Raw genomic sequence first — 260778 nt, forward strand, 5'->3', positions numbered from 1 at the left:
TTTCAAATCTGGGGGGGGTGGAGAGGTTTTGTTTGTGCTCTTTTTGTTGTTCTCTCTGGAGACAAAGAGAGAGACCAAGCAGGTAACCAAGCTCCTACTGAAAGCCCTGGCTGGGATGATTTAGTTGGGGATTGGTCCTGCTTTGAGCAGGGGGTTGAACTAGATGACCTCCTGAGGTCCCTTCCAACCCTGATATTCTATGATTCTATGATACATCTAAAATTACAGTAATTGTAAGTAATAGCAAGGAAATGCATTAGATTATCTTTTGTTTTAGCTTGTGAATTTTCCCTATGCTAAGAAGGAGGTTAATTCCTGTTTATGTAACTTTGAAGTTGAGCCTAGAGGGGAATCCTCTGTGTTTTAAATCTTTTTATTACCCTGTAAAATTACCTTCCATCCTGATTTTACAGTGGTGCTTCTTTTACTTTTTTTTCCTTTATAATAAAGTTCTTCTTTTAAGAACCTGATTGATTTTTAGTGTCCTAAAAACCCAAGGGTCTGGTCTGTGCTCACTTTGTTAACCTATTGGTTAGTATATTATTCTCAAGCCTCCCCAGGAAAGGGGGTGAAGGGGCTTGGGGGGATATTTTGGGGAAATAGGGACTCCAAGTGGTCCTTTTCCTGAATCTTTGTCTAAATCACTTGGTGGTGGCAGCAATACCTTCCAAGGACAAGGAAGAATTTGTGCATTGGGGAAGTTTTTAACCTAAGCTGGTAGAAATAAGCTTAGGGGGTCTTTCATGCGGGTCCCCACATCTGTACCAAAGAGTTCAGAGTGGGGAGGGAACCCTGACAGTCCCATTCATTGTTTCATGTGCTTTTAGCAAGGCCCCTCTTATTTGCCTTCTGTAAGGGAAACAATCCCAGTCTTTTCTTCCTCTCTCATGTGTCATTCTCCTGGTCCATCTGCAAACCCCTTCTCTGCCTGCTAGATCTGCCTGCCCCTTTGTACACTGTCCCCAGTCAGAGCTATTCACCCAACCCTATATTCCCACTGAGCACTCAAACCTGTGTGAGTGAATGATCCTGGATGATATGGCCCTGGGGAGCTGGTACCGTAATCTTAATGTCTGCTTCCTAAGTCCTGCATAGTTGGGTTTTATTAAAGTTGCAGAATCATTATAAAGACAGCATCACATAGGCTGAGTCTGCCAGTCGGTGCTAAGCTAGGTGGTGGGTCTGTGACTTTGAAGCTGGAACTAAGACTCAGCAAACTCAATTCACACAGGGCAAACCAGATCACCACTAGATGGGATGGGAACAGCTGTCTCTCCCTGCTGCGCTGGGCTGGATTCCAGCTGGTGACCCAGAGGTGCAGATTCTGTAATGCATTAGCTGCATCCTGAGATATTTCGTCCCCCAGCAGGTGCTAATGGAAGTGGGGCATCAACAGATATAATTTCCCTCCTGATACAATTAGAACTTTAGCAATGGCGCCATGCTTCTCCCGCAAACACATACCATGCTGCACACTGCATCTGGGCACACGGGTCAGGGCTGGTGTTGCTGGGGCTGTGATAAAGGAGTCAGATTGTACTGTGAGGAGGTTAATATGCTGTGTGTTTCTGGACCTGTGACCATGCAGAGACTGGCTCTATCTGAGAAAACACACATCAGAATGGCTGAGTGGCTAAGGCAGTAGCTGCAATGTTCTGTTTTCCCCTGGCCTGGGTGTTTTGGTCCCTGCCATGTTCCTGTATCAGATCAGGACTGGCTACAAAGCTGCCTTATACACACTAGATGTGTTCATCATAAGATCCTTTAATGTTCTGCCAGGTCTGGCTGAGGTGTGTTTAAACAAGGTATGTTACACACAGAGCCGCCTAGTGGCTGAATAGTAAAATACAGGTTAAACACACTACTAGAAAGCAGTGACTCTGAAAAGGGTTCAGGGGTCATAATGGACAAGTAACTAAACACGAGCTCCCAGTGCGATGCCGGGGCAAAAAGGGCTAAGGTGATCCTGTATACAGAGGGGAGTTGTTTTACCTCTGTCTATGGCATTGGTGAGAACAACCTTACAATGTTGAGTGCAGTTCTCGTGTCCAAAGTTTAAAAGGGATGTTGACAAATTGAAGAAGGTGCAGAAATTGAAGAAGGTGCACAAGAATGATTCAAGGGCTGGAGAAAATGCCTTACAGTGGGACATATAAAGAGCTCAATCTGTTTAGCTTGTCAAAATGAAGATAAAGAGGAGGAGAAAACAGCAGGTCCTAGAGAGTCCTTTAGTCTAGCCGAGAAAGGCACAAAAGAACCAATGGCTAGAAGCTAAAGCTAGACAAATTCCTATTAGAAATAAAGGACACATATTTAACAGTGAGGATCATTAACCATTGGAATAAACTACCAAGGAAAGTGGTGGATCCCAGAAAGGCAGACTGGACACCTTTCTGCAAGATGCTTTAGTCAGACACAAGTTATTGTGCTCAATACCAGAGTAACTGAGTGACATTTTCTGGCCATGTGTTACACAGGGGGTCAGACTAGATGATATAATGGCCCCTTCTGGCCTTTAAATCTATGACTCTATAAAAAAGAGGAGTCCTGTAACTCAGCTTTACCTAGCTTGTAATGCCTTGCATTGGGGGATATGACACTTACACAGCTCTCATCACTTTATAACAAACATTTGTTTGTGAAACTGTAATGGAGTAACAGCTTAGCTATATTTAAGGTTGAGACTCACTGTTTGACAGAGAACTTTTTGGAGTGCCATAAAATTCACATTTGAAAATTGCTTAGCTTCTTGCCCTGGTCTACACTAGGACTTTAGGTCGAATTTAGCAGCATTAAATCGATGTAAACCTGCACCCGTCCACACGATGAAGCCCTTTATTTCGACTTAAAGGGCTCTTAAAATCGATTTCCTTACTCCACCCCTGACAAGTGGATTAGCGCTTAAATCGGCCTTGCCGGGTCGAATTTGGGGTACTGTGGACACAATTCGACGGTATTGGCCTCCGGGAGCTATCCCAGAGTGCTCCATTTTGACCGCTCTGGACAGCACTCTCAACTCAGATGCACTGGCCAGGTAGACAGGAAAAGAACCGCGAACTTTTGAATCTCATTTCCTGTTTGGCCAGCGTGGCAAGCTGCAGGTGACCATGCTGAGCTCATCAGCAGAGGTGACCATGATGGAGTCTTGAATCGCAAAAGAGCTCCAGCATGGACCGAACGGGAGGTACGGGATCTGATCGCTGTATGGGGAGAGGAATCTGTGCTATCAGAACTCCGTTCCAGTTTTCGAAATGCCAAAACCTTTGTCAAGATCTCCCAGGGCATGAAGGACAGAGGCCATAACAGGGACCCGAAGCAGTGCCGCGTGAAACTGAAGGAGCTGAGGCAAGCCTACCAGAAAACCAGAGAGGCGAACGGCCGCTCCGGGTCAGAGCCCCAAACATGCCGCTTCTATGATGAGCTGCATGCCATTTTAGGGGGTTCAGCCACCACTACCCCAGCCGTGTTGTTTGACTCCTTCAATGGAGATGGAGGCAATACGGAAGCAGGTTTTGGGGACGAAGAAGATGATGATGATGATGACGAGGTTGTAGATAGCTCACAGCAAGCAAGCGGAGAAACCGGTTTTCCCGACAGCCAGGAACTGTTTCTCACCCTGGACCTGGAGCCAGTACCCCCTGAACCCACCCAAGGCTGCCTCCTGGACCCAGCAGGCGGAGAAGGGACCTCCGGTGAGTGTACCTTTTAAAATACTATACATGGTTTAAAAGCAAGCATGTGAAAGGATTACTTTGCCCTGGCATTCGCGGCTCTCCTGGATATACTCCCAAAGCCTTTGTAAAAGGTTTCTGGGGAGGGCAGACTTATTGCGTCCTTCATGGTAGGACACTTTACCACTCCAGGCCAGTAACACGTACTCGGGAATCATTGTACAACAAAGCATTGCAGTGTATGTTTGCTGGCGTTCAAGCAACATCCGTTCGTGTGTTACCCTCAGGAGAGTGAGATATAATCCATGGTCACCTGGTTGAAATAGGGTGCTTTTCTTCAGGGGACACTCAGAGGAGCCCATTCCTGCTGGGCTGTTTGCCTGCGGCTGAACAGAAATGTTCCCCGCTGTTAGCCACAGGGAGGGGGGAGGGTTGAGGGGGTAGCCACGCGGTGGGGGGAGGCAAAATGCGACCTTGTAACGAAAGCACATGTGCTATGTATGTAATGTTAACAGCAAGGTTTACCCTGAAAGAGTGCAGCCAGTGTTTTATAAAATGTGTCTTTTTAAATACCTCTGTCCCTTTTCTTTTCTCCACCAGCTGCATGTGTTTCAATGATCACAGGATCTTCTCCTTCCCAGAGGCTAGTGAAGATTAGAAAGAAAAAAAAACGCACTCAAGATGAAATGTTCTCCGAGCTCATGCTGTCCTCCCACACTGACAGAGCACAGACGAATGCGTGGAGGCAAATAATGTCAGACTGCAGGAAAGCACAAAATGACCAGGAGGAGAGGTGGCGGGCTGAAGAGAGTAAGTGGCGGGCTGAAGAGAGGGCTGAAGCTCGAATGTGGCGACAGCGTGATGAGAGGAGGCAGGATTCAATGCTGAGGCTGCTGGAGGACCAAACCAGTATGCTCCAGTGTATGGTTGAGCTGCAGCAAAGGCAGCTGGAGCACAGACTGCCACTACAGCCCCTGGGTAACCAACCGCCCTCCTCCCCAAGTTCCATAGCCTCCACACCCAGACGCCCAAGAACGCGGTGGGGTGGCCACCAGCCAACCAGCCACTCCACCACAGAGGATTGCCCAAAAAAAAGAAGGCTGTCATTCAATAAATTTTAAAGTTGTAAACTTTTAAAGTGCTGTGTGGCATTTTCCTTCCCTCCTCCACCACCCCTCCTGGGCTACCTTGGTAGTCATCCCCCTATTTGTGTGATGAATGAATAAAGAATGCATGAATGTGAAGCAACAATGACTTTATTGCCTCTGCAAGAGGTGATCAAAGGGAGGAGGGGAGGGTGGTTAGCTTACAAGGAAGTAGAGTGAACCAAGGGGCGGGGGGTTTCATCAAGGAGAAACAAACAGAACTTTCACACCGTAGCCTGGCCAGTCATGAAACTGGTTTTCAAAGCCTCTCTGATGCGTACCGCACCCTCCTGTGCTCTTCTAACCGCCCTGGTGTCTGGCTGCGCGTAACCAGCAGCCAGGCGATTTGCCTCAACCTCCCACCCCGCCATAAACGTCTCCCCCTTACTCTCACAGATATTGTGGAGCACACAGCAAGCAGTAATAACAGTGGGAATATTGGTTTCGCTGAGGTCTAAGCGAGTCAGTAAACTGCGCCAGCGCGCCTTTAAACGTCCAAATGCACATTCTACCACCATTCTGCACTTGCTCAGCCTGTAGTTGAACAGCTCCTGACTGCTGTCCAGGCTGCCTGTGTACGGCTTCATGAGCCATGGCATTAAGGGGTAGGCTGGGTCCCCAAAGATAACTATAGGCATTTCAACATCACCAACAGTTATTTTCTGGTCTGGGAATAAAGTCCCTTCTTGAAGCTTTTGAAACAGACCAGAGTTCCTGAAGATGCGAGCGTCATGTACCTTTCCCGGCCATCCCACGTTGATGTTGGTGAAACGTCCCTTGTGATCCACCAGAGCTTGCAGCACTATTGAAAAGTACCCCTTGCGGTTTATGTACTCGCCGGCTTGGTGCTCCGGTGCCAAGATAGGGATATGGGTTCCGTCTATGGCCCCACCACAGTTAGGGAATCCCATTGCAGCAAAGCCATCCACTATGACCTGCACATTTCCCAAGGTCACTACCCTTGATATCAGCAGATCTTTGATAGCGTGGGCTACTTGCATCACAGCAGCCCCCACAGTAGATTTGCCCACTCCAAATTGATTCCCAACTGACCGGTAGCTGTCTGGCGTTGCAAGCTTCCACAGGGCTATCGCCACTCGCTTCTCAACTGTGAGGGCTGCTCTCATCTTGGTATTCATGCGCTTCAGGGCAGGGGAAAGCAAGTCACAAAGTTCCATGAAAGTGCCCTTACGCATGCGAAAGTTTCGCAGCCACTGGGAATCGTCCCAGACCTGCAACACTATGCGGTCCCACCAGTCTGTACTTGTTTCCCGAGCCCAGAATCGGCGTTCCACAGCATGAACCTGCCCCATTAGCACCATTATGCATGCATTGGCAGGGCCCATGCTTTCAGAGAAATCTGTGTCCATGTCCTGATCACTCACGTGACCGCGCTGACGTCGCCTCCTCGCCCGGTAGCGCTTTGCCAGGTTCTGGTGCTGCATATACTGCTGGATAATGCGTGTGGTGTTTAATGTGCTCCTAATTGCCAAAGTGAGCTGAGCGGACTCCATGCTTGCCTTGGTATGGCGTCCGCACAGAAAAAAGGCGCGGAATGATTGTCTGCCGTTGCTCTGACGGAGGGAGGGGCGACTGACGACACGGCTTACAGGGTTGGCTTCAGGAGGCTAAAATCCACAAAGGGGGTGGCTTTACATCAAGGAGTAGTTCAGGCAGGACTTCACGGAGGGTTCCAATAAGAAATGGTGCACCTAAGTTATTGTTCTTATTGGAACAAGAAGGTTAGCCTGGCCTCTGATTGATACATGGCTAGATCTACCTCGCAGCACCTTCTCTGTGAGTGACTGCAGTGTGACCTAGAGGAATGAGTCCCCTAGACAGGGGAGGAGGCAAATGAGTACAAAACAAATCTGGTCTATTTCTTGTTTTGATCCACTCCATCTATCTTTTACATCTTTGGCTGGCAGCAGACGGTGCAGAAGGACTGCAAGCCATCCACATCTCATGGCTGCTCGGCAGAAGATGGTACAGTACGACTGCTAGCCATCCTCATCTCTTGCCTGCCTGGCAGAAGATGGCACAGTACGATTGCTAGCCATCGTCATCTCTTGCCTGCCCGGCAGAAGATGGTACAATACGACTGCTAGCAATCCGTATTGCCTGCCTGCTCACCATTAGACGGTTCAATACGACTGACTGCAGGACTAAAGAGAATGACCTGGTCAAGTCACCAAAAATTTAGTCCCTGCGCCCATATCTGCCCAGGCGCTCCCAGCCGACGTGGCCAGGAGCACCTCGGACATGACGAGGACGGCTACCAGTCATACTGCACCGTCTGCTGCCAGAAGGCAATGGGTTGCTGCTACTGTGTAGCAATGCCGTACCGCGTCTGCCAGCACCCAGGAGACATACGGTGACGGTTACCTGAGCGGGCTCCATGCTTGCGGTGGTATGGCGTCCGCACAGGTAACTCAGGAAAAAAGGCGCGAAACGATTGTCTGCCCTTGCCTTCACAGAGGGAGGGAGGGAACGGGGGCCAGACAATATGTACCCAGAACCACCCGCGACAATGTTTTAGCCCAATCAGAGTGCTCCATTGGGCTGCTCTGGACAGCACTCTCAACTCAGATGCACGATTGTTTGCCGTTGCTCTGACGCAGGGAGGGGCGACTGAGGACACGGCTTACAGGGTTGACTTCACGGAGGGTTCCAATAAGAAATGGTGCACCTAAGTTATTGTTCTTATTGGAACAAGGAGGTTAGCCTGGCCTCTGATTGATACATGGCTAGATCTACCTCGCTGCACCTTCTCTGTGCGTGACTGCAGTGTGACCTAGAGGAATGAGTCCCCTAGACAGGGGAGAAGGCAAATGAGTACAAAACAAATCTGGTCTATTTCTTGTTTTGATCCACTCCATCTATCTTTTACATCTTTGGCTAGCAGCAGACGGTGCAGAAGGACTGCATGCCATCCACATCTCATGGCTGCTCGGCAGAAGACGGTGCAATAGGACTGCTAGCAATCCATATTGCCTGCCTGCTCACCATAAGACGGTTCAATAGGACTGACTGCCGGACTAAAGAGAATGACCTGGTCAAGTCACTAAAAATTTAGTCCCTGCGCCCATGTCTGCCCAGGCGCTCCTGATCGACCTCACACAGGCGACCAGGAGTACCTCGGACATGACGACGACGGCTACCAGTCGTATTGTACCGTCTGCTGCCACAAGGCAATGGGTTGCTGCTACTGTGTAGCAATGCCGTGCCGCGTCTGCCAGCACCCAGGAGACATACGGTGACGGTTACCTGAGCGGGCTCCATGCTTGCGGTGGTATGGCGTCCGCACAGGTAACTCAGGAAAAAAGGCGCGAAACAATTGTCTGCCCTTGCTTTCACGGAGGGAGGGAGGGAAGGGGGGGACTGACGATATGTACCCAGAACCACCCGCGACAATGTTTCAGCCCCATCAGGCATTGGGATCTCAACCCAGAATTCCAATGGGCAGCGGAGACTGCGGGAACTGTGGGATAGCTACCCACAGTGCAACGCTCCGGAAGTCGACTCTAGCCTCGGTACTGTGGAAGCACTCCGCCGAGTTAATGCACTTAATGCACTTCTGTGGGGACACACACACTCGAATATATAAAACCGATTTCTAAAAAACCGACTTCTATAAATTCGACCTTATTCCATAGTGTAGACATACCCTTAGGGGCCTGGGGTAGCGGTAAAGATCCAAATTTAAATTGGGGTCATTTGAGCACAGAGATGCTGTAATGGAATGTACCGTAACGCTTTATTTCCTGGTTCTCAGAGTTTCACTGTAGTGAACTCAGCATTCTGGAAGGGCACAAGGCATGAGTAGGAAACATTAACTTGTGTTAATGATTTTTGGGAGCATTTAATGGACTATTGGGACTTAGGAGGGTTCTTAGCGGGGGGCTGTCGGGTAGGGTTCTTCTTTTTTTGGTCTGTATTCTTACAGACATACTTGATAGCTATTTTGAAATAAATTACCAAAATAATTGAAACTGGCATGATTGTATTGTGTTATTTTGACAAATAAAATATGCAGAATTTTAAAATCTAGTGTGCAGAATTTTTAATTTTTTGGCACAGAATTGCCCCAGCAGTAAAGAATTCCTGGAAGAGCTCTCTGATTTGGGAAGTCCACAATGAGTGATTACTGATATTGGAGCTATGCTTGGCTACACAATAAGTGACGCATGTAATCAATATTACCATTGTTCCTGGAATAACATTGGGAGAAGAAGGCACTGAACAGTGAAAACCACCATGCTGAACCTATAGTTGTGACTCACTTCCTCATTCTTGGGCCTCCCCAGCAGGCCCCAAATTATTACAAGAGAATGCGGCACTGCTCTTTGCTTATGAAGGCTTTTAAGGCTTATTCGATTGGCATGAACAACGGATGGGTAGGGAAAACATTGCAGAAAAGGGCAGGTGAGTAACTAGTCATACTGTAACTAGTCACACAGCAGGGTCCCCAATGGTGTTTATCAGTGGTGTATCTTGGAGCCACAGAAAATGTGTCCATATGTCGGTATGCTCAGGTTGGCACCCCTGATCAGTGAAAACTTCATTGTTGTCAATGCTGGGTAAGCTGGCCACGTAAGGGAAGCTCTTCACTGATATTTTGCTCACAATCCTCCTTTGCAGTGAGAGAAGATGGGGAGTGATCACAAGGGCAATGAAAAGAGTTTCAAACTCAGGTTCATAAAGTCAGGCAACTACCTTTAAGTGTTTAGCTGAAAATCCTGAAAAATTCCAGCAAACTGAAAAGCTGACAAAAGTTTCATTTCGGGTTGAACTAAATGTTTTGGTTCACCCAAAATGCACCTGTTCGTTTAATTTCAAGGCACTTTTTAACATGAAAGCAAAGGAAATAAAGGGCTAAAAGAGATCCATAAAATGGCCCGAAGAGTAGCCTCCATTATAATCTTTAGGCGAGTGGTTAGAGCACTCACTTGGGAGACCCAGGTTCAATTCCCTCTTTGCTTGATATAGAATAGGTGTTTGAACTTAGGTCTCCCACATTGCAGAGACTGCCTTAGCACCTGGGCTGTTCTGGTGGGTGGTTAGCACACTCTGGCCTAGTGATGCTGTTCCAGTGTAAAGGAATAATCACTGGAGCAAGGACATGAACGTGGATCCCTTAACCATTGGCCTATATTGTGATTCTCACTTTCTTGCCCTGTGACTATTCAAGCATTTTATACAAAGCAGAACAGCTTCAACAGGAGAGACTGAAATCAACCCACCCACCCCAGAAAATCCTGTAGGCCAGGGAATTCTTCTGCTGGGGAGGGGGAGACCAGGGTTCAAGTTCTGCTTTCCTGACTCTTTAATTGTTTATACACATTAGAACAGCTTTAGGAAAGCACCACCTCAGGCTGTCCCACAGCCCAGTAACTAATGCACTCTCGTACAATATGAGGAACCCACATGTAAATCCCTACTCCACCTCAGGCAGAGGGGCGGAAATTGAACCCTGGCTTCCCACATCCCAGCTGAGTGCCCTAATCACTGGGCTACACGTTACAAGGAAGGCCTTGTCTGTGCTGGCAATTTTCTGAATGGTGCCCAAGTCCCCTTTTTTGGCCAAAAGTATTCAGCAAATTAATGTCAAATTTGTCAATATTTTTGTGTCAACTGAAACTTCATTTTTCAATGAACAAATGGTGCAAAAAATTCCACCCAGCTGTAAAGAAGAGCCTTTCCTTCTATTTCGAAGGGCTTTAGACAAAATCCTTGGATGTTTGATAATAATAATCGGGGTCAAAACAAGAGATTCCTTGTTGGTGGTCGCAAAGGGGTCTTTCCAAGATGGAACAAGCTTCTTGCACTTGTTTGTGAGTTTCCAGTGGCTGTAGGAATAGACTTTCTCTCCATCCCCACACTCCCCCGGAGGTAGCTTTCTGATCATGCTATTGGTTTTGGCTTGGGCATTTTTTTTAGTTGATTGTATGTTCTTATCTAATTAAAGGGAAATAAAACTCTTGCAGGAGACAAGAATTTACATAAGAAATGTCTAGCCCTGCGCTTAGATAAGCACAGGAGATATCTCTCTCGTACAAACATAGTGTATGTTCCTCATGCCAGTTCACTTAGTAATTATGACTAACACAATAAGCTAATATCTTTCGTTGTTTCTTTCTTTCCTTCCTCTCGTCTCCATTATTTGAATTTTGGAAACAGCCCTGATCCTGTTCCTGAGTACACAGAGATCAAGAAGAGGGTTATTAAAAGGCTCACTAATCCTCTTCCTTATCGTGACAATGACCAGCCTTCTCCCGAAGAAATTAGGGTACAACAGAGGGTAACACATGGCAGTGCAACAGTGACTTACTGTTAATAGCTGGGAATCATACATCACACATGTGATTTTCTTTTTTGTATGCATATGTCATGCTTGCCAGGATACAGGAACTCTTCTAGGGATGTGTGGGGAAGGGAATATTTGTGTCCTTCTGAACAAAGGCAAAGACAACAGAGATCTAGATCACAATCTCACTGAACGTTTACGCTGTCGATCCTTGTGTAACCCCTCTGCTAAGTGGGGTCAGCAACAACAATGGTCAGGTCCAATACCTAGGGGTTCCTCTTAACAATGCACAACAGAATTGGCGCAATTCTGGGAAAACTGAACACCACCCCTGGGTGCCTCTAAGAAGCAATACTTCCCCTCTCACAACCACTGAGTTTGCGTACAACAAAAACAAAACCAACTATTTATTAAAAGGGAGAGGAACCTAGCAATTTGGGAAAACACCACAACCACAATCCAAAAGCAAGTAACTCTAAGTAAACGCCCACCTCAGGGTTCATTGGGCAGAGGCCTTTGCCTCAGTTTCCCACCTTGTGGGGTGAGAATGTGACAAACAAACGTCCCTTTATACGCCACTCCCAACTCCCTCTGCTGCACCCCACGCACCGATGGTCAGTGTTGTCCCAGAATTCACTGCCAAGCAATGCCTCTGCTGCTGCCACTGCCCCGCTTGTCTCTGCCACTGCTCAGCCCTCCACTGCTCTCTGCCACCCTTCTCTGCCACTGCGTGCCCCTCGCTTGACGCTGTTATCTCTGCCGCTGTCTGCTGCTCACTGCCCTCTTTCCCACTGTCACCACTGCCATCTCTGCCCCTGATCAGCCCTCCACTGCTCTCTGTCACCCTTCTCTGTCGCTGATTGCTGCTCACTGCCCTCTTTCCCACCCTCACCACTGCCATCTCTGCCCCTGCTCAGCCCTGCTGCTACCGCTTGCCGCTCGCTGACACCTTGGCACTGCCCTGGTCTGAGGTTCTACCACTTAGCCCAGTTCTTAGTGATTTCAGTAGGTAGTGGGGAACCTCACTGCTACTGCAGCCTCTGCGTTGGCTTTCACTGCAGCATGGTCCCCACGCTAGATGTAAGACTACTCCCCAGACCCCCATTCCAGATAGTTCAGTCTAAAACAGAGTGCGAGGAGTCACAGAGAGATCTCACAAAACTGGGTGATTGGTCAACAAAATAGAAGATGAAATTCAATGCTGATAAGTGCAAAATAATGCACTTGGGCAAAAATAATCCCAACTACACATATACAATGATGGGGTCTAAATTAGCTGTTACCACCCAAGAGTCACCATGGAGAGTTCTCTGAAAACTTCTTCTCAATGCCCAGCAGTGGTCAAAAAGGTTAACAGTATGTTAGGAACTGTTAGGAAAGGGATAGAAAATAAAACAGAAATTATCATAATGCCTCTATAAAATCCATACTCCTATCAGACCTTGAATACAATGTCCAGTTCTGGTCACTCCATCTCAAAAAGGATATAGTGGAACTGAAAAAAGTTCAGACAAGGGCAACAAAGATGATCCAAAGTATGGAACAGCTGCCATACGAGGAAAGACTCAAAAGATTAGGGCTGTTGAGTTTAGAAAAGAGACGACTATAGGGTTGCCAACTCTCCTGATGAAACTAACAGGCTGCAGAATTACTATAAGCCAGAGGAAGTACTTTTTCACACAATGGACAATGAGCCTCTGGAACTCATTGCCACTGGATATTCTTAGGGCCAAAAGAATAACTGGGTTTAAAAAGAATTGCAGAAGTTCCTGGAAGATAGGTCCATCAGTGGCTATTAGCCAAGATGGTCAGGGATGCAAACCCCTTCTAGGGGTGACCCTAAACCTCTGACGGCCAAAAGCCAGGACTGGAAGACAGGGGTGGATCATTCCATAATTGCCCTGTTCTGATCACTCCCCCAGAAGCTCTGGTATGGGCTGCTATCAAAGAAAGGACACAGGGCTAGATGGACCATTGGTCTGACCCAGTATGACCATTCTTATGTTCTCACCGTCAGCCCTACCCACACTCTCTCCATAGCAGGCCAGGGGCTACTTCACACTCTGCTGCTGCCAGTGCTGTTGTTGGAAGCCCTTTCCCCACCGTACTCTGCACCGTGTCCCTGACCCTTAGCTGTGATGACTCCCCTCCTGTATAACAGCTACTCCTGTTGGGAGACAGTAGCCTGCTCCAGAGGCAAGCACTCCTGGGATCTATCTGACCAGGGGATCCTGGCCCTTGACCCCCTTCCAGGGGCATTCTCACTTGCAGTGCTGTGGGCTGCCACCTGCCCGGCACCCAGGTCCCAGCATCTCACAGTTCATCTCTCTCCCAGTTTTCCTGAGGCCGATTGGACAGTGCACTCTGTGGGGATGCTGCCTCCCCTCCCCACTGAACTTGCCAGCTCTTTCCATCTCCAGATCAGGTGTCCGTGCTCCATAACCCAGTCCTGTCTCTCCTATGAACTGGGACTTCCTCCTCTGTCTCACTCATCTCTCCTCTGGGGCCCAGGCCTTCCCACTGGCTGATGTCTCGTGTTCCCTGTGGCCCACTCACAGGACTGCAGGCTCCTTTCTGGTCTCTTGCCTCCCACAGTGCAAGAACTGTCTTCATTTTTGCTTCCTTCACTCTCCCCAGGAGGTCAGAGCCTCCTCCTCCTGTCCCTAGGGCATCCACTATCACAAGGGCTGCCAGTAGCACCTGGGCCCTGCGCGCTCATGGCTACACCTGGGGATCACTTTAGTGCCTGTGGACCATGGCCAGCTTGTCCTCTGAGCCTGCATTCCAGGGAGGGGACACCCTGGTAGCTGTTGGCCCCCCCTGCCCACATCCTCATGTGGCCTTGCACCCCCACTGCCATTCAGCCCCTGACTCAGCGCTGTCTCCCCACTAATTCCCGAGCCCGTGCCCCAGTCAGTGCCCCCCATTAGCCATTCTGAACCCCAGTCTGTGACACACTCAGCAGCCCCATGTGCCATGGCCAGCTTGTCCTCTGAGCCTGCATTCCAGGGAGGGGACACCCTGGTAGCTGTTGGCCTAACCTGGCCGTCCTAACCTGGCTCTGAGGGCAGGGTGCTGTGATGAACGTCTACTCCTGGGGGGAATCTGTGACACTGCGCATGCCCAGAAATTTTTTTTCCTGCAGAAAATACATTCTGCCTGAGAAGTTCTGCAGTTCCACCTTTTGCCCACCAGAAACTGCTGTGGTCCTATTATAGCCATGCTGCCGGACCACGGTGGCCTCTGGTGGGCAAAAGGCAGAACTGCAGCACTTCTCAGGCAGAATGTATTTTCTCTGGGGAAAATAAATCTGCACCAGACATGAATTCTGTACATGGGCAGCGGCACAGGATTCCTCCAGGAGCAGGAATGGGTAGTCTGCATTCTTAGCTCCCTTTTAAACTCTACCTTTGAGTTTTCTGGCTGCTGTGAACATTTCCGACCTGCTCCCTATTGTGTAGAGAGCAAAGGACACAACGCTTCCCTTCCCTTCCAGGAAATTCCTCCAGCTGGGGATGCTGTAACTCGACTTGCCAAGCATGAAGGAAAATGGCCACCTTGATCCATCAGCGCAGAGGATTATGAGCTTTGTCTAAGAACTCCCAGAATTGCAGGTGGTAGGGGCAGGGCTTCATTAAAATTATCCAGGATGCTGTGCATTCTAATGAGATTCACTTTCTTTCTCTCCTTAGGAATCCACTACCTCTCCTTACCATAAGACAGTTACATACACACTTAATAATTTCAAATGCCTTTTTTATGAATAACACTCCAAAAATAAACTGTTACATCACTGCAGTTACAATGCACCCTAACTAGACCAACATCCCTAGCTAGAGACTTGTTATTTCCCTTTAAAAGAAAGACTATAACGCAGGGCCTAGACCCAAAAATATATATAATAGCTTACAAAATAGATACAAGGATTGGGACTTTCGACTATCAGAGATCTTCTGCTTTCACATAGGCTCACCCTGGATATTATATTGACAATGGAATAAAACATTTAGATATGTAGTACAACCAGGTGTTTCAACACCCATACTATTGAGCACAAACACAGCTTCAAATCAATCAAATTTGACAATTGCAGTAGCTGTTAGGCTCGTACACTGTGTTGGGTTCAGTGATGTGTAGGCAGGTCTGAATGAGCCCTACCCCCGCAACATCTAGTGCTGAGCTGGGCGGGAAGACTTCAGGAACAGACTGCACACACCTACTCTGCATAGGTGCACACCAGAGGGAACTGCTTCGACAAAGTGATCAATTTTGGCTGGTTTTGGGTTCCAAATCACTTTATTACTGAATGCAGGGGTAGTGAAATGTTGTTATCCTTATTGTATGAGTAATGGGCTGTGGAATTGTGCTTAGCCTGCCTGAATGAGGGGGTCACCCTCAGCTACCTCACTTGCTAAGCTGGGGTAGGGAGGCCAACTGCTAGTGTAACAGAAAAAAATGGATGTAGTAGGGTCTGTCTGAAGATTTCTTCTAGACATTATTTAACTCTTCTGTTTAAAGACAAAGCTGATTGGATAGTGATCACTTTATTGTGTGAAGTGATCACTAGAATTAAAATGACTAATAACTGGCAGCTGACAGTGTGAACACACAGCAGCGTTTCCCTGTGGCGCTCTCTGAGGAGTGCTGTAACTCCTGGCACTGTACATCTGCAAGTATAGACATAGCCTTAAATTGGTTTCTAAACCAATTGAGTTAAACCTGTGTAAAATGCTGTGTGGACACTTATTTCAGTTTGAACCAGACTTATTTCAGTTCAGCCCAAGTCAATTAGGAATCAGGTTAATCTAAACCGCATTAAGCTGCTTTTAAAATGAGGCCATGTCTAGAGCACAGTAAATTGTTTGCTCAGGGGTGTGAACCCTCCCCCCCGAGTGCAGCAAGTTTGAGCATTGTAAAATGCCAGTGAAGACAGGCTCCGAGTGCTGAGAGGAGGTGGATTACAGAGAGCACTGACAGAGCTCTCTCCCAAGCACTCGCGAGCAACCACACTGTCATATCAAAGCACTGGCATGACACTGCTTTGACATTTTCAGTGTAGCCATAGCCTGAAATAGAGAAGCATCCACACGGGTGTGACGTTGCACTCCATATGCTTTATGGAAATATGCTTCTGAATGGGAATATGATGTAACTGGAATATGCTTTATGCAAAAGGTCTCTTGTATGATGTCATTAGAAAGCTTGTAATCTACTGAGTGTGTTCATCCTATTCGTTTGCATGTATTATTTCTATGTCTGGAGTTAGGGAAATAGGATATAAACTTGTATCACTGTTGTAGTCACACCAGGTGAGGGCCGTCAATGGGGAATTAGGAACTTGATGGCTTCCATTGACTAGGACAATTGGTTGTAAATGGTTTATTTACCTGCAAGTCTTCCTGTGTACCTGTGGGCCAACCCAGGAAGAATGGAGACTAGGGGTCTTACAGTGACATGTGACCATGTCACATGATACTGGAATCCATCTTAATTCTTGTACTTTTCCCTGGATAAGGGAATGATTAGGGGGCTGGGGCACATGAATTATGAGGAGAGGCTGAGGGAACTGGGGTTATTTAGTCTGCAGAAGAGAAGAGTGAGGGGGGATTTGATAGCAGCCTTCAACTACCTGAAGAGGGGTTCCAGTGAGGATGGAGCTAGGCTGTTCTCAGTGGTGGCAGTTAACAGAACAAGGAGCAATGGTCTCAAGTTGCAGAGCGGGAGGTTTAGGTTGGATATTAAGAAACATTATTTCACTAAGAGGGTGTTGAAGCACTGGAATGGGTTACCTAGGGAGGTGGTGTAATCTCCATCCTTAGAGGTTTTTAAGGCCTTCCTTGACAAAGCCTTGGCTGGGATGATTTAGTTGGTGTTGGTCCTGCTTTCAGCAGGGGATTGGACTAGATGACCTCCTGAGGTCTCTTCCAACCCTAATATTCTATGATTCTAGGGGTGGGGACAACACAGACAAAAGGTTCCCACCTTGTGCCAAAGATATTAAAGGGGGTGGAGCAGGACAAAGGGGGCTGCCAGTCATGAGAAAACCCCTGCTTATCACCTGAGATGTCTGCTGGATCTAACAAAGACTGTACCGGGGAAACGATTGGACCCAGACTAGGAAGGAGGCTGGTCTGTGATAGAAACTTATTGGAACATCTTTGAGGGTGAGCTATTTCCTGTAATCAGTTTCTTAATGTATTAGGCATAGACTTGTGTGTTTTGTTTTATTTTGCTCAGTGACTTATTTTGTTCTGTCTGTTATTACTTGGAACCACTTAAATCCTACTTTTTATACTTAATAAAATCACTTTTGTTTATTAATAAACCCAGAGTAAATGATGAATACCTGGGGGACAAACAGCTGTGCATATCTCTCTATCAGTGTTATAGAGGGCAGACAATTTATGAATTTACCCTGTATAAGCTTTATACAGAGTAAAACGGATTTATTTGGGGTTCAGGCTCCCAGAAAGGCTGAACACTGGGCACTGGGAAAGTCCCTGTTAACTGAGGAGCTGCTGGGCTGAGTGAATCTCAGTTTCTGTGAACTGCAGGGGTGCGTGGCCCAACCTCTGGGTCTGTGCTGGAGCTGAACTGGAGTGTCTGGCTCAGCAAGACAGAAGTGGAGGGGCACCTGTTCTGGCAGGAGGGTTGTTCTCAGTGGTATCCCAGCACATCGAGTGACAGTCTCGAGGGGGGTCTCTGTGACCGAACCCGTCACAACGGGTTTGCTTTGGTTTAACTAAATTGGTTTAAAAAATAATTTCAGTGAAACTGGTGCAACATTCTGACATGAACAAGGCCTGAGGCACCAGTGCACCAGTTTAGTTAAACCAGTGTAAACCTCAATGAGGACACACTTAAGTTGATCCAGAGTGGCTTATTTTGGTTTAGCTTAAGCCAGTGAGAAATCTACTTAATTTAAATCTATAGAAGCCCCTCTTAAGCCTGGGCTGCACACAGTGTTTGTCCCTAGCCCCACAGCCCATAGTGCGGCTGCATCGATACCAGTATAAAAGCCGCTCCTCCTGGTAGAGCTTATTTATCTCCACATAAGGGAACAGCTGTACTGATATAAACACCTTTGTACAGGTATAACTGCCTCTGTGCTAGTGGGTAGTTAATCAAATTGGCTTAAAAAGACACCTTTAGTTAAACAGGTGCAAATACATATGTGGCCAAGCCCCAGCACTTACAGTTCTGGTGATTAATGTATTAATTCACAGTTAATGAACTTGAGTTAAAACAAGCCCCAAAACTCTTCTGGACAAACCAAATGGTGAATCCTTTCCTGTCTCACCATCCAGGAGATTCCAGGTGCAGACTCTGCCCCACTGACTGGCTGTCACACAGGGGAAACGGTGGGTTTGTGAAGACTACACGGAGAGGCCTGGGAGCCATGCGATGGGTTGGCAAAGAGGGTGTGTGAAAGTAGAATGAATTATATTGACATTATAATTCATTAAAGAAATGCTGCTTGAAAGGTTTGTTGAAATATAGTTGTCAGGAAGAGAAACATTAAGGAGTGTGAGACAATGGGTCCTCAAACTAATTAACTTAGAGCTCCTACTGAGCTAGGAGATTGGTAAACGTTAGTATGCAAATAAGATATGTATGTATATTTGTCCGTTTCTGCTTCCTTTTGTCTCCTATGTTAAATTGGCTTTGGCTTATCTGTATAGATAAGTTAGCTTGAGCTTTTGCAGGGGACTCACATATATCTGGGTGCATTGGTAAAGTGCTTTGCTAATAAACAGAGTGGTCAGACAAATTCTGTGAGCCTTGAATCTGACTTTGACAGGTGCAAGCCCTAGGGATGCAGGACATGTATGAAATGGTGATGTGAAATGTGGTGGGTGGGAACTTCAGCTGCAGAGAGACCTGGTCTTTCCTAGAAGACAGAGCAGAGGAGTAGCAGGGGTTGGGGAACCTCAAATACCTTCCCTGACTGCAGGAAGCCCCCACTGCTGCTGGGGAGTGGGGAGACGCCGCCAGGCAGCTTCAGAGCAGTTATTTGTCTGCCCATGTCCTCTCCACTTCCCATGCAATGATCCTGCAGCTATGAATACAGTGCATGCCAGGAGTCAGCCACCTGTGTGCCTAGGGGCATAGCAATGGCAGTGACAGCCTACTTGCCCAAGAACACTGTCACATATGATAAGTACACAGAGACATGAAGACAGGAGATAGTGGTGTGGAAAGGGTTCTGAATTGAATAATGAGGTAAAAGTTTACATTTGGTGTTATTTTCTCTGGACGGTCAATTACACAATCATGGCCATGTGACAAGGGGCTGTTAGCAGCTACAAAGAGAGCCCTTTGGAAGCCAGCACCCTGGTCACTGACCACACCCAGGACACCGGGTGCAGTTAGAGGAGAAGGCACTGAGTAGTTTGGGTCTGGAAGCTGTGACGGTATCTAAATGAACTGTGACCGTAGACATCATTATTGCAACCACTGTCATATAGTTGCAACAAATCTTGTACAAAGATGGTCAAGTAAGATATCTATGAAAAGGGTGTAGTTTGCTGACTGTGATTAAACTACTTGTACGGGTGTAGCATTTATGTATTTGAAGTTATGAGTATTGGCTATGAATTTGTATTTCAATGTGTTTGATTCTAAGTAGCACCAGTGAAGCATTTGGCCAGCTCATTGAGAAGGGACTATTCAGATTAAGTGCCCCAACAAGAAACACTTAACTGACAATGGACCCTGTGAGACTCCAATCCACATCTGATGAGCCTTCCTGGGAATGTTCAAAGTACCATGTGAGCAATGGCTGCCACCTCCAAAGAACTGAATCATGCGTGGAGATGTGAACTTGCCCACGTGACTCCAAACTCCATCTTCTGCTGTGATTTTCCACAGTAAGAACAATGGGGATCTTCCACATGGTAGAGGATATAAAAAGGCCCTGGAAGCCCCTCCATTTTGTTTTCAAACCTGCTTCTGATCTCTGGAGGAACTTTGCTACAAACTGAAGCTCTAAACAAAGGACTGAAGGACGCATCCAAATCTGTGGATGTACTCCAGAAACTTGATTTGAGCCAGCAGTTTATTCCATCACTGCTATAAGCCTGAACCAGGAACTTTTCAATTGTTGTATGTATTTGATTCCTTTAACCAATTTTAACTCTCATCTATATTTCTTTCTTTTTATGAATAAACTGTTAGATTTTAGATCCTAAATGATTGGTGAAAATATGATTTTGGGATAAGATCTGATTTGTATATTGACCTGCGTTTTGTGGCGGGTCCTTTGGGATCAGGAGAACCTTTAATTGGGGAAACTGGTTTTCATAATCAGTCATCCCTATAAGGAGTGCTACTGGTGGTACAAGGGAACTGGGGTACCTGAGGGAATTGCTTGTATGACTTCTGGTTAGCCAGTGGGGTGAAACCAGAGTCCTCTCTGTTTGGCTGGTTTGATGTGCCTTAGAGGTGGAGAACCACCAGCCTGAGGCTGTGACTGCCCTATTTCTCAGCAAATTGCCCTGAATTGGTACTCTCAGTAGTGTCCCACGAGAGCACCCCTTGTTACAGAAGGGTAGAGGGGCTCACTTGCACCTGTAAGGAACCTGATGAGGTCACTAGCTCAGCGCTGAGAAGAAAGCAGCAGGATAAAAGGCTGAACCAGGGAGCAGGAAGGGGGCTCCTTGTAACTGCTGCTATGCTGTGATGCACCATAAAAGGTAATAAAGACACTTGGTGGAGGTTCCCTGGCAGACTGGAGGCTGCTTAATTCACACAGAGGTCTGCCAGCCAGGGGTTGCTAGAACTGATGCGGGAGCCCATTGATAGTTAGACATTTAAAAATGAACATTGCCTGCAATCTCTTCATGACATTTCATGCTGTAAATTGTTAGTGACAACACATTTTTATGTCTTGTCAGATAGGTTAATATACAACATGGTTTTCACTATTTGCCAACACATTTTCCCATGTAATAACACAATGAGATTTGATAAGAAGCCACAGTAATTACACATAATTCAGTGAGAAATAGGGAAAGGAACGCAGATATTTCTGAAGGAAATTTTAGGGAAAAATTTTCTATTTTTAGATTAACATTTCCCTGTGTTAAAAACTAGGAAAAACACATAGCTTCAGCAGCCCATGCCACCTAGACACCAGCAGACTGGATAAAAACACAAATGAATCCATCAAAAGATAACTTTAGGGTATTTATTTTCAAATAATCAAGGTAAGTTTAGGGCACTCTGACATGAATGGCATATTGTGAATAAATTTTCAAAACTGAATTATTACATTTAAAATGTTCATAACGCATCATGTTTAAAACAAAAAGTAGTCCTAGCAATGCCATGTGATGTGCCTCCCCTCATACTCTGCTCAGCTAGCTCTTCAAGAAATTAGGTTCAATGGCTAATTTGAAGGAATTAGGCCAATCAGTCACTATTTTTACAGAGCATCCCTGAAGGTGGTGGACAGAACCCAGAAGGACTGAGATGAATTTCCTGGAGCAACTTTATTTTCTTTGTACTCTAAACCTCACATGACAACAAAATATCACCCTGTCGACTGATTTATGGCCGAGAAGAAAGGTTTCCTAATAAAGCATCACCAAATTTCAAGTTATGTTTCATCAAGTGCCAGCGTCTTTAATACAATTAACTTAATTTATGATGATTCAATAAAGGAATACAACCCCGTCTCTGTTTCTTTACCAAACTACATTTGTTGTGTCCTTAGAACCAAGAACATGAAGAGCCCGTCAGTACATTGAAATCAACAGTGGACACTGACAATACATTGCCTGCAAATAATAGTTCTAAAGAAAGAAAAAGATATTGTAGAAGAGATTTCTATATATAGGAAGATAGCATTTGTGGTTCGGGACCGTGTTTTCTTAATTGACGTGAGAACAAGAAAGGAAGTGTCATATCTTGATTACCGATTATATGAAGCTAGAAAGTTAAAAATCGCATGAATTAATACTAACAGAAGTTCAAAGACTATTTTATAATCTTGTGTGAGTTAACTTAAATATATTGCTTAATTAATTCTATCATTTTTTCACCAATTAATTGTCAAAGGTGTAGTGCAGGGGGTGGGTGTATGTGCCCTGCCTTCCAGAGAGAACCAGTCAAGACAATAAAGAAAGGAAAAGAGAGCGAGAGCAGCTGCACATGTGCGTAGTTGTGATGTTTATGACACATGTACATTGTAACTCAGCAACCCAGTCTGACAATTTAATAATTTTTTTTGTTAAGATAAATATTTTTGATTTCTTGAAATTCCACAGCTGAAATACAAATTAAACTATTTAGAGAAGTTAAACTTCAATATAGATTTGAGGGAAGAACTGAAAAAAAATGTAACTAATTCCATTTCTAAAAATATGTTTAGATGCTTGTTTTTGAAATGCTGTTGAAATGTCAATGAAAATGTTCTTGCATTTACACCTTGTGACAATAAAAACATTTTCTAAATTAGAATAATCTTTTGTCTTTCATATTTTACATTGAGATTTCACAGGGGTAGAATATTCTGACAGGAGTGAATGATCCCTGTCCATCCCCATCTGCTACCCCTGGGACAGAGGATGGGGAAAGGTGAGGGCAGCAAAAACCACTAGCTGTCTGGCCGTATTTCTTACCAGCATCGCCCTGTGCAAGCGGTGGAGCAAACACAGGGGGAGTGGGGAAAATCTGTCTGGCTCCTTCCAGCAAGTGGGACCCATTCACCCAGCCTGGGCGGGGGTTGCCAGGTGTCCGGTTCTCGATTGGAACCTCCAGTTGAAAAGGGAAACTGGCAGCGTCCGGTCAGCACAAAAGGTCCAGTTGCCAGCAGTAACTGGCCCCACCGCTGGGAGGGGCCAGTCTGTGCCGTGGGGGTCACTGTCAGGGACCGAGATTCCCCCCGGCTGGAGCTGGGACCGGGCAGATTTTCAGGGGAGCCGCATTTGTACCCGAAACATAGTAACCAGGACTGAAATAAGGGCGGAGCGTCCCGGAGAAGGTGTCAGTGAAACTGAAGAGACGGGACCTGTCAGTCACATTGTAAAACGAGACCTCGCCCGCCTCATAGTCCAGGAAAATCCCCACCCGGCCGGGCCGGATGCTCACGGGGAGGGAGGTCGAGGGGGAGGTGAGGGCCTGGTATACCCCACCCCTCAGCCACACGACCCAGTATCCATCCTCAGGTGTGAGTGTGACCTTCCCCTTCCTGCTCACAGATTCCCTACAAACCCCCAGGTACCAGCCTGTCTTGCCTCCCACCTCCACCTCCCAGTAACGCCTCCCGCCCGTGAACCCCTCAGCGCCCAGGACACAGATATAATGATCGAATCCCTCAGACTTGTTGGGCGGATCCCAGTTTCCGTGTCTCACATGTTTCCGATCCTCAGACAGGACGAGGTTGGGATTTGCCGTGTCTGGATCCAGAGTCACGTTCACTGGGGAGAGAGTCACAGAGTCAGGGCCGGGGGCAGGGGCTGGTCACTGGGATCAAAGGGAAATTAACCTGCATTCCTGTCGCTCCCCACGGTGCCTGCCCCTTCCCTCGCACCCCCTCCCCCTGGCACCTTCCCCTTAGTTCTCCCCCCTGCCCCTCCCTCACCCTCTGCCCCCCTGACACAAGCACCCCTCACCCCCCCCCCCAGTGCCCTGGTGCCAGCCCCTCCCTTCACTCTTCCTCTGCCCCCCAGAGTCGCATCTCTACCATTGCTCCCATCTGCCTCCAAGGTGCCTGCCCTTCCCTTCTCCCCTTTGGACCCCTGGTGTAAGCCCTTTCCCTCACCCCATCTCTGCCCCACTGGTGCTCACCCCTCCCCTTATCCTCCCTCTGCCCCCCTGGTTCCCACATCTCCACACCCCTCTCTCTGCCCCCCTGTGCTCACTTGTTCTCTTGCCCCCAATCTGCCCCCTGGTGCCTGCCCCTCTCCTCTCCTTGCATCTGCCCCACTGCTCAGTCCCCACATCCCTCCTGGTGCCTGCCCCTTCCCTTGCCTCCCTCTGTCTTCCTGGCACCCACCCCTCAAGCCCTTTTCCACTTTTTTGACTGCCCCTTTCCTTTGCTCCCCTATTGCCCTCTGGGGTCTGTCCCCCTTCACGTCCCCATGTCCCTCTGGCACCCACCCTCCCCCTCCCCCCCTTTCTCCCCTTGTCACCTGCGCCTTCCCCCACCCACTTCTTTCCCCTCATACCAGCCCCTCCTTCTACCCACCCTCTGCCTTCCCAGTGCCTGACCCTCTGTTCACCCATTGTGTCCCCTGGTGCGAGCCCCTTTCCTCTCCCCTCTCTGTGCCCCAGTGCCCGCCCCTTCTTCTGCCCCCCTTTGGCCCCTCATGCCCACACCTCCCCTCATCTCCACTCCTGCACCTCACACATACTCTCTGGCCCTAATGCCTGCCCCTCCTTTTCCCCCTTAACACCCCCCCAGTGCCCACCCCTCCCATCACCCCATTCTTCCCCCTGGCATCTGCCCCTCCTCTCATCTTCCTCCACCCACTGGTGACTGCCTCTGCCCCAGCCAGCCCCTCTGCCCCCAGGCTCCTGCCTCACTCTGTGCCATAGAATCATAGAAGATTAGGGTTGGAAGAGACCTCAGGAGGTCATCTAGTCCAATCCCCTGCTGAAAGCAGGACCAACACCAACTAAATCATCCCAGCCAAGGCTTTGTCAAGGCAGGCCTTAAAAACCTCTAAGGATGGAGATTACACCACCTCCCTAGGTAACCCATTCCAGTGCTTCAACACCCTCTTAGTGATAAAATGTTTCCTAATATCCAACCTAGACCTCCCACACTGCAACTTGAGACCATTGCTCCTTGTTCTGTTAACTGCCACCACTGAGAACAGCCAAGCTCCATCCTCACTGGAACCCCTCTTCAGGTAGTTGAAGGCTCCTATCAAATCCCCCCTCACTCTTCTCTTCTGTAGACTAAATAACGCCAGTTCCCTCAGCCTCTCCCTGTAAGTCATGTACCCCAGCCCCCTAATCATTTTCGTTGCCCTCCACTGGACTCTCTCCAATTTGTCCACATCCCTTCTGTAGTGGGGGGTGGGGGACACCAAAACTGGACACAATACTCCAGATGTGGTCTCACCAGTTCTGAATAGAGGGGAATAATCATAGAATCATAGAATATCAGGGTTGGAAGGGACCTCAGGAGGTCATCTAATCCAACCCCCTGCTCAAAGCAGGACCAATCCCCAACTAAATCATCCCAGCCAGGGCTTTGTCAAGCCTGACCTTAAAAACTTCTAAGGAAGGAGATTCTACCACCTCCCTAGGTAACGCATTCCAGTGTTTCACCACCCTCCTAGTGAAAAATTTTTTCCTAATATCCAACCTAAACCTCCCCCACTGCAACTTGAGACCATTACTCTTTGTCCTGTCATCTTCTACCACTGAGAATAGTCTAGAACCATCCTCTTTGGAACCACCTCTCAGGTAGTTGAAAGCAGCTATCAAATCCCCCCTCATTCTTCTCTTCTGCAGACTAAACAATCCCAGTTCCCTCAGCCTCTCCTCGTAAGTCATGTGTTCCAGACCCCTAATCATATTTGTTGCCCTTCGCTGGACTCTCCAATTTTTCCACATCCTTCTTGTAGTGTGGGGCCCAAAACTGGACACAGTACTCCAGATGAGGCCTCACCAATGTCGAATAGAGGGGAACGATCACGTCCCTCGATCTGCTGGCAATGCCCCTACTTATGCATCCCAAAATGCATTCTTGGCAACAAGGGCACACTGTTGACTCATATCCAGCTTCTCGTCCATTGTCACCCCTAGGTCCTTTTCCGTAGAACTGCTGCCTAGCCATTCGGTCCCTAGTCTGTAGCGGTGCATTGGATTCTTCCGTCCTAAGTGCAGGACCCTGCACTTATCCTTGTTGAACCTCATCAGATTTCTTTTGGCCCAATCCTCCAATTTGTCTAGGTCCCTCTGTATCCTAACCCTACCTGCCACTGTATCTACCACTCCTCCTAGTTTAGTATCATCCGCAAATTTGCTGAGAATGCAATCCACACCATCCTCCAGATCATTTATGAAGATATTGAACAAAACCGGCCCCAGGACCGACCCTTGGGGCACTCCACTTGATACCGGCTGCCAACCAGACATGGAGCCATTGATCACTACCCGTTGAGTTCCCTCAATCTGCTGGCAATGCTCCTACTAATGTAGCCCAATATGCCGTTGGCCTTCTTGGCAACGAGGGCACACTGCTGACTCATATCCAGCTTCTCGTCCACTGTAATCCCCAGGTCCTTGTTCCTGGTGCCTGCCCATTCGCACCCCACCGCCCATGGTCCTGGCACCTGCCCCACTCCTCATCCCTTCCACCTCCTGGTGTCTGCTCCTTTTGCCTCCCCATTGCCCTTGTGCCTGCCCCTCCCTTCTTCCACTCCCCCTTCTGCTCCTATCACCTGCCCCTCCCCTTTCCTCTCCCAGCATCAGCCTGTCCACTTCCCCCCACCCCCACTGACACCTTCCCACCCCCCACCCCCGCTTCCCTTGCCCTTTCCCGGCTCATTGTCTCCTCACAGGCAGACGGGCCCTGACTCCCCTCAGAGGGAGGGTGACCAGACGTCCCTTTTTGAAAGGGACAGTCCTGTATTTAAGCCCTCCTGCCGGTGTCCCAACTTTTTCTTAAAAATAGGCAAATTGTCCCGTATTTTCTATCTTTGCCCCATCAGTTCTGACGGGTCCTGCTGCTGGCCAGATCCCTGCTCACCAGACGCCCACCCACCAGCAGTGAGGAGGAGGTGGCCAGTGGCTGACAATGGGGGTGGGTTTGCAAGGCTGGTGGTTGGGTGAAGATGCAGAACGCAGGGCCGGACTCTCCCCCTGCTGGTCCATCTGTGCAGCCCCCATTGTGTGCCAGCTCTCAGCCAACAGGGCCCTGCCCTGTCCCGTTTCCGGCCAGCGCTGGCTGCGTGCTGCAAGCTGCGGTGGCTGGTGAGTGCGGGCAGGCACCAGGTGGCAGCCGGTTACATGTTGCCCCTGCTTCCCACCCCTCGGCCCTTTACATGCTCCCCCTCTCGCTGTCCTCTCCCTGCTTTGCCCCTTCCCCCGCCCCCAGCCTCACTGCTCCTCCGTATCTGCTGCCCCCCAGTGGGGCACATCCTGCTCCCAGCACTGTGTGAAGAACCTGCCCCTGATCTGAGCACTCAGCAGCTCACCAGCGGCATCGCTAGCAGGCTCTTTCCTTCCCCCACTGCCTCTGGCTGGGCCAGCACTCTGGGAACGCCCAGGTCCCTCCGGCCCAGGGCACTGGCCAAGAGGAGCCGAGCTCTGCATGTGCCCCCCCCCCCCAGCACTGGCACAAGGAAGCCTCTCCTCAGCTAAGCTGTGGGGGTGGGGGAGGGGGTGGGGGTGATTTCCAGCCTGTTCACGCCCCAAACCTGCAGGCTCCACAGCAGCCCCCAGGGTAGGTTCCTGCCCCCAGGGAGTGCAGAGCGACTCCATCCCCTAGGCACCCTCCCCTGCTGAGCCACCTCTCTGGCCCCATTCGCTGAAGCCCTTGCAATCAAGTTCCCTGGGCCCTGGTGCACAATGCATCCTTAGGGCTTAACCCCTTCCTGCCTGCGCTGAAGTCAGAGGAGGTTGGCTGGGTTATGTCGGTGGCCATCCCCTGCCATAACCCCTCCCCTCACTGTGGTTATGGATGAATAGAGGCAAGGGCCGAGTGGTACTGTGGAGTCGCAGGCACCTGGGAGGCAGAGGCATATGAGGGAATGGGCAGACCCCAGGGAATCTCTGTTGCTTTGGAGGGGGGATTTCCTCACTTCCTGCCCCCTTCATCTGGGAGAAGGTGCATCGGGTGCCAGTCCCAATCCATACCTGCGCAGCGCGTCTGCACTAGGCGTGTGCACCGGGGCAGCTACATCGGTGCAAGGAAACCCCGGCAGACATGGCCTGAGACACTGCTGTGCCAGGGGCCGTAACCCCTCCCCTCACTGGGGTTATGGGTTAGTAATTACAGGGTCACTGGAGCAGGGCAGCTGGACTCTGGGCTCCAAGGTAGGACCCGACCCACTGGGCTGCAGAGTCATTCTCACTCCCACGCTTTGGCCGAGGGCCCATGGCAGTGTTTAGACACAGGGGGGGCGTCTTCAGCAGGAGAGATTGAGGGAGCCCCACGTCAGACACCCGGAGCCCAGCGGTTCCAGCCGTCACCTGAGGGGAGGAGACCCACATTCCAATTCCCGCCCCACATCACACAGGGGGCACCTTTTTCTGTTCATTAAAACTAGTCAGCAAACTCAACATGGATTCGGGAAGCGTTTCAATCGAACCAAAAATATAAACTATTTCTCCAAAACATTTCTCCCAGCCCCATTTAAAACCTGTCTGAGCAGCTTAGGAGTCCAAACTCCAGAGACTTGCAGTGAGTGATTGTCAACATCCCCAGAAACACACAGTTATGGGCAGGCCATGCTCAGGGCATCAGCTATGAAACACCCCAGAGCTGCTGTTAAATTTGCCCTTGGTAGAAAAATTCCCCTCCAGACCCTGATCTCACCCCCACATCAGGCTGAAAATGGAGACTTGGCTCCAGCCTGAACCCTCTGCCCAGAGAGATTTGTCCCATGGACTCTGCGAGTGGCACAGACCCTCTGCAGCTGCACCTGGATGTCTCCCAGAGCAGATAATGGTCACAGAGACCATCTCAGAGCCCCAAGTGCTCAGGTGTCTCCATCTAACGACTGCGCCAGCCACCCCCCTCGCTCTAATTAACCTGCCCTGAGTCAGACACGCAGGGAACTTTCACACCCAGACTCTGGGGACACTTTGGGTTTGTGTACACAGCCCGCGGCAGCGAGTCTCAGAGCCTGGTGGACAGACTGAGGTTTGTGGGGCTCCTGCTATGGCACTAAAAAGCCGTACAGACCTTCTGGCTCAGTCTGAATTTTGGGCTCTTAAGCCCAGGGAGCAGGGTGGGCTTCAAGCCCTAACTCCAGCCCCAGGCACAAAATCTACACAGCTGTGTTCAATGCTGTAGCACAAACCCCACAAGCTGATGTCTGTCTCCCTGGCTCTGAGACTCACCCAGGAGGGCTGACAGAGCAGCACGGCACAGACACCTTCCATGACGGTGGGACATTCACTCTCCCAAGCTGGTGTCTGGAGGGCCAGCAACAGCCATGGGTGTTCCAGCTCCCATTGCTGGAAGTGCCCAGGCACCCACAGCAATGCATTGAGGAGGGCCAGTGACTGCAAAGAGTCACCCTGACCCACCACAGACAGGGCTGGTCCAAGGCTGTACACAGACTGTGGGCAGGACTGGCACATAAGATGGGGTTGCCTCCAGGAGCAAGAATGGGGAGACTGGCCTGGTTTCCCAGAACACTCGGGGAACAGGGAAGTCCCAGGTTATTAGAGACACCCTGACATGGGGAGGTCAGGCCCAGGACCGTGGGAACCCCATTTTGGGCTGGGAAAAGTGACCCTCCCCCAGGGTTAATTTGTTTTGACTGCAGGGAAAAGGGACATGTGAAAAGATGCTGCCCTACAAGAACTTTGGATTTTGGGCAGAGGCGATGTCACTATGGGGCAGGAAGAGTTTCTAGGACTGGGTAAAATGGGCTGCTAAGAAAGCAGGCCCTGGGGTATAAGCATCAGAAGGAGAGGCCAGCCATGGGTTTCAGACCTGCTTACCAGGGATACCTTAGCCTCGCTCCCAGATTCAAAGCTTGGGAATTGGGGGCGTTTGAGCAGCTTCCCCCAGGAACCTGAAAAGACTCCTTTGGAAAATGATCCAACCAGCAGCTCTAGTGGACAGCCGGGTCTCTGGGCCAGGGGAGCTGGGGCAGAATCGAAATGTGATTCAGCATTTCTGGTGGTCCCAAGAGAGTGGTGTTACTAGAGCCTTGAGAGGGCTACTGAACAGCTCTGTAATTTGCAGGCCCAGGTGCGGGTTTTCTTACTGAAACTGGCCAAGCAACAGGAGCAAACCCAGTGACCAGAGGACAGGCAGAAGGAGCTACTCACAGAGCAGGAGAGAAGCCACCAGATTGTGGCTACAGAGAGCAAATGGGTCAATGCACTGAAAAAGGAACACGGCGTTCGGCAGAAGAAATTCTGCTGTAGCTCCCAAGAAGCCCAGCCATTGGAGATAAAACTCCAGCACCCACATGAGCCAAGGACTGGTGTGATTATTGATATTCAGGAGAAACTCATAGCTGCTGAATGTACCAAGCGCCAGGCACCACACCACAGGGAGAAAGCAACAGTTGGAATTGCCAATACCCCTGGTCAAGGAGCCCTGGCCCTAGAGAAGCAGCACCTGGAGACCGGAATAGTTCAGCCAAGGGAGGAGTAATGCAACAGGGAGATGGAGAACAACAGTCTCAAGACCCCCAAGCTGCAGGCAGCCAAGGTAGAAAATGAGCCAGGCAAGAGGAAAGTTACCCAGGAGCCAAAACGGGAAGGGCTTGAACAAGCCCTAGGCCTTGCGAAGGAGGGGCCCAGAAAGGGCTGCAGGACGTGAGTGGTGTGGCTGGGAAACTAGAGGATGGTTTGCTGGGACACAGGAGCCTTCCACGCCGGTCAGAAGGAAGAAAGTTGGAGAAGGTGAAACTGAGGGTATGTCTATAACTGAGCTGGGAGGTGAGATTCCCAGCTCATGTAAACGGACCTGCACTAACTCTGCTCAGGCTAGCACACTAAAGATAGCAGTGTAGACAGGGTAGTGTGGGCAGCTTGGACCAGCTGCCTGAGTATGCACCAAGGGGCTGGGCGGGTTTGTACTCAGGCAGGTAGCTGAAGCTGCCCCCTGTGCCATGCTGGCCACATGGCTATTTTTAGGTGCTAGCTCAGCTACGTCTACATGAGCTGGGAATCGCACCTCTTAGCTCCAGTGTAGATGTTTCCTAATAGAGGAGAAGGAGCAGCTCCTGGAATAAGTTAAAGAACTAGACAGACTAAAGCTGATGGCTCAGGAGAGGGCAGAGGTGCAGGCTGAGGGCTCTGGTGTGTGCGATAAGAGAGCCCAGCAATAAATCACCAGGAGGCTGCATTTACACAGGGGAGTGCAGTGATGCTGCGGGTGTCCTGGGAGGTTTTTAGGGGAACAAGTGGATCACGCACTGAAGGGCTGGATGTCGACAGGCACAGATACAGAGGTGCTGGCTAAAAGGGAAGCTGCACTAGTGGCCGTGTCCTCTACAGCGACCCAGCAACCCCACCCACAATGGACTGGGCAGAGCTAGGAGAAAAGGTTGCTGCAGCTGAGGGGAGCAGGGCAGAAGGCCTCGCACAGCTGAGCACCCTGCCAGCCCCAAGGCTGAGGAGGAGCTAGAGGAGATGTGCTGCTCAAGGACTGGATCTCAACCCAAACCATCTAGTGCAGAGGTGGGCAAATTATGGCCCATGGGCCACATCCGGCCCGCGGGACCGTCCTGCCTGGCCTTTGAGCTCCCGGCCGGGGAGGCTAGCCCCCCACCCCTCCCCTGCTGTCCCCCCTCCCCGCAGCCTCAGCTCACCGTGCAGTCAACACTCTGGGCGGCGGGGCTGCGAGCTCCTGCCAGGCAGCGCGGCTGCGAGAGCCGCCGGGTGCAGTGTATTCAATTGCTCCCCGTAGGAATGTGCTACTTGCGGAGTACCAGGACTGGCAGCCGTAAGTAGTACAGTGTAAGTAGCACATTCCTATGGGGAGCAATTTGCCTCCCCAAACAGCCAGGCCCCTGCCCCCTATCCTCCCCTTGCCACTTTCCGCCCTGACTTCCCCCCTCAGAACTCCCAACCCATCCAACCCCCCCTGCTCCCTGTCTGCCCCGCCCCCTATCCACACCCCTGCCCCCTGACAGGCCCCCCAGGACTCCCATGCTTATCCAACTGCCCCTGTTCCCTGTCCCCTGACTGCCCCCCGGGACCCGTTGCCTCTTATCCAACCCCCCCACTCCCTGCCACCTTACTATGCCGCTCAGAGCACCAGGACTGGCAGCCTAAGTAGTACACCGTAAGTAGCACGTTCCTACGGGGAGCAATTAAGGTGCTTTTCCAGCTGATAACATGATACACAGTCATGTGGGCGGAGGAGGATTCAAAATGATCTCCTGGAGCTCTTTTGCTGCAGGAAAAAAGATATGGCCAGTAGTAATTAATGATGCAAAGAAGGAGCTAGTCTGAATGAAAGAGACCTTGGAAGAGACTCGCTGCAGATTTAGGTGAATTCAGGGGACATCATTACTTCGTAGTTGTGGATTATTTTTCCAGGTATATAGAAATAGTGGACTTGAAAGATGTAACATACCACAGTGTTACTGAGCAACTGAAGTGCACTTTTGGTCATTTCAGGGTTCCTGAAGAACTTGTGACAGAGCACGGACCACAATTCACTGCGGCAGAATTTAATTTATCCAAATAAAATATGGTCTTCCTCATATTACTAGCAGCCCATATTACTCACAAGCGAATGGAGAAGCTGAAAGAGCTGTACAGACAGCCAAGAATATCCTAAAGATCCATTCTTTGCTCTTCTGAGTTACAGACCAACACCAATAGCAGCTCCTGGATACAGTGCAGCACAACTCCCGATGGGAAGACAGCTGAGAACTGCCCTCCCAATGTAGGGAGTAGCCAAATCAGATAAAAAGGCAAAAAGAGCTTAGGAACACTTTTACAACAGACACCACTCAGAGACCTACCAGGCCTAGAACCTGGTGACGGTGTTTGTGTCAAACTGGATGGAGAAAAAGAATGGAATACTGCAGCTGTCGTAAAGAAAAATAATTCAGCGCCCAGATTGTATGTGGTCGAGACTGACAGAGGAGAGCTCAGCAGAAACTGTCAATATCTACAGTTGGTTCCTCAGAAAGAACAATCGACAGAGCCAACTCTGCAGATGGTGGATGCAGAGCAAGAAGACGACTCAAGGATTCCAGACCGACCACAGTCAGTCATTGGAACGAACGAACACCCAGAGGACCAATCTGTTACATATTCGGGTCCTGTAATTAGAAGACCAGTGCCATTCAGAGACACCTGACAGACTGATCCATACTGTGCTCCAAATACAGTATGATAGTGTAAATACTGGCAATGGTAGGAATGTAGGATTTAAAGGGGAAGATGTAATGGAATGCTAAACTGTATTATACTGTTCAGCCACTAGGTGCTGCTGTGTGCTAAATACCCTTTTTAAACAATCCTCAGTCAGACCTGGCAGAGCCTTAACTGATCTTACACTGAACACAGCTGGTGTGTATCTGGCTCAGAGGGAAGCGCTGTGGCCAGTCCATATCTGGCACAGGAGCATGACACCAGTGGTGAAAGGTCAGTGCTATTGACTACCTCTGTGATGGCCAGAGGGCCTGACTTAGGTCTGGTCTACACTACAGAGTCAGTCTGACATAAGGCAGCTTACACTGACCTAATTAAGTCAGTGTACACACGACAGCCTTGCTCCCACTGATGTAAGTGCTGCACTACACCGACATAATAACTCCACCTGCACGAGAGGCATAGGACTAATGTCGGTGTAGTTAGGGTGATGCAGTGTTGGTGTAGACACTGCCTTATTTACCTCAGCTGTTGGCTGTTGTTAATTTCACGGCTCCACGCTGGAGCCGTGAAATTATCAAGAAAGCCCGGACCCATGGTGGGCTTCAGCTGAAGCCTGGCTGCCCTCCATCCTAACTCCCTGCTAAGGGAGGTGAGAAACCTGGGTGGCTGCCCAAGATCTCCGTGGGGCAGCTGGGCTCCTGGGAGGGAGCTGGGCACAGCTGAGAAAAGGAGGGCAGTGTGGACAACAGCCAACCCAATAATGACTGCCGTGGCTGAAAGGCGACCTAACATAGGTTGACTTAAGTTTGCAGTGTAGACATGCCCTTACAGGGGGTACAAGTTCTGAACTATGCCACGTTGCAGACTATGGAGGATTTTGCCTGTCACATGAGCTACATAGAACAGTGGAGACACAACTCCTGGTCTCCTTATACTTCAGTGACGAGAATAAAAATATGGCCAATGGCCTTGCAGATTTCCTTGTGGCAGCAGGGCAGGAAGTACCCCCCTGGGTGCAGACAATAACCAAGTGTGAGCCATGGTCAAGCCTTCCTTTGGGTACAGGTTGGCTTTGTGGGGGGAAGGGATGTCATGGGGGGGCTGGCCCTTTAAGGGGAGTCAGGGCCCAGTCTACCTATGACAGGCTCCTGTAAGGGAGAACCAGCCAACCCAGACCCACCTGGAAGTAATTAAATCTCGAGATGGCTGGTTGGCAGCCAAACAGCTAATGAGCCTGATAAAGGGTTACCAGGGTTCAGCTGAAGGGTCCTAGAGACAGGAAACTGCTGAGGAGAAAGGATCCCAGGAGAGCTCACAGAGCAAGGAGCCTGGAGGGGATGCCCCCAGAGAGAGGGGCTCCCCTGAGGGAGAAGAGCACCTGGAGGTGACAATGACAGCCCACAGCAGGACAGAGCCCTAAAGCTGAGAGCTGCAGGGAATAAAGGTACAGCCTGACCTGAACCCAGCTCTGGGGGCTCCTGATTCCATGAGGAAGACAGAACCAAGCCCAGCTCTGGGAACTGGGGGGCTGAGGGACTCCTGAGGAGAGTGAGGAGCTGGAGTGAGAGTCAGGGCTGGAGCAGAGCAAAGGAAAAGATTTTATTTTGGGGTTTATGTGGACTGAAAACAGACCTCAGCAGGGGACTTTTGTCTCAGACCTTTTGGACTGTGTGGAGTAATGTAAGGAGTGTGAAGAGGGTAAACTGAGGTGGGGTGTTTGCAGGGCCACCTTGAGCCAGCTGAGGGAGTGTGGGAGGGGGATGTGAGGCTCGGGATCCCTAAAGGCTCAGGGACATGAAATGGCCCAGACCCATTTGTGACCAGGTCCAATGGACACAGACTGGGCTGGGGGCAGTGAGGTGGGAGGGGAGCAGAGGTGGGGAGGGGAGCAGGGATGAAATGAACCAGAGCCTAGGTTGGTGTCTGGAAAGAGCACCTGGCCTTCCTGACTCTTGCCTTGCCCTGTAATTCTGTTCTGATCTTTGCCACCCAACTCCTCCTCCCCACCATCCTGGATGCCTCACACCCACTGCCATCCCCTTCACTGGCTCCACTCCTTGTCCTCCCCTCCCAGGCTCTACCCTGCTCACCCCCTGCTGCACCCCCACTACCAGCCCCACTCACCCTCATGCTCACCTTGTTCCCTTCTCCCACCAGCTCTCCCTATACCACGAACAAACTCCCTCCATGGTTAAAGTGCTGTCCTAGGAACCAACAGATCTAGGCCCAGCTTCGCCACAGGCTGCCCGTGTGACCTTGGGCAAGTCACTGAGTCTCTCTGTGGTTCAGTTCCCCAGCTGTGAAATGGGGATAATCGTCATGGGCGGTGGGTAAAATAGGCCAGACTCTGGCCCTGCCTATGTTCCGCGCTCTCCCCCAAGCCATTGCCCAAGCCGGCGGGAGCTCAGCTTTGCTGCTGGCCAGAGGCTAACAACCCAGTGCTGGGGGCGGTGCTGAGGCCAGCCAGCGACCTGGCACTGGGGGCCAGCACTGGGGGTGCTACGGTGCTGGCGCCGGCCAGTGGTTCAGGACAGTTTGGCCAGGACTCCTCTGGCTGCTGGGGCGGGTGGGGTGCATTGACAGGGGTAGTGGACATTTGGGGCTCCAGCAGATGGGAGTTGGGGAGGGGGGGCCTTGGGCAGAAGGGGCTGGGCCACATGGCTAGCTTCCCCGAAGGGGGGTTCGCATGCCACCCATTATGATAATACTTCCTTCCCCCACCCTGTGTCCATCTGGTCTATTCAGACTGGAAGCTCTTTGGGGCAGGGATGGTCTGTTATGTGTTTTACAGCTCCCAGCACCAGGGCCCTGAGCATGGCAGGAAACTCCAGGCAGTCCTGCAGTACAAATAATATCAGTGTGTTTAGGGTCAGATTGTGCCACACGGACTCACGCTGGGCAGCCCCTTGAATCCCATTGTGCCAGGGTGGCAGAATCCGGCCTTTAACTCAATAAGAAATACTGTTTGTTTTATGCTGCCCTCAGATTTCCCAGGTGCTGCAGATGTTCCTGTTGAAGCCTGCACCTGGGGCATGGAGTTGTCATGGGGGAGCTGGAGTGTGGACAGCCAAGCAAGGGACAGTCAGGGCTTGTAGTCCAGGGGAGAGGGGATACTTCTCCTCTTTCCCTTGGAAGTAACTTTAAGGGTTTGTCTACACAGGGAAAAGCCCTGAGTAGCTAGTGCAGAACAGCTAGTCAGCACTGACTGCCTATGCGGACACTGATTCCATGCTAAGAGTGCCCTTCTCTGCTTTGGGTTAATCCACAATGGAACTGAGTGCCCTCACTCCCTGCTGCAGACTGAGTGCAGAATAATGGTGTCCACATGGGGAGTTAGTGCGGAATACCTTTAAATTCACACCCTCCCTATTTATGGTGCAGAACAGCGATTCCACACTAGCCATGCTGGGCTCTTCCCCGTGAATTCCCCAAGCCGCAAGCCCTCAGTGTGGGGAGAGGAGGTTTGGATGCCTTGTTCCTCACCCCAGCAACCCTTCTAGAGACACCAGCTGCCCCTCTGCCCTCCACCCACGCTCTGCCACCGCATCCAGCAGGGTTGGATAAGCTCATCGGCTGGATGTTTCTGCCAAAAAATGGTGAGCAGTGAAATAAATAATTAACTGACTAGAGGCCATAACATAGCAACAGAGAGGAGTTAAACAATTGCCTGGGGCACCAGCTTCCCACACACAGCAGGGTGTGCGGGGGGGGGGGGGGGGGGGAGGGAGGCTGGGTATTCTCTCTCTCTCTCTCTCTCTCACTTTCACATGGACAATGACATTGCATCCGATGAAGTGAGCAGTAGCTCATGAAAGCTTATGCTCAAATAAATTGGTTAGTCTCTGAGGTGCCACAAGTACTCCTTTTCTTTTCACATGGACAATGACATTTTGCCCCACCCCTTAGTTACTGTAAGAGGACTGAGCAGCAACCGAGGGACTGCGGCAGTGTCAGCGTTAGTTACCTGCGTATCCTCGGGCTCTGGCGAGTCCTGAAATAACCAGACATGAGAATTTACACCAACGAAATGCAGACTCAGCAAGTCGCAGACTCAGCAAGTCTCACACTGTGAGAAATAAACGACATGGAGCTTACCCAGTTCTGCCAGAGGGTCCATGGGAATGAGAGGGGAGAAAAGGGAAAAAAGAACATAAATGAATCAATAGGAGAGATTCTCAGTAACAGAAGTGCCCAGTTCGAAACCCACTTTACATTGGCCTCAGGGGGAATTTTGCCTGAGTAAGGACAGCAGGACTGGGCTCCTAATCAGTAATTAGGGCTCCTCTTTTATCGCACCTGATCCCGCAAAACCTCCCCCCCAGAAGTCAATGGGGCCACACCTGTGGGGATCACTCATGTGAGTCGGGGGTTAGATAAAGGGCCCAGTTCTCTCCCTGCTCCAGTCACTGTGCGCTGGGATGGTGCAGACTGGCTGGGACCAGGCCCTGGACATCAGAGAATTCCCCTGGTGTAGGGAGAGCCCAGCTGGGGTAAAACAGTGTAACTGGCTCGTGTGCCAATTGCCCCCCTCATCCTGGTGTAGGGGGCACGTCAGGGCTGGGAATGAGGGGCTGGGGTGTGTGTGCTGGGGCAGGGCAGGGCACATCACCAATTCTCAGGGACCACAGCCAGCTGGAGTGAATCAGAACAGCCCCTGGAGCATCCTGAGAACCAGGGAGCCATAACCAGCTCCTGCCCTGCCCCCACCTCGAGCAAGTCCTGGCCCAGCAGAGAACCTGGGCCTGCAGCTCAAAGAACTCTTCCTTCGTAAGTGTCTCCATCCCCTGGGTGATGCTGGTGACCCCAAGGGGTGCTGAGCTCCTACAACTCCTGCTGGCTTCAGTGTGATCAGACCCATGTGCCTGATCCTACAGCTGCTGTGTGTGGAAACCAATAGGGCTCAGAGGGCCTGATCCTGCTCCAAGGAAACCTCTGTGTGTGGGAGTACATCCATGGAGAGTTCACAGGGTGGGCCCTATTCATGTAAAATAATTATTGTTCTCGTTACAGGGTGTCTCCGGTGACAGTAAGTGAAGTTTGTTTGTTTGTGTTTAAGACTCTATTTCCAAGGGTTAATGTGAAAAATAAAACTAGTAATATTAGGGTTTCCAGGTGTCCGGTTTTTTGGCTGGAACACCTGGTCGAAAAGGGACACTGGCGGCTCTGGTCAGCACTGCTGACCGGGCCATTAAAAGTCCAGTCGGCGGTGCAGCGGGGCTAAGGCAGGCTCCCTGCCTGCCCTGGCTCCGTGTGACTCCTGGAAGCAGCCAGCATGTCCCTGCGGCCCCTAGGCACAGGGGTGATCAGGGAAGCTCTGAGCACTGCCCCCGCCCTGAGTGGCGGCTCCACAGCTCCCATTGACCGGGAACCAGGCCAATTTGAGCTGCGGGGGAGTGCCTGACACCTGGCTGACGCTGCGCCAAGGAGCCAGACATGCTGGCTGCTTCCAGGAGCTACGCAGAGCCAGGGCAGGCAAGGAGCCCCGCTGACTGGGAGCTGCCCAAGGTAAGCACCGCCAGGTTGGAGTCCGCACCCCAAACCCTCTCCAGCACCCCAACCTAGGTCGGAACCCTCTCCTGCACCCTAACTCCCTCCCAGAGCCCACACCCTAAACCCCTGCCCCAGACTTGAGCTCCCACCAGCACCCAAACTCCCTCCTGGAGCCCACACCCCCTCTCGCACACCAAACTTCTGCTCCAGCCTTAAGCCTGCTTGCACATTTCAAACCCCTCGGCTCCAGCCCGGACCCCTCCTGCACCTCAAACCCCTCATCCCTGGCCCCACCCCAGAGCCCGCACCCCCAGCTGGAGCCTTCACCCCCTCCTGCACCCCTGCCCCAGCCCAGAGCCCCCTCCCACACCCTGAACCCCTCATTTCTGGTCCCACCCCAAAGCCTGCACCCACAGTCAGAGCCATCACCCCCTCCCGCACCCTGAACCCTTGCCCCAGCCAAGTGAAAATGAGTGAGGGTGGTGGAGAGTGAGCGACAGAGGGAGGAGAGATGGAGTGAGTGGGGGTGGGGCCTCAGAGAAGGCGCAGGGCCTAGGGGAAGAGGCGGGACAGAGGGTGGGGCAAGGGTGTATGGTATTGTGCCATTGGCAACTGTAGTTAATATTCATATTTCAATACCACAAATTTTCCATCCGTTATGTCTGGCTAATATCTGGATTTCCCATTGTCATGTACCTTACCTGTCTCAGTAACACATTAATTTTTTACACTAATATGTCTTTGCACACACAGCTCTGAGTGTTCCTTTTCCAATTTAAAGCATAATCAAAACTAGTAAAAAAACACACATACCTTTCACTGCCTCGTATTCCCCTGGAAAGTAAAAGAGACAGCGGGAGTTAACAAAACTTAATGCACAATTGTCAAGCTAAAAGCAACGTCTCCCTCACTGGTGACATGAATGTTTTGTAAAATTTGTCCATAAGACGCTAGGCAGAGCACAGCACAGGAGCTGGCCTCTTAGGGAGGCAGGGACCCAACCTGTCCTGCCCCAGCTGTTACATGTACTATGTTATACACCTCAAACACTGCACAGGTAAACCTGGACCAGAGAACAGGGCTTCCTGGCTCCACATCACTACTCTCTGTCCCTCCCATATTGATCCCGGAAACCCTCCCAACCTGCCCCTCTTCAGCCCCCGTCCTCTGCACAGACACGCACACCTTTAATTCCTGGAGACTCCAGACCAATCCTGGAGGGTTGGCAAACCTACCTTTAAGCCCCACCTAATGTCATACCTCCATATCCCATGGCCAGTCTCCTGCCCCATTCCACATTATTTGCATTCCAGTTGCATCTAGAGGTCACACTCAGGGCTGAGCCCCACTGTGCTAGGACCTGTACGCACACACTCCAGACTATAAAACACAATCCCTACTCCAAAGAGTTTATAGTCTCAGGGCCTGACCGTGCAAATATTTATGCCCCAGTCTAACTTTACTCACAAACCTCCTCCTTTTCCCCACCCACCCCTCTAACGCCTGCCCCATCACCCTCCTCCCTTTTGTCTCTGAACTCAGTGAACCCAGTCTGCAAACAATGCTTGTGTCTCCAGCTGTCCTAGATCCCTTCCAGTCTGACTTCCCACTCCACTCAGACCGCTCTCACTGGGGTCCCTAGTGATCACCCTGGCCAATTCTCAGTGCCCACAACCTTGTGGTTATTTTTGGTTCCTCCCTCTGCACACCCAAACCATTTCCAAACACTGCTGCTGCTTCTTGAGTGTTATCTCCAGTATCTGCCTGTAGCAGGGTGCTGCTGCAAAAGTACCTAATTAGCCCCTGCTCAGCCAGCTCCAATCAAGAGAAATAGATTGGGGCTGGTGTAACAGGCATGGTGCCTGGCCTGGGGATTGGCTCCACTTGTGGGCCTGACAAGCCAGCTGTTATAAGGGTTGGGAGCCAGTATGAAGTGGAGCTGCCAGGAGAACGGGCAGTCTCCTGGCTGTGAGCTGACTGCTTCGGAGGGAGGGAACTAACCCTCTACACCAACATTCCACACAAAGATGGACTACAAGCCATCAAGAACACTATCCCCGATAATGTCACGGCTAACCTGGTGGCTGAACTTTGTGACTTTGTCCTTACCCATAACTATTTTACATTTGGGGACAATGTATACCTTCAGATCAGCGGCACTGCTATGGGTACCCGCATGGCCCCACAGTATGCCAACATTTTTATGGCTGATTTAGAACAACGCTTCCTCAGCTCTCGTCCCCTAACGCCCCTACTTTACCTGCGCTATATTGATGACATCATCATCTGGACCCATGGAAAAGAAGCCCTTGAGGAATTCCACCATGATTTCAACAATTTCCATCCCACCATCAACCTCAGCCTGGTCCAGTCCACACAAGAGATCCACTTCTTGGACACTACAGTGCTAATAAACGATGGTCACATAAACACCATCCTATACCGGAAACCTACTGACCGCTATTCCTACCTACATGCCTCCAGCTTTCACCCTGACCACACCACACGATCCATCGTCTACAGCCAAGGTCTGCGATACAACCGCATTTGCTCCAACCCCTCAGACAGAGACAAACACCTACAAGATCTCTATCAAGCATTTTTACAACTACAATACCCACCTGCGGAAGTGAAGAAACAGATTGATAGAGCCAGAAGAGTTCCCAGAAGTCACCGACTCCAGGACAGGCCTAACAAAGAAAATAACAGAACGCCACTAGCCGTCACCTTCAGCCCCCAACTAAAACCCCTCCAACGCATTATTAAGGATCTACAACCTATCCTGAAGGATGACCCAACACTCTCACAAATCTTGGGAGAAAGGCCAGTCCTTGCCTACAGACAGCCCCCCAACCTGAAGCGAATACTCACCAACAACCACATACCACACAACAGAACCACTAACCCAGGAACCTATCCTTGCAACAAAGCCCGTTGCCAACTGTGCCCACATATCTATTCAGAGGACACCATCACAGGGCCTAACAACATCAGCCACACTATCAGAGGCTCGTTCACCTGCACATCCACCAATGTGATATATGCCATCATGTGCCAGCAATGCCCCTCTGCCATGTACATTGGTCAAACTGGACAGTCTCTACGTAAAAGAATAAATGGACACAAATCAGATGTTAAGAATTATAACATTCATAAACCAGTCGGAGAACACTTCAATCTCTCTGGTCACGCAATCACAGACATGAGGGTCGCTATCTTAAAGCAAAAAAACTTCAAATCCAGACTCCAGCGAGAAACTGCTGAATTGGAATTAATTTGCAAATTGGATACTATTAATTTGGGCTTGAATAGAGACTGGGAGTGGCTAAGTCATTATGCAAGGTAGCCTATCTCCCCTTGTTTTTTTCCTACAACCCCCCCCCCAAGACGTTCTGGTTAAACTTGGATTATTGCTGTGCACATTGTAAGAGGCATACAGCGGTGCATAGACAATCCAGGAAGTTTTTGGAAAGCGTAGGGGACAATTTCCTGGCGCAAGTGCTAGGGGAGCCAACTAGGGGGGGCGCTTTTCTTGACCTGCTGCTCACAAACTGGGTAGAATTAGTGGGGGAAGCAAAAGTGGATGGGAATCTGGGAGGCAGTGACCATGAGTTGGTTGAGTTCAGGATCCTGACGCAGGGAAGAAAGGTAAGCAGCAGGATACGGACCCTGGACTTCAGGAAAGCAGACTTCGACTCCCTCAGGGAACAGATGGCCAGGATCCCCTGGGGGACTAACATGAAGGGGAAGGGAGTCCAGGAGAGCTGGCTGTATTTCAAGGAATCCCTGTTGAGGTTACAGGGACAAACCATCCCGATGAGTCGAAAGAATAGTAAACATGGCAGGCGACCAGCTTGGCTTAATGGTGAAATCCTAGCGGATCTTAAACATAAAAAAGAAGCTTACAAGAAGTGGAAGGTTGGACATATGACCAGGGAAGAGTATAAAAATATTGCTCGGGCATGTAGAAAAGATATCAGGAGGGCCAAATCGCACCTGGAGCTGCAGCTAGCAAGAGATGTCAAGAGTAACAAGAAGGGTTTCTTCAGGTATGTTGGCAACAAGAAGAAAGCCAAGGAAAGTGTGGGCCCCTTACTGAATGAGGGAGGCAACCTAGTGACAGAGGATGTGGAAAAAGCTAATGTACTCAATGCTTTTTTTGCCTCTGTTTTCACTAACAAGGTCAGCTCCCAGACTGCTCCCAGACTGCTGCGCTGGGCATCACAGAATGGGGAAGAGATGGCCAGCCCTCTGTGGAGATAGAGGTGGTTAGGGACTATTTAGAAAAGCTGGACGTGCACAAGTCCATGGGGCCGGACGAGTTGCATCCGAGAGTGCTGAAGGAATTGGCGGCTGTGATTGCAGAGCCCTTGGCCATTATCTTTGAAAACTCGTGGCGAACGGGGGAAGTCCCGGATGACTGGAAAAAGGCTAATGTAGTGCCAATCTTTAAAAAAGGGAAGAAGGAGGATCCTGGGAACTACAGGCCAGTCAGCCTCACCTCAGTCCCTGGAAAAATCATGGAGCAGGTCCTCAAAGAATCAATCCTGAAGCACTTACATGAGAGGAAAGTGATCAGGAACAGTCAGCATGGATTCACCAAGGGAAGGTCATGCCTGACTAATCTAATCGCCTTTTATGATGAGATTACTGGTTCTGTGGATGAAGGGAAAGCAGTGGATGTATTGTTTCTTGACTTTAGCAAAGCTTTTGACACGGTCTCCCACAGTATTCTTGTCAGCAAGTTAAGGAAGTATGGGCTGGATGAATGCACTATAAGGTGGGTAGAAAGCTGGCTAGATTGTCGGGCTCAACGGGTAGTGATCAATGGCTCCATGTCTAGGTGGCAGCCGGTGTCAAGTGGAGTGCCCCAGGGGTCGGTCCTGGGGCTGGTTTTGTTCAATATCTTCATAAATGATCTGGAGGATGGTGTGGATTGCACTCTCAGCAAATTTGCGGATGATACTAAACTGGGAGGAGTGGTAGATACGCTGGAGGGGAGGGATAGGATACAGAAGGACCTAGACAAATTGGAGGATTGGGCCAAAAGAAATCTGATGAGGTTCAATAAGGATAAGTGCAGGGTCCTGCACTTAGGATGGAAGAATCCAATGCACCGCTACAGACTAGGGACCGAATGGCTAGGCAGCAGTTCTGCAGAAAAGGATCTAGGGGTGACAGTGGACGAGAAGCTGGATATGAGTCAACAGTGTGCCCTTGTTGCCAAGAAGGCCAATGGCATTTTGGGATGTATAAGTAGGGGCATAGCGAGCAGATCGAGGGACGTGATCGTTCCCCTCTATTCGACACTGGTGAGGCCTCATCTGGAGTACTGTGTCCAGTTTTGGGTCCCACACTACAAGAAGGATGTGGATAAATTGGAGAGAGTCCAGCGAAGGGCAACAAAAATGATTAGGGGTCTAGAGCACATGACTTATGAAGAGAGGCTGAGGGAGCTGGGACTGTTTAGTCTGCAGAAGAGAAGAATGAGGGGGGATTTGATAGCTGCTTTCAACTACCTGAAAGGGGGTTCCAAAGAGGATGGCTCTAGACTGTTCTCAATGGTAGCAGATGACAGAACGAGGAGTAATGGTCTCAAGTTGCAATGGGGGAGGTTTAGATTGGATATTAGGAAAAACCTTTTCACTAAGAGGGTGGTGAAACACTGGAATGCGTTACCTAGGGAGGTGGTAGAATCTCCTTCCTTAGAGGTTTTTAAGGTCAGGCTTGACAAAGCCCTGGCTGGGATGATTTAACTGGGAATTGGTCCTGCTTCGAGCAGGGGGTTGGACTAGATGACCTTCTGGGGTCCCTTCCAACCCTGATATTCTATGAGCTATTGCCAGCAGGAGAGTGAGTTTGTGTGTGTGGTTTTTGGAGGGGGGTGTGGGGGGGGGGGTGAGAAAACCTGGATTAGTGCTGGAAATGACCCACCTTGATTATCATGCGCATTATAAAGAGAGGTTTCAAAGAGGGATGGGCTATTACCAGCAGGAGAGTGAGTTTGTATGTGTGTGTGGGGGGGGGGGGGGGGAAGGGTGAGAAAACCTGGATTTGTGCTGGAAATGGCCCTACTTGATGATCACTTTAGATAAGCTGTTACCAGCAGGAGAGTGGGGTGGGAGGAAGTTTTGTTTCATGGTCTCTGTGTGTATATAATGTCTTCTGCAGTTTCCACGATATGCTATGCATCCGATGAAGTGAGCTGTAGCTCACGAAAGCTCATGCTCAAATAAACTGGTTAGTCTCTAAGGTGCCACAAGTACTCCTTTTCTTTTTTCTGTTTACAAATACAGACTAACACGGCTGTTACTCTGTAACCCTTGTATGTAGCTCAACATTGGTGGTGGGAGAACTGTGTGTGTGTAAATAAAGCCATGGGTGCTGCATAACAGGAAGCCTCTCTGAACTTTATTGGGGCAGTTAGCGGGCCCCAGAAAGAGGGGCGGGCAGAGGACCCTGTTACGCTGCCCTTTTCTCTCCATCTGTGCAGCACAATCTCTCTCTCGGTCCCTCATTATATCCTGCCACAACTAAAACAATAGCCTCTTCTATGGTTCCTATACGCACCTCTAACAAAGCGACAGTCCCTGGCCCAGGGAGCTCACCCTCTGCCTGGCAGACAGGGTAGAACAGGGGGATGAAATAGACAAGTGGGGTGAAGGGGTTGGGAGGGGGATATAACAATAAAAACAAACCAAAGCCCAGCTCACCAGGTGCCCAATGCCAGACGGGAGAGATTCCAGGGGCCACAGCACAGCTGGGTTTGGAGGAGGGATTAAAGCGAGGAGAAGGGGGCAGCTTTACTAATACTGAGGGGATGTTTTTCCGTGCCTGGAGTGGGAGTGGGAGAAAACACTGAGGTGTTTAAGGGAGAAGCAGACAGGCGGGTGACCCAGGCTGCGGGTGACCAGACAACCCAGTATTATCAGGATCGTCCCGATATTAGGGGCTTTGTCTTATATATGCAACTATCTCCCCACCCCTGCACACACAAAAAGTGTCCAGATTTTTGACACTTGCTACCTGGTCACCCTACCCAGTATCCAGGCTGCCAGGAGGAGAAAAAAAAAAAAAAGCCCAGTGGCAGTACGGCTCCCCTAGAACCGGCCCTGGGCGCTCACCCCTGGAACCGGCCCTGCAGGCTGCCATCGCTGGCACAGGGAAGGTGGCATCAATCACTCAGACAGGGTGGGACTAACTGCTGAGGGACCTAAAGGCAAAGACAAGGAGCTTGTGCTCCAGCAGTGCTGGAGGGGGCCTCAGTGGAACTAAGTGGAGGATGTGGTAGGAGAGACGATCCTGAGGGCTGAGCCCAGCAGCCGTGCTTTGGATGGAGCTGAAGGGACAAAGTCAAGGCCGGACAGGAGGAGATCACAGCAGTGGAGGTGTGAGATATTGGGGTGAACAAGAGCCTGGGCTGTCGGGACGGACACAAGAGGCTGTATCTGTGACATGTTATACACGCAGGAGCAGGGAGACTGGGGTGAGGTCAGGACGTGCAGGCCCAGCGAGAGGCTGAGTCAGAGACGATGCCCAGATTTCTGGCCTGAATGACTGGGCAATGGAGATGTTGTTAGGGTGGCCAACACTGTATTTCAAAAATACAGGACAGTTTTTTCTGCCCCCTCCCCCGCAACTCCCAACCCAGGCCAACATCATGGAGTGGTTCTCCCAGCCAGGGCAGGGGAAATAGCCCAGGTCCCCTCCTATAAGGAGCCACCTCGAGCAGGGCTCAGACCCCAGGCCTCCCATTCCACTCTGGGCTCCTTCCAGTCAGCTCAAGCCTCACACCCCACCTCAGAACCACAATCCCTGGCCCACAGGAGGGGCAGAGACCCTGGTACCTTGCTCTGGTGAGGCCCAGTGTGGATGGGAGGCAGGTAGGGAGGGCAGCCATAGCCCCCTGCCTATGGGAGGGCTCGCGGTGTTATCCAAGGGATGAAGAAACTAGGAAGTGAGGAGGGCTCTGAGGGGTGCAGAAGAGATTAAACACTAAGCTGTTGAACCTAAGTTTCCCTCTGGACATTGATGAGGAGATGTCAGAGAGGCTGAGATGTGGGAACAGTCTTTAGTGGAGAAGGAGTTTGAGAGACATTGGCACAGATGTGGTATATGAAGTCATGTGTGTAGATAGGAGCTACTAGAGGCAGGGTGTGGAGAGAGGAGAGCAGGGGGCCAAGCACTGGGCTTTGGGGGGTGTTCTCTGCAAGAGGGAGACAGGAAGAGACTGACCCAACAAAACAGACACCGAAGAAGTGATTAGAAAGGCAGGAGGAGAACTGGGAGAGGAGGGAGCTGTGAAAGCCAAGGATTTAATGGAGACAAGTGGTCTGGTCAATGGTGTCAGAAGAAGGAGGAGCATGAAGCTAGCACAAGGAGGATGAGGATCACACAGAAGCCATAGGATCTGGCCAGGAAGGTCATTAGAGACTTTGGCAAGAGCGGTTTCAGGGGAGTGCAGGGGACAGAAGACAGATTGGAGCGGGTCTAGGATGGAATTGGAGGAGAGGAACTCCGGACAGCGATTGTAGGAAGAGCATTCACTGAGTTTAGAGATGGAAGGCAGAAGGGGCAATAGATAGACAGGGAACTGGGGTTGGGGATGGAAAGTGTGAAGATGGGCGAGACTAAGTGTCACAGGGTGTCTGGTCTTTTAAGGGGAGTTGGGCCCAGCCCCACCCTGTGACTAATCAGCTGATGCCGAGGCCAGGGATTGGGCGACGGCTTAAAGATCTCCTGGTCCTCATAAAAGTCTGGCCAGCAAGTCCCTCAGCTAAGGAGAGCTTCGGGGAGCAGGAAGACACCTGCAGGACACCCTAGGACAGGGAAAATAGCCCTGTTTATGTCTGATTGTCAGGCAGACGGCCTTTGGGGTGCTATCCTGCAGGGAGGGGCCAGGCCGCTGCAGAAGAGCCCAGTTCAGGGGAAAGGACGTGACTGATATGCTGAACTTGTGTTAAACAGTTTTGAAGAAATAAAACCAAAGCTGGGAGGGAAGGGCCCTGAGACCCTGTGGCTGGAGAGTGTTCGTGGGGCACAGGCTGGTGGGACAGCCCCTGGCTGGCACAAAGCCATGTTGGTATGGAGAGGCGAAGGGTTGGAGTAGAGGGGGAGGTTAGTCAAAGAGAAGGGCGCATGAGGGATACGAGCGAGGGGAAGGAGATCAGGGGATGGGTGTGGGAGGAGCTGGAGGGCTTGGAGGAGGAGAGAAGAGGTGTAACTTTGGAAGGGCTGGAGGGGTGAGGTCATGTTTGATCTCGTGCATTTTCTCTGTAAAGTAACCAGTCAGATCCTGTGCAGAGGGACATGGGGCGGGGGGGAGGGGGTTGAGGAGGGAGTCATAGGTGGAAAATTGGTGGCTGGGGTCGGTTGTGGGAGTCAGTTAGGTGGGGAAGTTCATTGTAATGGAAGGAGAACTTTGGGAAGGAGACAAACCCTCCTGCCTCAGAGCCTAAGTCAACCTCTGAGTGAGGGGGGCTAGGAAGACACTTTGGCTACAGACAAGTTATTCCATCACTGGCCACTAGGGGGACTCTTGCAACATCCTCTGAACCAGCTGGTACTGGCCACTGTCCCAGACAGGATCCCAGGCTCAAGGCCCCCACTCTGATTTACGCTGACCATTCCTGGGTTCTTCAAAGTTCCTGTTTTAAGCCTCTGTTCAGCAAAGAAATTAAGCAGATACGTAAGTACTTAGCTGAATTGGGGCATTAGTGACTATACATCTAAGGTACGGTTCATTACAGATACCTAGAGAACTATCCCCATGTAAAAGCTGTTAGCTTGAAGTTCAGGGTTTTCTGAAAGTCACCTATAAACTAATTTATAGTAACAAAAACATGAAAACAAAGTTTTAACAAGGTTTCAAGCAGGAATTTGGACTGGCATCCAGATCTCTGAGGCAGGTTCGAAAACCTCAGCCTCATTGTGTGAAAGGCTGGAAATTCGTAATTCCATTCCCTGCACCAGCCTTCTCGCAGCCACTGTGAATAGAACTGTCCAGTGGGTGAGAAATACCCTGTTAGACAGGATAACCTGCTAACAAGTATAGGCTATAGATTGTGTTTCTTTTACCTGTAACTTTATGTTTCCAAATCTACATGCGCTTTTATTTGAGTCTCTGTCTCGGGCTCTATTAATTAAACTTCAGTTTGGTTTTACTGTAGACGTGTCTAAGTGCCTGGTGCCAAAGGAGTGTGTTGAACCAAGGTGAAGCCAGTAAGCGGGGGTGCATTGCTGGTGTCCAGGAGGAGACACGGGACTGGGCACGCGAGTGTAACAAAGCCGTGGTGTGAATTGCTAGCCTGCAGAGAGACACAGTGGAGCTCATGGAGCCCAGAGCACAGCACCTCATGTTGCCTGTAGCCAGTAGCTTTGGGAGAGTTTCCCTGGGTGGGCACAGACAAGGCTCCCACATTGTGAGCAGGTTGCAGCGGTTTACCCTGGAGAACTCGTGTAACCCCAAAGGCATCTCAGAGCTCCCAATACACTGAATGGGGAGAAGCAGGTGCCTTAGAATGGGATCCACAAAACCCAGCATGTTAGGAGCCATGTAAGCCAGCCAATGGGAGAGGCTGACAAGAAGGGTATGTTTTAAGCCCCACCCCTCTCCTGAATTTGGTGCCTCTCTCTGCTAGTGATCCACGGCCAGGAGCCCCTCTTCTGGAGCCAGGCAGATTAGGTACCTCCGTGTGTCTGTGAGACAGAGTAAGGCACTGGCCATGCTCCACACAAGATGGCCGAAGGGCAGAGGGGTGTTATAGAGTGATTCTGAGTTAATATTTAATTCAAGTGTAACAACTTAAACAAAAGAGACAGAGGGAGCCTCACATCAGAATGTACCATAGCCCAGTGGTTACAGCATTGTTCTGAGAGGTAGAAGATCCGTGTTCAAATGCTTTCTCCTCATCTGGCAGAGATGGTGGACTTGAACCAGAGTCTCCCACAGCCCAGGTGGGTACCCTAACCCCTGGGCTAAATGTTACAAGGGAGGCTCACTGCATCTCCATCCCCCACCTCATTCTGTGTGCTGTTGGGTGGCCTCTGAGCACATCTACTGGATCAGGCCCCGTGAGTGAGCTAGATGCTCCTCCCCTGAGTTTATGTGTCGCCAGGGGCACAAGTGGGAGTTAGGTGCCCAGAGGTCTACAGCAAGTCAGCCGTGTGATCCTTGTGCCCAGAGGCACAAACTTAGACACTGAGAGAACTTTTACACCAGAGATTTATGTCCTGGGTGAGTTAAGGCACCTACAGGGTTGGGTTTCAGCCAAGTGGGGTTTTGTGGATCACGGTGCCTAAAACTGGGATTGAGAGGCCTATGTCTGGGCTTTAGGTGACTAAGTTTCTTCATAGGTCTGGGCCATAATGCACAGTGCAATTCCCAGATAAAAACTACATTAATGTGGAGCTAAGGCTGAGAGAACATACTTGTAACTTAAGGGTAAAACACATTACAGGAGGAATGGTGTAATTTTTCCCAAACCAAGTGTTATACACCCAGGAAATACAAATTATGGTTAAATTATAAAAGAAATCTATGGTCTAGAAATGCAGCTAAGGCATCTAAACAACCTTAACTCTGCCCTGTAGTAACATCTTGAGGGCAAAATTGAAAAACATTGTGTACCTTTAAAAATCATTTTCATTTAATGTAGAACCACACACACTGCTCTGCATTGACCAGACCTGTATGGTTATTGTATGAAGTCACTGCAGGGTGGAGCTGAGGTTGTGGGTGGATCACTGAGGGTGAAATCCCTCCCCCTCCCATATTACATGGGCATGGAAGGGTCAGAACAAAGGGGGTTCCCGGGTGAGGGATCCTGTCAAACACTGGACAAGTCTCTTTGGGTTCATCTACACTGCAAAAAACCTTGTGTCAGTGGGTCTGAGCCTGGGTCAACTGACTCAGGCTTGTAGAGCTCGCACTACAGGGCTGAAAATAGCACTGTAGAAGTTTCTGCTTGGGCTGGCACCTGGGTTGTGAAACCCAGCGATGGGGGAGGGTCTCAGAGCCTGGGCTCCAGCCCCAGTGGGAACAGCTACACTGCTAGATTTAGCCCTGCAGCACAAGCCCCAGTCAGTTGACCCAGGCTCTGAGACTCACAGACACAGGTGGGTTTTTGCACTGTACACGTACCCACAGTCTCCAGCAATGAGACTGACCAAGCTGGGCTGGTGTATTCAGTGCCCTGGGCTCAAGGTGCCATTTCTGTCATTTCCATGGGGTTTATTAGGACAAATGGGCCCTTCACCCTTCAGAGCCCATCTGTGTCAGTGTGAGCAGCCCTGAGCTCCCTGCTTGGGTTTTGGCATCAAGATGGAGTTGTTCCCCATCACTCATTCAAACAGGCTGTAACTCCACCTGCTGAAATTGAGCTCAAGGTGTTAAACTGTGACTCCACTGGCAGTAAATCTGGCTTTCAATTGAGTTAAGTTGGCTCGACTGAGCTGACTTGACTGACATGACATGAAACATTCAACCCATCCCATTGGTCCCAGACACTGACCTTTCTGCCTCTTCATCTCAGATTGCAGAGTCTCTAGGGGGAGAAAAAGGCAAGAGATGAGATTTCACCGTCATGTTTATAACAGTAACCCCACAGCTAATGTAATTGGTCCAGACACTGACCTTTCTGTCTCTCCATCTCAGATCGCAGAGTCTCTAGAGGGAGAAAAGAGGGAGAGGTGAGACTTCCCCCTGTCGTGTTTATGGGGATAATGTTAATTTTGTAACTAGCCCAGACACTGACCTTTCTCTCTCTCACATTCAGACAGCAGGGTCTCTAGAGGGAGAAAAGGGCAAGAGATGATTAATCAATTCACAGATTCCAAGGCCAGAAGGGACCCTTGTGATCACCTAGTCCGACCCCTGCGTAACACAAGCCTGTCAGCTTCCCCCCAATAATTCCTAGAGAGGATATTTTTCTAAAAGATCTTGATTTACAAACTGCCAGTGCTGGAGAATCCCCCGCGACCCTTGGGAAATTGTTCCAATCGTTAATTAATAATGGCGAGATTTCACCCTGTTATGTTTATGGGGATAACTCTATTGCCAGCTAATGTGATGGGCCTAGACACTGACCTTTCTCGCTCTCCTTATCAGATCGCAGGGTCTCTAGAGGGAGAAAAGGGAGAGAGGTGAGATTTATGGTGCGGTTCCTGATATTAACGTAATTGTGCTGTAACTATGAAAGTGAGGCAGACAGACTGACAAACAGGACACACAGACAGATCTGTCTCAACATCCCTGCACTGACCATCCCTCACTTCCCTCCCCCACTGACCATCACCTCTAGGAGCTGCTCTAAGTGTCTCCCCCAGGAGTCATCCCCGCTTCCTGGGACCCGTCACACTCCTGTCTGATCTGGCTGTTGCGGGGGTGAGGAGAGAAGTTCTCTTTTTTTATCCAGTTCCCTGTCTGCTCCCCTCTGTGCCCATTCCCTGAAAAGCCCCAGTTCTCCCCAGCTCCTGACTGTGGGGATGGGGCAGGGAAGTGAGTGGTGGGAATGGGGCATTGACCTGAGCTGGTTAAGGGATAGGATCTGGCTGGCTGCATCCTAGCCTGTCCCCTGATCCTAGTGATACCTGGGAACAGCTCCCCCTAGGGCCTGGGTAGATGGGGAGTGTCCCAGCTAAGAACAGGGTGGAGATGCCTTTCTTTAGCTGGGTGCTCAGGTCAGCATGAGCCAGGGAGTGAGGTGTGGATGGGCCTCTACAGGCATCACCTCTAAAATCAGGTCTTTCCCACTGGGAGCTCGTCCCCTTGATGCATCAGCCCTGGGGTACCAACATTGCTGGAAATGGAGTTTGGGTCATGTCTACCAGTCACTGCTGAGCACAGCCTGAGTGAGACCATCTTGTGACCCAGTGTGAGGAGTGTCTCAGACCAGCCGTGCAAGTCCTGGGTGCGTTTGTGTTATTACAGCATCCTAGCCACAGCTCACCAGGGCAGCTGGTGAGATAATTCTCTGAAAGGCCCAGGGAATAAGACAGTGACAGTTCATTGTCCTGACTTTGTAGTGGTTGGAAATGAGCCCAACCTAATTCTCCCTGGACACATAGACAAATCTTACATATGCCTGAAAATGAGTGAATCCCTGTGTGATGGGGCCTATCAACCCTGCACTCAGAGGTGAAAGTAAGCTGGTACGCCCTGGTACGGCGTACCAGCAAGAGCTGGTGCTCCGTACTGGGGCAGACCGGCTTCCCCAGGCAGGACCGGCTGTAGGCACCAGCAAAACAAGCAGGTGCTTGGGGTGGCACATTTCTAGGGGTGGCATTCCGGCGCCGGCCATGCCGCCCCTAGAAATGTGCCCCTGCTGCCCCAGCTCGTCTCCGCTCTATCTCCGCCTGCTCCCCTGAGCGCGCCGCTGCTGCCGCTCCACTTCTCCCCCCTCCCTCCCAGGCTTGCCACGCGCGAAACAGCTGTTTGGCGCGGCAAGCCTGGGAGGGAGGGAGGGAGGAGAAGCTGAGCAGCGGCGCACTCGGGGCAGGCGGCAGTGGTGCAGCGGAGGCGAGCTGGGGCGGGGAGCGGTTCCTCTACCCTCCCCTCCATTACTTCCTGCACTCCCCCCCCACCCTCACTCACCTCTGCTCTGCCTGCTCCCCTGAACGCGCTGCCTCTCCCTCGCCTGAGAGGGACGGGGGGAAAGCAGAGCGGCGGTGTGTTCAGGGGAGCAGGCGGAGAGGAGGTGAGCTAGGGCGGGTGGTTGCGGGGGGGAGCCGCAGGAAGCAATTGCGGGGGGGAATGCTGCACGCCCGGGGGAGGAGGCGAGGCCGGGGATTTGGGGAAGGGGTTCGGAAGGGGCAGAGTTGGGGCAGAGCCGGGGGCGGGGAGGGCACGAAAAAAAAGCGGGGGCAGCCAAAATTTTTTTTGCTTAGGGCAGCAAAAATCCTAGAGCTGGCCCTGTCCCCAGGGGGCAATTTAAAGGGCCTGGGGCTCCCAGCAGTGGCTGGAGCCCCAGGCCCTTTAAATTGCTTCTAGAGCTCCGCTGCTGGAGCCCTGGGGTAGCGGCTGTGGGGCTCCGGTGGCTATTTAAAGGGCCCAGGGCTCCCCTGCTTCTACCGCCCCAGCCCTTTAAATAGGCTCCGGAGCCCCGCCACTGCTGCTCCGGGGGCTATTTAAAGGACCAGGGCTGTAGAAGCAAGGGAGCCGCAGGCCCTTTAAATAGCCCCTGGAGCCCCGGGCTGCTGCTGCTGCTACCCCAGTGAGGGAGGGGGGAAGGAGGAGGAGGAGAAGGAGGGGGGAGCACTTACCTTACAGGCTGGGCTGGGGCTGGCTCTGACTCCCTCAGCCCCGCCCCTTCTGGGGGCCAGAGCTGGCCCCAGCATACCGGTAAGTCACTCGACTTACTTTCACCCCTGCCTGCACTGATCCAACAAAGGTTGTACACAGCCTATGGGTGCAAGAGGCCATGCTTCCTCGCCCCTCCTGGACATGCTCCAACTGGACGCTGGATATACAAGGGAGAAGTTCAGCCCAGTCTGGGCTGACAGCAGAAGAGAGCATACGTATGCTCTGAGCTCCTGCCAGGAAGCTGCTAGAGCTGCAGACTGTGGAAGCTGAAGACGCTGAGTCCCTGGCAGGACCCCAATTGACCAGGGAGACAGAGGAAGACAGCCAGCCACTGCCAGGGGAGGAAATGCCAGAGCTGGAATCATGGGTGGGAAGCAGCCCAGGAAGAGCATTTGTTGAGGTTGGAACCTGAACCTGAAAGCAGGGCTACTGGTTTCACAGGGTCCTGGATTGGGACCCAGGGGAGTAGGGTGCACCCAGGTCCCCCTACCCCTTCCCACGCCTACCACTGGGTGCAACAGCCACCCAAGGGACACTGGGTGCTACTGCCTGAGATGGTGGCTATTGGGCACTGCTACTGGAGGCTAGAGCAACTGGGTGCTACAGCCCCGGATTGATTGACTCTGGCTGCTAGACCTCGCTGCCCTAAGGACAGGGGCAGCCATATTGACTCTGTCCATGGGGCATCACTGCCTTAAGGGCAAGGGCAACCCGATAGATTCTGGCCACAGGGCCGCTCTCCCCTGAGAGCAAGGGCATGTCCCAGATCTCCGGCTACTAGGCCTCACTACTCCAACCACAAGGAGCCACGCTCAGGGAAAGGGGACGTTTTCCCTCTTTTCCTTCCTTGACTGCCTGAAATCCCAGTAAACCATGCCACCTAACCTGGACTCAGCCCACATAATGTAGCTGTTAAAACCACAAATTAAACCAGTTCACACCTGGTGGTGACAGGGTGTGTAAGCAGAGTCTGAGAGCCTGTCTACAATGGCAAGTTACAGCGCAGTGACTTGCTGGCTCAGGGGTGTGAAAAAACACACCCCACCCCGAGCGCAGCAAGTTTGAGCACTGTAAAGCGCCAGTGAAGACAGGCTCCGAGCGCTGGGAGCTATTCCCCTTGTGGAGGTGGATGACATAGAGCACTGGGAGAGCTCTCTCTCAAGCACTCATGGGTGACCACACTGTCAGATCAAAGCACTTCCACGGCAGCGCTGCCACGGCTGCACTTTGAGGTTTTCAGGGTAGATTTAGCCTGAATGAGCTCTCCCCTGACATCTAGTGGTGAGCTGGGGAAGAGGCCATCAGGAGCTGATCTCCTTTGCATGGGCACACCCACCCTGCCTAGGTGCTCAGCATGATGGGATTGCTTGCCCCAATGATCACTTTTGGCTGGTGTGGGATCCCCAGTCTCCTTGTTATTGGGACAGGGGTAATAAATGATTGTTATCCTTGGTGTGTGAATCCAGGGCAGCAGAATTGTACTTGGCATTGTCTGATTGAGGGACTCACCCTCAACTAAATGGCACTCACTAGGCAGGGGACATGGGCTCCAAAACCTGATGAGACTGACTGGTTAGTCACTCAGCCATATATTTGATTCTCAATTAAACCCAACTTAACTATAGAAAGAAAGAGTTTTGTTATACATTCTAGAGCTTAAATTACTGATATTTAGGTCTAAGTGTTAGATTTGCTTTAGGACAGTGTCTCTGATGTGAGAGACCATCTAGTGTGCACTCATAGTGAGGTTCCCCCAGTCTAACAGCTGAAATTGTGAGAGTTGTACTAAGTGGGGAGGACCTGAAGCCATCCTGCTGGACTGGTGTATCAATTGGCTAGTAGAGTAGCTGGTAGGGAGATCATGTGATAGGGTGGCTGGGAAAGAGAAACAGAGTGCCAATTGTCTTGCAAGGTAGCTGGCAAAGAGGCACAGTGATCGGCCAGCATGGTGGCTGGTGAAGAGGAATGGCAAGCGAGTGCCTGGGCAGTGGAGCTAGTAATGTACCTGGGTGGGAAGTGAACTCTGCAGATGCATCTCTGGACTCTGGGTCTGCACTGACCCAAGGACAACAACTGTGAGTGGGGTGCAGAGAAGGGATGGGCACATTAAAGGTACATTTAGTTGCTGGACTTAAGAACCTGAGGGGAAAGAACACTGCCTAACTTACTTGGTGGTGGGTCTGTGGCTCATGGTTTATGTTTATGAACCCTGTTTGCAGTGTTTTCCCAAATTAATGCCGGGTTATTTCCCTTCTTTTATTAAAAGTTTCTTTCTACACTGAGACTTTGTGCTGGCAAGAGGAGAAGTATTGCCTCTCAAAAGCACCAAGCGGGTGGTGTGTAATTGTCCCAGGTTACTGGGTGGGGGCTCAAGCTGGTTTTGTGATGCATTGTTGAAGACCAACCCCGAGATATTGAACCCGGCCCTTGTTGCTGCCAGTTCCAACCGGCAGAAGGCTTACAGGTGACAGTTCTAAAGGTACAACACCCAGTTCCAGCTTTCACAAGTACAAAGCACAGCTGCTTTCTGCTTCTCTGAATTACCCGCTTCCGTCCTCAGTGGAAAATCATTGTAACAGACATTTCCCCTTCCCAATTCTTCAGATACTTGTAAATTCCCACACAGCACTTCAGGCGAGAAAACCCTGGCTGGGACTTTCACAGCTGCCTTTGGGGGTTGCACACTTGGTGCCCATTAATTTAAACAAAAATTGAGTATTCAGATCCCTTAGGCAGCTTTGAAAACCCCAGCATTGCTAGAAATGCCCAGATCACTGACGGCCAATTTCTGCCCCTTGTGATCAGAGGAAAACCTACAGCTGAGCACTTGTACTACAATAGAGAGTTTATTGCCCTGTCCTTGTAGCAGGATCTCAGGGCTTGTCTACACCTATAGCACTGCAGCTGCACCAGTGCAGATGTGCCGCTGGAGCGCTTAGTGGAGATGCTACCTACACTGACAGGCGAGCCTCTCCCATTGGGGTAGGTACTCCACCTCCCCGAGAGCTAGGTCAGTATCACTGAGTTGCTCACAGGTGAGGATGTAATTATAGAGACATAAGTGTGCAGTGTAGACCCAGCCTCCGGCTGAGTTAAATTACTAGTCTACACTGGCAAGTTACTGCGCTGAAACTTTCTTGCTCAGGGGTGTGAAAAATCCCCTCCTCCCCCACAAGTGCAGCAAGTTTTTCAGCACAATAACTCCCAGCACTCCCAGACAGGCTCTCAGCACTGGGAGCTACACTCCTCGTGGAGGTGGTTTTCCCTCAGTGCTGGGAGAGCTTTCTCCCAGTGCCGGCGCGTGACCACACTGTCATGTTAAAGCACTGCTTCAGCAGCACTTTAAGCTGCTAAGTGTAGACAAAGCCTTAGGACTTGTCTATACTTACATTTTATAGCGCTTTAACTTGCTGGCTCAGGGGTGTGAAAAATCACCCCCCTGAGTGCAGCAAGTTTGAGCACTTTACAGTACTAGTGTAGCTATTCCCCTCATGGAGGTGGATTACCAGGAGCGCTGGGAGAGCTGTCTCCCAGCGCTCGGCACGACCACACTCACACGTCAAAACACTGCTGCGGGAGCGCTTTGAAGTTTCTAGTGGAGACGTAGCCTCAGTGTAAATAAGGTAATCGCTAACCTCTCCATTACTTTTCCATTCGCAGCTCCCACTCACCTAGACGGGAAGGAGGGGGCACGCACAGACTGGGGGCCGGGGGGAAGGTGCAAAACTGGAACCGAAAAAAATCCCCTCTCTCCTCCTACTTTCTGTTAGTTTTTCCTTGCCAGGTTACATATGTGGGCGCTCCAAGCCCAGCTCACTGAGCCCCACATGGGTGTTTCAATGTAAACAGTGCTGATCCCTGTGGAATAGTTCAGAGTCACATTTGATTGGGATCCTTTAGTGAGCTTTGAAGGGGTGAAGCCATTTGACCCTTCTCAGTTCAAATAAGAAGTCATCATTCACCCTCCTCCCGAATCCCATTGCCTGACTCTCTTCTGAACAAGGAATCAAAACCCCTTTAATCCCTGTATCTTTACTTTTGTTTTTCATTTTTATCTCTCCCCTCACCCCAAATTCCTCCCTCTTGTTACTTCACCTTTCTCTCTGTGTTGCGTCCACAAGCAGTAACTGGCCAGGACAATGAGAACAGCCAGGAGAGCCAGGATCACCCCCAGAGCCACCATCCAGGGATTGACTCGTGGGAAAAACAGCTCTGCAAGAGAAGGTGCCATTGACTTCAGAGCAAACACGTGCAGAATGAAGACAGGACACTGCGACAGTGGTGACACTGTGACTAGTTAAAAGATTCTCACAGGGAAATACACAGGGAGATGTGGTTCCTCTGTGCTTTATTATTAAGTCAATGAAAGTCCAACCTTTAGCCTGGTTACTGAACATGGTTAATTAATGGGCGGGGGCATGTTGGAGGTAGGGAGGGGGTAGAGTGAAGCTCTGTCATGTTACACCTATCCTGCACTGGCATTCATGCAGTCCCTAGGCTGCTCCAACTGATCCCCAAGCTGCAGCCAGTGCAGACTGGCCCTCAGAATCGGAGAGTTGTGACCAGCTCCCTGACACCCGCAACTCCCCTGTGCTCAGAGGGGCTCAGCGACACCAGAGAGTCTGGCCCAAAATATGTAAATGCAGGATTTTAATACAAACAAAACTTGAGCCTGGAGAGTCAGAGTAAAAATTCCTCCAGATTCCTGTTCCCTGGGGCGATGCTGACGAGAGGGTCCTTGCTATGTGATTAGTGTGGTGTATTGAAAACTGTGTAGAAATCACAAATTGTCACTCTGAATCCTGAGGGGTTTTCTGATGCTGCTTCCAGGCTTGAGAGCTCTGCAGTCACTCTGCAAAGAACCAGCCTAGAGCAAGGGGGCTGTGTTCTGCCTCTCTGCCTCAGGGAGCAGCCTGCTTTGTCTCTCTCTGTATTTGGCTGTTGTGTGTTAGAGTTCTGGATTTTCGGGAATAAAGCAGCGTTACATGGGAACCTTCCAGGAAGAGTATTTGTTTTATTTCTGGTTTCAGAGTAGCAGCCGTGTTCGTCTGTATTCGCAAAAAAAAAAAAAAAAAAGGAGTACTTGTGGCACCTTAGAGACTAACCAATTTATTTGAGCATAAGCTTTCGTGAGCTACAGCTCACTTCATCGGATGCATAAAGTGGAAAATGCAGTGAGGATGTTTTATACACACAGACCATGAAAAAATGAGTGTTTATCACTTCAAAAGGTTTTCTCTCCCCCCCACCCCACTCTCCTGCTGGTAATAGCTTATCTAAAGTGACCACTCTCCTTACAATGTGTATGATAATCAAGGTAGGCCATTTCCAGCACAAATCCAGGGTTTAACAAGAACGTCCTCAGACGTCCTCAGACGTCCTCAGACATTCTTGTTAAACCCTGGATTTGGGCTGGAAATGGCCCACCTTGATTATCATACACATTGTAAGGAGAGTGATCACTTTAGATAAGCTATTACCAGCAGGAGAGTGGGGTGGGGGGAGAGAAAACCTTTTGAAGTGATAAACACCCATTTTTTCATGGTCTGTGTGTATAAAACATCCTCACTGCATTTTCCACTTTATGCATCCGATGAAGTGAGCTGTAGCTCACGAAAGCTTATGCTCAAATAAATTGGTTAGTCTCTAAGGTGCCACAAGTACTCCTTTTCTTTTTGTTTTATTTCTAACTCTCTGTTGGTATGCTGTGAACACAACAATCATGTGATATCGGGCATACCATAAGTTTATCAGCAGTGCAGCGCTATGAGATCTCAGATGAATAGTGATTAACATATGTAACATCGTTATTATTATCATGATGAACTACTCATTCTGTATTAACAAAGTTATTTGGTAGATAATAATACAGAAAAATATGAACCTTTTTTCTAAAAATTAAGATGCTTTTAGCTAAAAGTTTGTTTCTGCATGTTTTGGGCCTGATCCTTTATTGTTAGCACTGCCAAAACGCTCATCAGCCTGGTTATGCAGGGAGGGTAGGATCCGTCCCATTGTGTGACTGTGAAATAAAAAAAAACAATGTACATTCATGAACAAGAAATTTACAGTTCTCCTGACAGACTCTTTGAATCTCACATACACAGAGGACTGTTTTGTCTACACCCCAGTGGGGAGTAATCCTCAAAGAGAGGAGGAGGGTATAAAATAATAGACAGTGATCTTCACATTGCCTCTCCTCCCCCATCTCTGCTCACAGCAATAAGGTTGCTTGAAAGTCAGCAGAAGCATCATTGAACTGCAGGGGGGAGAGAGAAGTTGGTCCTAGCTGGAAGGCTTGCCAGTTAGTTTGGACTGCAGTAAGTTTTTGGGTGTGAGAAACCTTTTTGCTTTCAAATCTTACTTAGCTTGGTAAAGTTTAGGAATTAGTTTTTGGTTTTATTTTTTATGTCTTTTGTAACCAATTCTGACCTTTATGCCTTATCACTTATTATCACTTAAAATCTACCATTCTCTAGTTAATAAACTTATTTTATTGTTTTACCTAAACCAGTGTGTTTTGGTTGAAGTGTTTGGGAAATCTCTACTCAGGTTAACAAACACCCCAGCAGTATCATTTCCGTTGATGAAATGACTGACTATTAAAGATTGTTCAGTGGTGTGCTGGACACTACAGGATGCACATTTCTGGTGCAAGGCTGGGGAATTTGCGAGTGTCACCCTGTGTAGTTCATAAGTGGCTGGGAAAGCATTCATGTAACTTTGCTGGGAGTGACTTTACATGCTAATGGCTGTGTGTGAGCAGAGCCCAGAGACACTGCATTTCACTAGCAAAGCCGTGTAAAAGGCATCCTGGGCTGGACAGTTAAAGGGACACAGCAGTTCAACAGTCCAGACTGTACCCTAGGGGCTGTCACCAACAGGACTTTACTTCTTAGAATCCAGAACCATAACACACAAGAACCCAAACCACAGAGGGGAGGCTGCTACCTAAGGCAGTGGGCACCTTGCTTTACGTTGGCTTGTCTATAGGAACAGTTAGTACACGGCAGGCTGGGGTATAAATCCACCTCGCACTAGAGCTTGCTGCGCACTAACTGGCTGTGTGCACCCTGCTGCTGTGCATTGAAAGTCCCCTGGTGTACGTAGATCTGTTCCCATTTCAAAGCAGGGCAGATCAAAGTACACTATGGAATTGTGAGTGCATATAGCAGGGGCCACATGGACAGTTAGTGTGCGCCAGCTTTACACCCCAGCTTGCCACAAACTAACTGTTCCTGTAGACAAGCTCTGATTCTGCTTTTTTACAGAGCCCTCTGTTCTGCAAACAGCACTTGGCAAACACTCCTCTCTTAAAGTGGCAACTTGCAAGTCCAACAGAGTCCTCACTACACCACAAGAACAAAGGAGAATTCCCTCCCCCACCCCTGCTGAGAAGAATGATGATTGTTGGTGTGACGTTACACTACATATTCTTTATGAAAATACACTTATGATATAGATATGACATAACTGAGATGTACTTTATGCAAGTAAGGTATCATTTGAAAGGTTGTGATTTACTGAATGTGATTATCCTATTTGTCAGGTTTCAGAGTAGCAGCCGTGTTAGTCTGTATTCGCAAAAAGAAAAGGAGTACTTGTGGCACCTTAGAGACTAACAAATTTATTTGAGCATAAGCTTTTGTGAGCTACAGCCCACTTGTATCCATGCATCATTTTTGTATCTGAAGTTAGGAATATTGACTATGTATCTGTATTCCAACTATACTACTTTGGGTGACACCCACTGCTAACACTTCAGGTACAACAATAGAAAAGCCAGACAGGGTTGATTACCCATCAGTGAGGACAATGGCCTTCCTGCGGACACTCCATAGTGCCACTAACTCATGGATGCTGTGATACTACAGAGTCAGGTGACGTGATTACCTGATACTAACGTCCGTTTTGGACTGCTGAACTTTTCCATTGGGAGTTGGGGGAATCAAACAAAGGATTCCTGCCTTATCAAAATCCTATATAAGGTGGAGGATGGAAACAATCAAGGTCTTCAGTTCATTTCCCCTCTGCCTCCCCACCCAAAGAGACACTGAAAAACATCCGGAAACAAGAACTGCTTGACCCAGGCTGGAAAGATATCTGGCCTATGAAGGAATCTCCCTAATACTGACCTTTATCTAGGGTGAGGAATTGCTATATGTAACCAATTTCTTTAGTGAATCTAGCTTAGTTTGTGTGCTTTGTTTTATTTTCTTAGTAATCTGCTTTGTTCTGTTTGCTATTTCTTTAACCTCTTAAAATCCATCTTTTGTAGTTAGAATTATATAAACTGGATTATATTATAAACAAGAAATATGTTTACTAACCAGGGGGTGGGGAGTTGTGCATACCTTCCTCCACATTGAGGGAAGGGGCGAATTTCATATAAATTTGGGTTTGCGCTCCAAGAGAGGTGAACACCGGGGGCTGTGGCAAGTCCCTTAAACTGAGTCTTCCCAGAGCTGATCTCAGTGTCTGTATTGTTCTGCAGCAGGATGTGGCCCTGCCTGTGTGCTTGGCTGGAACAGGCTTGTGAGCCTGGTCCAGCAAAACCACATAAAGGGGGCCCACGCTGGTAGAATAGACTGACTCAGTGGCATCCCAACACATCAGGTGGCATCCCAAGGGGGTCTGACCAATCACAGCTGGGACTGAGCTATTATGAAAATGTGGCCAATGGTGTCATAGAATCATAGAATATCAGGGTTGGAAGGGACCTCAGGAGGTCATCTAGTCCAACCCCCTGCTCAAAGCAGGACCAATCCCCAACTTTTGCCCCATATCCTTAAATGGCCCCCTCAAGGATTGAACTCACAACCCTGGGTTTAGCAGACCAAAGCTCAAACCACTGAGCTATCCCTCCCCCCAGCCTGCAAGGTGCTAAACACCCTCAGCTCCTACTGGAGTCAAAGTTTATGTCTATATTGCAATTAGACACCCATGGCTCGCTTGGGCCAACTAACTCAGGTGCTCTGGGCTCAGGCTAAGGGGCTGTTTAATGGCAGTATAGATGGGCTTAGGCTGAAGCCCGAGCTCTGGGACCCTCACAGGGTCCTAGAGCCTGGACTCCAGCCCAAGCCTGAACATCTACACTGCCATTTAACAGCCCCTTAGTCCGAACCCCTTAGCCTGAACCAGCTGGCACAGGCCACCAGCAGGTGTCTAATTTCAGTGTAGACATCTCCAAAGAGAACCGAGGTTGTTCAGGACTTTCCAAGACGTGCTCTGCACCTTGAAGATCCAGGCCAATACAGGAGACACAATGATAAATACTCTCTGCTCATGTCTGCAGCATCTCGGTCTATCCATGTGCAGCACGGACGGGTACTGACCTGCTACTGAAATTGCTGACTCTCTCTTCTGGTTGAGTCGGAGGTTCATGACACAGCATGACACTTTCTGGTTGGACTCTTCTGTTATAACAATGGCAATCTCTGTTTGAAACAGGCCATTGGCCTCTGGGGTTATTTCTTTAGAGGCTGATGGTAAGAACTTCCCCTGGTGATCTCTCCACTGAGCCTCAGGCTCTGGGTACCATCTGGATGATTGACACACCACCCGGATCCCTCCATCCTGATGTCCCTCCACTGAGATGTCAGGATCAGAGCCCAAACCTACAGAAGAAATAAATGAACTTGTGATAATCCTACAGTGCCCAGTAACGAGCCAAAAGCTTTATTACACTGTTATCAAAAGCCATTTCCTGTTAAACTGATAATCAAATGTGAGTCCATGAGTGTGGCTGGTCAGTTAATCTGGTCAGATTCATATTTGATAGACAATAAAATTAATATTAATGTCAGGGCTGTTCTGTGCACAAATTTGTTCCAGTTTAGTTAAACTGGTTTAGTTAATCAAAGTGCAAATCCCTGTGTGGACACTCGTAAATCAAGAAGGAATTGACTCAAGCTAAATCAATATAAGCCATTTCCAAACTCTTTTAGGCGTGTCCACACAGAGGTTTGCACTAGTTCATCAAAACCAGTGCCCATGTATGTGTAGACAAACATTAAATTAATTCACAAATAAAAAAACCTTGTTATAGGGGAGTTTGGGTTGCTTGGCAATGCCTTGTAGCCTTCCAGAATAAAGAAGTGAACAGCAGAAAACTGATACAACCGAAAGCAAGGAAATATACTCAGCAAAACAGAAACACAAACACTCAACAAGGAAATATAGGGTTAAGGTAACACCTCTCACACCAGATCACACTTGGGGGGTTTATTATTGATGAGCTAAACTGAAATAAAATTATCTTAATTGAAACAAGAGTCTTGTACCTTCATCAAAAGTGTGAATTCAAACAGATTTCATTAATGTGGGGTCAGTGTGTGTGTGTGCAGAGAGGCCCTTAGGCTGTTTGGAAATTTCGCACAGACCAGCCTAGAAAGGCAAACAACCTATAAAGAGAGACAAAGAAGCTACGAGTGTCTGGAGCCTTCCCCATACGGGATTCTTGACCAGAAGAGCACAGGCTACGGAGTCCTCTCCCAGAAGGGGTGTGACTCACAAGGCTTTGGTCTGACAGACTCATGGGAAATGCCCAAGAGCCACAGACAAGAACTGAGGTTAAAAGGCCTGATGTGAAAATTATATGTAACCCCCCATGCTGTTCCTTTTAAACAACCCACTGATTCCAGCTAGATGGGGACTTGCAGGTAAACAAAGGAAAAAGTTTATGAGCCCTTGCAGCATGCTCAGTAGGGCATCTCCAAGGGTGGGGGCTAATTCCACTCCCAAATACAGTAAAAGCTGTTTCATCCGGCATGTTGGGGGAATGGGGGGTACCAGTGAGTGAAAAATGCTGGTTAACTGAGAGGGAGAGAGTTTGGGTGCAGGAGAGGGTATGGGGTTGGGGCACAGGCGCAGGTGTGGAGCACAGGCTCTGGGAGGGAGTTTGGGTGATGGAGGGGGTTTGGGACAGGGCGTTGGGGAGCAGAAAGGGAGGCGGGGTGCTGGATCCTGAGGCACTTACCTCAGGTGGCTCCGCGCAAGTGGCGACCTGTCCTGGCTGCTCCTAGACGGAGGCATGGCAGGTGGCTCCTCGGGCTGCCCCCACCCCTCACTGAGGGAACCACAGCCAATGGGAGCTGCGGGGGCGGCGCCTGTGGGCGGAGGTAGCATGCAGATCCTCTGGGCCACCCTTCTGCCTAGCAGCAGCTGGGACAGGTCACTGCTTGCAGGGAGCCACGCAAGGGGAGCGTCCACCAAATCTGGCACCCCACATCTCCTCCCACCCTGCAACCCCCTGCCCTGAACCCCCTACCACACCCAAACTCCCTCCCAGAGCCTGTGCCCCAGCCCTACACCCCAACCCCCAGCTCTGCACCCCCTCCCATACCCAAACTCCCTCCCAGAGCCTGCACTCCACAACCCCTCCTGTGCTCCAACCCCCCTGCTAGCCCCACGCCAAGTGGATTATAAACTGGAATTTCAATGATGATCAGAAATGCCGGTTTATAGAGTTTTCTGGTTGGTGAAGTGCCAGATAAAGCTTTTACTGTATAAAGAACAAAAGTTGCCAAAATCTTACGTTAGTTTCACCAGACCCAGAGGGAGTCAGCCATACCAGATCTCCACCCTGAGCGCTGATAGTCACAGGCCTGTTTTACTCATTGCAGCAAGAAGATAACCACAACGACAAGGATATCAGCCTATTGGAAGAACTGGGTGTTTGCTGCTTGTTCAGTTCATGGCAGTGTGATGATATTAATGCCACATCAGTAATGTATGTTTTAAATGCATAGGATTTGTGGCCTGTGAACCATTTGGTAGTGAGGAAATCTGTATGTTTGATGCTAATTTCGTTGTTGTTGTTTCCAAAGTGTTTGGATATAATGATAAGATTGTGTCTAGATTTATGAGGAGTCTCAGTTAACCCTCAGCTTGTCCTCTTATGAACCTAACGATTGTTTTAGTTTGAGCAGCTTTACTCCATTGTGGTGTCTTGCTCCAGTCTGGAAGAAATTCAGGCTACGAGCATCCATGTCTGTCCAAATGTGCATATTTAATCTCATGTGTTATTATGCCCCAGTGGAAGCTCTGCTGTCCAACCAAACCGAACCCCCTCACTGTTCCTGCAGTAAAATGGAATTATAGCGGGTGCTTGTGTAACCAAAGTTTGGTGGATTACATGTACATTACACAAGGGAATGATCTTGTGGTTATAAAGTAATATCCAGTCATGGCCATGACTTACAGCTCAGGTTACCCACAGTTGACAGTTATTGTGCTGTGGATGGCAGTGAGTGGCTGGAAGGGTTTTAAGTAGAATGTAACTTTGTCAGTGCACTAAACTTAAAATGATGAGATACACAAATTACAAGTGTATGGGAATTATTGGCTGTGATTGTCTGTCATACAGCAGCGATTAGAGGCCCCAGTCTGGGGCAAAGGTGCCAACTTTTTCCAGTGCCGGTGGGTGCTCAAGCCCGCCCCTGCCCCTGCCCCGCCCCCATTCCAACCCCTTCCCCAAAGTCCCTGCCCCAACTCCGCCCCCTCCCTGCCCCTATTGGACCCCTTCCCCAAATCCCCACCCCGGCCCCACCTCTTCCCCGAGAGTGCCACATTCCCCCTCCTCCACCCTCCCTCCCAGCGCTTGCCGCACGAAACAACTGTTTCGTGGCGCAAACGCTCGGAACTAGGGGGAGAAGCGGGACATGGCGTGCTCAGGGGAGGAGACGGAGCAGAGGTGATCTGGGGTGGGGGGCTGCTGGTGGGTGCAGAGCACCCACCAATTTTTCCCCGTGGGTGCTCCAGCCCTGGAGCACCCATAGAGTCGGTGCCTATGGTCTGGGGCCCTGGTGTGCTGGGCACTGCACACACATCACAGGAGACAGTCTGTGTCCCAAAGAGTTTACAGTCTAAACAGGCAAGATGGACCAAGGGTGAGAGAAGAAACAGAGGCACAGAGACTTGCCCAAGTCCATGCACAGCTCAGTAGCAAAGGCAGGAATAGAACCCCTGTCCCTTGACTCTCAGTCCACTGCACTATCCATCTGGCAACCCTGTCTCTCATTTAGTGCTGTTCTAGCTTATGTGCACATGCTTCATATTGTCTACCAATCGTGGGGAGATGCTACGTAATCCTGCAGTTTCCTGAGCAGGAACAAGGGACTGGTTCTTCCTTTAATGAACACAGACAGCACCTCTCAGCAGGCACAAAGAGTTGGATCAGAAGGACAATTGGAAGGAGCTGTGCACTGCTTAACTGATGAGCAGGGAGGCTAAAGTCTTCCACTACTTCCACTTAGTTACAAAGACAATTTTACAATCATGTGTGACCCCCTTGGGCAGAGGAAGTGCTGGGTGTTCCAGGAGGAGAAGAGTGGAGAAAGGGAGAACAAGAGGGCGCGTGTGTCTGTACCTCCTGACAAAAGGCCTACAGTGAGCGGGCCCTCGCCTAGTGAAGCAGCTGAGAACCTGCCTAAAGCCCAGGAGGGACAAAGTGGCTGGCTGGGGACACCCCTGGATGGGAGCCAGGAAGAGCACTGTGCCAGAGAGGAATCACCTGAGAAGGACAAACCAGAGCCAGATCCGGTTTTGCTGTCACCCAGAGCTGTATGGGGCTGTGAGTACTGGGGCTTGTGACTTTGCATTGGGATTAAGGTGGGAGGCTGTTAGCTAGCTAAGTGGGGAGGTTGTTGCTCTGTGGGGCTTTGCAGAGAGCAGCAGAAGAGGGCACTGGAGAGGTTTGCTGTGGAAAATTCATTGGTGTCAAAGACGACCAGGAGCACCCAAGACTCACTGCTGCACGGGAACTCAGCCCAGGACTCCTGAACTGTGAGTGTAGACACAGAGCCTGGTGTCTGCCCCGTGACACTGTGCTTGGCGTCTCCCATTTTTATTGTGGTACCACTAGGCCCATGGGTCCTTGGGTTGACTGTAACCTGTTTTACCAGCACGCTCATATTTTCCCCCTGTTGTTTTTCTACCTTCATCCCTTTGTAAATAAATATTTCCCTTTCCTATATTCACTGATCTATTCCGGGGTGTGTGCATTTACACTGGGGGGATCAGAAGAGGTGTCCCCGGGGGTGGAAGGGAGTTACCCCGCTGTGCTCCAGTGTGCGCCTGTTCTTGGCCAGAGCTGCTCTACAGAGCAGACTCCATCTTGGCCATGAGGGCTCTCTAGTTACATATTAATTCCCACAAAGTACTTCCCAGTGCAGAATTACAGTTTCCTAGCAGGGCCTTGTGCCTTTCCAAATACAGGGAGCGGCTAAACTTACATTCCTGAAACCCAAGAGATACAAAGTAATGGCACACAGCGCCCCAGCCATGCAACCTTAACTCTGTCTCCTGGGGCTGGCAATAGGCGTGGGGAGTGGTTCAGTGAGGGTGGTGCCATAATAAACAGGCATGAGGAAGGTGCCATTGCTGGTGTTGTATTTCTCAGATTTGGATTCCAGCATCTACCTGCCTGCACTCCCACTGCCTTCCCCGTGTCTGGAGTCGCTGTACTGACTGGGGGAGGGGTTAGTTAGAGCAGGCTGGCAAAGTGGTCACTCAGGTCACTGTGATATGACGAGAGGGATCACGTATGTGTCTCATTGCACTGCTGAGGTCTGTAGGCTGGGTCAGGAGAAGTGCAGTGGCTCTTAACCTTTCAGGAGTCTGATTTGTCTTGCATACCCCCAAAGTTTCACCTCCCTTAAAAACTACTTGCTTATAAAATCAGACATAAAAATACAAAAGTGTCACAGCCACGCTATTCCTGAAGAATTGCTGACTTCTCATTTTTACCACATAATTATAAAATAAATCAATTGGTATATAAATATTGAACTTACATTTCAGTGTATAGCGTATAGAGCAACGTAAACAAGTCAATGTCTGTATGAAATTTTAGTTCGTACTGATTTCACTGGTGCCTTTTATGTAGCCTGTTGTAAAACTAGGCAAATATCTAGATGAGTTCATGTACCCCCTGGGAGATCTCTGCGTACCCCCAGGGGTCCATGTACCCCTGGTTGAAAACCATTGCTCTAATGACCTCAAATTTAGGCCACTAACCCTACCCCAGACTCCAATGAGCCACAGAAATTTTCAAGGCAATCTGAGTATGAGTGTGAATTTTAGAGCCCTGAGGAAAAAAGCCCCTGTTAAACAGTGAACTAGAACAAACCTTAACCAGAGCAGAGCTACTGCCCCACTATAACAAGAAAAGTCAACCATCATCTCACAATGAACCCTCAGACTCCACTTATTACCCTGTTGAAGACGTCAAAGTATCAGAAGAAATTACTGACCTGCCACCTGCAGTTCCAATAAAGCTTCTTCGTAAGAGACACTGGACTCAAAATAACAACTGTACTGGCCATCATCGGAGGGTCGGATATCGCGTATTCTCAGGGAAACTCTCCCATTGGTGATGTCGTCTTTCAAGAGCTCAGTTCTCCCTCCATATTCCAGCATCTGCTCTCCGTACTGATCCCGCCCACCATAGTACAGGTGCACAACTGCGGAGTACTTGGATCGGAACCATCTCACCTCCATGTTCTCAGCGCTCATCCTGGGGGAGAGGTGGCAGGACAGGACGGCCTCCCCACCTAGGGAGGCAATGACTGGATGGTCAGGTCCAGTCACTGTGAATTGTGCTGTGAAATGTACAAAGGAAAATGGGAATTAAATCGGGAAGTGGCTGGGGGTGGCATTACCTCAGCAGTAAGACTCACAGTAAGAGAGCATCCTGGGTTAGAAGTGAACACCATGTCCCCATGCAGTGCCCTAGGCATGTCTGTGAGTTCAGAGAGTCATAGGCTTGGTGTAACTGCACCTCTGACCCCGCTGTGGTCTGCTCAAGGAATGTCTCCTTAGGTCTCAGGCCTCCAGCCGTCACCTGTCTCTGAACAGGGACCCACGGCCCTCTCACTCCACACTGGGGTTTCAGCCCCTCAATTCACTGTGGTTTTCCCAGAAGGCCTAATCAAAGACCAGCATCTGTGCTTTGCTTTCTCTCTCAGGGCTATGAACAGCGTGTGCCAGCAGCTACCAATAACCAAACAGCTCTTCCAAAGCAGAGAACGTTTAAGGAGAAAAGCCTGACAGAGAAAAGTTACCATAAATCAATCAAAGGTCTGAACACATGTTACACTTGTCCCAAAGGATTCTCATCTGGCACATGGGACTCACTGGTAGGGTTCAAAGTCTTTCAAACCTTTCTGTAAAGGTTGCCTCCTTGGTTAACAGGTCATGTCACTTTGTAGCCCAAGATCTTGGGTCTCTGGTCAGTTCAAATCCAGCTTTTAAACTTAAAATCTTTGGTCTCTTGGGCTTCTGGACCTGGTTTCAGGGCTGGCCTTAGGGAAAATGGTGCCCTGGGCAAACTTGTATTTTGGTGCCTCCCCCCATCACTCTTAGCACCCACAGTTTTCCCACTTCCCCATCACCTCCTTGCCCCACTGCCTCCCTCCAGTGCTTAATTTATATTGAAAGAGATGCTGGAGCTCAGCCCTGGCACTGGCTAGCTGGTCAGATGCCTAGCTCTGAAGACAACAGCGCCGCCAGCAGCAGCGCAGAAGTAAGGGTGGCGTAATATATGGTATAATGCTACCCTTACTGCTGCTGCTGTGACTCGTGGTGCCTGGCAGGCTTTACACTATCACACAGGGGCTGCATCTTGCCAGAGCCTGCAGCCCCTTGGGCCACTCCTGGCTCACCAAGGTGCCATTTCTGATTTTGGGGAGTGGGGGGCAGCTTTAACTGTGATTCCAGGGACTACTTAGGTACCTGAAAACTCTGGGGTTTGTTTTTTTATATAACTTAGTAATTAGCTGACAGGAGCACTGTATCTAATTCCTAGAGGTAAGCAGGGTCTGAATGAACTCTCCCCTGACAGCTAGCTGAAAGGAGGAGAGACTTGAGGAGCAAACTGTATTTACATGAACACACCTACTCTGTGTAAATATCTAGCAGACAGGAGCTGTGTATCTCCAGGTGATCAACTGTGGCTGGTGTTGGGTTACAAATCACTTGGAAACGTAAACCCACTGAACATTAAACCCCACCAAATGAGGGTAGACCCATCCCCACCCCCGTATTCACTCACTATACCCTGCATACTGAACATAGCCGTTGTGTGGATAACTTACCCCATACCTCGATGTCTGTACCCTGACCGGTTAAACTTTTCCCCCAGTCGGGGTGATTGCAGATTATTATGTGATCCTTGCTCCACCAGCTCCTAAATCGAATTTTACACCCTTTGATAATCTGTACCTTATCCCCTGACAACCAGAAACTTCTATGCTTGAACTCTATACCGTTTCTTATTTCAACATTATCTTAATAAAATTATTAAATCTGAATGCAGGGGTAGTGAATGCTGTTATCAATGTTGTTGTCTTTATTGTCTGAGTAGAAGGGAGCAGAACTGTGCTTAACTTATCCCAAATGAGGAGTCACCCTGAGCTGAAAGGACCTCGCTAAGCCAGAGGCTGGAATGCCAGACCTTCCTGTAAAAACAGAGCAGGAGTAGGGACAGGTGTTTTATCAAGGAGGTATGATGCTCCTTAAGGGCCCCATGTCTGGTTTAACTTGTTCCTCCCCACCATTCAGAGATCATGCTAAATAGGTTCCATTAGGAGCCTTTTGTTATTTAGTGTTTAAAAGAGCTGATAATCATTTCTGGGGGGACAGCATTTCTGCCCAACCTCAGAGCTGACAGTCACTAAGAGCTGGATAGAACCTCAACAGACTGACCTGCCAAGGTCACAGCAGACACAGGTGACAGAAGGTGATCAGTGAGAGGAAGGGGGGCTGGTGGGGTAACTAGCCAGAGCAAGGGCTCAGATGGTAGATCAAGCCAGGTGCCTTCTTCCCTGGGTGGGAGGTGAACCCACACAGATGCACCTCTGATCCGTGGTTCCTCACTGACCAAGGACAACCACTGTGAGTGGGGTGGGGGTGAGGGAGCTGAGAAGGGCACAGAAAAGGAACTTTTGGTTGTAGAACTCAAGAACAAGAGGTTGAAGACACTGCCCCACACACTCTGGGGTGAGTGTCCTGCTCACAGTTTTATGATTAGGAATCCTGCTTGTGGCATTTTCCCTAATTAATGTCAGCTGACTTCCCCCCTCCTTTCATTAAGTTTCTTTTCTACGCTCAGATTCTGTGCTTGTGAGTGGGGAAGTGGTGTCTTTCAGAGGCGTTAGTCTCTAAGGTGCCACAAGTACTCCTCGTTGTTTTTGCCGATTCAGACTAACATGGCTACCACTCTGAAACCAAGGGTGGTGTGTAATTTCCCCAGGTTACTGAGTGGGGGCTCGAGCCAGTTCTGGGTTGTTGAAGAGGAACCCCTAGATATTGACCCAGGCCCTGGTTGCTGCCGACTCCACCTGGCCGAAAGGTTACATATAAAAAGAAAGAAAAATATATACAAACTCCAATTAAAGCCCCTTTTTAAGTTTATATGTAAATTTAGAACAATCAGGAGATAATACAGCAAAATATCCCCAATCCCAAGCCTTGAGATATCAGTTCTGGAGCTTTAACACAGATATAAGAAACACAAGTGTGATACTTTGTACTCTATCTTTAGTAGAGATAAGTAAAAATAAATAAAATCTGCTTACTTTTGCTAACAGACACAATCTCTTTTACTGCCATTATCTACTCTATTCTAGTCAATTGTTTTTCACTTCACTAAAAAAGTATTTACTTAATTTTAAAAAAGTTTTTTTTCTCTTTTATTTCCAATGGGAATTTATTTTTCTAATAATTTTGGCATTCATGTTTACCTATCACAATCATATACATGACTCACTAACATTTGACTCCATCCTTACTATTAGTATCAGACTTGGACGCGCATTTATTTTCACATGAATTTTAAGTTATTTTACAGATATAACTAAAAATGCCATTTGAAAATAAGTGACCTTCTGCACAATGGCTAAAGTTATGTGTTTAGCTTTTGTTGTTGTTGTTAAACTGGCACTGCTAAGGTGAGTACAAGCTAAATTTATGTTTTAAAAGGATACTATTATTTGACTGTACCACTTTCAATAATGAATGGCAAAGCACAATATGGTAATAAAAGTACTAATGAGAATTACTCCAGCCAGGACAGGTTAGGCATTTTAGAACTCACTATTCGAAGATTTAAATTTAAGCATAAGAGAGAAATAAGATTATGAAATGCACAGACCAGTCAAATAATAATAATAATAATAACAGCACTGTTATCCTTAAGGAACTTTGAAAGAATAAAATGACAGGGAATATATGTGCATTGTGCATTTTGACAGGAAGTACCAAGAATTAACAACAACAACAACAGTAGTACAAGTGTGTGTTGGGGGGAGAGTTTGTGTGTGCTGAGAGAGTGTGAGAGACAGAGTGTGTGCGTATGAGAGAGAGAGACAGAGTGTATGTTGGGGGAGTGTGAGCGACAGCGCACTGTCTCTTTAAGGCTGAAGACTTGTTCAGACAGCAGCAGCGGCCAGCAGCTCCCACTTGTGACCCAGCGGCAGCAGCACAGACTCTCGTCCACCAACCCCAGCTCAGTGAGACTGGTTACAAGGTCAGGGGGGTGCGGGCGCCCTAACATCAGCCCCCCCCCCCCCCGACCCCACTCTGCACAGCAGACACGAGGCTCCCAGGAGCAGCTCGGCCAGGGGCACCTCCAACCAGGAGCAGCAGCGGCTGCAGATGGAGGCGGAGCAGCGGGGGGAGGAGAGACAGGACACCCCTGCTCCAGACGCCTTGGGTGGTCACCCAGCTCGCCCACCCCTAAGGCCAGCCCTGCCTTGTCTAACCCAGTTTATGCAACTCTCCCTAGGGCTGGTACTTCTCTGGAGCTGCTCCCTGTCCCACACGTAATTGCCCCCCAGGGTTTGTAGCTCCTGAAGGAGGTGGGGTAACCCTCCCCCATGGCGTAGATTACAATCCCCAGCCCACACAGGTACATATAACATGGATAGAGGCCATGGATAAAAGGGACACAAAAATACACAGAACATTCATAAAGTGAATTCGACAGTCCCCAAAAGTCACGTGTGGTTGCAATATCTGCCACGCAGAGTTCACGTGTGTGCTAGACACTGTCCCTATTATCTCTGAATGGGGCTCAACGTGTCTCATTGGCGCCCTGGGGATAATGGTGCTGGGGGCCTGGGTCTCTGATACACCCAGGCCTTTTCGTGCTGCTCCAACACAGGGGCCTCCTCATCTGCAGGAGGGGTGGTGTAAAGGGCGGCAAGGTGTAAAGAGATGAAAACAGATCATCACTACACAGGTGATGGCTTCAAAGGTAAAGTCAGAGGCTAGATAATGGAGGGGAGAAGGAGGCAGATAAAAAAGTGAAGGAAACAGAGAGCCGGTCACTGTGGAATTGCACAGAATGTGGGGGGTGGGGTGTCTCGGTGCAGAGACTCAGCATTCAGAGAGAGCTGGTTAAATTAGCAGGATGGAAACCACAGTAGGAGGGAACTGAAATGCCCGAGTAGCTGTGGAGGCAGCCCTGGGGATGGAGTGGATCACTATAAGGGGTTCACGGAAGGCACAGGATGAAAAAGCCAGCAAATATCCTCACATCCTCACTGTGAGATGAGGTCTAGCTCTGAGCCCCAGTCAGATGTACCTAGTGCAGCATGAATGACGTGGGTTGTTACTTCTAAACTGGAGAGTCTAGGATTCAGGACTCCTTCCTGGCTGAAGAGTCTGATTTGTGATGTACACGGTCTGGCGGTGCAGTGTCTAGGAATTGGAAGTGTCTTTTTAAATAGTTTGCGAGCCCTGTAGTGGTGCTCACCGTGTTCTGTGTTTTTGAAACTGCCAGAAATCAGCCAGAGCAGTAGGAGGGATGTAGCGTCAAGGCCTGACATGATGGTGTGTAGGTAGTAACCATGGTTACTGGGGACTCAGCTGTGCCCTGTGTTTTCTCCATGTAGCTGGTTGTTGGCAAGCTGAGCAGATGTGGTTTGTAAGAGACATCAGTGATGTGAGATGGACGCTGGTGACCAGCAATACCAACAGCAGCCTCCCAGCGAGGAGGCCGGAGCTCCTACCTGACACCAGCCTGTGAACCTGTAGAGTGAGGCAGAGAGCGATGTAGCCGGGCAGAGCAGAGCTCACTGTGGAGCTGGGGTAGAACGAGGGAACCTTCCCCGTCATCGTAGCTTGGTCTGGGGAACAAGAGAAATAACAAACCAGACGGTGAGTGAGTGGGATGCAGAGACAGTGCCACAGTTGTCTGACTTTCATAGCTCTGGTCCATGGATCAGTTACGTTTACATTAGCACACTTTCCAATATTCATAGACTAAGGTCAGAGGGGCCATTAGATCATCTAGTCTGATCTGTGCCATGGGCCAAACACTCTCACCCATTTACCCCTGTATTCAGCCCAAACTTGTGTTTGACTAAAGCATCTTCCAGGAAGTCACTTATCCTTGATCTGAAGACAGCAAGAGACGGACAATTCACTACTTCCCTGGGTAGTTTGTTCCAATGATTAATCACCCTCAGTGTTACAATTCTGTGCCTTATTTCTAATTTGAATTTGTCCAGTTTTATCTTCCAGCCATTGGTTCTTGTTATGCCTTTCTACCCTATATTAAAGAGAATCTTAGTACCCTGTATTTTCTCCATGAAGGTGTGACAGATGGGGAAGTTTACTGAAATATTTGTATGAACTATCAGTAGGACTCTCTACTGAAACCCTTGGCATCACTACTGCTTTGGGGAAAAGAATTGCTTCTCTCGCTGGGACTAGGCTGAACAGGCCAGATATCTGAGATGTAGAGCCACTCAGAGTCCCTGGGCTGGAATCAACACATAGCAATGGAAACAATGAGGAGTCCTGTGGCACCTTAAAGACTAATAAATTTATTTGTGCATAAGCTTTCGTGGGCTGGAGCCCACTTCGTCAGATGCATGAAGTGGAAACTTCAGTGGGCAGATATATATACACATGCAGAAATGGGTGTGTTACATTACTATGCGGAGGACCAGTGCTAATGAGGTCAATTCAATCAGGGCAGATGTGGTCCACTCCCAACAGTTGATGAAAAGGTGAGAACAGATTATAATCAAGGAGGCTGACAAAGGAGGTGCTGTGGTCATCATGAATAGGTTGGATTACGAATGGGATAGAATAGAATAGAATAGAATAGAATACGAATAGAATACCCCTAGAGCCCAGGGGTATTCTATCTGCTACCCAAGATCCATTAAACTGGGAATCCTGGCCATCCCATCATCTCAAGCATCGGCACCCTGACAGCAGGATTGTCTGGCTATTTGGACTCTCTCCTCAGGCCCTACGCTACCAGTACTCCTAGCTATCTTCGAGACTCCACTGACTTCCTGAGGAAACTACAATCCATTGGTGATCTTTCAGAAAACACCATCCTGGCCACTATGGATGTAGAAGCTCTCTACACCAACATTCCACACAAAGGTGGACTACAAGCCATCAGGAACAGTATCTCCAATGATGTCATGGCACACCTGGTGGCTGAGCTTTGCGACTTTGTCCTCACCCACAACCATTTCAGATTTGGGGACGATTTATACCTTCAAGTCAGCCGCACTGCGATGGGTACCCACATGGCCTCACAGTATGCCAACATTTTTATGGCTGACTTAGAACAACACTTCCTCAGCTCTTGTCCCCAAGTGCCCCTCCTCTACTTACGCTACATTGATGACATCTTCATCATCTGGACCCATGGGAAGGAGGCCCTTGAAGAATTCCACCGGGACTTAAACAATTTCCACCCCACCATCAACCTCAGCCTGGACCAGTCCACACAAGAGATCCATTTCCTGGACACTACCATGCAAACAGTCACATAAACACTACCCTATACCGGAAACCTACTGACTGCTATACTTACCTACAGGCCTCCAGTTTTCATCCAGAACACATCACACGATCCATTGTCTACAGCCAAGCCCTAAGATACAACCGCATTTGCTCCAATCCCTCAGACAGAGACAAACACCTACAGGATCTCTATCAAGCGTTCTTAAAACTACAATACCCACCAGGGGAAGTGAAGAAACAGATTGACAGAGCCAGACGGGTATCCAGAAGTCACCTACTACAGGACAGACCCAACAAGGAAAGTAACAGAGCACCACTGGCCATCACCTACAGCACCCAGCTAAAGCCTCTCCAACACATCATCAGGGATCTACAACCTATCCAGGAAGATAATCCCTCACTCTCACAGACCTTGGGTGGAAGGCCAGTCCTCGCTTACAGACAGTTAGCGTGAAACTGCATAGCTGGAATTCATATGCAAACTTGACACTATCAGACTGGGTCTGAAGAGAGACTGGGAGTGGCTAGCTCACTACAAGAAGTAGTTTTCCCTCTTTTGGTATTCTCACCTTCTCATCAACTGTTGGGAGTGGACCACATCCACCCTGATTGAATTGACCTCATTAGCTCTGGTCCTCCTCATAGTAATGTGGAATTGTGTGGATCGTGGGTTCCAGCACAATAAAAGGTCACTCCTATGGGACTGGCTGAAGGCCAGGGCACAGACCAGGCTTTGTGAATCCATGACAGAAAGTCACCTCTCAATCTTCTCTTTGCTAAACTTAACAGATTGATCTCCTTCAGTCTCCTACTGTGAAGTGTTTGCTCCAGCCCACAAATAATTTTTGTGACCCTTTTCTGCAGTGTCTTTGATAGTTTGGGGTACAATCCAGACCAGTAAGGGGTTGTGTCACTGCCCGCCCTTCCCTCCCAACTGCAACTGCTCAGAGCCGCAGAAACCTGCCCTGTCACACAGAGAGCAGTTCAGAGCTGAGCTCTTTTGGAAACATGTCCCTAGGCCTGTATGGCCCCCAGCATCTGCAAGAGGCTTCTTTGCTGTAAAGGGCAGTGGGCTTCCACATGGGGCTCACACCACGTTACACCGATGGAAGCTCTGGCTGGGTCTGGACTGTGATGTGGTGAAGTGGCTGTAACCTGCCTTAGGCCAGGATGGCTGCAGGGGCTGGCATGGCCCAACGAGCAACCACACTGGGGAGGAAGTAGGTGAGAGCAGGGCTGGCGGGTCACAGTGTGTGTCACTCACTGGGCATCTGCATTCAGTGACAGCTGCTGATAGAGCACCAGTGAGAGGTAAAGCTGCCCCTGGCCTGCCAGAAACCCCCCTAAGAGCAACAGCAGCCTCACCAGCTCTCCCGTGGGGTGAGGCCCCCCCCTCCCCAGGATTCCAAGGGCCTCCTGGGCACAGACAGGTGCAACTGACACTCGGAGGGGGAGATTTTTACAAACACAGAGGAGTTAGGGTCAACAGGGAATGGGATTATGCTCCTAAATCCCTTAGGAGGTTTAGAAAATCTCCCCCTTGCTGCACCACTTGCACCCAATCTGGCCCCAGGTGTTTCCCTTCCATCTTTCACACTCTCACTCTGGAGTGTCCCATTAGTGAGCTGAAGATGAAAACACCCGCACACTCCCAACAGCACCCCACGGGAACATTACAGCCGGCGATCGGTGCCTACCCCTGGCTGTCAGTAAATGGAGCAGAACAGCAAACAAACGCAAACCTGGCAGTGGAGAAGGGATTGAGCAGGTCTCTGAATCTGTGTGAGCATTTCTACAGCCACAGCTGCGTTCCCAGTAGGAAAGTGACAGTTTATCCCCCAAATCCCAGGAACAAGGCCTTTTGATAGCAGCAGCTCGTCTGAGTAATCAGCCTGGAACTATCCAGGGAGCAATTCAGCTGAGGTTGCAGTGAGTGACCCCCTACCTGCGGTGTCCTGTGGAGTCGTTTCTGAGCCGTTCCAGTCTCTCCGGGGGGCTCCCTGCTTTGCTACCACCCAGAGCCATTCTCCCTAGGCAGAGCTCCTGCTCCCAGTGACTGGTTCCCTTTCCCAGGCTGTGACACCCATCCTGCCAGAGGGGTCAGGGAGCCACAGGGGTTAACTCCAGCCTGTCCCTGAGCTTTTCATTCAGTTAATGCATTTTATTTGTATGGAAGCCCCGTCCTCTCTTGGCACATCCACCAGCTTCAAAAGTGAAAGAAGGATCGAGGCTGGAACATGACTGACTGGATCTGCCCCACAGGATGGTTATGGCACAAAGATCAAATTCCTCTGACACACCCACAGGGCTAGTGAGAGGGCAGCTTCGGTGCCAGCAGCCTCAGTTCTGCAGGTTGCCTGGTGACGGCCAGTTCTGCAGGCTGTTTGTCCTGTGCGCTACGAATCTCTGTAATTACTTTAGCCCTGTGTAAAGAATGGGACCAAATCCTGCTGCAGCAGCCCCTAGACTCAGTGGCCATGTTAATTCATTCCAGTTCCCTGATGTAAAATTAACCAGTGATTATTTGGGGGACAGAGATTTGCTCTATGCTCTCCAGGGGGCCAGCCAACTCACTGGGCCTCCACTCCTGCTGTTATTCAGATAGCCTGGCCCAGATTCTCTTTCCTGGGCCCTGGCTTCTCTGCTCTTCCCCTAGAAACAGGTCCCAGCAGGGCAGGGAGACAAAAAATAAGATGATGCCTGGCTGCATGCAACAAACCTCCTGAATTCTGTGGGATCTTGGAAAATGCTGAATTCCCTCACTGTGGAATGTTGTGATCATTGGGCCACACAACCACCCGAATTGTGAGCTGAGCTGTGAAAAGTGAGAGAAAGTTGATAAAATATCACAATAGCCGATAGCAATAAATGCTGATAGGAAAAGCTGCAAACAGAGCTGGGGCTACCCAGTTGGAGGTCCTAAGCAGGAATAGTGTGTGTGTGGCGGGGGGTGGCCCTTACCCAGCCCTGCGAATTCTAACTGCATTATTTCCACAAATCAGGCCCCCTGAGCTGCTCGGGGCCCTAAGCAATTGCTTAGTCTGCTTATGCCGAGTGCTGGCTCTGGTGGGAGAGAGGCCGACTGAATCAATCCCCACAGACAGACTCCTGGTTGGCTGGCCCCCTCACCCCCCTCCAAAAACCACACACACAAACTCACTCTCCTGCTGGTAATAGCCTATCCAAAGTGACCACTCTCCTTACAACCTGCATGAAAATCAAAGTGGGCCATTTCCAGCACAAATCCAGGTTTTCTCACTCCCCCACCCCCATACTCACACAAACTCACTCTCCTGCTGGTAATAGCTCATCCGAAGTGACCACTCCCCCTACAATGTGCATGATAATCAAGGTGGGCCATTTCCAGCACAAATACAGGTTTTCTCACCCCCTCCCCACACACACAAACTCACTCTCCTGCTGGCAATAGCTCATCCAAACTGACCACTCTCCCCACACTGTGCATGACAATCAAGGTGGGCCACTTCCAGCATAAATCCAAGTTTAACCAGAACGTCTGGGGAGGGGGAGGAAAAAACAAGGGGAAATAGGCTACCTTGCATAATGACTTAGCCACTCCCAGTCTCTATTTAAGCCTAAATTAATAGTATCCAATTTGCAAATGAATTCCAATTCAGCAGTTTCTCGCTGGACTCTGGATTTGAAGTTTTTTTGTTGTAAGATAGCGACCTTCATGTCTCTGATTGCGTGACCAGAGAGATTGAAGTGTTCTCCGACTGGTTTATGAATGTTATAATTCTTGACATCTGATTTGTGTCCATTTGGATAGGCTATTACCAGCAGGAGAGTGAGTTTGTGTGTGCGGTTTTTGGAGGGGGGTGAGGGGGTGAGAGAACCTGGATTTCTGCAAGAAATGGCCCACCTTGATTATCATACGCATTGTGAAGACAGTGGTCACTTTGGATGGGCTATTACCAGCAAGAGAGTGAGTTTGTTTGTGGGGGGGCGGAGGGTGAGAAAACCTGGATTTGTGCTGGAAATGGCCCAACTTGATGATCACTTTAGATAAGCTATTACCAGCAGGAGAGTGGGGTGGGAGGAGGTATTGTTTCATGGTGTCTGTGTATATAATGTCTTCTGCGATTTCCACAGTATGCATCCGATGAAGTGAGCTGTAGCTCACGAAAGCTCATGCTCAAATAAATTGGTTAGTCTCTAAGGTGCCACAAGTCCTCCTTTTCTTTTTGCGAATACAGACTAACACGGCTGTTACTCTGAAACCTGTATATTTATATCTGCCTACTGTACTTTTCACTCCATGCATCTGATGAAGTGGGTCATAACCCACGAAAGCTTATGCCCAAATAAATTTGTTAGTTTCTAAGGTGCCACAAGGACTCCTCGGGTTTTTTTTCTGATACAGACTAGCACGGCTACCCCTCTGAAACCTGTCTCCCTGTCCAGTGGTTGTTTCACCTCTCTGCTGAGACTCCAAACAGCATCTGCGTCGGTGCCGATTGTGAGGGTGGATGAGGTGATGTGGGCTCCAGTTCCCTATGAAATAGACGAAGACCCAACAGCTCACTTCACACAGGTCACCAGACATTGTCCGTGTATCATTGTCCTGTGCTATTACTAACCGACTGTACCAGTGCCCTAGTGGTGAAAGCCCGGTGTGAGCCAATGCCCAGCCACCTACCTCTCTGTAGCAGAAACCTTTTTGAAGGATCATTGTCCTTCTAGCTGCTTTGATTTCTGGGTTTGATACCTCAATATCTCCCCTGCATTTCCCCAGAATCGTTTGTACAAATTATTGCTGCGAACATTTGTATTGTACTTTTCCATAAGGTTGATTTCTTTCTTTTTTTAAACTCTTCCAAAATTAATGAAAGACTAAATATATAAATTTCAAGGTTGCAGAGTGCACAGGGATGGGTGCAGTATAGGAACCTGACTAGAGCAGGAGGGATCACACCCCTGCTGTGGTAACACCTGCCGGAGGGGTTGCGGCTGGAGAAAGTCTCCATGGGGCTCCCATACAGGAATACCCTTCACACAGCTCTGTCAGTGGGTGGGGGCTGCTCTCCCACAGACTGAGCCAGAGACTTGCCCCAAAACTGGCTGGTGCTGAGGGACCAGCAAGAAGTCAGGAGGACCTAAGCCCCACGCAGTGCCCATGGCCATTCCTTGGAAACACAGCTCCTAGGGAGCATCACTAGCAGGAAGTCCCCTGTGATCACAGCTGCCTCTGGGGAACCCCATAAAGGGGGATCCCCACCATGAATGGGAAGGTGCAGAAAATATCATACAGCCCCAGGTGATATTGCCTTTTCCAATGAATCTCCACTAGGTTGAGGGAAGGACGATGGGTGTCCCCAGCTCTGGCCCATCCATTCCTCGCACCATCTGCTGTAGGATCCATGGAGCACATTCTGCAGGGGGAAGGGGGGAGTGCCACAGAGACCTCTGAGACCATTCACATGGGAGCAGGGAACCCTGATGCAGAAGTTTCCTGTGAGAGCAGATCTGGGCAGGGGGACATGAGTCACCTCCATATTTGGTAACTTTTCTTCACACCAGTTTGTGTTGAAAGGCTCCTTGTCTCTGGAGGCAGCAATTGTTGTAACCTTCAGACTTTACAGCAATAAATAATACGGGTAGCACCATAAAACATTCCCTTATCAGGTCAACGGTTGCTTGTGATGGCCCGGGAGACATTAACTGTCTGGCTCTTGGGAAGTTTCATTCTTAAAAAGAGAAGGAAGAAAAGTTAGAAAACTTCATCTAACATTGAACAAGGTAATAATAGTGGCAGATCCTGGCTCACACAGGGGACAGGGATAAGGGTACAGAACCTCTCGTGGGGCAAGCTCTCACGCTGCCCTAATGGCCCCCTCTCCTGCTGCCACCTACCCACCCCTTGTGCCCCCTGCCAGTGTTCCACCCTTCTCTTATCTTAGCCTGTTCCCTTCTGTCCTTGGCAGATCCAGCCTCATGATCCCCCCACGTGGTCTGTCTGTTCCTGATGCTGGGAGGGGGAAGCAATACTCCTCAGCTCGATGCTTCAAACCTGTGAGCCCCCATCCCGCTCCCACTGAGTGAATGGTTAAAACCCCAACTGACATCAGCTGGGTCCCATGTGGGGCCCTCCCATGTGATTGCCAGTGGCTCAGTATCATGCATGGCAGCAGAGAGATGTCGGGGCAAAATCCAGTCACCTCAGACTGTTTGCCCCCAAACTCTCCTCCCTCTACAAGGGCAGAACCAGGCTTTTAAACCTGGTGATTAAACGGGGATGTCCACTCCACACTGTGTTTATACATGTTAGCCGCTCAGTGACATGCAGGTTACTCCCCAGTGTGGAAATACCCTGATTGCCAAGCAGGAGGACACGAGATCTTCACCCGCTGCTATTTCTCCCAGTGCCTGGTAAATAATTTACCCGACTGATCTGACCCCACCCAGTCTCCCCACCTAGTGTAAAGAAACACTGTAACTGAACTTTCTCCTGTGTCATTTGTGACCCAATTACAATCTGTATGACCCTGTTTAACAGCAGGAGAAAGGAGCAGGTGGTGAAGGAAGGAGGGCGGACAATGAGTAGAGAGGTGTAAAAGCTGAATATACTCTGTGGCTCGGGACCAGAGACGGATGCATATCTCACATTCACCAGTGAGCTAAAAGTGCACTGAGAAGATTTTTCTGCTTCTTCAGGAGAGGCAGGAATATCACAAAGCTTATGTAGGCAGTCAGGGTTATGGAAGTTTTGGAAATTCCTGCCATTGTAAATGCTACAGAACACTAAGGATTCAAAGCCCCTCCCATTTTGAACCTCCCTTTGCTTTCTAGGGCAAGCATTGGCCAAATTCTCCTGGCCTTCAGACAGTGTATTCTGGAGAACATTTAGTCCCTGAACTGTCCTTGCATACAGTGAAGGGATTCTGCAGATCGGCAATACAGACAGACTTGCACAACTGATACTAAATTCCATGTTGGCAAAGTCAAGCATATTTTGCTACCAGGAGCAGTTACTAACTTCCATGGTGTCCTGTCACAATTTGCTACACCTCCCTCCTTTCTAATTGCTCCAAGGATAGTAAATTATAACAACTGGGGGTACACCTGTCACAATTTTTTACCATTCCCATCCTCTGGTCCCATAGTAGCAAATTACGACAGGGCAGCAACAATCTGTCACAATTTGCTGTCTCTCCTCTCTGGCACCCTCTGATCCAGGGGTAGCTAATTGTGAAGGATTAGGTCAGGCAGCTCCAGGTCACATGGAGGATGGTCCTCTTGGCTCCCGACTCCTTCATTGGCCTGCCTGCCCTGTCAATCAGGTTGATCTGGAGCCTTGGCCTCTCCCCATTGGCCCTGGGGACTGCCAGTCTTAGGATCTTAATTTCTCTTCAGCCTTTCCCCTTTCTTTCAGGAGAGTGCCAAACCTCCACTAAGTTTCAGTACAGGGCCAACAACCCCTGTACATTCCCCCTTTCTGCCACATCCAGAATGTCCACACCAGCACATCCAGGTCCCACATTAACAACATTTACAAGCATTTTATATATATAAACATTTAACATATTTAACATTCTATGTCCATTCTTTATCTTATACATGATAACATTCACTAATACAATGCATAAAACCAATCATAATCATCTGTAAATTTAACGGGTGGTTCACCGTTCTTAGTTCCCTGGAACCATCTTAACACGAGTGGTTTATTACCCATATTTTCTATTCCCTATCCCCGAGTAACACTGGGTCAATTTGAGGGATCTGGCCATTTTCATCAGGGTTTGGGTTTGCTCTACTCTGTTCCCCTCGGGATTCAGTTTATGTGACTTGAACCACACTCACACTGGTATCAGTCTCCTCGGGGCATGCTGATCTGTGCCTCCTATGGTCCCTAATCGGACTAAGAGTGCAATGTTTTAGCTGGTCCCTAGGCACTACTCTCTCAGGACCTCCTCATTCAGGCCGGATGGTGTAAACTGGCAGATCGGGGTTGTTGTGAGCAAGTACAATGAGGAGATTTGACTCCCCTTGTCCTGTATTTTATTACATCCCCGGTGTCTACGGTTACGAACTAGGACACGGTCAGCAGGTCTGACGAGAGCCCCACTGGTCTTGTGATCAGAAATCCTCTTCCTACTTTGGGCTGTGTCTTGAGTTGTGCTGAGAGCAACTTCACAGGTTGTCTTCAGCCTGTCATGGTGACCTTTGACCCAAATTGGTCAGCTCATCCTTAGAAAAGATTTTTTGATGCTTCTCTAGCAACATGCTTAAGGGCTAGTCTACACTAGAAGCTCTGTGTCTAGTAAAGACACTCTATGCCGATGGGAGAGAGCTCTCATGTGGGCCTAAAGCTCCACCTCTATGAGAGGCTGTAGCTGTGTCGGTGGGAAAAACTCTCCCACCAATACAGTGCTGTCCACGCTGGTGCTTAGATCGAAGTAACTTACATTGTTCAGGGGGGTGGCTTATTCACACCCCTGAGCGACGTAAATTACACCAAAGTAAGTGGTAGTATAGACAAGCCCTAAGTAACCATCTGTGACAGAATCAACTCTTGGAGCTCTGCTTGAACTGCAACTGGCAATTTGTTCCTCATTCTCTCTTCTTGTCACCCGCAGCTCATCTTCATTCTTTTCAAAGATCATCTCCACCTGAGGAATCACTTCCTCAGGCCGGTGTACCTCAGCAACTCTAATTCGAGGATACAACCCCTCAGCCTTCGCACTTGAGTTTAGAAGACTCACTGGTATTCTTCCTTTCATGGCATTTGTCAGTACATTGGCTGGCTGAAACCCATTAGGAGGCTTGCCCAAGATGCAGGCTCTACAAGCACTTGATATCCATCCGTATTTCCTGGTACCCGGCAGCATTCATCAAGGATCTTCCCTCTCCAGGGAGGAATAGCCACCTTCTCTCTTCCAGCCACTTTCTCATTTCCAATCTGCCCAAGGGGCCCAGGGAATGGTGTCTCTCTGCTCAAGCCAGTACCCTACTCTGCACAGCATTCTTCTGAAAGTGCCTGGGACAGTTCATCCTCCTGTTTCCTTCTCCTGGCAACAGTAGCTCCTGCAGCTCACTAGTGATGTGCATCCCTAGAATCCCTGGGACTCCATCTCCCCTATGATTTCCTTCAGAGACCTTTCAGAGTAGCAGCCGTGTTAGTCTGTATTCGCAAAAAGAAAAGGAGTACTTGTGGCACCTTAGAGACTAACCAATTTATTTGAGCATAAGCTTTTGTGAACATCCGATGAAGTGAGCTGTAGCTCACGAAAGCTTATGCTCAAATAAATTGGTTAGTCTCTAAGGTGCCACAAGTACTCCTTTTCTTTTTGCGAATACAGACTAACACGGCTGTTACTCTGAAACTTATCCATTTATTTTCTTCTAGGTGCTTACAAATTGATTGATTATTTACTCCATTATCTTTCTGGGTACTAAAGTTAGCTGACTGGTCTATAATTCCCTGGGTTGTCCTTGTTCCCCTTTTTAAAGATAGATATGATGTTTGCCTTTCTCCAGTTCTCTGGGACCCCATCCATCCTCCATAAGTTCTTGAAGATAATTGTTAATTGTTCAGAGATCGATTCAGCTAGTTCCTTAAGTAATCTAAGGCTACATCTACACTTGCAGCTGTAGGGCGCCTGGAGTTAAACCTGCCCTCAGAGGCAGCAGCAGGGAAAGCGCTGCCGTCTGTTCACACTGTCAGCTCCAACCGCAGGGGCGTGGCCACATTTACGGCACTTGCGGTGGCTTTCAGAGCGGTGCATTATGGGCATCTATCCCAGAGAGCAGATCTTCCCATTCTGACGCTGAGGCAGGTGGGTCCTGCCCACCTGAGGCAGGTGGCATCCTGGGTCCTGTCCCAATGCCCCATTGTGCATCGCTTCGCATCCCAGCAGTCCATTCGCTTCCTTCTGCATTTGGCGCCATCTTTCCACATTTTTTGTACAGAGAGCTCTGTCTTGGAATGGATCCCAAACAGTTCAGGAATATGCTGATGGGTCTCGCCAGCACGTCATGAATGGCAGTCGAGTTACTCCTTAAACTACAAAGTGTCAGTGAGGAGTCCGACGAAGAGGTCGACACGCATAACACATACGACACGAGATTGCTTGTGGCATTCACGGACATGCTGATCACCATGGAATGCTGCTTTTGGGCTCAGGAAACAAGCACCGAGTGGTGGCATCACATCGTCATGCAAGTTTGGGATGACAAGCAGTGGCTGCAGAACTTTCGGATGAGGAAAGCCACTCTCATGGGACTGTGTGCTGAGCTCGCCCCCATCCTGCAGAGCAAAGACAAGAGATTGAGAGCTGCCCTGCCAGTGGAGAAGCCGTGTGGTGATCGCAATCTGGAAGCTGGCTACTCCAGATTGGTCGCTAACCAGTTCGGAGTGGGCAAGTCTACTGTTGGAGTCATGTTGATGCAAGTGTGCAGGGCCATTAATCACATCCTGCTCAGAAGATCCGTGACTCTGAGCAATATGCATGACATTGTGGATGGGTTTGCACAAATGGGCTTCCTTAATTGCGGAGGGGCGATAGATGGCACGCATATTCCAATTCTGGCACCAGACACCCAGCCTCCGAGTACATTAATCAGAAGGGGTATTTCTTGATGGTTCTCCAGGCACTTGTGGATTACCGTGGGCATTTCACGGACATTAACGCAGGCTGGTCTGGAAAGGTGCATGAGGCATTCATCTTTTGGAACACGGGCCTGTTCAGGAAGCTGCAAGCGGGGACTTTCTTCCTGGACCAGAAGATCTCCATAGGGGAAGTCTAAATGTGATCCTTGGAGACCCAGCCTACCCTTTAATGCCATGGCTCATGAAACCATACACAGGGAGCCCTCACAGCAGCAAGGAGCGATGCAACAACAGGTTGAGTTAGTGCAGAATGACTGTTGAGTGTGATTTTGACTGTTTATAGGCCTGCTGGTGATGTCTATATGGGAAGCTGGACCTGGCCAATGACAACATCCCTATGGTTATCGCCGCGTGCTGTACCCTCCATAACATTTGTGAAGGGAAGGGTGAAAGCTTCACTCCGGCGTGGACCACTGAGGTTCAGTGCCTGGTGGCTGAATTTGAACAGCTAGACACCAGGGCTATTAGAGGGGCACAGTGCGGGGCCGCAAGGATTAGGGATGCCTTGAGGCAGCAATTCGATGCTGAAAGCCAGTAATGTCTGGTGCCCTGCACGGGAGTGCAGTGGTTCCAAACCTAGTAGGCATCTGTGTTTGCTACGTATGATGCACTGACTAGCAGTACCTGTTACTTTCCTGGGCTATGCTTGCTTTTAATTAATGCAATAAAGAATGTTTCCAAAACCAAAAAAATCATTTATTGAAAAGAAACACAACTGCTGGAGAAACAAACACGGCATGACACATCTGTACTGTGTGGGAGGAGGGAAGGGCGCGGGGTGGGAAACGGAACAATCCCAGATTTGCATATGTCCCGGTATCATATTCAGCCTTCCTGTCTGTGTGGTGCACTTCAGGCTGGCTAAACTGCATGGGGATGGGGGTTGAGTGCAGTGGGTAAGGGTTGGCGTTTGAATGGATGGACGGTGAAGGTAAAGGTGACGGAGGCAGCTGATGGAGATAAGAAGCCGGATGTTGTGGAAAGTGGGTTGGTGGTGACATGGGTGCGCAAGGGAAAGAGTTTTGGGACAGGGGCTGTGGGGGAAGGGGGGGGCAGGCGCAGATCTGCTCCATGCAGTGCTACGAGTGCCTGCATTGAGTCCGCTTGGTGCTCCATGATGCTTAAGGGCCGCTTCATGGCTTGTTGCCGGCAATCCGCATTCTCCTGCCAGACCCTCCTTTCGGTCTCCCGCCACTCCTGTACTTTTTCATTTTCAGTAAGAGACTGATGCATGACTTCATGCAGAAGGTCCTTGGTTCTTCACGGCTGCTTCCTGAGACTGTGCAGCCGTTCGGCCGTTGATAACAAGGACGGCTGGGATCTCAAGGTTGCAGCCGTAAAGCCAAAATGCAACATTTTACAGAGGCAGCACTGTTAACACTGGACAGAGCAATGATTTGGCTGACCTTAAACACAAGCACAGCTCACACAATTGCACAAACTGCCTGTCCCAAGGCGAGCACACATAACCCACAAGGGCCCCGAAATGGTGAGTAACCACAGGGGCAGGGGGGACTGATTGTTCCAGGGCCGTATTGTCCCCTGGGGTCCTGTTTCTTGGGGAGAGCCAACAGCTGCAGGGGGCCCCTATACTCAACACTTTTCCCACATTTTCCGAAGGCTGGGTTCGTCCTGGAAGATATCTCGCTGCTGAGGGTGACCTGGGAAGCAAGGGAGGGTCTTCTGAAACAATGCAGCTTCCGCCCTGGCCCATATGCAGCTTGCCTGTGTGCAGCACTGGTCCCCCCACCACTCATGGCACAGTGGCATGGGTATGTTACCCTTACTAGGACAAGGAGCACGGTTGCTCTGCTAAGGAACCTGGGCAAGCGGATTGCCCAGCTTCTGTTTGAGACCTTCAATGAGATCACCGAGGCTGATTACTGCAATGTGAGAGAGCACATCAACGCCCTATTCCGCATTTAGGCATGCATGCAGCCCCAAGCCTTCTTTCTGCAACCCACCTGTCCCCAACAGCCCACACCCAACAACTCCCTTCTCAAAATAAAAGCCACTTACTGGGTGCCTCCGTTGCTGTTTGTTCTTCCCCAAGCACCATCTGCTGTGACTGGCTACCTTCGTCCGGGCTTGAAAACAGCTCCTGGCTGCATGCATCTAGGGATGCCGGGCCATCCTCTGGCTCTGGGCCCCCATCCTCCTCAGCACCCTTGCTCCCGCTTTTCTCCTCCTGGTTCGTTGCACTCTGGGCTGGCATGGCCTCTGAAGTGTCCATGGTGGTCTTCAGAGTGGAGGTGGGGTTGCCCCCAAGTATTGCATCCAGCTGTTTGTAGAACCAGCAGGTCGTGGGAGCAGCACCGGAGTGGCGGTTTGCCTCCAGCGCTTTGTGATAGGCATTCCGCAGCTCCTTCACTTTAACCCTGCACTGCAGTGTGTCCTGGTCATGGCCCTTTTCCATCATGTCTCTTGACATCTGCCCATAGGTATCGTAATTCCTATCGCTGGAGCACAGCTCGGACTGGACAGCCTCCTCTCCTCAAATGCTGATTAGGTCCGGCACCTCGCCATTGCTCCATACTGGGGATCGCCTGGCGCGTGGAGGCATGGTCACCTGGAAAGATTCGCTGAGAGCACTCCATGCCTTGCTGAGCAAACAGGAAGGGGATTTTCAAAATTCCCAGAGAATGTAAAGGGCGGGTCTGACAGTTGGTCACCTGAGGGCAGGGCAGTAGAGTTCGAACCGATGACCAGAGTGTCTAGAAGAGGCATTGTGGGACACATCCTGGAGCCGGTCAGAGCGCACTAATATACCAGGGCATCCACACTGGCACCGCGGCGCTCCAGCGGGGGCGCATCAAACATTATGCTTCTTATGGAGGTGGATTACCAGGAGCACTTCAGCTGCAGAGCCCAGGGGCTCTATGTGCCTTGCCAGTGTGGACACCTCAGGAGTTATGGCACCCGGGGCTGATTTAATGCGCTCCAACTTGTAAGTGTAGACAAGGCCTAAGGTTAATTTTGTTGGGCCCTGCCTACTTGAATACATCTAAATTATCTAAATATTCTTTAACCTGTTCTTTCCCTATTTTGACTGGCCCAGGGCTCAGACAATCTGTTGTATTCTGGTTGCACACGAAGACTCATCAATTATCCTAGGTCTGTAGCTAAGAGTCTGTGCAGAGCCCAGCCCTGCCACACCCCTCACAAGCAGGTAAGTGTGAAACTTCCTTTCCCTCACCCCCAGGAGATGGAAGCCTTGGAGGACGGTGGTTTTACATGCAATTTCTTTTTATTTTACTGATTCTCAGAAAGCAGGAGAAACTGCAGAACTGAGTGTCACCTGCCAAAGTGAGTGGGTCAGCTCCAAATCTGTCACTCACCGTGTCTTCTGGGGATGTTTCTTTAAGAGGACTTTGATCCTTGCACTTTACTCAGCATGTGGCAAGGATTCCTGTTTCGATAACTTCCCAGCTATCTTATTACTTTCATTTCTGAAGCTGGTGGGAGCCGTAGAAACGGGCAGCGATTCCATTCAGTTACAAATGCAGTAAATTAACAAAAGACACAAATGAACAGGACAGAGTCAAACTCCTTGGCTCTGTATCTCCTGTGCTGAATGGACGAAATGGCCTCAGCAAAGGGAGGTTTCACAGAAAGCAGGAACTCTCCCTAGGGGATGGCTGTGGATGCTAGAAAAACTGAGAGCTTCCCAAGGACCCTGAAGCTGCTTGGAAGTGTCCCTGCAGGACTCAGCAGGTAAGGGGGCTTCCATCCCTAGAACTACAGACTAGCTTGATATTTCCTCATCCACACACTCACTCAGATGAGCTGTCAGTGTCACAGGACCCCTCTCCCAGGTTTGTCAGGAGTAAACTGCTGCTCCCACACTTCGAGTGTAAATTTGGCTGCAGAAATGCACACACATGATGATCTGTCATGAATACAGGGGGAAAGGTAGCAACCTTTATGTATACCAGCCCATTCATTTAGCTATAAAGATCTTATTAGCTGTTCTTCTGAATTGCTTTACCTGTAAAGGGTTAACTGTTTCCCTGAAGATGCTTAGAAAAAAACCACAAACAAATGAGGAAGGAGTTGGCAGAGAGCAGAGACCCAATGAAAATCAAAGATACATTCAAATCAGGGGAAACAGTTTCCTTTTCTCAGCAGTCTTTGGTTTTGATCTGGGTCTTCTCTCTCAGAACTGAGAGGAAGCCAGCAGGTACAAAATCTCCTAAAAACATGCCTGGAATAATCCATCTAAAACAACAGAAATGTTAGTAGGGTAAAAAAGGTTTAGATAGATGCGATTAGGCTATTTGTTTGTTGGGCTTGTGTTTTCTCTGTGCTTTTATAGGATTTTTTCATCTTTTTCTTTTGGTAACCAAAGCTGAGACCAGAGAGGAATTCTCTGTGTGTGTTAAATTCTAGCACTCTGTAAAATCTATTAGCATCATGATTTTTTCAGATGTGGTTCTTTATTTTGTTCTTATAATAAAATTTACTTTTTTTAAAGAATCCTTTGATTCCAGAGTCCTTAAAATAAAGGGTTTGTCTGTGCTCACCTTGATGAGCAACTGGTTGATATTTTATTCTCAAGCCTCCCCAGGAAAGGGGGTGAAGGACTTGGGGGAATATTTTGGCGGGGTAGGGATTCCAAGTGACCCTTCCCTGAATATTTTGTGTAAAGCACTTGGTGGTGGCAGCGATACCTGTCCAAGGCAGTGGACTCTGTACCTTGGAGGAGTTTTAACCTAAGGTGTTAAAATATAAGCTTAGGGGGTCTTTCATGCCAGCCCCCACCTTTTGCACTCGAAGTGCCAGAGTGGGGAATTTTAGCCTTGGCATGATCAGTAAGTGTTTGGTTTTGGTAACATCACAGTGTGCTTAGTCCATTCCAGTCACACAATGAGGCAGAATCTCTGCCCCACAGAGCTTCTAGCCTGAAGATTGAGAGAAGGTTTTTCCCTTTGCTGGTTCATTGTGCTTTAGCAGAGCCTGGGGCCCTGCAGTAGGGCTCATTTGCTCTTGCTGTTTTGCTGCCTGATGTGAGCTGTAGTTAGTGAATCGCTTCCTTAAGTGATGTTATTGGCTATGTGTGGCTCCCCTTCCTTACCACTGGATGGTTTCATTAGAGGACTTAGGTGCCTGTCACTTTAGGTACCTACAAAAAAATCCCAGAATCAGGACACATTGGGATTCACAAAACCCTGCTCAACTGCGGCCAAACCCTGCAGTGCCTACAATCACTTGGTGCCTAAATTTTTTCAGTAACAGTTTACAGGTGCTTATTTTTCCGCCTCTGAGCATTTTTCCTACTCCGATCCTCCCAAATGCTCAAGGGCTCACTCCCTACCCCAACCAAGGGATAAAGACACCCCAAGGTTGCAGCCAAGTCATCCGACATATGGAGGAAGGTGGTTTCACCCTGGAAGATGAGTGGGAGTGGGTAGTGGCAGGTTCACATCTTGGTTTCAACCCTCAAGGCATTGGGGTGGCAGGAGGCCCATGAAAACTCCCCATGTGCACCCTGCTAGTGTCTTCCAAAAGATAAGGCCCAAGGGAGGATATGAAACTGCTCTGAATTGTATTGTGAAAACGATATGTTTGAGTAATGAAAGTCTGTGCTGTAAGGATCTTGAAATTGCCTGGTAGAAAAGCTACCAAGAGGATGGGAAATTGCTTTTGGCATCTATGGCAAACATCTGTGGTTTTACCTGAACTTGGAAGGCATCTGAGTCCCAAGGTAGCAGGAGATTTGAACATTCCCAGGTCACTGATTGAAGAGATCTCACTCAGTTTGATGTCAAAGGGGAAAGAGATGTGACAAAGTGGGAATTATCTGTAATATTTTCATGAACTATCTGTATGATTCTGTATCTATCACTTTGGCAGCGCTGTCCATTGAGGGAAAGAATTGATTTTCACCCTGGGACATGGGAGATGAAGGTAGGTATCTCAAACCTAGAGCTGCTTGGACTTTCTGGGCTGGAATCAACACACTGGAATGGTCAACCCTACAGAGACAATGGAAACCACAATGACTAAATATTAACACCGCGCTGCAGGGGCAGCTGAACATGGGAGCATAACATGGCTGTTTCTGGAGAACAAAAAGGAGAGGTGTCAGAGTTAGGTTAGGAAAAGCAGGGTATGCAGACACAGAGCACTGCTGGAATGGGGAGACAAAAAAGACAGGGCAGGCGAAGATGGGCCTGGTGACAGCCTACCTCTCTCATTCTAACCCAAAGACTTTCAGATTCTGCATACCTGGTGACCAATAAATGGTTCTCTTGTTTTGCAAAGGCTGCCTGTGCCACTATAAATACTTACTGAGACCTCTGAGCTCTGAAGGGGCCCAGTACAAAAGTCCTATAGGAGTCTGGATGGGCTGGATTCACTATAGGGAGCCATGTAGAGAGACAGGGATCGTCCAGTCTTGGAGCCTTGGAGGCCATGGGACTGCCCCAGTAGAACTGTGTTGGTCCTTGGGGCCTGGCACGCTGAAGGGGTCACTGCCAGGAGACTGGTTACAGGCTGGGTATAGACCAGACCCTGTGAATCTGTGGATCCTTGGCAATGCTGCCAGGTGTGTGAGAGAGCTTTTGCCCAGCATTTTGTTTTTAATATCCATGTCACTGCACTGAGATAACAGAACAAGGCAGCAACAGCTGAAGAGGGAGAATTCTTGGGCCAGATTCGGTCAAATTGGTGCATGGAGTGGTTACAAGTAATGAGGCATAAAAGTCAGAATTGGTTACAAGAAAATAAAAGTAAAATGCAACTAATGCATAATTTAACAAGCTAAGTGAAGTCAAAGCAAAGGTCTCTCTCACCACGTATTCCAGCAGTCTTACTGGCTGAATTCCTTTCAGTCAGAATCCCTCCAGTCCAGTGCTGCTTCCTTTGCTTTTCAGGTGTTGTTGATGCTGTGGGTAAAGAGGAAGGGAGAGAGAGAAAAAAATTGTATAGAACGGGAGAGCAAACTCCCCAAGTTCTCTCCATTTGATTTTGTTGATACCTGACTGAGGCATTGGCTTGCCTTTTGTTATTGGAGAACCATTTTGTGACCTCTCTCCAGATTTGGAATATGTCTTAGTAACATCATACAGTAGAATCTTATAACTTTACTTACAACGTTGCTATGCATATTTTACCAGGACAATAATAATCATCAAATTATGAGTTTTCAAATGATACCTCATGAGCATACTTAGTACAAGATTTATCATAGTCCTATGAAAGGGGTGAACATAGGGGTGCCTGTTACAGGCACCATTGGTGGAGTGAACTGGAAAGACTGCCTGGGTCACTGTGGGACGGACAGAGACATTGGAGGACTGTACCCCAGAAGGGGCAAAAGTGACCTAGCTGAAGAGCTAATCCCCAGGGTTACCAGAAGGAGGTGCCAAACAAGGGGGTGAGTGGAGCACCCCATGACAGAGTGCTTAAAGAAAGATTCTGGGGAAGAAAAATTGGCCACTGGCCTGAGCTTCACCATCATACCTGCCACCCCCAGCATCTCCTAGGATCCCAGACCTTTCTCATCTCAATCCTGAGAGATGTCCTGACCAGACCAGGCCAGAGAGAGGGACTCTGATGGGATCACCACCTCCACTGGCTCCAGCTGAATCCCAAACACCACCTGGGATGTGAGATTCTGAGTGTGTCTCTCTCCCTCCGGCTGCCCCCATGTGTTCTTTTCCTTCCCTACTGTCACGGAGTGTGGGGGAGTCCGGGGCCTGCACCCCGCTTCCTGGGATTCACCGTGACTCTCAGCCAGCCAGTAAAACGGAAGGTTTATTGGACAATAGGAACACGGTCTAAAACAGAGCTTGTGGGTACAACCAGGACCCCTCAGTCAAGTCCTTCTGGGGGGCAGGGAGCTTAGACCCCAGCACTGGGGTTCCCTGCGTTCCTCCACCTAGCACCAAACTGAAACCAAACCCCCACAGCAGGCTCCCTTCTGCTGCCTTTGTCCACATTCCTGGGCAGAGGTGTCACCTCCCCCTCCCCCTCCTGGCTCAGGTTACAGGCTCTCAGGTCTCCCATCCCCAGTGAAACTCCCCTGCCACATTCCCAGATCAACACTCCCCCCTCCCTGCTGCATCACATCTACCTCATGTTTAATTTCTTATTTCTCTCCTTTTTCCTTCTGTCTAACAAGAGTCTGACTTAGCCGGCCAAGACTGCATATTTTGCAACACTGCGGTGTGCCAGTTAAAGCAATGCCCTAAACAGCCTGCTGCTGGGAAAAAGTTGCCAGATCTCAGCGCCCAGGTCCCACCATGTGTTTCTGGGCTTGTGTTTCTCCAGCAGTGAAATTGCAAGTGAGGGTCAGTGCCAGAGACAGAAGCTGCATTTTCTCTCTTTGCTGGTCTCGTCTCTCCCCTTTTGTGTGTGTTTGTCTTGTTTTGTCTTCTTAGCAAATGTGACTGGACTTTATCAACAACAGTAACAACAGATTTCAGAGTAACAGCCGTGTTAGTCTGTATTCGTAAAAAGAAAAAAGAAAAGAAGTACTTGTGGCACCTTAGAGACTAACCAGTTTATTTGAGCATGAGCTTTCGTGAGCTATAGCTCACTTCATCGGATGCATAGCATATCGTGGAAACTGCAGAAGACATTATATACACACAGAGACCATGAAACAAAACTTCCTCCCACCCCACTCTCCTGCTGGTAACAGCTTATCTAAAGTGATCATCAAGGAGGGCCATTTCCAGCACAAATCCAGGTTTTCTCACCCTTCCCCCCCCCCCCCAGACACACATACAAACTCACTCTCCTGCTGGTAATAGCCCATCCCTCTTTGAAACCTCTCTTTATAATGCGCATGATAATCAAGGTGGGTCATTTCCAGCACTAATCCAGGTTTTCTCACCACCACCCCCCCCCACACACACACCCCCCTCCAAAAACCACACACACAAACTCACTCTCCTGCTGGCAATAGCTCATCTTACAATGTGCACAGCAATAATCCAAGTTTAACCAGAACGTCTTGGGGGGGGGTTGTAGGAAAAAAACAAGGGGAGATAGGCTACCTTGCATAATGACTTAGCCACTCCCAGTCTCTATTCAAGCCCAAATTAATAGTATCCAATTTGCAAATGAATTCCAATTCAGCAGTTTCTCGCTGGAGTCTGGATTTGAAGTTTTTTTGCTTTAAGATAGCGACCCTCATGTCTGTGATTGCGTGACCAGAGAGATTGAAGTGTTCTCCGACTGGTTTATGAATGTTATAATTCTTAACATCTGATTTGTGTCCATTTATTCTTTTACGTAGAGACTGTCCAGTTTGACCAATGTACATGGCAGAGGGGCATTGCTGGCACATGATGGCATATATCACATTGGTGGATGTGCAGGTGAACGAGCCTCTGATAGTGTGGCTGATGTTGTTAGGCCCTGTGATGGTGTCCTCTGAATAGATATGTGGGCACAGTTGGCAACGGGCTTTGTTGCAAGGATAGGTTCCTGGGTTAGTGGTTCTGTTGTGTGGTATGTGGTTGTTGGTGAGTATTCGCTTCAGGTTGGGGGGCTGTCTGTAGGCAAGGACTGGCCTTTCTCCCAAGATTTGTGAGAGTGTTGGGTCATCCTTCAGGATAGGTTGTAGATCCTTAATAATGCGTTGGAGGGGTTTTAGTTGGGGGCTGAAGGTGACGGCTAGTGGCGTTCTGTTATTTTCTTTGTTAGGCCTGTCCTGGAGTCGGTGACTTCTGGGAACTCTTCTGGCTCTATCAATCTGTTTCTTCACTTCCGCAGGTGGGTATTGTAGTTGTAAGAATGCTTGATAGAGATCTTGTAGGTGTTTGTCTCTGTCTGAGGGGTTGGAGCAAATGCGGTTGTATCGCAGAGCTTGGCTGTAGACGATGGATCGTGTGGTGTGGTCAGGGTGAAAGCTGGAGGCATGTAGGTAGGAATAGCGGTCAGTAGGTTTCCGGTATAGGGTGGTGTTGATGTGACCATCGTTTATTAGCACTGTAGTGTCCAGGAAGTGGATCTCTTGTGTGGACTGGACCAGGCTAAGGTTGATGGTGGGATGGAAATTGTTGAAATCATGGTGGAATTCCTCAAGGGCTTCTTTTCCATGGGTCCAGATGATGAAGATGTCATCAATATAGCGCAAGTAAAGTAGGGGCGTTAGGGGACGAGAGCTGAGGAAGCGTTGCTCTAAATCAGCCATAAAAATGTTGGCATACTGTGGGGCCATGCGGGTACCCATAGCAGTGCCGCTGATCTGAAGGTATACATTGTCCCCAAATGTAAAATAGTTATGGGTAAGGACAAAGTCACAAAGTTCAGCCACCAGGTTTGCCGTGACATTATCGGGGATAGTGTTCTTGATGGCTTGTAGTCCACCTTTGTGTGTAATGTTGGTGTAGAGGGCTTCTACATCCATAGTGGCCAGGATGGTGTTATCAGGAAGATCACCAATGGATTGTAGTTTCCTCAGGAAGTCAGTGGTGTCTCGAAGGTAGCTGGGAGTGCTGGTAGCGTAGGGCCTGAGGAGTGAGTCTACATAGCCGGACAATCCTGCTGTCAGGGTGCCAATGCCTGAGATGATGGGGCGCCCAGGATTTCCAGGTTTATGGATCTTGGGTAGTAGATAGAATATCCCAGGTCGGGGTTCCAGGGGTGTGTCTGTGCGGATTTGATCTTGTGCTTTTTCAGGAAGTTTCTTGAGCAAATGCTGTAGATGCTTTTGGTAACTCTCAGTGGGATCAGAGGGTAATGGCTTGTAGAAAGTGGTGTTGGAGAGCTGCCGAGCAGCCTCTTGTTCATATTCCGACCTATTCATGATGACGACAGCACCTCCTTTGTCAGCCTTTTTGATTATGATGTCAGAGTTGTTTCTGAGGCTGTGGATGGCATTGTGTTCTGCACGGCTGAGGTTATGGGGCAAGTGATGCTGCTTTTCCACAATTTCAGCCCATGTACGTCGGCGGAAGCACTCAATGTAGAAGTCCAGTCTGCTGTTTCGACCTTCAGGAGGAGTCCACCTAGAATCCTTCTTTTTGTAATGTTGGTAGGCAGGCCTCTGTGGATCATTTTGTTGTTCAGAGGTATTTTGGAAATATTCCTTGAGTCGGAGACGTCGAAAATAGGATTCTAGGTCACCACAGAACTGTATCATGTTCGAGGGGGTGGAGGGGCAGAAGGAGAGACCCCGAGATAGGACAGCTGCTTCTGCTGGGCTGAGAGTATAGTTGGATAGGTTAACAATATTGCTGGGTGGGTTGAGGGAACCATTGCTGTGGCCCCTTGTAGCCTGTAGTAGTTTAGAAAGTTTAGTGTCCTTTTTCTTTTGTAGAGAAGCAAAGTGTGCGTTGTAAATGGCTTGTCTAGTTTTAGTAAAATCCAGCCACGAGGAAGTTTGTGTGGAAGGTTGGTTTTTTATGAGAGTATCCAGTTTTGAGAGCTCATTCTTAATCTTTCCCTGTTTGCTGTAGAGGATGTTGATCAGGTGGTTCCGCAGTTTCTTTGAGAGCGTGTGGCACAAGCTGTCAGCACAGTCTGTGTGGTATGTAGATTGTAATGGATTTTTTACCTTCAGTCCTTTTGGTACGATGTCCATCTGTTTGCATTTGGAAAGGAAGATGATGTCTGTCTGTATCTGTACAAGTTTTTTCATGCAGTTGATAGATTTCCACTCCATGCGGCTAAATGCAGTGCCTTGCATAATGACAGGTTTCAGAGTAACAGCCGTGTTAGTCTGTATTCGTAAAAAGAAAAAAGAAAAAAGAAAAAAGAAAACAGAGTCAGCCCATGTCAGTAACGTCTTCTCTTTTCCTCACAAAGCAGTTATTCACATGTATGCCGTGTAGTTGTAGCTGTGTCTGTCCCAAGAGATTAGAAACAGGTGGGGAGAGGTAACATCTTTTATTGGATCAACTTCTGTTGGCGAGAGAGACAAGCTTGTGAGACACACGGAGCTGTTCTTCAGGTCACCATCTTTATTCCCATAATGTATTACCATCTAAGAGACTGTCAGATAAGAGGCTTTTTCCTTTTAAAAACTCTCTCCAGCTGAAGGGAAAGGAAACAAGGGATGTTGTTAAATGAAAGTCTAATTTAATATTTTATATTTCATATGCTTTAATTGTTTTTCCTTCTTTTTCAATATCCTTAATAAAAGATTGAAAACATTTGTTATGGTGCATTTGCCATGGTGCTAAGCAGGCTGAGGTCTCTGTATACCAAATCCAAGCCCATTTTAACTGTTTAATGTTGAACAGTGACTGGGGCATGTTAACACCTTTGACTCTTTGGGCCCCTATGGGTACGTCCACACAGCAATAAAAGACTCGCAGCAGTAAGTCTCAGAGTCTGGGTCAACTGGAAGTGTAGACATACCCTATATTACAGCCAAATTTATACAACACTCTTATTCCAGAAGACAATTGCATTGTTCCTGTTTACCCAATGCACTGCCGAAGTGGGCTAACACACAAACAAGGCATTCTTCCTCCGAAATTAGAGTGTCCACATATGGATTTATTCTGGAATAATCATTAACCTTAGCACAGGTGCAGCTCCAGGGAGCAAGCGCTAGTGCAGACGGGCTGCCAGCTACTGCTGGCATTTTAATCCCAATGGTGTTTGACCCTGCTTAAAGCTAGTGCAAACTAGAGCTATGGGGAGAACCCTTCCCAATGCCATGCATTGCACACCAGGGTGGGCTAATCCTTCTGCCAGTCACTGCATGTCTGATTTTGTTTGTTTCTTCTGTTCCCAGACCCAGCTACGATGACGGGGAAGGTTCCCTCGTTCTCCCCCAGCTCCACAGTGAGCTCCGCTCTGCCCGGCTACGTCGCCCTCTGCCTCACTCTACAGGTTCACAGGCTGGCATCAGGTAGGAGCTCCGGCTTCCTCGCTGGGTTTGCTGCCTGTTCTCACACAGAGCTCTACTGGCCTGCAGCTCCTCACACATACAGAGAGAAGTGACCATGTCACCCCTTCCAGGGTCACCCCCAATGGACACCCCCGCGGCTCAGGGCACACCCAGAATATCCCTCCTCCTAATGCTGTCCGGTGGACTCCTGCCAGCCAAACCCCTGGCTGAAAACTCCCATTGACTTCAGTGGGGCCTGGATTTCTCCCCTGGATTTGGTGTCTCCACTTCCCTTATGGTCCTTGATTTAATCTAGCACCAGCCTCCTCTCTGCCCCTTCCTGCTAGTGTGAGAGTGTCGTCATCCGTCCCCCCCGTCCCCCGCCCCCGCTCCTCCTGCCACCTGGCACATTCACTGACAAAAACCTTCATTAACGCAGAGCCACAGTTACCAGGGGTATCACCTGCCCTTCCAGAGCATCAAGTTCAGTAAAACTCAAACTGCTGAAAACCAGGACATACGGAGTTAAAGTGCATGCCAACGCAACCTTAACTCTGCCACACCCCCTCCCTCCCTCCTCCCCAGAGCTCGCACTAGCCACTGGGAATTACGTGCATGCATCCAGCTGCATTCACTGTGCTAGGTGTAGCTGGACTGAATGGTGGAGACATTAGCTGGAGCAGCGTGGTGGAGCTATGACTGTGCTGTGAGGAGATCTGGGTCTTAGCCCCCATACTCGTGTGATGAAGGGAGAGAGATGCAGGTGTACCTTGAGGGATCCAGTATCCCCCATTTCAGCACTGAGCTGAGTAGTTGTGTCAGTAACAGGGCTCAGGGGTCTGTTTGCTCTGGGATTGTCTGTGTGTTCAGTGATAGATAAGCGAACATATAGTGCCAGATGGATTCCTGGGAGTGGGGGTGAAGGGGCTGTTAAAGGGGGTGACGGGTTTATAAAATGTGACAAGTGCGGGGCTGTTCCTTGGCAGTAGCTCAGTGTAGAACAGGGTCGGTAGCTCCTGTTCAGAGCAGCTCCCCTAAAAACAAGTTTTCCCTTATCAAGGAGAAGGCATTTGACTCTGTGCTACAGTCAGGGACGTCCCTAGGGGGATGCGGGGCCCGGGCCAACCCCTCCTGCCCCCGTCCCCATTCCTCCCCTTCCCCCAAACCCCTACACCCCCACGGAGTGACGCTGGGAGCCGGCAAGGCAGTGCAGAGCTGAGCAGGGCTGGTCACGCTGCCACCAGCCCCCGTGTGCCATGAAACATGGGGCCCCCCAAAGTGTGGGGCCTGGGGTAACCGCCCTGAACCATTCAGTGGACAGGATGGCTCTGGCTACAGTTGTCATGTGCCCTGATCCCTGAATGATGTGCCTTATCTGCGCAGGCAGAGTGTGGGTCTGTGTGCGGTGGGTGTATTGGATCAGCTCTCAGAGAGGGCAGAGTTATGGTCTCTTTGGCCTGTACCTTAACTTTGCATTTGCTGGTGTTCAGAGCCCTGAGTTTTGCTGAACTGTTTTTTGGAAGGACCTGAGATACCTCTGGGAACCTTAACTCTGTATTAGCAACGATTTTTGTCAGTGTCTTTCCGAGTTTCTTGAACAGAAAGAGGACTCCTTGTACAGTAACTCCTCACTTAACGTTGTAGTTATGTTCCTGAAAAATGGGATTTTAAGCGAAACGATGTTAAGTGAATCCAATTTCCCCATAAGAATTAATGTAAATAGGGCGGGGTTAGGTTCCAGGGAATTTTTTTTTTGCCAGACAAAAGGCATTATATACATTTTAAACAATTTTAAACAAGCAATTTAATACAGGTACAAGTTTTAAACAATTTTAAACAAGCAATTTAATACAGGTATAAGTTTTAAACAATTTTAAAGAAACGATTTAATACTACAATCATCATTGCTGAGTATGAAGCTTGGTTGAGGTGGTGGAGTCAGAGAGTGGAAGAGGGTGGATTGTCCCCCTGCTCCTCTTGCTGTTCTTGCAAGCACAGGCACCGACTTTGCCTGGGGCGGAGGGGCTGAACACTCGGCCCGCCCACTCCACCCCTTCCCCCAACCCCCCCCAACCCACCTCTTCTCCCTGCCCCCCACCTCCTCCCCCTTTACTCCACACGCCACGTTCTCGCTCCTCCCCCCTCCCTCCCTTGCCTCCTGCCCACGGCAATCATCTGGTTTGCGGCATTCAGGAGGCAGGGGGGAGAGGGGAGAGGGGAGGAGTGAGGACATGGCACGCAGGCTCCCCGTCCCTCCCCTGCCTCCTGAACACTGCAAACCAGCTAATTGCCACGGGCAGGAGGCAGGGGAGGAAGGGGGGAGGCTGCACGCCATATCCTCACTCCTCCCTCCTGCCTCCTGAATGCCACAAACCAGCTGCTTGCCGTGGGCAGGAGGCGGGGGGAGCAGGGGGAAGGCGCTGATCCGCGGGGTCCGCCAGTGGGCAGGAGGTGCTGGGAGGGGGAATAGGGGGGCTGCCAGCCGTGGACAAAGCAGATGGCCAAATGATGTAGTAGTGAAGCATTGCACAACTTTAAATGAGCAGGTTCTGTAATGGAGCAGGGAAGTAAGATCGAAACAACGTTAAGCAAGAGGACATTAAGTGGGGAGTTACTGTAGTAGACATTAATGGTCATTTAGGCAGTTGTAGTTCTCACTTAGGTTTGCAATCAATACATGACTGTGATAATAACACAGAGCCCTAACTTTTATATAGTGCTTTTCATCAGTAGAGCTCAAGGAACTTTATTCATTATCCCCATTTTACAGATGGGGAAACTGAGGCACAGAGCAGTGAAGAGACTTGCCCAAGGTCATCCAGAAGGCCACTGGCAGAGCCAGGAATAGTCCCAGTCCAGTTGTCTCTCCACTAGGCCACACGGTTCCTATGTCATTCCTCAGCACGCCTCCCCCGCCTGTACATTTTGTTACAGTGCAATGGGGGTGATGGTTGTGTTTTGAAGGGTTTACAGTGTGTAGTTGCTAACAAGGCTGGTGCGAGAAATCGGAGACACAGTCCATGTCCCAGCATCTCGACAGTTCCCTGGTGCTTACAGTGACTGTAAGTGTGAGAGAAAACTGCTGAGTCTGACTCCTTCTCCACCCCCTGCCCCACCATCCCTCACAACGTGTAGCCCCCCTTCCCCCTCCAACATTCCAGCTCTCCCTCCCCTTCCCTCACCACGAAGCCATTAGTTAGCTCTGTCGAAGCCTTTAATATGTAAGATGTTGCTCCTTGATGTCTCCAGATGGGGTAGACATACCTGCACTAGCTCTGATCAAGCTGTCGTGCTATAAATGGCAGAGTAGACACAGTGGCACGAGCAGCCTCCCTGAATATGAACCTAGGGTCCTGGGCAGGATCATACCTGGGGAGCTAGCTCATCCCCCCGCTCACACCACCACAGCTACACTTTCTCACGCTAGCTCAATCAAAGCTAGTGGGTGCATGTCTCCCAATGCTGGAAATTACACCTCCAGCTGTAGATATCCTCATCCAGTGTTACCAGCTCGCAGAATTTTATCACAGGTCTCATGACATTTGATGTGTTTCGTAAAGCCACAGCTCCTGGAGGCCTGTGATTAGGTGAGAATCTCAACTTTCGTTTTGTTATAAAGTAAGTTTCTGTCCCTTGTGGTTACAGATAAATGCTTGGAAATGTGACCCAAGGCAACTTTAAAGGTTCAGAAATCAGAAGGTGAAGAACAACCCCAATTTTATGATTTTAAAAAAAATCTCTTTACTTTTAAGCCAATCTCATGATTTGGGTGGGGGGCCTGACTTGGCAATACGCATCCTGCCGCACTCACATTCCTGTGTGTCTTGGTTCCTCTCCACTTTAATTTTCTTTTCCCCCGACTCATTTCACAGCACAGTTCACAGTGACTGGACCTGACCATCCAGTCACTGCCTCCCTAGGTGGGGAGGCCGTTCTGTCCTGCCACCTCTCCCCCCGGATGAGCGCTGAGAACATGGAGGTGGGATGGTTGCGATCCCAGGACTCTGAAGTCGTGCACCTGTACCGTGATGGGCAGGATCAGTATGGAGAGCAGATGCTGGAATATAGAGGAAGAACTGAGCTCTTGAGAGATGACATCACCAATGGGAGAGTTTTCCTGAGAATACGCGATGTCCAACCCTCCGACAATGGGCAGTACAAGTGTTTTTTTCAGTCCAGTGTCTTTTATAAAGATGCTTTATTGGAACTACAGGTGGCAGGTCAGTAACTTGTTCTGATACTTTGACGTCTTCAAAAGGGTAATAAGTGGAGTCAGAGGGTTCATTGTGAGATGACACCTGATTTGTCTCATAGTGGGGCAGCAGCTCTGCTCTGGTTAAGGTTGATTCTAGTTCACTGTTTAACAGCTGTTTTGTCTAAGGGCTCTAAAATCCACAGGCATACTCAGATTGTTTTGAAAATTGCTGCGACACATTGGAGTCTGGGACAGGACTAGTGGGCTAAATTTGAGGTCATTAGAGCAAGGAATTAATGAGATACACAAACACGCCTAACAAGTCAGGTGATATGGGCATGTTGTGGTTATTACAACTTTTTTGTGCACACCTGGGGCCAGACAATGGCTGATCCTCCCCATGCTGATGTCACCAGCTGGGAATGATCTCGGCTTGTGTCTGGTGCCCACAGGGTAACAGTGGTTGATACACAGAGTCCTGTAGCCCAGTGCCTGGTATAAGAATGGGACAATTGAGGAATTCCCCCGCCCCCCAGGACAAGTGAAGGCAGAAGGCCTGACACCTGAAGGTGCTGCCAGAGAGACCAGCAAGGGCAGATGTGTAGCTAATTCTGTAACCAGGACATGAGATTTAGGTCAGATGCAGCGAACACCAGACTGCTGACAGTCCCCATGGCAAGAAGACACCTCTGTGCACTTCTACTGGCACAGCCTACAGACCTCAGCAGTGAAATGAGACATATGTAATGATCCCTCAAGGTACATGCACCTTTCCTCACATCGCAGTGACAGCTCTGCCAGCCAGCTCGAATTAATCCCTCCCCCAGTCACTGCAGCGACTCCGAACACAGTCTCTGTCATGCCTGCGTATTATGGAACCACCCTCACTGAACTGTTCCCAGCGCTTTTTGACAGCCCCAGGAGGCAGAGTTCAGGTGGCAGGGCTGGGGTGGTGTGTGCCATTGCTTTGTATCTCTTGTGTTTCAGGAGTTTAAATTTAGCTGCTTTTTGCATTTTGGAAATGCACAAAGCCCTGCTGGGAAGCTTTACTTCTGCATTAGCAAGTAGTTTGTGGGCATTAATATGTAACTATAGACCCCTCGTGGTCGAGATGGAGTCTGCTCTGCAGAGCGGCTCCAGCCAAGAATAGGGGTGAACTGGAGGGCAGCAGGGTAACTCCTTCCACCCCAGGGAACAGGGGTAACTGAGACTCCTCATAAATCTAGACACAATCTTATCATGACATCCATACACCAAATACTTTACAAACAGCACCAACAAAATTAGCATCAAACATTCAGATTTCTTCAGTACCAAATGGTTCACAGGCCACACACCCTATGCAATTAAAACACACTGCTGATTTGGCATTAATGCCACCACATTGCTCTGAGTTGAACCAGCAGCAAGCACCCAGTTCATCCAGAAAGCTGGTATCCATCTCTTTGTGATTATCTTCTCGATGCAATCGGTAAAAGCAGGCCTGTGAGCATCAGCACTCAGGGCAGAGATCTTCACCTCCCCTCTGGGTCTAACTGAAGACTTTGGTACTTTTTTTCTTTATATTGGGAGTGGAATTGTCTCCACTCTTGGAGATGCCCTACTAAGCATACTGCAAGAGTTCATTAACTTTTTCCTTTGTTCACCTGTGTTACCCGCACACTCTAGCACACCCCACCCTTATCCAATTCCTAGGGCTCAGGGGGTACTCTTCTGTGGATTTGCAGGGCCTTTTACCAATAAAAGAACCTTACACAGTAATATCCTTATCCTCTATTTATTAACAATTACCAAGCAAAATACACACACTAGCATACAATGCTATGCTCACCAATCCTGATCAGGCTGGCGGACTTTCCCTGTTGGCCAAGCAAGGTCAGTCTCATCTGGATTCTGGTTGCTGCCCATCACAGTCATGCAGAAGATTTATACCAGCTCTGATCTTAGGCTGTGTCTTACAGGTGAATTCTTCTTCTTTCAGGTCTTTTCTTCTTATTCTTCTTCTGGTCCTTCTGCTGGTTTCCTTGGACCCCAGGTTACATAGTGAAGCTTGAGTCCTGCTTAGCTTACCCAATCATTTTACTAAAATATTACAAAATATTCTTTGATCAATCCTAACATATTGTGAAACAATTCTTTAACCAATCATACCCCACCACCTTAGTTGACTTAAATCTTGCAAAATTAGTTATGTAATAGACAGAAACAATCAAAGAACCAGACAGAAACCATACAGATAAACAATAGAGAAGTAGGGACAATAAAAGCAAAACAATAAAGAAGTAAAGGTTTCACAGCCACAGCTGTTGATAAGTGATTCCTTTCCAGACAGAATGGCATCAGGCAAAGTTTTCCTTAAACATTTTAAGAGATTCCTGGTTTATCTGATGATGGTGGGCACTATTAGGAGAGGATCACCTCCTTAACAGCCCGATATTACATTGTTTTAATGTAATTTAGAAGGAATGTGAGGATGGGACTTTCTACTTCTTGGCTCATGGCTGCTGCTCTCCTAATGTGGCTGCAGAAAAAAGTCCCCAGACCTTACACTTGCTAACCCCTGACTAGCTGGAATCAGTGAACTGTTTAAAAGGAACAGACACTGAAGCACGGGGGATGGGATGGGGGGTTACATATAATTTTCATCTTAGGCCTTTAACCTGAGTTTTTGTCTGTGGCTCTTGAGCATTTCCCATGAGTCTGTCGGACCAAAGCCTTGTGAGTCGCACCCCTGCTGGGAGGGGACTCCGTAGCCTGTGCTCTTTGGTCAAGAATCCCACGGGAAGGCTCCAGACACCAGTCCCTTCTCTGTCTCTCTTGGGAGGTTGTTTCCCTCTCTAGGCTGGTCTGTGTGAAATTTCCAAACTCCCTGAGGGCCTCTCTGCATACACACTGACACTGCAATAGTGAAATCAGTTTGAATTCACACCTGGTTAAGGTACAGGACTCTTGCTTCAGATTAAGATAATTTTATTTCAGTTTAGCTTGTCAGTACTAAAAAAAAACACCAAGTGTGATCTGGTATGGGAGGCGTGACCTTAACCCGTCATTTCCTTCTATCTAGTGTTTTTGTTTCTGTTTTGCTGAGTGTATTTCCTGGCTTTCAGAGGTACCAGTTTTCTGCTACCCACTTCTGCATTCTGGAAGGGTACAAGGCCCTGCCAACACAACCCAAACTCCCTTATTACAAGGTTTTTTAGTAACAGCCGTGTTAGTCTGTATTCGCAAAAAGAAAAGGAGTACTTGTGGCACCTTAGAGACTAACCAATTTATTTGAGCATGAGCTTTCGTGAGCTACAGCTCACTTCATCGGATGCATACTGTGGAAATTGCAGAATATCATTATTATATATACAGACACCATGAAACAATACCTCCTCCCACCCCACTCTCCTGCTGGTAATAGCTTATCTAAAGTGATCATCAAGATGGGCCATTTCCAGCACAAATCCAGGTTTTCTCACTCTCCGCCCCCCCACAGACAAACTCACTCTCTTTTACCAGCAAGAGAGTGAGTTTGGCTGTGGGGGGGCGGAGAGTGAGAAAACCTGGATTTGTGCTGGAAATGGCCCATCTTGATGATCACTTTAGATAAGCTATTACCAGCAGGAGAGTGGGGTGGGAGGAGGTATTGTTTCATGGTGTCTGTATATATAATAATGATATTCTGCAATTTCCACAGTATGCATCCGATGAAGTGAGCTGTAGCTCACGAAAGCTCATGCTCAAATAAATTGGTTAGTCTCTAAGGTGCCACAAGTACTCCTTTTCTTTTTACAAGGTTTTTTATTTGTGACTTAATTTAAGGCTTGTCTACACATACATGTGCACCGCTTTCAATGAACTAGTGCAAACCTCTGTGTGGACACTTAAATGGGTTTGGAAATGGCTTATATTGCTTTAGCTTGAATCAATTCCTTCTTGATTTAAGAGTGTCCACACAGGGATTTGCCCTGGATTAACTAAACCAGTTTAAGTAAACTGGAGCAAGTTTGGGCACAGAAAAGTCCTGACATTAACATTTATTTTACTGTATATCAAATAAGAATCTGACCAGATTAACTGAACCAACTGCACTTATGAACTCTCATTCGATTATTAGTTTAATAAGAAATGGCTTTTGATGACAGTGTAATAAAACTTTTGGCTCGTTACTGGGCCCTGTCGGATTATCACAAGTTCATTTATTTCTTCTGTAGGTTTGGGCTCTGATCCTGTCATCTCTGTGGAGGGACATCAGGACGGAGGGATCCGGGTGGTGTGCCGATCATCCGGATGGAACTCACAGCCTGAGGGTCAGTGGAGAAATCTCCAGGGGAAGATCTTACCATCGGCCTCTGAAGACATATCCCCAGAGGCCGATGGCCTGTTTCAAACAGAGATTGCCATTGTTCTAACAGAAGAGTCCAACCAGAAAGTGTCCTGCTGTGTCAGGAACCTTCAACTCGACCAGGAGAGAGAGACAGCGATTTCCGTAGCAGGTCAGTGCCCGTCCGTGCCGCACATGAATAGAAAGAAACGCTGCAGACATGAGCGGAGAGTATTTATCATTGTGTCTCCTATGTATTGGCCTGAACCTTCAAGGTGCTGAGCACGTCTTGGAAAGTCCTGAGCAACCTCAGTTCTCTTGGATATGTTTACACTGCAGTTAGACACCTGCTGGTGGCCCATGCCAGTTGGCTCAGGCTAAGGGGCTTGGGCTAAGGGACTGTTAAATTGCAGTGTAGACGTTCAGGCTTGGGCTGGAGACCAAGCTCTAGGACCTTCTAAGGTGGGGGAGTCCCAGAGCTCAGGCTTCAGCCTGAGCCCGAACACCTACACTACAGATAAACAGCCCCTTAGCCCGAGCCCAGTGAGCCTGAATCAATTAGCATGGGCCAGCTGCAGATGTCTAATTGCAGTGTAGACGTACTCTTCAACTCCAGTAGGAGCTGAGGATGTTTAGCACCTTACAGGCTGGGACACCATTGGCCAGATTTTCATAATAGCTCAGCACCCAGCTATCATCCTTCTTCTCAGTAGGGGTGGGGGAGGGAATTCCCCTTTGTTCTTGTGCTGTAGTGAGGACTGTGTTAGAATTGCAAGCTGTCACTTAAAGAGGGGGGTGGGTTTCCGGGTCCTGTTTGCAGGCTAGAGGGCTCTGTAGCAAAGCGTGTGAGCAGAATCAGGGCTTGCTACAGGAACAGTTAGTTCGTGGCAAGCTGGGGTGTAAATCTGTCTCACACTAGCCTGCCGTACACTAACTGTTCGTGTGGACCCTGCTACATGCACTAGTGATTCCATAGTGCGCTTTGATCTGCCCCACTTTGAAACGGAAACGGATCAAAGTGCACCAGGGAACTTTTAGTGCAGTGCAGCCAGGTGCACACAGCCAGTCAGGGCACAGCAGACTAGTGCAAGGTGGATTTACACCCCAGCCTGCCGCACACTAGCTGTGCCTATAGACGAGCCACCATAAAGCAAGGTGGGGTGAGTTGTGCCCACTACCTTAGGGAGCAGCCCCCCTGCTCTGTTTTGAGGTTCTTGTGTCTTAAGGTTCTGGATTCTAAGACATAAAGTTGTGTTACGCTGCAACCTTCCAGCAGGAGCATTTATGTTTGTATCTAACGTCTATGTGTGCTGTGACCATCACAGTTCTCAGTTGGAGTGGGGGAGGGAATTCTCCTCTGTTCTCAGTGAGAGCTGCTGAGTATTTATGAAAATCTGGCTAATGAAGTCATTTTTCCTGAACAGCACAAGAGAGCCCTGGATATGGTCTGAGCATCGCTACTTAGAATACATCTGAAAATACCAGCAATAAAAGTTGAGGCCCAAAATAGGCAGAAACAAAATCTTACCTGAGAGCATCTTAATTCTTAGGAAAAAAGGTTGTGATTTTATGTACTATTATCTACCAGATAACTTGGTTACTATCGAATTAATATTTCATCACTATAATAGTAAGAATGTTGTATTTGTAAAGCACTATTCATCTGAGGTCTCATAGTGCTGCACTGCTGGTTAGTTTATGATATGCCCAGTATTACCTGATTGCTGTGTTCACAGCACACACACGACGAGTTACAAACAAAACATAAATAATATTCCCGAAAGGCTGCAATGTAACACTGCTTTATTTCTAGGAATCCAGAACTCTAACATGCCACAGCCAAATACAGAGAGAGACAAAGCAGGCTGCTCCCTAAGGCAGAGAGGCAGAACCAAACCTACCCTGCTCTAGGCTGGCTCTTTGCAGACTGACTGCAGAAGACCCAGATGCACCCTCCCAAAAGAGCCCTTTAGCCTGCAGGCAGGGCCAGGAATCCCCTCAGGATTTCAAGTGTCAGCTTGTAATTTCTACAGTTTTCAATACACCGCACTAATCACTTAGCAAGAACCATCTAGTCAGCCATTGCTCCGAGGCCCAGGGAGGAGGACACTGGAGGAATTTTTACTCTGAATCTATAGGCTCAAGTTTTGTTTTTATTAAAATCCTGCATTAACATATTTTGGTCCAGACACTCCCATGTAGCTGAGCCCCTGGGAGGACAGGAGAGTTGGGGGTGTCAGGAAGCTGGTCACAACTTTCTGATTCTGAGGGCCAGTCTGCACTGGCTGCGGCCTTGGGATCACTTAGAGCAACCTAGGGAATGCCTGAACTTACGCTAGTGGGGGATAGGTGTAGCATAATAGAGCTGCACCCTACCCCCTCCCTATCCCCAACACACCCCCTCCCATTAATTAACCATGATCAGTAACCAGCTTGGGCTTCCATTGGCTTAATAATAAAGCACAGAGGAGCCACATCTCCCTGTGTATTTCCCTGTGAGTCTTTTAACTAGTCACAGTGTCACCACTGTCGCAGTGTCCTGCCTTCATTCTGCGCGTGTTTGCTCCCTAGTCAATGGCACCTTCTCTTGCAGAGCTGTTTTTCCCGAGGGTCAATCCCTGGACGGTGGCTCTGGGAGTGATCCTGGCTCTCCTGGCTGTTCTCATGGCCCTGGCCAGTTACTGCTTCTGGAGGCAACACAGAGAGAAAGGTGATATAATGAGAGGGGTGGGGGGAACTTGGTGAGAGACAGACAGATATTTAAAACCAAACCAAAAGTAAAGAGACAGGGATTAAGGGGCTTTGATTCAGTGTCCGGAGAAGTTTCAGGCAGTGGGAACCGGGCTGAGGGTGAAGAAGGAGCTGAAGAAATTATTTTCATGTTTGAACCAAGACATGTCAAGTGGTTTCAGCCCTTCAGGTCTCACTCCAGGATCCCGAGTGATTGTGACTCTGAACTGTTCCCTGGGGTTCCGCACGGCTCTGTTTGAAACATCATGGGGGCTCAGTGAGCTGGGCTTGGAGCCCCAACATATGGAACTTGGCTGCTGGCAAGAAAAACAGAAAGCGAAGTAGAAGAGAGGGGTTTGTTAGGGCTCAATTCTGCCCCCCAGTCTGTGCTTGTGAGTAGGAGCTGTGGATGGGCAAAGCAGTGGCTGTGCAAATGGAAAGGTTAGCACTTATCTACACTCAGATTTGCTCTGCCTGAGATCCAAATATTTTATTAAAACTAATGTTTGAAATCAAATTCACATTACACAGGTTTAAAGAAAAGGCACTGTACATCTGGGGTCAAGCTTGGGTTATGAAAAATTAAAAGTCTTGGTTACAAAGCTGACGAGATACGTAGGGGTACATAACAAGCATTGTCCCAGACTAAGGTGTGTAAGCTTTTAAGTGGTAGAGAATAAGTGTTCTTGGGTACGCCACCCATAGAGTGTATAGAGTCAGAGTCAGTAGCGGTAAAGTGGATTGGTACATGGGTGGAGTTTGTCCCTCTGTCCGTCAGTGTCTGGCGGGTCTTCTAGAGACGGATACAGTCTGTCAGGGAAGGAAATGGGTTATTTCCCTGACTGTGTCCCTTGTCGGCGGTCTCGTTCACGTGTCCTGGTATTGTTGGTGTCCTGTGATGTGTTCAGTGTATATGTCCCTGGACCATCTGATGGCGTCGGACACCATGAGCTGCCTCATTAGCCGGGCATAGCGCCAACCGACTCCGCACGCTCTCAGCACCAGCTCATTGTTGGGATCCCACACGCCCAGGGCTCTGACGATCAGGGCGTGGATCTGGACCTCTTAGCCCTGGGCTCTCAGAGTGTCAGCCAGCAGGGTACACAGGGTAATTAACTCTCTCTTGCAGTATAAGTGCTCAGCTGTAGTTTTTTCTCTAGTCGCAAAGGGCAGAACTGTCCTTCAGTGATCTACATACTTATAGAGATGCTGGAATTTTCACAGCTGCCTAAGGGGTCTGAATGCCCAATTTTTGTTTAAATTAATGGATACTGAGTGTGCAAACCCCCAAGGCAGCTGTGAAAATCCCACCCAGAGGGTTTTCTCACCTGAAGCGCTGTGAAAATTATGTAAAAATGTACCAGTGTTGGAAGAATTGGGAAGGGGACATGTCTGTTCCAATGATTTCCCAGTGGGGACAGAAGAAGGTAATGGAGAGAAGCAGAGAGGAGCTGTGCTTTGTAGTTGTGAAAGCTGGAACTGGATGCTGCACCTTTAAAACTGTCACCTTCACACTCTGACAGCACCAGGTGTGAACTGGTTTAGTTAGTGGTTTTAATTAACAGATACATTATGTGGGTTGATAAGTTTCAGAGGGGTAGCCCTGTTAGTCTGTTTCAGCAAAAACAACAAAGAGTCTTGTGGCACCTTAAAGACTAACAAATTTATTAGAGCTGAAGCCCACGAAACTTTATGCTCTAATAAATTTGTTAGTCTTTAAGTTGCCACAAGACTCTTTGTTGTTTTTATGTGGGTTGAGTACACGTTTAGGTGACAGGGAAACACTCATTTTGAGTTGTATGTAGAAGTCAGGTATATGCCCAGAGAGAGAGAGAGAGAGATAGAGAACTCTGTTGGGCTCATTTTGAAGCATTAAACAATCAGAACAATGAACTGTCACTGTCTTGTTTCCTGGCCTTTCAGAGAATTCGCCGCACCAGCTTCACTAGTGAGCTGTGGCTAGGATGCTGTAGTAACACAAACACACTCAGGACTTGCACGGCTGGTCTGAGACGCTGCTCACACTGGGCACAAGTCTCGCTCAGGCTGCGCTCAGCAGTGACTGGCAGACATGACGCTACCTCCATGTCCTGCAGTGTTGGTACCCCAGGGCTGACGCACCAAGGGGACGAGCTCCCAGTGGGAAAGACCTGATCTTAGACTCAATGCCTGTAGGGGCCCATCCACACACCCTTCCCTGGCTTCTGCTGACCAGATAAAGAAAGGTCTCTCCACCCTGTTCATAGCTGGGACACTCCCCATCTACCAGGCCCTAGGGGGAGTTATTCCCATGTATCACTAGGACCAGGGGACAGGCACCTGCCACAGGGTCAGGAGTTGGCCTAGAATGGAGCCAATCAGACCCCGTCCCTTTCCCAGCCCAGGTCAGTGCCCCATTCCCATCGCTCACTTCCATCCTCCATCCCCACAGTCAAGAGCTGGGGCAGGGGGAGGGAGGGTTGGAGAGCTGGGGCTGTTCAGGGGATGGGCCAGAAGGGAGCAGGCAAGGAACTGGACAAAAAAAGAGACCTTCTCCCTCCCACCATCCCCCTCAACAGCCAGATTAGACAGGAGTGTGACAGGGCCCAGGCAGCAGGGATGCTGGCTGCAGGGATGTTGAGACAGATCTGTCTGTGTGTCCTGTTTGTCAGTCTGTCCGCCTTGCTTTCATAGTTACAGCACAATTATGTTAATAGCAGGAACTGCGCCTTAAACATGATGGTGAAATCTCACCTCTCGCCCTTTTCTCCCTCTAGAGACGCTGCGATCGGATAAGGAGAGTGAGAAAGGTCAGTGTCTGGGCCCATCACATTAGCTGGCAGTAGAGTTATCCCCATAAACACAACAGGGTGAAATCTTGCCAGCCATTATTAATTTATTAATTAATCATTGAAACAATTTACTGAGGGTCATGGGCGGCGGGTGGAGCCCCCCTTTGGGGAAGCTAGTCCCAGCTCCGCCTCTTCCACCTGTGCCCCCTCAGCCGGAGCCCTGAGACTCCCCATGCCTGGAGGAGCCCCAAGCGCCCCCTTCCTCAGCTGGAGGAGCCCCAGGCCAGCTGAAACCCCGAGCCCTTCCCCCACACACCTGCCTGGAGCTGCCCTGGGTCAGCTGCAGCTGTGCTGTGCCTCCCCTCTCCAGACCCCAAGCTGCCTGGGGAAAAACATCTCTCAGGTCTGGAAGATGCTTTTGCTATGCCCCATGCAGGTTCCGGGGCGGCTGAGGAGGCGGTATGTGCCACTCAGCTTCCTGGGTCCATCAGTAATCTCCAGTCCAGGGAAATTACCGATGAACCCAGGAAGCTGAATAGCACATACCGCCTCCTCAGCCACCCTGAACCTGCATGGGGCATAATAAATCAAAAACTTCCCCCCAAAACGCCACAAATGGGGGTCCAGTGGCCGCAGGAGTGCCAGGGGAGGCTGAGCCTCTCCTAGTCTATTATACCCACCGCCCATGCCAAGGGTCATGGTGGATTCTCCAGCACTGGCAGTTTTTAATCCAGATTGGATGTTTTTCTAAACCATCTGCTGTAGGAATTATTGTGGGGAAACCCACGGGCTTGTGTTATGCAGGGGTCAGACTAGGTGATCACAATGGTCCCTTCTGGCCTGGGAATCTGTGAATTGATGAATCACCTCTCATCCTGTTCTCTCTCCAGAGACCCTGCTGTCTGAATGGGAGGGAGAGAAAGGTCAGTGTCTGTTACAATATTAACTCTATCCCCATAAATACGACAAGGGGGAAGTCTCACCTCTCCCTCTTTTCTCCCTCTAGAGACTCTGCGATCTGAGATGGAAAGGCAGAAAGGTCAGTGTTTGGACCAGTTACGTTAGCTGTGGGGTTACTGTTATAAACACGACAGGGGGAATCTCATGTCTCTCCCTTTTCTTCTCCCTCTAGAGGCTCTGCAATCTGAGATGGAGAGACAGAAAGGTCAGTGTCTGGGATCAATGGGATCCGATGGGTTGAAGATTTCATGTCATGTCAGTCGAGTTAGCTCAGCCGAGCCAACTTAACTCAGTTGAAAGTCCCATTTAATGCCAGTGGAGTCACAGTTTAGCACCTTGAGCTCAGCCTGTTTGAATGAGTGATGGGGAACATCTCCATATCGGCACCAGAGTCCAAGCAGTGAGCTCAGGGGCTGCTCCCACTGACACAAAGGGGCTCTGAAGGGGAAGGGATCATTTGATCTAATAAACCCCATGGGAATTACAGAAATGGCACCTTGAGCCCAGGGCCCTGAATACACTACCCCAGCTTAGTCAGTCTCATTGCTGGAGACTGTGGGTACGTGTACAGTGCAAAAAACCACCCATGCCCACAAGTCTCAGAGTCTGGGTCAGCTGCCTGGAGCTCGTGCTGCAGGGCTAAATCTAGCAGTGTAGCCATTCCTGCTCTGAGACATCCCCCTTCCCTCCTCACTGGGTGTCAGAGCCCAGGTTCCAGCCTGAGTGGGAACGTCTGTACTGCGTGAGCCTCACAAGCAGGGTGTGTGTGTGTGTGTGTGTGTGTGCGTGTGTGTGTGTAGACAAACCCATAGAGACTTATCCAGTATTTAACAGGATCCCTCACCTGGGAATCTCCTGTGTTCTGGCCCTTCCATGCCCATGTAATGTGGGAGGGGGCAGGATTTCACCCTCAGTGACCATGCACACCCACAACCTCAGCTCCAGCCTGCAGTGACTCCACACAATAATCGTACAAGTCTGGTCAATGCAGACCAGTGTGTTTGGGGGTCTATATTAAATGAAACTGATTTTTAAAGGCATGCTAGGGTTTGGTTTTTTTTTTAACTTTTCCCCTCATAAAGTTACTACAGGGCAGAGTTAAGGTTGCTTAGGTGCCTTAGCTGCATTTCTACACCATGGCATGTTTGGATTTCTTTTAAATTTAACCTTAGTTCTGTATTTTCTGAGTTTATAAAACTTGGTTTGGGGATAATTACGAGATCCCTGTAATGTGCTTTACCCTTAAATTACAAGTACGTCCTCTCCACCTCAACCCCACACTAATCATAGAATCATAGGACTGGAAGTGACCTCTAGAGGTCAGCTAGGCCAGTCTCCTGCACTCATGGCGGGACTAAGTATTATCTACACCATCTCTGGTGGGTGTTCATCTAACCTGCTCTCATGATGGAGATTCCACAACCTCCCTCACCTTTTATCTCAGAATCACATTATGGCCCCGATCTACAAAGAGCCTTAGGTACCTAAACTCCAGACTCAATCCCCGTTTTAGACACCATGATCCAGAACCCCACACTTGGCTGACACCTACCCCTGTAGGCACCAACATTCACTCAGGACATAAATCTCTGTGTAAGTTCTCACACTGTCTAAGCTTCCGCCTCTGGACACAAAGAGTGCACTGCTGCCTCACTCTAGAATTTTGGGCACCTATCTCCCACCTGTGCCCCGGCGACACATAAACTGGGGGGAGAAGGTTCTAGCTCACCCATGGGGCCTGATCCAGTAGACATGCACAGAGGCCACCCAGAACTGAGGTGAGAGACGGGGAGGAGAAGAACCTTCCCCATGGGCAGTGCGTGAACCACCCCTCTGCTCCCTGCCCCTCTTCCCGAGCCCCTGTCCAAGCTCCCCATCGAGGCCGCTGGCCCCCACAGTGCCTCCTGCCCCTGTGCCTAGCAGCCGCTGCCAGAGGGGTCTGCCAGTCAATTTTGGGAGCTGCCCCAGGAAAGCTGACCCCCTGACTCCCTGCACCCCAACCCCCTGCCCCAGCCCAGAGCCAGCACCCTGCACCCAAACTCCCTCCCAGAGTCCCCACCCTGTACCCCTCCCACACCCAAACTCCCTCCAAGAGCCTGCACCCTGCACCCACTCCTGCACCCCAACCCCTGCCGCAGCCCAGAGTCCACACCCTGCACTCCCTCCCGCACCCAAACTCCCTCCCAGAGCCTGCAACCCATACCTTCTCCCAGACACCAACCCCCTGCCCCTGCCTGGTGAGAGTGAGTGAGGGTGGGGGACAGCGAGTGACAGAGGGATGGGGGATGGAGTGAGCAGGGGGCAGGGCCTCAGAGAAGGGGCTGGGCAGGGGGCATGGAAAACGGTCTTTGGGTTTGCGCCATTAGACAATTCGTAACGCTACCAGAGGGGCATGTGGAAGCCCTGGCCATGCTGGAAGAGCGTGCCCAACAGTGCAGCCGGCAGCACTGCCCAAATGTCAGGCGGACCGTGTCTGCATGGGTGCAGCTTGTGTGTGCGTGGGGGCCCAATGACTGTTCTGCCCTGGGGCCCGAAATTGCTGTCGGCAGGCCTGACCACTCCTATCTCCATTAAATCCTCGTCTTTCACAGCTCCCCCCTCTCCCAGTTCTCCTCCTGCCTCGCTAATCGCTCTCGGTGTCTGTTCTGTTGGGTCGGTCTCTTCCTGTCTCCCTCTTTCACAGCACGTCCCCCAAAGCCCAGTGCTTGTCCCTAGTGGTTCTTATGGACACTCACGGCATCAGATACCACCTCTATGCCAATGACTCTCAAACTCTTGCTCTGCTAAAGACTGTTCTCGGGCCTCCCATCCCACATCTCAGCCTGTCTGACAGCTCCTCCTCGTCGATGGCCAGAGGGCAACTTAAGCTCAAAGCTCTTCCGGCCCCCTCACAGCCCACCCCACTTCCTAGTTTCTTCATCTCTTTGGATAACGTCACGAGCCCTCCCCGAGGCAGGGGGCTGTGACAGCTCTCCCTCCCTCCCTGCCTCCCATCCCGCACACTGGGCTGCCCCGAGCTAGGTACCAGGATCTCTGCCCCTTCTGTGGGCCAGGGATTGTGGTCCTGAGGTGGGATGTGAGGCCTGAGCTGGCTGCAGGGAGCCCAGAGCAGAGTGGGGCGCCTGGGGTTTGAGCCCTACCCGAGGTGTCTCCTTATGGGAGGGGCCAGGGGGTATTTCCCCTGCCCTGGCTGGGAGAACCGCTTCATGATGTAGGCCCAGGTCAGGGGTTGAGGTTCGGGTTGGGGGGAGGGAGAAAAAACTGTCCTATATTTTTGAAATACAGTGTTGGCCACCCCAACAACATCTCCATCAGCCCCGTCAATCTAGACATTGTCTCTGACTCAGCCTCTCTCTAGGCTCCCATGTCCTAACCTCACCCCAGTCTCCCTGCTCCTGCGTGTATAACACGTCACAGATACAGCCTCTTGTGTCTGTCCCAACAGCCCAGGCTCTCGTTCACCCCATCATCTCACACCTCCACTGCTGTGATCTCCTCCTGTCCAGCCTTGATGCCAGCCACTTTGTCCCCTCAGCTCCATCCAAACCATGGCTGCTTGGCTCAGCCCTCATGCTCGTCTCTCCTGCCACATCCTCCACTTAGTTCCACTGAGGCCCCCTCCAGCACCGCTCCAGCACAAGCTCCTTGTCTTCGACTTTAGTCCCCTCAACTCAACATTTAGTCCCACCCTGTCTGAGCGATTGATGCTGCCTTCCCTCTGCCAGCGATGGCCGGTTCCAGGGGTGGGCGCGCAGGGCCGGTTCCAGGGGTGGGCCAGCAGGGCCATCATCCTCGGCACCACTTCCAGGGGGAGCTGTACTGCTGCTGGGCTTTCTATTTTTTTTTCTCCGGGCAGCGTAGGTAGGGTGACCAGATAGTGTGAAAAATCTGGACACTTTTTTTTGTGCAGGGGTGGGGGAATAGTTGCATTTATAAGACAAAGCCCGTAATATTGGGATGTCTGATCACCTGCAGCCTGGGTCACCCGCCTGTCTACTTCTCCCTAAAACACCTCCGTGTTTTCTCCCCCTCCCACTCCATGCAAGGAAAAACATCCCCTCAGTATTAGTAAAGCTGCCCCCTTCTCCTCGCTTTAATCCCTCCTCCAAATCCAGCTGTGCTATGGCCCCTGGAATCTCTCCCGTCTGGCATTGGGCACCTGCTGGCTGGGCATGTGGTGGGCCAGGCCCTGAGTGTGTGTGTGCAGGACCTAGCACCGTGGGGCCTGGCACTCCGTGCTCAGAGAAGCCCGGCCCTGAGTGTGTGTGTGTGTTCAGAACCTAGCACAGTGGGGCCCGCCCATGAATGTGTGCACAGCACCTAGCCCTGAGTGTGTGTGTACAGGTCCTAGCACCATGGGACCTGGCACTGTGTATCATACAGGATGTAGCCCAGTGGGTCCCAGCCCTGAGTGTGTGCGTACAGGACCTACCACAGTGGGGCCTGGCTCTGAGTGTGTGTGTACAGGATCTAGTGCTGAGTGTGGGTGTACAGGACCTAGCTCAGTGGGGCCCAGTTCAGAGTGTGACCTCTAGATGCAACTGGAATGCGAATAACACTGTGCAGTGGGGCAGGAGACTGGTCTTGGGATATGGAGATATGGCCTGGGATGGGGCTTAAAAGTGTGTGTGTCTGTGCAGAGGATGGGGGATGAAGAGAGGAAGGTGGGTGGGGGGTTGCAGGGAACAATGTGGCACGGCAAGAGACGAGTAATGACGTGGACCAAGGAAGCTCTGCTCTCTGGGCCAGGTTTACCTTCCAGTATTTGAGGTTTAGAACGTAGTAGATATAACAGATGGGGCAGGACAGCTTAAATCCATTCGCCCATAAGAAGCCGGCTCCTGGGCTGTGCTCTGCTTAGTGTCTTATGGACAAATCTTTCAAAACACTCGCATCACCAGTGAGGGAGACGTCGCTTTTAGCTTGACTGTTGCCCATTAAGTTTTGAGACTCAACATTAACTCCCGCTGTCTTTGACTTTCCAGCGGAATACGAGGCAGCGAAAGGTAAGGGCATTTGTACTAGTTTTGATTATGCTTTAAATTGGAAAAGGAACACTCAGAGCTGTGTGTGCAAAGACGTGTTAGTGTAAAACATTAATGTGTTACTGAGACAGGTAACGTACACGACAAGGGGAAATCCAGATATAACCCAGACATAATAGATGGGAAATTGTTGGTATTGAAATATGAATATTAACAGTTTTATATTTCACAACATTAACCCTTGGAAATACCCTTAAAAAGTAAACAAACGTCACTTCCTGACACCTGAGAGACCCTGTAATGAGAACAATGATTCTTTTATACCAAGAGGGCCCAGCCCGCTGAGCTCTCCATGGATGTTCTCCTGCATCCCTAGGTCTCCTTGGAGCAGGATTGGGCCCTGTTGGCTTACACACACAGCAGCTGTAGGATCAGGCACATGGGTCTGATCCCACTGAAGGTGGCAGGAGTTGCAGGTGCTCATCACCCCTTGGGGTCACCAGCATACCCAGATGATGGAGACACTTATGAAAGAATTGTTCTTTGAGCTGCAGGCCCAGGTTCTCTGTTGGGCCAGTGCCTGCTTGGGGTGGGGGCAGTGAGGGAGCTGGTTCTGGCTCCCTGGTTCTCAGGCTGCCCCAGGGGTTGCTCTAATTTGCTCCAGCTGGCTGTGGTCCCTGAGAATTGGTGATGTGCTCTGCTCTGCCCCAGCATACCTCCTCCCAGCCCTGCCACTCCCCCTACACGGGGGAGGGGAGTTGACACAGGAGCCAGCTATGCTGCTTTACCCTGGCTGGGCTCTCCCTACACCAGGGGAATTCTCTGATGTCCAGGGCCTGGTTCCAGCCAGTCTGTACCATCCCTGCACACAGTGACCAGAGCAGGGGAAAGAACTGGGCCCCTTAGCACTAATGGCCCCATTCTGCCCCCCGACTCACATGAGTGATCCCCACAGGTGCGGCCCCATTGATTTCTGCAGGGAGGGTTTGCAGGATCAGATGGAATAAAGGAGAAGTCATAACTAGTGGTTAGGAGCCCAATCCTGCTGTCCTTACCCAGGCAAAGTTCCCACTGAAGCCAATGTAATGTGGGGTTAGAACTGGGCACTTCTGTTACTGAGATTCTCTCCTGTTGATTCATTTATGTTCTTTTTTCCCTTTTCTCTCCTCTCATTCTCATGGACCCTCTGGCAGAACTGGGTAAGCTGTTCCTGGTTGTGTTTGTTTTTCACAGTATGTGACTTGCTGAGTCTGCATTTTGTTGGTGTAAATTCTTGTTTCTGATTATTTCAGGACTCACCAGAGCCCAAGGATACGCAGGTAACGAACGCTGATCCTGCCGCAGTCGCTCTCCGACCCATTTCTCTGGGGTACTCGGTCACTGCTCAGTCCTCTTACAGCTCTCCCAATAGCTAAGGGGTCGGGCAAAATGTGATTGTGTGAAACTTTGAGGAGCTTGGTTATTCACACACCCCCTAGGGTACCTGCTCGGGGCAGGGGGAGCTGGTGCAAACAGATAATTGTTTAACTGCTCTCTGTTGCTATTTTATAGCTTCCAGTTAATACAGTGTTTATTTCAATACTGACCATTGTTTGGCAGAAACATCCAGTCGATGAGCTTATCCAACCCTGCTGGATGCAGTGGCAGAGAGTGGGTGGAGGGCAGAGGGGCAGCTGGAGACTCTAGAAGGGTCGCTGGGGTGAGGAACAAGGAATTTAAACCTCCTCTCCCCACACTTAGGGCTTCTCAGCATGGGGAATTCATGGGGAAGAGCCCAGAGTAGCTAGTGTGGCGTATTCTGCACTTGTATTCTTCCAATGTGGATTAACCCAAAGCAGACAAGGGCACTCTTAGCATGGAATAAGAGTGTCCGCACAGGCAGCTAGCGCTGATTAGCTGTTCTGCACTAGCTACTCAGGGCTTTCCCTCCCCCCCGCCATGTATACAAGTCCTTAAATTTACTTCCAAGTAGAGATGAAAGTAAGCTGGTGTGTGAATTAGAGCCACGATTGGTTCGCTGGGGGCGGGGCTCTGGCTGCTGCCATCAGGGTAACACTGGGCGGTGCTGGGCATGGGTGGCCCATCCCACCCCTTCTACCCTCCTCCCCCACAGGAGCCCAAACCACCACCTCTCCTGACCCCAATGCCAGACAGCTGGGGGTGAGGCCCCAGCCCTGGTGGGCCCAAGCCAGCACACACAGTCCCTAGGTGGCGCTGCCCCAACCCCCTGCCCTGAGCCCCCTCCCCAAGGGGCGCTTGCCATAGGACAGTACCTGTAAGAAATTTAAGTTACTTTCACACCTGCTTCCAAGGGAAAGAGGAGAAGCCTCCCAACAGGTCCCCTCCCAGAGGCCACAAGCCCTGACTACCCCCTGCTGTGGCAAAATTGGGCCTAGATCTGGTGGTTCCTAGGTCAGGTCAGCCCTTTAATCACAAGAGTATCCATTCACTTCTCCAGTAATAGACAGGACACTGGACAGGCCAGGGAGGGGCAGTGACAGGGGACGGCTTGGGGAGCAGAGCCCCATAAGGCTAGGAGACTGTCACAGAGCTTGGGTCTCTTGTGCCACCATAGGACATGCACAGTGCATATGTGCAAGGTCCTAGTGCCCCGTGCCTGGGTGTGTGAATTAAAGCAGCACAGGAGTGAGGGGGGCCGTGGGAGCCGGGAAGCCAGGAAAGAGCAGGGGGTTCTGAGGCAGGAAGGAGGAGGAGGCGGTTGGATGATGCTCAGCAGCAGAGAGTTTGTTCAGGGTGTAGGGGGAGCTGGTGGGAGAAGGGAACAAAGGGAGAAGGAGGGTGAGTGGGGCTGGTAATCAGGGAGCAGCAGGAGGTGTCAAGTGAGGGGTGGGCAGGGCAGTGGGTGGGAGTGGGGACAAGGAGTGGAGCCAGTGAAGGGGACGGCAGTGGGTGTGAGGGGGCCTGTAGCCCAATCTAGAGATTCTATATCGATTATACTGATTACTTACGAATTTGTAGTTGTCACTTTGAGGGTTGACTGGTTTTTGTCCCAAGATCAGGCCCATTATTATTTAAATCGTTACATGGTTGGGAACCCCACTGTGCACAGCTGCAACACTCACACTGTAGGAACTCTCTTAGATTTACAAATAGTTTATTAACACATTTAGCAAAGTCACAGACACCCCAGCTCAGGCAGGTAGACAGAGATGCTGTAGAACATCCATCGGCACATTCATATACTTAGATAATTTGTTGCAAAAGAACCTAAAACGTGAGCCATTGTTTTTTATGTGGTGGGCCAGAGTGATGAGGAGGAGGTGGAGTTGGTGGCAGTGATCAGGACAGAATGGCAGGGCAAGACTAGAGTCAGCAAGGCCAAATGCTCCTTCTGGGTTATTTCAGACCCCTGGCACTGCCAGCCCTGCTTCCCTCCCCGCCCCCAGCCCAGCGCAGTCTATGGCCACGGGGCCCTGGGCATGGCTGGGGTCTCTGGGCCATTCCACACCCCTGGCCCCTGAGCCTGTCGGGCTCCTGAGCCCGTCTCCTTGATGCCTCATTCGAGGGAATCTCCAGCCCCTGGGGAGCCTCCTGCGGCCCCCCAACCCCAGCTGCCCTGTCTTGGGCAGGGTCCCAGGTCCTGAGAGACTCGCTGACTGTTCCCGGCTGGCCAGGGCCATGGGTGCTGGTACCGCGCTCTCGCGGCCAGAGTTCCCAGCCCCTGACCCAGCCCGGCCTGTTGTCCCAGCGCTGACCCCTCCCCTGCAGGTGGGGACCCTGCTGCTCTGAACAGCTGAGCCCCCTCTCTGCTGCTGCCACGCTCGCAGGCTCCGCCCATACCAGGGCCAATGGGCTCTGCTGGGGCTGCTCCTTCCCTCGGCACCTGGGTTCTCTGCGTCTGGGGCAAATGGCCGGGTGAGTGGGCAGGGACCTGCTCAGAGACACACCCCCTGTGCTGCACCCGGAGGGCAGAGACCAGCCAGGGCTGGGCAGCAAAGTGCCACCACACTGGGATTAACCTTTTCCTTTCACCCACCCCACCAGCCCCTGACTGGTCAGTGCCACTCGACTGCCTCCGCTCTGACCCCAGGGACCCGGGTCCAGCAGCTCAGGGGAGTCGCTGGGTGAATGTGTGGGGTAGAGTAACCAGGGCTTCCTGCGCCCCAGGGTCCCCATGTGCAATGGGGAAGGCCCCGCACTGTCACACAGCCCTTAGGGGCTGGGCAGTGAGCGTTATTATTGATATAGTGCCCATGCGTGAGCCAAGCACTGCAGAGACAGAACAAGGAACTGCCAGCCCCAAAGGGCTCCCGGTCTGAGTGCGGACAAGGCCCCACAAGGGGAGCAGCAAACGCTGAGATGGTGCAAGGATCCCAGTGCATCCTTGGGCCTGTCTGGGTCTGACAGAGTATTGTAGTGACCCTGCTAGCTCCGTGCTGGGCCCTGGATCACTCCCAGTTCAATATCCAGCCACGAGGGGACTCAGTACCCCCAGGGCAGGGGAAGCCAGAGGGCGGGGGCAGCAGGCTCAGAGACAGCCGCAGGCTGCAGGGAAGAGGGAACAGCCTGGGAGCTGGGGTGGGGAGGCCAGGAGTCAGGTGGGAGGCACCACCCTGTGCTCAGTTGCTCCAGGTTCTCACTCAGGGACGCAGGCTCCATTGCTTGGGCCCAAGCAGACAGACTGGAGAGAGCGAGGCTCTGTCTGCCTGGGGAACGGGCAGCAGTTCTGTTAAATGGGGGCCAGCTGTGCAGACTCATCATGGGGTGGCACCACCAAGTTCCCCCTCAGCTGGCTATGGGTAGCCCTGCAACTGCCGTGCCTCAGTTTACTCTCTTCAGCACTCCTTAAACTGCTCCCCACAGTCCAAAAGGGCTGAGACAAAAGTCCCCTGCTGGGGTCCACTCTGAGTCCCAGTAAACCACAAAATAAAATCTTTTCCTTCACTCTGCTCCAGCCTCTGGCTCTAATTCAAGGTCCTCACTCTCCTCGAGTCAGGAGCCCCCAGCCCTCCTTCCTGGAGCTGGGTTCAGTTCAGACTGTACCTTTGTTACCTGCAGGCCTCTGTCCTCATACAGCTGCTGTTTCTATCAATGTCCTCTCTGGCAGCTCCTCCCCCTTAGAGGAGCTCCTCTCTCTAGTGCACCCCTTCCAGGCTCCTTGCTCTGTGAGCTCTCCTGGGATCCCCTCTCCTCAGCAGCTTCCTCTTTCTGGGATCCCTTCAGCTGAGCCCTGATAACCCTTTATCAGGCTCATTAGCTGTTTAGCTGCCAACCAGCCACCTAGGGATTTCATTACTTCCAGGTGGGGCTGGGTTGGCTGGTTCTGCCTTATAGGAGCCTGTCACAGGTAGGCTGCTCCCTGACTCCCTGTAAAGATGGACAGGCTGACCGTGGAGTTCTACCACACGTTCTGGGACATCCTTGGCCCAGACCTAGCCACTGTCTGGGCCAAGTCTTTGCAGGGCGGGGTCCTCCCTCTTTCGTGCAGGCGAGCGGTGCTCGCCTTGTTGCCGAAGAAGGGGGACCTCCACGATTTACGAAACTGGCGTCCCATCTCGCTCCTTCGCACGGACTACAAAATCGTAGCGAAAGCAATCTCGCTGCAGCTAGGGTCTGTGATGGCGGACGTGATCCACCCAGACCAGACCTACACTGTCCCGGGCCGCAGCATTTTTGACAACCCATTTCTAGTCTGAGACCTTTTGGAACTTGGGCATAGAGACTCTTGATCAGGAGAAGGCATTCGATAGAGTGGACCATGGGTACCTCCTGGGCAGTCTGCAGGCGTTTGGATTTGGACCTCAGTTTGTGAGTTTTCTCCAGGTGCTGTACGCTTCCGCGGAGTGTCTGGTTAGGCTCAACTGGACCCTGACCGAACCGGTCAGCTTCGGGCGAGGAGTACGGCAGGGGTGCCCCCTCTCGGGCCAGCTGTACGCTCTGGCGATCGAGCCCTTCCTCTGTCTCCTCCTCAGGAGATTGACAGGGTTGGTGCTGCGGGAGCCGGAGCTGCGGCTGGTCCTGTCAGCGTACGCCGATGACGTGCTCCTCGTGGTCCAGGACCCAGGCGACTTGGCGCGGGTGGAGGCTTGCCAGGCCATCTATTTGGCAGCCTCCTCTGCCCGAGTCAACTGGGTCAAGAGCTCTGGCTTGGCGGTGGGGGACTGGCGGCAGGTGAGCTCCCTCCCACCCGCGCTTCAGACCATCCGGTGGAGTGCGGGTCCACTGCTCTACCTAGGCGTTTACCTTTCTGCCACGCACCCTTCTCTGCCGGAGAACTGGCAAAATTTAGAAGGCGGGGTGATAGAGCGGCTCCGGAAATGGACGAGGCTACTCCGATGTCTCTCCCTCCAAGGTGCTTAACCAACTAGTCCTGTCCACGCTCTGGTACCGGCTCAACACCCTGGTCCCGGCCCCGGGGTTCCTGACCAACCTCCGGACATCGATTCTAGAGTTCTTTTGGTCAGGAATGCACTGGGCCCCTGTTGGGGTTCTTCATCTACCCCTGAAGGAAGGAGAGCAGGGCCTGAAGTGTCTGCACACTCAGGTCCGTGTCTTCCGCCTCCAGGCCCTGCAGAGGCTCCTTTATAGTGCAGGCAGTTCGACGTGGAGCACATTGGCGCACGCCTTCCTGCGCTGCTTCCAAGGGCTCCGATACGACCGGCAGCTCTTTTATCTCTGTCCGAGAGGTTTTCCGCGAGACCCCTCCGGGCTGCCGGTCTTCTACCAGGACCTCCTCCGGACCTGGAAACTGTTTTCAACAACCAGGTCCGTGGCGGTCACCGTGGGAGCAGATCTCCTAGCGGAGCCCCTGCTACACAACCCCCAGCTCCTTGTGCAGGCGGCGGAGTCCCGCTCGGTGCGCCAGAGTTTGGTCCTGGCGGAAGTCACGAGAGTCGGAGACCTCCTGGACTACCACTGGGAAGACTGGCTGGATCCTCTGACGCTCGCTCGGCGCATGGGGCTCTCCAAACCTCATACCCCCCGGCGCGTACTTCAGGAGGTGAAGGCCGCCTTGACGCCCGCTGCTCGGGCTTATCTCAACCGAGCCCTGTGCGAGGGCGCACCCCGCCCACCCTCTACCCCAGGCCCGCCAGACCTTTCTACCCCGTAGATCCCAACAAACCCCTCACCCTTTCACTGCGAGCCGGCTGCATAAACTGCAGCCGGTCAGCTTCCAAATCGCGCCACGGAAATATCTATACTCACTCACGCTTCACACCCTTCACGCCCACACCTAGTGTCCCGCCCCGATACAAAGTGGCGGGACCTCATGCCACCTTTGGAGGGTGAGCAGCCCCGGTGGGCCAGCCTGTATTCCACCTTGGTCCCGAGGCCCGTCGGGGACATTAGTTGGCGGCTCCTTCATGGAGCTGTGAGCACGGGTGTGTTTTTGACGCGGTTCACCCCCATCCCGGATACTTGCCCTTTTTGCAACGTGAGGGAAACCCTGGCGCACGTATATTTAGAGTGTGCCAGGCTGCAGCTCCTTTTCTGGCTCCTCACCAATATTTTATTACGCTTTTGGCTACACTTTTCCCCTCACCTTTTTATCTACACACTCCCCATCTGTGGCCCCACAAAATCGCGAGATCTCCTGGTTAACCTCCTCCTAGCCCTAGCTAAAACAGCCATTTATAAAACCAGAGAGGGGAGGTTAGCTAATGAAGCGTCCTGCGATTGTAGGGCCGTTTTCCGATCCTCAGTACATTCACGTATCCGGGCGGAGTTCCTCTGGGCGGCGTCCACCAACTCCCTCGACGCCTTCGAGGAGCGGTGGGTGCTGTCCGAGGTTCTCTGCTCGGTGACCCCGTCCAGTTCCCTCCATCTGACCCTTTGATTGAGCGGAAGAGCGAGAGACCCCAGCCCTAGCTGTTGCCGCTGTGGATACCATCATCACTGTCACCTAGGAGGGGCCCTTTCACACGTGGGTGTACATCCCCCCCCCAACCCCAAATTGCCCACCCCGCAGCCGTGCCCATCTTGCCAGGCACTCTTAGGAGAGGAATAATCAGTGACACTGGGCGTGGCACTAGGTAACTGGAGGGGGTAGAAGACCATGAGTGTCGAGGAAGCCCCCCCGCTCTGGGCCCAGGCTAGCCTGAACACTTCTCCCTCCTGAAGGCTGCTGTGTTATACCTTGTGTTTGCTTCTGTTTTCTTGCATAGTTTTGCTTTATCCTTTTTGGTGATTCTTTGTAAGTGTTACACAAATAAAATTCTTTTCTGCTTCAAAAAAAAAAAGACTCCCCGTAAAGGGCCGGCCCCATGACCTCCCTTCCCCTGGTCTACCTAAAGGCAGGCTTGACCGTGGCTAACACTTGGTGATGTTCTGCAGCCAGGGGGCACTTCCTCTCCTTCTGCCCCAAGGAAACCTACAAGGCCCTTGGCCATATTTTTATTCTCATCACTGAATTGTGAAAAAATGAAGAGACCAGGAGTTGTGTTCCCCACAGTCCTGTGTAGCTCATGTGATGGGCAAAATCCCTCATAGTCTTCAGCATGGCGTAGTTCAGAACAACTTGTACTCTGTGAGTCAGGCCCTCTGGCCATAGCAGCGGTCGTCAATAGGACCAGGCTTTCACCATTGCCGTCATGCTGCTGTGACAGATACAGGCTGGCTACAGAGCTTCCCCCAGAGCCAGATACACACCAGATGTGCTCATCGCAAGTCCCTTTCATGCTCTGCCAGGTATGGCTGAGGTTACCTTAAATAAGGTCTGTTACCCACAGCCCCACCTCGCTACAAGGTCTTTCCAACAGCTGCCTCCCAGGACACACTCGCACACACACCATTTGGAGTTCAGTTTGTCTTTCATTCAGATAGCTCCTTATTAGCATCTCTAATTATTACTGAGCACAGCTGGGAGCACATTTCAGATCCTCTTCTGTCCACATGGCTGGGTGTAATGTTAGCAGCTGGGAAAGTGCCTTTCTGCTCCTCCCCTTTTCCTGTAGGATGGACTTCATTTTAGCCCAGCTCTGGTTCGGGCTTTGTGTTCCTCTTTCAGGTCTCTGGGGGGGAGAGGTCCCCAGTCTCTTCCTTTTCTATCGCAACTTCCTCTTGGACGTGTGTTTTTATGGTGGCTTTTCCCTCCAGCAGGTGGAATCCCCACCTCAGACAGTCCATCTTCCACACGATTGGCCTGTATCTCTGCACCCACCACAGCGCTGTTCTTGTCTCCAGCCGGCTGGTGTAGCTCACTGCCCAGCTGCTCTGTTTTCTGGAGAAGCTGCGCCTTCTCTCTCTGACATAATTTCATCTCTTTCTACAAGGCCTCTGGGCTCTCCTGTTTCGTATGCGTCCCAGAGCCGGGCTTCATTCCACACTCGATCTTAAGCTGGTTCTGGAGCTTAGTCAGCTCCTTCTGCAACAACAAACGCTGCTGTTCCCTGGTTGCCTTCCAGTGCTGAGATGGGCTCCTTCCAGTGCTCCTGCTCCCATTCCCGCTGGATGGCTTGGGCTGAGATCCAGTCCCTTGTCAGCGCATCCCCTCTAGCTCCTGCAGGGCCTCAGCCTTTGGGCCTTGAGAGTGCTCAGCTGTGCAAGGCCTTCTGCCCTGCTCCCCTCAGCTGCAGCAACCTTTTCTTCTAGCTCTTCCCAGTCCATTGTGGGTGGGGTTGCTGGGTCGCTGTAGAGGACATGGCCACTAGTGCAGCTTCCTTTGTAGCCAGCACCTCTGTATCTGTGCCCGTCAACATCCAGCGCTTCAGTGACTGATCCACTTGTTCCCCTAAAAAGCCTCCCAGGACACCCGCAGCATCACTGCACTCCCCTGTGTAAATGCAACCTCCTGGTGATTTATTGCTGGGCTCTCTTATTGCACACACCAGAGCCCTCAGGCTGCACCTCTGCCCTCTCCTGAACCCTCAGCTTTAGTCTGTGTCGTTCTTTAACTTATTCCAGGAGCTGCTCCTTCTCCTCTATTAGCAAATGTCTACACTGGAGCTAAGAGGTGTGATTCCCAGCTCATGTAGACGTAGCTGAGCTAGCACCTAACAATAGCCATGTGGCCAGGGTAGCACAGGTGGCAGCTTCAGCTAACCATCTGAGTAGAAACCCGCCCAGCCCCCCTTGGTACGTACTCAGGCAGCTGGCCCGAGCTGCCCTTCCTAGCCGGGCTACACTGCTACCTTTAGTGTGCTAGCCTGAGCAGAGTTAGTGCAGGTACGTTTACGTGAGCTGGGAATCTCACCTCCCAGCTCAGTTGCAGACACCCTCTGTTTCAAGTTCTCCAGGTTTCTTTCTTCTAACCAGTGTGGCAGGCTCCTGTGTCCCAGCAAACCCTCCTCTAGTTTCCCAGCCACACCACTCACATCCTGCAGCCCTTTCTGGGCCCCTCCTTCCAAGGCCTAGGGCTTGTTCAAGCCCTTGCCGTTTTGGCTCCTGGGTAACTTTCCTGTTGCATGGCTCATTTTCTACCTTGGCTGCCTGTGTATTGGCTGTCTTGAGACTGTTGTTCCCCATCTCCCTGTTGCTTTGCTCCTCCCTTGGCTGAACTATTCCCGTCTCCAGGTGCTGCTTCTCCTCTAGGGCCCGGGCTCCTTGACCAGGGGTATTGGCGATTCCAACTGCCACTTCCTCCCTGTGGGATGGTGCCTGGCGCTTGGTACATTCAGCAGCTGTGAGTTTCTCCTGAATATCAATAATCTCATCAGTCCTCGGCTCACGTCGGTGCTGGAGCTTAATCTTCAACGGCTGGGCTTCTTGGGAGCTAGAGCAGAATTTCTTCTGCCGAACGCCCTGTTCCTTTTTCAGTGCATTGACCCATTTGCTCTCTGCAGCCACAACCTGGTGGCTTCTCTCCTGCTCTGTGAGTAGCTCCTTCTGCCTGTCTTCTGGTCAGTGGGCTTGCTCCTGTTGCTTGGCCAGTTTCAGTAAGAAAACCCGCACCTGGGCCTGCAAATTACAGAGCTGTTCAATAGCCCTCTCAGAGCTCTAGTCACACCCCTCTCCTGGGACCACCAGAAATGCTGAATCACATTTAGCTTCTGCCTCGGCTCCCCTGGCCCAGAGAGCCTGCTGTCCACTAAGCTGCTGGTTGGATCATTTTCCAAGGGAGTCCTTTCAGGATCCTGGAGGAAGCAACTCAAATACCCCCAGTTCCCAAGCTTTGTTTCTGGGAGCGAGGCTAAGGTATCCCTGGTAAGCAGAGGGACGTCTGAAATCCATGGCTGGCTTCTCCCTCTGAAGCTTATATCCCAGGGCCTGCTTTCTTAGCTACCCATTTTGGTCAGTGCTAGAAACTCTCGCTGCCCCATAGCAACATCCCGGATCCCCTCTGTCCAAAATCCAAAGTTCTTGTAGGGCAGCATCTTTTTACATGTCCCTTTTCCGTGTAGTCAAAACAAATTGACCCTGGAGGGGGAACTCTTCCCAGCCCAAAATGGGGTTCCCACAGTCCTGGGCCTGACCTCCCCATGGCAGGGTGTCTTTAATAACCTGGGACTCCCCTGTTCCCCGAGCATTCTGGGAAACCAGGCCAGTCTGCCCATCCTTGCTCCTTGAGGCAGCCCCATCTTATATGCCCGTCCTGCCCACAGTCTGTGCACAGCACTGGACCAGCCCTGTCGGCGGTGGGTCAGGGTGACTCTTTCCAGTCACTGGCCCTCCTCAGTGCGTCGCTGTGGGTGCCTGGGCACTTCCAGCAATGGGAGCTGGAACACCCTTGGCTGTTGCTGGCCCTCCAGACATCAGCTTGGGAGAGTGAATGTCCCTCCAGCATGGAAGGTGTCTGTGCCGTGCTGCTCTGTCAGCCCTTCTGGGCGAGTCTCAGAGCCGGGGTGACAGACATCAGCTTCTGGGGTTTGTGCTACAGCATTAAACACAGCTGTGTAGATGTTATGTCTGGGGCTGGAGCCTGGGTCTGAACCCCACACTTACTCCCTGGGCTTCAAAGCCCCAGCTCCAGCCTGAGCCAGAAGGTCTGTAGGGCTATTTTTAGCTCCATAGCAAGAGCCCCACAAACCTCAGCCTGTTGTCCTGGCTCTGAGACTTGCTGCCGCGGGCTGTGTAGATGAACCCAAAGTATCTCTAGAGTCTGGGTGTGAAAGTTGCCAGCGTGTCTGACCCAGGGCCGGTTAATTAGAGCGAGGGGGGTGGCTGGCGCAGTCATTAGATGGAGACACCTGAGCCCCTGGGGCTCTGAGGACCATTATTGAGCAGGGGGTTGGACTAGATGACCTCCTGAGGTCCCTTCCAACCCTGATATTCTATGACAGGTTTCAGAGTAACAGCCGTGTTAGTCTGTATTCGCAAAAAGAAAAGGAGTACTTGTGGCATCTTAGAGACCAACCAATTTATCTGAGCATAAGCTTTCGTGAGCTACAGCTCACTTCATCAGATGCATGCTGTGGAAAGTGCAGAAGATCTTATTATATACACACAAAAAGCATGAAAAAATACCTCCTCTCACCCCACTCTCCTGCTGGTACTATTGGGATCCAGGCCCACTCTCCTGCTGGTAATAGCTTATCTAAAGTGATCACTCTCCTTACAATGTGAATGATAATCAAGCTGGGCCATTTCCAGCACAAATCCAGGTTTTCTCACCCCCCCTCCACACACACACAAACTCACTCTCCTGCTGGTAATAGCTTATCTAAAGTGACCACTCTCCATACAATGTGTATGATAATCAAGGTGGGCCATTTCCAGCACAAATCCAGGTTTTCTCAACCCCCCCCCCCCCGCCCGCCCCCCACACAAACTCACTCTCCTGCTGGTAATAGCTTATCCAAAGTGACCACTCTCCTTATTATCCGCTCTGGGAGATGCCCAGGTGCAGCTGCAGAGGGTCTGTGCTGCTCGCAGAGTCCAGGGGACAAATCGCTCTGAGCAGAGAGTTCAGGCTGGAGCCGAGACTCCATTTTCAGCCTGATTTTTGGGGTGAGATCAGGAGCGGGGGGGGGGGGGGGGAATTTTCCTACCCAGGGCAAATTTAACAGCAGCTCTGGAGTGTTTCATAGCTGATGTCCTGAGCCCGTAACTCTGCGTTGCTGGGGATGTTGACAGTCACTCATTTCAAGTCACTGGGGTTTAGGCTCCTAAGTTGCTCAGACAGGTTTGAAGTGGAGCTGGGTGAAATGTTTTGGACAAATAGTTTATTTGCTGCAAAATATTATTTTTGATCAACTGAAACTTTGCAAATCCATGTTGAGTTTGCTGAACAGTTTGAATGAACAGAAGAAGGTGCCACCGCTTCCCTTCTAGCCTTTAGCCTAGTGGCTGGGCCCTCAGCTGGGAGCCCCAGGTTCAATACCCCCATGTGATATAGGGGAAGGAATTGGAATGGGGGTCTCCCCCCCTCAGCTGAGGGCTGGAACCGCTGGGCTCCAGGTGTCTGACGTGGGGCTCCCTCAGTCTCTCCTGCTGAAGACACCCCTGTGTCTAAACACTGCCACGGGCACTGGGCCAGAGCGTGGGAGTGAGAATGACCCTGCAGCCCAGTGGGTCAGACCCCACCAGGGAGCCCAGAGTCAGCTTCCCTGCTCCATTGACCGTGTAATTATTGATCCATAACCGCAGTGAGAGAAGGGGTTACAGCCCCTGGCACACCATTGTCTCAGGCATGTGGGTGCCCCCATGCAAAACCCTAGTGCAGACGCGCTGCGCGGGTGTGAGCCGGGACTGGCCCCTGGTGCAGCTTCTCCCAGATGGAAGGGGCAGGAAGTGAGGAAATGCACCCTCCCTTCTCACTGCCCCGGCCTCATTAGTAATGGCCCCTGTTCCCCCCATTAACCAGTTACACCTCCAAGCATCCCCCCACTGCCCATCCCCTCACTGTCCTGCCTCCACCCTGGAGCCAAGCCCAGATCCACTTCCCATGGCCTGGGGGAGGGGCTGGGCTTGGCGAGGGGAGGGGCCGGCTGTGCGGTTTGCCTGGCTGGAAGGTGGTACCCGTGGGGCCGGCCGGCATGGAGAGTCCCAGCTCCACCCCTGGGGCAGGGCTGCCTGGCCAGTGTATGTGGGGACGGCGCCGACCTGCTCTTAGTAACAAACCAACCACACATGGCCGCAAAGCAACAGAGATGCAGGCCTGCCCCCTTCACCCCTCTCTGCCCCCGCACCTGCCAATCTCCTCATTGCCCTCTGGCCCCTAGCTCCTGCCCCTCACTTCCCCTTCCCTCAACCTCTGTGCCCACCTGGCCCCTAATTCTATCCTCCATGGCTCCACTTTGCCCCACTCCTTGCCTTCACCCCCTTTCTGCTCCCATGGTCCCCACTCCACCCACTTTGTCACATGCCTCCTGCCCTGTCACATGCCCCAGCCGTACACCTACCCCTGCCCCCCTGGAACCCACCCCCCTTCTCACCCTGCCCTCCTGGGCTGGCAGCTGCCCCATCTTCCAAACACTCTTTGCACCTGGTGCCCACCCATCACTTCACTCCCCTACTCCCTGGCCTCTGCTCTCCCCTTTCCTCCCTGCTCATGAATCCCAGCTCTCCCCTCACCCCCCATCTGCCCCTAGTGCCCACCCCATCTTTCACCCTCCTCTGTTGTCCTGGCTCCTGCTCTTCTCACTCCCCTCAGCGCTCCTGGCACCTGCCCCTCTCCGCATCCTCTCCGCCCCCCTGACACCCGCTCCTTCCCTCGCCCCCCTGTGCCCACCCCTCCTCTAGCTCCACTCTGACCCTCTGGCTCCTGCCCCTTCCCAACCCCCTCTCCTAACACCCTCTCCCCACCTGCCCTGCCTCTCCCCTCCCCCCTCTCTGCCCCCTGGTGCCCACCCCTCCCCCCTCAGCCCTCCTTGTGTCTGCCCCTCTGCTCACCCCCCTCAGTCCCCCTGTCACCTGCCCCTCCCTGTGCCCCCTTCCTCCCTGGTGCCCCCCCACACACACCAACCTCTGTCTCCATCACCCATGACTTCCCCCATTCCCTGCCTTCCTGGTGCCTACCCCTGCTTTCACACCATCCTTCTCCTAGCACCCACTGCTCCCCTCCCCCTTCCCTCCTTTTGCCTCCCCTGTCCTTCCCCACTTCTGTCCCCCAGCACCTGCCCCTCCCCCTGCCCCTTAGGAACCCACCTCTTCCCTTGGCCCCTCTACCCCCCAATACCTCCTCTTGCCCCTTGTTGGCCACAGTGCCTGCCCCTTTTCATTCCACACCACTGGCCCCCTGGTGCCTGCCCCTCCCCCTGCCCCATTGCTGCCTGCCCATCTGCTTGTCCCCTCAACCCCCTGACTTTCACCCCTCCCCTTGTGCCCCTCTAGCCCCTTGGCACCCACCCCTTCCCTTGCCCTCTTACCCCGTGATGACCACCCTTCCCTCACCCTTCATTTGCCCCAGTGCCTGTCCCATCCCATGCCACACCGCTGCCCCCCAGTGCCCACCTCTCCCCCACTCTGTCCTGCCAATGCCTATCCCTGACCCCATCCCTCCCCTCACCCTCTGGCAAAAGCCCCTTCCCTTGCCCCCCCACCCCCTGGTGCCTGCCCCTTCCCTTGTACCTCCTCCCCCTGCCACCTTCCCCTTAGTTCTCCCCCCACCCCTCCTGTTGCCCCCTCTGCCTCCCTAACACCTGCACCCCTCACCCCCCTCTAGTTCCCTGGTACCAGCCCCTCTCTTCACTCCTCTGCCCCCCTGAGGCCCATCTCTACCCTTGCCCCCATCTGCCTCCATGGTGCCTGCCCCTTCCTCTGCCCCCTCTGTCTGCTTGGTGAAAACCCCTTCCCTTGACCCACTTTGGATCCCCTGGTGTCAGACCTTCCTTCCCCCCCAGCTCTGCCTCCCTGGTGCCCACCCCTCCCCACACCCTTTCCTAACCTCTGGGTCCCACCCCTCCCCTCATCCGCCCTCTGTCCCCCTGGTGCCCACATCTCCACACCCCTGTGCCCCCCAGGGCCTGCCCTTCTCCATACCCCACTTTCTACCCCCCCCCCCCGTGTGCACCTGTTCCCTTCCCCCACTCTGCCCCCTGGTGCCCACCCCTCTCCTGTCTCCTCTCCTTACATCTGCCCCTCTGATCAGCCCCCGCAGCCCTCCTGGAGACTAGCCCTTCCCTCGCCCCCCCACCCCAGCCCCACCAGCACCCACCCCTACCATCATGCCCCTCTCCCCCTTGATGACTGCCCCTTCTCTCGGTCCCATTTCCCCCTGGGGTCTGCCCCACCACTTGCCCCCCCATGGTCCTCTGGCACCTGCCCTACCCCTCACCCCTCTTCCTCCCCTTGTCACCTGCGCCTTCTCCCTCCCCCTCCTTTTCCCCTGGTGCCAACCTCTCCTTCTACATCCCCTCTGCCTTCCCAGTGCCTGCCCCACTCCTCCTCCCCCCTCCCCACCCCATTGGAGCTCCCCCCATTCCCTCACAGCCCTGTGCCCCTGGTGCCCGCCCCTTCCCTTGCTTCCCTGTGCCCCTGGGGTCTGTCCCCTTCTTCTGCCCTGGCACCCGCCCCTCCCCTCATCCCCCTGGAACCTGCTCTTCCCTTCCCCCGCCCCGTCCTCCTGGTGCCCACCCCTTCCCTTGCCCCCTCTTGCACTTGTGTCTGCCCCTCCCCTCCCTTTGCCCCCCCTCACCCCCTGCAGCCCCTTCAAACCTGTCCCCCCTTTTCCCCCTGCCCTCCTGGTGCCAGCTCCTCTTCCCCCCCCATTGCCCTTGTGCCTGCCCCCCTCTGCCCCTCCCCCCCGTGTTCCCTCACCTGCCCCTCCCCTTTCCTCTCCCAGCATCAAGCTGTCCCCTCCCCCATCCCTCTGCTGCCCTCCCCTCCCCTCCCCCACAGACACCTTCCCTCCCCCTCCCCCGGCCTCTGCCATTTCCTCACAGGCAGACGGGCCCTGACTCCCCTCAGGCAACAACCCCCCCACGCGCCCCCCCCCCAGCGATTAACGGGGACGCAGGTTAATTTCCCTTCGATCCCAGTGACCAGCCCCTGCCCCGGCCCTGACTCTGTGACTCTCTCCCCAGTGGACGTGACTCTGGATCCAGACACGGCTTTTCCCTACCTCGTCCTGTCTGAGGATCGGAAACATGTGAGATTCGGAGGCACATGGCAGGATCTGCCCGACAAGCCTGAGAGATTCGATACTTATCCCTGTGTCCTGGGCGCTGAGGGGTTCGCGGGCGGGCGGCGTTACTGGGAGGTGGGGGTGGGAGACAAGACTGAGTGGGACCTGGGGGTTTGTAGGGAATCTGTGCGCAGGAAGGGGCGGGTCACACGCTCACCTGAGGCTGGATACTGGGCCGTGGGGCTGGGGTATGGGGGATACCAGGCCCTCACCGACCCCCGGACCCCCCTCCCCGTCAGCGTCCGGCCCGGCCGGGTGGGGATTTTCCTGGACTACGAGGCGGGCGAGGTCTCGTTTTACAATGTGACTGACGGGTCCCATCTCTTCACCTTCACTGGCACCTTCTCCGGGACGCTCCGCCCTTATTTCAGTCCCTGGGTCAGCACGGCTCCCCTCATCCTCTGCCCGGGCCCGGCTCCGGCCGGGGGGAATCTCGGTCCCTGACAGCGACCCCGCGGCACGGACCGGCCCCCCCCAGCGCCGCGGCTCCTCCCGCCCCCCTGTGGCGGAGGCCGGTTACTGCAGCTGCTGGAGTTTTTTGTGCTGACCGGACGCTGCCAGTTTCCCTTTTCCGCTGCAGTAGAAAACCGGACACCTGGCAACCCCTGCCCATGCTGCTGAGTGGGACCCACCTGCTGGAAGGAGCCAGACAGATTCCCCCCCCCCACCCCCCCTGTGTTTGCTCCACCCCTGGCACAGGGCGATGCTGGTAAGAAATACGGCCAGACAGCGAGGGGTTTTTGCTGCCCTCACCTTTCCCTGTCCCCTGCCCAGGGGTAGCAGATGGTGACGGACGGGGATCGTTCACTCCTCTCACAATTTTCTACCCCCGTAAAATCTCAATGCAAAATATGAAAAAAAGATGATTCTAAATTAGAAAATGTTATTGTAAAACCAAAGCATTTTCCTGGACATTTCAACAGTACTTCTGACACCTGCATCTGAACATATTTTTAGAAATGGAATTATTTACATTTATTTCTTGATTCTTCCCTCAAATCTATATTGAGGTTTAACTTCTCTACATAGCTTCATTTGTATTTCAACTGTGTTATTTCAGGAAATCCAAAATATGTATCTTATCAAAATAATTATTAAAAACCATCAGACTGGGCTGTTCAGTTACAATGTACGTGTGTCATAAATATCACAACTGCACACATGTGCAGCTGCTCTCGCTCTCTTTTCCTTTCTTTATTGTCTTGACTGGTTCTCTCTGCAAGGCAGGGCACATACACCCACCTCCTGCACTACACCTTTGACAATTAATAGGTGAAAAAATGATAGAATTAATTAAGCAATATATTTAAGTTAACTCACACAAGATTATAAAATAATCTTTGAACGTCTGTCAGCATTAATTCATGTGATTTTTAACTTTCTAGCTACATATAATCGGTAATCAAGACATGACCCTTCCTTTCTTGTTCTCACATCAATTAACAAAACACGGTCCCCAACCTCAAATGCTATCTTCCTATAGATAGAAATCACTTCTACAATATCCAATTTTTTAGTTTCTTTTTCTTTAGAAATATTATTTGCAGGCAATGTACTGTCGGTGTCCACTGTTGATTTCAAGGTACTGTCGGGCTCTTCATGTTCTTGGTTCTAAGGACACAGCAAATGTATTTTGGTAAAAAAATAGAGAAGGGGTTGTATTCCTTTATTGAATCATCACAAATTAACTTAATTGTATTAAAGACACTGGCACTTAATGGCCCATAATATGACATTTGGTGAAGCTTTATTGGGAAACCTTTCTTCTCGGCCATAAATCAGTCAAAAGGGTGATATTTTTGTTGTCGTGAAGTTCAGAATACAAAGAAAATAAAGTTGCTCCAGGAAATTCATCGCAGTTCCTCTGGGTTCTCTGTCCACCACCTTCTTGAATGATGTGTACAAATAGTGCCTGATTGGTCTAATTCCTTGACATTAGAAATTGAATGTCATTTCCTGAAGAGGTAGCTGAGCAGAGTATGAGGGGAGGCACATCGCATGGCATTGCTAGGACGACTTCTTGTTTTAAATGTGATGCGTTATGAACATTTTCAATGTAATAATTCAGTTTTGAAAATTTATTCGTGCCCTAAACATACCTTGATTATTTGAAAATAAATACCCTAAAATTATCTTGTGATGGATTCATTTGTGTTTTTATCCAGTCTGCTGGTGTCTAGGTGCCATGAACTGCTGAAGCTATGTGTTTTTCCTAGTTTTTAACACAGGGAAATGTTAATCTAAAAGTAGAGAATTTTTCCCAAAAATTTCCTTCAGAAATATCTGTTTTCCTTTCCCTATTTCCCACTGAATTATGTGTAATTACTGTGGTTTCTTATCCAATCTTATTGTGTTATTACATGGGAAAATATGTCCGCAAATAGTAAAAACTACGTTGTATATTAACATATCTGACAAGACATAAAAGTGTTTTGTCACTAACAATTTACAGCATGAAATGTCATTAAGAGATTGCAGGCAATGTTCATTTTTAAATTTCTAACTATGAATGCTCCTGCATCAGTTCCTGCAACCCCTGGCTGGCAGACCTCTGTGTGAATTAAGCAGCAGGCAGTCTGCCGAGGAACCTCCACCAAGTGTCTTTATTACCATTTATTGTGCATCACAAGATTGCCGCAGTTACGTGGAGGCCCCTTCCTGCTCCCTGGTTCAGCCTTTTATACTGCTGCTTTCTTCTCAGCGCTGAGCTAGTGACCTCATCAGGCTCCCTACAGGTGCAGGTGATCCCCTCTACCCTTCCGAACCCAAACTACTCAGTCCCTCCTCCTGTAACTGCACCTCGTGCCCTGGATGTGCTCAGTGACCAGAGTGCTGGCTTCCAAAGGGCTCAGTTTGTAGCTGCTAACAGCCCCCTGTCACACGGCCATGAGTGTGTAATTGACCACGTCGTGAAAATAACACCAAATGTAAACTGTTACCTCATTATTATATTCAGAATCCAGATCTGCCAGTATCTGCTCTGGACAGCCATGTTGACATATAATTTTACATGTCCTCTTTCCACCTCATGTGCTGTCAAGTTGGAGCGCATTAAATCAGTCCCGGGCACTATAACTCTCAAGGTGTCCACACTGGTAAGGCACGTAGAGTGCCCCGACTCTGCAGCTGGAGTGCTCCTGGGAATCCACTCAATGAGAGGCATAGAGCTTTCTGAGCCCGGGCTAAAGCACCACGGTACCAGTGTGGACGCCCTGCTCTATTGCTGTACTCTCATCGGCCTCTGGGACATGTCCCACAATGCCTGTTCTAGTCACTCTGATCATCCATTTGAACTCTACTGCCCTGCCCTCAGGTGACCAACCATCAGACCCGCCCTTTAAATTCTCTAGGAATTTTGAAAGTCTCCTTCCTATTTGCTCAGCAAGGCGTGGAGTGCTCTCAGCGATTCTTTCCATGTGACCATGCCTCCATGCTCCAGGTGATCCCCAGCATGGAGCAATGCTGAGGTGCTAGACCTCACCAGCGTTTGGGGAAAGGAGGCTGTCTAGTCGCAGCTGCGCTTCAGCCGTAGGAATTATGATACTTATGGACAGATATCAAGGACCATGACCGAAAGGGGCCATGACCGGGACGCAGTGCAGTGCAGGGTGAAAGCAAAGGAGCTGCAGAATGCATATCACAAGGCTGTAAAGAAAAGAAGAAGCTGGTATGCATGAAAGGAACGAGGTCTGGGAATGCTTCTCAGTGAGGGAAAGGAAAACTCAGTGTACATTACAGGAGCTGCCCAGTTCCAATAAAAGGAAGCAAGCACGCACACAAGCCCCTGCTTCTTGACCTGCTCGCCGGCTCGGATCCGTGACCGCAGGCAAACACACAAGATCTACGAGGCTTCGGCTTCCCAGCTTCCTATGCTGTCTCCAGTAACTCTCCGCCTGCGTGAGTGTGTGGGTGCATGAGGGTATGAACGCGGGAAATGTGTGCGTGCATGAATAAGCGCCATCCCTTTTCTGTTTGATCCAATAGCGGCATTTAATAAAACCAATATAAGTGTAACCCTGGGTTGGTTTCTAGGGAAATCGAGGTCACATTAGTGGTGGAGAATGCAGGCAACCACCGATAGGGTACACTAGTGGAAAGGGGCAACACAGAGTAGAGAGCATGTGAGGCGCCTGCTCCCGCTTCCAGCTACACTGGAAGAAAGGGGTGACACAGATTCGAGAGCATGTACGGGTAGCCTAGGAACCGTGGTGCACCTGCTCCCCCTTCCTGATTTTGGGCATGATACCACTGTTTAGAAAGGGAAAGTGCCCCCCCCCCCGAATCCACAATGGAGGGGAAGGTGGCAAAATTTCCCCTCCTCCTCCTCTGGGCCCGCTCCAAGGGTGTTGACCTATGGGTCCCAGGGGTGGTTTCATCAGGGGTAGACGTAGAAAATACATACCAGAAATACTGTGAGTTTTATCATCCAGATTCAAAGACTAAGGATCGGCCGGCAGCATGGTTGTTGTGGCAAACTTGTTGTGTTTGGCAAACTGCGAGAGCTGATTATAATTCTGAAACTGTGCAAGTGAAGCAGGAGTTGGCGAGTAAGAGCAGAAAGGGGCATGTGGAAGGCACAAGCAGCAGGGGCAAGTTGTCAGCAGCTAGCAATCTCCGCCATCAAAGTGACGGACAGAGCTGAACAGGCCGAGGAAGAGAGGGAACAATCTAAGGAGCTGGAGGTCCAGGTGGAGTGTTTGCAGGGATTGGTGTTAGGGCAGGGGACTCATCTGGGTGGGAGAGCAGCAGGACCCCTGGGATCGGGGACAAAGGCACTGCTCCAATATGACCCCGGAGACTGGGGTGGGGAAATATGGTATGACCCCGACCCGGGATGGCCACCAGATGGGCCAGAAGCTGGGCCAGCCCCGGTGGCAGCTGTGCAATGGTTAACTTTCCAGCACAGCCCCCCAGCCCAGGGAGGGAGCCCCAGACCCGTAACTGCGGTAACTATGCAGGAAATAGCCTTGACCCCAGTGGAGATAACTTCTCTGGCTCAGGGGTTAGGGCCAGCCAAGTCAAGCACATTCTCGGAATGGGCATGTCAGTTTCTGATGGCGATAGAGGATCAAGGGTTAAAGCCAGAGGAGGTTAGGAAGCTGTTGAGGATGGCATCCTCCATACCGGGGTGCAATATGGGAATCACACTGCAGACACAGGCAGTTGGACAGTGGCAGTCCCTGTTTGTGCTGGTTCGCAATTTGGCTCAAGGAGAGGCACTGCAGGAGGTCAACCACCACCAGTATGCAGCAGGCTCCCCCACTCTGGGGGAGGCCCCTGATGTCTTTGTGGAGAGAACGGTATTAGCGGGATTGTTAACTGGGCGGTATCCGGCCCGTGCCCTGGGGAGAGCGATCCCCAGGACCCTGTCCGAGATTGTGGTTCCACCGGCCAAACTAAGGTTTAGTGCAGCAATGTTGCCCGAAGATGTTCAGATGGCTGTGGGAGTGTGGCGGCAGGGAGAGCCCCTAGACATATCACACCTTAAGGAAGCGGCGTGCCAGGCCACCAGAGTGGTTGGTCAGACTGGAGCTGGGGCTCCTGCTCCCGTCGCTGCAGCAGCACCCCCAGCGCCTTGACACAGGCGCCCCCGATACATACAGTTGTGCATGGCTCCGCATACAGTTGTGGATGGCCTTAAAGGACGTGGGGAAACCCACAGAGTCCCTACCACTCTGCTGTATTCAGCTGGGGTTGAAGCTCCCAGAGCCAGGGGATGATATTGGGGCCAAACAAAGCAACCTCAGATTAGGGGGCCCCAACTCCCTGAGTCCACTGGGAGAGGAAAGCACCCAGGAATGGACTTTGGTGGGACGTCTCCAGGTGGATTAGGGAGGAAGGTTGAGGGTGCACCTTCGGGTGCGGGGGCCATATCAGAGCCCTAAGACATCTGAACCAGATTTTGTGGTGCTGGTGGACACCAGTGCGGCTGTCTCACTGCTTCCCTGCGCCATGCCGGGAGTGCCAATCCAGGGAACCATTGAGATCCAGGGATTTGATGGCACCTTGGCACAGGGACAAGTGTTGGGATGATTGGTCATCCGGCTGGGGAATCTTACCCGAAGTTGATTCACATAATCAGGATAATAACAATTTATTCTTCCTGCCCCAATAACAGAGAAACTGGGGATCCCACAGCCGCCAAAGTGACCATTTGGGCAGCTATGGGCTCATGCTAGGTAGGGTGAGTACCAAAGATGGCCCTGGATTTATAGCCCCACAACTACATAACCAATTTTGGGCATAGATTGCTTGCGGGAGGGAGAAATAGTGGTTGATTGTGCTAAAGAAAGCCTGAACCCCTGAAGTAGGGAAGGGAGATACTGGATTGCTGACGGTAGTATGTTGGGAGTGGCGGCAGTGACCGGGGATAGCAAGGAGGAATGGAGGAAGCGTTTTCCCCAGGCATGCCGGCCCACAAGCTGGACTGTGGTAAATGGACTGGGGAACCAGTGAAAATAGAAGGACCAGCGGTCCCCCCGCAGAAACAATATCCTATCCCCACTGCGGCACGCTGGGCTGTAGCAGAGAAAGTTAGAGAGTTGGAAAGGCAGGGAGTAGTGAAAAGAACGACTTCCCCCTTTAACTCCCCGATATGGCCTGTGAGGAAAGCTGATGGTGTCTCATGGAGACTGACTGTCGACTATCGGAGAGTCAATGCAATGACCCCCCAGTGGGCACCAGTAGTCACAGACATGACCCAGGTGTTGCAAGACATACCAAGAGAAGCGAAAAGATTTTCTGTATTGGATTTGTCTAACTGTTTCTTTGCTATCCCGCTCGAGCAAGGATCGCAGGACTGATTAGCATTCCACGTGGACGGGGTACGGTATTGCTTTACCCGTGTACCCCAGGGATTTCACAGCACCCCCGCTATTGCACATAAAGTAGTGACCCAAATGTTAGAGCATCTCCCTCCAGGGGATAAGGGGTGGGTGGTCTTCTATGTGGACGATATCCTGATAATGGGAATGGACAATGCAGATGCCCGAGGAAGGACTGAACGATTCCTGGATTTGATTCAACAGCATGGTATGAAGGCGTCCCTGGAAAAGGCACAATTAATACAACCACAGGTGGAATACCTGGGCGTTGCCCTATCAGAAATGGGAAGGTCTATTAGTGAACAAAGATTGTCAGCATTGCAGAATCTACCAGCCCCCCAAGATTTGAGAGGCCTATGGGCCATATTAGGGGGTTTTAATTTTGTAAGAGCCCACATATGGGACTATGCGCGTCTCACCAAACCCCTTTATAGCCTATTGAGGAAGGAGGCCCAGTTCCAATGAGGCCCAGAGCAGGAAGCAGCTTTCAGTGAGCTGAAGCAATCTTTCTTGCAAGCAGCGACGTTGCGACCCGTACGGGTTGGAGAGTCCGTATACGTGCGGGTCGCCACCAGTCCTGAGGCGTTGGCTGTGGTGTTGTTACAAGCGGACACATTGCAGAAAACAGTCCTGATAACATTCTATTCATGCCTTTTAACACCAGTGGAGCAAAAGTTTGGCCCATGTGAAAGGGAATGTCTGGCAGTAATACGGGTGCTGGAAGTAGGGGCGGTGGTGGTGGGAGATAATCAAGTTATTATTCAGAGCACCCACACCCCCTTAAAATATATATTGTCAGGAAAACCCACCCAAGTAGGAGTAAGTAACCCAAGGATGGGTCGGTGGACTCTGGCCTTGGTAAATCAAGGGGTCCAATGCCAAAATATCCCAGGTGCTGGGCAACTACCAGGGGTCTTGCTTCAGACCAAAGGGGCAAAACATGAGTGCCCTGTGCCAGAGACCAAGTCAGTACCGGTGGGTTGGGTAACTTCAATAGACCAAGCACGGAGCCTAACAGCACCGGGCAACATTTATTTTTCTGATGGGGCAGTTTGGGTAGAAGAGGGGAGAAACCACATACAAAGCACAGTAATACATTTGGAAAATAAGCCAGTAGTGCGAGTCTGGCCCCAAGAGTCGGCACAGCTGGCTGAATTAAAGGCACTGGTGGAATGTTTAATGCTTTGGGAGTCGTGTCTGGGACCCTCGGTGGTCTTTTCAGATTCTCACGTATGTGTTAGGAGGGTTGACTAAATGGATGCCACAATGGGCTGGAGAAGTGCTGACGGGAAGGAATTGGTCCATCATAAGGACTGGGAGGGAGTGCATCAGTGGGTCACCACTAATCCTAATCAATTGTGAGTAGGATATGTTAAAGGTCATCAAAGTGCAGACTTGTCAGTGGAAGCCCTTTTTAACAACAAAGCGGATGGTTTAGCAAGGACCCCTGTGGTGGCCGTGGTCGCCATGCATGGGGCCCTGCGTTGGCAGCTGAAGCAAGATGGACATCCGGAGGACCACCCGGTAGTAGTACCGGCACAGTGGGATCGACAGGAAATGATATGCTGGTCCCATGCACTTGCCCATGAAGGCATGGAAGGGACTCTGCAATGAGCTGGAGACGTAACCCGCTGGCCAGGACAGCGACAGGACTTGACCAACTGAGTACAGAATTGACTATGTGTGCTGCTTTTAACCCACACCCACCAGGGGAATCTGATGATCAGCTGCCTTTAGGTCATCAGCGAGAGCCAGGAGGTCCGTGGGCTCACCTCCAGGTAGATTTTATTGAAGGGTTACTACCCGGGGAAGGAGGATGTACCTCGCTTTTGGTGATAGTAGACGCATTTTCGGGATGGGTAGAAGCGTTCCCCATGAAAACCCATCGCGCCGAGAAAACAGCTAAGGTTTTGTTTAAGGAGATCATTTGTAGATATGGATCTCCAGAGGTGATTGATTTGGCCAGGGGACCTCAGTTTGTGTCGGCAGTCTGGAAGGCATTGTTGGATGCTTTGGGAATACAGCGGAAGCTGCATATTCCTAGGCATCCTCATAGCTCTGGGCAGGTGGAGGGTATGAATCGTACCATCAAAGCAGCTTTGTCTAAAGTTTTGTCAGAGAAGGTGGGGCCTGCACTAAACATTTGCCTTTAGTGTTAGCTGTAATAAGGAGTAGATCCCAGTACAGTAGTGCAGTGATGCCTTTCCAAATTAATGTTTGGACGACTAATACGTCTTATGCGATCACATAATCGGTCCCCTCCCCCTCCAACCCCACCAGTCCGGAACTGATCCAATGGTATAAACTTCTACGGGAGGAACTTTCTCAAGCTGTTCAACTTATACAGCAAACAATGGGACAGGCCCAGGGAAAAATGGACAAGGGGCGACAGAAACCACCCGCCTGGCAGGTGGGTGCTCAGGTAATGTATATGAAATGGAACACTCAGCCCCTCCAGGCAAGGTGGGAGGGGCTGTTTACTATTTGTAATAAGAGAAGTGACACAGTGTTCCAAATTGACCGAGGTCCCCATGGAAGTGGGTCCATCGGGGACAGCTCAAGCATGTAGGGGAACCACCCAGACCCCACGTTCCTCTCTACGATAGCCTACGGTTTACAATGTTTGTCTTTTTCACAGCTTCTGTTTTTCAGAGCACCAGAGAGAGCTGGTACCAGCTGAAGAACAATTGAAACATACCATGGTGCATCGTAGCAACAAACTTCTACATTGTCTTATGTTCTGTGTTTCATGTTTTATGTTTTGTGCCTCATGTCTCCTTTTTGTCTTGGAGCCCTTGTCTCATTGCGAGCATTACGGTGTCTGGGAAAAGGGGGGATATCGCATTAGGCAGGGAACAGCAACAAACCATACTCACTGCCCTTTGTAACTCTAACCGGACCCCTCCCTCTCCCTACCCCTCCGCCTCCTGCCAAATTGTCAGTCACACACCTATCCCCGTGGTGGCCACCTCCGTCCAAAAGCCTGTGATACATCAAGTTTATAACTGCCTCAACGTAGTACATGAGAATGGCTGTTTGACACTCATTGTTACATCCTGTGGTCAATATTTTGATATGTATTTTTGTTACTGTGGACATGCTACGTGTAATGAAAATCCGGAATTGCTCCAGCAATCAAAGCACTGGCATGGATGAGCAGAGGCACGCCGTCCCCCTTTTGGATGGTCACCACAATTTGGGTGACCAAGGGGCAGGAAATGTTTTGTAAAGCCTCCGCTCAATCCAGTAGAATGCTATTGTAAGATTTGTAACTTTTCAGTCATTGCTTGTATGATCATTAAGTTCTGTAACCTTTCGCAAACTTCGTTTCTTTAATTATTGTTAACATAGCCTTTTAAGTTTTGTAACTTTTGCAAGCTTTGTAACCTTTTCAGTTACCACTTGTATAAACCTCCAAGCTTTGCAATATTCCATCACGTGATCAGGGAGAGTGTGAACAAGGGAGTGTCTGTGGGGCTGCGTGGAGAGGAACTGCAAGGAGAAAAGAGCCTGGAGACAGCAGCCAGATGTGTCTGATGTAATCTGCCCTGAGAAGGCAATCACGGAGTGCTGTAAAGAAAAGAAGAACCTGGTATGCATGAAAGGAACGAGGTCTGGGAATGCTTCTCAGTGATGGACACAGAAGGAAAACTCAGTGTACATTACAGGAGCCGCCCAGTTCCAATAAAAGGAAGCAGGCACGCACACAAGCCCCTGCTTCCTGACCTGCTCGCCGGCCCGGATCCGTGACCGCAGGCAGACACACAAGATCTACGAGGCTTCGACTTCCCAGCTTCCTATGCTGTCTCCAGGAACTCTCCGCCTGCGTGAGTGTGTGGGTGCATGAGGGTACGAACGCAGGGAATGTGTGCGTGCATGAATAAGTGCCATCCTTTTTCTGTTTGATCCAATAGCGGCATTTAATAAAACCAATATAAGTGTAACCCTGGGTTGGTTTCTAGGGAAATTGAGGTAACAGTAATAACTTGTGCTGGCCCTTCGGAAGGGGTGGCGGGGTTAGCAGAGCTTGAGACGGAGTCAAATCGAGAGGACAGAGAGGCTGCGGTACAGATGATAGAAGGGGTTAAGAAATACTGCCCTGAGTTAAAGGCACTTTTCCTGATGCATCAGGAGGAGGGAGAGTCAGTTACGGCTTATTGTGCTGGACTGTTGTCGGCAGGCTCTCTAGAGGATATAAAGGAAGGGCAGGTAACAAATTTCTTATATAATGGTTTAAGGAAACCTATTAAGGTGTTTATAGAATCTCAAAAGGAGTTGGATCAGGCTAAATTAATTAAGATGGCCCGAGAGGCAAAAAAGGTAGTAAGCAGAAGACGTGGCTCCTCCCGGAAGGCAGTCAGCGAGGTTTCTTACAGCAACCGAGCTACCTACAGGGGTCCTAATCACGCCGGTATGGGACGTGAAGTGGGACGAACTAACAGAGGATGCGGAGGGTCCTGTGGAGGATCAGTGTGAGCACAAATATGGGTTTTACTCCAGGAGAAAGGAGCAGATATGGTTCGTTTACATGGACAGACTTCAGCGGTTTTGTTAAATGCTGTGAGTGATTTGGCAGGGAACAAGTCACAGCCTATGCCACAACCTGTTGAGATTGTGGGAACAGGCCTGGGAGATCTGGTAGGCCCCGATGGCTTGTTGTCCCAGGAATTGGCTCAGATGGACGTGGCAGCTTCCCGTCAGAGTAGCTCCACATCTCAGCAGGGTTGCCTTGCCCTTAGCAACCCTTGCCCCCAAGACTGAATGTTAGTGGCTAAATTGCAGCCCCACATAACTGGTAGACCTTACGTGGAAGTGGGGCAGGTGGGGGCGAAAGGATGTGCAAAAAGGACAAATTATTCCTTTATTTGGCTTTCAAAACAAAGGAATTTTATTTAAAAAAATCTGTCATGGGTGACAGGACGCAGTAAGTTTTGGACAGACACAGTGGTCTGGAACAGCATGACTGAAAATGCTGTCTTAGGTGCAGATGTGGTACAGCAGAAAAAATGGATAATTGATCTGGCAGAAAGTCGGCTGTGGAAAAGGGGGCAGGGATTGTAAGTAAGCAGGTAATTGCAGGAGCATTAAGGAAAGAAGCTTGTAAAGCCATAGCAGCTGTGGTGCTACCAGATAATAAATGGACCCAGGAGTTCCCTACGGTGTGGGCCAAAAAAAAAAAAAAACACTGAATGTGGAGGCATACAAGCAGTAGTGAAAATAATAGGAAAATTTGTAAAACCAGTTCCTCAATATTCCTACCCTGCAGAAGCTGTTCTGTGTAGAAAAAAATCGCTACAAGATTTAAAAAAAAAACAACAAAAAGTGGTGGTGAAGTGCCAAAGTCCAAACAATTCTCTGATCCAGGCTGTGCGGAAAGCTGACGGAAGGTGGCACCTCACGATTAATTATAGGAAAATCAATGCGGCTACAGTCCCGATGGCACCAATAGTCGCTAATCTTCCAGCTGCATTGGCTGGAATAGCTTCACCTGTTAAATGGGTCTCTGTATTGGATATTGCTAGCTGTTTCCCTGCTATTCCATTAACCCCTGAGAGTCCGTCTCGATTTGCTTTTACGTTCCAGAACAAAGAGTTCACATTTCAGCGTGTCCCCATGGGTTACCATGGTGCTCCAGCTAGAGCACATGCACATGCCACAAGGACGTGAGACCAACTCCCTGATTGGAACGAGCCGTGGGTTACTTCTTGTGTGAATAACATACTGACAACAGCTGTTTCCCAGGAGGAGTGTAAACATCGAACTAAGCTGGTCCTGGGAATAGTGAAAAAAACAGGCTTAAAATTATCATGGGACAAGGCACAGCAAAAAGTTAAACACTTAGGGACTATCTTGGGACAGGAGGGTCGTACTATCAGTAAACTAAAAGTGAAAATCTTACGCACCCTCCCTAAGCCAGCGGATGGGCATTCAGTTAGGGTATTGTTAGGAGCTATGGAATTTGGTCAGGATTTTATACCAAATTTTGTTGAAATTTGTAGACCCCTGTGGTCCCCAATTTAAAAAATTGCCAATGGGACTGGGGCCCAGAACACGATGAGGCATGCGGAAAGGTAAAAGAAGCAGTTACGACTGCACCAGCGTTAGCAGAGCCAGATCCAACCAAATCTTTTTACTTCATGGTCTCACACAGCTTGGGAGCTAGAGGTGCAGTACTGCTGCAGGAGACGTGTGGAAAGCAATGCCCTGTCGCTTATGGAAGCTGCGAATTAACACCCCATGGGTCCACGTTTTCTCCATGTGAACGCGAATGCTTGGCTGTTATATGGGCCTTACAGAAATGGGAATACATAACAGGACACGCTCCTATTATTGTAACCACAGCTCACCCCTGTACAGCTGATTCTGCAAGAAAAGACTTCTAAGATTAAAAAGAAAAGGAGGACTTGTGGCACCTTAGAGACTAACCAATTTATTTGAGCATAAGCTTTCGAGAGCTACAACATCCGATGAAGTGAGCTGTAGCTCACGAAAGCTTATGCTCAAATAAATTGGTTAGTCTCTAAGGTGCCACAAGTCCTCCTTTTCTTTTTGTGAATACAGACGAACACGGCTGCTACTCTGAAACCTGTCGAGATTAAAGTAAGTGATCATCGTCTGGCTAAGTGGGCCCTGACTCTACAGAACCTCAGGCTTGTGGTAAATAAAGTAAAGGAACCCCCACTACTTCCATATGCTCTAATAACAGAAAGGAAACAACATGAATGTCCTGTACCCATACAGACACAGTACAAGTGGCCTGTGCAAGAAGCTGGGGATCTAGCAATTTCGACTCACAAGTGGGTATGGTTTACAAATGGATCTACTTATTACAAGGAAAGTCAACTTGTTGGTGCAGCAGCAGCTGTTTGTTTGTTTCCAGAACAAGAACTGGGGATCCCATGTGAAAAAATGTCAGCCCAGGAATGCAAAGTGGCAGCAGTCAAGCTAACATTCGAAGCAACTCCCTTGGACTGTGACGTGGTCACATGCGCTCACTCTCAATGGACTGTGCAAGGAGTAAGTACCTGGGCACCCCTATGGGAACAGCAGGAAGGCAAAGAAGTTGCATACTGGGATTACTGGAAAGCTATTATTGATAGTATTCGGAAAAGGGTTGGTTCCACAGAAATCAAGCATGTTAAGGCTCATGCTAAACAACATACTCGGGAAGGATACTACAATGCGAAAGTGGATGAAATGGCTAAGGAAGCAGCAGCTACAGCATCTTCTGTGGGTCACAGTAACATCGAAGTCGTAACTCAATCTCAAATGAAAAAATAAGCAAATCCAGGAAAACTGCAAACAAACACTGATACAGCTGATCAAAAACTTCTGAAACAACACAAAGCATTCATACAGCATGAAGAACAGAAATGAAAACAAGTGGGACAAAGAATAACAGAAGTAGAAGGAAAATGAAAAATAACAGAAAAACAAAATGTAATCAGAGCAAAACAAGGAGATAAAAAAAATGGGTACCTCCAGAACAATTTAAAAAATAATAATCTGATTTCTACATGAAGAAGGACATTTTGGAACTAAAAAAACATTAGCACAAGTAAAAAAAGTAATGTGGTGGCCAGAAATGAACATGCATATTAACAAATTTTGTCAACAGTACTTGGTGTGTGCCCAAGTTAACCCTAAAAGCGGGCTGGGAGGGGGGGATACTAAAACACCAACCTAACACGTCGCAAAAATTACAAATGGATTACATTGGACCTTTAAAAAAAACTCCTACAAAGAAAACCTTTTGCTTGATTGTCATAAATTTTCAGGATGGGTAAAAGTAATCCCCACAACAAATAACAGCTCAAACTACAGGTCAGGCTTTATGGACCCAAATACTAAGCAAATGCAGTATACCCTTGATCATAAACAGTAACCAAGGACCTCACTTCGTGGAAGCAGTGGTAAAAGCATTATTATTAATAATGAAAATCAAACCAAAATGGCATATGGTCTACCACCCACCGAGTGCAGGAAAGTAAAAACAACAACAAAAAATACAGCTGTGACCAAGCAAATTCGAACACAAGGCTAAAACTGGAAAACTGCTTCACCTGCAATCCCGATGACCAGAAAAGCCTTGGAACAAGCTGACATAAGTACTCACCTTTTAAGTTAATGACAGGTCGAGCTATGAGAACTCCTAAATTCCTACTCCCATCTGAGAAATGGGTGCAGAAGGAAGTCTGAATAGCAGATTTAGTACAACAATTAAAAAAAATGGGGCACCAAAAAATCAGTGAAGACAAAGGGAAGAACAAAAGGAAGCATCTGGGTACCAATGGAAAATAGAAGACAAAGCAATGCTCAAAAATTGGTAAGTAATAAAAAACCTAAAACCCACATGAAAGGGACCATTCCCTGTAAAATATGTGGCCAGCCCTATTGTGGTTCTGATGGCCACTCCAAATGGGAATGTATGAAAACATTCTGATCAAGTCAAACTGTACCCATCAAAAAAGTTAGTATAATAGTTCATGAATATGTAAGGTAAATATAAAATAGTATATAGTCATGTAAAATGTACTAACCTATAAGGCCCAGTTAGAGGCCTGTGTTTTGTTTGTTTATTTTTTTTCACAAACTAATCCATGGAAGCAAAAAATATTCTGGGGAACCTGTTTCGTTTGGTCATCTATGGGCTCATCTGCCATGTGGCTACTGAATCACCATCCATCTGTCCCATGGGAGAGGCAACCAGAGATTGTAAAATCAAGCAATTCCAACAGCAATGGGGGCTTATACCAAGGATACGCACGGATTTTCTCCTCCGAATTGGCGGTACTAATCTTGAATGGGTAAGGGAGTAAGAAATAGGACTGAGTGTTATAGTCACCCTTCGTGGAAAGGTAACTAAGCAAACAAAAAATGCATGACTTGGAACTAGAATGTCACAAAACTATGAAGTAAAGGTCCTGTATGGTGAGCCTACCCCTGACCAGGAAAAAGTTCTTGCAAAAATGGTCTTCAACTTAATTAAAAATGCATGAAAAAATTTGAAGCAGTATTTGTAAAACCAGGGAAGTATCTGTATAAAAGAATAAAATGGGGATTCCGATATGAGCGTCCATTCACCTTATTTCCACCTTTTATAGAACGCAGACCTATAACCGCACCTCCGCCAACTGAAAAAGCAGGAATGAAAACTCAAAAACGGTCCCTAACTGCTGAAAATACTATAAATTTAGGCACAGTTCCAACTGGCATGAACCTTACTATGAATAACAGTTCAGAGCCATCCTCTGTAGTTTTGTCCAAAGGTCATGTTTCAACAACGCTTATCTCCCCAGAATTAAAAAAAAGGAAGCCGGAAAAAAATAAGAAAACAAACTTTTTATCCAAGCAGCCGATTCCTCAGTTCAAAGACTGAAAAAAGGGGTCAAACCTGGTTAAAGGTCGTGACGAGGAAAAAAAACTAAATGTGGAAAATGGAAAAGTTTGGCACTGTATGGTAACAAAATCTGTTAATCCCTTTGGGGCCAAAAAAACCCCACTCAAGGAATATGAACCTTTCATGTAACAAATAGAGCATGTGTTTATTAGGAAACATATGGAGCCTCTCTACCCTAAGGGAAAAAATAAAAAAAACTTTAAAGCAACTAATGCAGTCAGCACACACTGAAAAACAAGGAAAAACAATGAATCAAAAGATGGGATATTCTGTAATGAAATTAAGTAAATTGTTGGGAAAAAGTGTTTTAAATATTGTTAAACAAATAAGGAATATTCGCCTAGGATTATCCTGGAAAAAAGTTTGTATAAAAGACCAGGAAATCTTAAAAGAACAATAAAAAAAATCTTAAAACAGAGCCAAAAAGAAACTTGGCCTCAGACTCTTAACTGGGCACTGAGTTACTACTCTTATATTAATCAATCATTCCAAGATACCTGAAAGGTGCAAGTGCATACATGTCCCATACGCCAGTGCACTCTCATCCTTTCCGGTATAGCCAATGGAAAGGCACAAGAAGTGCATCCGGTAATATATGCCAGCAGCTGGAAAAATAAAACAAAATACTATAAAATAGTAGCAGAAGAAAATGAATTATGGTAAATACCTGAATTAAAATAAAAGCAAATACTGGAAGCCCAATGGAAATGGGGTACCTTGGTTAAAAAAAATTGAAATTTAAAATAAAAAGAAGGTAATCTCACCATAAATTTATAGTAAAAAAATGGTTGGTGGAAATTATATAAAATAAACCAAAATATATGTTGGCATAAAAAAAAAGGGGTTAGGTAACAATAAACAACCAAACCTGGTTTATGGACCAAGAAATGTGGTGTACTCATGAAAATATAACTCATTTCCAGTATGAACAATATCAATGGCACCCCCAAATAACTAAAATTTTTATAGGTTTCAGAGTAACAGCCGTGTTAGTCTGTATTCGCAAAAAGAAAAGGAGTACTTGTGGCACCTTAGAGACTAACCAATTTATTTGAGCATAAGCTTTCATGAGCTACAGCTCACTTCATCGGATGCATCCTGTGGAAAATACGGAAGATGTTTTTATATACACAGACCATGAAAAAATGGGTGTTTATCACTACAAAAGGTTTTCTCTCCCCCCACCCCACTCTCCTGCTGGTAATAACAAGCCAAGCTCTGCGATACAACCGCATTTGCTCCAACCCCTCAGACAGAGACAAACACCTACAAGATCTCTATCAAGCATTCTTACAACTACAATACCCACCTGCTGAATTGAAGAAACAGATTGATAGAGCCAGAAGAGTTCCCAGAAGTCACCTACTACAGGACAGGCCTAACAAAGAAAATAACAGAACACTACTAGCCGTCACCTTCAGCCCCCAACTAAAACCCCTCCAACGCATTATCAAGGATCTACAACCTATCCTGAAGGACGACCCAACACTCTCACAAATCCTGGGAGACAGGCCAGTCCTTGCCTACAGACAGCCCCCCAACCTGAAGCGAATACTCACCAGCAACCACATACCACACAACAGAACCACTAACCCAGGAACCTATCCTTGCAACAAAGCCCGTTGCCAACTGTGCCCACATATCTATTCAGGGGACACCATCACAGGGCCTAATAACATCAGCCACACTATCAGAGGCTCGTTCACCTGCACATCTGCCAATGTGATATATGCCATCATGTGCCAGCAATGCCCCTTTGCCATGTATATTGGTCAAACTGGACAGTCTCTACGGAAAAGAATAAATGGACACAAATCAGATGTCAAGAATTATAACATTCATAAACCAGTCGGAGAACACTTCAATCTCCCTGGTCACGCCATTACAGACATGAAAGTTGCGATATTACAACAGAAAAACTTCAGAAACAGACTCCAAAGAGAGATTGCTGAATTGGAATTAATTTGCAAATTGGATACAATTAACTTAGGCTTGAATAGAGACTGGGAATGGTTGATTCATTATAAAAAGTAACCTATTTCCCCTTGTTTATTCCTTCCCCCCCCCCCCGCCCCCGTTCCTCAGACGTTCTTGTTAAACCCTGGATTTGTGCTGGAAATGGCCCACCTTGATCATCATACACATTGTAAGGAGAGTGATCACTTTAGATAAGCTATTACCAACAGGAGAGTGGGGTGGAGGTGGGGGGGGGGGAGAAAACCTGGATTTGTGCTGGAAATGGCTCACCTTGATTATCATACACATTGTGAGGAGAAAAGGAGTACCTGTGGCACCTTAGAGACTAACCAATTTAAATAAATTGGTTAGTCTCTAAGGTGCCACAAGTACTCCTTTTCTTTTTGCGAATAAAGACTAACATGGCTGTTACTCTGAAACCTGTCATTGTAAGGAGAGTGATCACTTTAGATAAGCTATTACCAGCAGGAGAGTGGGGTGGGGGAGAGAAAACCTTTTGTAGTGGTAAACACCCATTTTTTCATGGTCTGTGTGTATAAAAACATCTTCTGTATTTTCCACAGTATGCATCCGATGAAGTGAGCTGTAGCTCACGAAAGCTTATGCTCAAATAAATTGGTTAGTCTCTAAGGCGCCACAAGTACTCCTTTTCTTTTTGTAAAATTTTTATGACTCACCCTAAATTAACATTGCCAAGTTTAAAAAAAATCAAGTAAAATATTACAAATTGGAATATAAAAATACAAACTAATCAAGGCACACTGGACCAAATAGAACCGTCAACTAAACTAATAATATCTGTAAAAGATATGCTTGCTCAAAAGTATAAAATTGTTTAAAAAGCTGTAAAAAAAATAAAATCTCAAATGTGTGCTTGGTATGATGTTGTATGTTGTATGATGTTGTATGTCAAGTAACAACATGAAATAAAGTTAATTGGGTAATGTTATTTTGTATTTCTGAAATTTCTGTATTATTCCTTATATGTTTCTGTTGTAAATATCAGATGTGTAAGCAATATAAAAAAAAAACAAGCTTTGCAAAAAAACTTATAAAATTAAGTTGTTAAATTATGCAACTAATAATGGTAAAATAACGCTTTAAGTTTTATAAAAACAAAAAAACTAACACATAATCTAATAGTTAGCATACAAATTGCAGGTATGGTGTGGCCATACTGAATGAATGGTGTGAGCATAACTTGACATGACTTAAACATGGCTGAAGGGCTGCAGAGGATCCTGGGAGCAGGGTCCGTTTAAGCAGAAGCAGATTTGATAAAGGACTGGCAAAGCCTGCATGTGTGATCGATATTTAACTTATTGGTCAGAAAATATGGGCCCATGCAAAAGTAAATATCACATGTATAAAGTTCCAGCATGGAGCACAGGTCGACCTGGTTGTATTGACCTTGCAGCAAGGACACCACGCAGAGAGCCAGAGTGAATGATTGATGAGTGAGTAAACGTGGAGTGGTGTGGAGTGATTTTCATTCGGTACTGTTAAGGAAAAAGTTAGCATATGTGACTCCATTTTGGTTTGGGGCCCACCATTGTCTAAAAGCAAGCACATCCTGCACCAGGAGGAGTGTTCCTTAGATACTGCATTCCTGTGAAAAATACCCCCCGCCCTTGTCTCCAGCCTGTCTCAACTCCCGGTTTCTGTTCTTTGTCTGTTCCTAACTCCCTGCCTCCTGGCCTTTTGCTGTGGGCCTCCCATCCTGATAAAAAAGGTTACTGATGCATTGCTTCAGGGCCATGTTGTGTGGCTGGAGTAATAGTTTAGCACGGGGAATGTACCTAGAAGGGTTAGGTGGTAGATAAGGGAAGGGTTTGTCTATTGGCTAAGGTTTCCGATGCACGAGGGCAACATGCTGTGCTAAAAGGTATATAAGCTTTGTGTAGCCTGCATTCGGGGTCCCCTTCTGACTAGCAGGGGGGCACCATGCTCGAGCGTAATAAATTTAATATCCTTGGAAACTCTGCAGTTGTGGACTTTGTTTGTGTGCCTCAGCCTAGACTTGAACTGCACGTGACCTATCAGGTATAATTCGCAACAGTACCTCCCCAGCACCTTTTAAAATACTAATTAAATAAAATTATAGACCAGCCAGCCTAACTTCAGTACCTCCCCAGCACCTTTTAAAATACTAATTAAATAAAATTATAGACCAGCCATGCCCACTGGGCATGCTTTTAAGACATGTGACTCCTTTGAGGAAAAAGAGTATAAGAATCAAGCAAAGTAAATTACTGTTGGTTGAGATTCCTTAATTGACGCTTAAAGAAGCAACGTTGCCAGACAGAGTAGCCAAAACTCTGCTCCGTGGGCTCGAGTAGGACTGTGAACCAGAGGTGTCTCAAGACAGCCAAGGCCTTGCCTCGAGGGAATCCGAGACAGACCAGAGGGCTGAGAAGAACAGACCTGGAGAGAAGAAGCCGTCCATAAAATTGGTAACCACCTTCTCTGTTTGCCAAGCCGGAACTGCGGGAGGTTAGCACAGGGCCTGCTTGTGTATGTTTGTAAAAGAGAGACTTGTTAAGAGGAATTTATAGCTCTTAATGTATTGCTCTTAATGTCTAACATAGAAGTTATGTGCTTAATGTAACCCTTTACCGCTCGTGTAATTCCCTCTCAAGAAATTATTGTGCATTGAAAATAATTGCTGTGGACCTTTTGCACTGGTATGACAGTGATCTGCTCCACTGGGAGCCAGTAAAGATCCAATTCTGGGGTAGTAGCACCCCCTGTTGTCAACACCGAGCACCCCCTGCCACTTCCCCAGCAGCTCTTAGTCACAGCAGCATCCCTGGACACGAACGTGATGATTCAAATGGGAGGGTTTGCAGGATGAGACCCTTGTTGGCTCTCTCATATATTTTTGCTCCACATTTCTTACAGCAGGAGGTGGGATTCAGGAAGGGGGTCTGAGCAAGGGAGGGGAGACTCCATCATTGGAGCCCAGGTGGGGAAGGGGCTGAGATCCAGGCAGTTGAAGCTGGTCAGTATGTCAGGAACTGCTTCCCATCTGAATTTGCTACCAGTAGCAAAAATCTGTATTCACTTGGCACCTAAATTTTTGCAGTAGCAGTCCCCTAAGTGCCTGTGTTTCTGCCTCTAGACATGTGCACTGCTGCCCCCCGCTAGGCACCCACACACCTATCTCCTGCCCGATCCCTAGCCTGACCCTGAATCTAGGGAAAATAGGTGCTCCTCCGTTTATCTTGCCTTCAGGGCCCAATTCAGCAGGTCTGCTCAGAAGCGGACCAGCAGATCAGGTCCCGTTCAAAATCTGGCCAGAGGCGGAGATGCCAGCCCAGTGATTAGAGCACTCACCTGCAATACAAAGAGAGACCCAGGTTCATGTCCCCTCTGTGTGCAGGAGAGAAAGGGCTTGAACTGGGGTCTCCCACACCTCTTAGGAGAGCTCTCTAATAATTTGTTCCAGCATCTTTCCGGGTACTGAAGTTAGGCTGGCTGGTCTATAATTCCCGGCTTCCTCTTTGTTCCCCTTTCTAAAGATAGGTTCAATGTTTGTCCTTCTCCAGTCCTGGGGTCCTCATCCCTCCTCCATGAGTTCTCAAAGATAATCATTAACAGTTCTGAGATTGCTTCAGCCAGTTCATTAAGTGCCCTCAGGTGAATTTCATCAGGCTCCACCAACTTGAATATATCTAACTTATCTAAACATTCTTTAACCTGTTCTTTCCCTATTTTGGCTGGTGCTCCTTCCCCCTTGCTGTTAATATTAATTGTGTTGAATATCTGGTCACAACAAACCTTTTTAGTGAAGATTGAAGCAAAATAGGCATTAAACACCTCAGTGTCAGTGACTGGGACATGGGCAATCATGCCTAGTGGTCAGAGCAGGAGTCAGTACCCAGGAGTCAGAGAGTTGATCCCAGAGCCAGGGGTCAGAGCTAATGTCACAGATCAGGAATCTGAGTCAAGGGGTCAGAACTGGGTTAGCTGGAATGAGGCAAAACAGAGGCAACGCTGGGGCCACGATAGGAGCAGGGCTGGGACAAGCAGATGCAGGCACTATCATAGCCATGGGTGATGCTTTGAACAGCCACTAAGCTGCTGCTGGGCTTAAGAGCTGCTCTGCTGACTCTTCCAACCAATCAGGTGGTGTCACCAGTCAAGCAGCCTAATACAGGCCAGTTGTGCTCATTAGGTTGCCCAGAGACTGGCTCTGCTGCAGGCCCTGATTCCTGACACTCAGCCTTCTTGAGGTTGTCAGTTATTAGCTCTCCTCCTTCTTTGCTAAGTAGAGGGCCCACACTTTCCTTCACCTCTTTTCTTGCTCCGAGTCCTAACATATTTATAGAACTTCTTCTTATTGCCTTTTTTTGTCCCTAGCTTGGTGCATCTAAATTTCTGATTTGGCCGTTTTCATTTCACCTCTATGTGCTTGTGCTAGTCTCCTGTACTCATTCTTAGCAACTTGTCCATATTTCCATTTTTTCTAGGATTCCCTTTTGATTTTCAGGTCATTAAAAAGCTCCTGATGGAGCCATATTGACCTCTTACTATTCTTCCTATCTTTCCTTTGCATCAGGATAGCATGACAAGATTGCAGCAGTTACGTGGAGGCCCCTTCCTGCTCCCTGATTCAGCCTTTTATACTGCTGCTCTCTTCTCAGCGCTGAGCTAATGACCTCATCAGGCTCCCTACAGGTGCAAGTGATCCCCTTTACCCTTCCAAACCCAAACTACTCAGTGCCTCCTACTCTAACTGCACCCGGTGCTCTGGATGTGCTCAGTGACCAGGGTGCTGGCTTCCAAAGGGCTCGGTTTGTAGCTGATAACAGCCCCCTGTCACACGGCCACGATTATGTAGGTGACCATGTAGTGAAAATAACACCAAAAGTAAACTGTTACCTCTTTATTCAATTCAGAACCCAGATCTGCCAGTATCTGCTCTGGACAGCCATGTTGATATATAATTTTACATGTCCTCTTTCCACTTTATGTGCTGTCAAGTTGGAGCACATTAAATTAGTCCCAGGCACTATAACTCTCAAGGTGTCCACACTGGCAAGGCACGTCGAGCGCTCCAACTCCACGGCTGGAGCACTACTGGTAATCCACCTCGACGAGAGGTGTAGAGCTTTCTGTGCCGGGGCTAAAGCACCACGGTGCCAGTGTGGACGCCCTGCTCTATTGCTGCACTCTCATCGGCCTCTGGGACATGTCCCACAATGCCTGTTCTAGCCACTCTGGTCATCACTTTGAACTCTACTGCCCTGCCCTCAGGTGACCAACCGTCAGACCCGCCCTTTAAATTCTCTGGGAATTTAAGTCCCCTTCCTCTTTGCTCAGCAAGGCATGGAGTGCTCTCAGTGAATCTTTCCAGGTGACCATGCCTCCAAGCTCCAGGCGATCCCCAGCATGGAGCAATGCTGAGGTGCTAGACCTCATCAGCATTTGGGGAGAGGAGGCTGTCCAGTCCCAGCTGCGCTCCAGCCATAGGAATTACAATACTTATGGCAGATATCAAGGGCCATGACCAAAAGGGGCCATGACCGGGACGCAGTGCAGTGCAGGGTGAAAGCGAAGGAGCTGCGGAATGCATATCACAAGGTGCGGGAGGCAAACCGCCGCTCTGGACCTGCCCCCATGACCTGCCGGTTCTACGAAGAGCTGGACGCGATACTTGGGGGCGACCCCACTGTGACATTGCACTCCATATGTTTTATGGAAATATGCTTATGAATGTGACTATGACATAACTGGAATGTGTTTTATGCTAAATCTGCCATGTAACATATCTCGGCAAAGGTTATGATCTACTGAATATATTCATTCTATTTGTATGCAGGTATCATTTTCATACCTAAACCTATAAGCTTTGGCTCTTTTCTAATATGTTAAGTATCTGCTGTGGGAAACACATAAGGGAGGGTGAGCCAACCTATTGTGAAGTTATGCAGTGGGCCGTTGCTGAGAATAGAAAAATGCAGGAGTGGTGCGACAGCAAGATGAGGGAATGGAAGGAGAACACAGAGCGGCTCCTAAACACCGTGGAGTGGCAAGCGGACTCGATGCAGGCACTCGTAGAACTGCATATGGAGCAGCTTTGCGCCTGCCCTCCCCTGCAGCCTGTGTCCCAAATCTCTTTCTCTTGCGCCCCTAAGTCACCGCCAACACAGTAGATCATAATCTTTCTAACGGTATGTTCCATGGGGCATTTAGAATAAAGCATATTTCAGTTATGTTATATTCATGTTCATAAGCATATTTTCATAAAGTATATGGAGTGCAACGTCACAATTGCATTAAGTGAAAGCAAGCTTAGCCCAGGAAAGCAACAAGCTCTGCTAGTCAGTGCATCCTATGGAGCACTAGGTACCTACTAGCATTACAACCACTGCACTCCTGTGCATGGCACCAAACATTACTGGCTTTCAGCATCGAATTGCTGCCTCAGAGCATCCCAAATCCTCATGGCCCTGCATTGTGCTCCCCAATGGCCCTGATCTCTGGCTGCTCAAATTCAGCCTCCAGCCACTGAGACTCAGTGCTCCAGGTCAGAGTGAAACTTTCACCCTTCCCTTCACAAATATTATGCAGGGTACTTCACGCGGCTATAACCATAGGGATGTGGTCATCAGCCAGGTCCAGCTTCCCATACAGACATCGCCAGCAGGCCTTTAAATGCCCAAAGGCACACTCGACAGTCATTCTGCAGCTGCTCAAACTGTTGTTGAACCGCTCCTCGCTGCTGTCAAGGCTTCATGAGCCACGGCATCAAGGGGTAGGCGGGATCTCCCAGGATCACAATGGTCATCACAGGGGATCCATTCCTGCAGACTGAAGAGGCAGACAGAGCGCACAGTACAAAAACCATTGAAAGATGGTGCCAAACGCCGATGGAAGCAAAGGGGCTGCTGGGATGCAAAGAGTTGCATGACGGGGCATTGGGGCAGGACCCAGGATGCCCCGAGATCCCCCCCTCCGCCTTCCCACAAACTTGAGCAGCAGAAGGGGAAGAGGTGATCTGTGGGATAGCTGCCCAGAGTGCACCACTCCCAATGCCGCTGCAAGTGTCATAAATGTGGCCACACCAGTGCACTTGCAGCTGACATTGTGAACACACTGCAGCACTTTCCCTGCTGTGGTCTCCAAGGGCTGGTTTAAGTCACAGCGCTCTACATCTGAAAGTGTAGCCAAGCCCTAAATTGGTTTAAACAACAATTTCAGGCCATGTCTATACGGGCAAGTTAAAACACTCTAACTTGCTGGCTTAGGGGTGTGAAAAATCAACCCCCCTGAGAGCAGCAAGTTTGAGCGCTTTAAAGTACTAGTGTGGACAGGCTCCGAGCGACTCCCCTCGTGGAGGTGGATTACCTGGAGCACTGGGAGAGCTCTCTCCCCGCGCTCGAGCGCGACCACACTCGCACATCAAAGCGCTTATCGTGGTTTATTTTGTTGTAGCTTAAGCCAGTGAGGCTATAAGGGCTTGGCTACACTTGCGAGTTAGAGCACATAAAAAGCAGCCCCGGGTGCCCTCACTCCTGATATGTCCACACTGGCAATGCACGAAGAGCGCTCGGACTCTGTGGCAGGAGCTCCCCTGGTAATCCACCTCCATGAGAAGCATAACGCTTGCTGCGCCCCTGCTGGAGTGCCGCGGTGCCAGTGTGGACGCCCTGGTCTATTAATGCGCTCTGATCGGCCTCCAGTAGTGTCCCACAACGCCTGTTCTAGCCACTCTGGTCGTGACTTTGAACTCTACTGCCCTGCCCTCAGGCGACCAACAGTCAGACCCGCCCTTTAAATTCTCTGGGAATTTTGAAATTTCCCTTCCTGTTTGCTCAGCAAGGTGTGGAGTGCTCTCAGCACATCTTTCCATGTGACCATGCCTCCACCCGCCAGGCGATCCCCCGTATGGAGCAATGGTGAGGTGCTGGACCTCAGCAGTGTTTGCGGGGAGGAAGCTGTCCAGCCCCAGCTGCGCTCCAGCAGTAGGAATTACAATACCTTTGGGCAGATATCAAGGAACATGATGGAAAGGGGCCATGACCGGGATGCACTGCAGTGCAGGGTTAAAGTGGAGGAGCTGTGGAATGCCTACCACAAAGCGTGGGAGGCAAACCACCACTCCGGTGCTGCCCCCATGACCAGCCGTTTCTACAAAGAGCTGGACGTGATACTTGAGGGCAACCCCACCTCCACTCCGAAGACCACCATGGACACTTCAGAACCCAGTTCAACAAGGCAGGAGGAGGAGGACAGCAGGAGCAAGGGTGCTTAGGAGGAGGGAGACAGCCCAGCATCCCTAGATGCATGCAGCCAGGGGCTGATTTCAAGCCAGCAGGAAGGTAGCCAGTTGCAGAGGCTGGTGCTTGGGGAAGAACAAACACCAGAGGAGGTGCCCGGTAAGCAGCTTTTATTTTGGGAAGGAAGTTGTTCGGTGCGGGCTCTTGGGACGAGGCGGGTTAGGGCTGCATGCATGCCTAGATGCGGAACAGAGCGTTGATGTGCTTTCTCACATCGTGGTAATCGGCCTCTGTCATAAATATAAAGGGAAGGGTAAACCCCTTTAAATTCCCTCCTGGCCAGAGGAAAAATCCTCTCACCTGTAAAGGGTTAAGAAGCTAAAGGTAACCTCACTGGCACCTGACCAAAATGACCAATGAGGAGACAAGATACTTTCAAAAGCTGGGAGGAGGGAGAAAAACAAAGGGTCTGTGTCTGTCTGTATGCTGCTTTTGCCGGGGATAGAACAGGAATGGAGTCTTAGAACTTTAGTAAGTAATCTAGCTAGGTATGTGTTAAATTATGATTTCTTTAAATGGCTGAGAAAAGAACTGTGCTGAATAGAATGACTATTCCTGTCTGTGTGTCTTTTTTGTAACTTAAGGTTTTGCCTAGAGGGATTCTCTATGTTTTGAATCTAATTACCCTGTAAGGTATCTACCATCCTGATTTTACAGAGGTGATTCCTTTACTTCTGTTAAAAGTCCTTCTTGTAAGAAAACTGAATGTTTTTTCATTGTTCTAAGATCCAAGGGTTTGGGTCTGTGGTCACATATGCAAATTGGTGAGGATTTTTACCAAACCTTCCCCAGGAAGTGGGGTGCAAGGGTTGGGAGGATTTTGGGGGGAAAGATGTGTCCAAACTACATTTCCCAGTAAACCCAGTTAAAGTTTGGTGGTGGCAGTGGAGATCCAGGGTCAAAGGATAAAATTAATTTGTACCTTGGGGAAGTTTTAACCTAAGCTGGTGAAAGTAAGCTTAGGAGGTTTTCATGCAGGTCCCCACATCTGTGCCCTAGAGTTCAGAGTGGGGGAGGAACCTTGACAGCCTCAGTGATCTCTTCAAAGGTCTCATGCAGAAGCTGGGCAATCTGCTTGTGCAGGTTCCTTGGCAGACCTACTGTGCTCCTTGTCCCAGTACGGCTAACATGTCCACGCCCACTGTGCTGTGACGGGCAGGGGGACCATTGCTGCACACAGGTAAGCTGCATATGGGCCAGGGCAGAAGCTGCATTGTAGTAGAAGAGCCTCCCTTGCTTCCCAGGTCACCCTCAGCAGCGAGATATCTTCCAGGATGAACTCATCCTGTGGAAAATGTGGGGACAGTGTTGAGTATAGGGCCCCCCCTGCAGCTGTTGGCTCTCCCCAAGGCACAGAACCCCAGAGGACAGTATGGCCATGAAACAATCAGTCCCCCTTGCCCCTATGCTTACTCACCATTTTGGGGCTTCTGTGGATTATGTGCGCTCGCTTTGGGATGGGCAATTTCTGCTATTGTGTACACTGTGCTTGTCAAAAAGTGCAGGAGTGGTGGGAGAGTGAAAGGGCATGACACATCTGTGTTGTGTGAGACCAGGGAAGGGGGTGGGGTGGGGAACGGGACAATCACAGATTTGCGTATGTCCTGTTATCATACTCAGCCTCCCTGTCTGGAGTGCTGTGCAATGAGTGGTGCACTTCAGGCTGGCTAAAATGCCTGGTGATGGGGGTTGAGTGCAGTGGGTAAGGGCGTAGTTTGCAGGGCTGGGTGGTGAAGCTACAGGTGTTGGAGGCAGCTGGTGGCGATAAGAACCCGGACGTTGGGGAAAGTGGGTTGGCGGTGACATGGGGGCACAAGGGAGAGTTTTGGGACAAGGGCTGCAGGGGGGGTGGGAGCGGATGTGCTCCACCTGCATTGCTACAAATGCCTCTATTAAGTCCGCTTGGCGCTCCATGATGCTTAGCAGCCGCTCCGTGCTTTGATGCCGGTGATCCGCATTCTGCTGGAGCCTCCCTTCACTCTCCCGCCACTCCTGCACTTTTTGATTTTCATTAAGGGACTGCTGAATGACTTCATGCAGCAGGTCCTCTTTGCTTCTTCATGGACACTTCCTGATTCTTTGGAGTCTTTCGGTCATTGATAACAAGGACAGCTGGGATCTCAAGGTTGCATCTGTAAAGCTGAAATGCAACACTTAACAGAGGAAGCATTGTTCACACCAGACAGAGCAATGATTCAGCTGTACTTAAAGACAACCACAGTGTACACAATAGCAGAAATTGCCCATCCCAAAGCAAGTGCACATAACCCACAGGAGCCCCAAAATGGTGAGTAAGCACAGGGGCAAGGGGGACTGATTGTTTCATGGCCATACTGTCCTCTAGGGTTCTGTGCCTTGGGGAGAGCCAACAGCTGCAGGGGGCCCCTATACTCAACACTGTTCCCAACATTTTCCACAGGATGAGTTCATCCTGGAAGATATCTCGCTGCTGAGGGTGACCTGGGAAGCAAGGGAGGCTCTTCTACTACAATGTGGCTTCCGCCCTGGCCCATATGCAGCTTGCCTGTGTGCAGCAATGGTCCCCCCGCCCCTCACGGCACAGTGGGCGCGGACATGTTAGCCTTACTGGGACAAGGAGCACAGTAGGTCTGCCAAGGAACCTGCGCAAGCGGATTGTCCAGCTTCTGCATGAGACCTCTGAAGAGATCACTGAGGCCAATTACCGCGATGTGAGAGAGCACATCAACACCCTATTCTGCATCTAGGCATGCATGCAACCCTAACCCGCCTCGCCCCAAGAGCCCGCACCGAACAACTTCCTTCCCAAAATAAAAGCCGCTTACTGGGCACCTCCTCTGGCTTTTGTTCTTCCCCAAGCACTGTCCGCTGCGACTGGCTACCTTCCTCCTGGCTTGAAAACAGCTCCTGGCTGCATGCCTCGAGGGATGCTGGGCTGTCTCCCTCCCCCTCAGCACCCTTGCACCTGCTGTCCTCCTCCTCCTGCCTTGTTGAACTGGGCTCTGAAGTGTCCATGGTGGTCTTCAGAGTGGAGGTGGGGTTGCCCCCAAGTATTGCATCTAGCTCTTTGTAGAAACGGCAGGTCATGGGGGCAGCACCAGAGCAGCGGTTTGCCTCCTGCAAGTTGCAGTACGCGTTCTGCAGCTCCTTCACTTTAACCCTGCATTGCAGAGCGTCCTGTTCATGGCCCCTTTCCATCATGTCCCTTGATATCTGCCCAAAGGTATCATAATTCCTGTGGCTGGAGCACAGCTGGGACTGGACAGCTTCCTCCCCGCAAACACTGCTGAGGTCCAGCACCTCACCATTGCTCCATACTGGGGATCGCCTGGCGCATGGAGGCATGGTCACGTGGAAAGATTCGCTGAGAGCACTCCACGCCTGGCTGAGCAAACAGGAAGGGGATTTTCAAAATTCCCAGAGAATTTGAAGGGCGGGTCTGACAGTTGGTCACCTGAAGGCAGGGCAGTAGAGTTCAAAGTTGTCAAGGTTCCTTCCCCACTCTGAACTCTAGGGTACAGATGTGGGGACCTGCATGAAAACCTCCTAAGCTTACTTTTACCAGCTTAGGTTAAAACTTCCCCAAGGTACAAACTATTTTACCTTTTGCCCTTGTACTTTATCGCTGCCACCACCAAACGTCTAACAGGTATATAACTGGGAAAGAGCCCGTTTGGAAACGTCTTTCCCCTCAAAATCCTCCCTAACCTTACACCCCCTTTCCTGGGGAAGGTTTGATAAAAATCCTCACCAATTTGCACAGGTGAACACAGACCCAAACCCTTGGATCTTAAGAACAATGAAAAAGTATTCAGATTCTTAAAAGAAGAATTTTAATAGAAGAAAAAGTAAAAGAATCACCTCTGTAAAATCAGGATGGTAAATACCTTACAGGGTAATCAGATTCAAAACATAGAGAATCCCCCTCGGCAAAACCTTAAGTTACAAACAGACACAAAAACAGGAATCTCCATTCCATTCAGCACAGCTTATTTTCTCAGCCATTCAAAGAAAACAGAATCTAACGCATATCTAGTTAGATTACTTACTAAGTTCTAAGACTCCATTCCTGTTCTGTACCCAGCAAAAGCATCACATAGGCAGAGAGAGCCTTTGTTTTTCCCCCTCTCCAGCTTTTGAAAGTATCTTGTCTCCTCATTGGTCATTGTGGTCAGGTGCCAGCGAGGTTATCCTAGCTTCTTAACCCTTTACAGGTGAAAGGGTTTTTCCTCTGGCCAGGAGGGATTTTAAAGGTGTTTTCCCTTCCCTTTATATTTATGACAAAAGTGATGACCAGAGAGGCTAGAGCAGTCATTGTGGGACACTTCTGGAGGCCGATCAGAACGTATTAATAAACCAGGGCGTCCACACTGGCACCGCGGCTCTCCAGCGGGGGCGCAGCAAGTGTTATGCCTCTCGTGGAGGTGTATTACCAGGAGTGCTCCAGCCGCAGACTCCGGGCACTCTATGTGCCTTGCCAGTGTGAATGCGTCATGAGTTAGGGCACCCAGGGCTGCTTTAATGTGCTCTAACTCGCAAGTGTAGCCAAGCCTTCAGTTAAACCAGAGCAAACCCCTGTGTGGATGCTCCTCTTATTTCATTTTAAATACATCTAATGGAGGTTTACATTAACATGATTCCTAATTGACTTGAGGTGAACGGAAATCAGCCTTGTTCAAACTGAAATAAGAGTGTCCACACAGCCTTTCACACAGGTTTAACTAAATCGATTAAAAAACGTATTTAAGGCTCATCTCTAGGCAGGCCGTTTGTCTGGGATAAGTTGGACAGTGCTGGTTTTGGAAAGGTTTGTCCCTGTCTAGTACCATAATGTTTTTGTCTGGTATCATTATGGAGGACACCATTTTGCAGAGCTTGCCACGCTGCTTCTGCCAGCATGACCTTGGACACACTGGTGGGGGCAGGGAGGCACACTCTGCAAAATGGTGTCCTCCATACAGCTTGACTTCACATGAACAGTGCCGGCAAAGTCATGACGGCGGGGCCAGGGTCGCACCAGTGAAGACAGGTTCATTCTGTTCCTGAAGTTCTGGAATGTCCAGTGTTCCAGGGATGGTCAGTGGCCACCCTACTTGTCTACACAGGGGGGTTAAACTGGATTAATTTGAAGTAATCTGATTTTAAAATGTATGCGCACACACACTGCAACCCTTCACAGCACACTGATTCTGTGTTTATTGTGAACTCTGGAGTCCTCTTGCAAAGTGGGCTACCTATGCTTCAGATAGTTCTATCCATCTGTTGTCTGTGTGCAAACAATCCTGCTGTGCATCACTTTGACAGTCCTCCAATCGCTATCCCACACTGCTTTCCAGGCAACTGTTACTGACCTGTTTACCTGCGTGCCCTCCCCTGCTCTGGTGTCTAGTTCCCCAGATACCCAACCTCTGTTTAAAAGTTGGGATGGGGCCAAGTTTTGCCTATTTGCTCCTGGGTTTGAGTATATCACTGCTGCTGCAATATTACCCCAGAAGTCCTATGACAGCCCTTGAGCAGGCTCAGGAAGCTGTGCTGAGACGTGGATATCATCACCATTGGGGAAGGATCATTGGTTCAGGAAGCTCTTGTAGCCAGTCACTGAACTAGAGATCTGTCTGTGGAAGTTGCTAAGCTGATGCCCCTGAGGGGCCATGACTGGGATGCTGGCCAGTGCCTTATAAAGGAATTTACATCCCTTTTACACACAGTGACCAGCACGAGAGAGACCTTTATCTGCCCTGATAGCCCCCCACTCAGCGTTACCCACCGGCGGGGCTGTATCTGAGCAGGAGGAGTCAGTTTGGGGGATTCCTAGGTCCCCTCAGGGACATTAACTGTTATCTGACTCTGAGATGGGAACATCTCTGCATTTCCAGCCTTTGGGGGAGTCTCTGCCCATGGAGGGGAGTGAAACAGCCACAGGGGGCAGCAGTGAGCGCTGGGTCCCTGCTGTCGGGGCTGCCCTGTGCTGCAGACTCAGTTGTGTGGTGGATCTGGTCCCAGCGTGATGGAGGGATGGGTTGTGGGGAGAGCTGGGGAAAGGAATTTGATAGCTGACCCAGGGAAGTGGAGTGAGAGCCCAGCCCCAGGGCTGTGTGAGCGAGGGGCCCAGGCTGGGTGAATGGCACCAACTCATGGGAAGGAGCCCAGGCAGTTTGTCTCCTGTTCTCGCCACATGTTCACCCGACCACATGGCTCCTCCCCACTTCCACGTCCATTGCCTGGGCACCTTCCTGTACAACCACACACCTGCCCCCTCCTTGCCCTGCTCTGGATCCAGCAGCTCTCCCCCTTGGTGCTGTCTCTGGGGCGGGAGCTGGTGACCCTGAGCTGGGAGAGTGTCGTGCTGAGGTCAGACAGGGGAGGCTGGAAGCAGGTTGGCTTTGCAGAGTTAAAAGGGTTTCATCGTACACACTCCTAGTGATGCAGCTGATTTAGCAGAGGGTGCAAATGGTTTACCAGCCCCACACACACTATGGGAGTCATGAGAGCCTCACAGACATTCACTTACCTTTGTGTTTCTCTCTCTCTGTATCTCCCTGCTGTAACACAACCAGGCACCAGCACGGCTCCCCTGTGTGCTGAGATGCTGATGCTGAGTGTGGGACATTAACCCCTGTCATCTCACAGACCCAATAAAGATGTCATTCAGATCCACGTTATTCCTGTTTTCCTGACTTTAATTCCTGGCCTGGCTGTCTGACAATGAGCAGAATTGGGAATCGGGACCATGCAGGGACACAGCTGGTTGGGCTGGCCCCTCCCCTGACATTTCCCATGGCCCCAGTGGGAAGCCAGCAGCAGAAAGGCCAGTGCAGACCAGGGACATGGGCTGGGAAGGTGCTGTGGAGGGGAAGCCCAGGATGGAGTCAGAGCCGTGGAGGGAGCGGAGTCCCTGCACTCACAGAGCTGTTGATCGAGATCTGCGAGGCCGCAGAGGAGCCGCTCCCAGGCTGTGGGACAAACTCCTGCAGGAGCCGGGAACAGCCCCAAACATCCCCACATTGGGTTCCCAGCCCCAGGGGATGTCTTAGACCTGCCTCATGTCACCAGCGCACAGAGCGCGGCAGGCACCACATCCACCAACGAATAAACAGATTTAAAATCCCTGCCCCGGGGGAGAGAAGGGAGCAGGAGAGAATCCCCGGGGGACGAATGCGAGTCGTGTGGCTGGTGCCCGGCTACAGGGTAATGGGACCCTGGGGGGATGAGGGGTTGTAAGGACTGAATAGAACAGAACAGAACATGGGGGAACGGCGGTGCCCAGCTGCTACCAGGGCAGTTGGCCGGACCTTGAGTGACTGGGTTAAACTCCCAATGACTCATTAAATAATAATATTAAATTCTGATATAAAATACCCTGCAGCCTGTGATCCATTTCTCCAAATGATTGAATAATTAACCCAATCCAGCCTCCCAGCTGCCCTTCCCAGCTGCCGCCTTCTCCAACTCACCAAAGGAGCTTCCTGTTCCATCCCGCTCCCTGCCCCAGCATCGCCCTCTGCTCCCTGCCTCCCATGTCAATGGCAGGGCAAGGCGGGGGGTTAAGTGCAGATTTTCAGCCACTTTGGGCGCTGCCTGTGTGGAGCAGGGACCCAGCCACACACAGAGCAGCCCCCCTTGGGTGGGGAGTGACCCCTCATCCTGCTGCATCTGAGGCTAAAACCAGATCAGGTCTGGCCAAGTGTCCCACTAGCAGCTGGAAGACCCCGTTTCCCAAACGGTGGAGGCTCCTGGCTCCGATAGTCACCACCAACAGGTCAATTTTAAAGTGTGTAGAGGGGGAAACAATTTGATTCTGAGACGTGAGGCGGAAAGTTGGTCACTGGGGGGTTTGACCCCCTTTCCCTGCAGCCCCCTAACATGCAGAATGACTCAGGGCAACAGTTTCCCTCCAAAAAAGGAGATGATGCTGCACTTAAAACAGGACGGGGGGAAATCCCAATCGGAGAGAATTTTCTGTCAGTAACTGGTAATTACATGGGAAAGAGCAACCAGGAGCAGATTTTATATCAACATTCAATTATTAAAGAGGAAAGGGTGGGGGGCTAATTGATGTAAAGGGGGAAACAACCTGATGCTCAGACATAAGTGGAAAGGTGGTCCTTTGGGGGTTTAGCCCCCCCCCCCCAACACCACCACTGGGGTAATGACTTGGGGCAACAGTTTCCCTGGAAACAGGAAGTGGCGGCAGACAGGGACTGGGGAGCCCAGAGCCAGAGTAGGATTTTACATCAGTATTTGAGAATTCGACAGAAAGTGACACAATCTGAGGAGATTGTACATCAGTCACCAATAATGAGAGAGACGGGACCGAGTCGAAGGGGATTTTACATCTAATTTGGGAATTCAATGGGAAATGGGGGAAGTCTGTGGGGGTTTGATCAATATTGGGTTATCAAAGAGAAAAGGGCAAAATCCACTGGAACTTTTCATCCACACTCAGTCACTAACTGGGACCTGCTGGGTCCCCAGGCCCTGCCATTGACACGGGCAGCAGGGAACCCTGGGTGACGCCGCAATACCAGGGCAGGAGGGGCTGTAACTCCCTTACCATAAAGGGGGCTGTGACACTAACTGGGGCCTGGCCAGGGCTGAAGTTTGCATCCCAGGCTGTTGCTGCCCCCCTGCCAGGTGACCCTCCCTGAAGCAGGGAGGAGGCTGGAAGGAGGGAGCTGAAGCAGCAGCCCTGCTGAGCACTGAGGGGTTCCTGACCCCAGAGCCCAGGTGCCAGAGAGGAGCCATCCCCTCCCTCGGATGACAGCTGCCAGGGAATAGAGAGGGCAGCGCGAGCCAGAGAGCAGGGACCCTCCAGCTCCCCTCACCGAGTGGCTGTTTTCTCACTGTTCCCAGGCCTCAGCTGGGAAACTCTGGAGCTGAATCGGGGAGAATAACTGGAGGTGGGGTGGCTGAGCCCCTGTGTGTGTCTGTCGGTGCACGGGGGAGGCCTGACAAGATCCCAGAGCTTTTCCATCCTGGAAAAAGTACAATTCTGTCATTAGTCTGTTTCCCTTCAGCATCATCCAGGCAGCAGAGCCTGGTCTTCCCTGCTGCTTCTGGGGCTGGTTGGGGATCGTCCTGTGCATCAGGAGTTTTATCAGACTATAATTGGAGATGGAGAGGCTGAATCTGGAACAAGCAGATCTTTTCCCCCAGGTGTATTGCAGTAGAATAAGTGTCACAAAAACAAACAAATAAAAAAAATCTGTTTAAACTGACAGAATGAAACTAACTCCCCCTCTCATTTAAAAGTACATAGGCACCTAAGGATGCACATAGATGCCTTGTGGGATTTTCAAAAGTGTCTGGGTGCCTAACTCCCATTAATTTCATCTGTATCAACAGGCATGCACCTATAACTGAGGGACCTTAGTGCTGTAGAAACCCTGGCAGTCTGCAGCAGAATTGTGATAGTCCCTGCCTCAGTTTCCCTTAGTTGGTTCAGTCTTTGTCTGTAACTCCAGTCCTCCAGCTGATTTACTTGTGTCTCTTCGCTTTCAGGTCTGAAAGGACTCTGGCCCCACCCAAAGTACCGCCAGCCCCTTTAGTGGGACCTTTGTCCCAGGGGTTGACCTTTGTCTCAGGGCCTCTCCTGACCCCTTTTCCACTGTTTCCCCTTTACAGGTTTCTTCCCTTCTTTCTTCAACAGGGCAGAAATAAAGTAAGTTACAGCAGGAACACAAAGTCCAGTATTCCTGTTGCCATCCCTGTTCAGGGATCTCAGCAGTCTCTACCCCTGGCCCCGTCCATCCCTTGGTGGTAGGGGGACCCAGACCCACCCTCTCCTGTGGGTCCTAGCTCAGGGAGCCTGAGTGATGCAGTCAGGGACTGTGTTTAAATCACCTCCTGTCTCAGGGCCTGGTAAACTTCTCTGATCCCTTCTGGCAGAGAACTGCTTTCTGTGGGCAGCTCCCTCCAGCCCTCCCCTTCCCTGGGTCTCCCTGTAGCTCCCCTGGGGCAGATCCTGAGCAGAGCTGAGACCTGGGTGAGGGCAGGGGCTTCATGATGTTCACACAGCTCAGATCCCTTCTGCTGCTGGCACATTGACAACAAGGGGGCAGATTCCCAGGGGCAGCGAGATCTAAGGCTCCCGGGGCCCTTTCTGCAGGGTCACTTTCCTGCCTGGCCCTGGCCCTTTCCCCCAGGTTTCTCTCATCATTTACAGCCTCCAGCTTAGGGGTTGGTGTCAGCAAAGCCTGGAGGTACCCTAGGGACAGGACACCCCGCCCCGGCTGGGCACAGAAGGGGCTTTAATGAAGCTCTCTCCTTAGCACAGACCCCACCACCGAGCAGCAGCTACTCAGCCTGGGATCCCAAATCACAGTGGAGGCGGCAGCCTCCTGTCGGAACCAGCCCCCAGCCATCCCCCAACTCTGCACAGATTGTCTGGGGGAAGAGCTGGTGTTAACCCTTCGCTAGCCGTGGCTCTGTCTCCCCTGGCCCCCGGGCTGTGGCACTGGGGGTGGCTCACTGCAGCTCAGCACAGGGGCTGCTGGGAACAGCAGGAAGGAAACGCCCCAGCTCCAGCCGAACAGGCTCCTCTGAGCTCAGGAAAGTGAAACTAACCCGCAGCGGCTGGTTCCCGGTGCCGGGGGGGCCAGGGCTGCCAGGGACCTGGCCGGGAACTTCCAGGACGAAGTGACTGGCTGCATCTGCCTGGAGTATTTCACAGACCCGGTGTCTATTGAGTGCGTGCACAACTCCTGCCGGGCCTGCCTCAGCCAGTGCTGGGGGGAGCCGGAGCCAAACGTCTCCTGCCCCCGCTGCAGAGAAACCTGCGGCCCAACAGGCAGCTGGGGAACCTGGTGAAACGCCTGAGGCTGCAGGCGGGGCCAGAGCCCGAGGGGCCGCGAGTGTGTGTGAGGCACCAGGAGGCTCTGAAACCAGGGGCGGATTTACCATTAAACACGGGAGCCCTGGCAGGGTCCCCCCCAAAACAGGGGGCCCCAGGGCCGGGCACTCGGGCAGCTCAGCCCCAGCACCCCCCGTGGGGAGGGGGACTAGGCAGGGGAGCAGGGCGGGAGGCTCGCTGCAGCCTCAGGAGAGTGAGGAGCAGGGGGTGGCCACGCAGCCGGCCGGAGAGAAGTGGAGCTTTGCAGGGGAAAGCGCCGCTTCTCCAGCCTCCGGCTGCCCCCTGCTCCTCCTGAGTCCTCCGCCCACGCTCGGAGGGCCGGCTTCAGAAAGGGGCTTTAAGGCTGCAGCCCAGAGCCCCCGTAGCCCAGGACCCTGCAGCCCCTAAAGCCCCTGCGTTCGGGGCAGCCCTGCCTGGTGGGGGAGAGGGCGGCTCCCAGAATTGGGGCCATGGGGGCCGCGCCGCGCGGAGCCACCAACCCCCGCCCACCGAACAGGAGCTGCCCCAGGTAAGTACTCTGCACCCCCCGCCTGCCCGAGCCCTGAGCCCCCTCCCGCTCCCTAACTCCCGCCCAGACCCCGCAACCCTAGCCCTGAGCTCCCTTCCACCCCCTAACTCCCTCCCAGACCCCTCATCTCCACCCTGAGCCCCCTCCCGCACCCTAACTCCCGCCCAGATCCCGCATCTCCACCCTGAGCCCCCCCCCCGCACCCTATCTCCTGCCCAGATCCCGCAACCCCAACCCTGAGCCCCCTACCGCACCCTAACTCCCGCCCAGACCCCGCATCTCCACCCTGAGCCCCAGGAGGAGAATGGAGAAAAAAGAATGAAAAACGGGGCGGCGGGGGGGGGGGGAGGGTGAAATAAGAGAGAATGCTACCTCCACGTGGGAGCAAAAATGAAGCTGAGCACAGGGCCCCACTAACTCTAAATCCCCCACTGTCTGAAACTCTCCTGCGCGGAGGATCAATCCCCATCTGCCTGGTGTGTGACAGATCCCGGCCGCGCCGCGCCCACACGGTGATTGGCTCCCATGGAGGAGGCTGCCCAGGAGTACAGGGGAGGGAACAGTTCTCTGCTTGGCTGCGGGTGTCAGGGCAACTTCTCTGCAGCTGCGGAGCCCCCCGTGTGTGTCTGACCAGCCCTGGGTTAGAGCCAGGGAGCTGCCTGATAATGAGATTGTTGTGCAGTGGGAATTTTTCATAATATTTTGAATGAATATTGTGTGTGCGTCAGTGTCCCCTATGTGGTGCACGTTTAACACCGACAAACCCCAGTTGTTCTCAGCTGGGATCAAACCAGGGGAACCTGTGGAGCTTAATGTATGAGTCTCTACTGTAGGGGCCGGCAGACTCTTTGGCCTGACGGCCACATCGGGTTTCTGAAATTGTATGGAGGACCGGTTAGGGGAGGCAGTGCCTCCCAAACAGCCAGGCGTGGCCTGGCCCCCACCCCCTATCTGACCCCCCCTGCTTCTTGCCCCCTGATCTCCCCCCCCCAGGATTCCTGCCCCATCCAACCTCCCCTATTCCCTGTCAGCCCCCTGGGGACCCCTGCCCCATCCATCCCTCCCTGTCCCCCCCGACTGCCCACCGCCGTCCCATCCAACCCCTCTTCTCATTCCTGACTGCCACTCCCCCCAGGACCCCTGCCCCATCCAACCACCCCTTCTCCCTAACCGCCCCTGGAACCCCTGTCCCTGACTGCCCCCTGCTGCCCCATCCAACCCCCCCCCCCTTCCTGACTGCCCTCCCAGGACCCCTGCCCCCATTCAACCTACCTGTTCCCCGCCCTCTGACCCCTATCCACACCCCCACCCCCTGACCACCACCCCAAACTCCCCTGCCCTCTATCCAACGCTCCCTGCCCCCTTACCACGCTGCCTGGAGCACCAGTGGCTGGCCGCCCAGAGCACCAGGACAGGCAGCCGTGCCCCCGGCTGGAGCCAGCCACGCCACCGCGCAGCACAGAGCATCAGGTCAGGCCGCGGCTCTGCAGCTGCGCTGCCTGGCAAGAGCTCACAGCCCTGCTACCCAGAGCATTGCGCCGGTGGCACAGTGAGCTGAGGCTGCAGGGTAGGGGGAACATCAGGGGAGGGGCCGGGGGCTAGCCTCCTGGGCCAGAAGCTCAGGGGCCGGGCAGTATGGTCCTGCGGGCTGTATGTGGCCCATGGGCCATAGTTTGCCCACCTCTGCTCTACTGCGTGAGCTAAAAGACCTATTTCTCTTCTCCAAGGTTGTAGGAGGTTCATAAACCTTTAGTTGGCCTGGGTGCCACTAAAGGGGGACAGAGCACCACAACAAGCACGCATGGGTCACACATGGGTAAGGCTATAAGTTTTTCACAGAGGTTGCAGAAGTCACGGAATCCGTGACTTCCAGAGACCTCCATGACTTCAGCTCCCAGCGGCTGGCATGTGCAGACAGCTCCGGAAGCTCCTGGCTGCCAGGGGCGGTGCAGGCCCTCGGAGCTCCCAGCAGGCCCCGACAGCTGCCCAGCCGCTGCAAGCAGTGTGGGGACCTCACAGCTGAGCTCTCCATTTTGTCAGGGATATTTTTAGTAAAAGTCATGGACAGCTGAGGGGCTTCTGTGAATTTTTCTTTATTGCCCATGACCTGCCGTGACTTACTAAAAATATCCGTGACAAAATCTTCGGCTTACCCATGGTTAACTAGCTGCGGGGAAGCGGGAGGGTGTTTACTTGTTGTAGAGACCCAGCAATACAGGCATGACGGACACCTAACTGCCTGGGGCCCCATACCCATGGAGTGTCCCAGAAGACAATGGCCACTCCAATTGCCTGGACATTTGGCCCCAAACAATAAATGACCAGGGATGGCCCACCTTCCTTGGGAAGCCAGCCAAGTGTGCCCAGCTGGAGGTGGGGTTCTAAGTGTGGGCTGCTGGAGGCAGGAGAGCAGTTTCTGGGTTCAGACTACAGAGGGCTCTGGGATTGACCCAGATGGACCATGCTGTATCTTTCCATTTTCTGTGTTAACTAAGCACTGTCCGCGCTGTGTTCCAGACATGTAAAAAACCAGGGATAGTCAATTATCTTTTATTAAGGTCCAGATTTCTTGGTCAAGGCATAGTCAAGGTCCAGACTTCAGAGAAAATAATAAAAAATAATAACAATCATGATAATAAATAAATAAAAAGATTTCAGGATCTGCTCAAAAGCATCTGGTGGTCCAGATTTGGCCTGCAGTCTGCCTGCTGACTGTAATAAACCCCTCTGCTTTTACAATGCTGATTGAGAGTCACTCCAGAGTAAGGAAGTGGGGGTACGTTGCTCACTTGGGGTGCACAAGTCTCCCTGTCCAACTCAGGTGGACTTGCTGACGTGAAGCAGGGGTGCTGAAGGCTCTGAGATTCAGAGTCAGGAGGTGGTGAAGCCAAGTGGCTTTCCTCACTGGAAAAAGTGTGACCCTAAGGGGGCTGCCACAGTAAAGGGCTCCTCCCAGGGACTGTTCCAGAGCTGTTCAAGAACTGGACCTGTGGCAGGGAAACAGCCATGTTCTGGAGATGATGGTGCAAGGGCAGAGTGGGCCAGGCCCAGCGGCTCTGCCTGGGGAGTTACCTTGGAGTGTCACTTTTTCAGCAGGCTGTAGAAGCGGGACCTGCTCCCACAGCCTCACTCTGCTCCGTGACAATATTGTCGCTGGGCACAAACCAATGACCCCAAACCAGCTTCCAGAGCCATTGTCTGTGTTGGCAGGAGCAATCCTGAGCCATCTGCAGGAGGAGAGAGAAGAGCTCCTGGGACTGAAATCTGACTGGGCCAAGGAGAGTTAGAGGCTCCTGGTAGGTGCCCTGCCCTGCCCAGCCGGTTTGCATAGGGGTGTCACCGACGGCACCAGGGGGGTCTCTGCGCTGGTTGGGGTCTGGGTCATTCAGAAGGTTAAACGGTTTCCAATGTCAATGCAGGGAGACAGCTCAGGGTCATTTTAACCAGTGCAGGGCAGACTCTGTTCTCGGGTACCTGGTGTAAATCAGGAGTGACCATACTGAAGTCAGTGGGGTCAGGGTCAGACTCCTCTGGGACCCTGGTGTGAATTCCCACTGGAGTCAAGGGGTTCACAGCGGGGTAGCTGGGAGCAGCCTCTGGCTCTGCCTCTCTAGCACTGGGGGCAGGGGGAGAGGCCAGTAAAACTGCTGAACAGGCTCAGATGTGGCGGGGTCAGGGTGTAGCAGGGGGAGATTTGTGCTGATCCCAGGGTTTCAGTGTCAGACGTTCCAGTGATGCCATTGGGCAGTTTGGGCAGCACCATTCGCCAAGGCCTGGTCTCCACTTCTATCTGTTGCTGGTACAGTGATGGGAGGTGGGGGATGACTGGTGATTTTTGGTCACATTTTCATACGAGCAAAAGACCTAGTGCAGACAGTTCTACTGGCAAAGGTATTGAATGAAATGCTCTGTGCAGCTTGGACAAAGCTTTCTGCCATTTCCCATGACCCCCCACTCACCCCGCTCTCCCCCTGTCCCTGCCCTGCCCCTGCGTCTCTCTGTGCACCCCAGAGGCAGATGGTGGTGTCCGAGTGTGAGCGGCTGCGCCAGTTCCTGGCTGAACAAGAGCGCCTCCTGCTGGCCCGGCTGGAAGAGCTGGATGAGGAGATTGGGAGGAGGAGGTAGGAAAACGCCACACACCTAGGTGAGGAGATTTCCCGGCTCAGCACCCTGATCACAGAGCTGGAGGGGAAGTGTCAGCAGCCGGTGCCGGAATTGCTGCAGGTGAGACTGTGTCAGATGTGCCCAGAGCCCAGTGCAGGGAGGGGACGGCCCCTGGGTTACTCGGGCTCACAGGGTAACTCAGTGCAGAGAGTGCGGCCCGGGATATCTGCAGGGCCAGGGTCTGCAGAGAGACAGGAATTTGGGCCATTGGGGAGGCTGGTGAAAGGCTGTTCCAGCCCTGGGGCTTAGTGCAGGGGGCCCAGCCATCCCCGCTGAGCAGCTGGTGTGAAAGAGACTCTGCTCCCACTAACACAGCCCTTTAGTGCCTCCACCCACTGGGGGAGCAGCCTGTGGGGCTGAGAGAGCAGAGTGACTCATCTGGGGAAGGAGGCTGGGCTGGGCCATGGGCACTGACTCTCTGCTCTGTCTCTCCTTCCCCTCTAGGGTGTCAGAAGCACCATGAGCAGGTATATCCAGGCTCCATCTGCCCCTCACGCCCCGTCATGCTGGGAAGCGACTCAGAGACCAGGCTACAGACCCAGCCTCGAGCACCTTGACCGTGGGAGGGTCTCACCCTCTGGATCCAGCCCCCCTAGTCCCCATTGCCTGGGACTGCTGCCGCTGTTTCTGGGTGACTCACCCTGGGGAGGGGATTGCCCCACAGCTCTGGGCTGGAGAATCCTCCCTGGGGCCAGGCTGGCTTGGGATCATTAATGGGGCTGGGGGCCTGTCACCCTGAGGGCCCAGCTGGGACCTGGCCCAAAGCCTGTCCCATGTGAGAGGGGCCCAGGGGCCTGTGGGGAAAGAACCGAGTGTCCTAGCCCTGGCCCTAGTGGGGCAGTGTCCCCGTCCCAGAGCCTCCCACCCCATGGGGAGTGACCAGGACCCTTGGACGCTGAGAGGAGAAGCTGAGGAGAGGCTGGGTCTGGAGAATGGGCCCCTCTCTGAGCCCTGGGAGCGGCTCCTCCAGGTCCTGTGGGGCACATGGGCCGGGTGTGCGGGGAGCTGGGGCTGGCACTGCCCGGGCTGGGTTTTCTCTCTGGATGGAGAGAGGCCCTCCAGGCTGTGACCTGGCAGATTGTGCAGGCACTGAATTCTCTGGGCAGCAGAGGTCCCAGCCCTATTATCTCTGCCTGTGGCTCAGCTCCCACCCACTCCCCTGTCTGGCTCTGGGGGGCGGGAACTTAGGGCCAAGGAGGGGGAGGAATAAAAGCACTTGTGTCTCTGCAGGGGTGAGGACGAGACATCTCTGCATCCGGTGCCCAAGTCCCCTGAGCTGGAAAAGAGAATCTGGGATTTCCCTGGAGAGAACAATCTCCAGGAGGCTGTGACGGGATTCCTGGGTAAGGGAGTTTGTCTCTTGTTGTATTGGGGTGGGGGGAGAGGCTCCCCCAAGGCAAGCTGAGACTGCTGGGAGTGACAGCACCTGCTCTTTGGTTTATTGTCAGTGCCTGTGTGATGCTGATGCTCTCGGCTGTGTTGGTTGTTCACAATTGTCATGTATTTCGCTCACTCTGATTTGTGGCTCAATGCTCCAGTTCTGGAATTCGGGTCTGGAATTCTGCAATGGGAGTTGGCGGGTTGAACGTGAAGCCGCGGTCCTGGGCGGTGACTGTCTCTGTTCTGGGGGAGGCGCCCAGAGAGGGAGCTGGGAGTTCACTTTCCAGGGGTATTTGTGCTGGTCAGTTAAACCCAGTCACATCAGCCTTCAGAGAAACGCAGCCCAAAGGGCCTGAAAAGGCCAAGCTGGATTCACTGAGAAACCCCAGTTACTCCTCCTGGGCAGCGTCTGGTGGGTATCTGAGCCCAGGGAAGCTGTTCAGAGCAGAAAGGCTGATTTCCCATAAAGACGTTAATGGCTGAGAACAGGAGCTGGGAGTGAAAGTGCCTCCCCCGCTGTCCCTGAGGCCGCACCCTCCTGCTGTGCAAGGGGAGCGTCTCCCTCCAATACATCCTGCGCGAAGGACAAGGGGAGATTTCCTGGTAACGTTCGTAGGTGGTTGATGTGAAAGATAGGTTTCAGAGTAACAGCCGTGTTAGTCTGTATTCGTAAATGTGAAAGATGTTATCACAGACTCACGGCCAGATTCTCCGCTCCCTGGACGTCAGCGGAGCTTCACTGATTGACACCAGCTGAACATCTGGGCCCTAGTGTCTGAGCACCTTGGGCCAGATTTTCAGAGGTATTTAGGTGCCTAATGATTCAAACACGCACCTGGTGGGATTTTCAGAAGCCCCAGAGCAGGTTAGGCACCTAACTCCCATTGGTATCCATAGGAGTTGGGCACCTCCCCTGTTCTGGCACTTGTGAAATCCCAGCGGCCTCTCTGCATGGTTAGGTGCCGAAATCCCTATGAGAAGCTGCCTCCTTGGCCTTAGTCCCCATGGTCCCTATCGCAGTGTCTGACAGAGAGCTGTGACTTCTAGCCCTGGGAACACTGACCCACGCCAGTGATGGGTTTTTCTCTCTTTCCTTCCAGAGGGGCTGGCTGCAAAGAGAGGTGGGAATCCTGGGTCCCTGTTCTAGGGCAGGGCACAACAGGTGCTGGGAGCCTGTTCCCCAGCATGGAGCAGCCCCTGGGCTGGACGGGTGTGATGTGATCTGCACAGGAGAGAAACCCAGCCAGGGAACATGGGACAGAAAAGACGAGGGGGAGTCAGAGCCTGTTGAACCCTGGTCTGTTGTGAGATGGTGCGGAGCCAGGTGCTGTGGGGAAGGGGGCCGTGTATGTACCTGATCCCTGCTCCGGGTGACTCTGCTGGGTGAATTCTCACCTCTCTCTCTCTGCTGGTTGTTCCAGGACTCAGAAGAGCCCGAGGATTCGCAGGTAACTGAAGATGATCTTGTATCCATGACTCCAACTCCCTCCCCAGGGAGAGATTCACTCCCTGCTGCCCCTCCTGGCACCGTGCCCAGGGCTCCAGAGCTGGGAGATGACACAGCCGATGTGGGAGGGGATACACCCCCAATGGGGGAGGAGGAGCAATAACAGACCCTAGAGCCTACCCCTGTGCAGGAACAACCCAGGGAGGGGCTGAGAGCAGCACCATGACCCCAGCCCAGCCCTGGATAAACAAGTCCCCATCCCCCTGAGCCCGTCTCCTCTGCCTTGTTCATGGGTGTTGCCAGGAGCAGGTCGGTTAGACGGGTTCCAGTTTGTGCCAAGACTCCTGTATTTTGCTCTGGCAGTGGCAGAGCTCGGTTCAGCTCAGGTTGGTTCCTGACCAACATGGAGCTAAACCCGATTAGCCCCATCCACACAGAGCTGGGAGAGTCACACGGGTTTGCACCGGGTCACTGCAGCATTTTTAAAGCAGTTTAAATGAACCCAGTGCAGCTTTCTCATCTGGCCAAGCCCTGAGGCTCTCAGGAGTGGAGCCGGCTCTGCAGGGCCCCTGGCCTCCTCGCCCTGCTTGTCTGCAGCATGGAAATCTGGCCTGTCCCACCCCTCACATCCACACACACACGCTCCCAGCAGCGCAGAGACGTCACAGCCACCGTGTGGGTCAGACTGGACTGGAGCAAGGCTGGTCACTGAGAGGGCATTCACTGAGCCAGTCTGCGCCGAGATCACTGGAATAACAGCCCAGCCGTGCACACAGCCCCCAGTGTTACCCCACAATGCTCCTGCCCCGTCAGTGACGGCTCTGACAGCTCAGGGCACTGGCTCTGTCACCTGTTGAGCTGGCTGCATCCAGGCCAAGAGCAGCATGGGTGGCTCCAAGACCCCCTCTCCTCCTGGAGTGGGTGGGGTAAGTACCAGCCCCTGATCCCAGGGGCACGTCTGGGTATTTGCCAGGTGCGCAGAGCTCTCCAGGTGCAGACACTTTCATGCTGACCCAGGAATGGGTGCTGGGAGGCCCCACTGCCCAGGAGGCTGAGGGCTCTCGCTCCCCTGCCCTGGGGGATGAAAGGAGGGGCCCTGGGGCTGCTGTTTCCATCCCAGGAATGGGGAGAAGGGGACGTGGACACAGACAATGTCCCCATGTGCGCTGTGAGGGGCAGACCCGGCTCTCCCAGAAGGTGCAGCCTGTCAGCACCGCAGGGGCAGGGAGAGCTGGGCCAGGAGCAGAAATGCTGTCAGAGCTCAGGATCCCAGAGAAATCTCTTCCTGTCGGGGCCTGTGGAGCCTGTAAACTCTGTGGGGAGCGTATGGGCAGACTCACCGGGCAGAATGTCAGCGCCATGGGCCAGAGATCTCCATGGAGGGGACTCTCACACTCTGCTGGCAAAATCGGGGCATCTAGATCCCAGGGGAGGAGCCGGGGGGGGGGGGGGGGGTGACATTAAACTGCTTCCCCTTGAGTCTCCTTACTGCTCTCCAGCCTGGGGAGAAAACTGGACATTTCAGGCCAATCTGGCTGGGCGCAGAGAGAAAATCGAGTGTTTGGCTTTGGGAAAAGTCACGTTTTATACACAAAGGGTTTGTCTGCACCACCCAGAGCTGTGGGGACAGACTCGGGTTCACGGGGTTCGCTATATGGTGCTAAAACCAGCTGTGTAGATGCTGGGGCTTGGGCTGGAGCTCAGGTTCTGAAGCTTGAGGTGGGGCGTTCAGCAAACAATGTCATGTAAGACCTCAAAACCTGAGCCCAAACATCTGCATGGCTATTTTAGTGCTGTGGTATGAACCCCACTAGACAGAGTCTGTCCACCCGGCTCTGGGACTTGGTGCCGTGGGCTGTATAGACGAACCCAAAGTGTCTCCAGAGTCTGGGTGTGAATGTTCCCAGCGTGTCTGACCCAGGGCTGGTTAGTGAGAGTGAGGGGGGTGGCTGGTCACAGTGTTAGCTGGAGACACCTGAGCCCCTGGGGCTGTGAGCTGGTCTCTGGGACCATCATCTGTTCTGGGATACGCCCAGGTGCAGCTGCAGAGGGTCTGTGCCACTCGCAGCGTCCATAGGACAATCTATCGCTCTGGGCAGAGAGTTCAGGCTGGAGCCGAGTCTCCATTTTCAGCCTGATTTGTGGGGCTGAGATCAGGGGCCCAGGGCAAATTAAATAGCAGTTCTGGAGTGTTTCATAGCTGATGTCCTGAGCCTGGCCTGCCCGTCACTGTGTGTTTCTGGGGATTTTGACTATCACTCTCTGCAATTCACTGGGGTTTGGGCTCCTAACTTGCTCAGACAGGTTTGGAGTGGAGCTGGGGGAAATGTTTTGGACAAATAGTCGACTGAAACTGTTTGCAAATCCATGTCGAGTTTGCTGACTAGTTTCAATGAACCGAAGAAGGTGCCGCCGCTTCCCCTTTAGCCCAGTGGCCTGGCCCTCAGCGGGGAGCCCCAGGTTCAATCCCCCCATGGGATGTGGGGCAGGAATTGGAATGGGGGTCTCCCCACCTTAGGTGAGGGCTGGAACCGCTGGGCTCCTGGTGTCAGATGTGGGGCTCCCTAAATCTCTCCTGCTGACAATGGCCCCCATGTCTAAACACTGCCATGGGCCCTGGGCCAGAGCGTGCGAGTGAGAATGACCCTGCAGCCCAGTGGGTCAGGCCGCACCTGGGAGTCCCAGACTCCAGCTCCTCTGCTCCAGTGACTGAGTCATTACTGATCCATAATGTAAGTTCTCTGTAAGCCACATGGCTGCACAGCAGCTAATTTTATGCCTCCCAGGCGCTCAGGGAACGGGCCCCTCTCCCTTCCCCCAGCCTGCCACGGCTAGGAGAGTGGTGGCCTGACCCCAGCCCTGGCCCGGACCTGCCAGGGCTGGGGGAGGGGCACCTATCCCGCAGCCCCATCCCCAGAGCTGCCGCGGTGTGGGGGAGGCACCTCTCCCTCTCAGCCAAGGTGCTGCTGCAGGGAGAGAGCTGGGGAGAGTCCTCTCTCCCTGCTGTAGTCCCAGAGCGCCCTCCTGCACCCCAAATCCCTCAGCCTCGGCCCCACCCCAGAGCCTGCACCCCCAGCTGGAGCCCTCATCCCCTGCACTCAAACCTCTGCCCCAGCCTTGAGCCCCCCAGCCCCACACCAGAGCCCCCACCCCAACCCTCTGCCCCAGCCTTGAGCCCCTCATCCCTGCCCCCACAGCCCACACCCCCAGCTGGAGCCCTCACATCTTTCCACCCCAACCCTCTGCCCCAGCCCTGAGCACCAGCCCACACTCCGAACCCCTCAGCCTCACCCCCACCCTGTGAATTTTGTTATGTGCACCAATATGAAGGTGATGTTGTGTCCCTCTTCCCCTGGTGCCCAACTCTCCCATCACCCCCACCCCCCAAGTCTGCCCCCTGGTGCCTGTCCCTCGGCCCTCTGTGTGTCTGCCTTTGTGCTCAATCCCCCTAACACCTGCCCTTTCCCTTGCCCCCTGCACCCTCCTGGTGCCTGCCTCTTCCCTCACTCCTCCTGCCACCGACACCAGCCCCTCCCCTTGCCCCCTTCCGTCCTCGTGTTTCCCCTTCCCCCCTGTCTGCCCCACTGACCCCACTCGCCTCATGCCCTTCTTCTCCCATCATCCATGACTTGCCCCACCCCCAGCCTTTCTCTTGGCCACCCCTCCTTTCACCCCCCTCTCCTGGCACCCACTCCTCTCCTCCCCCTTCCCTCCTTTTGTCTGCCCCGTCCTTTTCCCCCTTCTGTCCCCTGGCACCTGCCCCAACCCCTGCCCCTCAGGCGCTCACCTCTTCTCTTGTTATACCAATAAATTAAAAACCAGCAGGATCTTATTAAAGGGAAAAAGGCAAAATACCACATTTATTGTGAATACAGAAAGAATCATAGTAAGCAGTTAGTTATAGCTATAACATTCCATTCAATCTCATATTTATTCACACATTCATTCATACACACACACACACAGGTTCTGCAAGGTTGTTATCATAGTTACCAGCCTTAGAGTTGCTCATGCCAAGCCACTGGCCAGGTGGCCTGGACACAAGGAGGGAGCAGGGCCTTGTCAGATGCTCATCTGATGCTCCTGGAAGTTGGTTTGCAGAATCAGACCCCAAAGTTCTCACTTTTTAGAGTCTATTTTTATAGGAATTTCTTCCTATGCCAGTCTACGGGAATTGCTTCATCATGCCGTTGCTGAATCAATCAGCAGATAGCACATTCCTGACGGCTCCAAGATGTTATCTTGTTCTTTGGTTCTCCCATTCTTGAGGCTGTTGGGTGGATTCCAGTCTGCCCTCCGGGGGTCCTCTGGTTATTTCCACTTGACGCCTTCTTCAGCCGATGGCCACTGGATTCTTAGGCTGGCACCTCCCTGATCATTCAATTATTATCCACACCAAGCATCCATCCACATACATCCTCTATCTCTATTTTAATCACAATTGTTAATACAGCAAAAGGGCGGGGAGTCTCTGGGTGCTGTTTCTGTTGTTACAGAGTATTGCTTTGAGTCTCTCTCTCTGTGAATTGCTTTGAGAACAGACTCTGTCTTAGAATGTACTAACGCAATTAGCAGCTTGCAAGTTTCACAGGTAGAGGGAGAGAAACAGTACCAAAAACCAAGAGACCTCTTAATTAGTAATACCCTGGAATTTAAACTATGGGGAATCAAACTCATTTGTGATTTTAATACAGAACTTCTTTAATATGATCCAACACTCTTGCCCCCCTCTGCCCCTAATACCTCCTCTTGCCCCTTGTTGGCCCTGGTGCCTGCCCCATTCCATGCTTCACCACTGTCCCCCTGGCACCTGCCCCTCCCCTTGCCCCCTTGTAACTCTCTAGCCCCCTGGCACCCACCCCTTCCCCTACCCTTACACCTCCTGATGACCACCCTTCCTCTCACCCCCCATTTTCCCCTGGTGCCTGCCCCACCACTGTCCCACTGGCATTTGTCTCTCCCCCACTCTGCCCCTGGTGCCTCCCCCTTCTCCCGCCCTGGCCCCCACCTCTCCCCTTGGCATAAGCCCCTTCCCTTGCCTCCCTCCCCCTGCCATCTTCCCCTTAGTTCTCCCCCCTCCCCTCCCCTCGTACTCTGCCTCCCTGACACCTGCATCCCTCCCCCCTCCCCAGTGCCCTGGTGCCAGCCCCTCTGTTCACTCCTCCGCTGCCCCATCTCTACCATTACCCCATCTGCCTCCAGGTGCAAACCCCTACCCTTGCCCCACTTTGGACCCCCTGGTGTCTGCCCCTCCCCTCATGCCATCACTGCCCCACCAGTGCCCAACCCTCCTCTCACCCTCTCCTAACATTTGGGTCCTACCCCTCTCTCTCCCGCCCCCTGGTGCCCACATCACCATACCCCACACTCTGCCCCCCCTTGTGCTTGCCTGTTCCCTTGTCCCCACTCTGCCCCCTGGTACCTACGCCTCTCCTTTCTCCCCTCCTTGCACCTGCCCCTCTGCTCAACGCCCCCCGCCCCATCCCTCCTGGTGACTACCCCTTCCCTCGCCCCACCTCTGTCTTCCTGGCACCTACCCCTCATGCCCCTCACCCCCTTTATGGGTGCCCTTTCCCTTGCTGCCCTGTTGCCCCCTGGAGTTTGCCTCACCCCTCTGCCACCTGTCCTACCCCTCACCCCTCTTTTTCCCCTTGTCACCTGCACCTTCTGCAGCCCCTCCTTTTCCTCTGGTGCCAGCCCCTCCTTCTACCCCCCTGGTGCCTGTCCCTCTGTTCATCCCTAGTATCCCCTGGTGTGAGCCCCTTCCCTTTCCCCCCTTTGCCCCGGGTCTCCACCCCTCCCCTCATCTCTTTCCCTTGGCACCAGCCCTGCCCCTCACTCGTGCTTTATGTCCCTGGTACTTGCCCTTCCCATCACCCCCTTCTTCCCCCCAGAACCTGCTCCTCTCCTCACCCCCCACACATGCCTGGCACCTGCCCCTCCTTTTGCCCTCCTCCACCAACTGGTGACTGCCCCTGCCCTAGCCAGCCCCTCTGTCCCCGGGCTCCTGCTTCACTCTGTCCCCCTGATGCCTGCCCATTCATGCCCCCTATGGTCCTGGCACCTGTCCCACTGCTCACCCTCCCCACCCCCTGACACCTGTCCCTCCCCTTCCTTCCCGCTCCCCCCTTCCCTCACACTCCTCTGCCCCTGGTGCCCGCCCCTTCCTTTGCTTCCCTGTGCCCCCCCTGGGGTCTGTCCCCTTCTTCTCCCCTGGTGCCCACCCCTCCCCTCACCTCCTGCAGCCCCCTGAAACTTGCTCCTCTCCTCACCCCCCTCTGTCCTCCTGGTGCCCTCTCCTTTTGCCCCCTTTGCCCTTCTGCCTGCCCCCCTCTCTGCCCCTCTACCCCCCTCTGTTCCTGTCACCTCCCCCACCACCACTGACACCTTCCCAACCCCAGTCCTGGTGCCCTTTCCTGCTCATTGTCTCCTCACAGGCAGACTCCCCTTAGGCAACAAACACACACCTCTCCCGCCCCCCACCCCCAGCAATTAACGGGGATGCAGGTCAATTTCTCTTTGATCCCAGTGGCCAGCCCCTGCCCCCAGCACTGACTCTGTGACTCTCTCCCCAGTGGACGTGACTCTGGATCCAGAGATGGACAATCCCCAACTCGTCCTGTCTGAGGATCGGAAACCTGTGAGATACGGAGACACATGCCAGGATCTGCCTGACAGTCCTGAGAGATTTGATACTTCTGCCTGTGTCCTGGGCTCTGAAGGGTTCACGGGTGGGAGGCATTTCTGGGAGGTGGAGGTGGGAGACAAGACGAGATGGACTCTTGGCGTTTGTAGAAAATCTGAGAGCAGGAAGGGGAAGGTCACACTCACGAGTGTCAGGTCCAGCTGGGTGGGAATTTTCCTGGACTCTGAGGCAGGCTAGGTCTCGTTTTACAATGTGACTGACAGGTCCCATCTCTTCACTTCCACTGGCACCTACTCCGGGACGCTCTGCCCTTATTTCAGTCCCTGTAACAGTGCTGGAGGTACAAATGTGGATCCCCTGATCATCTGCCCGGTCCCAGCTGTGGCCGGAGGGAATCTCTGTCCCTGACAGTGACCCCACAGCAGAGACTGGCCCCTCGCAGCACTGCCAGCCCCCAGGCCTGTTCCCATGGGGATGGTCTAAAGGGCATCACCTGCCTGTCCCCCCACCCCCTCCCCTCTCAGTTCCCAGCCCCAGGCCTGTGAGCTGGGAGAAGGAAGAGGCAAAGAGAAGGGGGTGAGGGGAATCCGGCTGCAGGACTTTGGAGGGCAGGAACAGATGCTGAGGGTGAGGTGGGAAGGGGGCTGGAGCAGCAGGAAGGGAAGAGCCCAGCTCACAAGAGGAAGACTGGGGGGTATAATGAAGTGGAGGGGAGAGAGGCCCTAAGGAGGAAGAGCCCCTGGCAGAAATGACAGAGAGGAGGAGAGGAACCCAGTGAGTGTGATGGGGCCATTGAGTGAGTAAGGGGAACATTTCCTGCCCCAGGGGAGTCTCTGCCCATGGAGGGGGGTAAAACAGCCACAGGGGGCAGTGCGGGGGCAGGAGTGAGAGTGCCGGGCCCTGCTCCACCGGCCATTCTGTGCTGCAGACTCAGCCATTGGGGGAGCTGGTTCCAGTGCAATGGAGGGAGAGGTGGGGAGAGCTGTGGGAGGGGATTCAGTAGCTCGGCCAGGGAAAGGGGAGTGGGATAGCTCAGTGGTTTGAGCATTGGCCTGCTAAACCCAGAGTTGTGAGTTCAATCCTTGAGGGGGCCATTTAGGGATCTGGGGCAAAAATTGGGGATTGGTCCTGCTTTGAGCAGGGGGTTGGACTAGATGACCTCCTGAGGTCCCTTCCAACCCTGATATTCTGTGATTCTGAGTGAGCCCAGCCCCAGGGCTGTGTGAGAGATGGGCCCAGGCTGGGTGAATGGGACCCGCTCACGAGAAGGAGCCCAGGCAGTTTTCACCTCCCTCCCCATGTGTTTGCTCCAACCTGGTGCAGTGTGATAGGCCACTCTGGGCACAGGATGATACTGGTGCAAGCAGGATCTGAATGCGCTCTCCTCTGCCATCTAGTGATGAGCTGGAGGGAAAGACTTCAGACACGACCGTGTCTATATGAACAAACCCACTCTGCCTAGGTATCCAGCAGACAGGAGCTGTGTTGCCCAAGCGGTCAACTTTGGCTGGTGCTGGGCTACAAATTTGAATGCAGGGGTAAGGAAATGGTGCTATCCTCATTGTATGAGCAAAGGCAGCAGAACTGTGCTTAGCCTGCCTTGACTGCATGGGTCAGCCTCAACCTACCTGAACTCGCTAAGCAGGGGACACCACATCCCAGCCAAAGGGAAGGGGAACAACAGGAGTTTCTATTTTGGGGTGTGGGCTCTGACTAAGAGTCCTAAATATCATTTGATTCTCTCCACGCAGTTATAAGTCTTTTGTTCAGCCATCACTAGAGCTGAAATCACTAATAACCAGTTTTTAAGTCCTCGACCTGGTGTGGGCCAGTGTCTCAGGGCATGTCTACACTGCATTGGTGCCACTGTCACACTTCACTGAAGATGCTCTGATGTTGACGGGAGAGAGTTACTCCACTCTCCCATTGACTTTGTGCTGTCTACCTATGGGGTTACGGTTGGTATGACTACATCCCTCAGGGGTGTGGACATCGGTCTGTACTGTAGGCCTGGCCTTAGCGAAAGAAACTGCCCAGCCTGCACTAACAGTGAGGCTCCCTCACTAATTCCTGAAATCACTGAGTGCTGGGTGGAACCTCAAGACATGGCCTTGCAGAGGTTGCTGTAGAGACACGGGGGGCAGCAGAGAAAGTGACGGTGCAGTGGCTATTGTCTGCAGAGCAAACAGCAGCAGAGTGGGGGGTGAATTCACATGAACACAACTTTGAATTCTGGGTCTTCACTGACCAAAGGCAGCAACTGTGAGGGCTGCAGTCAGAGGAAAGGGCTGGCTGGAGCATGTTACAGGAACATTCGTTCAGTTTCTCACACAACAAGATGAGAAAATGAGGCAAAGGACACTGCCTGCACATTCTGGAGGGGTGTTTGCTCATGCTCACAAACTTTTGAATCATGGCCATGGTGTTTTTTCCAAATTAATCCTGGGTTCTTTTTCCTTTTAATTAAAAGTTACTTTGCTATTCCCAGACTCAGTGCTTGCAAGAGGGGAAGTATTGCCTGTTAGAGAAAGAAAAAAAAAAAAAGAGAGAGAGAGAGAGAGAGAGATTGGTCTAATTTAGAAAATGATGTTGTTGCACGGAATAAATACAATAATATTTTAGTTTAAATTTCAACAGTATTTCAAAAACGAGCATGAAACATTTTTAGAAATGGAATTGTTTATATTTATTTTTCAGTTCTTCCCTCAAATCTACATTAAAGTTTACCGTCTCTTAATGGCATCATTTGTATTTCAGTAAATTCAAAATATTTACCTTAACAAAATAACTATTAAACTGTCAGACTGGGTTGTTCACTTACAATGTACATGTGTCTAAAAATTACAGCTATGCACGTGTGCAGCTGCTCTGGGTCACTCCCTAGTGTCTCCACTGGGTCCCTCTGGAAGGCAGGGTACATGCACTGCACCCTTCTTGCAGGACTCACACTGCACATTTGAAAAGCAATGGGTGAAAAAATGACAGAATTAATTAAGAAAAATATTTCAATTAACTTCTGCTACAATTAATTCATATAATTTTAAACTTTCTACCTATATATAATCAATCAAGATATGACCCTCCCTTTCTTGTTTTCCTTCTCACATCGATTAACAAGACACAGTCTGCACCATCAGATGCTATTTTCATGTATATAGAAATCTTTTCTACTGTATGCTTTGTTTTTCTTTAGAAATATTATTTGCAACCAATGTACTGCCAAGCTCTTCTTGGGCATGGTTATCAGGACAAATGTAGTTTGGTAAAGAAATAGAGAAGGGCTTGTATTCCTTCATTGAATAATCACAAATAACTTAATTGTATTAAAGCTGCTGGCAATTAAAGACATTTCCCACACGATTTGGTGAAACTTCACTGGGAAACTTTTTTGGGCGGTGGGAGGGGTGGCATAAATCAATAAAGTAACTACAAGAAATTCAGTGCAATTGCTCTTGGTTTTGTCCACCATCTCCTGGAATGCTCAGGCAATCTTTCTTTTACAAAATCGAGTTTTGTGCAGAGTTAGCTGAGCAGAGTAAGAGGGGAGGAGCATCACATGGCATTGCGAAGATGACTTTTTGTTTTAAACATGAGGTCATATGAACATTTTCAATGTAATAATACATTTTGAAGATTTATTCACAATATGTGATTTATGCCAGAGGGCCATACACTTACCTTGATTATTTGAAAATAAATACACTAAAATTATCCTTTGATGGATTCATTTGTGATTTCATCCTGTCTGCTGGTTTCTAGGTGGCCTGAGCTGCTGAAGCTAAGTGTTATTCCCAGTGTTTCCTACAGGGAAAAGTTTAGCTAAAAATAGATAATTTTTACATAAAATATCTGTCAGAAATACCTGTGTTCCTTTCCCCATTTCCCACTGAAATTAGGTATAATTATTGTGATTTCTTATCGAATTGTATTGTGTAATGACATGGGAAAACATGTTGCTAAATAGATTAATATACAACATGTTATTTGCTATCTAAAAAGACATAAAAATGTGTTGTCACTCAATTTACAGTGGGGGTGGGGAACCTTTTTTCGGTCAGGGACCACTGACCCACATCAAAATCAAATAAGTCGCAAAAAAAAAAAAAAAAAGAAAAAGAAAAGAAAAAGAAAAAACTCCTCACTACTCACCTGCTCCCAATCATAGAATCATAGATAATCAGGGTTGGAAGGGACCTCAGGAGGTCATCTAGTCCAACCCCCTGCTCAAAGCAGGACCAATTCCCAACTAAATCATCCCAGCCAGGGCTTTGTCAAGCCTGACTTTAAAAACCTCGAAGGAAGGAGACTCCACCACCTCCCTAGGTAACCCATTCCAGTGCTTCACCACCCTCCTAGTGAAAAAGTTTTTCCTAATATCCAACCTAAACCTCCCCCACTGCAACTTGAGACCATTACTCCTTGTTCTGTCACCTGCTACCACTGAGAACAGTTCTAGATCCATCCTCTTTGGAACCCTCTTTCAGGTAGTTGAAAGCAGCTATCAAATCCCCCCTCATTCTTCTCTTTTGCTAACTAAACAATCCCATTTCCCTCAGCCTCTCCTCATAAGTCATGTGCTCCAACTCCCTACTCATTTTTGTTGCCCTCTGCTGGACTCTTTCCAATTTTTCCACATCCTTCTTGTAGCATGGGGCCCAAAACTGGACACAGTACTCCAGATGAGGCCTCACCAATGTCGAATAGAGGGGAACGATCACGTCCCTCGATCTGCTGGCAATGCCCCTACCTATACAGCCCAAAATGCCATTGGCCTTCTTGGCAACAAGGGCACACTGTTGACTCATATCCAGCTTCTCGTCCACTGTAACCCCTAGGTCCTTCTCTGCAGAACTGCTAGCTAGCCACTCGGTCCCTAGTCTGTAGCAGTGCATGGAATTCTTCCATCCTAAGTGCAGGACTCTGCACTTGTCCTTCTTGAACCTCATCAGATTTCTTTTGGCCCAAACCTCTAATTTGTTTAGGGCCCTCTGTATCCTATCCCTACCCTCCAGCGCACCTACCTCTCCTCCCAGTTTAGTGTCATCTACAAACTTGCTGAGGGTGCAATCCACACCATCCTCCAGATCATTAATGAAGATATTGAACAAAACGGGCCCCAGGACCAACCCTTGGGGCACTCAGCTTGATACCAGCTGCCAACTAGACATGGAGCCATTGATCACTACCCGTTGAGCCTGACGATCTAGCCAGCTTTCTATCCATCTTATAATCCATTCATCCAGCCCATACTTCTTTAACTTGCCAGCAAGAATACTGTGGGAGACCATATCAAAAGCTTTGCTAAAGTCAAGGAATAACACGTCCACTGCTTTCCCCTCGTCCACAGAGCCAGTTATCTCATCATAGAAGGCAATTAGATTAGTCAGGCATGACTTGCCCTTGGTGAATCCACGCTGACTGTTCCTGATTACTTTCCTCTCCTCTAAGTGCTTCAGAATTGATTCCTTGAGGACCTGCTCCATGATTTTTCCAGGGACTGAGGTGAGGCTGACTGGCCTGTAGTTCCCCGGATCCTCCTTCTTCTCTTTTTAAAAGATGGGCACTACATTAGCATTTTTCCAGTCATAGAGGAATCATAGAATATCAGGGTTTGAAGGGACCTCAGGAGGTCATCTAGTCCAACCCCCTGCTCAAAGCAGGACCAATCCCCAATCCCCAGTCATCCTCCCCCAATGGCCATGAGTTTTCAAAGATAATGGCCAATGGCTCTGCAATCACATCCGCCAACTCTTTTAGCACCCTTGGATGCAGCGCATCCGGCGTCATGGACTTGTGCTTGTCCAGCTTTTCTAAGTAGTCCTGAACCACTTCTTTCTCCACAGAGGGCTGGTCACCTCCTCCCCATGCTGTGCTGCCCAGTGCAGTAGTCTGGGAGCTGACCTTGTTCATGAAGACAGAGGCAAAAAAAGCATTGAGTACATTAGCTTTTTCCACATCCTCTGTCACTTGGTTGCCTCCCTCATTCAGTAAGGGGCCCACACTTTCCTTGACTTTCTTCTTGTTGCTAACATACCTGAAGAAACCCTTCTTGTTACTCTTAATGTCTCTTGCTAGCTGCAACTCCAGGCGTGATTTGGCCTTCCTCATTTCACTCCTGCATGCCTGAGCAATATATTTTTATACTCCTCCCTGGTCATTTGTCCAATCTTCCACTTCTTGTAAACTGCTTTTTTGTGTTTAAGATCAGCAAGGATTTCACTGTTAAGCCAAGCTGGTCGCCTGCCATATTTACTATTCTTTCTACACATCGGGATGGTTTGTTCCTGCAACCTCAATAAGGAATCTTTAAAAAACAGCCAGCTCTCCTGGACTCCTTTCCCCCTCATGTTATTCTCCCAGGGGATCCTGCCCATCAGTTCCCTGAGGGAGTCAAAGTCTGCTTTTCTGAAGTCCAGGGTCCATATTCTGCTGCTTTCCTTTCTTCCTTGTGTCAGGATCCTGAACTCGATCATCTCATGGTCACTGCCTCCCAAGTTCCCATCCACTTTTGGTTCCCATACTAATTCTTCCCTGTTTGTGAACAGCAGGTCAAGAAGAACTCTGTCCCTAGTTGGTTCCTCCAGCACTTGCACCAGGAAATTGTCCCCTACACTTTCCAAAAACTTCCTGGATTGTCTGTGCACTGCTGTATTGGTCTCCCAGCAGATATCAGGGTGATTGAAGTCTCCCATGAGAACCAGGGCCTGCGATCTAGTAACTTCCATTAGTTGCCGGAAGAAAGCCTTGTCCACCTCATCCCCCTGGTCCGGTGGTCTATAGCAGACTCCCACCACGACATCACCCTTGTTGCTCACACTTCTAAACTTAATCCAGAGACTCAGGTTTTTCTGCAGTTTCATACTGGAGCTCTGAGCAGTCACACTGCTCCCTTACGTACAGTGCAACTCCCCCACTTTTTCTGCCCTGCCTGTCCTTCCTGAACAGTTTATATCCATCCATGACAGTCCTCCAGTCATGTGAGTTATCCCACCAAGTCTCTGTTATTCCAATCACATCATAATTCCTTGACTGTGCCAGGACTTCCAGTTCTCCCTGCTTGTTTCCCAGGATTCTTGCATTTGTGTATAGGCACTTAAGATAACTTGCTGTTTGTCCTGCTTTCTCAGTATGAGGCAGGAGTCCTCCCCTCTTGCGCTCTCCTGCTTGTGCTTCCTCCCGGTATCCCACTTCCCCACTTACCTCAGGGCTTTGGTCTCTTTCCCCCGGTGAACCTGGTGCTTCCCGAGTGCTCCCAATTGGGAAGCGAAAAAAAACAAACCAAAAAACCACCCCTCACTCTCGGCATGCTCCAGCCCCGTGGAGGAGCACCGAGGCTCAGGCTTCCGGCCCGGATCAAATTAAGCAGGGGCCAGATCCAGCCCCTGAGCCGTAGGGTCCCCACCCCTGATTTACAGCATTAAATATCATGAAGAGATTGCAGGCAATGTTCATTTGTAAATATCTGATCTGCTCCTCCTTCAGCTCCTAGGACCCCTGGCTCTCAGGCCATCTTTGTGAATTAAACAGCACACAGTCCACTAGGGTACCTCCATCCACTGCCTTTATTACAGTTTATGCCCCAGGCACATCACAGCAGAGCAGCAGTTATGTGGATCCCCCTTCCTGCCCCCTGGCTCTGTCTCTTATGCTGCTGCTTTCTTCTCAGTGCTACCCAACTGGTGAGCTTGTGACCTCATCAGGCTCCCTACAGGTGCCAGTGATCCCCTCTACCCTTCCAAACCCAAACTACTCACTCCCTCCTCCTCTAACTGTACCCGGTGCCCTGGGTGTTCTAAGTGACCAGGGTGCTGGCTTCCAAAGGGCTCAGTTTGTAGCTGCTAACAGCCCCCTGTCACATGGCCATAATTGTGTAATTGACCATCTAGTGAAAATAACACCAAATGTAAACTGTTACCTCATTATTCAATTCAGAACCCAGATCTGCCAGTATCTGCCCTGTACAGCCATGTCAAGATATAAGTTTACAGATTTTCTTCTTCATCTCACATGCTGTTGTAGTTCTAATTGGAAAACTGTCCACCTATCTTAAAAAATCATCTCTAGCTCTCAGTATGTACCGGTATCTCTCCTTCCTTACTGGATATGGCCCCATTACATCCACTCTTGGCAATTCCCAGGTTTAACAACCTATGTGCAGGGATATAGGTTGGAGTTATCATTTGGATCTTTCCTATGACTTTTCTTATAATCCCATATGTAGTAAGCAAAGTCAATATTATAATGAGGTTTTTATTATAGTTAATGTCTCCACACAGAATCTAAGTTTGGGTCTTTTTTCAAAAGTAAATAAATACGGCCCAAATGTCTGTAACTGAAAACTTGCATAAATACACTGTGTCATAGAGGTCACTGATGCACTGTGTCATCCATTAGTACACATGTGCACTTGTTATAGCTGATTAGAGGCCTTATTGTGTAGCAATAATAAATACAGATAATGATAAATAATTAGCTTGGCTAATCATTAAAAATGTCCATAGAGCTTTTTAAGGCAGTAAATAAGACTTACTATGATGTAGATGTAGTCTGCAATTAAAATATTCCTAATTCATTGACAACAAAAGGATGATAAACTAAAGTGGATGAATCTGAAATGCACCTTATTGCTTTGCAAGGTGGTATTCAGATGTAATTCCTTCTCCCTTTTCCAGCAATACAGACATCTCTCAACCTGGTTTGCAGACTCACCTACGATCATAACAACATTTATGTTTGAAAATATAATGGCAAGAGAAAAGGGCTTACATTTTCACACTAAATTTATAAACCTCTTTCTTTGCAATGTATGTTTTGACTCTGAATTTAAATGGAAATTAAATATTTGAACATTTTGTTTTATTACTTTACTTTCTTTTATTACTTCTGTCATTCTGGGCTCATAATGTCTCGATGTCAGCACCAGTCTCGTTTTGACTGTTCCTTGATGTCCATCTGTGGGACTGTGATGGAACTGGTGGGACAGTTCTAGGGCATGTTTCAAAGTGTGTGTGGCTCTCACCTTTCTACCTTTCACAAAATGGTAAAGTTCCCCCCCTCTGCTAATCAGAGCAGGTGGAGATGTGATGATGTCAAATACTTCAGTTAAGAAATTATTAATTATTTTATAAGACATATGTTTACTGTAAGGTACATGTATATAAAATATAGCTGCATAAGACATCTGTATAAGCCTTGATGGCTCTTATCAAGGCTATATTTACTCTGTGGTAATTAGATGTTAACAATTTTTAAACTTAGAAATCATTGCTTGGTCAAAGTGAATGGATTGTTATTGCTCATTGGAAATAAGCTGGATAAAATTAGTTAGAAATAAAGTCAATTGTAGCCTATATTTCTAATATTTTTAACTTATTGTAATTTGTCATGTAGGAGAAGAATGCATTGATCACAGTGGCTATATAAACAGAAATTTTGTATGAAAAAGAAAGAAAAAAGAGTGAATGTAATCCTGGTCCCATTGAAGTAAATGCAGGATCAGTCCTCTCATTTATTGGCTAAAGATCAGGGGTGAAAGTAACTTAAATTTCTTACAGGTACTGTCGTATTACACACACACACACAGGGGGCCTCAGAGCAGGGGGTTGGAGGTGTGGGGGGCTCAGGGCAGGGTGTGGGGAGGGTGCAGGAGTCAGGGCAGGAGGGGAGCTTGGGGCTGGCTTGGGGGGTGGTGGGGACTGTGGAGCTTCCCGGCTGCCTGAGCACTGGGGCTGGCCGGGGTGGCGCGCAGCGGGGACCGTGGTGCTGCCTGGCCACCAGATCCCCGGGGCTGGACCCTGGGTGCACTGTGGCTGGCCGCCTAGGGGCTGTGGGTGTACGGTGGCCAGCAGCATCCAGACCCCCCACCCACAGCCGTCCACTCTCTTACCGGTGTGCTGCACTGGGGTGCACCAGCTTACTTTCACCTCTGCTAAAAATTTAATTATATTGTTTTTCATCACACACACACATACCCAAACAATAGAATCACAGGACTGGAAGGAACCTTGAGAGGTCATCAAGTCCAGTTCCCTGCACTCATGGCAGGACAAAGCACCATCTAGAACATCCCTGACAGGTGTTTATCTAACCTGCTCTTAAAAATCTCCAATGATGGGGATTCCACAACCTCCCTGGGCAATTTATTCCACTGCTTAACCACCCTGACAGTTAGGAAGTTTTTCCTAATGTCCAACCTAAACCTCCCTTGCTGCAATTTAAGCCCATTGCTTCCTGTCCTGTCCTCAGAGGTTAAGGAGAATAATTTTTCTCCCTCCTCCTTGTAACAACCTTATAGGTACTTGAAAACTGTTATCATGTCCCCTCTCAGTCTTCTCTTTTTCAGACTAAACAAACCCAGTTCTTTCAATCTTCCCTCATAGGTCATGTTTTCTAGACCTTTAATCATTTTTGTTGCTCTTCTCTGGACTTTCTCCAATTTGTCCACATCTTTCCTGAAATGTGGCGCCCAGCACTGGACACAATACTCCAGTTGAGGCCTTATCAGTGCGGGGTAGAGAGGGAGAATTACTTCTTAGGTCTTGCTTAAAACACTCCTGCTAATACATCCCAGAATGATTTGTGCTTTTTTTGCAACAGTGTTACACTGTTGACTCGTATTTAGCCTGTGGTCCACTATGATCCCCAGATCCCTTTCTGCAGTACTCCTTCTTAGGCAGTCATTTCCCATTTTGTATGTGTGCAACTGACTGTTCCTTCCTACGTGGAATACTTGCATTTGTCCTTATTGAATTTCATCCTATTTACCTCTGACCTTTTCTCCCGTTTGTCCAGATCATTTTGAATTTCATCCTATCCTCCAAAGTACTTGCAACCCCTCCCAGCTTGGTATCGTCTCAAACTTTATAAGTGTACTCTTGATGTTATCATCTAAATCATGGATGAAGATATTGAACAGAACCGGACCCAGAACTGATTCCTGCGGGACCCCACTCATGATGCCCTTCCAGCATGACTGTGAACCACTGATAACTACTCTCTGGGAATGGTTATCCAACCAGTTATGCACCCACCTTATATATATATATATAAAGAGAGAGCATTCACCTTCCAATAAAAATGTAGAAGAAAATCAACACAGATTACGTCTTCCTGATTTATTCATTCCTTTAGGATAGATGCTATTCTTCTTGTATCAAAAAACCTGTGCAATTCTTTCCCCATAAAACTTTTCTGGTATTAGTCACAGAAGAACACCATTCACATCCTAAACTTTTATATTTGATAATTCCAAATGTATCTACACACATATCAAAACATTATTTTCAAAGTATGACACAGAAATTGGAGATACATTATCACAGTAAACCACACTTAACAGTGCAGCATCCACAGGCCTTCACAAAGGTAAGATAAGTCATTTTGAGCTATGTGCCTAAGTTCCATTTAAGCCTTTGAAAATCTGTCCACACATGATCAATGGAGATCAAGTTTCATTTAAATTAATCAAGTCACCTATAACATTTTAATTGCATAAACTCATTATTACTGGGAACAATAAATGTAACAGCACAAAGATAACGTAAAATTAAAACAAAACAACAACAACAACCAAGGGGTGTGAAGCAGGAAAAGTTAAAGTTTTTGGAATATTATGAATTTAAAACAGAATATCTGCTGCAGCCCCCTTCACCTGCCATATTGATGTTTATAAGGCTGAAATGTTTTCCTTAGTGCAGCTTGTGGATAACACACTGTGACGCTCTGTAACTCGGGGGAACACCCAGCATCCCCATGTTCATCCTTATAAAATGATTGTGTGGTATCCAATGCAAAGTTTGTCATGTTGGGTGTCTTTGGAAGGCTCATGATGCACTGAGCATGGTTGTTATAGTGATGTTATAGTAATGTTATAGGTTGTAATTTCATGTATATAGTTATGAGGCTGAAAATGTGCCCTTGTGGCTTAAAACAAGCCCAGGCAAAACTCTCCAGGAACAGAAGGGCAGTTCACACCTCATCGGGGCAGGTATGGGACAAACTCAGCCCAGCCTCACAGAAACAAAGGACATTGGCCTAGGCAGCAACAAAGAATCAGTTGGACGCTGGAATGAGTCACCCTCCTTCCTTTGGTCAGTTTGGAACTGCAATGAGGTAATGCTCACCTGACTCTGAAGTGGGGTGGGGGGGAAAGCCAAGAGGGAAAAAGGAAAAGGATAAAAGGGAGAGACGTTTGCCATGCTCTCTCTCTCTTCCACCTACACCTACAGACACCACACCAAGCAACTGAAGCACTGATCAGAGGGGAGAGCCTGGCTGAAGAGCAACCAACCATCCTGTGGTGAGAAGTATCTAAGTTTGTAAGGGCATTGAAAGTGTTAAGATCAGCTTAGAATGCGTTTTGCTTTTATTTCATTTGACCAAATCTGATTTGTTATGCTTTCCCTCATAGTCACTTAAAATTTATCTTTGTAGTTAATAAATCTGTTTGTTTATTCTACCTGATGCAGTGCATTTGGTTTGGAGTGCATCAGAGATTCCCCTTGGGATAACAAGCCTGGTACATATCAATTTCTTTGTTAAATTGACAAACTCATATGAGGTTGCAGCATCCAGCGGGTATAACTGGGCACTGCAAGACGGAGTTGTGTTTGGGACTGGAGATACTGGCTAGTGTCATTCAGTTGCACAATCGAAGGAGAAACTTACATGCCAGGGGCTGTGCATGAACAGCCCAGGAGTGGGGGTTCTCGCAGCAGAGCAGGGTAAGGCTGGCTCCCAGAGTCAAGGATTGGAGTGACCTAGCAGATCACGGGTCCGGATAACACCAGGGCGGAACGTCACAGTGGCACAGTGAGCAGGGTGTACGTATGGCTTGTTATTCCAGGTGAAGTTCACACTTTAAGCACTGATATTAAGTGAGTCTTAAGTGCAGTGGCTAAGAACAGTCAGGAGGAGGTCACAGTTTTGTTATTTCCTGTTTGCTTATTTCAGAAAAGGGAAATAGGAACAGAAAAGCAGGAAAATGAGTGAAAGCAGCGAAGTGGTTGCAAAGTTGGAGCTTTTTTGGCTGCAGATTGCAGAAAAGGAGAGGCAAAAAGAAAAAGAGTCAGCCAGAGAGGAGGCTGCACACAGAAGGGCCATGGAAGAAAGAGAGTGGGAAGAAAGAGAGCGAGAGCGAAAACAGCAACTGGGCCTGCTAGAGAAGCAGAACCAGCAACCCCCAACCCCAGTGACTCCCATCACTCCAAAAATCCACAAGTGGGAACACTTATGTCCTGCATACAGTGAGGACGATGATGTTGCTGAATATCTGTCTACCTTCGACAGGCTGTGTGTAATACATGAAATCCCTGATGATAAGAGAGTTCCTATCCTTATTGCGAAACTAACTGGTAAAGCTCAAAATGTATTCAATGGAATGCCTATTGAAGATGCTTTAGACTATTGTAAATTTAAAGATACTGTTTTGAGAAGTTTTCAGATTACCCCCGAACCATGTAGAGTTAAATTTAGGAATCTTAAGAGGGACATTGGCATGAGTAATGGGGAATGTGTGAACAAAATGAAAGATTTGTTGGGAACATGGGTGAGGGGCAAAGAGGTAGCGAGTTTTGAGGGAATGTTGGATCTTGTTTCTCAAGAGCATTTCCTAGGCATAGGTAAGGCTGAAGTAAAGCAGTGTCTCTGGGACAAAGGTGTAAAGTCTGTGGATGAGATGGCTGTTTTAGCTGATGCCTTTGAACAGAATCAGGCATCTATTGAGGGCAGGCCACAGAAAGAGGAGTTTAAAATTGGTGGGAAGGGAGGATCCCATTTTGCCCCTGAGAAGAGAGAAGGGGGCTAGGAGCTTAAACATTCTCTTACCCAAAAACATCCCTCTACTGCTTACCCTCATCCCAAACCTCCTGTAAAAGCAGAAGAACCCAAAAGGTGCTATCAGTGTAATTCCACTGATCACCTAAGGAATAAATGCCCTGTGCTGGGAGGAAGCAGGCAACCAATAGCTCATGTTAGTTCTACTGTCTTCAACACAGAACCCCCACCCCAGGAAATCGAAACCGATCATGTTGGTTTTGTGAGATTAGCCTCTGCAGAACCAGACATGGAGCATGTTAAGGTTGTTGAAATTAATGGCAGGGAGTACTTGGGCAGAAGGATACAGGGGCCCAGATCTCTCTGGTTAAGCAGAATGTGATCCCAAAGGCCAGTATGCTACCTGGCCAAATGGCAGAGATTGTGGGGGTGGGCAAAATCAGATTCCTCATACTGCTAGCTAAAATCCATGTAGTGTGGGAAGGTTTGGAAAGTGTTTGGCTGTGGGGATAATGGAACACCTCCTAGTTGACCTGCTCCTTGGTAATGATTTTTTTCCATGTAACTCAGGTTAAAGTATTTGCCTGCAGCAGGAGGGAGTGTTATGCTGGGACCCCCAAGGGAAAGGGTAAGGTCTCAGCCCTGGTCTACACTACTGGGTTAGGTCGAATTTAGCTGCGTTAGGTCAATTTTAAAATTAATGCATCTACACAACCAACCCCATTCCGTCGACCTAAAGGGCTCTTAAAATCGACTTCTGTACTCCTCCCCGGCAAGGGGAGTCATGTTAAAATCGACCTTGCTAGGTAAAATTTGGGGTAGTGCGGACGCAATTCGACGGTATTGGCTCCCGGGAGCTATCCCAAAGTGCTCCAATGTGACCGCTCTGGACAGCACTTTGAACTCCGATGCACTAGCCAGTACACAGGAAAAGCCCCGGGAAATTTTGAATTTCATTTCCTGTTTGGTCAGCATGGCGAGCTCAGCAGCACAAGTGACCATGCAGTCCCCCCAGAATCACAAACGAGCTCCAGCATGGACTGAAAGGGAGACACTGGATCTGATTGCTGTATGGGGAGAAGAATCTGTGCAGGCCGAACTCTGATCAAAAAGAAGAAATGTCAATATATTTGCAGACAGAGGCTACAACAGGGACACACAGCAGTGCCGCATGAAAATTAAGGAACTCAGGCAAGCCTACCAAAAGACAAAGGAGGCAAACAGTCGCTCTGGGTCAGAGCCCCATACATGCTGCTTCTGTGATCAGCTGCATGGCATTCTGGGGGGGACCCTACCACTACGCCACCACTGTCCGTGGACACCTGCAAGGGGAGAGTCTCACGCAACAGGGAGGAGGATTTTGTGGATGAGGAAGAGGAGGAGGAGGAGAATGCACAGCAGGCAAGCGGTGAATCCGTTCTCCCCGGCAGCCAGGACCTTTTCATCACCCTGGAGCCAATACCCTCCCTGGAGCGGGATCCCCGACCCTGAAGCCAGAGAAGGTACCACTGGTGAGTGCACATTTGTAACTACAGTACAGGGTTTAAAAGCAATAGTGTTTAATGTTTGATTTGCCCTGAAGAATTGGGATGCATTCGCAGCCAGTACAGCTACTGAAAAATCTGTTAACTTGTCTGGGGATGGAGCGGGAATCCTCCAGGAACACCCCAGTGAAGCTCTCCTGAAGGTACTCTGAAAGCCTTTGCAGAAGGTTTCTGGGGAGGGCTGCCTTATTTTGTCCTCCATGGTAGGACACTTTACCATGCCAAGCCAGTAGCAAGTAGTCTGGAATCATTGCAGCACAAAACATGGCAGCGAATGGTCCTGGGTTTTGGTCGCATTCAAGCATCATTCGGTCTATATCTTTCTGTGTTAGTCTCAGAAGAGTGATATCATTCATGGTCACCTGGTTGAAATAGGGGAATTTTTGTAAGGGAACAGTAAAAGGACCCCGTTCATGCTGGGCTGTTTGTGCTTGGCTAAAAGGGATCATCCCGGAGAATAGCCACGCGGCGGGGTGGGCAGAGGTTTGTGCTGCACATCCACCTGAAAACCGCAGCCCCTCCTTTTAAATGTGAAACCCAACCGACATTGCTTGCTATGGGAAAGGATGGTGCTGCAGTTTGAAACCATTCCCACATGTTATGAAGGCATAAGAAGCCAACCCTGTGTACCAAAATTCTTACCATGGCTGCCTGGAAACCGAATTCTGTTGTCCAGCCGTTTGTGATGTGTCACCATACCAGCAGGCGCTAAATATAAAAGGCAAAATGTGACCTTGTACCTAAAGCACATGTGCTGTCTGCTGTGAATTGCTTGATTCACTGTGAAAGAGTCTCCCTTTTGTTCTCAGAAATGTATCATCTTAAATTTTACTCTCCCTTTTTATCTCTCCCCAGGTGCAAATGTTTCTATGCTCCTCCTATCATCTCCATACCTGAGGTTATCGCAGATTAGAAGGCGAAAAAAATGCACTCGCGATGACATGTTTTCCGAGCTCATGCAGTCCTCCCACACTGATAGGGCACAGCTGAATGCATGGAGGCATTCAGTGGCAGAGGCCAGGAAAGCATTAAGTGAGTGCAAAGAGCAGAGGCAGGAGGCGATGCTGAGGCTAATGGGGGAGCAAACAGACATGATGAAGCATCTGTTGGAGCTGCAGGAAAGCCAACAAGAGCACAGACCCCCACTGCATCTGTTGAATAACCACCTGCCCTCCTCCCCAAGTTCCATATCCTCCTCACCCATACGTCCAAGAACGCGGGGAGGGAGGCTCCGGGCACCCAGCCACGCCACTCCAGAGGATGGCCCAAGCAACAGAAGGCTGTCATTCAAACAGTTTTGATTTGTAGTGTGGTACAATAAGCAACATGGCCTTGTCCTTCCCTCCTCCTGCACCCCACCCCACCCAGGATATCTTGTCAGTTATCTCACTTTTTTTTTTAATTAATAAAGAAAGAATGCATAGTTTCAAAACAATAGTTACTTTATTTCGAAGGGGGGAGGGTGGTTGGCTTACAGGGAATTAAAATCAACAAAGGGAGTGGGTTTGCATCAAGGAGAAACACACACAACTGTCACACCATAGCCTGGCCAGTCATGAAACTGGTTTTCAAAGCCTCTCTGATGTGCAGCGCACCTAGCTGTGCTCTTCTAATCGCCCTGGTGTCTGGCTGCTCAAAATCGGCAGCCAGGCGATTTGCCTCAACCTCCCACCCCACCATAAACGTCTCCCCCTTACTCTCACAGATATTATGGAGCACACAGCAAGCAGCAATAAGAATGGGAATGTTGGTTTCGCTGAGGTCGAACCTAGTCAGCAAACAGCACCAGCAAGCTTTTAAACGTCCAAAGGCACATTCTACCACCATTCTGCACTTGCTCTGCCTATAGTTGAACTGCTCCTTACTATTGTCCAGGCTGCCTGTGTACGGCTTCATGAGCCATGGGAGCAAGTTGTAGGCTGGGTCCCTAAGGATAACTATTGGCATTTCAACATCCCCAATGGTAATTTTCTGGTCTGGGAAGTAAGTTCCTTCTTGCAACTGCTCGAACAGCCCGGAGTTCCTAAAGATGTGAATGTCATGCACCCTTCCTGGCCATTCCACGCTGATGTCGGTAAAACATCGCTTGTGATCCACCAGTGCTTGCAGCACCATTGAGAAGTACCCCTTGCAGTTTACATACTGGTTGGCAAGGTGGTCCGGTGCCAAGATAGGGATATGCATTCCATCTATTGCAGCAAAGCCATCCAGTATGACCTGCACATTTCCCAGAGTTACTACCCTTCATAACAGAATGTCAGTGATTGCACTGGCTACTTGGGTCACAGCAGTCCCCACAGTAGACTTGCCCACTCCAAATTGATTCCTGACTGACCTGTAGCAGTCGGGCGTTGCAAGCTTCCACAGGGCTATGGCCACTCGCTTCTCAACTGTCAGGGCAGCTCTCATCTTGGTATTCCTGCTCTTCAGGGTTGGGGAAAGAAACACAAAGTTCAAGGAAAGTGGCCTTACGCATGTGAAAGTTTCGCAGCCACTGTGAATCGTCCCATACCTGCAACACTATGCGGTCCCACCAGTCTGTGCTTATTTGCTGGGTCCAGAATCAGTGTTCCTCTGTATCAACCAGCCCCACTGCTGCCATTATGTCCCAATTGCCACAGCCTGTGCTTTCAGGTATGTCTGTGTCCATGTCCTCATCACAATCGTCGTCATGCTGGTGTCTCTTAGCCCAGTTCTGCACATAGTCCAGGATAATGCACAAGTGTTTACAATGCTCACAACAGCAGCGGTGAGCTGAGCAGGCTCCATGCTTGCCTTGGTATGGCGTCTGCACGGGTAACCCAGGAAAAAAGGTGTGAAACGATTGCCTGCCATTGCTTTCACAGAGGCAGGGAGGGAAGGAGGGGCGACTGACGACATGTACCCAAAACCACCCGCGATGATGTTTTTGCCCCATCAGGCATTGGGAGCTTAACCCAGTATTCCAATGGGCAGCAGAGACTGAGGGAACTGTGGGATAGCTACCCACAGTGCACCGCTCCGTAAGTCGATGATAGCCACGGTACTGAGGATGCACTCTGCCTACTTAATGCGCTTAGTGGGGACATACACAATCGACTGTATAAAATCGATTTCTAAAAATCGACTTCTATAAAATCGACCTAATTTCATATGCAGACATACCCTTAGAAACTGCTGAGAGAATGGGAGCGAGTCTCCTTGATTCTTCTGCAGCAGGGGGAAGACACATGCTTCCAGGTGGGAGGGTGGTTGAGATCAACTCCTGCAGCTGGAGGCGACACCACATCAGGAAGGGATGGGGGTGTAATGCCTGCCAGGAAGAGAACTGTCCAGGTTGTTAGCTGCCAGCAGGTCGCAGCTGAACCAGAGGCAAAATCGGCTCTAGGGAGCATAGAGCAATGTGTCCCAGAGGAGAGCCCAAAGAAGGGGCAGGGGATTTCAGAAACCACTGAGGTGGGTGAGGATTCCTGTGATTCTGTAACACAGGGAAGCAGTGTGCTTCCAAGTATGGGAGGGGCTGAGACTAGCTCCTTTCCAGCAGAAGGCAACATGCCCTCAGGCGCAGGGGCAGGAGAGGTGTTGTTGGTGATTAAGGAAACTGTCCCAGTGGTTAGCTGGCAGAGTATTGCAGCTGAACCAGAGACAGAACCCTTCCTAGGGAGCACAGAGAAATGTGTCTGAGGAGGGAGCCCAGAGGAGGAAACTGGGGAAGGAATAGTGGGCATACAGGAATGTCTCTTCACTGGTCACTTGGGAGAGGATGCACAAGACAGAATGGCTGAGTCAGCGTCTGTGCAGCCAGGCACTCAACCCATGACCCAGGTTTTGAGAAGGAACTGTGTGACCACCATCCTGGAGGAGAGCAGTCACACAGCTGACTTCTCAGGGACAGGGAAAGGGGTGGCAGAGGGTACCCCAATTCAGGTCCCAGTGTTTCAGGATGCTATTTCTGAAAAGTGTTTGGAAAGTAACTGTGTCTGTTTAAAGCAAGATGCAGCTCCAACACTTGGAACAGCAGAGGAGTTGAGACCAGGAAATTGCCAGGCAGTGGTTTGTGAGAATGCAGATGACCTGCCTGATAGAGTGGGGGGTGTCTTCCCCCAGGCTGGTGAGACACAGAAAGCAGTTATGGAAAAGCAGCTGGGAAGAGGTGCATCTGGTCAAAGGGTAAACACACCTAGCCCAGAACGCACGGATCATAGCCCTCTAGGGGGCAGGGATGAACTCAGTGCTGGGAAGGGGAAACACCAGGTAACCCCAAAAAGGGAGCTGGATTTTTTTGCATATGTACAGTCCTGGGGTTGGGAGACAGATCCCCATAGGGCCAGCCAATATGCAGGATCCCCTGAACCCTTATCTTGCCAGACCCTGAGATACCAAAATCCCAGAAACATGGTTAAACTAAGAGCCTACACAGAAGGAAACACTGGAGGGAAAGAAAAGCAAGTGACTGATTACACGGGAGAGAGTCAAAGGACACCATGGGTAATGAACAAACTAACCTCAAACTACACTATGTGAACAGAGGGCATGGTATCATAAAGATACTTGTAAACGCACATCTGAGCAGGAAGAAGCCTGTGAGAGTCATTACAGATCTGAGACGCAGCAGAGAAATGCCCCAGGATTAAGACAGGGTAAATGCACTCGCCAAGAGAGAGGTTTAATGCATCTTAATGAAACCACCATCAAGCCAAGAAACTGCACTAAAGTAAAACCATATCAATGTTCTGAGTGCAAGAAACGTTTCAATCAGAGATCACCTCTCTTTAGAGATCATGGAGTCCTCACAAAAGTAAGACTCTGCCACTTCCCTGAGTGTGGGAAAAGCTTACAATACGATTTCCATTGATCCTATATCAGAGAATCCACACAGGAGAGAAACCCTCTAAATGCTACAAAGAGTCTTGTGGCACCTTAAAGACTAACAAATTTATTAGACCATAAGCTTTTGTGGGCTTTAGCCCACTTCTTCAGATGTGGGAGTTTAAACTGGAGTTTGGCAGGTGAATAAATATATACTTACAGAGATGGTTGTGGAACATTATTATGCAGAGGACCAGTGTTAAAGAAACCAAGACAATTATGGGGGAGGTGGTCCATTACTAACTGTTGATGAGAAGTTGTGAATACCAAAAGTGTGAGAATGTTTTTTGTAGTGAGCCAGCCATTCCCAATCTTTATTCAAGCCCAATCTTTGCAAATTTATTCTAGCTCAGCTGTTTCACGCAGGAGTCTGTTTTTGAAGTTTTTTTTAAGTATGGCAACTTTCAAATTTGACACTGAGTGTCCAGAGAGATTAAAATGCTCTCCCACTGGTTTTTGAATGTTCCCATTCCTGATGTCTGATTTGTGTCCATTTATTCTTTTGCGTAGAGACAATGCAGTTTGGCCAATGTACATGGCAGATGGGCATTGCTAGCACATGATGACATATACTACATTAGTAGATATGCAGGTGAATGAACTCCTGATCGTGTGGCTGATGTGGTTATGTCCTATGATGGTGTCACTTAAATAAAAATGCGGACAGAGTAGGCAACGGGATTTGTTGCAGGGATTGGTTCCTGGGTTAGTGTTTCTGTTGTGTGATGTGTAATTGCTGGTGAGTATTTGCTTCAGGTTGGGGGGCTGTCTGTAAGCGAGGACTGGCCTGTCTCCCAAGGTCTGTGAGAATGAGGGATCATCCTTCAGGATAGGTTGTAGATCCTTGATGATGCGCTGGAAAGGTTTTAGTTGGGGGCTGTAGGTGATGGCCAATGGCGTTCTGTTACTTTCTCTGTTGGGCCTGTCCTGTAGTAGGTGACTTCTGGGTACCCGTCTGGCTCTGTCAATCTGTTTCTTCACTTCCCCCGGTGGGTATTGTAGTTTTAAGAATGCTTGAAAGAGATCCTGAAGGTGTCTGTCCCTGTCTGAGGGATTGGAGCAAATGCGGTTGTATCTTAGGACTTCGCTGTAGACAATGGATCATGTGGTGTGTTCTGGATGAAAGCTAGAGGCATGTAGGTAAGGTATAGCAGTCAGTAGATTTCCAGTATAGGGTGGTGCTTATGTGTCCCTGTCATAAATATAAAGGGAAGGGTAAACACCTTTAAAATCCCTCCTGGCCAGAGGAAAAATCCTTTCACCTGTAAACGGTTAAAAAGCTAAAGGTAACCTCGCTGGCACCTGACCAAAATGACCAATGAGGAGATAAGATACTTTCAAAAGCTGGGGGGAGGGAGAAAACCAAGCTCTCTGTGTTTGTCTGTGTGATGCTTTTGCCAGGGACAGAACAGGAATGAAGTCTTAGAACTTAGTAAGTAATCTAGCTAGGTATGTGATTATGATTTCTTTAAATGGCTGAGAAAATAAGCTGTGCTGAATAGAATGGATATTCCTGTCTGTGTGTCTTTTTTGTAACTTAAGGTTTTGCCTAGAGGGATTCTCTATGTTTTGGATCTAATTACCCTGTAAGGTATTTACCATCCTGATTTTACAGAGGTGATTCTTTTTTACTTTTTACTTCTATTAAAAGTCTTCTTGTAAGAAAACTGAATGCTTTTTCATTGTTCTTAAGATCCAAGGGTTTGGGTCTGTGGTCACCTATGTAAATTGGTGAGGTTTTTTACCAAACCTTCCCCAGGAAGTGGGGTGCAAGGTTGTGGTAAGGATTTTGGGGGGAAAGACATTTCCAAACAATGCTTTCTCAAAATTAAACCCAGATAAACGTTTGGTAGTGGCAGTGGAAGTCCAAGGGCAAAGGGTAAAATAGTTTGTACCTTGGGGAAGTTTTAACCTAAGCTGGTAAAAGTAAGCTTGGGGGGTTTTCATGTAGGTCCCCACATCTGTACCCTAGAGTTCAGAGAGGGGAAGGAACCTTGACAGTCCCTCACTTATTTGCACTGTAGTGTCCAGGAAATGGATCTCTTGTGTGGACTGGTCCAGGTTGAGGTTGATGGTGGGGTGGAAATTGTTAAAGTCCCGGTGGAATTCTTCAAGGGCTTCCTTCCCATGGGTCCAGATGATGAAGATGTCATCAATGTAGTGCAAGTAGAGGAGGGGCTCTCTAAATGCTCTGATTGAAAAGTTTCAGTGGTGTCTCAAACCTTATTAGCTGTAAGAGAATCCAGAGAGGAAGGAAACCCTCTCACTACTCTGAGTGCAGGAAAAGCTTCAATAACAGCTCAAGCCTTATTGTGCATCAGAGAACCCACACTTGAAAGAGACCCTATAACCACCCTGAGTGCACAAAAAACTTCAGCCACAGCTCAGCCCTTATTAGGCATCAGAGAATCCATGTGGGAGAGGCACCCTATAAATGTTCTGTCTGTGGGAAAAGGTACAAGGCAAAGGTCTCTCTGATGTCCCACCATAAACTCCACACAGGATAGAAAGTGATAGGAGCTCTCCTTGTGATGCAATGGGTGTGTCCTCTCATGAAGCAAAGAATAAATGTGCTCCATTTGAGGATGGTGTGGATAGGGGCAACAGGCCCATGGATGGTTTTGGTTTCAGTGGAGGTTGTTGGTGGGGGCCACAGGAAGAGGGAATGGGGGTACTTGGGGAGAAGGGTTGTTTCAATACATGTGGGGAGCAAGCTATGGAATTACTGGGGAGACACATCTGTGGGTTCCACCCACACTTTCCAATGCAGAACAGAGATAAAAATGTCTCCTTTATCGTTTGCATCTGAGCCATCTCTACATCTCCTAAGGCCTCTCAAGGCCAGGACAGTGGGACATCATTCAGAGAAGCAGTGAAGGGCCCTGTGAGGCTGTAGTTATAAGGCAGAAAGAACTAATGGTTTGAAGTGACAAGATTTCAGAGATGTGATGGTTAAGGGCAACTGCACCTGGATTCCCCTTCAGCAGTCTAGGAATAGAACCCTCTTTAGGCTCCAGGATCCTCAGCCATCACCTCTCTTGGATGGAGACACATGTCTCAGTCCCTCCAGACCAGGGTATTTCCAGTTCTGCACAATTCCCTGACTGTACTGATATTCCCCAACAAAGCAGACTGATTAAGTTGGCCGGCTTGCTTTCTCCTCAGAGATGGTGAATGGTGTGTAACTGCCCCAGATATGTCACCACACAGCTCTTTCTAAGCAAGCTCATTTACTCTTAAGGTAAAGACAATAAAGTGAAAATGTATTAAAGCAATTAAAGAACCTGCACACATGCTAAAGCTTACTAGAGATCACCCCCCCTCCAACAGGTGAGGTGCGCAGGTGAGCTGTCCTTCAAACCCCACACAGGAGTTTGCCTGTGGTTTCAAGTTTGTAACACTCATGCTGAGAACAAGCCGATCCAAAAAATTTTTCTTTGTCTGTCAGTCCAGGGAGAATCCAGTTTGAGCTGATATAGGCAAACCTCGCCTGGGGTCTTGTGACTCTGGAGATGTTACCATGTGAGTGAATTTGCCTAATCATCCCTTGCTCTTTACCCTGCCCATGGAAATACATACAGTCCCTCAACAGCACATAAGTAATTTCATTTCTAATACAATGGACCTCAGAGATATTAAACTCAATTCAGTAAAGTTTATCCAGGACATTGCCATAACTGTCACAAGAGCAGCACTTCTGCAGACCCCGGGTGGCGCGGGAGAGGAAGCTGGAGTTTGGGGAATTCATGGTGGAGCAGGTTAGACAAACACCTGTCAGGGATGGTCTAGATCAGTGGTTCCCAAACTGGGGTTTGTGAAATGTTACAGGGGGTTCTCAGGGAAAAATTCCCTAATGGCGGATGGAGCTGTCCCTAGGGACCCTGGGCAGTGTGAGGCCAGCAGCCCGGAGCCTTGGGGACTTCCAAGAGCTAGGCAGATCAAAGCAAGCACATCTATCACACTGAGGAGATTTAAATGTCAAGACTCCTTATAAGAAATGGAAAGGGAGGTGGATATTTTTTGCTGTTTTTATAATTGAATAGGCTGCTAGTGTTGTTTTTAAAAGTACTATGAAGAACAAGTTTAAGCTTTGTTGTAACGTGCGTTGTTTGCCTGGACTGTTCAAGACCCGAATGCTTGCGTAGGAGGAACTCTTTATTTAAATTGGCTTCTTAAATATCTTCCTGCTGTTTCACATCTGATACTTTTTGATGAAACATAGGAGCCTTGTCTTATAACTGGCTATGACGGGGTCGGGACTCACCACCGCAGCACCTCCTGCTGTTCACTCTGGGAATTAGCTCAGTTCATGCGGAGTGCCCTCTGCCGGTGGTGTCCCGTCTGTCTCTCGCCCTTGATTGGCGTCTCGACCCACGTTGCTCCCAGCTTGCGGCATCCTCTTCAGGACACTGCCCTCCGGCAGTGCCCCCAACTCCACACTCTCCCCCTTCCAGGGGGGGAATTTAACAGCAGTCTCCTGGTTCTCCCCTGCCACAGTGGCCAACCACATCCCAAAGTCTAACCCCTTCCCTCAGGGGTCTAGTTCAGTCCATTATGGCCACTTCCCACTGCCAGGTGCCAGATAAGGGGGAAGGGGGAGACCCAGGCCTGCCCACTACTCTGGGTCCAGACCCAGGGACCCTCTAGTGGCAGCCTCCCCCCCCTCCTTCTCTCCCCTCGTCTGTCCGCTCTCCCCTGGGTCACTTCCCCTCTGACCCCTTTGCATCCTCTAGGCCCTTCTGGTCAGGGCCCGCAGCCTGGCAGGTAACCGGCTGGAGTTCTCCTATGCTCCCCTGAGCCTGCCCAGCACTGTGCTGTCTTAGGTGCTTGTTAGGATATAGACATCCAGGCCTGTCTGTAAAGGCCTATACTCTAAGAATTTAGGTGTATTCTTATCACTTAGCTAGTTCTAGAGGTATAAAACAAAGAATCAAAGTCACTGTCTGCTGGTGTAAGAGCCTTCTCTTACTGTGACAGTCTGAGGGCCTGTTCTTAGGCTAAGGCCTTTGGCTAAGCAACAGAGGCAGCCATAAGCTGGGAAGCGACTAGTCACCTCCTCACATTCCAAACTAGTCATAGAATCATAGAATCATAGAATATCAGGGTTGGAAGGGACCCCAGAAGGTCATCTAGTCCAACCCCCTGCTCTAAGCAGGACCAATTCCCAGTTAAATCATCCCAGCCAGGGCTTTGTCAAGCCTGACCTTAAAAACCTCTAAGGAAGGAGATTCTACCACCTCCCTAGGTAACATTGAAATCAGGTGCTATTGGGCTGTTAGGAATACAATCCTGTCCTGATAATGCCTATCGCCTCCAGAGAAAGGGAAGTGCCTAGAAGATGTAAAAGGAAACTTAGTTTGATAGCATCCTGTCTGGCAAGAACTCACTTATCAATAGCTGGGATGTGAAATCCTCATTTCTGTGTTGTTCTATCACTGTAGCCCCATTTCCCTATTGTTTGTCTGTATAATCTCTGTCTGGTTCTGTGATTGTTTCTGTCTGCTGTATAATTAATTTTGCTGGGTGTAAACTAATTAAGGTGGTGGGATATAATTGGTTACATAATCATGTTACAATATGTTAGGATTGGTTTGTTAAATTTCAGTAAAATGACAGGTTAAGGTATAGCTAAGCAGAACTCAAGTTTTACTATATAGTCTGCAGTCAATCAGGAAGTGGGGGGGGGAATTGGAATCATGTTTTGCTAAGGGAGGGAATGGGAACAGAACGGGGGTGGGGAAATTGGAATCATGTTTTGCTAAGGGGGTGGAATGGGAACAGGGACACTGGTGTAAGGCTCTGTGGTGTCAGAGCTGGGAAAGGGGACACTAAGGAAGGAAACTGGAATCATGCTTGCTGGAAGTTCACCCCAATAAACATCAAATTGTTTGCACCTTTGGACTTCGGGTATTGTTGCTCTCTGTTCATGCGAGAAGGACCAGGGAAGTAAGTGGGTGAAGGAATAAGCCCCCTAACAGTGCTAGTCTCCTTGCTCAGGAGACTGACCTTCCCTACTGGAGGTCTGGGAGAGACTGACTGCCCTCTTCCTGGGCAGCCTTTATATAGGGCCTAGCCTAGCCCTGATTGGCTGGCTGTAATACTGGCCCTGATTGGCTCCCAGTAGGCCTTTTCCTGATTGGCTGCTTTGTTGCTCAGCCACACTGGCCTACTCTAGCCCAATCTGGCCTAAGGGTGGGGCACTGCCCTACCACACAGGCTTAATCAAAGTGATATAAGCTACAAAAGTGAGATCTTGGCAGAGTGTTGCCATTTTCATAATGTAATAAAATTAATACTGTAATGATAAATAATAATTCATAATAAATAGTGTGTAATAAGCATGTAATAAAAAACAAATTTTATATTTCCAAGATCACTGTTTTTATAATTTATGCTCAGGTAAGGGAGAAAATCCCTGGAAATATTCATTTTTAGGAGGGGGGTTTGCGAGACTTGACATTTTAGTGAAAGGGGTTAACGGGTTGTTAAAGTTTGGGAACCACTGGTCTAGATGGTACTTGGTCCTGCCATGAATGCAGGGGACTGGACTTGATGACCTGTCAAGGTCCCTTCCAATCCTATAATTCTATGATTCTCCAGAGATGGGGCTTTGGAGGGATTACACTGTTCCTATGAGGTCAGTGTGGTGTAATTGTGAGACTAGGGGGAATTGGGGCTCAGGATGCCTGGGTTCAATATCAGCTCTGGTACAGCAGTAAGGTCAAGTGGATTAGAGCTGTATACAGTGGGAGTGTTGATTCCCCACTCGTTCTGTTCATAAGGAAGATTTTACTGAGCTAAAGAGAGGGATTTTGGCTTTGCTACCTTGTCCCTTTTCTCAGGCAGCGAGGCAGCTCACCCTGGGATTCTTCCTGAACTAACTGCCCTGCGGAGGTGTTCGGTTTGTTTTTGGAAGGTGGGAAATGGGAGGGGCCTCTTGTTTCTTGTCATTCAGATTGTGGGGAGTCTTTGTTTCTCATTGATGTTTTTACTTTGGTTGGGTTTTGTTTTACCAATTAATTCCCAACAAAATGTGTGTGTGTCGGGGGGAGGGGGGGCAAGGGGTGTATGAATTCTTTGTCTCCCTGGGCATCACACAAATGTCTTCAGTTCTTCCATCCTTAATCAGTCCCCCCTGCAGGACTCACTCACTCACCCATGTCCAGCCCTTTGGCTGAAGTCTCTGCCGATCTGGCTCTAGAAGGTGGATCCAGTGCCTCCCTGTCTCTCCTGTTGCAGCTCTAAGTAACTATGGGCCTTCCCTTCCTCTCTCCAGGGGGTTTAATGAGTGTGGGGGTGTCATAAATATAAAGGGAAGGGTAACCACCTTTCTGTATACAGTGCTATAAAATCCCTCCTGGCCAGAGGCAACATCCTGTTACCTGGAAAGGGTTAAGAAGCTCAGCTAACCTGGCTGGCACCTGACCCAAAGGACCAATAAGGGAACAAGATACTTTCAAATCTTGAGGGGGAGGGGAAGGCTTTTGTTTGTGCTCTTTGTTTATGTGGTTGTTCTCTCTTGGGACTGAGAGAGGCTAGACAGAAATCCATCTTCTCCAACCCATCCTAATCCAAGTCTCCAATATTGCAACCAGTATAGGTAAGCCAGGCAAGGCAGATTAGTTTATCTTTTGTTTTATGTGAATTTTCCCTGTGTTAGGAGGGAGGTTTATTCCTGTTTTCTGTAACTTTAAGGTTTTGCCCAGAGGGGGATCCTCTGTGTTTTGAATCTGATTACCCTGTAAAGTATCTTCCATCCTGATTTTACAGACATGATTCTTTTACCTTTTCTTTAATTAAAATTCTTCTTTTAAGAACCTGATTGATTTTTCATTGTTCTTAAGATCCAAGGGTTTGGGTCTGTGTTCACCTGTACAAATTGGTGAGGATTATTATCAAGCCTTCCCCAGGAAAGGGGGTGTAGGGCTTGGGGGGGGATATTTTGGGGGAAGACGTCTCCAAGTGGTCTCTTTCCCTGTTCTTTGTTTAAAACGCTTGGTGGTGGCAGCATATGGTTCAAGGACAAGGCAAAGTTTGTGCCTTGGGGAAGTTTTTAACCTAGGCTGGTAAGAATAAGTTTAGGGGGTCTTTCATGCGGGTCCCCACATTTGTACCCTAGAGTTCATAGTGGGGAAGGAACCCTGACAAGGGGATAAACAGCCTCAGAGGCAGAATCCAGGAGCCCTGACTGGGCATGAGCCCCAGGGGCTGCTCAGAACTGGAGCAGCTGGTCCCCAGGAGGCTGAATAGAGACACTTGTAGATGTGGGAAGCAGCCATTCCTCTCCGCAGCATCATCTCCACTGTCTGTCCCTCTCTTTGCCCCCTACCCAGCTCAGTGAGGAATCCTGTGACTCCTGGGTGGAAGCACTGGACACAGAACAGCTGCAGACTCTCACATGTCCTGGCTAGACTCTACCCCAGGCATTCACTTCCCACCAGATGTCTGGATCCTACTCTCGGTTTCCTGGTGCTTTCTTAGGGTATATCTGCACTACCCGCTGAATCGGCGGGCAGTGATCAATCCAGTGGGGGTCAATTTATCGCATCTAGATAAATCGACCCCCAAGCACTCTCCCGTCGACTCCTGTACTCCATCACCGCGAGAAGTGCAGGCAGAATCAAAGGGGGAGTGGCAGAAGTCAACTCACAGCGGTGAAGACACCACGGTAAGTCGATCTAAGTACATCGACTTCAGCTACGTTATTCACGTAGCTGAAGTTGCGTAACTTAGATCGATTTCCCCCCCACCCCCAGTGTAGACCAAGGCTTGAACACACTAGCTCCCTGGTATGGGAACTACATTTCTCCATCTGGGGAATAAACCCTTTGCTGTCCCATCCTCTAGCGCCATTGCTCTGGCTCTGTGGATGTGTTCACTGAGCCCCAGAATCTGGGCTCTGACCAGATCCCCTGGCTGGGACCTGTTCTAGAAGGGGTCCCACTCCTGTACCATTCAGAGTTGTGGGTGTAGCTGTGATGAGAGGTGGAGGCATTAGTTGGACCAGCTTGGCTGAGTTATGATTGTGCTATAAGGAGACCTGGGGATTGTTTGAGAATCATCTCAGAGCTGTGATGGTGTTATGATGAGATTTGGGTCTGAGGCCCGCCCAACCTGTGTGATCAAGGGAAAGAGATATGTGTACCTTAAGGAATCAAGTATCCCTCATTGCAGTACTGAGCTGTGTAGGCTGTGTCAGTAGCATGGCGGAGGGTCCTTCGTATCATAGTGATTGTCAGCAGTGAGGTAGGACAGGAGAGCCAGCTGAGTCTTTTATAACAGGTAAGTGAACGGATAATGTTAATGAGACTGCAGTGGCTGGGAATTGAGTCCACATTAGCCACTTGGAAGGCAAACATGTTGTTCACTGCCTTACCCATTATTGGCTGTATTTGTCTAAAGAAACGCTCTAGGAATTATTTTGGGGGAGTTCTGTGGCCCGTGTTATACAGAAGGTCAGGCTAGATTATCACAATGGTCTCTTCTTGCCTCGTAATCTATGATTCTGTGTATTAGATGGAGTCCTGTGAGTAAGGGCAAAGATACTGTAAAAGGGGACAATGAGTTTGTAAAATTTAACAAGTGTGAGGTTGTTTCTGGGCAGTAGCTCATTGTCTGAGTGTACAACAGGGGTAGGTAGCTCCTGTCCAGTGCAGCTCACCTGAAAACAAGTTTTGCTTTCGAAAAAAGAGGGTGTTTGACTCTAAGTTAGTGTTGCCATGTGTCCTATTCCCGGAGCGACGTGCACTCTGCACCGGAAGAGTGTAGGTACATGTGCTATCAGGTCATCACTCAAAGAGGGCAGAGTTAAGCTTGGTTTGGGAAGTACCTTAACTCTTCCTTTGGTGTATTTCAAAGGTTTGTTTTGCTGAACTCAGCGTTGCAGAAGGGCCTGAGATATTTCTGGGCACCCTCAGCTATGTGATAATGAATTTTTTGCCATTTAGTTTCAGAGTTTTGAACAGAAAGTGAAATGCTTGTTGTAGGAGTTAGTGGTCGTTTAGGCAGTTGTAGTGCTCACCTAGGAGTCCAGTTTATATGCGTCTGTGACTGGGTAATGACCAAAAGACCTAGCTTTTATCTAGTTCTTTTCATAAATAGACCCCAAAGAACTTTATGTCATTTCCCCCATTTTATAGATGGGAAACTGAGGCCCAGAGAGGTGGAGTGACTTGCCCAAGGTCACCCCGCAGGACAGTGGCAGATCCAGGAATAGTCCCAGTCTAGGGTCTTGGCACTGGGCCACAAGGTTGCTGTGTGATTCCTAAGTGCCCCTGCCCACCTTGTCCATATTTGAAGTGTTTGCAGTGTGTAGTTGCTGAGAGGGCAGGTAAGAGAAATCTTAGCCATGGTCTGTGTCCCAACATCTTCATAGTTTTATTATATTAACTATATGATCATGAAAGACGGCTGTAAAAATCCATTCACGTGTGAGAGGTTTCTCCTGGCTGCCTGGTGCCCTGTGTGCTGGGTGCACGTATCACAGACAGGAGCCTGCTGGGGGCTGCACACTGCCTTGGTTGTGTAGTGTGAGCTGTGCACTCAGCTGGGCTCCTCACCCCAACTGCCCACCTGCAGGTGGGTCTCCCACCCTTAATTCAATGAGGCTTCCCAGGCCATGCCCCGGGCTCACCCAGTCCACCTTTCCCTCCAAACCAGCCCCCTCCCCCACACTGTGGCAGGCCCCACAACCATGCACGGGGTGAAGGGTACCTTAGCTATTCATTTACAGATTTCCAGATGTTTAAATTTGTGTTACCTTTAGCACGCCTCACCAGATTCCATCTCACATGGGGAGAGGGATAGGGGCACAGACTCACCCCCAGATCCTGGCACTCTCACAGAAAGGCTGAACTGGGAGCTACCAGGCTCTCCCACCCAAACTGCCCCCCCCCACTTCCTCTGCTCCCCACCCCATCTCACTCCTCACATTGCTCCATCCCTGCCATCTTCTCCCCTCCTCCTATTCCTCACTCCCTCCTCCTTAGGTGAGACCCAAACCTCTCTTCCATCCCCTACCACCCATTCCCATTTATCCCCCTCGACACAGGCAATCCAGGAAGTTTTTGGAAACTGTAGGGGACAATTTCCTGGTGCAAGTGCTGAAGGAACCAACTAGGGGCACAGCTCTTCTTGACCTGCTGCTCACAAACTGGGAAGAATTAGTAGGGGAAGCAAAAGTGGATGGGAACCTGGGAGGCAGTGACCATGAGATAGTCGAGTTCAGGATCCTGACACAAGGAAGAAAGGAGAGCCGCAGAATACAGACCCTGGACTTCAGAAAAGCAGACTTTGACTCCCTCAGGGAACTGATGGGCAAGATCCTCTGGGAGAATAACATGAGGGGGAAAGGAGTCCAGGAGATCTGGCTGTATTTTAAAGAATCCTTATTGAGGTTACACGGACAAACCATCCCGATGTGTAGAAAGAATAGTAAATATGGCAGGCGACCAGCTTGGCTTAACAGTGAAATCCTTGCTGCTCTTAAATACAAAAAAGAAGCTTACAAGAAGTGGAAGATTGGACAAATGACCAGGGATGAGTATAAAAATATTGCTCGGGCATGCAGGAGTGAAATCAGGAAGGCCAAATCATACCTGGAGTTGCAGCTAGCAAGAGACGTTAAGAGTAACAAGAAGGGTTACTTCAGGTATGTTAGCAACAAGAAGAAAGTCAAGGAAAGTGTGGGCCCCTTACTGAATGAGGGAGGCAACCTAGTGATAGAGGATGTGCAAAAAGCTAATGTACTCAATGCTTTTTTTGCCTCTGTCTTCACGAACAAGGTCAGCTCCCAGACTACTGCACTGGGCAGCACAGCATGGGGAGAAGGTGACCAGCCCCCTGTGAAGAAAGAAGTGGTTCGGGACTATTTAGAAAAGCTGGACGAGCACAAGTCCATGGGGCCGGATGCGTTGCATCCAAGAGTGCTAAAGGAGTTGGCGGATGTGATTGCAGAGCCATTGGCCATTATCTCTGAAAACTCATGGCGATCGGGGGAGGTCCCAGATGACTGGAAAAAGGCTAATGTAGTGCCCATCTTTAAAAAAGGGAAGAAGGAGGATCCTGGGAACTACAGGCCAGTCAGCCTCACCTCAGTCCCTGGAAAAATCATGGAGCAGGTCCTCAAGGAATCAATTCTGAAGCACTTAGAGGAGAGGAAAGTGATCAGGAACAGTCAGCATGGATTCACCAAGGGCAAGTCATGCCTGACTAATCTAATTGCCTTCTATGACGAGATAACTGGTTCTGTGGATGAAGGGAAAGCAGTGGACGTGTTGTTCCTTGACTTTAGCAAAGCTTTTGACATGGTCTCCCACAGTATTCTTGCCAGCAAGTTAAAGAAGTATGGGCTGGATGAATGGACTATAAGGTAGATAGAATGCTGGCTAGATTGTCGGGCTCAACGGGTAGTGATCAATGGCTTCATGTCTAGTTGGCAGCCGGTATCAAGTGGAATGCCCCAGGGGTCGGTCCTGGGGCCGGTTTTGTTCAATATCTTCATAAATGATCTGGAGGATGGTGTGGATTGCACCCTCAGCAAGTTTGCAGATGACACTTAACTCGGAGGAGTGGTAGATACGCTGGAGGGTAGGGATAGGATACAGAGGGACCTAGACAAATTGGAGGATTGGGCCAAAAGAAATCTGATGAGGTTCAACAAGGACAAGTGCAGAGTCCTGCACTTAGGACGGAAGAATCCAATGCACCGCTACAGACTAGGGACCGAATGGCTCGGCAGCAGTTCTGCAGAAAAGGACCTAGGGGTTACAGTGGACGAGAAGTTGGATATGAGTCAACAGTATGCCCTTGTTGCCAAGAAGGCCAATGGCATTTTGGGATGTATAAGTAGAGGCATTGCCAGCAGATCGAGGGATGTGATCATTCCCCTCTATTCGACATTTTGAGGCCTCATCTGGAGTACTGTGTCCAGTTTTGGGCCCCACACTACAAGAAGGATATGGAAAAATTGGAAAGAGTCCAGCGGAGGGCAACAAAAATGATTAGGGGACTGGAACACATGACTTTTGAGGAGAGGCTGAGGGAACTGTGGATGTTTTGTCTTCAGAAGAGAAGAATGAGGGGGGATTTGATATCTGCTTTGAACTACCTGAAAGGGGGTTCCAAAGAGGATGGCTCTAGACTGTTCTCAGTGGTAGCAGATGACAGAACAAGGAGTAATGGTCTCAAGCTGCAGTGGGGGAGATTTAGGTTGGATATTAGGAAAAACTTTTTCACTATGCGGGTGGTGAAACACTGGAATGCGTTACCTAGGGAGGTGGTGGAATCTCCTTCCCTAGAAGTTTTTAAGGTCAGGCTTGACAAAACCCTGGCTGGGATGATTTAGTCGGGGATCGGTCCTGCTTTGAGCAGGGGGTTGGACTAGATAACCTCCTGAGGTCCCTTCCAACCCTGATATTCTATGATTCTATGATTCTATGACATAAACCCCCATCCTGTGGTGGAGACCTAAACTCCTCTCCCCCATACCGCCTATTCCTCTTCCCCCTAATCCCCCTCCTCACCCCAGCCAGCATCCACACGTGTATTTTTTTTCAAAGACAGTTTGTGCACCCTCTGAGTTATCTACTGAATTCAAATTACACTTCCCCAAAATAATTTATTGGGGGGAAAAACCACCCTGACAAACAGAGATTTTAACAACATGCTACAGACCTTCTCCAGCTTTGGCCCTAGGTCAGGGCAGACCTGACACTGGCTGCTGGGTGTAGCTCAGGATCAATGGCTACAGCAGTGGTTCTCAGCCAGGGGTATGTGAGCCCCTGGGGCATAGGCAGCAGGCAATGTAGGCAAGGGAAGGCATTGCTTTTCCAAAAAGACAGGGGTGGCCCCGCCCACGCTCCGCCTGCCAGAAAGGCGGGGGCTGCATGGCTGCCCAGCCAGCGGGGAAGGTTGAGGCCGCAGCATGGCTGCCCGGCTGCTCCAGGAGCCAGAGTGGAGCTGGGGCCATGGCGTGGCTGCCCGACTGGCCGGGATGGCTGGGGCTGCGGTGCAGCTGCCTGGCGCTCCGGGGGCTGGAGCGGAGCTGAGGCGGGACAGGGGAAGCTGACTGGAGTTGCCCCGTGCTCCATGGCCGGGGCGGGAGCTGGGGCCACACGGCTGTCTGGCATTGAGGGTGAGGGAGGTGCTAGCCTTGGGCAGGGGCCAGCGGCCATAATGGAGGTGGTGGGGGTGCAGGGCAGGGGCCAGTGGCCACAATGGGGGATGGGCTCCGGTGGGCACAGAAGGGGTGGGGCTGGGGCTTGCCTGTCCCAGCCATTCACCCACCGCCCATGCCCTGGGGGTACACAGAGGTCTTCTAGGGGGTACGGCAACTCATCTAGATATTTACCCAATTTTATAACTGGCTACATGAAAAGCACTAGTGAAATCAGTACAAACTAAAATTTCATACAGACTTCATACTTCTTTATACTACTATATATGCTATATCCATGTTTATAAGGAGTCATGATTTATTTTACAATTGTATGGCAAAAATGAGAAAGTCAGCACTTTTCCAGTACTAGTGGCTATGACACTTTTGTATTTTTATGTCAGATTGTGCAAGTGAGTCATTTTTAAGTGAGGTGAAATTTGGGCTATGCAAGACAACTTAGACTCCTGAAAGGGGCACAGTAGTCTGGAAAGGTTGAGAGTCACTGGGTTATAGCACATCCTTGTGAGACAATCAGCAAGAATAAATACAGGCAGGCTAGAAAGCATCTTGGCTACTCTGTGTTCTGTATAATCCATTTGACAGGTGAGCCTTTCTTAGCGTGAGAGCTGAACTCTTTTTTTCAATACCATTTTCAATTTTGCTCCCCCAAAGGAGCCTGATCTACAGATCACGTATTAATTATATCGATTACTTAACTAATAATGTAAGAATTCCCAGTTATTACTTTGAGGGTTGACAGGTTCTTGCCCCAAAATCAGGCCCACACCCAGTATTATTAAAATTATTGTTGTGATTGGGAACCCCGATGTGCACGGTTGCAACACTCACACCATAGAAACTCTTCTATATTTACAATAATTTATTAATACATTTAGCACAGTCCCAAATACTCCAGCTCAGTAAGGGAGACAGAGATAACACAGAATGTACAGCTGCACATCCATATACTCACACCATCCCCTGCAGGACAACCTGAACTGTTAGCTATTATCTTCCTCATCACCATTCACCTTCCTCCTCACCGCCAGTGGCCACCATTCTGGCACCTCCCAAGGGCTACTTCTCTCTTTTCTGCTGCCCCCAGGCTGGGATACAGCTTTTGTAATATGCTACGCTGAGGCCACTATGTCCAGTGCAAAAGTTCCCCATTGGAGAGAGAAGGGAGCAGGAGAGAATCCCAGCTGACAAATGCGAGTCGTGTGGCTGGTGCTGGCTAGATGGCTCTGGGACCCTGGAGCAATGAGGGCGCTGTAAGGACTGACTAGAACAGAACTTGGGGGAGCGGCACCTCATGGCTGCTAATGGGGCAGTTAGTCGGACCCCAATTTACTGGGTGAAACTCATTAACTATTGATAGAAAATCTTCTGCAGACTGTGCCCCATTTCCCCCAAATTATACACTGTCCAGCCTCAGTTTGCCCTGTCTCAGCTGCTGCCCCCACCCAGCTGCCCGTGAACCGTCTGGCCCCATCCCTTCCCCGGACTGTTAAAGTGCCATTGCCCAGCAGAGAGAGTGGGAGAAAATGATGCTGTAGCCAGTGGTTAGGGCACCGGACTGGGAGGTGGGAGGCCCTGGGTCCAGTCCGCCTGCTACAACCCCTCTGTCACTATTTATCCACAGTGGAACAGCTTCAGGAGGGGAAATTGAGGGAACCCCACCTCAGAATCTCTCATAGCCCAGTTGGCAGTGCATTTTCTGAGAGGGGTCTGAGACCCCTCTTCAAATCCTTTCTCCCCCTCTTCAAGAGAGGGGGGGACTGGAACCTGGGTCTCCCACATCCGGGTAAGTGCTCTAATCACTAGGCTAAACGGTATAAGGTGGGCACGAACTTTTGTCCTCCTCCTGGATTTTGAATGGGATCCAATCCAGTGGGCAGCCTCTGAGCATGCCTATAAGATCAGGCCCTGCATATGAGTTAGGGTATGTCTGCACTGCAAAAACCATGGCAGCGAGTCTCAGAGCCTGGGTCAACAGACTCAGACTCATGGGGCTCATGCTACGGTGCTAAAATAGCTATGTATGTTACCCACACACTCTAGGGCACTCACCTTTACCCTTCCATGGGCCCAAGGACAAACCGCATTAATTTAGGCACCCCCACACTTTCCCAGTTCCTAGGACTCCTCATGAAAGGCACCTACCTGTGCCCAGTTGATAGGGCTCAAGGCATACTCTTCTGCAGGTTTGCAAGGCCTTTTACCAGTGAAAGAGCCTTACACAGCAAGCGCTATTTATTAACAGTTACCAAAACAGAATGTACACGCTAAGCGCACAATGCTCACCCCTCCCAATAAAGCAGACAAACCTTTCCTGGTGGCCAGTCAGGATCAGGTTGTCTGGGGCTCCTACAGCTTCTGTATGACACAGTTGGCAGTGTGTTGAGTTCTGGCAGCTCTGGGCTGAGTCCTGGAGTTGATTCCAAAGAACTTCCTTTTGGACCCCAATTTATATAATTAAACTTGAGCCCTGCTTAGCTATATCTTAACCCAGCATTTTAAACTAAAGTACTACAAAAGAGTATTTTTCACCAATCCTAGCCCATTACAAAACAATTCTTTAACCAATCATACCCCACCACCTTAGTTGATTTAAATCTTGCAAAATTAGTTGTGCAACAGACAGAAACAATCAAAGAATCAGACAGAGACCAGACAGATAAACAATAGAGAAGTAGGGACCATAAAGGGAAAACAATAGAAGTAAGAGATTTCACAATCACAGCTGTTGATAAAGTGATTCCTTGCCAGACAGAATGCTATCAAACAAAGTTTTCTTTAAACATCTTAAGATCTGTTTCTTTATCTGATGGTGGTGGGTACGATTAGGACAGGAGCGTGTCCTAACAGCTCGATATTACATTGTTTTAATGTAATGTAGATGGAATGTGAGGCTGTGACTCTCTGCTTCTTAGCTCATGGCTGCTGCAGAAAAAAGGCCTCAGACCTTCCATGTAGATGCCCCCACTTGGGTGCTGAAAAAAGCCAAGAAGTTTGTCTCAGAGCCTGAGTGGGAACTTTTACATGGCTACTTTTAGCACCATAGCACTACTAGCACAAGCCCAAGTCTGTCGACTCAAGCTCTGAGACTCGCTGCTTCCGGCCTTTTGTTGCGGTGTAGCCATAAGAACAGCCAGACTGGGTGAGACCAAAGGTCCATCTAGCCCAGTATCCTGTCCTCTGACAGTGGCCAATGCCGGGTGCCCAAAGGGAATGAACAGACAGGTTATCATCAAGCGATACCCTTAGAAGTTCAGAAGCTTCTCTTCCACTGGTATGTGCATTGCTCTGGGACTTCGGCAGGAGATATGCGTCCAGATGCCCACAGGGAGGCAGCATTGCATGTCCCTAGAGACTGAAGCATAGCTGCAAAGGGAACTTTTACTTTACAAAACTTAGGCACCAAGTGAATTTAGGCACCTATAGGTTTGACAGGGGCTTTGAGCATCACAGTGGTGCAAAATCAGGACTTAGTGCCCCAAATGGGGACCTAGGCACCTAATTATTCAGCATTCAGCCCTTCCTCCATATTTGGCTGAATTTGGGAGGCCTTATACTCAACTAAATGCATTTCACCTGTCTCTCCATAGCACAATAACATTTGCATGCTGCATCTGATCACTGCCAACACTTCTGGGAATGTTCTAGGCATCAGTGGGCAGAACTGCACTGACACTGGGGAAATCCATAAATCTGAAAGTGGGAAATGGGGAACACATGGGGACCCTGGCACTGGGCGGGGGGGGTGAATGGGGGACCCTGGTGAAAGAGTTGGGGGTAACTGCACCTCTAACCCCCTCTGTGGTCTATTGAGAGGCCCCCTACAGCAATGGGAGGGACAATAACTCCTCATGAGGGAGACCCTGCCTCAGCCAGGTCAGTTATGGTGAGCAGGGCATCGATCTTGCAGGAGGCCTCCACACACCTTGCCGTGATAGTGGATGGTATTTACACCTCTTGGTGAAAGTCTCCCTCTAACTCCTCCCAGCTGCAGGTAATGCAGGCTGAGCAAAAATTCTGCCCACAGTTCAAAATTGAGGCAGACTGGGCTGGTGAGTGACTCCTGGAGACAGAGGAGGGGTGAGGTGGAGGGCTGTAGCAGCCAGAGCACCTGGGAGAGGAACAGGGAGGGGAAATTCAGTCTCATTCATTTCACAACGTGAGCTTCTTTGCACAAAACTAGCAACAGGCAGAGCACCTGAAAGACCTGAGCCTTGGCACTTTAGGGCCTGTACGCAATTTATTCTGCTTCCCCCAGGATCTCTCCTTAGACTCTCTCCCGTTGCACTGTGTATTCCAGTGTGACTCATCAGGGGCTCTCGATTAGGGGACCTGGCCCTGCAGAGAACTGTCACCAGCAGGGGCAGTTGGTCATTTGGTGAGGATGGGGTGAAGTCCCACCAGTAATAAGAACAGGAGTACTTGTGGCACCTTAGAGACTAACAAATTTATTTGAGCATAAGCTTTCGTGGGCTACAGCTCACTTCATCAGATGCATAGAATGGAACATATAGTAAGAAGATATATATACATACATTCTCTGTATGTATATATAGTAAGAAGATATATATACATATATATGTTCCATTCTATGCATCTGATGAAGTGAGCTGTAGCTCACGAAAGCTTATGCTCAAATAAATTTGTTAGTCTCTAGGGTGCCACAAGTCCTCCTTTTCTTTTTGCGAATACACCCTAACACGGCTACTACTCTGAAACCTCCCACCAGTAATGCCACCACTGTGCAGCTGAGATACTGCAGGGTGCAGTACCACCTGCTACCAGCTGGGAGCTCCTGGAAGCTACACCTGGCTGCCATCACTGGCTGTGCAGCCCTTAGCCTGCAGGCAGCAGAGGAGGACCAAAGCAAGGCACAGAGGTGGCGGCTGTGGGGCTGTTTCAGCTCCCGTGCGCATCACCCTGCTGCCCCTGCTCCTGTCTCTGCAGGCCCAGATCCCAGCAGCCTGGCCCAGAGAGTGTCCCACGTTAGCACAGTGTTGAGGTGGGCTGGAGGAAGCTGAGGTGGTGTAGGGCGGCTCTGAGCTGGGAGGGGATGGTGTTGTATCTTTGGGGCAACAGCCTTAGGAAGAAATCACTTTAGATGCAGAGAGCTGTAAACCTTAAAAGACTTCCATTTATTGTCACACACTGAACTAAAACAAAGACCAGCCAAAACTGGCTGGGCTATCCCCTCATAATCTAACTCAGTTGCCACAGCAACAACAAGATTCTATTACTATGACAACCAAATACACAACATATTCCTCCCTCCCAAATGAGAACATCCCCTAAATAAAACAAACACTAAACTAGAGAAGGAGGGTAGACTGCCTCCATTCCCAGCTAAACCCCGGGGATTATTTTGCCCCGTAAATGTGGGTTTGCCCTAGCTAAAGATCCAGCCATTGAGGAGGCCTTCTGTCTCTAGATGGATTACGGCGGACTTCTGCTGGTGTTGTTGCACCCAAAAGTGTCTTGGGCGCAGGCCTGACAATGGGCTCAGGGCTCGTAGTGCGAACAGTTGAGGATGTGGTATCAGTTCGTTCAGGGAAGGGGGGTGTGTCCGCCGCAGGCGGTAATGGAGGGGGAAAGTCAGGAGCAGCTGACTCTTGGTATCTCGCCGGAGGTGGTTAAGCCAGGCAACTAAACTGAAGATGTTTCCTGGGGACTGGTATGACCTGGCAACAGCTGATCTACATGTCGCCACCAGGTGAGATCCTCTGCAGTCTGGACAGTGTAGGAAACAGGTCCTGTTTGAGCGAAGACAGTGGCAGGGACCCATTTAGCTCTAGAAACATAGTTCCGAGCCAGAACCAGCTGTCCCGGGCTAAAGGTTCGGTCTTTTGCTCGGGGTTCATGCCTGATGACTTGATCTTGCCGCTGACATTGTACAATTTGTTGGGGTTCAGAAGGTTTCAGCAGATCAAAGCAAGTGCGCAGCTGTCGGCCCATCATTAGAAAGGCCGGGGATGCCTTGGTCGTAGCATGAGGTGTGTTCCCGTAGGATAGTAAGAAGGTGTCCAGACGCTTTTGAACGTATAATGGTCCCCTTGCCGATTTCAAAACTTGTTTCATTGTCTGCACAAACCTTTCAGCTAATCCATTGGTGGATGGATGATATGATGCTGAAGTGATGTGGTGTATCCCATTTGCCTTCATAAAATTTCCAAACTCCTGAGAGACGATCTGCGGTCTGTTGTCGCTCACAAGTTGTTCTGGCAGACCGAAACGACTAAAGAGTCCTCGTAGTTTTTGGATAGTACTCTCTGCTGTAGTGGACTGCATTATAGAGACTTCTGGCCATTTAGAATGGGCATCTACCACCACCAAGAACATGCTTCCTTCAAGTGGGCCAGCGAAGTCAACATAAATATACTGCCATGGGTTTTCAGGCTGGTCCCATGGGTGTAGGCGTGCCCCTGGGGTGCATTCCTCACACCCTGACATAAAATACAAGCTCTTCCCTTCTCTTCAATAGCACTGTCCAATCCAGGCCACCAAAAATAGCTTCATGCAATTTTCTTCATGCACACTATTCCACAGTGACCTGAATGTAGTTGTTCTAACATCTGTGATCTCAGTGGTGGTGGTATAATGACACGTCTTCCCCACAACAAACAACCAGAATGGATTGATAATTCCATCCTCCTGGACATGTAGCCCATAAGGTCGTATGAGACCGGAGAGGTTTGTAGAGATGTTCCATGCATCACCAGGTCCATAACTCGGGACCATACTTGGTTAACGCGATTTGCCTTCTTTACTTGAGTAGCAGTGAAGAGTATGTTCTCTACCTGTTCAAATAAAAGATTGCCTTCTGGGCAATATCTTGACGTTTGACTGGCAAAGGCAGCCTTGAGAGACCATCCGCATTGCCGTGCAGAGTGGATTTCCGATATTGGATTTCATATGTGTGTGCAGAAAGCAACAATGCCCATTGTTGCATACGACTAGCAGCCAATGGGGGAATGCCCGTGTGTGGTCCAAAAATTAAAGTCAGAGGTCGATGGTCTGTGAGAAGTGTAAACTTCCATCCGAATAGGTACTAATGAAATTTCCAAATTCCGAAAACGATTCCCAATTCCTCACATTCGATTTGGGTATCGTTAGTTTCTGCTTTGCTTAGGGTGCGTGAAGCAAAAGCAATAGGTCTCTCTTCTCCCAAAGGCATAATGTGTGACACGATCACTCCCACTCCATAAGGGGAGGCATCGCAGACAAACCGTAGAGGTAAGAATGGATCAAAGTGTGTCAGAACTTCTGAATTTAGCAATGCAGCCTTAGTTCTGTTAAACGCAACATCCAAGAATTCAGTCCGCTTCCAGGCCTTGTTTTGCCCAAGGAGTTCGTGAAGTGGTTTTAGCAGTGTGGCTAACTGTGAGATAAACTTTCCATAATACTTCAATAGTCCTAGAAACGAGCGAAGCTGGCTAACATTTTGAGGAGGTGGAGACTCCACAATAGCTTTAACCTTTGTAGGGGCCTTACGAAGGCCAGTAGCATCAATGATGTGTCCCAAATATTCAACAGAGGGCTGGAAGAATTCACACTTGTCTTTGCGGACTCATAGGCCATACTCTTCCAGTCTTTGTAGTGTAGCCTCTAAATTCTTTAGGTGATCCTCCTCATTCCTTCCAGTGACCAGGATGTCGTCCAGATAGCACTGAACTCCTGGCAAGCCACACAAGATCTGGTCCATAGCCCTCTGGAACAAGGCGGGAGCAGACGTTATTCTGAAGGGTAGGCGACAGTATCGATAAAGCCCTTTATGCGTCACAATAGTCAACAGTTCTTGGGACTTTTCATCGATGTGCATCTGTAAATACGCTTGACTCAGATCAATCTTACTGAACTTTTTTCTCCCAGCCAGGCCCACAAAGTGGTCATCGATACGGGGAAGCAGGTATTCTTCTGCACACAACACTGGGTTGACAGTGACTTTAAAATCTCCACAAAACCGAAGGGAGCCATCTTTCTTCACTATTGGAATGATTGGAGTTGCCTGTGGGCTATGGATGACTGGTATTAGGACTCCATTTGTGACCAGGCGCTCTAGGTCCGCTTCAACTTTTTGTCTGATGGCCTATGGCACAGTTCTGGCTTTCAGATATTTTGGTTGACTGTCAGGTTTAATGTTCAATGTCACGGTGATTCCCTTCATACTTCCCAGATCCTCTCCAAAAACAGCAGCATGTTTCCTTAGTGCAGTGGTCAGATCGGTTTCTTCTTTAGTCATTCGGTGCACTTCTGCCCAGTTCAGCTGAATCTTCCTAAGCCAAGACCTACCCATTAAGGCTGGGTGATTGCCTTTCATCACAAACAGTGGCAATTTAGCAGCCTGTCCATTGAGCTCCACCTTAACATCAGTAGTACCCAATATGGGCACAGCTTCTCCCGTGTACGCCTTCAGAACATTTTTCATTGCCTTAAGAGGAAGATGCTGTAGCTTTTCTTTATACACAGTCTCGGAGACCAGCGAGACGGCTGCACCGGTGTCCAGTTCCATGCATACAGGTTTGCCATCCAACAACAGGATTACCCTGTATTCATGTGAGCCCACTGCCAATGGCAAAAGGTGGAGTGGCACTTCTTATTCTGACGAGGTGTCACCTCGATCATCCTGGATCTGCTCTAGGGTATGCAGATTTTCCCTTTTGGTCTACCAGACTGCAGGCCGCTTTGACTTTTGTTTACAGGCACACTGAATGTGTCCCTTTTTGCCACAGTGTTGACACTCTAGGTCCTTACACCAGCATTCTGATGCATGGTGACCCAGCTTACCACAGCGGTAACATTCCTGGCTCCCCAGGGTTTTGTGGGTAGGTTCTTGTGACACCTTATGTACCCTAGGGGATGCACCGATGTATTGCGCCTCCTTTGTAGCCAGTTCCATGGAGACCGCAATATCAACGGCCTTCTGTAAGGTAAGCTGAGCCTCTGTCAATAGGCGCTTCCATATAGCTTCACTGTGCAGGCCACACACTAACCTGTCATGTAGGGTGTGATTTAACATCTCCTTAAGTTCACAGTGTTCCACAAGCTTTTTCAAAGTTGCTACAAATTGTACAACTGTTTTGTCCTCTTTTTGGTCTCTTAGGTCTGTAATCGAGTGACCAAAGAGATTGAAGTTTGAAGAGACTGGTTTTTGAATGTTATAATTCTTGACGTCTGATTTGTGTCCATTTATTCTTTTACGTAGAGACTGTCCAGTTTGGCCAATGTACATGGCAGAGGGGCATTGTCCTGTAGTAGGTAACTTCTGCGTACTCTTCTGGCTCTGTCAATCTAATAAGCGATGGTCATATAAACACCACCCTATACTGGAAACCTACTGACCGCTATACTTACCTACTTGCCTCCAGCTTTCATCCAGACCACACCACATGATCCATTGTCTACAGCCAAGCTCTACGATACAACCACATTTGCTCCAACCCCTCAGACAGAGACGAACACCTACAAGATCTCTATCAAGCATTCTTACAACTACAATACCCACCTACTGAAGTGAAGAAACAGATTGACAGAGCCAGAAGAGTACCCAGAAGTTACCTACTACAGGACAGGCCCAACAAAGAAAATAACAGAACGCCACTAGCCATCACCTTCAGCCCCCAACTAAAACCTCTCCAACGCATCATCAAGGATCTACAACCTATCCTGAAGGACGACCCATCACTCTCACAGATCTTGGGAGACAGGCCAGTCCTTGCTTACAGACAGCACCGCAACCTGAAGCAAATACTCACCAGCAACCACACTCCACAGAACAAAAACACTAACCCAGGAACCTATCCTTGCAACAAAGCCCGTTGCCAACTGTGCCCACATATCTATTCAGGGGACACCATCATAGGGCCTAATCACATCAGCCACACTATCAGAGGCTCGTTCACCTGCGCATCTACCAATGTGATCTATGCCATCATGTGCCAGCAATGCCCCTCTGCCATGTACATTGGCCAAACTGGACAGTCTCTACGTAAAAGAATAAATGGACACAACTCAGACGTCAAGAATTATAACATTCAAAAACCAGTCAGAGAACACTTCAATCTCTTTGGTCACTCGATTACAGACCTAAAAGTGGCAATTCTTCAACAAAAAAACTTCAAAAACAGACTCCAACGAGAGACTGCTGAATTGGAATTAATTTGCAAACTGGATACAAGTAACTTAGGCTTGAATAAAGACTGGGAGTGGATGTGTCATTACACAAAGTAAAACTATTTCCCCTTGTTTATTTCCCCTCCTACTGTTCTTGTAAAGTGCTGGAAATGGCCAACCTTGATTATCACTACAAAAGGTTCGCCCCCCGACCCCGCTCTCCTGCTGGTAATAGCTCACCTTACCTGATCACTCTGGTTACAGTCTGTATGGTAACACCCATTGTGTCATATGTTCTGTGTACATAAAATCTCCCCACTATATTTTCCACTGTACGCATCCGATGAAGTGAGCTGTAGCTCACGAAAGCTTATGCTCTAATAAATTTGTTAGTCTCTAAGGTGCCACAAGTACTCCTTTTCTCTCTCTTTTATCGTTTTGGCTTCCCCATTTACTCTGCTGCAACGCTCCTCTTACCTAAGCTAAAGGTCCCTGTAGTGCCCAAAAATCATGTAGGGTTTGTTCATCAAGTAAGTTACTACTAGATCAATTGTAACATGAAAGTGGGGATAGCGATGTGCTGAACCTGTGGCATAGAGGGGTGGCAGCTTGGAAGTGCTGCTCAACCCAGCCTGCTGAGTCCAAGAGCATATAAGGGGTCAGCTTGGGAGTGCTGATTGACCCTGTCCACTCAGACGCGCTCTGTTAATGTGTGTGTGTGTGTGTTCATCTGACTCTGGGGCTGGAGGAACCCAGACCTGGGGAACCTAGGTCCTGCAGGATAGCTCCATTGGGAAGGAACTTCCAGAAGGGAGAAGTAGAGCTCTGTATGAAAACACAAGTGACAAAAGCTGTACATTGATAGTTTTTCAGACCCCCCACAAAGAGTAACCCTAATAAATGGGCATACCCCAAAGTAACGGGCATATCTGGTAACAGCTTTGTCCACACTCAAATGGTATTGCTTTAACTATACGAAAGAGGAGAAGAGAGCTTGCAGAAGGCAGACCTCAAGGGCTGAAACACCACCTTTAAGTCTGACAGATGTGACAGAGATTGTCTCTCTTAAGTGGGTCTCTTCAGCCACAGCCATGGCTGCCATAAAACCAACTGAGTACATTCTTTGTCGCTCAGGGGTGCATACCCATGGTCTCTCAAGACTGAAGGAGGCCTATTACTCAACTATACTAGTATAGTTACAACAGTACAAACTGCTTTTGCGGATGCAATACCGCATGCAGACGTGGTCGCCCCATCCCAGAACAGATATACTGGAATTGGAAAAGGTTCAGAAAAGGGCAACAAAAATGATTAGGGGTATAGAACGGCTTCCGTATGAGGAGAGATTAATAAGACTGGGACTTTTCAGCTTGGAAAAGGGACGACTAAGGGGGGATATGATAGAGGTCTATAAAATCATGAGTGGTATAGAGAAAGTAAATAAGGAAGTGTTATTTACTCCTTCTCATAATAGAAAAACAAGGGGCCACCAAATGAAATTAATAGGTAGCAGGTTTAAAACAAACACAAGAAAGTATTTTTTCACGCAACGCACTGCCAACCTCTGGAACTCCTTGCCAGAGGGTGTTGTGAAGGCCAATACTATAACGGGGTTCAAAAGGGAGCGAGATAGATTCATGGAAGATAGGTCCATCAATGGTTATTAGCCAGGATGGGCAGGAATGGTGTCCCTAGACTCTGTTTGCCAGAAGCTGGGATGGGGTGACAGGGTATGGATCACTTGATGACAACCTGTCTGTTCATTTCCCTTTGGGGCACCTGGCATTGGCCACTATCAGAGGACAGGATACTGGGCTTGATGGACCTTTGGTCTGACCCAGTATGGCTGTTCTTGTGTTCTTATATTCTTAATTATATCGGGGCTTGTCCAGGTGGGTAAGTTACACCAGCACAAGGTAAAGTGAGAATTTAAACCACTATAGTTACGTGAGTACCATTCCCCTTGTTGACGCTCTGATTCTAGGATAAGAGTGTCTACACAGGGAGTTATACCGGTGTAACAAAAGCCATTTAATTATACCGCTACAATTATTCCAGTATAGTTGATGAAACTTTTCCATTTGGAAAAGCCCCTGCTATAAATATCCCTTATACTGGTATAGCTATTCCCGTAGGAAAGGGGAATCAGCTACACCAGTATGAGGTGCCTCAGCTCTGATAGAACTGTATCCATACAGGGTTGTACTGATTTCATTCTTTCCGTAGAAAAATCACCCCCTGAAATAGTTAAAGCAGTATAAAAACTACGTACAGACAAGGCCTAACCAAAGCTGCATTGTTTAACTGATTACTGATTTAGGGCAAATCTACAGATCAAATGATGGGATAGAGCTCTCCTGTTGTCTTAATAACTCCACCTCCACAAGAGGTGGTAGCTTTGTCTGTGGGAGAAGCTCTCCCGCCAACATAGAGCTGTCTACACTGCACTTAGGTTGCTATAACCATGTCACTCTGGGGTGTGTATTACTGTACTGAAGTAATATTGTAGTGTAGACCAAGGCTGAGTTAAATCAGTGCAAATCCCTGTGTAGATTCTCTGTTAAATTGGTTTGAGTGCCTTGTATTGAGTTTAATTCAATCACACTATTTGTTGACATTGGGGAGAGGGGAGGGTCCTGAGTTGTTATTTGCACAGTGTTGCCAGTTCCCTTGACTTTTTTGTGGGTTTCCTGATATCTGGTGTTCACGTTAAAGTCCCAGTTCTTGGAACTCTGTGATCACCTGAGACTCTCGGCTTAGTTTTGTTTTTAAATGAAAGTTCGCAGCCCTCCTGGTTGCAGAGAAAAGCTAGAAAACACGACCCCCTAATGGCTCAGAAACCAGACGACAAACACTAGCCCCTCAAACGCACTGTGATTTAGCTCTTGTCCAAATCTCATGACTTGAGAGCCAATCCCATGGTTTCAGGGGCCTGGCCGCTGATGCTGAGCACTGGGGCTGGGCCACACTGGCTGCGTTGCACAGGCTGGGGCCCGCAGGGTGAGCCTTTCAAAACATGAGCCTGGGGCAAGCATTTGTGGCTCCCTCTAGGCCAAATGCAGCTGAGCTGTGAGGGGGTGTAAAGTGCATGGCAGGTAAACAGCAAAGCGGTGTAACTTGCATTGCTCTCGCACTCGGTGAATGGACACGACAAGGGGGAGTCGCTAGGCAAGGGATTGTAGGGAGCGGAGGAAGAGGCTGTGACTGGGGGTGGAATGAAGCAGCCCCTCATCCTTCTGCCTGCTCCATTCCCAGCACAGGGCCATATTCACCTGGGGGTGCCAAACCCATGCAAATGACCCCAGTCTGCCTCAGCGCAACTCCAGGCTTTCATGTTCCTGTGTCTGCGGGCCCAGAAAACCTTCCCCTTTACCTGTAAAGGGTTAAGAAGCTCAGCCCTGGTCTACACTAGGACTTTAGGTCGAATTTAGCAGTGTTAAATCGATGTAAACCTGCACCTGTCCACACGATGAAGCCCTTTATTTCGACTTAAAGGGCTCTTAAAATCGATTTCCTTACTCCACCCCTGACAAGTGGATTAGCGCTTAAATCGGCCTTGCCGGGTCGAATTTGGGGTACTGTGGACACAATTCGACGGTACTGGCCTCCGGGAGCTATCCCAGAGTGCTCCATTTTGACCGCTCTGGACAGCACTCTCAACTCAGATGCACTGGCCAGGTAGACAGGAAAAGAACCGCGAACTTTTGAATCTCATTTCCTGTTTGGCCAGCGTGGCAAGCTGCAGGTGACCATGCAGAGCTCATCAGCAGAGGTGACCATGATGGAGTCTCAGAATCGCAAAAGAGCTCCAGCATGGACCGAACGGGAGGTATGGGATCTGATCGCTGTATGGGGAGAGGAATCCGTGCTATCAGAACTCCGTTCCAGTTTTCGAAATGCCAAAACCTTTGTCAAAATCTCCCAGGGCATGAAGGACAGAGTCCATAACAGGGACCCGAAGCAGTGCCGCATGAAACTGAAGGAGCTGAGGCAACCCTACCAGAAAACCAGAGAGGCGAACGGCCGCTCCGGGTCAGAGCCCCAAACATGCCGCTTCTATGATGAGCTGCATGCCATTTTAGGGGGTTCAGCCACCACTACCCCAGCCGTGTTGTTTGACTCCTTCAATGGAGATGGAGGCAATACGGAAGCAGGTTTTGGGGACGAAGAAGATGATGATGATGATGAGGTTGTAGATAGCTCACAGCAAGCAAGCGGAGAAACTGGTTTTCCCGACAGCCAGGAACTGTTTCTCACCCTGGACCTGGAGCCAGTACCCCCCGAACCCACCCAAGGCTGCCTCCTGGACCCAGCAGGCGGAGAAGGGACCTCCGGTGAGTGTACCTTTTAAAATACTATACATGGTTTAAAAGCAAGCATGTGAAAGGATTACTTTGCCCTGGCATTCGCAGCTCTCCTGGATGTACTCCCAAAGCCTTTGCAAAAGGTTTCCGGGGGGGGGGGGGGGGGCAGCCTTATTGCGTCCTTCATGGTAGGACACTTTACCACTCCAGGCCAGTAACAAGTACTCGGGAATCATTGTACAACAAAGCATTGCAGTGTATGTTTGCTGGCGTTCAAACAACATCCGTTCTTTATCTCTCCGTGTTATCCTCAGGAGAGTGAGATATAATCCATGGTCACCTGGTTGAAATAGGGTGCTTTTCTTCAGGGGACACTCAGAGGAGCCCATTCCTGCTGGGCTGTTTGCCTGCGGCTGAACAGAAATGTTCCCCGCTGTTAGCCACAGGGAGGGGGGAGGGTTGAGGGGGTAGCCACGCGGTGGGGGGAGGCAAAATGTGACCTTGTAACAAAAGCACATGTGCTATGTATGTAATGTTAACAGCAAGGTTTACCCTGAAAGAGTGTAGCCAGTGTTTTATAAAATGTGTCTTTTTAAATACCGCTGTCCCTTTTTTTTTCTCCACCAGCTGCATGTGTTTCAATGATCACAGGATCTTCTCCTTCCCAGAGGCTAGTGAAGATTAGAAAGAAAAAAAAACGCACTCGAGATGAAATGTTCTCCGAGCTCATGCTGTCCTCCCACACTGACAGAGCACAGACGAATGCGTGGAGGCAAATAATGTCAGAGTGCAGGAAAGCACAAAATGACCGGGAGGAGAGGTGGCGGGCTGAAGAGAGTAAGTGGCGGGCTGAAGAGAGTAAGTGGCGGGCTGAAGAGAGGGCTGAAGCTCGAATGTGGCGGCAGCGTGATGAGAAGAGGCAGGATTCAATGCTGAGGCTGCTGGAGGACCAAACCAGTATGCTCCAGTGTATGGTTGAGCTGCAGCAAAGGCAGCTGGAGCACAGACTGCCACTACAGCCCCTGTGTAACCAACCGCCCTCCTCCCCAAGTTCCATAGCCTCCACACCCAGATGCCCAAGAATGCGGTGGGGGGGCCACCGGCCAACCAGCCACTCCGCCACAGAGGATTGCCCCCCAAAAAAGAAGGCTGTCATTCAATAAATTTTAAAGTTGTAAACTTTTAAAGTGCTGTGTGGCATTTTCCTTCCCTCCTCCACCACCCTCCTGGGCTACCTTGGTAGTCATCCCCCTATTTGTGTGATGAATGAATAAAGAATGCATGAATGTGAAGCAACAATGACTTTATTGCCTCTGCAAGCGGTGATCGAAGGGAGGAGGAGAGGGTGGTTAGCTTATAGGGAAGTAGAGTGAACCAAGGGGTGGGGGGTTTCATCAAGGAGAAACAAACAGAACTTTCACACCATAGCCTGGCCAGTCATGAAACTGGTTTTCAAAGCCTCTCTGATGCGTACCGCGCCCTCCTGTGCTCTTCTAACCGCCCTGGTGTCTGGCTGCGCGTAACCAGCAGCCAGGCAATTTGCCTCAACCTCCCACCCCGCCATAAACGTCTCCCCCTTACTCTCACAGATATTGTGGAGCACACAGCAAGCAGTAATAACAGTGGGAATATTGGTTTCGCTGAGGTCTAAGCGAGTCAGTAAACTGCGCCAGCGCGCCTTTAAACGTCCAAATGCACATTCTACCACCATTCTGCACTTGCTCAGCCTGTAGTTGAACAGCTCCTGACTACAGTCCAGGCTGCCTGTGTACAGCTTCATGAGCCATGGCATTAAGGGGTAGGCTGGGTCCCCAAGGATACATATAGGCATTTCAACATCCCCAACCGTTATTTTCTGGTCTGGAATAAAGTCCCTTCTTGCAGCTTTTGAAACAGACCAGAGTTCCTGAAGATGCGAGCGTCATGTACCTTTCCCGGCCATCCCACGTTGATGTTGGTGAAACGTCCCTTGTGATCCACCAGAGCTTGCAGCACTATTGAAAAGTACCCCTTGCGGTTTATGTACTCGGCGGCTTGGTGCTCCGGTGCCAAGATAGGGATATGGGTTCCGTCTATGGCCCCACCACAGTTAGGGAATCCCATTGCAGCAAAGCCATCCACTATGACCTGCACATTTCCCAGGGTCACTACCCTTGATATCAGCAGATCTTTGACTGCGTGGGCTACTTGCATCACAGCAGCCCCAACAGTAGATTTGCCCACTCCAAATTGATTCCCAACTGACCGGTAGCTGTCTGGCGTTGCAAGCTTCCACAGGGCTATCGCCACTCGCTTCTCAACTGTGAGGGCTGCTCTCATCTTGGTATTCATGCGCTTCAGGGCAGGGGAAAGCAAGTCACAAAGTTCCATGAAAGTGACCTTACGCATGCGAAAGTTTCGCAGCCACTGGGAATCATCCCAGACCTGCAACGCTATGCGGTCCCACCAGTCTGTGCTTGTTTCCCGAGCCCAGAATCGGCGTTCCACAGCATGAACCTGCCCCATTAGCACCATGATGCCTACATGGGCAGGGCCCATGCTTTCAGAGAAATCTGTGTCCATGTCCTGATCACTCACGTGACCGCGCTGACGTCGCCTCCTCGCCCGGTAGCGCTTTGCCAGGTTCTGGTGCTGCATATACTGCTGGATAATGCGTGTGGTGTTTAATGTGCTCCTAATTGCCAAAGTGAGCTGAGCGGCCTCCATGCTTGCCTTGGTATGGCGTCCGCTCAGAAAAAAGGCGCGGAACGATTGTCTGCCGTTGCTCTGACGGAGGGAGGGGCGACTGACGACACGGCTTACAGGGTTGGCTTCAGGGAGCTAAAATCAACAAAGGGGGTGGCTTTACATCAAGGAGTATTTCAGGCAGGACTTCACGGAGGGTTCCAATAAGAAATGGTGCACCTAAGTTATTGTTCTTATTGGAACAAGGAGGTTAGCCTGGCCTCTGATTGATACATGGCTAGATTTACCTTGCTGCACCTTCTCTGTGAGTGACTGCAGTGTGACCTAGAGGAATGAGTCCCCTAGACAGGGGAGGAGGCAAATGAGTACAAAACAAATCTGGTCTATTTCTTGTTTTGATCCACTCCATCTATCTTTTACATCTTTGGCTGGCAGCAGACGGTGCAGAAGGACTGCATGCCATCCACATCTCATGGCTGCTCGGCAGAAGATGGTACAGTACAATTGCTAGCCATCGTCATCTCTTGCCTGCCCGCCAGAAGATGGTACAGTACGACTGCTAGCAATCCATATTGCCTGCCTGCTCACCATAAGACGGTTCAATAGGACTGACTGCAGGACTAAAGAGAATGACCTGGTCAAGTCACTCCAAATTTAGTCCCTGCGCCCATGTCTGCCCAGGCGCTCCCAGCTGACGTGGCCAGGAGCACCTCGGACATGACGAGGACGGCTACCAGTCGTACTGTACCGTCTGCTGCCAGAAGGCAATGGGTTGCTGCTACTGTGTAGCAATGCCGTACCACATCTGCCAGCACCCAGGAGACATACGGTGACGGTTACCTGAGAGGGCTCCATGCTTGCGGTGGTATGGCGTCTGCACAGGTAACTCAGGAAAAAAGGCGCGAAATGATTGTCTGCCCTTGCTTTCACGGAGGGAGGGAGGGAAGGGGGGCCTGACGATATGTACCCAGAACCACCCGCGACAATGTTTTAGCCCCATCAGGCATTGGGATCTCAACCCAAAATTCCAATGGGCAGCGGAGACTGCGGGAACTGTGGGATAGCTACCCACAGTGCAACGCTCCGGAAGTCGACGCTAGCCTCGGTACTGTGGAAGCACTGCGCCGAATAATGCACTTGGAGCATTTTCTGTGGGGACACACACACTCGAATATATAAAACCGATTTCTAAAAAAACGACTTCTATAAATTCGACCTTATTCCGTAGTGTAGACATACCCTCAGATAACATGGTTGGCACCTGGCCAAAAGGACCAACAGGGGGAGAAGATACTTTCAAATCTGTGGGGGAAGGTTTTTGTTTTGTGTTTCTTTGTGTTCTCTCCAGGTCAGCGAGGAAGCAGGGCAAGGAAAATACATCTCCTAAAGCCATACCTGAACTAAGCATCTAAGATTACAAATTGTAAGTAATAGGAAGGAAATGCATTAGATTATTTTTTGTTTTAGCTTGTGAATTTTCCCTATGCTAAAAGGGAGGTTTATTCCTGGGTTTTTTTTTGTAACTTTAAAGTTTTGCCTAGAGGGGAATCCTCTGTGTTTTGAATCTGATTTCCCTGTAAAATTACATTCCATCCTGATTTTACAAAGGTGCTTCTTTTACTTTTTCTTTATAATAAAGTTCTGCTTTTAAGTACGAAATTGGTTTTTAGTGTCCTAAAAAGGCAAGGGGCTGGTCTGTGCTTACCTTGTTAACCTATTTGGTTGGTGTATTATTCTCAAGCCTCCCCAGGAAAGGGGGTGAAGGGGCTTGGGGGGATATTTTAGGGAAACAGAAACTCCAAGTGGTTCTTTTCCTAAATCTTTGTCTAACTCACTTGGTGGTGTCAGAAGTACCCATCCAAGGACAAGAAAGGATTTGTGCCTTGGGGAAGTTTTTAACCTAAGCTGGCAGAAATAAGCTTAGGGGGTCTTTCATGTGGGTCCCCACATCTGTACCCTAGAGTTCAGAGTGGGGAGGGAACTCTGACATGGTGGCAGAGCGGTGGGATCATTTTGAACCAGAAGCACAAACCTCAGGATATTAAAAGGACTTATTTTCTTCTTTTGGCTGCTTGGAAGGCAGGGAGGTGTTTTTTTTTTAAAAGGACCCTTTTTTTTTTTTTTTTTTTTTTAAAGCTGACAGCAGCTGGAGTTTTTTTTTCTTTCTTTGCCTGAAGGCAGAGGAGTTAAGTTCCTGAAAGGGAATTCACAAGCTGTTTGTTTTTTCTTTCTAGCTCTTGAGTTAGGCTGGGCTAAGAGCAGGGAAGCTAGGATAATGGAAAGTGATGTCCAAATAAACTAGATTTAGCTAGACTGGAAGAAAAAGAAAACGAACATAAAAAAAGGATGGAATTAAGAAAATTAAAAATTAATGCAAAGAAAGCTGCCCACAAGAAATCTGTGGAGGCAAAAACAGCCAGAAAGGAGTCTGCCCACAAGAAAGCTATGAAGGCCCAGAGGGAGGCCCAGAAGCATGCTCAGGAGAAGAGGAAAAAAGAGAGAAAGCATGACCTGGAGGTGATGAAGTTAAAACAACAAAATCCTTCAGCAGCTGCCTCCAGTTCCCCAAAAATCCACAAATGGGAGAGACTATGTCCACAGTATAATAAATCCAGTAATATTGCTAAATATTTCATCACCTTTAAAAAACTGTGCACACTCTATGCAATTCCTAACAATCACAAAATGACCACATTGGTAGCAAAATTGAGTCGCAGAGCTCTGGACATATTCAACAGGACACCTATTGAGGATGCTTCGGACTATGGTAAATTTAAGAATTTGGTTTTAAAACAATTTCAAATCACACCTAAAACTTACAGAGTAAAATTTAGAGCCCTTAAGAGAGGGCCTGGACTAAGTAATGTGGCTTATGTAAACCAAATAAAGGATCTGTTAGATAAATGGGTCAAAGAAGGGGGTGTAACTAGCTTTAAAGGAATGTGTGATTTGGTTATACAGGAGCAATTTCTGACTATGACCAATGACAATATAAAACAGTGTTTATGGGATAAAAAAATGGACTCAGCAGCTTCTTATGCTGATCAATACAAGCAGTCCCAGACTGTCAAAGAGGCGGGGCAAATCGAAACCAAACGGGTGGAGGCAGCAGAGAGAAACAACCCTGGTCGCAGTTTGAGCGGATACCAGAAGGGACACCCTGAGACCACACCCTACCACCCGGGGCAGCCCAAGGCCCCAACTACACCCCAAGAAAAAACCCAGACACCTTATCGTCCCACCACACCATTCTCCAGCAACCCATCTTGCCTCAGTGACCAGTCAGCTGGGCGATGCTTTAAATGTAACGTGCTGGGGCATGTAAAGGCCAACTGCCCCAAGATCCTGAACAGACTGCAGTTCATTGCACTGGGGTCACACCAAAGGTCCTCAGGCCCAAATGCCTCCCAAATATCCTCAAAGCAAAGGGAAACTGTAAGTGTGGACAAAAAAAAAAGGTTATCGCGTGAAGGGACACTGAAGCACAGGTGTCAGCTATCCACCAATCCTTAGTGGACCCCAAATTCATCAACCCAGAGGCCCAAGTAATAATTCAACCCTTCAAGTCAAACTCTTTTGACTTGCCTACAGCCAAGTTGCCTGTCCAGTACAAGGGCTGGTCAAAAATGTGAACTTTTGTAGTCTATAATAATTATCCCATTCCCATGCTGCTGGGGGAAGACTTGGCCCACCATGTGAAGTTAGCCAAGAGGGTGGGACTGGTCACCCGCAGCCAGGCTAAGCAAGCCTTCACACCTAGCTCTGTTCTTGAGCCTTCTACAAGGGCCCAGTCTGTGTTACCAGAGACCTAGACTGAGGTGGTGGAACCGAACCCCATGCCAACGTCTGCGACAGCAGTAGTGAATCCAGTCACAGAGACCCAGCCAGAGCCAGTCCCAAAACCTGAACTGGCGGAGCAACCAGCACCAGAACTGTTGCCAGCACTGAATCCAGTGCTTGCAACCCCATCTACAACTCCACACCAGAGGGCACCACCAAACCCGCACTGGCAGCAGCAGCTAAACCTGCACAAGAGGCTCAGCCGGAGCCTAAAACACTACATAGTGCACCAGCAAAAAGCGGTTCACAGTCAATGGAAACAGCCCCATCCCCTGCATCGCTTCCAAAGGGACTAAGACCAAGTCCACAATCCAGTGAGAACATAATGTCTCCAGCATCAAGGAAACAGTTCCAGGCCAAGCAGGAAGCAAATAAAAGCCTCCAGGGAACTTGGACGGTGGCACGAAACAACCTACCGCCTCTCAGGTCTTCTAACCTATCCCAGTTTGTTGTAAAAAAAGAACTTTTATACAAGAAAACTCTTTCTGGTGGTCACCAGGAAGACTGGCATCCTCAAAGACAGTTGGTAGCTCCAACTAAGTACCAGGTAAAGCCCTTAAGATTAGCTCACGATCATCCTAGTGGCCATGCTGGGGTGAACAGGACCAAAAACCATTTGGGGAAGTCATTCCACTGGGAGGGAATGGGCAAGGACATTTCTACTTATATCCGGTCTTGTGAGGTATGCCAAAAAGTGGAAAAACCCCAAGACCAGGTCAAAGCCCCTCTCCAGCCACTCCCCATCACTGAGGTTCCCTTTCAGCAAGTAGCTGTGGATATTCTGGGCCCCTTTCCAAAAAAGACACCTAGAGAAAAGCAGTACATACTAACTTTCATGGATTTTGCCACCCGATGGCCGAAAGCAGTAGCTCTAAGCAACACCACGGCTAAAAGTGTGTGCCAAGCATTAACAAACATTTTTGCCAGGGTAGGTTGGCCCTCCGACATCCTTACAGATTCGGGAACTAATTTCCTGGCAGGGACCATAAAAAGCCTGTGGGAAGCTCAAGGGGTGAACCACTTGGTTGCCACCCCTTACCACCATCAAACAAATGGCCTGGTGAACAAGTTTAATGGAACTTTGGGGGCTAAATACGTACATTCGTAAATGAGCACTCCAATAATTGGAACCTAGTGTTGCAGCAATTGCTCTTTGCCTACAAAGCTGTACCACATCCCAGTTTAGGGTTTTCACCATTTGAACTTGTGTATGGCTGTGAGGTTGAGGGGCCATTACAGTTGGTAAAACAGCAATGGAAGGGGTTTACGCCTTTTCCAGAAACTAACATTCTGGACTTTGTAAACAACCTACAAAACACCCTCCAAACCTCTTTAGCTCTTGCTAAAAAAAACCTAAAAAATGCTCAGAAAAAGCAAAAAGCCTGGTATAATAAACATGCCAGAGAGCATTCCTTCAAAGTAGGGGACCAGGTCATGGTCTTAAAGGCGCTCCAGGCCCATAAGATAAAAGCATCGTGGGAAAGGCCATTGATGGTCCAAGAGCACCTGGAAGCTGTTAACTATCTCATAGCATCCCCCACCTCAACCCTAAAGCCTAAAGTGTACCATGTTAATTCTCTAAAGCCCATTTATTCCAGAGAATTAAAGGTTTGTCAGTTTATAGCCCAGGGAGAGAATGACGCTAAGTGGCCTAAAGGTGTCTACTACAAAGAAAAAAGTAACGGTGGCGTGAAAGCGGTAAACCTCTCAATGACCCTCGATGTATGCAGCAACAGCAAATCAAGGAGCTGTGCACTAGCTTCGCGCCAATGTTCTCAGCCACCCCAGAACGAACCAAATGGACATACCATTCCATTGACATAGGTAATGCTCGCCCAATTAAAGCCCAACCTTACCAGGTGTCTCCTCAAGCCAAAACTGCTATAAAACGGAAGATCCAGGACATGCTACAAATGGGTGTAATCCGCCCCTCTAACACTGCATGGGCATCTCCAGTGGTTCTAGTTCCCAAATCAAATGGGGAGATATGCTTTTGCGTGGACTACCATAAGCTAAATGCTGTAACTCGTCCCGACAAGTATCCAGTGCCACGCACAGATGAGCTATTGGAGAAACTGGGACGTGCCCAGTTCATCTCTACCTTGGACTTAACCAAGGGGTACTGGCAAGTACCGCTGGATGAAAGGTCAGCCTTCATCACCAATGTAGGGCTGTATAAATTTAATGTGCTCCCTTTCGGGCTGCAAAAGGCACCCGCCACTTTCCAAAAACTTGTAAATAGTCTCCTAGTGAAATTGGAAAAATCTGCAGTAGCCTACCTTAATAATGTGGCCATCTTTTCTAATTCATGGGCAAAACACTTAAAGCATCTGCAAAAAGTCTTCGAGCGCATAAGAAAGGCAGAACTAACTGTTAAGGCTAAAAAGTGTCAAATAGGGCTAAACAAAGTAACTTACCTTAAACACCAGGTGGGTCAAAAAACTATCAACCCCTACAGGCCAAAGTGGATGCTATCCAAAAGTGGCTTGTCCCCAAAGTAAAAAAAAACAGGTCCAATCCTTCTTAGGCTTGGCTGGATATTACAGGCGATTTGTACTGCACTACAGCCAAATCACCGCCCCACTAACAGACCTAACCAAAAAAAACCAGCCAAATGCAGTTCAGTGAACTAAAGAGCGTCAAAAGGCCTTTAACCAGCTTAAAGCAACACTTATGTCTGACCCTGTGCTAAGGGCCCCAGACTTTAACAAACCTTTCCTAGTAACCACAGATGCCTCCGACCGTGGTGTGGGAACAGTTTTAATGCAGAAAGGACCAAATCAAAAATTCCATCCTGTCGTGTTTCTCAGCAAAAAACTGTCTAACAGAAAAAGCCACTGGTCAATCAGCAAAAAGAAATGTTATGCCATTGTATACGCTCTAAAAAAGCTACTCCCATATGTTTGGGAACGGCATTTCCACCTACAAACTGACCATGCTGCGCTAAAGTGGCTTCATACCATCAAGAACAATAACAAAAAAATTCTTTGGTAAAGTTTAGCTCTCCAAAATTTTAATTTAAAAATACAACACATTTCAGAAGCTTCTAACAAAGTGGCTAATGCCCTGTCTGTAAAAGTTTCCCAAAATCAGCTTGTTAAAATCGTCCTTAAAATGTAAAAAATATTGTTAGTTTTTATATTATCAGTAGTATATCTAAAGATGCATGTGTCTTATTAATTCTGTTTTCTCCTAACGCTCCAAAAAAAAAAAGAAAAATCACAGCCAGTGTGGAGCAGGCTGTCCAGCACTGTCTATGATTTGCGGTGCCATGTCATAAACATACAGCTAAGGGTAGCTTAGCTTTACCTGTAAAGGGTTAAAAAGCTCAGATAACCTGGTTGGCACCTAACCAAAAGAACTAATAAGGGGAAGAAAATACTTTCAAATCTGCGGGGAAAGGTTTTTGTTTTGTGTTTCTTTGTGTTCTCGCCGGGTCAGCAAGGAAGCAGGGCAGGAAAAATACATCTCCTAAAGCCATACCTAAACTAAGCATCTAAAATTACAAATTGTGAGTAATAAAAAGAAAATCCATTAAATTATCTTTTGTTTTAGCTTGTAAATTTTCCCTAGGCTAAAAGGAAGGTTTATTCCTGTTTTTTTTTGTAACTTTAAAGTTTTGCCTAGAGGGGAATCCTCTGTGTTTTAAATCTAATTACCCTGTAAAATTACCTTCCATCCTAATTTTACAAAGGTGTTTCTTTTACTTTTTTCTTTTTAATAAAGTTCTGCTTTTAAGAACCTAATTCGTTTTTAGTGTCCTAAAAACCCAAGGGGCTGGTCTGTGCTCACCTTGTTAACCTATTTGGTTGGTATATTATTCTCAAGCCCCCCCAAAAAAGGGGGTAAAGGGGCTTGGGGGAATATTTTAGGAAAACAGAAACTCCAAGTGGTTCTTTTCCTAAATCTTTGTCTTAACTCACTTGGTGGTGGCAGCAGTACCCATCCAAGGACCAAAAAAAAAAAAAAAATTGTGCCCCTCGGGAAAGTTTTTAACCTAAGCTGGTAAAAATAAGCTTAGGGGGTCTTTCATGCGGGTCCCCACATCTGTACCTTAGAGTTCAGAGTGGGGAGGAAACCTTAATAGGGGGTTGCTGTAATGCAGATCGTTCATTCTTCCCCATCTCTCCTTCCTCTAGGACAGGGGTCTCAAGCTCAATTTACCTTAGGACCAGTGCCAGTCCTCAAATCCTCAGAGGGCCAATAATGTCACTCATGTGGCCCTGGCTGACTTTGCTCGGCAACTAGTGATGGTATCTCTGTCCCTCTCCCCCAGCCAATGGGAGCTGTGGGAGGCGGCTCCTGCAGCAGACAGAGCAGTGATTATGAGTGATTATGAGTTTACGCAATTAAACTTTTATAGGTGACCTGACTAATTTAAATGACAGTTGATCTCCATTCATTGTGAATAGTTAGGTTTCAGAGTAACAGCCGTGTTAGTCTGTATTCGTAAAAAGAAAAAAGAAAAGGAGTACTTGTGGCACCTTAGAGACTAACCAGTTTATTTGAGCATGAGCTTTCGTGAGCTACAGCTCACTTCATCGGATGCATGATGATGCATCCGATGAAGTGAGCTGTAGCTCACGAAAGCTCATGCTCAAATAAACTGGTTAGTCTCTAAGGTGCCACAAGTACTCCTTTTCTTTTTTCTTTTTGTGAATAGTTAGATTTTTAAAGTCTAAAATGGAACGTCGGCACATAGTTCAAAATGTCCTATCTTACCATTCTGAAGGCCTGTGAATGTTGCATTTTTAAGTGTTGTTTACTATGATTATGTGTCTCCAATTTATGTGTCATATTTTGAAACAATGTTTGATAACTATGTATGTGGATAGGTTTGCAATTATCAAAAAAGAAGCTTACAAGCAGTGGAAGATTGGACAAATGACCAGGGAGGAGTATAAAAATATTGCTCAGGCATGCAGGAGTGAAATCAGGAAGGCCAAATCACACCTGGAGTTGCAGCTAGCAAGAGATGTTAAGAGTAACAAGAAGGGTTTCTACAGCTATGTTAGCAACAAGAAGAAAAGGACCTAGGGGTGACAGTGGACGAGAAGCTGGATATGAGTCAGCAGTGTGCCCTTGTTGCCAAGAAGGCCAATGGCATTTTGGGATGTATAAGTAGGGGCATAGCGAGCAGATCGAGGGACGTGATCGTTCCCCTCTATTCGACACTGGTGAGGCCTCATCTGGAGTACTGTGTCCAGTTTTGGGCCCCACACTACAAGAAGGATGTGGATAAATTGGAGAGAGTCCAGCGAAGGGGAACAAAAATGATTAGGGGTCTAGAGCACATGACTTATGAGGAGAGGCTGAGGGAGCTGGGATTGTTTAGTCTGCAGAAGAGAAGAATGAGGGGGGATTTGATAGCTGCTTTCAACTACCTGAAAGGGGGTTCCAAAGAGGATGGCTCTAGACTGTTCTCAATGGTAGCAGATGACAGAACGAGGAGTAATGGTCTCAAGTTGCAATGGGGGAGGTTTAGATTGGATATTAGGAAAAACTTTTTCACTAAGAGGGTGGTGAAACACTGGAATGCGTTACCTAGGGAGGTGGTAGAATCTCCTTCCTTAGAGGTTTTTAAGGTCAGGCTTGACAAAGCCCTGGCTGGGATGATTTAACTGGGAATTGGTCCTGCTTTGAGCAGGGGGTTGGACTAGATGACCTTCTGGGGTCCCTTCCAACCCTGATATTCTATGATTCTATGATTCTATGATAAGAAGGTCAGGGAAAGTGTGGGCCCCTTACTGAATGAGGGAGGCAAGTTAGTGACAGAGGATGTGGAAAAAGCTAATGTACTCAATGCTTTTTTTGCCTCTGTCTTCACGAACAAGGTCAGCTCCCAGACTACTGCATTGGGCAGCAAAGTATGGGGAGGAGGTGACCAGCCCTCTGTGGAGAAAGAAGTGGTCCAGGACTATTTAGAAAAGCTGGATGAGCACAAGTCCATGGGGCCGGATGCGCTGCATCCGAGGGTGCTAAAGGAGTTGGCGGATGTGATTGCAGAGCCATTGGCCATTATCTTTGAAAACTCATAGAGATTGGGTGAGGTACCAGATGACTGGAAAAAGGCTAATGTAGTGCCCATCTTTAAAAAAGGGAAGAAGGAGGATCCTGGGAACTACAGGCCAGTCAGCCTCACCTCAGTCCCTGGAAAAATCATGGAGCAGGTCCTCAAGGAAGCAATTTTGAAGCACTTAGAGGAGAGGAAAGTGATCAGGAACAGTCAGCATGGATTCACCAAGGGCAAGTCATGCCTGACTAACCTAATTGCCTTCTATGATGAGATAACTGCCTCTGTGGATGAGGGGAAAGCAGTGGACGTGTTATTCCTTGACTTTAGCAAAGCTTTTGACACGGTCTCCCACAGTATTCTTGCCAGCAAGTTAAAGAAGTATGGACTGGATGAATGGACTATAAGGTGGATAGAAAGCTGGCTAAATCATCGGGCTCAACGGGTAGTGATCAATGGCTCCATGTCTGGTTGGCAGCAGGTATCAAGCGGAGTGCCCTAAGGGTCGGTCCTGGGGATGGTTTTGTTCAATATGTTCATTAATGATCTGGAGGATGGTGTGGATTGCACCCTCACCAAGTTTGCAGATGACACTAAACTGGGAGGAGTGGTAGATACTCTGGAGGGTAGGGATAGGATAGAGGGCCCTAGACAAATTAGAGGATTGGGCAGAAAGAAATCTGATGAGGTTCAAGAAGGACAAGTGCAGAGTCCTGCACTTAGGATGGAAGAATCCCATGCACTGCTACAGACTAGGGACTGAGTGGCTAGGCAGCAGTTCTGCAGAAAAGGACCTAGGGGTTACCGTGGACAAGAAGCTGGATATGAATCAACAGTGTGCCCTTGTTGCCAAGAAGGCCAATGGCATTTTGTGATGTATAAGTAGGAGCATTGCCAGCAGATCGAGGGACGTGATCATTCCCCCCTTTTCGGCATTGGTGAGGCCTCATCTGGAGTACTGTGTCCAGTTTTGGGCCCCACACTACAAGAAGGATGTGGAAAAATTGAAAAGAATCCAGTGGAGGGCAACAAAAATTATTAGGGGGCTGGAGCACGTGACTTATGAGGAGAGGCTGAGGGAACTGGGATTATTTAGTCTGCAGAAGAGAAGAATGAGGGGGCATTAGATAGCTGCTTTCAACTACCTGAAAGGGGATTCTAAAGAGGATGGATCTAGACTGTTCTCAGTGGTAGCAGATGACAGGACAAGGAGTAATGGTCTCAAGTTGCAGTGGGGGAGGTTTAGGTTGGATATTAGGAAAAACTTTTTCACTAGGAGGGTGGTGAAGCACTGGAATAGGTTACCTCGGGAGGTGGTGGAATCTCCATCCTTAGAGGTTTTTAAGGTTAGGCTTGGCAAAGCCCTGGCTGGGATGATTTAGTTGGGGATTAGGTCCTGCTTTGAGCAGGGGGTTGGACTAGATGACCTCCTGAGGTCCCTTCCAACCAATGTTCCCTCTAATTTTTGACAGGCCGTGCGTGCAAAAAATTTCTTCTATGCAAATTTTTGACAGGCCGTGTGCACAAAAAATTTCTTCTGTGCAAATTTTTGTGTGTGCGGTGTTTCGCCATGTGCGCGGGGTTTAGGTTCTCTGTGCACGCACGCACGCGCACAGCTTAGAGGGAACAGTGCTTCCTACCCTGATATTCTATGATTCTATGAACTCATATGAGCTTGCAGCGTCCAGCGGGTATAACTGGGCATTACACGACGGAGATTCCTAGGGTTGTGTCTGGGGCCGGAGATACTGGCTAGTGTCATTCGGTTGCACAATCCAAAGAGCAGCTTACATACCAGAGGCTGTGCGTGAACAGCCCAGGAGTGGGGGTTCTCACAGCAGAGCACAGTAAGGCTGGCTCCCAGAGTCAAGGATTGAAGTGACATAGCAGATCACAGGTCCGGACAACACCAGGGTGGAATGTCAGCCCCCCCTTCCCAGCTGTGACACCGCAGAGCCTTTACCCCTATGTCCCCCTTCCCAGCTGTGACATCACAGAGCCTTGCCTATATCCTCATTCCTCTGTTCCCAACTCCCAATTCCTGTTCCCCATTCCCTGTTCCCTCATTCTCCCATTCCCTTTCCCACTTCCCGTCCTTCTTCTTAGCAGGCCCAAATATACCTGCAGTGCACATCCCTAGTTACACCCCTTACAACTTATGGTCATGTTCCATTCTGGAGAGTCGTGAGTTGGGGTCTTCGTTCCACCTCTTTTGTACCCCATTGGAGGGGTAAGGAGTGAGGCTGTGTTCTGGTCAAGGCCAGGCTTTTCTTTGGCGTTTAGTGTTTCTTGTGCCTCCCCCTCCCCCCCCCCCCCAATTCTCCCTTGCCCCTCCTGACTGGTTGTTTGACCTTGCCTCGAGATAGGAGCCCAGACAGCCTGCGCCTCTGCATTGTACTCCCACCATACCCTGCTCCACCTCTTATCTCTTCCCATTATACTAACAACCCCAGCTGGCAGTGGGAAATGCCGCACACAGTTTCTTTGTGCTTTGTCCTTCACAGTAAAGATGTAAGAGTATCAAAAGTCAAACCCCAAATTCTCTCTCAGGCTAACAAACAGTCTGGGCCGGGTTAATTATTTAATAATTTGGCAAAATGGGGCACAGGCTGCAGAGGATTTTATATCAATATTCAATGAGTAGCTAGGAGTTTAACCCGGTCAACCAGGGTCCAGCCAACTGCCCCATTAGCAGCCGGGCAGTGCCGCACCCCCATGTTCTGTTCTGTTCTATTCAGTCCTCACAGCCCTACAGGGTTCCAGCACTGTCTAGCTCAGAGGTGGGCAAACTGCGGGCTGGGGGCCACATCTCGCCTGCAGGACCGTCCTGCCAGGCCCCTGAGCTCCCGGCCAGGGAGGCTAGCCCCCAGCCCCTCCCCCGCTGTCCCCCTACCCCTGCAGTCTCAGCTCGCAGTGCCGCCAGTGCGCTGGGCGGTGGGGCTGCGAGCTCCTGCTGAGCAGCGCAGCTGCGAGCGCCGCCGGCCTGCCCCAGTGCTCTAGTGCCGCTGCCAGTCCTGCTGCTCTGAGCGGCATGGTAAGGGGGCAAGGGGCAGTTGGATAGGCATGGGAGTCCCGGGGGCCCTGTCAGGGGGTGGGGCAGTCAGGGGACAGGGAGCAGGGGGGTTGGATAGAGGGTGGGGTCCTGGAGGGCAGTTAGGGGTGGGGGGTCTTGGGAGGGGGCGGCTAGGGGAGAGGGAGCAGAGGGGGGTTGGATGGGGCGGGGATTCTGAGGGGCGCGGTCGGGGGCAGGAAGTGGGAGGGGTCGGATAGGGGACAGGGGCCAGGCCACGCCACGCCTGGCTGTTTGGGGAGGCACAGCCTTCCCTACCCGGCCCTCCATACAGTTTTGGAACCCCGATGTGACCCTCAGGCCAAAAGGTTTGCCCACCTGGGCACCAGCCACACGACTCGCGTCTCTCACAGTGGGGGGATTTTAAATCTGTTTATCGGTTGGTGGATGTGGTGCCTGTAGAGCCTTAAACAATAAATATGCCTGTTTGGGCCTTGCAGTGAAAATGAGCACGTGAGCAAGGGTGGGGAAAAGCAAGCGACGGAGGGAGGGGGGATGGAGTGAGCGGGGAGCAGGGCCTCGGGAAGGGGTGGGGCCTCAGGGAAGGGGCGGGGCAGTCAGCGGAGCAAGGGTGTTCAGTTTTCTGGAATTAGAAAGTTGGCAACCCTAGGTGCCTACCATGCTCCGCGCACTGGTGACTAGAGGCAGGTCTGAGATGTCACCTGGCACTGGGAACCCAACGGGGGGATGTGTGGGGCTGTTCCTGGCTCCTGCAGAAGTTTGTACCACAGCCTGGAAGTGGCTCCCCAGCAGCCCCACAGGCCCCAATCAGCAGCTCTGTGAGTGCAGAGACCCTGCTCCCTCCAGGGCTCTGACTCCATCCTGGGCTTCCCCTCCACTGCACCTTCCCAGCCCATGTCCCTGGTCTGCACTGACCTTTCTGCTGCTGGCCTCCCCCTGGACTCATGGGAAATGTCAGGGGAGGGGCCAGCACAACCAGCTCTGTCCCTGCATGGTCCTGATTCCCAGTTCTGCTCATTGTCAGGCAGCCAGGCCAGGAATTAAAGGGAGGAAAACAGAAATAACGTGGATCTGAATATGACATCTTTACTGGGTCTGTGATATGACTGGGATTAATGTCACACACTCAGCATCAGCATCTCAGCACACAAGGGAGCCGTTCTGGTGCCTGATTGTGTTAGAGCAGGGGGGATACAGAGAGAGAAGCACAAAGGAAACTGAATGTCTCTGAGGATCTCATGACTCCCATAGTGTGTGTGTGGCCTCCCTTGCCTGACCTCAGCACAACACTCACCCAGCTCCGGCTCACTAGCCCCCTCCCCAGAGACAGCACTGAGCCGGGGAGCTGCTGGGTACAGAGCAGAACAAGGAGGGGGCAGGTGTGTGGTTGTACAGGAAGGTGCACAGGTGAAGGACATGGAGTTGGGGAGGAGTCGTGTGGTTGGGTGAACATGTGGCAAGAATGGAAGACAAGCTGCCTGGGCTCCTTCCTGTGAGAGGGTCCCATTCACCCAGCCTAGGCCCATCACTCACACCGCCCTGGGGGCTGGGCTCTTTTCCCTTTCCCTGCCCAGCCCTCCATTGTGCAGGGACCAGGTCCCCCACATGGCTGAGTCTGCAGCGCAGAGCAGCCCATACAGCAGGGCCCCAGCGCTCTCACTCCTGCCCCCGTGCTGCCCCCTGTGGCCGTTCCACTCCCCTCCATGGGCAGAGACTCCGCCAGGGCAGGAAATGGCGGGACGTTCCCATCTCGGAGTCAGATAACATGTGTTAATGGCCCTGAGGGGACCTGGGAATCCCCCAAAACCCCTGCCCATGTTACCCCTCCCCCTATGCACAAACACAGCCCCACCGGGTAATGCTGAGTGGGATGCCATCAGTGCAGCTAAAGGTCTCTCTTGCACTGATCACTGTGTGTAACAGGGATGTAAATTCCTTTATCTGGCACTGGTCAGCATCCCAGCCCCTCCCGCACACCAGCTTAGCAACGTCCACAGACAGATCTCTATTGCAGTGATTGGCTACAAGAGCTTCCTGAACCAACAATCCTTCCCTGATGGTGATGATATCCAGGTCTCAGCACAGCTCCCAGAGGCTGTTCAAGGGCTGTCGTTGGGCTTCTCAGGTAATATCACAGCAATAGTGATATACTTGAACCCAGGAGCAAATAGGCAAAATTTGGCCCCAACCCAACTTTTAAACAGGGGTTGGGTCATCCGGGGAACTAGACACCAGAGGGCACACAGGTAAACAGGTCAGTAACAGTTGCCTGGAAAGCAGTGTGGAATAGCGATTGGAGGACTGTCAAAGTGATGCGCAGCAGGATTGTGTGCACACAGACAACAGAGGGATAGAACTCTATTTACAGCCCACTTTGCAAGAGGACTCCAGAGTTCACAATAAACACAGAATTAGTGTGCTGTGAAGGGTTGCAGTGTGTGTGTGCATCCATACATTTTAAAATCAGATTAATTCAAATTAATCCAGTTTAACCTCCCTGTGTAGACAAGCAGGGTGGCCACTGACCATCCCTGAAACACTGGACATTCCGGAACTTCAGGAATGGAATGAACCTGCCCTCACTGGTGTGACCCTGGCCCCGCCATCATGACTTTGCCAGCACCGTTCATGTGAAGTCAAGCTGTACGGAGGACGCCATTTTGCAGCATGTGCCACCCTGCCCCCACCGGTGTGTCCAAGGTCATGCTGGCAGGAACAGCATGGCAAGCTCTTCAAAATGGTGTCCTTCATAATGATACCAGAGAAAACCATGTGTGGTACTGAACAGAGACAAACCTTTCCAAAACCAGCGCTGTCCGACTTATCCCAGACAAACGGCCTGCCTAGAGATGAGCCTTAAATAAGTTTTTAAATCCATTTAGTTAAACCTGTGCGAAAGGCTGTGTGGACACTCTTATTTCCGTTTGAACAAGGCTTATTTCAGTTCATCTCAGTCAATTAGGAATCAGGTTAATCTAAACTTCCATAAGATGCATTTAAAAAGAAATAAGAGGAGCATCCACAGAGGGGTTTGCTCTGGTTTAACTAAATTGGTTTAAACAACAATTTCAGTGAAACTGGTGCAACTGTCTGATGGAGACAAGGCCTGAGGCCTTGACTAGATTCCAAGTTGCACTAATTTAATTAAACCAGTGTAAACCCCAATATGGTCCAGAGTGGTTTATTCTGGTGTAGCTTAAGCCAGTGAGTAATCTATGTCAGCTAAATTGATAGAAGCCCCTCTTAGACCTGGGCTGCAGATAGTGTTTGTCCCAGTATCACTATTTTCGTTGGGGTGTGACTTCCCACCTAAATAGTTCTATCCCCACAGCCCATAGCGCGGCTGCATCGATATCAGTATAAAAGCCACACATCCTGGTAGAGCTTATTCACCGCCCCATAAGTGAATAGTTATACTGATATAAACACCTTTGTACAGGTATAACTGCCTCCATGCTAGGGGGGCGGTTAATCAAATTGATTTAAAAAAGACACGTTTAGTTAAACTGGTGCGAGCGTGTATGTGGCCAAACCCCAGCATTTACAGCTGTGGTGATTAATGTGTTAATTTGCAGTTAATGAACTTGAGTTAAAACAGGCCCCAAACACTTCTGGACAAACCAAATGGCGAGTCCCTTTCTGTCTCCCTGTCCAGGGGACTCCAGGTGCAGACTCTGCCCCACTGACTGGCTGTCACACAGGGGAAACAGCTACTGGGTTTGTGAAGACTACACAGAGAAGACTGGGAGCCATGCGATGGCTTGGCAAAGAGAGCTCAAGCCCTACGGATCCAGGACTTGGTTAAAATGGTGATGTGAAATGTGGGGCTTGGGAACTTCCGCTGCAGAGAGACCTGGTCTTTCCTGGAAGGCAGAGCAGAGTAGCAGGGGCAGGCTGGGGAGCCTCAAAAACCTTCCCTGACTGCAGGAAGACCCCACTGTTGCTGCGGAGTGGGGAGACAGCCGCCAGGCAGCTTCAGAGCAGTTATTTGTCTGCTCAGGTCCTCTCCACTCCCCATGCAATGATCCTGCAGCCTTCAGCTCTGACTGTAATGCATGCAGGGAGTCAGCCACCTGCATGCCTAGGGGTGTAGCAATGGCAGTGATGGCATCTTTGGCCAAGAACACTATCACATAGGATAAGTGCACAGAGACATGAAGACAGAAGATAGTGGTGTGGAAAGGGTGGTGGCGCCAGGGGCATGGAGGGACATGGTGAGAGAAGCAGAGACACCAAAGACTTGGTGGAGGGTGTAAAGAAACCATGTTCCATGGGAGTCAGACTGGTCCAATGGTTTTGACACTGGGCTAAGAATCAGGAGACCTGGGTTCTATTTCTGCGATGCTGGGTAAGTCAGAAATTCTTAGTGCACAGACTGCAGATTAAAATAGGTTTGACTTCTTCAGGGACTGTCCAGAGCTGTGGCATTTGAGGCTCTTACAATTATCATGTGCTGGTTCCATCAGGCAGTTTATCTCCCCTGCTTGGTTTGGGTCCCTCTTAGATCTCCAAGGAGACCTTTGAGTGCTCTGGGTAACGTTCTCTGGTTTCATTGGAAAGACAGCAGAGAACCCATGGAGTTACAGAAGGTTCTGGTCACCCTGGTGCCTCTGTCATATGCTTTGCAGAAGTTCATACAGGATATCATGGAAGGCAAATGTCCTGCTTGGATTGGGCTTAACTTTACAACCCCTGCAAACAAATGGACCTGGCCGGACAGCTCCCCATTAAATCAAACACTTTGTATCTTTCCCCATGTTAAATACATTGGAAGTGTTTTTAAATGTTTTCAAGCTAATTGTTTATCATGATCTGTATTTATTATTGCTACACAATAAGGCCTCTAATCAGCTCTAATAAGTGCACATGTGAACTAATGGATGACACAGGGCAGCAATGACCTCTATTGCCCATTGTGCTGGCACAGCGTATTTATGCAAGTTTTCAGTTGCAGAAGTTTGTCCTGTATTTATTTACTTCTGAAAAACACCGAAAGTTAGATTCTGACTGTGTGGAGACATCAACTATTATAGAAACCACATGATAATGTTTACTTTGCTTACTATGTATGGGATTATAATAAAAATGTCATAGGAAAGACCCAAATGATAACTCTAGCCTGTGTTCTTGCACATAGGTTGTTAAACCCTGAGAACTGCTGGGAGTAGATTTAATGGGGCTATATCCAGTACCACAGAAGGGATACCAGTATGTGCTGACAGTTACAGATGATTTTTCAAAATAGGAAGAAGAATTTCCATTTAGAACTATGACAGCACGTGAGGTGGAGAAGAAGACATGTAAAATTATATATCAACATGGCTGTCCAGAGCAGATACTTGCAGACATAGGCACCGACTCTGTGTGTGCTCCGGGGCTGGAACACCCATGGGGAAAAATTGGTGGGTGCTCTGCCCCCACCGGCACCTCCCCAACCCACCCCCCCCACACTCACCTCCGCCTCCACCTCCTCCCCTGAGCGTGTCACCGCTTCCTGCTTCTCCCCCCTCCCTGCCAGCGCTTGCGCCGCGAAACAGCTGTTTTGCATGGCAAGCGCTGGGAGCGGGGAGGAGGAGGAACGCGGCGCGCTGGGGGAAGAGGCGGGGCCAGGGCGGGGATTTGGGGAGGGGTCCAATAGAGGCAGGGAGGGGGTGGAGTCAGGCCGGGGCCGGGGGGCGCGAGCACTCACTGGCGCCAACAAAAGTTGGCGCCTGTGCTTGCAGATCTGGGTTCTGAATTGAGTAATGAGGTAACAGTTACATTTGGTGTTATTGTCACTGCATGGTCACCTACACACTCATGGCCGTGTGACAGGAGGCTGTTAGCAGCTACAAACTGAGCCCTTTGGAAACCAGCAGCCTGGTCACTGAGAACACCCAGGGCACCAGGTGCAGTTAGAGGAGGAGGGACTGAGTAGTTTGGGTTCGGAAGGGCAGAGGGGATCACCTGCACCTGTAGGGAGCCTGGGGAGGTCACTAGCTCAGCGCTGAAAAGAAAGCAGCAGGATAAAAGGCTGAACCAGGGAGCAGGAAGGGGGCTCCTCATAACTGCTGCTATGCTGTGAGGCACCATAAACAGTAATAAAGACACTTGGTGGAGGTTCCCTGGCAGACTGCAGGCTGATTAATTCACACAGAGGTCTGCCAGCCAGGGGTTGCAGGAACTGATGGGGGAGCCCATTCATAGTTAGAAAATTTAAAATGAACATTGCCTGCAATCTCTTCGTGACATTTCATGCTGTAAATTGTTAGTGACAACACATTTTTATGTCTTGTCAAATAGTAAAAACCATGTTGTATATTAACCTATTTGCCAACTTATTTTCCCAGTGTAATAACACAATAAGATTGGATAAGAAACCACAGTAATTACACATCATTCAGTGAGAAATAGGGAAAGGAACGCAGATATTCTGAAGGAAATTTTAGGGAAAAATTTTCTATTTTTAGATTAACATTTCCCTGTGTTAAAAACTAGGAAAAACACATAGCTTCAGCAGCCCATGCCACCTAGACAGCAGCAGACTGGATAAAAACAAAAATGAATCCAAAGATAATTTTAGGGTATTTATTTTCAAATAATCAAGGTAAATTAAGGGCACTCTGACATGAATGGCATATTGTGAATTAATCTTCAAAATTGAATTATTACATTGAAAATGTTCATATAGCATCACTTTTAAAACAAAAAGTAGTCCTAGCAATGCCATGCGATGGGCCTCCCCTCATACTCTGCTCAGCTAGCTCTTCAAGAAATTAGGTTCAGTCGCTAATTTGAAGGAATTAGACCAACCAGTCAGTATTTTTACAGAGCATTCCAGAAGGTGGTGGACAGAACTCAGAGGAATTGTGATGAATTTCCTGGAGCAACTTTATTTTCTTTGTACTCTAAACCTTGTATGACCACAAAAATATCACCCTTTCAACTGATTTATGGCCTAGAAGAAAAGTTTCCCAATAAAGCTTCACCAAATTTATTGTTATGTGTCTTTAAGTGCCAGGGTCTTTAATACAATTAAGTTAATTTGTGATGATACAGTAAAGGAATACACTCCCTTCTCTATTTCTTTACCAAACTACATTTGTTGTGTCCTTATAACCAAGAACATGAAGAGCCCAGCAGTACAATGAAATCCACAGTGAACACTGAGAGTACATTGGCTGCAAATAATATTTCTAAAGAAAAATAAACTAAAAAAATGGATACTGTAGAAGAGATTTCTATATATAGGAAGATAGCATTTGAGGTTGGGGACTGTGTTTTGTTAACTGATGTGAGAACAAGAAAGGAAGGGTCCTATGATTCATTACTGATTATATGCAGCTAGAAAGTTTAAAATCATATGAATTAATGCTGACAGAAGTTCAAAGAATATTATATAATCTTGTGTGAGTTAATTTAAATAATTTGCTTAATTAATTCTATCACTTTTTCACCTATTATTTTTCAAAGTTGTAGTGCAAGGGGTGGGTGTATGTGCCCTGCCTTCCAGAGAGAACCAGTCAAGACAATAAAGAGAGGGAAAGAGAGCGAGAGCAGCTGCACATGTGTGTAGTTGTGATGTACATTGTAACTGAACAACCCAGTCTGACAATTTAATAATTAATTTTGTTCAGATAAGTATTTTGGATTTCTTGAAATTCCACAGTTGAAATACAAATGTGTAGAGAAGTTAAACTTCAGATGTCAGAGAACAATAAAAGAATAAAGGTAAATAATTCAATTTCTAAAAATATGTTTAGATGCTTGTTTTTGAAATACTGTTGAAATGTAAATGAAAATGTTCTTGTATTTCCACCTTGTTACAATAACATTAGAATATTTTTTTTTCATATTTTACACTGATATTTCACAGGGGTAGAAAATTCGGAGAGACGTGAATGACCTCCGTCCCCCTCCTTCTGACACACCTCGGGGCAGAGGACGAGGAAAGGTGAAGGCAGCAAAAACCACTAGCTGTCTGGCAGTATTTCTTACCA

The 260778-nt window shown here is 49.8% G+C and overlaps 3 protein-coding genes across 3 annotated transcripts; 2 read left to right on the top strand and 1 right to left on the bottom strand.

Annotated features, from left to right (window-relative positions):
• Positions 1-22991: 22991 nt before the first annotated feature.
• Positions 22992-78890, bottom strand: LOC141998858 (butyrophilin subfamily 1 member A1-like). The gene is made up of 12 exons (XM_074971831.1): positions 78620-78890; positions 74913-75029; positions 69153-69500; positions 63234-63515; positions 57994-58110; positions 51685-51717; positions 51353-51385; positions 51232-51264; positions 51110-51142; positions 39411-39431; positions 37072-37098; positions 22992-23545 (listed from the first exon to the last, which is right to left on the bottom strand). The coding sequence occupies exons 2-12, from the start codon at positions 75016-75018 to the stop codon at positions 22992-22994; spliced, it is 1587 nt and encodes a 528-aa protein (XP_074827932.1). The 5' UTR covers positions 75019-75029; positions 78620-78890.
• Positions 78891-90677: 11787 nt separating this feature from the next.
• Positions 90678-137477, top strand: LOC141998859 (butyrophilin subfamily 1 member A1-like). Its single transcript, XM_074971832.1, has 13 exons — positions 90678-91021; positions 93161-93214; positions 100008-100124; positions 103976-104323; positions 108498-108779; positions 111201-111317; positions 114094-114126; positions 114999-115031; positions 115115-115147; positions 115241-115273; positions 120054-120074; positions 121346-121372; positions 136916-137477. Exons 2-13 carry the CDS (start codon positions 93202-93204, stop codon positions 137458-137460), a joined length of 1602 nt encoding a protein of 533 aa, XP_074827933.1. The 5' UTR covers positions 90678-91021; positions 93161-93201; the 3' UTR covers positions 137461-137477.
• A 36627-nt stretch (positions 137478-174104) lies between these two features.
• On the top strand, positions 174105-252768 carry LOC141998860 (E3 ubiquitin-protein ligase TRIM11-like). The gene is made up of 9 exons (XM_074971833.1): positions 174105-174169; positions 176569-176657; positions 178052-178137; positions 178853-179065; positions 179450-179472; positions 180236-180348; positions 181807-181833; positions 188408-188589; positions 252670-252768. The coding sequence occupies exons 5-9, from the start codon at positions 179465-179467 to the stop codon at positions 252766-252768; spliced, it is 429 nt and encodes a 142-aa protein (XP_074827934.1). The 5' UTR covers positions 174105-174169; positions 176569-176657; positions 178052-178137; positions 178853-179065; positions 179450-179464.
• The last annotated feature ends 8010 nt before the right edge of the window (positions 252769-260778 follow it).

Source organism: Natator depressus, chromosome 14 (genome assembly GCF_965152275.1).
Source record: "Natator depressus isolate rNatDep1 chromosome 14, rNatDep2.hap1, whole genome shotgun sequence".
Taxonomy (NCBI): domain Eukaryota; kingdom Metazoa; phylum Chordata; order Testudines; family Cheloniidae; genus Natator; species Natator depressus.

Excerpts from the sequence above, each read along its gene's own strand:
- LOC141998859 (XM_074971832.1), top strand. Across the intron at positions 100,125-103,975 it reads GGTTCACAGGCTGGCATCAG|CACAGTTCACAGTGACTGGA; the intron begins GTAGGAGCTCCG and ends CTCATTTCACAG. Across the intron at positions 104,324-108,497 it reads ATTGGAACTACAGGTGGCAG|GTTTGGGCTCTGATCCTGTC; the intron begins GTCAGTAACTTG and ends TTTCTTCTGTAG.
- LOC141998860 (XM_074971833.1), top strand. Across the intron at positions 180,349-181,806 it reads GGCTGTGACGGGATTCCTGG|GACTCAGAAGAGCCCGAGGA; the intron begins GTAAGGGAGTTT and ends TGGTTGTTCCAG. Across the intron at positions 188,590-252,669 it reads GGCATTTCTGGGAGGTGGAG|TCTCAGCTCGCAGTGCCGCC; the intron begins GTGGGAGACAAG and ends CTACCCCTGCAG.
- LOC141998858 (XM_074971831.1), bottom strand. The coding sequence starts at position 75,018 with ATGACGGGGAAGGTTCCCTCGTTCTACCCCAGCTCCACAGTGAGCTCT. Across the intron at positions 69,501-74,912 it reads GGTTCACAGGCTGGTGTCAG|CACAATTCACAGTGACTGGA; the intron begins GTAGGAGCTCCG and ends TACATTTCACAG. Across the intron at positions 51,143-51,231 it reads TGAGATGGAGAGACAGAAAG|AGACTCTGCAATCTGAGATG; the intron begins GTCAGTGTCTGG and ends TTCTCCCCCTAG.